The sequence below is a fragment of the Lepidochelys kempii genome, chromosome 6 (assembly GCF_965140285.1).
Source record: "Lepidochelys kempii isolate rLepKem1 chromosome 6, rLepKem1.hap1, whole genome shotgun sequence".
Taxonomy (NCBI): Eukaryota; Metazoa; Chordata; order Testudines; family Cheloniidae; genus Lepidochelys; species Lepidochelys kempii.
In genome coordinates this window covers 74,536,519-74,776,251 of record NC_136385.1, presented here as the reverse complement: position 1 = coordinate 74,776,251, position 239,733 = coordinate 74,536,519, and the positions used below count along the sequence as shown (strand labels likewise).

The window sequence follows — 239,733 nt, the reverse complement described above, 5'->3', positions numbered from 1 at the left end:
AAAGGGGGTTCCAAAGAGGATGGATCTAGACTGTTCTCAATGGTAGCAGATGACAGAACGAGGAGTAATGGTCTCAAGTTGCAGTGGGGAAGGTTTAGATTGGATATTAGGAAAAACTTTTTCACTAAGAGGGTGGTGAAACACTGGAATGCGTTACCTAGGGAGGTGGTAGAATCTCCTTCCTTAGAGGTTTTTAAGGTCAGGCTTGACAAAGCCCTGGCTGGGATGATTTAACTGGGAATTGGTCCTGCTTTGAGCAGGGGGTTGGACTAGATGACCTTCAGGGGTCCCTTCCAACCCTGATATTCTATGATTCTATGAATCCTCTAATTTGTCTTGGTCCCTCTGTATCCTATCCCTACCCTCCAGCATATCTACCTCTCTTCCCAGTTTAGTGTCATCTGCAAATTTGCTGAGGGTGCAATCCACGCCATCCTCCAGATTGTTAATGAAGATACTGAACAAAACTAGCCCCCAGCACTGACCCCTGGGGCACTCTGCTTGATACCAGCTGCCAACCATGAGGGCCAGAAACGTAGGGGAATCTGAGATTCTCACACAATAGCAGGAGCTGGGGATTCAAACCAACACACCAAATATTATGAGACTGACAGTAAAATCATGAGAGTTGGCAGCACTGCTGTCCTGACTTATACCCCATGCAACTCCTCTGAGCTTAGTTATGTTGCATAGGCTGTCAATCAGGGAACAAATGGATTCACTCTAAAGAAAATGACAAGAGCTTTTGTAAAGGTCATGAAATCTCCTTAGTGTTAGTAACACAGCAGATGGTGTTGATGGTTTAAACAACACTATAAATATAAAAGCTAAAACAGATGCAGTTTTCCTTTTGCCTTTCTGAGAATGGGTAAATTTTGTTCCATAAAAAACACCAGAAACTCTGTATCCTGAAGGCGAGGGGTGGGGGTGGGGGAATTTAATTAGAGAAGACTCATGTGTGTAGAGAGGCCACAGAAGGCAAGAACACTTCAAGATGTGCTCTTCATGTGAAATGATAAGTTAGATCATGATTAGGGTAGATTCATACAAGCCCCCTTGATACATTCATAATACACAGTTTCCATGGCAACAGAATTCATTTGCCTTTCTTTTCCTAAACCAATCAAGCAGCAGCACAAATTAGGGAAAATGCCATGGAAAACTTCCATTAATATCACTTTAATTTGCACTCCTCCACTGAACCCGGTTTAGGTCATGTCAGATTTTATTTCAACAAAACTGAAACACTAATTTCATCTGCTTTAGAACAGACTGGATGGCAAAATATCAAGAGCATTTTTTAACTCTCTGGATCATTTATCTTCTGAACATTCTTTGCATTCCCACCAACGAGAAGAATCTTCTCCTGCCATCAGGCAAAATTATTAGGGTAGATGGTAGTGATGGAGGTGCTCTGTGACAAAGTAAACTCCACTTCCTGGCCAGTTCAGACAGTTCTGCGGTCACAAACACACACCGGGCATTTATTTCCATTTTACACACCAATACCATAGCTTAAGCAACATAGCTTATAGCAAAGACAGACATCTGTCCACCCAGCCTCTGAACCTTCCTTCTGAGCTCCTCTTAAGATACCTCTTGCTTTCTGTTTCCTCCTCTTATATTCTCCCCGCAATTGCCCTGTTAGCCCTGTGATTGTCACCCAAGTGCTCACAAGCCCCCACCAGAATGTGTGTAATTGCCCTCAGCTGGGCCTACAGCCTTTCTCAGGCTGCAGCAATGTCACTGATTAGGGTGTTGCTGATAGCACTCCATCATCCAGATCATAACCAGAAAGCCTTAGTACTCAAATCAGAAAAACAATTTTTAGGAGAACCATATCTCTAAATTTCAGAAAAACTGACCTTTTTCTTGAAATTTTTTTTCTTCTATAAAAGTAAGCTAATTATGGGAAAATAACAATTTTTTTTCTTTTGTTTTACTCATTTGACTCTGACTCGTAGTGGTCTGAATACAGGACTGTGTGCCAAGAATTCCAGAGGTCATATTCTAGTTGTTATACTGACTCTCTTGGTAGCACTGAGCACATCACACCGCAATAGCCAGTCCCAAAGTGTGTTGTAGGAACAGTACAGTCCCACTTCTAGGTGTTTTCGTGGCTGCATATAATATTTCTTCTACTTTGGCACAGCACCCTAAGTATGGAGTGAAATCCTGGCCCCATTGAAGTCAATGGGAAAACTCCCATTGACTTCCATAGGACTGAGATTTCACACACGGACTTGTGTTTGGAAAGCCCCCTCCTGCTGAGTCTTTTCCCCTGCTCTGCTCCTCCTTCAGGGGCCAAGCATCAAGAGCTAGCAATGGTTGATGGCTAAGCAGAATTGCATTGGAGCCCCAGAACGGTTCTGTGTCCAAAGGTTGGCTGATGGGTGGGTAAAAGTGATCAGGGAGCAGGAGGCTCTGCAACTGCTCAGGCCACAGTGGCACCGGAACAGGGGGGGGTCAAGGAGCCATGGCCATCTCACTTTTGAAAGAGGCCAGGCCTGGCTTATCCACTTTTTACCACAGGCCCGGCCTCCTGCCCCTGCTCTTCTCTCCGAGGCCCAGCCCCCACCCTGGCAAGGCCCGAAGCTGGAGCCCAGCCCAAGTAAGAGCAGCCTGGGCAGCCAAGGACCCTCCACTTGCTCAGGATGGGAGGCGCAAGAGCAGTCCCCGGCCCATGTCCCCGCCTCCCAGCTCCCCCACCCAGGGCATTTGGAGGGTCCATAGCTTCCCACAGCTACCTGGGTGGCGGCTCAGAGGGTTGCCAGGTGTCCGGTTTTCAAACAGAACAACCGATCGAAAAGGGACCCTGGCTTTGCATGGCTCCCAGGAGCAGTGGCATGTCCCCCTGCTGGCGCCTATGCATAGGGACTGCCAGGCGGCTCCACACTAGGGTTGGCAACTTTCTAGTCACACAAAACTGAACACCCCAGCCCAGCCCCTTCCTGAGGCCCTGCTCCCACTCACTACATTCCCCCTCCCTCGGTGGCTCACTCTCCCGCACCCTCACTCACTTTCACTAGGCTGGAGAAGGGGGTTAGAGTGTGGGAGAGGGTGAGGACTCTAACTTGGGGTGCAGGCTCCAGAGTGGGGCCAGAAATGAGGTGTTCAGGGTGCAGGAGGGGACTCCGGACTAGGGAAGGGAGTTTGGGTGAGGGCTCCAGCTGGGGATGTGGGCTCTGGGGTGGGGCTGGGGTGCAGGAGGGGGCTCCAGGCTGGGGGATGGGGCCGAGGGATTTGGAGTGTGGGAGGGGGCTGCGTGTTGAGGCAGGGGTTTGTGGAGTGGAAGGGGTGAGGGCTCTGGGCTGGGGGTGCAGGAGGGGACTGTGGGTGAAGTTAGGGGGGTAGGGTGCAGGGGGTGAGAGCTCTTGGGTGGGGCCAAGGATGCGGGGTTTGGGGTGCAGGAGGGTACTCTGGGTTTGGGAGGGCTCAGGGCTGGGGCCGGAAGTTGGGGCTCAGGGGGGTTGAAGGCTCGTCTCAGGATGCGGGGTCTGGGGTGGGGCCGAGGATGACGGGTTTGAGGTGCAGGAGGGGGCTCTGGGCTTGGGGGGGCTCAGGGCTGGAACAGGGGCTTGGGGTGTGGGCTTACCTCGGGCAGCTCCCGATCAGCTGCGCAGTGAAGGTCCAAGGCAGACTGCCTGCCTGTCCTGGCACTGCTCTGCATGCTCCCCAGAAGTAGCCAGCAGGTCTCTGTCCTAGGCGGGGAGGGCAGGAGGCTCCACACACCACTCTCACCCACAGGCACTACCACCCCAGCTCCCATTGGCCGGTTCTCAGCCAATGGCAGTGTGGAGCTGGTGCTCGGGGCAGGGACAGCGCGTGGAGCCCTGTGGTCTCCCCCTCGCCTAGGACCTGGACCTGCTGGCCACTTCCAGGGCACAGCACGGAGCCAGGACAGGTAGGGCCCGGTGAGCATTGCTGACGAGAGCTGCCAGGGTCCCTTTTCAACCGGGTATTCTGTGTTAGTCTGTATCCACAAAAACAACAAGGAGTCTGGAGTCTAGAGTAGATATGGGGACAGAGTAGGTGGTGATCTGGAAGTCTACTTTTGTCGTCTCCGACTTAAGGAATATTTTCAACAGTGCACTGACCCACAGAAACTCTCCTACCAACACTACAAGAAGAAGAATTCTGCGTGGACTCCTCCTGACGGTCGAAATGATAGACTGGACTTCTACATAGAGTGCTTCCGCAGACGTGCACAGGCTGAAATTGTGAACAAACAGCATCACTTGCCCCATAACCTCAGCCGTACAGAACGCAATGCCATCCACAGCCTCAGAAACAACTCTGACATTATAATCAAAGGGGCTGACAAAGGAGGTGGTATAGTCATAATGAACAGGTCAGATTATAAACAGGAGGCTGCCAGGAAACTCTCCAATACCACATTCTACAGGCCACTATCCTCTGACCCCACTGAAGGGTACCAAAGGAAACTGCACCATCTGCTCAAGAAACTCCCTGCTACAGCACGGGAACAAATCTACACGGACACCCCCCCAGAGCCCCGACCAGGGGTATTCTATCTGCTACCCAAGATCTATAAACCTGGAAACCCTGGATGCCCCATCATCTCAGGCATCAGCACTCTTACAGCAAGATTATCTGGCTATTTGAACTCTCTCCTCAGACCCTACGCTACCAGCACTCCTAGCTATCTTCGAGACACCACCGACTTTCTGAGGAAACTACAATGCATTGGTGATCTTCCTGGCCACCATGGATGTAGAAACTCTTTATTCCAATATTCCACATGAGGATGGACTACAAGCTGTCAAAAACAGTATCCCTGATGAGGCCACAGCACACCTGGTGGCTGAGCTTTGTGACTTTGTCCTCACCCACAACCATTTCAGATTTGGGGACAACTTATACCTTCAAGTCAGCGGCACTGCTATGGGTACCCGCATGGCCCCATAGTATGCCAACATCTTTATGGCTGACTTAGAGCAACGCTTCCTCAGCTCTCGTCCCCTAGCACCCCTCCTCTACTTGCTACATTGATGACATCTTCATCATATGGACCAATGGGAAGGAGGCCCTTGAAGAATTCCACCTGGATTTCAACAATTTCCACCTCACCATCAACCTCAGCCTGGACCAGTCCACACAAGAGATCCACTTCCTGGACACTACAGTGCAAATAAGTGATGGTCACATAAACAGCACCCTATACCGGAAACCTACTGACCTCTATACTTACCTACATGCCTCCAGCTTCCATCCAGGACACATCACGCGATCCATTGTCTACAGCCAAGCCCTAAGATACAACCAAATTTGCTCCAATCCCTCAGACAGAGACAAACACCTACAAGATCTTTATCAAGCATTCTTAAAACTACAATACCCACCGGGGAAGTGAGGAAACAGACTGACAGAGCGAAACGGGTACCCAGAAATCACCTACTACATGACAGGCCCTACAAGGAAAATAACAGAACACCACTAGCCATCACGTACAGCCCCCAGCTAAAACCTCTCCAGCACATTATCAACAATCTACAACTTATCCTGGAAAACGATCCTTCACTTTCACAGACCTTGGGAGACAGGCCAGTCCTCGCTTACAGACAGCCCCCAAACCTGAAGCAAATACTCACCAGCAACTACACACCACACCAGAGAAACACTAACCCAGGAACCAATCCCTGTAGCAAATCTCGTTGCCTACTCTGTCCCCATATCTACTCTAGTGACACCATCAGAGGACCCAACCACATCAGCCACACCATCAGAGGCTCATTCACCTGCATGTCTACTAATGTTATATATGCCATCATGTGCCAGCAATGCCTCTCTGCCATGTACATTGGCCAAACCAGACAGTCCCTACATAAAAGGATAAATGGACACAAATCAGATATCAGAAATGGTAACACACAAAAGCCAGTGGAAGAACACTTCAATCTTCCTGGACATTCTATAACAGATTTGAAAGTAGCTGTACTTGAACAAAAAAACTTCAGAAACAGACTTCAAAGAGAAACAGCAGAACTAAAATTCATTTGCAAATTTAACACCATTAATTTGGGCTTGAATAGGGACTGGGATTGGCTGGCTTATTACAGAAGCAGCTTTGCCTCTCTTGGAATTGACACCTCCTCATCTATGGTTGGGAGTGGACTATATCCACTCTGATCGAATTGGCCCTGTCAACACTGGTTCTCCACTTGTGAGGTAACTCCCTTCTCTTCATGTGTCAGTATATTTATGTCTTCATCTGTAACTTTCACTCCATGAATCTAAAGAAGTGAGGTTTTTACCCATGAAAGCTTATGCTCAAATATATCTGTTAGTCTTTAAGGTGCCATAATACCTGCTGGCACCTACCTCAGAGTAGTGTCTGGGAGAAGAGCAAATCAGTGTTTGGAAAGCCTCTAAGTGCTAAGCGCGGAGTATGCAGAAGAGGAGCTCAAGGAGCAATGAAATGTTATTAGATTCCACATTTTTGGTGTTGCTAAGTAACCAGAAAAATCAATCTTTCAGAACTCTTCACTGACCTCGTCTGGTTTAGAAGCTTTAAAATTGACAAGAAATGAAGATCTTTCTTGGCAGCACCCCTGCTGTTCCTCTCTCTCTCTGGCCTCCAGGGAACAGGAGGGAGGCTGCAGCTTTTTTTCAGTTCAAGTAGAAGAGCTTGTGTATTCAGAGTTGTACAGAACAGGGTTCAAGTTACTGGGGGAGTGGGTTTGTTTAATTTTGTTCAGATGTCAAAGTTTTATTGCAGATTAGCACCCAGGCTTTTGGGTTTTAGTTTTTTTTCTGTATGAAGAAAATTGATGTGTCCTTGAATTATAGGTTATTAAAGATTACTATGACTAGTCCCAAAGCAGCATTTCCATAGGTACAGATACCACTATAACTTATTTATAACACCTATTTTATTTTAATAACCCCTAATTTTACATAGAAAAAAGTATTTTTCAAATTAAATAAAATGCTTTTCAGGTATACTCTTTTTATTTTGAAAGTCTGAAGGCAGTCAGCTGAACCATTAAGTTATGGCTCCTTACAAATGAGTTTTATTGAAATCATACAGTCTCTTACCTTTTCATGAGTGCTCTTTAGCTTTAAAAAAATAAAAGCTTGACTGTAACACTTTAAACCATACATACCTAAAGATATGCCGTTAAAACCTAGTAGAGAGAAAGAGGCTACTTTTAAAAAGCTCTTTATAATCCACTTTGCAAAGTCGATATGCTCTCTTGCATGCTTTGTAAGAGCCATGCCGTGCAAGGAGTGGAGATGGGAGCTGTGAGAAGCTTCTTCAGGACACAGCAAGTTCTTCAGGACACAGCAAGACAGGGAGCTGCACACCCTACAGAATTCTAAAGCTCTGCAAGGCAGGTGAAGCAAGAGGAAGACAGGAAACAAGGGTGCAGATGCATTTATTCCAGATGTTGTGTAAACTATGAATATTTGAATACATTGTCAGCTTTCCCTCAGCCTTTCATTTCCATTACTTTCTGTTGCTTAGTTTTTTTGTTTTTAAACTGTAGTGTTACTTGATATACAACTTTAAATGTTAAGCTAGCAACTTAAAAAGTAACAATATTTTTTGTCTTATTGTTTTAGGGTTTGGCATAATAGCCCCAAACATCACAAGATTAATTAAACTGGGAATTCAAATCTTGTGGTGTATTCCAGATACAAAACAAGGTTACAACAACCCCTTAGAAACTGATTATTAAACTACTTGAAAGCAGACCTTTAGTGTTGACCAGAGAAAAGGATTATAAAAGGGGACAAATATCAGAGTAGAGCAAACCTGACAGCTTTTTATCTGCAAAATATACATACAGGTACATGTGTGTATAAATATATATTAAAAATCAAGTGCATACATTAAATTAGTACAACTTCAGAACAACTAAATGTTCTCATGTACTACAAGACTCCTGGCTTTCTATGTAAGCGTATCCTGCTATGCAATCAAAATCCATTGTTGCCAGAGGAGTCAACCAATGCAGCACTACAATGCTGAATAATTGCTTTGTTTTAAACCCATATGTTATTTAAATATTACATTATTTTCAGGGGTACTTGGGTACAGGAAATTGACATTGTTTTCTAATCTGTACTTTTACTTGTAAAAGATTTATTTTTCTGTACATTATGAGTTATTATGAGTGATTTTTCTGTGTTCTTTCTTCTATAGGGTTATAACAGTATTCTTAAAGGGAGAAGGTTATCTTCCAGTCTCTTTACCTGCCCAAATTACCTCAGTCTTTTCTTCCTTCTTTTTCCATCATTCAATTTCCTTTACTTTCCCCAATGATCAGTATGGCAATGGGTGTTTGGGTCCCCCCTCCCACTTTGATTTGATGATCAGAAGGTAGAACTCTTGATCATTAGCTCTTTCTTCATAGCAGGTTACCAGAGAGCATATTGCACAGCTAGAAGTCGTACATAAGCAAACAAACAGCCTGTGATGGGGTATACAAACCCTACACAGGGCAACACAAGGTTAATGAGCTATTGTGGGCTCAGACGGCCCCACTCTGCTATTCTTGTGAAAGATATCAGACTTGGAGGGAAGAGCTTAAAAGGAATAGGAAGTCATTTTTCTGCAGGGAACATGAATTCTGCACATGCACAGTGGTGCAGAATTCCCCAGGAGTAATCTCAGTGCTGGAGTATTAAGCAAGGTGCTCGTCCTGAGTTGAATCATACAACTGGTATGTATACTGACCCTCTGGGGACAGCAGACCTGGTATTCTGTGAGTGTTTAGTGGATAAAGGGCTGGACACTACAGCCCAGAGGAGAGTGCTTGGGTGGCTAACAGGCTGGTGGTGTCAGGGACTGATACCCAGATAAGTATAAGCAAGTCTCTCTCATGCTGGAGGCAGGGGGGTAACAAGGTGACTCACAGTCCTGGGTACCCCAAGAACTATCACAGGTATGTGTTAATTTCTTTTTGTGTTTGTTGACAACCCTAGAAGAGGTCGACTATCTGGGGCTCTTCTGGAGATCTGAGACTCTCATGACTGGAATAGTGTGGTGGAACACCTGGGCAGTGCAGAGCAGAGCCTTAGGTAAATGCATGAGCCTGCTCCGACATTTAGGAGGCACCCTGGTGAAGGAATGTAGTGACAAGCCCTATGATGATAATGACAGTTACTAGTGATCTATCATGAGTTTAAACCAGCACCCTAAAAGTGAAATATTCCGTAGCTCATTGTCACTCATCTGAATGATGTATTGTTCTTTGACTACAGTTCTATCAGAGGGTTGGTTGCTTATAATCTGACTAAAGCATCCGTATTATGCTCTATCCAGGGGCTCATTCCTTCTCTGAACACAAAAGATGTGCTTTCATACATTTCTCTGATTCTCACAGAAGTTCAAATGGATAAACTCTGCTGCAAAAATGACTAAAATAAAACGCTTCCAGCTATCATTTATATTCCAAAGCAATTCTTAAAGTGTAAAAAAAATGCATCCTAATCAAATTTGTTTCCTGAAACAATGCAGTGTCCCAAGTGGCAGTTTGAAAAAAATACATGCCAGCTTCTAAATACATTCAATGTGAATGGAAACATATGTTTGTCTTCATCATAAAAAACAACCAAACCTGTCACCCTCCAAAACAATTTAGGATTAAAAAGGCCAAATTCATACCTGGTGTAAGTCTATTGAATTTGACTCTATGTTTATCATTGTTCTATTGAACATGAAAGCAAGAATGGGCAAAACCAAGGGTGGCTTTGTTTTTTCAAGGGAGGTTCACAGCTGGGTTCCATTCTGAAGACCCAAAGTTTGGAGAAAGGGGAAAGCTTCAGATGAAGACTGCTGGCTTTGGCTCATGCCTACTAGGAAGCAGACCACAAATGTTTAATTTAACCAAAAGCTTATAAGGAAGATGCAGTAGCTGACAGCTTTCTTTTTCAGATATGTTGTTAATAAAGGCTGCTGATCTAGTAACTCTGAAAAAACAAACACATATTCCGTTGCAATATTTTATCAACACTTACAAAAAATAACTAGCAACAGTGATTCTCAACATTTTCCATCCTGAGACCTTCCACTCCCTTCCACTAGCCAGACCCCATTCCCATATTGCTAAATGGAAAGGGCAGGGTGGTTGTGACCTGTCTGTGATCCATCTGCGGTTGTGGCCCCCAGACTGAGAACCCCTAAACTTGCATAGCAACAACCTAAAAGGAGAGGACGAGAAACATTGTTTACAATGGAGTTTAAAAACCACTCTTCACATTTTTGTTAAAATGTTTGCTTTGAGTGACTAGTAGACATGAATCACCCTTAGCTTCATCTGAAACCACAGTCGTGCTTCAGATGTGTCTGAGGAAGAACAGTTATTCATCATTCTCTGCCTAGGCAGAATTCTTTCTTTCTTTTAACACTGGGCTGGTCAGATTTGGCAAGTTATTTTAAACTAGACAAGAGTCTTCACCTCTACGTTTTAAAGAAAACTATTTACTAAACAGGCAGTAGGCTACAGGTGAGGGCTTGGCATGCACCAAAGATCTAAACTACAAACTGAGAACAAGTGCGCACAAAGAGTACTAGGGTATCATCAATCTGTGCTTTTGATAAACTACAGTGTGAGACAACAGCAAATACAGAAATGGAAGAAAGGAAGGGCCACCTGCAACTGAACAAGGATTAAAGTTCCAGGGGTACAGTAGTTTTAAGTTTGTCTTACAGACTGTCACAGTTTAAAATTCACATTCAAGATACGCAAAACAATACATCTGTAATCAAGAAGGTAGGTGAGCTACAGTACAATGCCTGAGCACTCCTAGATAGACTAGCTTTTTGATAGAATGGACAGTTTGGTTCTGATTCACAAAGGATTTAGGCACCAGGTGTGGAAATCTGCTGTGAAAGTCATATATTGGATGATCTAGTACCGGGTGGCCAACCTGTGGCCCCGGAGCCACATGCGGCTCTTCAGAAGTTAATATGCGGCTCCTTGTATAGGCACCGACTGCGGGGCTGGAGCTACAGGTGCCAACTTTCCCATGTGCCAGGGGGTGCTCACTGCTCAACCCCTGGCTCTGCCACAGGCCCTGCCCACACTCCTCCCCTTCCTGCCTCCTCCCTTGAGCCTGCCATGCCCTCGCTCCTCTCTCCTCCTTCCCCCGAGCCTCCTGCACACCACGAAACAGCTGATCGGGAGGTGCGGGGAGGGTGGGGAAGGTGCTAATCGATGGGGCTGATGATGGGCGGGAGGCACTGGGAGCGGGGGAGGGGAGAAGCTAATCGGGGGCTGCTGACGTATTACTGGGCTCTTTGGCAACGTACATTGGTAAATTCTGGCTCCTTCTCAGCCTCAGGTTGGCCACCCCGATCTAGTATGAGATGAGTGGTGTAAATTACAATTAGAGTATTTGGGGTTTATGCCCACCACTAAAAGGAAATTTAGGGGTTGTGCTGTCTCCCTACTCCCGCCAAGAGTAAAGAATGGCACTTACATTTATTCTGTTCGGAGGCTAACCATCAGCTTGCTGCAACATCACTTTTTAAAAAGGTATTACAATTTCTGCACCTTGAGAAATGCAGGCAAATAAAGGTAATGCCTTGTGTTTTCACAAAACAGTCAAAAGAAAAGGGCACAAGCAGACCACATATTTACCCAGGACTCTGGCTATTTACAGCATGCCAAAATCATGCACCCAGTAGGCATATGCACCATGCACATCACCATGGGATCTAACTGCCATTGGCTCATGCCCTAGGCACATCTATGCATGCTCCTTTGGGAAGAAACTGTATCACATGGACTACAGTCTACTTTTCATTAAACTACAGGAAATGCATTTGTTTTTAAAGGGAGGAAATGGCTATTTTATAAGTTTTTTTCTGTTAATTTCTAAACAATCTGGGGGGGCCTCCTACACCAGCAATTGGGCTTTCTCTGCTAATTGATCCTTTTTAGGCCAAAAGTGAGCATACTTTAACTGAGAAAATAACTGGGCTACAAAAGGAAGAGAAGAGTAACATGCATAAGAAACCTAGGGGCTGACATGGCAATTTTTTTACTTTGCTGTAAGAGATCAGCTAAAGAGAAAGGGCATCTTTTTATATTTCATTAATGAAACCCTCAGAAACTTGCTCTGTCCATTTTTGTGTAGAAGGGGCATGGCCTACCTATTTTGCCTCCATTTTGTGCTCCCTGAAGTCCTGCCTATTGGCTTGCTGCTGCAACACAGAATAGTTATGTTTTCATTTTACTAAACACTGGAGTGCCCAGTAAACCAACTGCCAGACCGCAACATGAAAGTTTCACAGGAAATGTACACAAAGCCATACATACCCTTTGGAAGTGAATCAGACCTGTACTACAGTCTGGATTTCACAAATAAAGCAGGAATGACACCAGTAGATATTTGATGAAAACACATTCATAAGGAACACTTCTGTTATATGTTTCCCTTTTGTTTTTATGTATTTGGCACAAAAATCAGCCTGTAACAAATTTCAGCATAACAATGATCCATGGGATCGCGTACTGTAGAAAGTGGCCTTCCTTTGTTATTCATAGCTCCTGCTCCTACTAGGAATCCACTTTGGGAAAGATACTAACTTTATTGTTCCTGCTGATTTTTCTTTCTGCTTTACACTTGGGCTGCTTTGTCTGGATGAGCTCTTCAGGGGTATTCCCCAAGGGAGGCAGCAGTCGCTTCTTACTATTCCGATTTTCTGAGAGCCACTGTGGAGGCAACTCAAAAGGTCCAAAGCCAAACTGCATTGAATATTTATCATTGACCAGCTCGCCTTCTGTTGGCATGGCAGGAGCCACCTGAGCAGCCGAGTCTGCAATGGTGTGTTGTAGACATTTCTGAACGAACGTCTGTTCTACCTCTAAACTGGTGGTAGGGATTTCCTTCCGCTGAAAGTCACCAGAACCAATGGATTTTGTTTCATTCTCCTCATCATCCTCAGTTGGCTTAAAAATTTGCTGCTGCCCAATGTGAAACATCTCCAGAAGCTGGCTACCAGAGCGGACATTGGGCTCCAAGTTGGTATCTGCAACACTCCCAGAGCTGATAATGTTCCTCCTACTATACCTCCGGTGTAGCTGCACTATTGTCCCCACTAAGCACTTCCGTACAGATTTGTTTACAGTCAAAAAGAGCAAAGGATTGGCTAGCAGGGAGACTTTAGGCAACCAGATGGCAGTGAGGAACAAGAAGATTGAAATATCTGATATGTTGAGTATGGTACGGTAAATCATCAGAGTCACGTAGGGAACGCTACAGAAAATAAAGATCATAACCATGGAGAGCAGCATGGCATGAAGCTCAGCTTCTCTCTGGGAGGCATAGGGAATAGAAATAGTATTCTGAGGCGTTCTTAAGGCAGCTATGATGACTTTTTTCTTTTGGCTAGCACTCAGTGCTCTGCGGATAAGAATCATAAAGAAAAACACCACAGCCACCGGTACAATAACAGTGGTGATGTTATAAATAATAACATACACCAAGTGGCCTAGGGAGTAGCTCCAGGATCCTGTGCAGGTGGACATGGCATAAATATCAGACACATTAGTCACAGCAAATACAGGAATGCTGGCCACCACGGCATGGGCCCAGATGTAGATAACCAGGTCTCGAGACTTCGCATCAGAGATCTTTCTTTCCAATGGGTATAAAACTGAGTAGTACCTGCCAAAAAACAAGGACAGTTTAAAGAGATGTGAATATATGTATTGATTGTTTGGGATCACACAGTCAGAGAATCAAAGAGTCCTAGAACTGGAAGGGACCTTGAGAGGTCATCTAGTCCAGTCCCCTGCACTCATGGCAGAATTAAGTATTATCTAGACCATTCCTGACAGGTATTTGTCTAACCTGCTCTTAAAAATCTCCAATGCTGGAGATTCCACAATCTCCCTAGGCAATGTATTCCAGTGCTTAACCATGCTGACAGTTAGGAAGTTTTTCCTAATGTCCAACCTAAACCTCCCTTGCTGCAATTTAAGCCCATTGTTTCTTGTCCTATCCTCAGAGGTTAAGAAAAACAATTTTTCTCTCTCCTCCTCGTAACAACCTTTTATGTACTTGAAAACTGTTATCATGTCCCCCATCAGTCTTCTCTTTTCCAGACTAAACAAACCCAGTTTTTTCAATCTTCCCTCATAGGTCATGTTTTCTAGTTTGTCGCTTTTCTCTGGGCTCTCTCCAATTTGTCCACGTCCTTCCTGAAATGTGCAGCCCAGAACTGGACACAATACTCCACTTGAGCCCTAATCAGCGCAGAGTACAGTGGAAGAATTACTTCTCGTGTCTTGCTTACAACACTCCTGCTAATACATCCCAAAATGATGTTTGCTTTTTTTGCAACAGCATTACACTGTTGACTCATATTTAGCTTGTGGTTCACTATGACCACCAGATCCTTTTCCACAGTACTCCTTCCAAGGCAGTCATTTCCCATTTTGTATGTGTGCAACTGATTGTTCTGTCCTAAATGGAGTACTTTGCATTTGTCCTTATTGAAGTTTATCCTTTTTACTTCAGACCATTTCTCCAGTTTGTCCAGATCACTTTGAATTTTAATTCTATCCTCCAAAGCACTTGCAATCCCTCCCAGCTTGGTATCATCTGCAAACTTTATAAGTGTACTCCAGTTTATAAGCCAGTCTCCTGGCTTGACGGAGGGAGATGAGGATAGTGTTTTGGTAGCTGTTTGAGTATGATGTGGGTTGCCAAATGACTACCAGTTTCTGCTTTCTCTTAAACAAGAGTCTGGCTTTATAGGTCTAGCTCTAGAACAGGACTGAAGATCCACACCTTCATAAATGATCTGGAGGATGGTGTGGATTGCACCCTCAGCAAATTTGCAGATGACACTAAACTGGGAGGAGAAGTAGATACGCTGGAGGGTAGGGATAGGATACAGAGGGCTCTAGACCAATTAGAGGATTGGGCCAAAAGAAATCTGATGAGGTTCAACAAGGACAAGTGCAGAGTCCTGCACTTAGGACGGAAGAATCCCATGCACCGCTACAGACTAGGGGCCGAATGGCTCGGCAGCTGTTCTGCAGAAAAGGACCTAGGGGTTACAGTGGACGAGAAGCTGGATATGAGTCATCAGTGTGCACTTGTTGCCAAGAAGGCCAATGGCATTTTGGGATGTATAGGTAGGGGCATTGCCAGCAGATCGAGGAACGTGATCGTTCCCCTCTATTCGACATTGGTGAGGCCTCATCTGGAGTACTGTGTCCAGTTTTGGGCCCCACACTACAAGAAGGATGTGGAAAAATTGGGAAGAGTCCAGTGGAGGGCAACAAAAATGATTAGGGGACTGGAACACATGACTTATGAGGAGAGGCTGAGGGAACTGGCATTGTTTAGTCTGCAGAAGAGAAGAATGAGAGGGGATTTGATAGGTGCTTTCAACTACCTGAAAGGGGGTTCCAAAGAGGATGGATCTAGACTATTCTCGGTGGTAGCTGATGACAGAACAAGGAGTAATGGTCTCAAGTTGCAGTGGGGGAGGTTTAGGTTGGATATTAGGAAAAACTTTTTCACTAGGAGGGTGGTGAAACACTGGAATGCGTTACCTGGGGGGGGGTGGAATCTCCTTCCTTAGATATTTTTAAGGTCAGGCTTGACAAAGCCCTGGCTAGGATGATTTAGTTGGGGATTGGTCCTGCTTTGAGCAGGGGGTTGGACTAGATGACCTCCTGAGGTCCCTTCCAACCCTGATATTCTATGATTCTATGAAGCACATGTCAATGATCAGCCAATAGCTATCCCTACCGTACCCAGGATTATATTACATTTTTGTCTGGATTTATATTCATTAAAAATATCTTATACTGGTCTTGAAACTTCCAAGTGGCTCTCTCATAATTTTCGTACCTCCATGCACATTGCACTGGTCATATTCAGAAAAAAGAATAATAATGACTGAGGCACATTTATGTTCATTCAAAACGCCAGAGTCTCAATTTAATCTGAAGGATATCCTATGACGGATTACCTCCCAAAGTACTTAGCACCAAAAAAAACCCCCAAAACCAAAGTGTCAGAGGTCACAAACAGGGACAGAATAATCCCAACATTTGTATGTAGGGCAATAAGAAATGTGGATAGATTTTGCCAGATCAGTAATCTAATGCACCATCAATGTCTTCATCCTGAATATCTTCGGATGTTGTTTCTAAACAAAATGTAATTGTAAGCAGCAATACAATATACCTGGCTGATATGATTGGAGAATGGTTGCAGTAGTTGGTGGCATGTGGCATGCAAGTCAGTGAAGTGAGAGTCCTGTTGCATACATGCTTTTGGCTGTGGTAAGTCACCTTGTGTAAGCAAGCATGATGTCTATAAATGCTGTAAAATTCTGGAGTCTTAGCTCTACTCTTCAAGAGAGAGCACTAAAAATAAATTGGATATAATTTTACTTGGCATGTGCATGAAAAACAGGTACAAGAATTTTTTAAAACATTTTGCTTTGTAGTATGGTTGGTGCTTAAGTACAAGGCCCTGTCAGTACAGTATGATTTCTGCATCTAGGTGCAATGTATGTAGCACTGCATGTGTCCCTCTACTGTAGAAAATAATGTGGATTTGATTTTCAAAAGTTGTGGTGCCCAGGGCCATCAGTAAATGGATAGTTATAAATATACCTAGCAATTTGCACATCCATCTGTGGTAACTGAACCAATTACATGCTCAAATTCATATTCTTTTTTGCTTGCAGATGTGGATGTTTGAGCTTTTAAAAATCAGGATCTGCTCATGTATTTGTGGTGTTATTGTCCTTTAGGTGACTTATTTCTAATCATAGGGATTCTCCTTATCAAGTGGTAGGGGCTTGTGCTTTTTGATGCTGAAGGGCATGAATATTATTACTGAGGCCCACATAGTATGCAGTTTCACTGGTGACCATGGTGCCTGTTGCTTATAGGGTCGCAGATAGCTGTATAGTGTTTTTTGTTTGAGATACTGATGCTTGAATATGAATCTTGAATATTTCTCAACTCAATAATTTGCCATGCAAACCCCCACATCCTCTTCCTTGAAGATGTTAGAGATGAACAATAGCTTCAATGTAAGCTCCAGCCAATTAGTAAATATAAAAATACCTATCAGACTTCAAAAGCATCTCATGATACCACAGATATGCCTTATGGCTTTTACTGCTAGAGATGCTATTAGAAGCTGAAATTGCTGATAGCAGACCAACCTTGGATAGAAGCCTCCCTCCATGAAGATTAGTTTGACTGGATACAACAGTTTTGTATACAGAGTAGTCATTGTAAAGTGTCCATACAGTATCTTGCCAGGGGCACAAGTAATTAATGAAGCCTAGGGAACTACAAAACAAGAGGTTTTAATGATCAGCCCCATCCAGCCCCTTTTGTTTAAAGAGAAAAGTACAATTCTTTTTCAGTCTCTCTTCAAACCAGAACAAACCAAGAGTGCAGGAACTGGGTTTAGCTAACACCATCCTTAAGTTGTGAATAGTAAAGAGGAAATGTGTCTAGTCAAATAGAGTTGTTCAAAACACCACCAGTTTGGTTCATAGGGCTTCCTGTAAACTTCTTCTTAATTAGTTGAGGTGAGTTCCCATCCTGAGTTTCCTTTTGAGCTCAGAGTTTGAACATCAAAAACTCAAAGGAAAACTCACTTGAGTTTCTAGTGATTTCCACCCCACCGTTAATCAGTCCAAGTGCTCTTGAAACTCAGCCAGATTTGCTCAAACAAGGTGCAAACTTTTTAATGAAACCCAAAGTAGCAAATTATAATTACAAAGCTAAACCCTTCAAAACAGGGATGTATATAATGGAACAATAGGCATATAAATTTTGCACCAAGCCTGCCAAGCCCTGTGTGAGTGGCTGTCTGTATCTCCTACTAAAAAATCAATGTGAGCTCTGATGGCAGAAGCCCTGCAGGATTGATCCCTATGTTTACTTGTATGTATTATCCTGATGCACACTAGTGCTGTAACAGTTATGGGCCAATCACTTTTCCCCATTTGAAAATTCTGTTTTTCTTGGGCTCGTGCATTTAGTTTGCATTAGGTGAAACACAGTTCTCCCTCTTGATCATGCCTGAAATGTCAGGATGTAGTAGATCCTCAACACTCTAAGGGATAATTCTCTCTTCTCCCCAGTCAGACACCATATAGGGAAGGAAGTGTCAAATCATAAAGACCAGTAAATACAGAAATTATAATGAAAGCTAAAGAGGCACTTCCAGGCATAGCTGCAGTATCCAATATTTTGCCCAATATTAATAGAATGGTATTGGATGAAATTCATACCTTGTTTAACCCTGCTGAAGTCAATCGATGATTTGGTTCCTTACAGAACTGACTCAAGTTAACTACACCATTATCAGATTAGCACAAACAGCATTCGTACAATATACAATGTAGGGATCATTACTTGCAAGTAACATAGAACTTTGATGTCAGGTCAATTTAGTTGGCATTAATTATGCAATTAACTTGTATCACACTTATTTTTACAAGACAGTCTACTTTACTCTGGCAGCTGCAACATCCATTTATCTTATGTCATGTGACCAACCTGCCCAATATTAATCTTACACGCTGCATATTTCTGTTTTGGTCCAACACCATGTTGGACCCGGGTCTGTACAGGGAGACAGCTGCTCACTCGGGGGACACTAGGACCCACAGGCTGCCCCCCTCCCCCCCGCCTACTGTGTGGCCTGGCAGAAAGCTGCCAAGAGGAGCCAGTCAGAGTCTCCAGCCGGTAGGAGAAGAAGCAGCCAAAGCAAGAACTGTTGATGCTTTGGAGAACTTTCTCTTGTGTTGACTGTACTTTCTCTGCCTTGTGCTGATTGGCTGTTTGCACCAACCTCACCCTCCCTCACAGTCTCTTCACCTCAGCTTTACTCCAGACCTGCCCTTCTTACCTGCCCTGTCCCCCTTACCCTCTCGCCTTCAGTGCCCCCCTCCCTTCCCTTTTCTTTCCATTTACTTTATCCTCTCCCATCTATACCTACCTAAGGAGAGTGAGAAAATTGTGGAAATAACATGATATTTGCTGCCATCACACCATTCACTCTGCTTGTGCGTTGTACCCTGTTCCCCACCCTAGGTCTGTCTGGTCTATTTAGAGTGTATGCTCTTTGAGGCAGGGACCATCTTTTTGTTTTATGTTTGTACAGCGCCTCATACAATGGGTCCTGGTCCATGACTGGGGCTACTATGTACTATGGTAATACAAATAATAATTTTGCATTAGTCTGGACCCAAAAATTTGTATTTTGCTCACAGAACCACTCATGTGAAACTGTACTTTTCCATGTTAATAGAGATCTGCCTCAAGATAGGTGGGATCAGAAAGTATTAATCACATAATGAGTGAGTTAATGGACAAGTATCCGAGAAGTTTGTTCATCCCAAAGACTTGTTACTAAGAAGGATTAATGACAGGAGGAATAAGAGGATAGAAGCATCTTTGAAGATACATCTGCATATCAAAACCCCTTTGTGAAGTACATAGATATCAGGATAAACTGAAATGAAACTGTTCTACACAACAGAGATTAATCTTTATATCCATACTTGTGTGGAAGGAAATTGAACTTTGTGAACACAAAGCTGGGGTGGAGGCAGTTGATATATTGGCACAAGGCACCATTAAACAATATTTAACATTCAGGTGTCTGTAATTAAGCAGGGAAGGAAATAAAGAAAATCAAGGACACTTTGCTAGTAAATTTAATTTCTTACCTGTCCAAAGCAATGGCAGGAAAACTAAGGATGGTCACTGAGCAGAAGACTTTATGCAAGAACTTGACAATTTTACAGAAGAGCATGGTGTAGATCCACCAACAGCAGTGTGGACTAGCACTAAGGACAATATCAAAAGGCACACAGACTAGACTGGCACAGATCCCAGAGCAGGCCAAGTTCTTAATGAAGCGGTTTGTTACTGATTTAAATACTGATGTTCTGCAGGTCGACCACAGCACCATGACGTTTCCTGGGAAAAGGGGGAAGAAAAAGACAAAATACAAATCTATACTTCTGACTAATTTGAATGTTTCAAAGTACTGCAAATAAAAGCACTTGTTTAGAATTAGCTATATATCTTTGGTTCCGCCTAATATTTGTATTATATAGGCAGAGCAAGAGCACGTATTTATGTGTATGCACAATTGGACACAAAGAGTTCAATTTCCAAACGTAAGTGGTTAAATAGGATGACCAAACCATGCATTTAGATGCTTAAATTGACACAAAAGTGTTTCAAATGGGCAGTTTGTTTTGAGTATCCAAATATGGAAATCTATTAAGGTACCCACATTTCAAAAAATTGGCGCACAGTATTTTAAAAGATGGATATACAGAGTAAGAAAAGAAAGATTCCAGGTAAAGCTGATTTTACATTACTTGTCTGGGTGTGAAAATGGGTCAGCAGGCTGCTTTTTTACTACCTCTGAAGACCTTGGTACAAGTTTACAGTAGTGCATTGAGGCCTGTATTAGGCAACAAAAGAATGAGATTTATCTTCATTTACTTTTCAATTTATGGGATTCCATACAGACAATAATGTCTAATTATACCAAGGGAAAAAAAGAGAAACACACAAGATGAAATCAACCAAGTTTTTCCAATATTCAATATATATATACTCTACAGTTTGAAGAGAAATGTGGGATGAGGGTGTGGGGAGGAACAGAAAAAGGAAAGGCAGAAATCAACATTAGTTCAGATAGTATTTATCACTGATCATACTCTACTCCTGACACAAAAAGTCTGACATCAAAGACTCAGTTCTTCCTGAATAACCTCGACAGTAACTAGTAATAGATAATGTTATGGCAGGTGTCACCAAGTGGTGCTTTTATACATAGTCTTTCAAGTTCTTTTTCTGTAGTGTGTAACATAATGTTCAGTCTTGGGAAGACATGCTGTGCTGTTGTTAGTATTTCTTAGGCAGGGTTCTCTGTAGGAGGTAGCTTCTGAAGAGAGGGAGTTCTGTGAGCAGCAGAAAAGTTTGCTATCTGCCTTTGGCTTTGATTAAAATAAATTCTTGGGGCAGTAACTTGTGTTGCTGCAGGGCTGAGATTCCTGGAAAAAGGGACTGACTGCCGTGCATGCTGTCTGACCACCTTTGTTCTAGAATTGGTGTATGGATATAAATAAAACAAGTTACACTTAGCATATACTCAAAATTCTATGTCACTGATATCTCCTCCACTGGGAAGCTGACCTGCAAGGCTCCAGATATTTGTTACTGCTCAACAGAGGCATTATACTGGTGTCAGAAAAGGACACTGGTGTCAGAAGAAGGGACAGCAGCAGCATGCCATTTTTCAGGATGATTGTAGACCCTAAAATTCCATCATGTTTCCCCTAATTTTAAACAAAACCAGTAACAGAACACATATACCCAGTGACTAGACATATACCCACTACAACTAGAGAGCTGCATTTGCCAACCTTTTCAAAAGTGGCTCTGAAATATCACCCACAAAGCTTATCACCTAACACACAGAAAGATTTATATGCTAAAAACAGAAGGCCAGAGAAATATCACTGCCCCTGCTGAAGGCAAAACCGATCCAAATGGGTAATTGGTTTCACAAGAAGTTGTTAAAGGCCCACAGCTGTCATTGTACAGAGAAGGACTCCTTACCCATGACATTAAAATCTCACAGCAGCACAACGGGAAAGGAAGCAATCTGCCTTTGTAGCACGTAGTGCTGGATCCCTCCTGCTGCACACCAAGATGTCAGATACGAGATTGAGCACAAACTGATTGCAAGAGAGAGATTTTTACAGAAAAGAGAACATTTCCTAATAGGAAAAGCACAACCAGAGATCACAACTAGTGTTAAAAAATAGATAGAAATGCCGTTAGTTGAGTGTAAGTCCTTGCTTCATTCTGCCAACTAGCTTTTTAGAAACTAGCCAGTATCTTTACTGTATCGTTTCAGAAAAGTGTACAGTATAACTTCTGAAATATTCACCATTGATATGCTGTATAGGTTTACAGTAAATAAATATAACTCTTTATTCAATTTTACATCAATTGTATGATGTATTTCTTATTACCCAAATTCCTATTTGGTAGCTGACAAAATATTTAGCTAAGTATTTACTATTTGATGTGTTTAAAAATAGAATCTTCATCTAGTTTTGGCAGGTGCCTTGGGCATGATAAAATATTCACCAAGCAGCATTCAATCAGCTGGGTTTAAAGCTTCTGAAAGCACTAGAAGGTATTCAGTCAATCATATCACTTGCTCAACAAAGTATTCCTTGTTATTCCTATCCTCCAGTTATTAAAGGAGGACACTTCAGACAGTAACAACATACTATTATGATGACCTGGAGCAGGGGAGAAGCTGATGGCTTTGTTTGTAAATTGAAACTATTTACCTATTTTGAATTTCTTTAGTAGCTCTTCACAGTAAATCACTAAATCACTGCAAGGTTCACCTCTCTGTTAGAATGAATACAAATAAAGACGCTGAGAAAGAAAAGCAACTAGCGGACATTTTTATGGTTCAGACACTGCTAGAGAAGTGTTGAGCTATTCTTCATATTCCTGTGGCATAAGGTCTAATGAAGTAGGACAGTCTGAGTCTAGAGAGACAGCCTTGGAGTCAGTTTTATAAACCATGAGTTGTCATATGATTTCCTCCATTGGGAGGTATAGAGGAAATGAAAATAGCACAAGTCCTGACCAAACCTGGCTGATGAGTGGGAGGAGTAGAGATCACAAGGCATCGTTCCTCTCTCTCTAAGATGGAGGAATCCTTTACCTATACATGATGCAACTGGACCGCCACATGTGTTCGATGGGTCATAGCTTGGGGACAGAGCTGAGTGCAAGCACTCAAAAGGGTATATTATACCTCCAAAACCAATGGGTTTTTCAATGGAAAATCAATCAGGCACTAATGCTACTCAGAGAAGCTTTAACTTTATTTGTACTTGCAGCCATGGTTAACTAGCTCCTAGGCAAGCCAGGCTACCAGAGGAGACTAGGACATTGGGCATCAGCATGCAGTGGCAAGCTCTCCATGCCGATAGCTTGAAATCAGCAGATTTCCCACCATATGCCACAAAGCCTTCGCCTCAAAGAAAATAAGGCACTGAAAACTCCACACAGGAGTCTGATAGTATGGAGACAATCAAAGCCTACACAGGGAACTGCACAGTTTTCCATATCAGTTTTGCTTACCCATCATCCATTTATTTTCATGGGAGAGGATGACACTGTTCTAGGTGACTGAGTTATTTAACTAGCATTACAGCAGTCTGTGTTTTGAGTCTTTTCCATACTTGTATAGCCAGAGTTGTTCCTTTTTTGTCCACATTCCTCTGTCATTAGCTGTTGGAATTTGTGAAAGATCCCAGACTACTATCGGTATTCTGGCTGGTTTATAGCTCCATGTTTCAGGTCATTACAGCTGAAAATACTATAGACATTTTCTATCAAAGGTTATTTTCCTAGGTATTTGGATGATAAGCCAGGCCACCTTGGGCTCACATTTAATAAATGACACCAGATTGTGCTAGTCAATTCTTGGATGGGAGACTTCTATGGGAAGCGGTGCTGGTGATTCAACAGATGGCACTGTCCCCTCAGTACTAAACTAATGTACAGGCATCTCTTATGGCAACCTTGGTATAGCGAGTCACCTATTGTTGTTTAAGATTTCAAATATGTTAGAGGAAAGGACAAAACTGTATTTTAATTAAAAAGGAGAAATATAAATTCTTGTTTGATAGTAGTTCTTAATGGGCAAATGTCTACAATAAAACAACCACTACAACTGGCATTAGTTGGCAACCTTGCTGGCATTCTGTGTGACTTTCAACGACGGGTAGATGCCTAACTCCCATTCAGGCCTTTGGAAATGTTTCCCAGCAACAATGAGTAATCACTGGCCTCTGCAGGCTTCACTGAAAAATAGATCCTTTAAATTTAGAAAAAAAATTAAGTATAGAGTCTGCCAAACTAATTTAAATAAAGTTAATCTACTTGTACTACTGCAAATTTTAATATACAATAAATATCTTTATGCACTGTCTATTCATAATGTTGTATTTGTATGTAATAAATGGTTGCCTTAGGTAACCCCAACTTTTTTTTGTTCTGAAATTTTAGGGAGACCAATGTAAGCAGAGTTACAATAATGAAAATACCCAGAGAAGTAGAGTCAGAAAAAAAAGTTACTACAAAAATGGGCTAATATATCACGCTGAAAAATAGTCTGCTAAGGCGACAAACTCCGGCGAACATTTTTACGTGTTCATGGAATCTACGGGTAGCAACATACTCAGAACTTTTATTATTATCAATAAAGTTGCATTCTGATTCAAAGTGGTGAAACAGGTAGAAACATATTAAACTCAGTTGTCAGCGCACCTTTTTCCACACCAAGCTCCACCATTCTTAAATGTCTTTGCTAGACTCAAAGTGTTGATCCAGGTATTAAAATCAAACAGATAATTTTGTAACAACATCTCTTAGTAATAACTCTAATAATAAGTAAAACTCTGAATAATATCTTTAACAACCAGCAAGATGATCACAATAGAAACCAGAGATGGTCATCTAAAAGAAATACCTTTGCCACTAAGTCAGAATTAAGTCTTTATTCGCTGTGGATTTACTCATGAAACCTTAGCTAATGTACCCTCATGGATCTAGTTTTCAGCTGGATACCAAATTATACTTTTGTTAACATTAGCTAGATCAGGATTGAAGCAAAACTCCCAATACAAAGCCCACACACTTCAAATCTGACTTCTTTTTCCTACTTCTTACTTTCATGAACTCTCACGTCCCACCTAGAGTGGAATTTATTGGATGTAAGTATCTTTACAACAGTAACAAAAACTTTGAGGTTGCTAATAGAACTGGTTGGAAAATGGGTTCCCCCACCCCCCTGGACAATTTCATTGAAAACATTGATACCTCCTCTTAAAAACCAACAATTTTCAATTTTCAGCAACAACCACAACAACAAATTTTTTTTTATATTTTTTTTATTTTCTGTTTTTTTTCCTTAATCAAAATAAAAGCCTTGTAGACTGACAGTATGCATCCTCTTTGCATATGGAAAATATAAAGCAAAGTTTCTAAATTCCCTAACCAATTAATTTTATAATGAGTAGGGCTCCTAGGTACTATCACAATACAAATAAATAATAATAATTCTTGCTTGCTTACATTAATGTCATTACCACACTTCTGTTAAATTTATGGCCAATTAATTTTGATTTCACTCTTTTTTTCAACTCTTGTTTTTTCACTTTTTAGTTTATATGTATGTGTAGGCAGATCTTTGACATCTGAGGCAAAACTAATGTTAAACATAATAGCTGCTGCACACTGGAATTATTGCTTCAGGACCAGCAGTTAAGAGAACCACCCACTCTCCCTGACCTATGCCACACTTCTTTCTTTCTTACGCAACAACAGGGGGTGTAGAGGAGTATTTTAAAACCTTGTGGCAAAAAAACCAGGATGGAGACTTATGTTTACACATCTAGGGTAAAATTTTGGACCATTTAAGTCAACAGAAAACCTCCCACTAACTTAAATGTAGCCAGAATTTCACCTTTGTGATATTTCATTGTGCACCTGAGATGATGCACAACTCCCTATCTCCATGCCACATGGGCTGTTACAGGATTGCTTTCCCAAACAGTCTAGATTAAGAGCTGGGTTGTTTTCCTGTTTTGTTTTTTAATTTCTTCTGTGAAAACCATCAGATCATCCTCCTGGGATGCTGCACAGTGCCATACCACGGGGAACAGAAAATGCTCCCGTACAGAAAAAAAATACAACAGCTCCAGAACAGTGTGCACCGATGTAGGTGAATCTAATTCTTTCCAATATGTTTCAAGATGTTCATTTTTGTATTTTTGAGCAAAATTCATTATAAACTTGAATATTATTTTTTCATTCCAAGAATCAGGCTGTTCTATTCACATACACCTTATTTTTAAGATACTGTTTCTTTTTCATGTGCTTGCAGTTATCGTTCACACATGACTCTGAGAGATTTAAAACTTGCATACAAATTGATGATTGTTGCTTGCGCCTGCATTTAAAATGCCAGTTGTGTTCTATCCCTCTCCAATACAGCAAGCAACTGGAATGCGTTTTTAAATTCTTTCATGTACACAGCTGTCTTTAAATAAAAACGTGTAACATTTCCTCCATCAGGCATAAAGATGTGATGTTTGCACATCTATCTAGGTGTTTGTATAGCCTCTATCACCCTAGTATCTCAGCCCTGGTCTACACTAGGAGTTGAGGTAGAATTTAGCAGTGTTAAATCGATTTAACCCTGCACCCGTCCACACAACAAAGTCCTTTTTTTTTTTTTTTTTTTTTTTTTTACTTAAAGGGCTCTTAAAATTGATTTTCTTACTCCACCCCCGACAAGAGGATTAGCTCTGAAATCGGCCTTGCCAGGTCGAATTTGGGGTACTGTGGATGCAATTAGACAGTATTGGCCTCCGGGAGCTATCCCAGAGTGCTCCATTGTGACCGCTCTGGACAGCACTCTCAACTCAGATGCACTGGCCAGGTAGACAGGAAAAGGCCCGTGAACTTTTGAATTTCAATTTCCAGTTTGGCCAGCGTGGCAAGCTGCAGGTGAGTGCAGAGCTCATCAGCAGAGGTGACCATGCAGAGCTCATCAGCAGAGGAGACTATGATGGAGTCCCAGAATTGCAAAAGAGCTCCAGCATGGACTGAACGGGAGGTACGGGATCTGATCGCTGTATGGGGAAGGGAATCCATGCTATCAGAACTCCGTTCCAGTTTTCGAAATGCCAAAACCTTTGTCAAAATCTCCCAGGGCATGAAGGACAGAGGCCATAACAGGGACCCGAAGCAGTGCCGCATGAAACTTAAGGAGCTGAGGCAAGCCTACCAGAAAACCAGAGAAGCAAACGGCCGCTCCGGGTCAGAGCCCAAAACATGCCGCTTCTATGATGAGCTGCATGCCATTTTAGGGGATTCAGCTATCACTGCCCCAACCGTGTTGTTTGATTCCTTCAATGGAAATGGAGGCAACACGGAAGCAGGTTTTGGGGATGAGGAAGATGATGATGACGAGGTTGTAGATAGCTCACAGCAAGCAAGGAGACACTGGTTTTCCCGACAGCCAGGAACTGTTTCTCACCCTGGACCTGGAGCCAGTACCCCCTTAACCCACCCAAGGCTGTCTCCTGGACCTGCCAGGCAGAGAAGGGACTTCTGGCGAGTCTATCCTTATAAATAGTATACATAGTTTAAAAGCAAGCGTGTTTAATGATTAATTTTCCCTGGCATTCGCGGCCAGTACAGCTACTGGAAAAGTCTGTTAACGTGTCTGGGGATGGAGCAGAAATCCTCCAGGGACATCTCCATAAAGCTCTCCTGGATGTACTCCCAAAGCCTTTGCAAAAGGTTTCTGGGGAGGGCAGCCTTATTCTGTCCACCATGGTAAGACACTTTACCACGCCAGGCCAGTAGCACGTAGTCAGGAATCATTGCAGAACAAAGCATTGCAGCGAATGTTTGCTGGCGTTCAAACAACATCCGTTCTTTATCTCTCTGTGTTATCGTCAGGAGAGTGATATCATTCAAAGTCACCTGGTTGAAATAGGGTGCTTTTCTTAAGGGGACATTCAAAGGTGGCTGTTCCTGCTGGGCTGTTTGCCTGTGGCTGAACAGAAATGTTCCCTGCTGTTAGCCACGGGAAGGGGGGAGGGGTTAGCCACGCGATGTGGGGAGGCAAAATGTGACCTTGTAACGAAAGCACATGTGCTATGTATGTAATGTTAACAGCAAGGTTTACCGTGAGAGTGTACCCATTGTTCTATAAAATGTGTCTTTTTATATACCTCTGCTGACTGCTCACTGTCCCTTTTTTTTCTCCACCAGCTGCATGTGTTTCAAGGATCACAGGATCTTCTCCTTCCCAGAGGCTAGCGAAGATTAGAAAGCGAAAAAAAGGCTCTCGTGATGAAATGTTCTCTGAGCTCATGCTGTCCTCCCACGCTGACAGAACACAGAAGAATGCATGGAGGCAGACAATGTCAGCGTGCAGGAAAGCACAAAATGACCGGGAGGAGAGGTGGCGAGCTGAAGAGAGGGCTGAAGCTGAAAAGTGGCGGCAGCGTGACGAGAGGAGGCAGGATTCAATGCTGAGGCAGCTGGAGGATCAAACTAATATGCTCCAGCGTAAGGTTGAGCTGCAGGAAAGGCAGCAGGAGCACAGACCGCCCCAAGTTCCATAGCCTTCTCAACCAGACGCCCAAGAACACGGTTGGGGGGCCTCCGGCCACCCAGCCGCTCCATCCCAGAGGATTGCCCAAGCAACAGTAGGCTGGCATTCAATAAGTTTTAAAGTTTTAAACTTTTAAAGTGCTGTGTGGCCTTGTCCTTCTCTCCTCCACCACCCCTCCCGGGCTACCTTGGCAGTTATCCCCCTATTTGTGTGATGAATTAATAAAGAATGCATGAATGTGAAGCAACAATGACTTTATTGCTTCTGCAAGTGGTGATCGAAGGGAGGAGGGGACGGTGGTTAGCTTACAGGGAAGTAGAGTGAACCAAAGGGGGTGGGTGGTTTCATCAAGGAGAAACAAACAGAACTTTCACACTGTAGCCTGGCTAGTCCTGAAACTGGTTTTCAAAGCTTCCGTACCCTCCTGTGCTCTTCTAACCGCCCTGGTGTCTGGCTGCATGTAACCAGCGGCCAGGCGATTTGCCTCAACCTCCCACCCTGCCATAAATGTCTCCCCCTTACTCTCATAGATATTGTGGAGCGCACAGCAAGCAGTAATAACAGTGGCAAGATTGGTTTCGCTGTGGTCTAACCGAGTCAGTAAACTGCACCAGCGTGCTTTTAAACATCCAAATGCACATGCTACCACCGTTCTGCACTTGCTCAGCCTGTAGTTGAACAGCTCCTGACTACTGTCCAGGTTGCCTGTGTATGGCTTCATGAGCCATGGCATTAAGGGGTAAGCTGGGTCTCCAAGGATAACTATAGGCATTTCAACATCCCCAACAGTTATTTTCTGGTCTGGGAATACAGTCCCTTCCTGCAGCTTTTGAAACAGACCAGAGTTCCTGAAGATGCGAGCATCATGTACCTTTCCCGGCCATCCCACGTTGATGTTGGTGAAACGTCCCTTGTGATCACCAGTGCTTGTAGCACCATTGAAAAGTATCCCTTGCGGTTTATGTACTCACCGGATTGGTGCTCCAGTGCCAAGATAGGGATATGGGTTCCGTCTATGGTCCCACCACAGTTAGGGAATCCCATTGCAGCAAAGCCATCCACTATGACCTGCATATTTCCCAGGGTCACTACCCTTGATATCAGCAGATCTTTGATTGCGTGGGCTACCTGCATCACAGCAGCCCCAACAGTAGATTTGCCCACTCCAAATTGATTCCCAACTGACCGGTAGCTGTCTGGCGTTGCAAGCTTCCACAGGGCTATTGCCACTTGCTTCTCAACTGTGAGGGCTGCTCTCATCTTGGTATTCTTGTGCCTCAGGGCAGGGGAAAGCAAGTCACAAAGTTCCATGAAAGTGCTCTTACGCAGGCGAAAGTTTCACAGCCACTGGAATTCGTCCCAGACCGGCAAATCTATGCAGTCCCACCAGTCTCTGCTTGTTTCCCGGGCCCAGAATTGGCCTTCCACCGCATGAACCTGCCCCAGTAGCACCATGATGCCCGCATTGCCAGGGCCCGTGCTTTGAGAGAAGTCTGTGTCCCATGTCCTCATCACTCTCATCACCATGCTGACGTCGCCTACTCGTCCGGTTTCACTTTGCCAGGTTCTGGTGCTGCATATACTGCTGGATAATGCGCGTGCTGTTTAATGTGCTCCTAATTGCCAAAGTGATCTGAGCAGGCTCCATGCTTGCCGTGGTATGGCGTCTGCACCGAAAAAAGGCACGGAACGATTGTCTGCCATTACTCTGATGCAGGGAGGGGCAACTGATGACATGGCTTACAGGGTTGGCTTACAGGAAATTAAAATCAACAAAGGGGGTGGCTTTACATCAAGGAGAAACAAAAACAACTGTTACACAGAATGGCCCCCTCAAGGATTGAACTCAAAACCCTGGGTTTAGCAGGCCAATGCTCAACACAATGAGCTATCCCTCCCCCCAGTATTTCAGGCAGGACTGAATCTCCATTAAACTTTTCAAGGTGCCCCTGACAGACCTCACCGAAACAATTGTCGGCCATTGATTTCATGAAGGGAGGAGGGAGCAAATGAATACAAAACAAATCTGGTGTATTTTTTGTTTTGATCCACTCCATCTATCTTTTACATCTTTGGCTGGCAGCAGACAGTGCAGTAGGACTGCTAGCCATCCTCATCTCCTGCCTGCTCGCCAGAAGACAGTACAACAGGACTGCCGGCAGGACTAAAGAGAATGACCTGGTCAAGTCACTCCTATTTTAGTCCCTGAGCCCATGTCTGCCCAGGCGCTCCTGATCAACCTTACCAAGGCAGCCAAGAGCACCTCGGACATGATGACGATGGTTATCAGGCCTATTGCACCATCCGCGGCCACAAGGCAATGTGTTGCTGCTATGTAGCAACGCAGTACCACATCTGCCAGTATCCAGGAGACATACAGTGACAGTGAGCTGAGCAGGCTCCATGCTTGCCGTGGTATGGCGTCTGCACAGGTAACTCAGGAAAAAAGGCGCGAAATGATTGTCTGCCGTTGCTTTCACGGAGGGAGGAAGGAAGGGTCTGACGACATGTACCCAGAACCACCCGCGACAATGTTTTTGCCCCATTAGGCATTGGGATCTCAACCCAGAATTCCAATGGGCAGCAGAGACTGCGGGAACTGTGGGATAGCTACCCACAGTACAACGCTCCGGTACTGTGGAAGCACTCCGCCGAGTTAATGCACTTAATGCACTTAGAGCATTTAGTGTGGGGGGACACACAATTGACTAGAAAAAATGATTTCTAAAAAACCGACTTCTATAAATTCGACCTAATTTTGTAGTGTAGACATACTCTTAGTGCCTTCCAAATAGAAATAACAACCCAAGTCCCAGCATTCAAAGCTCCATCTTGATCCTAACAGCTTTTCACAGGGATCCACCTCTTACTTAAAAATGAGGAAGGCAGTGGGCTGTAATTTAGTGTACTACTGACTGCATTCATCATATCCCTGGGCCACACTGACTTGCCTATAAAACTGATCTTGAAACATACTCATCACAACCTCAAACCTACACTTTTTTGGCTTACACGTGAGTACGATATGCTTGGTAACTTGAATCTGTTTCTGTCATGTATACAGAGGAATGAAGTAAGTCTTACTCAGATACAAGAGATCAGTGCTCATTTTCTTCGAATGCCTGAGCAGGTAAAAAAAAATGTCCCTTAGAATACTAAAAATAGTTGGAGTAAACACCGTGCAGTGGAGCTTGCTGTTCTATAAAATCCCTGTTTGCCGAAGGTGTAGGTGTTCAGAAAGTCTGTCTGTCACGCTCCTGCCTCCAGGAACGCCTATCTGCTTTTACAGGTATAAAAGTTTCACATATTTACTTCCTCTTGATCGCAAAATGTACTGTCAGTTGTTATATCACCAGTTCCCAATTATATGTACACAGCATATTCTGCTATTCTTTATTTGCCTGTTATTTCCTTACTAATCACACTATGGAAAGAAAAAACACAAGAGTAGGACTCCAAAAACTAGACAACTTATTAAAATAAATACAGGCATCACTAGAAAGAAAAAGAAAATAGAAGCAACACCCTGTCACTTTTTGTAAAGTGATTTATTTATTCGTATCTTCATTAAAAGGGTTTCCTTTTCAGGAAATCTATACGTGCATCTCCAGCTATGGTCCCAGCAGTGTGAGTGTTAGCACAGATAAGATGGCACTTTTACCCCTGTTGTCTAAAGTTACTCTGAGAAGTTAGATGACATAGGGTTAAAAGGCCAATGCATGTCCATATTAGGACTCCCACTATGGCTACCACTGGTGGCACACTTTAAGTGTAGATTTGCTCACAGACTAGAAGTGTGGTTTCACTATAGCAGGCGAAGATCTATGTGACAAATGCTCCCCTCCACTCCATCTGAGGAGCAGTGGTAGGGCCTCTCTACACCTCTACACCTGGAACCCCGACCTGGGATATTCTATCTACTACCCAAGATCCATAAACCTGGAAATCCTGGGCACCCCATCATCTCAGGCATTGGCACCCTGACAGCAGGATTGTCTGGTTATGTAGACTCCCTCCTCAGGCCCTACGCTATCAGCACTCCCAGCTACCTTCGAGACATCACTGACTTCCTGAGGAAACTACAATCCATCGGTGATCTTCCTGATAACATCATCCTGGCCACTATGGATGTAGAAGCCCTCTACACCAACATTCCACACAAAGATGGACTACAAGCCGTCAAGAACACTATCCCCAATAACGTCACGGCAAACCTGGTGGCTGAACTTTGTGACTTTGTCCTTACCCATAACTATTTTACATTTGGGGACAATGTATACCTTCAAATCAGCGGCACTGCTATGGGTACCCGCATGACCCCACAGTATGTTAACATTTTTATGGCTGACTTAGAACAACGCTTCCTCAGCTCTCGTCCCCTAACGCCCCTACTCTACTTGCACTATATTGACGACATCTTCATCATCTGGACCCATGGAAAAGAAGCCCTTGAGGAATTCCATCATGATTTCAACAATTTCCATCCCACCATCAACCTCAGCCTTGTCCAGTCCACACAAGAGATCCACTTCCTGGACACTACAGTGCTAATAAACAATGGTCACATAAACACCACCCTATACCGGAAACCTACTGACTGCTATTCCTACCTACATGCATCCAGCTTTCACCCTGACCACACCACACGATCCATCGTCTACAGCCAAGTTCTGCGATACAACCGCATTTGCTCCAACCCCTCAGACAGAGACAAACACCTACAAGACCTCTATCAAGCATTCTTACAACTATAATACCCACCTGCGGAAGTGAAGAAACAGATTGATAGAGCCAGAAGAGTTCCCGGAAGTCACCTACTACAGGACAGGCCTAACAAAGAAAATAACAGAACGCCACTAGCCGTCACCTTCAGCCCCCAACTAAAACCCCTCCAATGCATTATTAAGGATTTACAACCTATCCTGAAGGATGACCCAACACTCTCACAAAACTTGGGAGACAGGCCAGTCCTTGCCTACAGACAGCCCCCCCTGAAGCAAATACTCACCAGCAACCACATACCACACAACAGAACCACTAACCCAGGAACCTATCCTTGCAACAAAGTCCGTTGCCAACTGTGCCCACATACCTATTCAGGAGACACCATCACAGGGCCTAATAACTTCAGCCACACTATCAGAGGCTCGTTCACCTGCACATCCACCAATGTGATATATGCCACCATGTGCCAGCAATGCCCCTCTGCCATATACATTGGTCAAACTGGACAGTCTCTACGTAAAGAATAAATGGACACAAATCAGATGTCAAGAATTATAACATTCATAAACCAGTTGGAGAACACTTCAATCTCTCTGGTCACACGATTACAGACATGAAAGTTGCGATATTACAACAAAAAAACTTCAAAACTAGACTCCAGCCAGAGACTGTTGAATTGGAATTCATTTGCAAATTGGATACAATTAACTTAGGCTTGAATAGAGACTGGGAGTGGCTAAGTCATTATTCAAGGTAACCTATTTCCCCTTGTTTTTTCCTATCTCCCCCCTCCCCCCAGACGTTCTTGTTAAACCCTGGATTTGTGCTGGAAATGGCCCACCTTGATTATCATACACATTGTAAGGAGAGTGATCACTTTAGATAAGCTGTTACCAGCAGGCGAGTCGGGTGGGGGGAGAGAAAACCTTTTGTAGTGGTAAACACCCATTTTTTCATGCTTTGTGTGTATAAAAAGATCTTCTATACTTTCCACAGTGTGCATCCGATGAAGTGAGCTGTAGCTCACGAAAGCTTATGCTCAAATAAATTGGTTAGTCTCTAAGGTGCCACAAGTATTCCTTTCTTTTTGCGAATACAGACTAACACGGCTGTTACTCTGAAATCTACACCACATGCGGCTCTAGAAGGCCACATCTTCACTCTCAAACCAGATCTGCTCTAGGGAACTGTAGCAAAAGAATCCCTACTGCTGGTGCAGCTGCATCAGACAGACCTCTCATGTGAGCAAGGATTGCTGGCTACTCACGCTTTTACCATCATCTCAATTAAACCTGCTCAGAATGTTCCTGTCACTGAATGACTTCCTAAAATTCCCTAATGTGCACATGGTCTGAAGCTAATATTATCCTATGGAAAGTGTTTGTTGCTGACAAGTGACAGCAATGAGTGCAGATGACCTACTGCTAGATACGATTTAACTGCAAGAAAAGCCAAGGAAAACATGTATTCTATTTCAGTGATTCTCAGCTTTTCCAGACTACTATACCTCTTTCAGGACTCGGATTTGTCTTGCGTAGCCCAAGTTTCACCTCACTTCAAAATGACTTGTTTATAAAATCAGACATAAAAATTAAAAAGTGTCACAGCATGCTATGACTGAAAAAGTGCTTTTTTTCTCATTTGGTCTGTATAAAATTTTAGTTTGTACTGACTTCGCTAGGCTTTTTATGTAGCCTGTTGTAAAAGTAGGCAAATATCTAGATGAGTTGATGTACCCCCTGGAAGACCTCTACCCGCAGGGGTACATTTACCCCTGGTTGAGAACCACTTTTCTATACCAATTCAGAAACAATTGAAAGCCAAATTCTAAAAAACAGCAAAAGCCTGTTATTCCATCACGCATTTCTCTTCTAATTTCATAATTCTCACTTGATTTCTCACCTTGCATTCTGTGCCATATCATTTAACTCTCCTGCTGGTTCTAACACCAGTAAGAAATGCTGCCAGAGTGTAAGAGAGATGGAATGAGTAGAGCTATGACCTCTTTTATTTATCCATTACAAACAGGAGGAGGACACAGGAGGAGGTGGAGAGCATTTACTTCTGTGGTTGGCTGATTTTTCACTTGGTAAATTAGTGGGTTTCCAAGCTGAATCCGTGTTATTGGCACACTATGTGGGAAGTAAATAAATGATGATTGAAATTCTTCCTAACTTCCAATAAATGGTACTTTCATCAGTTTCAAATCTAGAGAATGATTTTGTAAATCAACTCAGTAAATTGCATTGCCCTTTGGAATCAGCATTTAATAGCATCTGTCTTATACAATATATGTAAACCAGTGATGGTTGCAGTGTTGTTGTAGACATGTTGGTCCCAGGACATTACAGAGACAAAGTGGGTGAGGTAATATCTTTTACTGGACCAACTTCTGTTGGTGAAAGAGACAGGCATCCAAGCTTACAAAGAGCTTTTCTTCAGGTCTGGGAAAGGAACTCAGAGTGTCACAGCTAAATTCAAGGTGGAACAGATAGTTTAGCACAAGTAGTTTACACATATTGTATGAGACCATTCAAGGTAAAATAGCCCGTTAACACCTCTGTAGTCATCGGACAAAAAGGGGGGTTAGTGGGTTATAGATTTTTGTAACAAGTCATAAATCTTTATTAAGGCCATGATTTTTTAGTATCTAGCACAGTTATGAATTTAGCTCCCAGGCTCATCATTTGAAGCTGTTGATGAGTTTTCCTTTGAGGATGAGGGCTGAGAGGTCAGATTTGGAGCGACTGCTTTGTGAAAAGTGTTCACCCACAGGCAACACAGTGCTTTTATCATTTTGCTGTGTGAATTCATTTGCAAGCACAGTGATTGCCTGGTTTCACCCACATCATTGTTATTGGAGCATTTAGTGCACTGGATGAGGCACACAATGTGTTGTGATAGGCATGTGTGGGACCCATGGATCCTGAAAAGTGTGTTGTGGGGCTGTACTGATCATCATGGGATAGAGTTATATCTGTAGGTTTTGCATCTGTTGTTATGCCAGGATCTGGTGCTGCTTTGAGTTGGTGTGTCCTGGTCTGTGGGTAGCTTGCGTCTGATGATGATCTTGGCGAGGCTGGGAGTTGTTTGAAAGTCAGAAGAGGGGGGTTGGGAAAGATTTCTTCAGGATGTGGTCCACATTGAGTACAGGTTGTAAGTGTTTCATGATACCCTGTATGGGTTCCAGTGTGGGGTGGCAGGTCTAGCCACTTCACCTTGAATGGTCTCTTATAATATGTGTTCAAAGATATAGTGGAACTGGGATGAACAGTGTTCCAGCACTTTTGCCACATGACACCATTTTGCTCTCAAAATGGTGTCCTCCACTGAGCGTGACATGGCACGTGCATGCAAGATCACACTGGCAGGGGCATTCCAGTAGTGTACAGCCCATTCAGGACTACACCACTGTATGTGTTAACTACTTATGGTAAACAGACTCAGCATAGATTCTCTGAAGTCAATGGAGGTTCACAGACTTACATCAGCTAAGAATCTGGCCCTGCGAGTTTAGCTAGTGATGAAAGAAATGGTCAGAGAAGTAGATGGTGCTCACAAATTTTAAACAAAAGGAAAACTATTCAGGAATTGATATTTTTATATTGCAGCAAGCGACCAATAATGCACAAAGGCTGACATAGAAACAGCAATTGTCCATCTTCCTTAAAATTTAGAATGACTGTCTTTGGGAAACAAGAACACATAGCACTATGCAAAACTTTAACAAATCCTGGAAACAGGTCAAAAATGAAACCAGGAAGTTTGGGTAAGATTTAAGAACCTGTGCTAAACTCTGAGTGCTAGATTAATGGTTTTGGGGAAAACATACAAAGATGAGTGGTTTTTATATGATTATGTCCTTAATCTGGGAAAAATTTGGTATTTTATTTTGAGATCTTGGGGTTTATTTGATCACATGCCAAACTGTAGTGGTGTTGCATGAAATATCAGTAAATGAACTGCCATAACAGAAGACTTTGTTTTTCTTTAGTCCAGCAGGCTGAAAGTTCATAAAAAGGTGTATCTCAACAAAGTGAAAAACATACTATGCTTGAAAAATACAGTTTTTAATTACAGTTGGCTTTTCTGAGTCTGTTACTTGTGGCAGCCACCTTGCTATAAAAGATATGATTTGTCCCACTAATAGTCTGGAAGCTTAGAGAGATTTTAAACTAGTTTTCAATCTGCAGTTATATTGGTGTAATAATCAGAAAAGGTTTGTGTTTACTATTTACCTAACATATTTCTTTTTGAACACTGAGCCTTTTAAGAACCTTAAATTCAACTGCCATATTATTAGTGTCAAATTTAAACACATTTTAGAAGTAAACAATCCATTCAGCAAACAAGGCAAATCCTTCTTCACCCACATCCCACATCCTTCTTTTCCCCTTTCAAGCAACATTATTTCATTTTCAGTAATTTCACTTTGTGTTTTTTACTTTCTCAAGCAGCAATTTATTTCTTCTAGTATTGTCTGCTAAGCTTAAAGTACAGCCTTTCAATGCAAAACGCCTACATTACTGCAGCTTTATGGTTTGGTATTTAAATAATACTTATAGCATCTGAAAGCCATTTACACAAGCTTCATCCTCACAACAGCCTTTTGAGGTAGATACATTAGTAAACACACAAACATCAAGAAATTCAAAAAGTTTTGGTTCCTATAGCAACCATAACTTGTCCTTAGCATATATAGGAGCTCCAGCCCAAGCCACAACTTCAAAGCAGTCGACACAGCTATGTTTAGAGTTCAAGCCCCACTACCCCAAGTGTGAGTGAGCAAGTGACTCCTCTACCTTGGGTCATAGAATCATAGAATATCAGGGGTGGAAGGGACCTCAGGAGGTCATCTAGTCAAACCCCGGTTGGGGCGGCAGATTGATGACTCAGTCCCCCTGAGGAGAGAGTCCCCGACCACCACCACCCACCTTCTTCTCTTGAGAGCGGTGGTCGTGGAACCCACATCCCTAGGACAGTGCATCTCATGCCTTCCAATCAGCAGAATCTCCTTCTGTTCCTTTTCCTCAGATGTATCCTGGGTCCTCCTCTCATTCCTCTTATTTACCCTCCCCCTTGGTGGATTTGGCTAGATATAGTCTGAATTCATGTCCAGGCAACCTCTTTTGGCTAACTCCACTCTGCTTCATGACTATGTATGTACGTATATTCAAGTTTATGTGTTTAGGAGATGATATCATGGAGATTCTTCTTCTCATGTCCCAGGTGCTAATTAGTGCAGATTCACTTATGGTCTTTGAGCTGATTCCAGTCCCTGGTATGTTCCCCCAGGGAATCCGCTTAATGCAGGGGTTTTCTAGGGGGCCAGGACAGGTACAGCCCCAGCACAGGGACATGTCAAGGATGGGGGTCGGAAGAGGAATGGCTAGAATGCTCTGTACTCTGGAAGTTCTGGAAAGCAAAGTAACACAAAACTAGCTCCAAAATATCAGAGATGCCAACTGCAAGGAAATGAATAAACTAAAAGTGTTTGGCTTTGGGTCAATGGTGATCAGAAATCCTCAAAAGATGTTTCATTCTCCTTTCGCAGCTTCTCAGGCTGTGATCTCAAGTACCTTTTCAGGGATTCAGCCTATTCTCTTTCCACAGATTGAAAGTAGACAATTAGTGGTGTGACTGTTTTTAATATTATTCTTGACTTGATATAGGACTCAGGACTGTCCACACTCATTACTTTTCTTTGGTCTGTTTGTCAATGACAACAAAATATTCACACTCTGATTCCACCTGTTCCCCTTGCCCACCTCCCTCTGAATATACTGCAGTAATTTGAGAGCTCTCAACAGCATTCAAGCCTGTCAAGAAAAACCAAACCCTTGTTTTGTTACAGTACACTTGACTTGGTAGAATTTCTTGCCTCTATGACTCTTAAATGAAGTCCGGCCCAGCTCTCCTGTTCTAGTCCAGGTGATGTAATTTAGTGAGTGTGATGTAATGAGGAGGGTGGAGCTTCCAGTGGGAGTTATAAATGAGACAGCCCAGTGGCAAGGAGTCCAGGATCCTCAGGGAAAGGATGCCCTGAAAGAGAGTCCAGAATGGGTGAGTTAAGAACCCAACCCCAGATTTTAAAAGCTGTTTAGGCAATGCTGCGCTCAGTGTTGCAACACTAACTGATTTAGGAGCCTATGTCATATTTTAAAGGGATTTAGGCACTTAGGGTCTAAATTGCATCAGTGGTCAGTGAGATTTAGAGTCCTAAGTGCCTAAATCCCTTTTAAACTGAAATTTATCCTCCTAAATCAGGGTTTGCGACATTCAACACAGCGATGCCCAAATAGCTTGAAAAATCTGGGCCCCAGAGTTCAGAATAAGAACAGAGTTGGGTTGAGAGCTTCAGGGAAGGGATGCCCTGAAGGAGGGAGTGGTAATGAGCAAAGAAGCCAGATCAGAGTGGCGAAAGCAGAAACTTTCCCAGCCTGGCGATCCATGGTAGAGAGGGCTGGTATATGAGAGCAGCCGGGAGATGCTGAGCCAGAGAGTTAAACCAGTGGACCTAAGAGGGCTGAAGGCTGGGGAATGATGGAGGGCTGAGCCAACTGATGTCTCTGGGTAGGGGTTGGAGCTGTAACTAGGAGCTGGGGCATGGTGACAGCTGTTGGAGCTCTACTTGGTGTTTAGATGGACTGCTGGGACTTGAAAGAGTGAATGTACTGTTTAGACTATGCTGGGGACATCTGGATTGTGGTTGTGAGGCTTTTTGGACCAAATCAACCCTGCAAAGAGCTATTTATACTTGGAAAGCTTGTGTGGAGTTACTGCACACTCTGCAAGAGGAAAATTGAGGTGGGGACCCGCTTGCAGGGCCACCCGTGAGGCCACAAGGGGACATGCTGGAGGCAGTCATCCTTTGATAGTGACACTGACCCCTCAGGGAACTTGAAACTATTTCCAAGTCTTCTGCAAGGTGGAGATTTAAGATTACTAGGGACCTATGACTGTTCCCACGCCAGGCACCAGCATGAACACGTGCGGTTACTGTCAAAATATAAAGAAATACATTAAAATCCTGAAAAATAAATGGGTTCTTTGAAAGTCCAGATTTGACCTTCTAGCCATAGAGAGTACCTAGAACTTTATGAAATCAGGGCCCCATTGTGCTTGGCACTGTACCAAGACATACCAGTCCTTGTCCTAAAGACTTTACCAGATGACAAGATAAAGGGTAAAGGAAAACAGATGAATGGAGAATTGAAATGACTTGCCCAAGGTCATGCACCAGGTCAACAACAGAACTAGGAAGAGATCCCAGGTCTCCTAAGTCTCAGCAAACTGCCCCATCCACTGAATCATGCTCCCTGTCAGCTACAGAATGTCTAGAGCTACCAAACTTTATGCTAGCAATCCTCACATAGCAAATCCAAGGTGGTAACTGGAACCTTGCTCTTGCTCCCAAGAGACTGTACTAAAACAGCAGACACTTCTGAAAATTCAGTTGCTCCACTTGACCACAGATCTTGTCCAAACCGCATCTCCCTTGCTATAACATGGATGTCTTTTTGCTTTTTTCTTTATAAAGAGGGGAGTCAAAGGCCCATTTATATCCTGAAAATCTATCTGGGCAGGGTCTTTTAATAAGAACCAGACTCTTTCAGGGGAGGCAATGATATTTATTATATTTTCAAAGATGCAGAATTCAAAGTCAAGCAGCAGACAGCTATTACCTAGAATCTCTTGATTAATACATTGAATTTAATTGCAAATAGGAAAGTTGTTACAGAGCGAGTGAATTACTGTCACGGAGTCCCCGGGCAATGCTCTGGAACTGCTCCCTACGAAGCCAGTCAGGGTTCTGGTGAAGTCTCCTCTCTGTGAGCAGACTGTCTACAGGGAAAAAGCTCACACAGCTTCCACCTTCCTGCGTTTGACCTCAGAGCATTCAGCATCCTCTGCCCTTCTGTGCGCTTCCCACAGTGAGTCTGCTCAGGCGGGGTCCCGGGGAAGGCAGAGGGTCCTGCACCCCAAATTCACAGTCAGATGTGACTCTTAGTCAGACAGTAAAACAGAGGTTTATTAGATAACAGGAACACAGTCTAAAACAGATCTTGTGGGTACAGAGAACAGGATCCCTCAGCTGGGTCCATTTTGGGAGGCAGTGAGCCAGACAACCACGTCTGCATTTCACTCCTGGTCCCCAGCCTGCCCAAACTGACTTACCCTCCAGCCCCTCCTCCTCTGGGCTTTGTCCCTTTCCCGGGCCAGGAGGTCACCTGATTCCTTTGTTCTCCGACCCTTTAGCTATCACCTTGCATGGGGGGAGGGCCCAGGCCATCAGTTGCCAGGAGACAGAGTGTCAGCCATTTATGTACACTGGCCCTTTGCTCTGCAACAATTACACCCCCTTATCCCACCACCTAGAGACTTAAGAAATGCATAGGGGAAACTGAGGCACTCCTACAGTATTCAGAGAAACATTAAGAACAGTCCCACTTCGTCACAATTACATTTTTAGAAAGAATCCTATTATCATTTCCAGAAGGTCTGTCTCTTTGGCTGTAGCTGGCAAGCATCCACAACTGTAGGAAATGCAAGTGAGTGACTCTGCTACCTTGCGTTCTCCTCTCATTCTTCTTATTTACGCACTCCCAAGGCAGATTTGGCTAAATAAGGTCTGGATTCCTGTCCCGTCACCCTCTGTTGACTAACTCCACTAATTCATGACCATGAACGTATATTCAAGTTTATGTGTGCAGGGGATGATACCATTGAGATTGTTCCTCTCCTGTACCAGGTAATAATTAGTGCAGAATCAGTTATGATCTTTGGGCTGGATTCCAGCCCCTGCTATGTTCCCTCAGGGAATCGCCTTAGTGCAGGGGCATCATAGGGGCCAGGATAGATACAGCCCCAGCATAGGCGCATGCCAAGGGTGAGGCTAGGAAGGGGAATGGCTAAAGTGCTCTGGAAAGCAGAGTATCTCACGTGGGGCCATGGGGAAACTGCTGTAAGTTAGACCAGGCTCTTGGTGGAACCAGGGGCTACCCTAACTTATGCTAGGAGCCACTGTGACTCCCAGAGTAGACTAGAATCTGTGAGATTTAAAAGGTGATTCAAAGTCACCTTTCCACCCTCCCACCCTGCGTCTTTTGTGCTGTGCCTCCTGAGAAGTGCAACAGAGAATCTGACTCAATGTGCATCTCAAACTATTTGGATTAGTCTAGTTGTTAAAAGGTGTTCTAGTCCTTTGACTGCAAGTTACAGGCTTATTTTTCCCTCTCTCCTCTGAGTCAAAGAGGAGTCATTAGAATCTTACCCTTGACTCTTGGAAAATAGATTTGTATTGTCTTGAACTAATTTTAACAACAACCATCAGAAAGATCAAACAGGAAGCATCCCATGATTTGCAAGATCTAGCAATAGGAGTCGGTGGAACAACATTAGGCATTTAGGCCCTGATTCATAAAGGGATTTAGGCATTGTGGCTGAGTGTTTCAGTACCTAACTTTTAGGTGCCTAGGAAATCACAGGAACACTCTGTTATTCACAAACCCTGAATTAGGCACCTGGACTCCCTGTACAATGAATGGGAAGACACAGGCACCTTAGAATGCAACTCACAAAGCCAGCATACTAGGTGGGGAGTCACCTAAGCTAGTCAGTGAGCGCAGCTGGGAGTGAGGGGAGAGGAAGGGGAATGCGGTGCACTCAGGGGAGAAGGCGGGGCTGGGGCGGGGATTTGGGGAAGGGGTCCAATGGGGCAGGGAGGGGGTGGAGATTTTGGGGAGGGGGTTGGAATGGGGGTGGAGAAGGGGTGGAGTTGGGGCGGGGCCGGGTGTGGGGGGGGTGCAAGCAAATACCTCTCCCCTCCCCCTCCCCCGGAGTGTCCTCTTTTTTGAATGTTCAAATATGGTAACCCTAGTCTTAAATCCTTTCCATCTCTCAGAAATAGACACCTAAATCCAGGCTGCAGGAAGGAGATCCATGAACAATGGGAAGACAGGTACTTCTCGGTCTAACTTGTGTGCGGAGCCCAATCTGGTAGAGGTGGCAGGTGCCTCTTCAGATTCCATCTTCTCATCAGGCAGAGGGGGGACTCAAACTGGTGGCCTCCCACATCCCAAGTGAGTTCCCTAACCACAGGACTAAAAGTTATGAGGGAGCTCCTCCTCCCCTTATCCATTTTGTGCAGAGTTAGCTTCTGAAGATGCCTACTGGATTGGGCCTCACACACAATTTAGGCAGAGGCACAGCCGTCTTGCCCTGGTTCATAAGTCCCTTTGAGGCTTAGGCAGAAGATAGGTGCCCAGCTGCCTAGAGTGAGGCAGAAGCACACATGCTCAGAGGTAGGAACATAAGCACCTAGGGAACTTTTACTGCAGAAACTTAGGCACCAAGTGAATTTAGGCACCTATAGCATTAGGCGGCAGCCAAGTGGGAGCTTTGTGAATTGCAGTAGCACTTCAAAATGGGACTTAGGTCCCCACGTCTGGAGGTTAGGTGCCTCAATACCTTTGTGGAATCCCATCCCTAGTCACCAAACTACCGTCAGCTGCCTCTGGCTGCTGGCACAAAACAGGGCATTACTATTTATTTAAATTCTTATTTAAAGTCCTGAGCAGTGAACCTCCTATCTCCCACACTGCAGACAATATGAACCCAATATAAACCTGATTCTCCTCTGCCTTGCACACCTATGCCTGTGCAAAGGTATAAAATGCTACCAAACCAGAATAAAGTCAGTGGAGTATCACATCATTCAAACTGCCTCCAACAGCATTATATCAATTTTAATAAATTGTATTTCTTTTGTATTTAATATCGTTCTGATTGTTGGTCCTGGATATTGAGACAATGCTCCTAAAGGAAGCTGGTCGCTGCCATATTGTATTACATAATTCTGTATTTCAGACATCAAAATACAGGATCCATTGAACAATTAGTTTTACTTTTATTGCATTACTGTTTAGCTGTTTTTCCTCTTAGATTTTTCACTAGAAAGAAGATACTTCCAGTTAAAAATTACGGAGTAACAAAAGTTAACAGGTGAATACACAGCCGAAAAAAACCTGTGTTCATTACAAGTAATTATGAAAGAGTAGTCCTTCTATTCTTGGTAATTGAGATCCTCCTGTATACTTTCATCCTCTCTCAAGAAAGACTTGATTCTCACCCATTAGATTCAACTTCTATTCTCCTTAGGAGCTCAGACTATAAAGGCTGCAGCCCAAAGTTACCATAGCAACAGCTATTTAATGGAACTAAAACCATTTTCTCAGTCGGAACATAGACTTGTGAGTCATTTTTTGTTTTACACCCAAGATGGCACATGAAGATCTGGTGCCATTTCTGAAGCAAATTGAATGGGCTTCCCTCCACCTTCCTAAAATACCAAAGTAATTGAACAAAACAAAACAAAAAAGCCATAACTTTATTCTATACGAATTTTTGCAATGTAATTACTCACCAGGCCATCTACGATCCTTAAGGTGCTTTTACTTTTATTTCTTTACACATGGATTTCTTTACACAGAAATTACTTAGAGCTGAAACACCTTTGGCATATTAGCTTTATTTTCTTTTATCTCTCAGTGGAAATATTTTAAGACTCTCTCAAATCTCTAGTTTCATGCTGCCTTTGTAACAAAAGAAGTTCTTGCTGATCCTACAAACATAGTGAACAGAGTCAAAGAATACACACCAGGAAGGGAAAAATAACATCAAGCCACTATTAATTCATGAAGTTTCTGAGATTCAGGTATTTGATTATATAAATTAAAACAACAACAAAAATCAGTAAGACAAAATTACATGGACAAATATTTTGTCTAGTTGCCATGTTAAGGCGTTTCACTGAGACATATGTCTATAGAATTCCAACTTTTTTATTCAGATTTTCAAGGGAAACAACAACATATAAATTAAATATCCAGTCAGTGAACTATCAATATCAAAGACCAGAGTGAAATCCTGGCCTCACTGAAGTCAGTGGGAGTTTTGCCATTGACTTAGATGAGACCCAGATTTCACCCCAGGACTCCATACTGGTCAAGTGTTCTGATTTTAGCAGAACGGTTTTAATTTTGGGTACAGAAAGAAGTCCACCTCTCTCTCTCTTTTTTTTTTTTTCTGCATAGCTCTGCTAACAAAGGGTCATCACTGTAATCCCTCTACAACATCCATTCCCCACAAACTTTTTTGAAACCTTGGTATCTTTTCTAGCCACTAACTGGATTCCCCAATCATTTGTCATGGATCCTCTTACAAAAGACTTCTGCTGTTTTCAGCTTAATCCTGTGTGACCTGGCACTTTTAGGTCTAATAAGTGCCCTACATTCCTTTGTGCTGGCTACCATTGTGCCTCCTTTGACTGCCCCCATGGAAACCGTGTCACTTTTTGCCCTCCTCATATGTTCCTATTGCAAGAGTAAGAACATTGGCAGGTATGTAGTTCAGACTGACCCAAATTCTGTATTTCCTCCTTCAGGGAGGTGCAAGTCCCCTTGGCATATACCAGAGTCAAGATCATACGAAGCACAGCACAGGCCATGTGGAAGATGCATGGAGCTTGCTGAAGTGAAGGGTCTCAGAACCCATCATATTGACTGAAGAAGTGCTGTGAATCAAAAATAGATTTTTTTTAACCAAACTTACTTGGTTTTAGGAATAGTGGAAGGACTAAAAGTAAGGGACTCAGAAATCCTCTGGCAATAAACCAATGCTTGGGACCAAACAAGATCCAAAGTAACAGTAAAACACTGCCTGGAAATAGAAGAGAGAAGGCTATATCTCCTTTTAAAATTAGGGACAAATACCATGTATACACTTCACAGTGAAGTCTTGATATTTGCTCTTGCCATCTTGTATTCATATTAGTTCAATGTTATTTGAATTTTTTCTGTACCCGGAGAGCTGTATAATTTGCACAGCATTCATCATCCAGAAATACAGGCACTGAAGCAAGGTTCTGCCAAACTTGTACTTGAGTATGTGTGTTGGATCCTCTTATAACTGAATCTGCATTTCCCTATAGCTGTTCTGCATCAATAGCTAATGGAGGAAAAAATTCTCCTTTTCCTATATACCAAAGATCTAAACGACATGATTGCACTAATGAGATTAGGAAATGCTGTGATCATTTCTCCTGTCCCCTTCCTCCTTTTTGTCCTGCATTAGATCTATGCTTACTAAAAGACACCAAAAACATTATTCGATCTAAATTAGTACCTGGTACAACTTCCAGAAAAGCAGGTAATAAATCCAGCAGCAATCAAGGAATCAATCACTGAATAACTGACTTTGGGTTACATATTTAACCCCTCTGTCACTGAAGAACAAAGGATACTACATTATTTGTATTTCAACAAATTCCTCTATTTCCATATCTATCACTTTTGTTTTAAAAGGTTACTGTCCTGCCCTTCAGCCTTCATTTTCATGTATTTGGGATGCCCCACATTTTAAAATCCTTCCACTAAGATATAAAAGAAACAAGAAAATAAAGCACAACTTCATGGTAGTCAGAATATCAGTTTTGCTTATCTTACATGATAACCACTCTCTCTTTATCCTGTATACTAGATTCTCAGCTCCCCAGATAGCAACAGTGATAGCAGAACAGGGCACTTCAGATACCCCTGCACCATCTGCAACCCACATTCTCTTGACTATTGTATATGAAGTAGCAACAAAAATTCCATCCAATCTAAAGAATGCCAATATTTTGACCATTTTTAAGAAAGGGGACAAGTCAATGTGTGGGAATTACCGAGGTATTGTCCTCCTCTCCATCGCCAGGAAGATCCTTCCATCCTTTTGAATGGTCTCCTCCCTCTTGCTGAAGATGTTCTTCTGGAATCCCAATGTGGTTTCAAGTATCAGGGGGTAGCCATGTTAGCAAACCTGTAGCAAACCTCGTTGCCTACTCTGTCCCCATATCTACTCTAGCAACACCATCAGAGGACCCAACCACATCAACCATACCATCGGGGTTCATTCACCTGCATGTCTACCAATGTTATATATGTCATCATGTGCCAGCAATGCCCCTCTGCCATGTACATAGGCCAAACCAGACAGTCCCTACGTAAAAGAATAAATGGACACAAATCGGACATCAGAAATGGTAACACACAAAAGCCAGTGGAAGAACACTTCAATCTTCCTGGACATTCTATAACAGATTTGAAAGTAGCTGTACTTGAACAAAAAAACTTCAGAAACAGACTTCAAAGAGAAACAGCAGAACTAAAATTCATTTGAAAATTTAACACCATTAATTTAGGCTTGAATAGGGACTGGGAGTGGTTGTCTCATTATAGAAGCAGCTTTGCCTCTCCTGGAATTGACACCTCCTCCTCAATTATTGGGAGTGGACTACACCCACCCTGATCGAATTGGCCCTGCCAACACTGGTTCTCCACTTGTGAGGTAACTCTCTTCTCTTCATGTGTCAGTATAAGAATGCCTGCATCTGTAATTTTCACTCCATGCATCTGAAAATGTGGTGTTTTACCCACAAAAGCTTATGCCCAAATAAATGTTAGTTTTTAAGGTGCCACCAGACTCCTTGTTGTTAATGTGGTTTCAGACCATCTCAGGGCACCACCGACATGATTTTTGTTGCATGGCAGATCCAAGAGAACAACACCAGCCATTGTTTATGGCATTTATTGACCTAACTAAAGCCATTCCATCAGTCATGAAGCATTATGGAAGGTGCTGTGTAGGTTCAGTTGTCCATTGAAGTTCATTCATGTTCTCAGGCTACTTCATGATGGGATGACCGCCACCATTCTCTGTAATAGGCTGGAGATGGACCCATTCAACATCCGTACTGGTGTTAAGCAGGGTTGTATTATTGCCCCACTCTTTTTTCCATCTATCTTGCCGTAATCTTTATTCTTATTTGTGACTGCCTTTCTTCTGGAATTGGGATTGAGTATCACATTGAAGAGCTGGCTGTCTATCTGCGACATCTTCATTCTGAAACTAAAGTCACCAGGAATGTTATTACTGACCTTCAGTATGCTGCCTACTGTGCTATCCTCGAGCACACTGAGGCTGACTTGCAATCCACCCTAGATCTCTTCTCAGGTGCCTATCATAGCCTGGAAGATTCCCTCAACATTAGGAAGACTAAGGTGTGCCACAAGCCTGCCCCAGCACAAGTTGCCTCTGTTCTCCCACAAACAGTCATGGCGTTTCCCTTACCTTTACTAGCCATCTATCCCAGAGTCAATCTTGATATGGAAATTGAACATAGGATCTGTTGTGACAGCGTATCTTTCGGAAATGTCCTCCATTGTGTTTTTATTGACACAGATCTGCAGATGGAAACTAAGATCCTGGTCTACAATGCAGTAATCATCCCCATTATTCTTTTTGGGTGCGAGACATGGGTGACATACTAAAGCCATTTTAAGTGTCTGGAGTGGCACCAACAGCGCTACCTTAGGAAGATTCTCTGTATTAATTGGGAAGACCGTTTTAGCAATGCCAGCATGGTCTCTGCAACTAACATTACCAGTGTTGAGGCAAAAATTATGAAACATCAACTTTGCTGCACTGGTCATTGGGTGCGGATGACCGATTCTCGTCTTTGGAAGCAAGTCCTCTTTTCTCAATTTAGTCATGGTACAAGGATCCATGGGGGACAGAGGAAACACTACAAGGATACCCTGAAAGTATATCTTAAGAAGGGAGGCATTGACCCCACGAACTGGGAAGAGCTGGCAGGCAATAGACTGTAATGGCATTGCATCATACATCAAGCCTCAGCCCATTTTGAAGAGAATCACCTTGCTCCATAGGCTAAGAAACAGCAGAGGACGACGAAATGGGTACAGCATCCCGGCCAGCAGTTGTGCTCATTCTAAGCAACCACCTGTCAATATGTGGAAAAACCTGTAGAGCATAAATTGAACTTCTCAGCCATCTTAAGTCTCATCAATGACTTTTCCCCTTGGTAGACATCATCCTCATATCAAGGGATAGACGATGATGACGATTTTTGTCAGAGCTAGGTCTCCCGGGTCATCTCCTGCTCCCAGGAGAATAAGGATCAAGGTGGGCAATCAGAGCGTGTAGAGCCTCCACCCCTGCCAGGCTGGGTGCTCTGCTCACTGGGAGCTGGGCTCTGCAAAATCTAGCAGCCCATAATGGTGGCCAGCGGCTCTGCAGCCCCAATTCTGCAGGGGAAACATGGAATTCTGCAGAAATTCTGCATTGCAAAGTGGCACAGAATTCCCCCAGGAATCTCACAATAAGCTACTCACCTCCTGATCCTGAACAGCAGCAGTACATCCTCCATGCCCTAAGGAAGGGGCCAGGAGGAGAACATGAGGGGAGAGGGAGAAGAGACAAGGTTAGATAAATAGAGGGGACAAAGGGGAAATGTCAAAGAGGAATAAGTGGGGAAGGGTAGGAGTAGGGAAAGAGAACTGGGGAAGGAAGAAGTAAACTGTGATGGAGAAATAGTAGATGGGAGACAGAACAGGTCAGAGAGAGGAGAGAAAGCAGGAGGGGAAGGGTGGAAAACATTAAAACTAACAATGGATATTGGGAGCCAGACTGAAAGTCAAGCCTCTTTATTTGATCATATCAGAAAGAAGTTTCTCTCAAGGAGCTACACAGAACTTATCAGCTGATCTTTATTTACAACTAAACCCAAATAACCTGAAAATAGGAGAGGAAGAAAGGGACGGAGAAAGAAAGAACCACTTTTGATGTGACTAAGGACAAGAAAATATAATTCAATTTTTTTTTTTTTTAGGTAAACTATTTCTCTGAGTAGGTGGAAGAACACTAATATAAGAAAAAGTGCTCAGTGTCACAGTATATAAATAGCTTCAGCTGAGAGCATAACAATAGTTCTACTTCTGTTTGTTTTTCAGGACTAAATTATATTTTAATTAAAAAGCAACACTAGATCTTTCCAACAGCTGCACCTTGCAAGTACTGTATTATTAATCTCAGTTGGTTCAAGCTTGTTCCTGCCGGGAGGGCTGTGATTTGTCACACGCAAAAGAAAACCTTTCTGTGACCACCTATTGGTTTGTACATTACTATACTATGACTTTATATATGATTTATAGAGAAGACAGAGATTTACAGAAGATGTTCAAAGCTGCTAACACACACTATCTGTGTATCTTAGATATTTCCATGGCGACCATCATTGCAGTAAATAAGCACAAAAGTACCAATTTTTGCTCCCTATTACGCACAAGGGAAGAAACAGGTAATAAAGTTCCTAATGAGGCAGGTTTCTGAGTAGCAGCCGAGGCAGGTTAATCGTGAATAATGTGAATGCAATAAAGAACCCAGTAGGACATGATCACCTCAGTAGGATATCCAAATCCATTTGTATATTTAAATTGACATTTCATGTATATTTAAACTGACACATACCAGTTTGGTGCACTTACAGGACCTGATGGTTCTACTACAACACTCATGTTTAGAAACTAGGCCTACATATTTCCAGGAATACATGATGTTTAGTTACCAGAAAATTGTATGTGTAGCATCTTCCAGGCTCTCATACCAAAGTGTATGATGTTCTGCATTAGTGAAGCATTAACAGAAATACAGTATCCTTGGTGAAGTAAATGGACAGCTGATTAACAGGCATGAATAGCAATCAAAGACTGCAGTAATTATTAAAATTGAACACTTTCCTGCTCCTGCTGTTATAATTATTTCTCTAGCTTTTACCTTTGCAATAGCATTATTTGAAATACAACATGACTATTAATATGAAAGCAATTCTGTGTGTTCTGAGCATAAAGTATGGAAGAAAAGAATGGAATTCGAAAGGAGCCCCTCTAATTTAAATGAGCACTATGCATTCTCATTGGAGTTTAAGATACAGATACCTCACGGAGTTTAACTGCCAAAACTTGCTAGTTTCAATTGCTTCCTGCTGTCGATCTGTATTTTTAGTACCAAATAGACTCCATACAGGAATATAAAATCTTCCATTCATGAAAGAAACTCGTGCAAGTGTGTGACTGTTCTCCAGATACTGAAATATTCAAGGCCCAATTCACATCAAGTAGCGCTTAATCATCCGATTAGTCCCAATAACTTCAAAGGGACTACTTGTGTGAGTAATTGCTCTTGAATATGAAATAAGGTGTGCAAAATTAGGCCCTTGTATTTCCGCTGATCCTAGAAGGCTGTTGTAGCAGATACAGAGGTCATGATCTCTTCACAGATAGCACAGCCCAAAAAAAAAGTTTCATGTTAATAATGACTTGCTGTATAGCTTTCAAGTATTGACCTAAAATGGATTTTTAAAAATGTCTGAATCCGGTCCTTGGGCATAAAGTTGATGCTGCTGGCTTCTTTTTGTTTGGATCTAGAACCCTCTTCTAATGAACTCAAATATTTACTGAAATTCCACTTACGGTTAATATCTAAATGTGTGGATGCATTGCAATTTGCAAACTTTCAGTAAAACCTCTCATTGATTGTATAGAATGCAGGCTTAGGCCCATATTGAACTTCCATTTTTGTGGTCAAATTTTGCCCTCGTTTATAAATGCACAACTCGCATTGAAATAAGAAGCAATTAATTAGTGGAAAAATGTGGCCCATAGTGCTAGAGTTCTATGAATATATATTGAATTTTTAAAAAAAAAACTGGTTGCTCCGAAGTCTACAAAAGATTCTGCATTATACTGGACAAACCGAGTTGTGGGGGGTTTCCTATTTCAGTGTCTAATCAATTGGCATTGTCAGACACTGAATTTAAAAGTACAATAGTTTCCCTTTATTCGAATGTTCATTATGTGCTAATTCCAGGAAGAAAGCCTTTCAAGAAGCTAAACAGGAGATTTAAAATCTACAATACACTTATTTTTATTACTTTGTTAGACAATCACAATTTTAGTTCCTTATAAATGCCTCTTTGTCTCAATTTATGCTGAAGATCGGTTGGATCTTTATGTATCCTTTATTATTTGCACCAGTGGAACACTTGCTTGTATGAATACTGAACACAGCACAATTTTACATACCCACCTAGATCTGTAAAAATGCCAGTCTTCTGTGCTGGAGAGCTGGACTTGTAGAAACCTATTTCTGTGTAATTTCATAGCAACAGTATCAAAAAGAAAGCAGATACGTGCTAAAACTAAGTACCGTCCTTGGATACAGCAACTCTCATCATGTACACACTGAGTGACTGATGAATAACAGTTAAACTGGAGTAAAAACAGCTGGATGCATCAAATGATGTAGCTATTTTCTTATATAGCTCCCATTGCTGTGGCACTAGAGTGCCATTTCAAACACAAAACCAAACCATCAGAGTACACTTCCACAAGAATGGTTTTGTATTTTATTCTTACATAGGCAAACTAATGAATATGGATTATTGGAGTCGTTGCCTGCATCACCACATTCTGGAAAAGATATTGTATAGAAAAATGAATTATTGAACAGTGATTACAGAAATTCTCTGATTTTTTTTAAAGACAATGAAAATAGCAGCTCAAGTGCTGACGTGCCCTGGGACGTACAAATCGTGTCCAACGAAGAGGCAACTCATAGAGCCAAGCGATATATTGTGTGATGTTCCCCTCACTCCTCTTGATTTGTTACTGTGTTTGCTTGAATAAAAAGGCAACGTCTTGCGGCAAAGAAGCAGAAGGCGCATCAGTTTTACATAGTATATGTGTGTATGGCACAAAAATATGCTAAAACCCACTTTTTCAAAGTGTTTGAAACAAGGGTTTGACTTAGGCATCTAAACCCCAGATTTCAGTGCCTAAGACCCAGTTTTAGGCATCAATGGGATCCACAAAACTGACGCTCAGGTGCTGCCTAACCCTGTAGGCTCCCTAAACTCACTAAGCACCTAAATTTTCACTGTAAAATTGCCCTAGGTGACTAAGTTTCAGCCTCTGGGTATGCACTCCACTGCCTCACTCAAGGTGCTCAGTCACCTCTCTCCTGCCTAAGCCCCAGCATGAGCCACAATGCCAGGGAAGATAGGTCGTATTTACCTGCCTATTTTGCCTGCAGGGCCTGATCCAATAGCTGCGGTCAGAGCACACATACCAGACCAAGCCCCATTAAAAATTAGGGTGACCAGGAGCCGGTTTTCGACCAGAACACCCAGTCAAAAAGGGACCCTGGCGACTCCGGTCAGCACCCCCGACTAGGCCATTAAAAGTCCAGTTGGTGGTGCTAAAGCAAGCTAGTAGCTACCTGTCCTCGCATGACGCTGCCCTGGAAGCGGCCAGCAGATCTGGCTCCTGGGTGGGAGCCATAGGATCCACGCGCAGTCCCCACCCCAAGCACCCTTCCCAGCCAATGGGAGCTTGGGGGGCGTTAATCCAGAGCCAGCACCCCCAGCCCAGAGCCCTCACCCCCACCCCTGCACCAGCCCGGAGCCCCCTCCCACACCCTGAACCACTCATCCCCAGCCCCACCCCAGAGCCCTCACCCCCTCCTGCACCCCAACCCCCTGCCTCAACCCACAGCCCCCTCCCACATTCCGAATCCCTTGGCCCCACTCCCCAGCCTGGAGCCCCCTCGTGTACCCTTAACCCTTATTTATCCAAGTGGAATATAGAGTAATTAGACTTTGGTAATGGCTCTGTCTAAAAGTAGCATCTGAATCAGGAAGACAATCTTGCACATACACCTTACTGGAAACTTACATAGCAGCTTTCATGAAAACACAGATATAATTGAACAGCAAGGTTGTGACCTATTATTAATTAAGAGTGAAACACAGACTTTGTAAACAGAGTGGTCTTTCCTCTAGGTTTTGAAAATTGTATGAACACATTAGGCAAAATACAGAGTCCAGTATGAAGATTTCTTTGTTACGTGACATTTGGGTTCCTTTAAAGTTTTTCTACATTCTTTTTTATTTATAAGTCATTTATAATTAATGGAGTGTTAATACTGACAGCCTGAAACACCACAATCCTGTACTAGCAACATAAAATGTACAGCACAGGCAGCTGCAGTGCAAGCTGCCCCACACTTCCCTATGTTGTTGTACTCTACCTTGACATGGAGGGTCCTCTTCTTACCAGACAATATTGTAGCTGTGACCATGACCCATTCAGCCCTTGCCCTTTGTGCTTAGACTTCTAGTAACAGGGCCAGAGGTGTGTGCATCTTTGGAGGAGGGGGGTGTATTATGATCCTTCACTGTTTTTATTTCATTTTCTCATGTTTTAGAAATGGCAAGTCTAGATTCAGCACTGGGAGAAAAAGCATTTTTATTTGAAGTTTCCAATGTGCTTTGAAGCCTACACAATAAAAGTTATTCAGGTGTTTCAACCTTTCAGACTAGTTTGAAAACTAAATTTTAAAGAGCCATTTAAATAACCCTAAAACCATCAGTCTTTGCTTCATATTTGAAAGTGCCTCAGGAGTAGAGAAATAAAATATTCAGCATTTCAAGCAGGGAGAAATCTGTTTAACGTTTCAAGCTTTACTTATCAAGCATGTTAAAGGAAAGCATAAAATCATAGAAATGTAGGGCGGGAAGGGACCTAGAGAGATAATCAGGTCCACCCTGTGCATTGAGGCAGGACCAAATAAACATAGACCATCCCTGACAGGTGTTTGTTTACCCTGTTCTTAAATACCATAATTAATTACAATACCTTAGATGGTTAAATAAATGTTTGATAAAAATAATACTTATTGAATACATACATGCAAAAAAGTGCAACTGCAATGTTAAAGGTTGAGTATCTAGATATACAAAAAACAATTCCGAAAATGCAAATGTTAATGTTCTTATTACATCATTAACTCACCGACATTGAACAAACCGTAAGCTATACATTGAACAGCTTACTTAGCACTAAAAATGTCATATCTGGCACTGTAGCAGAACAAACATTGCTTGCATTTCCTTAATCCTTTTTGTGTCTACATGCTTAATCTTAAAATTGCATAAATATAATTATTTTGCACCTAATTTCTTAAGGGTTTTTAAGAACATAAGAACGGCCATACTGGGTCAGACCAAAGGTCCATCCAGCCCAGTATCCTGTCTACTGACAGTGGCCAATGCCAGGTGCCCCAGAGGCAGTGAACCTAACAGGTAATGATCAAATGGTCTGTCTCCTGCCATCCATCTCCACCCTCTGACAAACAGAGACTATCAACACCATTCCTTACCCATCCTGGTAAATAGCCATTAATGAACTTAACCTCCATGAATTTATCCAGTTCTCTTTTAAACCCTGTTATAGTCCTAGCCTTCACAACCTCCTCAGGCAAGGAGTTCCACAGGTTGACTGTGCTCTGAGTGAAGAAGAACTTCCTTGTATTTGTTTTAAACCTGCTGTCCATTAATTTCATTTGGTTGGCCCCGAGTTCTTACATTATGGGAACAAGTAAATAACTTTTCCTTATTCACTTTCTCCACACCACTCGTGATTTTATATACCTCTATCATATCCCCCCTTAGTCTCCTCTTTTCCAAGTTGAAAAGTCCTAGTCTCTTTAATCTTTCCTCATATGGGACCCGTTCCAAACCCCTAATCATTTTAGTTACCCTTCCGTGAACCTTTTCTAATGCCGGTATATCGTTTTTGAGATGAGGAGACCACATCTGTACGCAGTATTCAAGATGTGGGCGTACCATGGATTTATATAAGGGCAATAAGATATTCTCTGTCTTATTCTCTATCCCTTTTTTAATGATTCCTAACATCCCTAACACTGTGTGGACATCTTCATAAAACTATCCATGATGACTCCGAGATCTTTCTCCTGATTAGTTGTAGATAAATTAGCCCCCATCATAGTGTATGTATAGTTGCGGTTATTTTTGCCAATGTGCATTACTTTACATTTATCCACATTACATTTCATTTGCCATTTTGTTGCCCAATCACTTCGTTTTGTGAGTTTTTTGAAGTTCTTCACAGTCTGCTTTGGTCTTAACTATCTTGAGCAGTTTAGTATCATCTGCAAACTTTGCCACCTCACTGTTTACCCCTTTCTCCAGATCACTTATGAATACGCTGAATAGGATTGGTCCTAGGACTGACCCTTGGGGAACACCACTAGTTACCCCTCTCCATTTTGAAAATTTAACATTTATTCCTACCCTTTGTTCCCTGTCTTTTAACCAGTTTTCACTCCATGAAAGGATCCTCCCTCTTTCCCATGACAACTTAATTTATGTAAGAGCCTTTGGTGAGGGACCTTGTCAAAGACTTTCTGGAAATCTAAGTACGCTATGTCCACTGGATCCCCCTTGTCCACGTTTGTTGACACCCTCAAAGAACTCTAATAGATTAGTAAGACATGATCTCCCTTTACAGAAACCATGTTGACTTTTGCACAACAATTTATGTTCTTCTATGTGTCTGACAATTTTATTCTTTACTATTGTTTCAACTAATTTGCCCGGTACGGACGTTAGACTTACCAGCCAGTAATTGCCAGGATCACCTCTAGAGCCCTTCTTAAATATTGGCGTTACATTAGCTATCTTCCAGTCATTGGGTACAGTAGCTAATTTAAGGGACAGGTTACAAACCATAGTTAATAGTTCCACAATTTCACATTTGAGTTCTTTCAGAACCCTTGGATGAATGTCATCTGGTCCCGGTGACTTGTTACTGTTAAGTTTCTCGATTAATTCCAAAACCTCCTCTAGTGACACTTCAATCAGTGACAATTCCTTAGATTTGTCACCTACAAAAGACGGCTCAGGTTTGGGAATCTCCCTAACATCCTCAACTAATCCTTCCCCCTAACAAAAATACTCATTCAGGCTTTCTGCCTCATGACTTATTATCATTAGGCTTGAAGAAGTAGATTTTTATCGGTAAATGTCAGTAAACATCAATTTCACCATACACACACAAACTGAGAAAAAATATTTCCATGAATAATAAGCAACATTTACAGATACACAAAATAAGAAAAATGCTGCTTAAAAACTGAATATTTGATTTAAGGATATTTAGCTTGTATATTTTGACATGTGATTTTGAAAATCTATGTTTTAAAGGTTATAAAACTTTAATTTTTGAATCTCAACATTTATTGTCATTGAATTGTCTGATCCCCCACAAAAATTTCCTGCAACTGTGAAAATTTAAATCAATAAAAATAAAAAGATGTTTAAAATAAATAAAAATCAAATTCTACCAAGCTTAACTATAATGTTAATGGCAGTCATATTGCTAAAATCTCTGCAGTTCTTTGAAACTGTATTCCACAAACACCACAAGTAATTAGCGAGAAACATTCTTACAAAAACTAAAGGAAGTTGCTGGCTTTTTCAAAGGTATATATTTTTTAATTTTACTCGTTAATGTTATTTTGCAAAGAAAATAAAAATTAAAAGCAAACTTAAAAATCTACAGTAAAACAAAATTGCAGGATGGCCCAGAGATCCATTTCAGTATCTTGTTCTCTGGGCAAGCTTGGTTTGGAAGCATGGGAAAGGCAACACTTAAATATCTCTCCATTGAGACCATCCTGCCTGATTCAGGAACAGTGCATACTTTTTCCAGAACATTTCACATCCAGACCCCTTTTACTGGAAGAAAGGTCACTATGATACATGAGGCTTGAAGAGGGCTCACACCATAAATCTGCAAACTTCGCCCCAGTGATTAATATTAATACAACCTGACACTCCCAACTGCAGTGAACCAGAGGAACTAGAAAGCATTATTTGGTTATACTGTTATTGCCCTTCAAATATAGGAATTAAAAATAACTAACAATAATGCAATTATTGGTCTCACACTGTTCTGATAATACGTAAAGCTGAAATCAATTTTTGAGCCAATTGTATAATTTATTCCTTCGCTCCTTTCAACCTTTATTTTGTTAACTTATTAAAGACGAAGACATATCTTTCATGCAGTTCATGTTGCCAGGAAACAGAATATATTGAAGAACAAATGTCAGCAACAGAATAAGATCTTTCTCTTCCTTTCACCCATACACATATGCTCCCAGATTTACCATTACCACTAATAATTTTGTTTCACAAATATAAGCGTACAGTTTGTCAGAGACTCTGGCTGTAGCAACAACAAATCTGATAGCTAGTAGAGTTCAGCTAATATATCACAGTGAATAGAGCTCCTTTCTGTTCTGTGAATGTTCACAAACAGATCATTAATTCAATTTACTCATATTTCTGAAATGAAATATTTCAGATTTTCCCCCAAATGTATCAATCACAGTTTGCTGTGAGTATTCAATACCCAGTATTTAAAATTCAACACGTGTAACCAGTCATAACTAACCAACACAAGCTACATGGTATTGATTATTTTTTGTAAATGGATAAGAACATCTCAGAACCAAGTAAAGGTTCTGAAGAAACTTCTGGGGCTTTTAAATCCTTCCAGGAGAGGTAATAGATAAACAGGATTAAGGAATTTTACATCTTAATGTTTCAGGATCACAGAGGCTTAGATTAAGACATCATTCTTATGAAAAGTAAGCTACTGTAAGATTTTTAGACTACGGAAAACATTTTCAAAAGCACCAGCATGATGTAGAACCTAAATTCCATTTAATTTTAATTAGATCTGGGCTCCAAAGTCACTTTTGAAGATGGAACTTAGGTGCTTTTGAAAATTTTACTCTAGATGTGGACTTCACATTTTCTCCCATCACATCCAAACAAAGTAACTGTGGCCTTGTCTAGACTAAGATTTAAAAGCTGTGATATTAATATCTTGGAGGATAAGATCATTACTGGCTATTAGCCAAGATGGTCATGGACGCAACCCCATACTCTGGGTGTCCCTAAACCTCCAATTGCCAGAAGCTGGGACTGGACAACAGGGGATGGATCACTCAATAATTGCCCCTTACTTTCATAGATATCACCTCTTGGTTACCTGCCTTAATTCCATGGCTTTGACAACATAATTTCTAATATAGATACATAACTCCTTAAATATTATCCATACACAGAATTCATAACGAGTATGATGACCAGTGGGTTACTGGCTCTTAGCAGACACCTCACATCAGGGCTGGCCTTACCATGAGACGAACTGAGGCAGCCACCTCAGGTGCCAGACTGTGCGGGGGGCGCCACTAGGACCCAGAGTGTAGAAAATTGTGTCTGCTGCTGGTGCATATGGATTCTCTCTGCTCTAAATACACAGAGATGGTGGAGTGCAGTGCCGGAAGAAGGAGGGCACAAGAGACCTTTCAAAGTTTTGGCCCAAGCGAGGGGGCATGGAGGCATCATTTGAGCTCCCTGCCTCAGGTGCCAAAATATTGTGGGCCGGCCCTGCCACACATGCCACCCTTTGGTAACAACGTAACATGCATTCATCTGACCCAGCATCTCCCAACAGGTATGGAACTCTGGCCACCTGCTCGACTTCGCTGTTGTCTCACGGCATGAACTGCTGGGCGGTGTTTGTGCCTCCTATGGCTTTCATCCTTTCTCTGCTGCATGCCCCATGTCTAAGCATCTGTCTAATGTGAGATTGTCTTTCTGGAGCAACTGCCCCTGCAGGTAGTGACCCCAAGTGCCACAGACTATCCTGTCCTGAATTAGGGAAATTGCATGTAGCAGCCAGTGTGTGTAAGGCTACAATATAGAGGTCTATCCCCTGCCCTTTGGATTGTTCTCTAGTGAAAAACCTGTATTGCTCCATAGTTTCATTCTGTTTGGGGAACGATACACCCCCCAGGACTGTTGGCACTGCTGTGAAGCTTGAGGCAGGGGTGAGCTTCAGTGCATTGCAAATATTTCTGCCATGCTCCCCAATAAGGTAAAATAAGTGTTTTGCTTTCTTACTGTTATTATCATCCTGCCCAGCCAGGTCTGTGAACAGCCTGAACTCCTCCTTCCATGATGTCTATCGCTGGGCTAGGCTATGTCTGCAAAATCCAGGGCTCCAGAGGGCTTCACGTTTCCAGGTTGCTGCACTGCAGAAAACTCACCTCTTAGATGTTGCTGCCATGTTCCATTTGCAAATGTAAAGCTGAATGCAGGTTAAATTGAACAAGTGGAACTTCATTAAATCCTGTGCACTGCTCTTTGTGGCTGTGTTGCTTCCCACCTAACCCCCTGTTTCCCTGGTGTCCCATCAATAACAGTCCCTTTAGGGAACATGGGCCCCCTGACTCTAGTTCCACTGATCATGAAAAAATAAGCACACCATCCCCACTCAGGAGATTGTCAAACAGTACTATGGGCTCTGTGCTTGGTGTAGTTCCCAGCACCCAATCAACTTCCTTGTAGAACTGGCAACTAGACAGCTAATTCCCTGAAGCATGGGTCTCATCCCTGGTTTGGCAGCAGGCCATCTTAAGGAGCTTGACCAATTACTGGTATTGATCGGTGGTCCAGTGGATCCCCAACACCACCAGTCTTTCCAAGATACTTTTGTACACATGCTCATTTCTTGTGCTCTTACTGAAGCTAAGAGTCTTGCTCTTCTCACACCACAGATTTACCATGCTGATCCAAGGGGTGGACAGCATTCCTTCCTCCACTCAGAAAGCACACACTCTGAAGTTGAGCTTGAGAAGCAGGGTGGTCTTGGAACATACTAGATTTAGTGGTGGCATGATGCAGTGCACAAACAGGTTGCAAGGGTCCAATCCTGCATTTCTTGTGTAACCACAACTTCCAATCTATATGGAATCTATACAAATGGTGTGTGGCAAGCTGGAGGGTAAATCTACCTTGAACTAGCCTGTCGTGCACTAACTGTCAGTGTGGACCCTACTATGGTGTCCAAAGAGTTCCATATTGTGCTTTGATCTACTTCTGTTTAAAAAGCAGGAAGATCAAAGCAGACTATTGAACTTTTAGTGTGCAATTTCTGGGTCCAAATGGAAAAGCAGCATACAGCAGGCTACTGTGAGGTACATTTATACCCCATCTTATCGCAAACTAACTGTTCATATAGACAAGTTGGATGTACAGTCCTGCCATAAATCTGTTTAAAAAAATTGCAGCACAAAACATGTTTATTATGTCAATGCCATTAACTTCAGCAAGCTTGACTCAGGGATGAATTTGATCCATTTTTATAAGCAGAGGTCTTCTCTTAAAACCAGAGAGCATTGTTTGGAATAGGCAGTTGTGTGTTAGTGTATATGTAATAAGACAACTGAGCAAGACTCACTGATTTGGACTGTGTGCATTTGTGAGAGTTCTCTTTGCTTTTAGCTCATGTGGTTTTATAACCAAAGTTTGCTTTGAATTTTGGGATTGAAATTAACCACAAAAATCTAAATGAAACTCAGCTTCAATTGCCCATTTTCAACTGGTTTCCAATCAAAACCATTAATTACATTTTTGTTCAAGTTCAGTGCAAAACCAAGCAAACAAAAATTTCAAAACATGGTCATGTTTGTTACAAACTTCAAAACCACGTGAGTTTCATAACGAAACTGTATACAGCTATAGCCGTTACTACCCGGAGAGAGGGCATGTGAGCAAGCACAGAGAAAATTACAGAAGATTACTGACCAAGAAGAGAATCAGGAATCAGAATGAGACAAGATGTAATGGGTCATATTCATTCATGGTGTAACTTTATTTTCCTCAAAAGAGCTTCACCAGGGTAGGATGTGACTTAATATACTGCAGAATTACTACTCCTAGATTAAAGTCTAGAACCAAATTCTGCTCTGGTTTATTTATTTTTTTTTTTAAACTCTGGCATTAAATGGGATCATATGGGTGCAAATCAAACCAGATTTTGGCCCTAGACAGCTTAATGTTGTCAGCAGGGAGACAATAGTAGCGAGGAGCTCCGAAAATTCAAGGTTTCAGATTATTTAGAATTTGTTGCTTTAAGGAGATTCTCCTTGCTTCAAATTTAAAAAACCCAACAATATTCTAGCCCTCTAGTACTGTTCTAAATCAATGCACTGATGCCTTTTCTGCTCAGCTGCCAGGTACACTGAATCAATACAGCAACAACATAGATGACCTTCCCCCATCCATTTTAATGGAGTGTTAGCATCGAACGAGTCAGATCAACAGTTCTCAGCACATCTGTCCAAAACCTTTCTGGCTCAAGTAATTTAAACTTAATTTTAAAAAGTCTGTGTGAGCCTACAAATCAATATCAACTTTACAAATATTAAGTACACCACACTGGATTTTTGACTGGTAAGTGATCACATCTCGTTATAAATGGTTGGCACACACAGAATGAAATGTATTAAAACTGGAGACTCACAACACTTTTCTATTTCAGCTATTTCTTTCTGATTATTGCAGGTGTAGTTGTTGGCGATCGAAGAAGAGCAGAACTCTTTTTGCCAAATTTAGAACACATTCAAAAAATGTGGCACCAGCTAGCACTTCTTCTTGATAGCCACTTCCTGTGAGTGAGCCCTTTGAGGGCTTAAACTGATATCTCTCCACCTCCTTTGAGGACAGAAGACAATTATAGCTGATAGTCCCCTTGTGACTGTGCGGCCTGGAGGGGGGCACACTGAGAATGTTTAATGGAGGGCAAACTTCACGGAATAGGGCAGACAGCTTCTGTAATATCATACTAGTTATCAAAAAGATAAAATACAGTCCCCTTTAAGCAATCCAGCTTTTGGCTCCCACCCACACAGCCAAGTCTAATATAGTGAGGGGTTACTAAAACCCTTATTCACCATATATAAAGTTCTACCAATCTCAAGAGACTGCCACCAGGTCAATGAATATTTCAGATCTCACCCAAATACATGCTTACAGCCTATCTTTATTAACTAAATCTATTAATAAAAAGAAAAAAGAAAGAGTGTGATATACGGTTAAGAGATCAATATACAGATATGAGCAAAGTTCTTAGGTCAGTTTCACAGCAGAGATTGTGAGGCTGCTGATTTGTAAAAGTCCTAGAACCAATTTAAAGTGCTATAGTCCAACAGGCAGACCATGTGCACCGTTTGTTCAAATTCTTCCATGAGAATTCCAGGGTGAATCAAGAGTATATCTGGAGACCTCCATTTTGTGACTTAGACTTTCCCTGTCTAAGTTTAAACAGATCTGATTCAATTTAATATGATGAGATCTGAGATAAAAAGGATCAGGCCTGAAGCTTCCTTTGAAGCTGAAGCAAATTGGGTGCTGACAGATAACTCCACCACGTGGGTTTTGATGAAAGTGAGCTGACAGTTTGATCTCTATTCCATGGGTCCTTTCTCAGATAATACATTAAGCAACAGCCATTCCAAGAGTTCACAAGTAGTTTACTATTATGTGGAGTTACAAGTTCCAAAGAGAAATGAGGACAATAACATTATTACACCACAAGTATCATTTAAATTATAATATCCCCTTCTGATCTCTAAATCAATAGAATGCAGTAATGAATCATTAAAGACAAGAACAGGATTTTAGCATCTACAAGCTAATTAGATCTCATTGTATTCATCTGTGTTTACCTATATCTTGTTAGAAATTTAACAATTAGTATCTACTCTTAATTCTCTAACAATACTGGCCTACATATTAAACATTCTAGTCTACTTAACATGGCTTTGATAACTATCTACAAGGAATGGCCCTGTTTACCCTTTCAGTGCCTTCTGTTAAGTTGTTATGGGTCATGCACCGGTTGACCAGTTTGTCAGTGTCACACCTCTAATATAACAGTCACCATCACCAGTTTCAATTCAGGTTGCCTTAATAAACAAGTTTACTACAGGAAAATAAAGAATTGGTAAAAAAAAAAAAACAGAATAAAAAATCAGAACTAACTACTATGCAAAAGTATAGCCAACTAGGCTGGTTATTTTAGTTACACACTAGTTAGTAACTACAAAAAGAAAAGGAGTACTTGTGGCACCTTAGAGAATTAATTTGCAAACTGGACATCATTAAATTAGGCTTGAATAAAGATTGGGAGTGGATGGGTCATTACACAAAGTAAAACTATTTCCCCATGTTTATTTTCCCCCCTACTGTTCCTCACACGTTCTTGTCAACTGCGGGAAATGGCCCACCTTGATTATCACTACAAAAGGTTTTTTTCCTCTCCTGCTGGTAATAGCTCACCTTACCTGATCACTCTTGTTACAGTGTGTATGGTAACACCCATTGTTTCATGTTCTCTGTGTATATAAAATCCCCCTGCTGTATTTTCCACTGCATGCATCCGATGAAGTGAGCTGCAGCTCAGGAAAGCTTACGCTCAAATTAATTTGTTAGTCTCTAAAGTGGCACAAGTACTCCTTTTCTTTTTGCGGATACAGACTAACACGGCTGCTACTCTGAAACCTGTAGTTAGTAACTAGTTTTCTAAAACTATACATTTCAGAATATCATACCCCACTCCTTCATTAGCTACAGCGGGGCTCAGTGTAGATGAGATAGTCACCATCTTGGCTGACACCAACAATTGAACCAGGGACCTCCAGGCATAATGCCTAAATGTTCAACAGTGACCAGTGATTTTGGTTCTCTTAATTTTGTGGGTGATCAACTTGAGATATTTCAAAGAAGCCTAACTTTCAGAGGGTGGATGCTCAATACTTTCTGAAATCAGGCCTCTTTAAGGTATCCCAAGTTTGGCACCTAAAAATTGAAGTACCCAGGATATTATTAGTCTGGTGCAGCCAGCTTAATTGCAGGTGATTGCATGACTGCCACCAGTCCATGATCAGGCAGGGTCCCCTCCTGACCTCAAGTCCGATCTTCTGAGCTCAATGAGTGAGGACTTTGTCTCCAAGATGAGCAACATAACCAAAAAGGGCCAGCCAGCAGTGGCCAATGACGACTTCATTCCTGTCAAGGCCAGTTCTCGATATATCCTTATAAGTGATACGATGGTTTGACTTTATACTCAATAGTCACTCTGGCAATGCATATGAAATGCCTCCACATTCCTGATGTCTTATTTAAGTAGCGTACATAGTTTCAGAGCCATATAAGAGGATTGGAAATATGCAAGTTTGATAAATCTGTACTTCTGTATATAGTTTCACCTTCTTTTGGCTCCTGACCCTATGCAGGCCCTTCATGGCTGAGCCCAGTTGATGACAGTTTACTGCCTAGATTGATGAAGTCACCCACTACTTCCATGGTTTGTCCGGAAGCACAAATGTCTCAACTTTTGTGCTGACACTCTGGATTTTTGTTTTTGCCCAAAAAACCCTTAGCCCAACGGCAGCTGCCTCAAACTGGAAGCTCTCACTTTTGAACATTTACACTCAAGTCTACAACTTGAGGGCAAAGTGCTGTAACAGACTCACATCCTCCAGGGATTAAGCAGAGTGGGACACACAACACATATTGACCAGTGGGTTTTACAGGAACAGAGGTCTGCCCACCCAGAGCTCATTGAAGAATTAGGGTCTTGATTTGCTTCCGTCTCTGATAGCAGCAAACTGTCAGTCCCTCTTAGTCTGTTCCCCATGACTCCTTTAAATTGCATTCAGGGTAAGTAAGCATCTTCAAGTCTCCAAACCTTTGTCATAACCTAGTTTTCCATGGGTACCTCCTCTGTAATATGAGAGGCCATGGGTTTTCCATGGGTACCTCCTCTGTAATATGAGAGGCCATTTCTTGTCTGTTCAGGGCTTTGTACCAGGTTTAAAAACTTGCTAATAAAATGTGGCACCTTAACTCATCAGTGATGCACCATCACAATTGTATTTCCCAAATTACAACATATTTGATTAGGTTCATTACCCCTCTCTGTAAATTCAGAGTTTTTTTAATATTGCTCCCAATTTGCATTTGGGCAAAACTAATGGTATTGACCTGTTTCACAGAACTTGTTGATCCTGTGAAATGAGGAGTTGTTAAAATTGGTCTCCACATCCTTTTCTCATCAAAAAGGATCAGGGCCTTCATAGATTCATAGATTCATAGATATTTAGGTCAGAAGGGACCATTATGATCATCTAGTCTGACCTCCTGCACAATGCAGGCCACAGAATTTCACCCACCACTCCTAAAAAAGACCTCACACCTATATCTGTGCTATTGAAGTCCTCAAATTGTAGTTTGAAGACCTCAAGGAGCAGAGAATCCTCCAGCAAGTGACCCGTGCCCCATGCTACAGAGGAAGGCGAAAAACCTCCAGGGCCTTCCAATCTGCCCTGGAGGAAAATTCCTTCCCGACCCCAAATATGGCGATCAGCTAAACCCTGAGCATATGGGCAAGATTCATCAGCCAGATACTACAGAAAATTCTTTCCCGGGTAACTTGGATCTTACCCCATCTAAAAACCCATCACAGGCCATTGGGCCTATTTACCATGAATATTTAATTACCAAAACCATGTTATCCCATCATACCATCTCCTCCATAAACTTATCGAGTTTAATCTTAAAGCAAGATAGATCTTTTGCCCCCACTACTTCCCTCGGAAGGCTATTCCAAAACTTCACTCCTCTGATGGTTAGAAACCTTCATCTAATTTCTAATCTAAATTTCCTAGTGGCCAGTTTATATCCATTTGTTCTTGTGTCCACATTGGTACTGAGTTTAAATAATTCCTCTCCCTCTCTGGTATTTATCCCTCTGATATATTTATAGAGAGCAATCATATCTCCCCTCAACCTTCTTTTAGTTAGGCTAAACAAGCCAAGCTCCCTGAGTCTCCTTTCATAAGACAAGTTTTCCATTCCTCGGATCATCCTAGTAGCCCTTCTCTGTACCTGTTCCAGTTTGAATTCATCCTTCTTAAACATGGGAGACCAGAACTGCACACAGTATTCCAGGTGAGGTCTCACCAGTGCCTTATATAACGGTACTAAAACCTCCTTATCCCTACTGGAAATACCTCTCCTGATGCATCCCAAGACGACATTAGCTTTTTTCACAGCCATATCACATTGGCGGCTCATAGTCATCCTATGATCAACCAATACTCCAAGGTCCTTTTCCTCCTCCGTTACTTCTAGTTGATGCGTCCCTAGCTTATAACTAAAATTCTTGTTATTAATCCCTAAATGCATGACCTTACACTTCTCACTATTAAATTTCATCCTATTCCTATTACTCCAGTTTACAAGGTCATCCAGATCCTCCTGTAGGGTATCCCTGTCCTTCTCTAAATTAGCAATACCTCCCAGCTTTGTATCATCTGCAAACTTTATTAGCACACTCCCACTTTTTGTGCCCAGGTCAGTAATAAAAAGATTAAATAAGATTGGTCCCAAAACTGATCCTTGAGGAACTCCACTGGTAACCTCCCTCCAACTTGACAGTTCACCTTTCAGTAGGACCCGTTGTAGTCTCCCCTTTAACCAATTCCCTATCCACCTTTCAATTTTCCTATTGATGCCCATCTTATCCAATTTAACTAATAATTCCCCATGTGGCACAGTATCAAATGCCTTACTAAAATCTAAGTAAATTAGATCCACTGCGTTTCCTTTATCTAAAAAATCTGTTACTCTCTCAAAGAAGGAGATCAGGTTGGTTTGGCACGATCTACCTTTTGTAAAACCATGTTGTATTTTGTCCCATTTACCATTGACTTCAATGTCCTTAACTACCTTCTCCTTCAAAATTTTTTCCAAGACCTTGCATACTACAGATGTCAAACTAACAGGCCTATAATTACTTGGATCACTTTTTTTCCCTTTCTTAAAAATAGGAACTATGTTAGCAATTCTCCAATCATACGGTACAACCCCTGAGTTTACAGATTCATTAAAAATTCTTGCTAATGGGCTTGCAATTTCTTGTGCCAATTCTTTTAATATTCTTGGATGAAGATTATCTGGGCCCCCCGATTTAGTCCCATTAAGCTGTTTGAGTTTCGCTTCTACCTCAGATATGGTGATGTCTACCTCCATATCCTCATTCCCATTTATCATGCTACTATTATCCCTAAGATCCTCTTTAGTCTTATTAAAGACTGAGGCAAAGTATTTGTTTAGATATTGGGCCATGCCTAGATTATCCTTGACCTCCACTCCATCCTCAGTTTTTAGCAGTCCCACTTCTTCTTTCTTTGTTTTCTTCCTATTTATATGACTATAGAACCTTTTGCTATTGGTTTTAATTCCCTTTGCAAGGTCCAACTCTACTTGACTTTTAGCCTGTCTCACTTTATCCCTACATATTCTGACCTCAATAAGGTAGCTTTCCTTACTGATCCCTCCCTTCTTCCACTCCCTATATGCTTTCTGCTTTTTCTTAATTACCTCTCTAAGATGCTTGCTCATCCAGCTTGGTCTACAACTCCTGCCTATGAATTTTTTCCCCTTTCTTGGGATGCAGGCTTCCGATAGCTTCTGCAGCTTTAATTTAAAATAATCCCAGGCCTCCTCTACCTTTAAACCCATAAATTCTTCAGTCCAATCCACTTCCTTAACTAATTTCCTTAATTTTTGAAAGTCAGCCCTTTTGAAATCAAAAACCCTAGTTGCAGATTTATTTTTGTTAATCCTTCCATTCAATTTGAACTGAATTAGCTCATGATCACTTGAGCCAAGATTATCCCCTACAACCATTTCCTCTATGAGGTCCTCATTACTCACCAAGACCAAATCTAAAATGGCATCCCCTCTAGTCGGTTCAGCAACTACTTGTTGAAGGAATCCATCAGCTATCGCATCTAGGAAAATCTGAGCCCTATTATTATTACTAGCACTCGTCCTCCAGTCTATATCTGGGAAGTTAAAGTCTCCCATGATCACACAGTTTCCATTAGTATTTACTTTATTAAAAACATTAAAAAGGGCTCTATCCATATCCAAATTAGATCCCGGCGGTCTATAGCACACCCCAAGCACTATCCCAGGGGAGGCTCTAATAGTTTTCTTCCCCAATTTAATTGTTGCCCAGACAGACTCAGTCATATCCATTTCATCGCTTCTTATTTCTTTACATTCTATCTCATCATTGATATACAGTGCTACTCCACCACCTTTACCTTTATTTCGGTCTTTCCTAAACAGCACATACCCTTCAATACCTGTAGCCCAGTCATGACTACTATTCCACCAGGTCTCTGTTATACCTATAATATCTGGTTTCACTTCCTGCACCAGTAACTCTAGTTCCTCCATTTTGTTACCTAGGCTCCTTGCATTAGTGTACAAACATCTTAATTTTTGCTGTTTGGCCTCACTCACATTCTGTACCCTATTAGGCACGGTTATTTTACTACCAGTATAACCTATTAGACTTGTATCTACACTGCCCTTCCTCCTACCTACAGCTGTATCCACTCTTACTTCATTTTCTTTCCACTCTATGCTAAATTCTGGCGTGGAGATTACCTGGACATCTCCCAACCATCTCCCCCAAATTCCTAGTTTAAAGCTCTCTTAATCAGTTGTGCCAACCTCCATCCTAGAAGTCTATTTCCTTCCCTACTCAGATGAAGTCCATCCCGAGAGAACTGTCCTCTATCCATGAATGCCTCCCAATGGCCATACATCCCAAAGCCCTCCTTATAGCACCACTGCCTAAGCCATCTATTGATAGTCATAATCTTGTCACACCTTTGTTGCCCTTCTCTAGGAACAGGCAGAATCCCACTTGCCTTCATAATCTGCATAAATACCCTTGTAAAAATACAGTTCATTAGCATGTTGATAGCTCCCTCATCCTGATAGTGGTTACTTTGGTTCTTCGATGTTTTTGTTAGTAAGTATAATTTTGTTTTTAGACAAACAAATGAATGATGTATTCATATTGGATGGTCCAGGCTCAGACTTCAAACATGTGCTCTAGCTTTAGAGCAGAGCATGTATCTTCTGAGGTTTGAGTTTCTTTTAGGTCTGGGAAAATGTAAGTTCAGGACTGCTACATTTTTGTTTTATGCAGCGTTGTTGTACCTGTGTTTGTCCCAAGATATTAGAGAGACAAGGTGGGTGAGGTAATATCTTTTATTGGACCAATTTATGTTGGTGAGAGAGACAAGCTTTTGCGCTTACATAGAGCTCTTCTTCAGGATTTATTATTTTGTTTTATTTCACTCCCCTGGTAACCACTGAAGCAGCGTTCAGGTCAGCTGCACCTTTGACCCCTCTTAGGTCTCTCTCAGGTGCCCCCTTTCCACAGGAATGTATCATTCAGAGAAAAAAGGTGAACAAAAAGGGCCAACATGCATATGTCTTACTTAAAGCTTAACATTTCCTTCAAAGTTCAGGCAGGCCTACCCCATCCCAGACAGAATCCTAGTCCCCAGAAATGGGGGTGTCTGCTTCACTACAGACCTTGCTTCTCTCTCTCTCTCTCTCAGCTTTAGGGTCCAGGGGAACTATGCTAAAGTTCTTTATTTAATCGCCCCACCTCTTTTGATTCCTCCCTACCCATTCCAGTCAGCCTTTTGATCAGAGCATGGTGGAGGTAAAACTTAAAGGAATTGACATTTGTATTGTTAAGTACCAGTGAGATTGGATTACCTAAAGCCATTGACTTTGGTTCCTGCAGACATCCAAAACAACCTAATTGTGTGATACTCAAATGCTCCTACTGATACAGCCCAAAATGCCATTAGCCTTCTTGGCAATAAGGGCACACTGACTCATATCCAGCTTCTTGTCCACTGTAACCCTTCGGTCCCTTTCTGCAGAACTGCTGCCTAGCTGCTCAGTCCCTAGTCTGTAGCAGTGCATGGGATTCTTCCGTCTTAAGTGCAGGACTCTGCACTTGTCCTTGTTGAACCCCCATCAGATTTCTTTTGGCTCAATCCTCTAATTTGTCTAGGTCCCTTTGTATCCTATCCCTACCCTCCAGTGTATCTACCACTCCTCTCAGTTTAGTGTCATCTGCAAACTTGCTAAGGGTGCAATCCATGCCATCCTCCAGATCATTAATGAAGATATTGAACAAAACCGGCCCCAGGACTGACCCTTGGGGCACTGCACTTGATACCAGCTGCCAACTAGACATGGAGCCATTGTTCACTACCTGTTGAGCCCGACGATCTAGCCAGCTTTCTATCCACCTTATAGTCCATTCATCCAGCCCATACTTCTTTAACTTGCTGGCAAGAATACTGTGGGAGACCATATCAAAAGCTTTGCTGAAGTCAAGGAATAACAGGACCACTGCTTTCCCCTCATCCACAGAGCCAGTTATTTCATCATAGAAGGCAATTAGGTTAGTCAGGCATGACTTGCCCTTGATGAATCCATGCTGACTATTCCTGATCACTTTCCTCTCCTAAGTGCTTCAAAATTGATTCCTTGAGGATGTGCTCCATGATTTTTCCAGGGACTGAGGTGAGGCCGACTGGCCTGTAGTTCCCTGAATCCTCCTCCTTCCTTTTTTAAAGATGGGCACTGCATCAGCCTTTTTCCACTCATCCAGGACCTCCCCCGCTCTCCGTGAGTTTTCAAAGATAAGCGAGTGAAGAGAAGTGTCTTATTAATCATTCGGACACAAGAGGAACATTGGGGTTACGGTGATCTTGTGCCATCAACACATGGCTGTTCAACAAGATTACGTATTCCCCCACAGAATGACTTGAGGAATATAAAGTACTGTTTCTTCTTTACACCAGGACATATGTTTCCTGAGAGAAGATTTTTAAAATAGTAATAGTGCCCCACCTCACTTTCCCTGAAATGCTAAACTATGAGCCATCTACATGTGACGATACATTGAGCTTGATAGATCTGTCTGACTCCTTCCAAAAGGGGAAAGTTATTAAAACACCCTCCAGTCATTTCCACTCTGACTTTTGTAGAATATAAAACAAAAGAAGCAAGGAACCTGTAGGAGCTTTCCAAGGTGTGTTATATGCTACTGAAAAATCCAAGAGCAGGGGATCATATAGAACTATGAACTGGAGAAGCCCTACTGGGTTACCTTGTTTATCTAGAAAGGCTGGGTTTACAGCAAGCACTCTTGATGTAGTGACACCTTTTAAAAGCACGTCAGCAGCAACTGGGTCACATTTAACTTTCTCATAATGTTTTCCTAATAAAATGTTGGGATGGCTCCTTCTCAAAAGCGCAAACAGCCTTCCTTACAGAAAAAGGGACCGTGGGAGTGGTGTGACCACAGTCTAAGCAGCTGGAGAGACTGCACAGTGAGTTTGATTAAACAAACCAACCAGTGAAACACTCCTTCGGGTTTCTCATTTATTTATAAAGTTCTTGTCCAATACAAGAACCAGCAAAGTCTGTAACCTTCCTTCAGCTTACACTATAAACTCCAAACCATGAATATAAAGCAAAACAAACAGAGCAATTCTTCTGTCTCCAGCAGTCCTGGTCAGCAAACCCCGTTCTCCCCCTTCCTGAAAAAAGGCTAGCCTGTTTTTAAGATTCTGAGCTTAATCAAGCTCCTCTAATTGCCTGAGCTCAGGGAACCATTCCCATATGCAATTCTGAACCCCCTGCTGGTATTTAACTTAACCCCAAACCTCAACCACCACCACCAAAACCACACTATGGTCTGCTTCTGTTGATGTTTACCCTAGAATATTTAACTGGGATGGGTGTGGCAGGGCTTTAGGATCCGCTCCAGGGGACACCAAACACTCTGGCATTGGGCAGGGAGAGCTTAGGCGTTAAATCAGAGACTTATATGGACCCCTCTGGCTCTCTCATGTTTAGTGAAATTACATGTCAACTCCTGAAGCAAAAGTCAAGCTCCAGGACCAAAGTTTGGTCCATGCAACTATGCTGCCAGTGTGAAGGGGCCACATGTCTGAGAATCCCCAGCTGGTGAAGACAGCACCCACTAGCCAGTGAAGGGGCCCCTTGAGGGCCATTACAAGCCACTGAAAATGAGATTATCCTAAGGCTGCTCTAATTTACACCAGAAGCTAAACTGGCCTCTGGTTGCCCTGGAGACTGAGGGAGCATAAAGGTTGTATAACAACCTTCTCCCCGTCCTGCCAGCTGGGTTAAAAAGAAAAAATGTCATCAATGATATCTGCAGGCATCCAACACAACATCGCTTGTTTTAGTTTGAGCCGTGCAGCTTCCTTGCTCTTAAGTACCTTGCCTCTAGGGTTGGCTAGCTGCTGTGAAGCCAAGCAAGTTAAACACAGTAAAGGCACAAGCTCCCAGATTTGATCAGAATCAGTCCAGGATCCCCACAGCTCTATTAAATAGAATGGGGCTTTCTGGCGACTGTGTTTTGGGTAGGTATTTCTGCAGTACAGCGTTATAATTTAATGCTCCCCACTAACTGCTAAGGTATAAAATTCATGACTGCTACTGTATGTCACTGTTGCAGAAGCAGCAACCATGCCAAAGACATAGCTCTCAAAAAACTACCATTCACTGCACTTGAGAGACAGTGACAGAACGAAAAGCCAGGAGGTTAAAGGAACAAGAAAATTAGGGGGACTTAACTGTCAGATTGTTCCCTTCTTTTCCACAAAATAACTTTTTTTCACGTGTATCTATAGCCAACCCTCATTTTCTTTAGCCCACTCCTTTTCAGGCTTTGTCACTGCTATGGGGTAAATCAGAAGAGGAGAGCACGATTTTTACTGCACTCTTCTGAGGCAGTCATAGCTTATCTGTAATCAATCCTTCAGCAACACCTGAGTAGCAGCAAATTGTTCAGAAAGACTCCCCCAGGTACCAGTAGAATTATTCCACACAGTGGTAGTATCTGGTTAATCAGAGTAACAGAACAGAGGAAAAAATTTGATTGCCAGCAGAGAGTTTCTAATTGCCTCCAAGCTTCAGGACAGTTTAGTTTCTAACCTGGATCCAAACTATGCAGCTCCAGCCCATCTGTGGTTTTAAAATGAACTGAAATATGAAATCAGCAAAGAAACAAGTAAATCAATTCAAGAGAAAGCTATAAAAACCATAAGATGAATTAAAGTCATATAGTCAATAGCTGGATTGTTGTGGCAAAGAATACACAACACATAATCATGAATACTGGAGGACTGGGGTATAAACAATGCCTCCCCACACAAAGGAAAAGGCACAAGATATTCAATAGTACCAAGAACATATAAACCAAGGGTTAATACAGAATGTAATGGGCTGCAGCATATTTTAAGTTGCTTACAGTCTTGTCCACACTCCTTCATATCTAGGATACAATGAGGGGTAATTCAACATTTTTGCTTTCCTAAGGCTTATACAAACATTTTCTTTAGGTCTGATACTTGTGTCTCATGTTCTGCTGTTACATGGAGTCTCTGGACCTCTCCCATCCTGCATGGAGCACTGGGAGCTACTGACAGCTCTTGTTGCTCTTCACTGGGACAGGATTCTTTCCCCCTCTCTGGTTAGCTACACAGCCTGTGTGTGGAAGAAAAGATTTTAATCTTCATTCATTTTACCTTGGGAATTTCTAAAGTGCCTATTACTTTGATAGATAAACATGAAAATATCAAGTTTATCTCTTAACTTGTGCGCAAGCTCCCACTTATTTTCACGTGCCAGTTTAAAAAGTTTGTCCTAATCTTCAAAGCAATTAATGGGTCAAACCCTAGCTACACTGAAAATCGAGCTTCAGTCTAAGAACCACTGAGACAGCTGTGCTTCCCTGGGACCAGGCAGATCACAAAGCCAGGGATGAAGAGCATGAGTGCTGGAGAGAAACAGTCTCAGTCAAGGGGATCCAGCTATGAAACAAACTTACAAGGGAAATCAAGTCTGTCTTTAGGAAATGCTGCCAAACCTTCCTCTTTGAGAAAGCCTTTCCACCACAACAAGAATGACACTCACAACACTGATACCACCATTTACCCAACACCTGCCCTGCCCTCACCCCAGCAAAAATAAAAATAAAAATCTGTGGCAAACAAATCAACCAACCAACCCAAACCAAAAGATAGACATAGCAGAATTTTTACTGAAAAATGAGAAGAGCCAGAGATTCCAGGAAGTCCATCAGGGACTTTACTATTTATTTTATGTCGAAGGCACTGAGATACCACAGTGAATGGTGGCAATAAAAAAAATGTTGAGATAGATCATTTCCTTCCATTGTTTACTTGTATATCCAGTTAGGAGCCTTTAGGAAAGGGATAGATAAGACAGAAAATACCATTATGCCACTATCAATCCATGGTACACCCACACTTTGATTACTGCATGCAGTTCTGGTCATCCCATCTCAAAAAAAGATATATTAGAATTGGGAAAGGTAGAGAAAAGGGCAACAAAAATGATTAGGGATATGGAACAGCTTCCATACGAGGAGAGATTTAAAAGACTGGCACAGGCGTCGGCTTCTAGTTTTCCCCAGGGGTGCTCAACCCCAGGCCCCGCTTCCACTCCGCCTCTTCCCCCAAGGCCCCACCACTGCCTCCTCTTCCTACCCCCACTCCATCCCCACCCTACCTCTTCCCAGTCTCTTTCCGCCCCCTACCCCGAGCACACCCCATCCCCACTCCTCCCCGCACCTCCTGCATGCCGCAGAACAGCTGTTCCATGGTGTGCAGGAAGCACTGGGAGGGCAGGGGAGGAGTTGATCGGCGAGGGCCACCAGTGGGCAGAGAGCTTGGCTGACGGTGGCTGCTAAGCACCCACTAATGTTTTTTTGTAGGTGCTCCAGCCCTAGAGCACCCATGGAGTCGGCGCCTCTGAAGACTGAGACTGTTCAGCTTAGAAAAGAGACGACTAAGGGGGGATATGACAGAGTTCTATAAAATCATGACCGGTGTGGAGAAAGTGAATAAGGAAGTGTTGTTTACCCCTTCACATAACACAAGAACCAGGGGTCACCAAATGAAATTAATAGTCAGCAGGTTTAAAATAAAACAAATGTGCTTCTTCACACGCTACACAGTCAACCTGTGGAACTCGTTGCCAGGGACTGTTGTGAAGGCCAAAAGTATTAGTGGGTTCAAAAAATAATTAAATTAGATATGTTCGCAGAGAATAGATCCATCAATGGCTATTAGCCAACATGGTCAGGGACGCAACCCCATGCTCTGGGTTTCCCTAAACATCTGACTACCAGAAGCTGGGACTGGATGATCAGGGATGAATCACTCAATAATTGCTCTGTTCTGTTCATTCGCTCTGAAGCATCATGCACTGGCCAGTACTGGAAAACAGATGGACCATTGGTCTGACCCAGTATGGCAATTCTCAGGTTCTTAGGTTCTGTGTGCAAACCTAAGGATTTTAAGGAAGATATATGAAATAAATACAGGGTATAATGAAAGGAAACAAATTACATTATTTAGATTTTGGTACACTTACCCTTTTTGGGTACTTTCCGCATTGTTAGTATGGTGCCTGAAAATATTTAGTTAATATTTAATTGTCATCATCTCTGTACTACCCTTAGTAGACCTCAATCTCCCTCTTCAGGAGCTAGCCACGTGTCATGCAAAAGGAGGAGGAGTACTTGTGGCACCTTAGAGACTAACAAATTTACAGGTGAGCCATGCCTTAGACCCCTTTTAGTGCCTCTTGAGAGCACCCCTTTGGGGAAAGATTTCATTACTTCCACACCTCTCTGGGTGGAACCATGTGGTCCTACTACTCAGACTAGATCTCTGGACTGCAGTCCCCCTGTTTACCAACTGTGTTAATGTGACAGGCCCAACACTGTTTGGCACCTATAAGCCCTTTTCCTCACAGGACCTGTGTGCAGCAAGCTAATTAAAGCTGGTTATGACATATGGTTTAAACACCCTCATAGATTTCTACCACAATGTCAACAACCACCACCTGTTCATTAAACTCTTTCTGGAACACTCCCACACTAGCATCAACTTCCTGAACACCACAGTCAGCGTCAACAATATAATCCTACAGACAACCATATGCAAGAAACCCATAATATCGCCACCCCTCCCTTCACAGATCCGGTAACTAACCCAAACATACCAAGAAATCTGTTGTCAACATCCAGGCACTCAGGTACCACAGAATATGCTCTGAGGAGAAAGTCCAGGATATATACCTGTCAAGGTTCCTTCCCCACTCTGAACGCTAGGGTACAGATGTGGGGACCTGCATGAAAAACCTCCTAAGCTTATCTTTACCAGCTTAGGTCAAAACTTCCCCAAGGTACAAAATATTCCACCCGTTGTCCTTGGATTGGCCGCTGCTGCTACCACCACCAAACAAATACTGGTTACTGGGGAAGAGCTGTTTGGAAACGTCTTTCCGCCCAAAATACTTCCCAAAACCTTGCTCCCCACCTCCTGGACAAGGTTTGGTAAAAAGCCTCACCAATTTGCCTAGGTGACTACAGACCCAGACCCTTGAATCTTAAGAACAATGAACAATCCTCCCAACACTTGCACACCCCCTTTCCTGGGAAATGTTGGATAAAAAGCCTCACCAATTTGCATAGGTGACCACAGACCCAAACCCTTGGATCTGAGAACAATGAAAAAGCATTCAGTTTTCTTACAAGAAGACTTTTAATAAAAATAGAAGTAAAGAAATCACCTCTGTAAAATCAGGATGGTAGATACCTTACAGGGTAATTAGATTCAAAACATAGAGAATCCCTCTAGGCAAAACCTTAAGTTACAAAAAAGATACACAGACAGAAATAGTTATTCTGTTCAGCACAATTCTTTTCTCAGACATTTAAAGAAATCATAATCTAACACATACCTAGCTAGATTACTTACTAAAAGTTCTAAGACTCCATTCCTGGTCTATCCCCGGCAGAAACAGCATATAGACAGACAGAGACCCTTTGTTTCTCTCCCTCCTCCCAGCTTTTGAAAGTATCTTGTCTCCTCATTGGTCATTTTGGTCAGGTGCCAGCGAGGTTACCTTTAGCTTCTTAACTCTTTACAGATGAGAGGATTTTTCCTCTGGCCAGGAGGGATTTCAAAGGGGTTTACCCTTCCCTTTATATTTATGACAATACCTTAACACCACTTAAAACCACCTTCACCAAACAAGGACACTCCATTAGAGAATTAGATCGCATCATGGAATGGGCCATCCAAATACCCCAAAAGAACCTGCTTCAATACAGAAATAAAACCACCTCCGACTCCAGACCCCTAGTTGTTACTAACCACCCCACACTGGAACCCATACACCCTATCAAACAACTACAATCCATACTTGATGAGGACCGCCCCCCATCTTGAAAGAAATATTTCCTGAACCCCCACTTCTGACTTTCAGAACACCCCTCCCTTTCCCCCCAAGTCCACCTCTCCAAGATCATCAAAAGCAAACACCCCACAGATCAGGACACACCAACTCAAAGCAGCACCAGACTGCCAGAACATCAGATGCAAAAGCTGCAGACATATCTCCACTGCTACAATGATCAACAATGTCCCCCATAATTCACCTTTCAAGATCCATGGATCCCACACATGCCTATCACAACATGTGGTATACCTCATTTTGTGCTCTAAGTGCCCCACTAACAACTATGTGGGTGAACCCAGACAATCACTGTGCTCTCAAATGAACTCACACCCTAGGAAAATGATAAAAGACAAAAACACCCTATCATCTGAAGGTGAACACTTTTCACAAAGCGGTCACTCTATATACCTATCAGTCCTCATCCTCAAAGGAAACCTGCACAACACCTTCAAAAGATGAACCTGTGAGCTCAAATTCATTATTCTGCTAGACACTAAAAATCATGGCCTGAAGAAAGACACTGGATTTATGATTTAGTACAACAACCTGTAACCCATTACCCCCCCTCTTTTTGTCCTATAATTGCAGAGGTGTTAATGGGCCACTCTACCTTGAATGGTCCCTTACAATATGTGCTAACTACTTATGCTAAAAGAAAAGGAGTACTTGTGGCACCTTAGAGACTAACCAATTTATTTGAGCATAAGCTTTCGTGAGCTACAGCTCACTTCATCGGATGCATCTTATGCTAAACAATCTGTTCCACCTTGCATGTTGCTGTGACTCTGGGAGTACCTTTCACAGATCTGAAGAAGAGTTGTGTGTGGCTCAAAAGCCTGTCTCTCACACCAACAGAAGTTGGTCCAATAAAAGATATTACCTGACCCTCCTTGTCTCTCTTATTTACCAAAGGCACACAGCACTCAGAGCAAAGGGATAAAACAAAGAATCCTGTACACATATTCCTCACCTCCCCCCAGCTAAACGTTACTCTTTCCTTGCAAGCTTAGTGAGTTCCATTCAGCCCAGTTACCTCCATCTCTGCGTTGGGAGAGAAAGCCTGCTTTCTGCATCTCCTTCTCAGTGTGTCAGTCTCCATCTCTCCCTAGGGAGCTGCTGACAGCCCACTTGACCCCTGTTTCTTCCTTAGGCCAGCATCTTTAAAGTTTTAGCAACCGCTTTGATCCTAGGTTTGGCCTAGGAAGAGTAAACCTTGCCAGCCTAGTTGGAGTCAGCCTGGAGACATTCCCCAATTAAATAGCTTCTCTGAGGACCATGGTTTTCTCTGGATGGTACCTTGTAGACTCATAGAATTGACGGACTGGAAGGGACCTCAAGAGGTCATCTAGTCCAGTCCCCTGCACTCATGGCAGGACAAGTTTTATCTAGACCATCCCTGAAGGTGTGTATCTAACCTGCACTTAAAAATCTCCAATGATGGAGTTTCCATAACCTCCCTGGGCAATTTATTCCAGTGCTTAACCTCCCTGACCACAGGCGCCAGTTTCCTCTGGGCCCGGGGGGTGCTCAATCCCTACCCCACCCAACCGCTTCCCCTCAAGCCCCCACCCCCATCCCGCCTCTGCTTTGCCCCAGGCCCTGCCTCCACCGCACCCTACCCCTTCTCCCAAATCTCCACCCCTGCCCTTCCTGTCCAGTTCCACCCCATCTCCTGAGCATTCCCCATCCCCGCTCTTCCCCATTCCTCCCAGAGCTTCCTGCACATGGCAAAACAGCTGATTGCAGCAGGCAGTAGGCACTGGGAGGGAGGGGGTAACTAGCTGCCAGTGGGTGCTAAGCACCCATTAATTTTTTTTGCCCCATGGGTGCTCTAGCCCTGGAGCACCCACGGACTCAGTGCCTATGACCTTGACAGTTAGTAAGTTTTTCCCTAATGTCCAACCTAAACCTCTCTTGCTGCAATTTAAGCCCATTGCTTCTTGTCCTATCCTCAGAGGTTAAGGAGAACAATTTTTCTCCCTCCTTCTTACAAACCTTTTATGTACTTGAAAAGGTATGTCCCCTCTCAGTCTTCTCTTCTCCAGATAAAACAAACCCAATATTTTCAATCTTCCCCCATAGCTCATGTTTTCTAGACCCTTCTCTGGACTTTCTCCAATTTGTCCACAACTTTCCTGTAATGTGGTGCCCAGAACTGGACACAATACTCCAGTTCAGACCTAACCAGCACAGAGTAGATCAGAAGAATTACTTCTCATGTCTTGCTTACAAAATTCTTACTATAACATCCCAGAATGACGTTTATTGTGCAAAAAAACACACACAAACGAACAAAAAAAGTGTTACACACTTTGCTCATATTTAGCTTGTGATCCACTATGACCCCCAGATCCCTTCCTAGGCAGTCATTTCCCATTTTGTATGTGTACAACTGATTGTTCCTGCCTAAGTGGAGTACTTTGCATTTGTCCTTATTGAATTTCATCATATTTCAGACCATTTCTCCAGTTTGTCCAGATCATTTTAAATTTTAATCCTAGCCTCCAAAGCACTTGCAACTCCTCCCAACTTGGTATCATCCGCAAACTTTATAAGTGTACTCTCTGTGCCATTATCTAACTCACTGATGAAGATACTGAACAGAACTGGATCCAGAACTGATCCCTGCGGGACACCACTTGATATGCCCTAGGGTAACCAGATAGCAAGTGTGAAAATTGGGAAAGAGGGTGGGGGTAATTGGTGCCTATATAAGAAAAAAAGCCCTGAATAGCAGGACTGTCCCTATAAAAATTGGGGCATCTGGTCACCCTAATAAGCCCTTCCAGCTTGACTGTGAACCACTGATAACTACTGTCTGGAACAGTTTTCCAACCAGTTATGCACCCGCCTTATAGCAGCTCCATCTAGGTCAGTGGTTCTCAAACTAGGGCCACCGCTTGTTCAGGGAAAGCCCCTGGCGGGCCGGGCCAGTTTGTTTACCTGCCACGTCCGCAGGTTCGGCCGATCGCGGCTCCCACTGGCTGCGGTTTGCGCTCTAGGTCAGTGGGGGCTGTGGGAAGGGTGGCCAGCTTCCCGCAGCCCCCATCAGCCTGGAGCAGCGAACCGCGGCCAGTGGGAGCCGCGATCAGCCAAACCTGCGGACACGGCAGGTAAACGAACTGGCCGGCCTGCCAGGGGCTTTCCCTGAACAAGCGGAGGCCTTAGTTTGAGAACCACTGATCTAGGTTACATTTCCCTAGTTTGTTTATGAGAAGATCATGCAAGCCAGTATCAAAGCCTTACAAAAGTCAAGATACACCATATCTACTGCTTCCCCCCATCCACAAGCTTGTTACCCTGTCAGATAAAGCTATTAGGTTGGTTTGATACGATTTGTTCTTCACAAATCCATTCTGTTACTTATCACCTTATTATCTTCTAGGTGTTTGCAAACTGATTGCTTAATTATTTGCTCCATTATCTTTCTGGGTACTGAAGTTAAGTTGACTAGTCTGTAATTCCCCGGGTTGTCCTTATTTCCCTTTTTATAGATAGGCACTATATTTGCCCTTTTCCATGACTTTTCGAAGATGATCACTAATGGCTCAAATATCGCCTCAGTCAGCTCCTTGAGTATTCTAGGATGCATTTCATCAGGCCCTGGTGACTTGAAGATATCTAACTTGTCTAAGTAATTTTTAAACTTGTTTTTTCACTATTTTAGCCTCTGACTACCTCATTTTCACTGGCCTTCACTATGTTAGATGTCCAATCACTACTACCTTTTTTGGTGAAAACTTAAAACAAAGTAATTTAGCACTTCTGCCATTTCCACGTTTTCTATTATTGTTCCCCTCCCCCATTGGTAACAAGCCTACCCTGTCCTTAGTCTTCCTCTTGCTTCTGATGTATTTATAGAATGTTTTCTCTAGTTTAATCTAGTTTTGTGCCTTAGCCTTTCTAATTTTGTCCCTACATACTTGTGTTATTTGTTTATATTCATCCTTTGTAATTTGACCTAGTCTCCACTTTTTGTCGGTCTCTTTTATGAGTTTCAGAGCACTGAAGATCTCCTGGTTAAACCAGTGAGGTCTATTCCCACACTTCCTATCTTTCCTACATGGTGGGATAGTTTGCTCTTGTGCCCTTAATAAGGTCTCTTATGTTTGCCATTGTTTGGTTTCCTGTTGGTCCCCCGACTCCTACCCCACCCTATTCCAGCCTCCTTTGATTTAACTCAATGCAGCCATGAGGGATAATATTACACAGGTAAACTGAGGTGCACATGATATTTATAAAAAAATAATATACATAACTCCCTGATTCTCCACACCATATAAAGAAAGTTTCTGGAATACCCTGCCCTTCCAAAAAGAAGAAAAATCATTGATGTATATTCTAAAACTGCAGCTTCATGAACAAGTTAGAGGGGGAAAAAAATCATAGATCAATGAAGTGCTATAACTAGCAAGTTGTCTCCATGACACTGGCTTTATAATGTCTAATTATGCTCAGTTTTGAATAAGCAAAATACACACACACACACACACACACACCCTCACCCTCTTTTAGATAAACTCTGCCAACGATCAGCCTGAACATTTTTATAGACCAAATCTGTGTCAAATGTTCCAAGCTGAGAAGAGCTGTGGTGAAAAAGGAAACCCAGTCCTCCCCTCCAGCAGGAAAATCTGAGGAGGGAATAGCCACAGAGTTCAGAGCTTTCTCCCAGATCATTCTATCAGGCTGGTGGGGTGTGCCTCTTTGCAGGTCAGGCTATGTGACCTGCCTACAACCCTGTGAACCCCTGGGATGCTAATGAATCCCAGGGGGATCAGTGGGAGGCTTGAGCCATCCATATGATGGTCTTGTTGGGGACACTGGGTCATGGCCACTAGGTAACTCGAGGGGATGGAAGACCACGAGTGTCGATGAAGCCCCCTCGCACTAGGCCCAGGTGTCCTTGGCCCCCCTCCCGCCTGGAGGCACTCGCAGCAGCTCCGCGTACTAGGCCCAAGTGTCCTTGGCCCCCCCAGCCTGGAGGCACACACACAGCAGTTATGCTGAGAATCTGCAACAATATGCTGCAGAGTCAGACTGCCTGAAACTAAGCAAGGCCACACAGGGCAGATATGGAAGAACAATGCTGAATAAAGCAGCTTTATGTATAGTTTAACAAATGATACAGAGAACCAGGGAACTAGCTGGGAACTGGATTGGCTGGCTATATGGATACTTGGGGCAGCTTGCTATTGGATAAGTATGCTGGGAAAAAGGATGTATAAAAGCCTGTGTAACTTCCTGCTCTGGGTACAGGATTTGAGATTCAAATCTCCCTGTACCTATTTGAAGCTTCAAATAAACTTTTCTGCTTCTCCACCCCGTTGTGATTATTGGGTGTAGCACACTGGGTAACGATCTATGAACCCTCAGAGCACCCTTTGCAGTGTCCAGTGATGCCATTTTCCATTCAGAACAGGAGGGGTGTGATTTGCATACGGAAGGGAACAATAAGATCCTGAATTACTAGGGGCTTGTCTACACAGAGTTGCAGTTGTCATCTTAATGTAATTTTAAGCCAGTGCAAAAGGTAAATTTAAACTTGTAAACTGAACCCAGCTTCTCAAAATTGAAATAAGAGGGTCCAAACAACTTTTTACAATGGTTAAACTAAATTAGTTTAATTAAACTGATGCAAGTTTGTGGGTAAACAAGACATGAGTTAACTGATAGTATGCTAGATAAATGACACCTACAACTTATCAGCATAAAAAAAGCACCAGATCTGAGATAAGAGTTCTGCTGTTCATAGAGATGAGCAGTATGCACTAGGTAGTTGACCTCAAACTATATCTCACCAGAGCAAACATACATACTGCAGAATTTCTTAAACTGTAAGGCTGGCCTTCCTAAGGAATCTGTTACCTCTCCCAGAATTTTCAGAGAAAAGCTTACAAATATAACTGTTTATCTTACATAATTTAATTTGTAACATAAAATCTCCTTTTGCCGTGTAATGTCCTTAATGACTGCAAACAAGGGAAGAAACAATGGCAAAGCTATATAGTTTCTTGGGGGGGGGGCGGCTATGTGCCTACAGACTTGCTGGAGCCAGGCAGAGTGGAGGAGCCAGAACCATCCAGAATCTGGGGTATGTAGTCACAATGTGTGTTCAGTAGCCATTCTGAATCTATATGGGAAGCTTTCAGTATGGCCAAACTATGTGGCAGGACACACCCGTGGTCACCATCTGAAGACTGAGCCAACTGCAGCTCAGTGAGGAGGAGGCTATGAAGTGGAGTATGTAGGAGCCAGCCTGTTGGAAGCAGCTGAACCAAATGGGGATAAAAGGTGTCTACTGTTAGGTCTGTGTCTCAAAGACGGCTATCCATTTGAATCCATCCCCTCCTTCTCACTAGGGCCAACTAAAACTGTTGTGCCCATGAAGGCTCCTGAACTCGCTAGGAGAATGACACACAAACATAAAGCCAATGAGTCAGTATAACAGTACAATCGCTTAATATCCACTCTCACTCCCCCCATAATGACAAAGATCACCATGTTCAGAGATGAACTACAGTAGATGAAATGCACAGGCAGAAAGTTAAAACAGTGGTTAAAAAAAAAATCTGAATCCATCTGTCAATAGCACAAACATCTCTTACAGGACTATACCAATGCAGTTAAACAAGCCTTCTCTCCACCACAATCAATGCAGCAGAATCATAGCCAGTAGAGCTATTTCACCTAATAAACTGGCTTATCTGAGATAGCAAAGTCTTGATTCTGATGTCTGGGCTAACAAGTGTGAAGACTGAAAGCATGCTTCGCTGATAAGACCAACCGAATATGTATGGAACTAACTGAAAGAAAATTCTACCCCTCACTGGATCACATTATCCACATCACTCCTGAGAGAATTTGGCCCCATCACATATGCCAAAGTTCAAGAAGCTCTGAAAAAAATATTTGCGCCACAACCAGTGAAAGAGATCCATTCCCCTCCTGGGTGGGGAAAGCCAGTCAAGAACAAGTATACCCATTACTAATGACTTCTGAGGCAATTCTGCGCCACTGAACACGCACAGAATTAATTTCCCCCACAGATTTCTTTGCTTCCCCGCAGAAAAATGACTTTCTGACAGGAAAGGAAAGGAAAGGAAAGGAAAGGAAAGGAAAGGAAAGCCACAACAGCAGCCATGTGACCCTAACCAGCTGCATGTTTTGGGTGCCCAAGGCAGCTAAATCACTGTGGGGCAGGGGGCGGGACGAGGGAAGACCCGGCTGGCAGCTCCTACGCTACACCCAGCTCAGATGCTAGTCCCGGCTGGGCAGGACGGGACTTCCTCTTCCCCTGCACGGCATCCGGGGCCTGGTTAGAGCCACCCCCAGATTTCTTCCCAGGCTTCAGGAACTCAGCAAACTCCCCCATCCTGCTTCCTGCAGCCATCGCTCCTCAGCTGCAGGGGGAAGGATCGTTGTATGGGGAGCTGCTCCCCCATCTGCCCAATCCCTGTGCATCCAGACCCCCTCATACCCAGACCCTCCTGCTGAACGTCCCCCCCACGCACACTCCCAGAACTCCCCGTGTTGAGCCCCACTCCCCCTGCACCTGGACCACCCTGATGAGCCACCCACACCCAGATCCCCACCCCCACCAAGCTACAATCAGCTGCAACTGGATCCCCACCCCCACTGAGTCCCACTCCCCCACCATCTGGACCCCCACCCACACACCCAGACCCCCCCCCCGAATCCCAACCACCTTATCAATCATAGAAGATTAGGGTTGGAAGAGACCTCAGGAGGTCATCTAGTCCAACTCCCTGCTCAAAGCAGGGCCAACCCCAACTAAATCAGCCCAGCCAGGGCTTTGTCAAGCCAGACCTTAAAAACCTCTAAGGATGGAGATTCCACCACCGCCCTAGGTAACCCATTCCAGTGCTTCACCACCCTCCTAGTGAAATAGTGTTTCGTAATATCCAACCTAGACCTCCAACACTACAATTTGAGACCATTGCACATTGTTCTGTGTGTCATCTGCCACCACTGAGAACAGCTTCGCTTCTTCCTCTTTGGAACGCCCCCCTTCAGGTAGTTGAAGGCCCCTATCAAATCCCCCCTCACTCTTCTCTTCTGCAGCCTAAACAAGCCCAGTTCCCTAAGCCTCTCCTCATAAGTCATGTGCCCCAGCTCCCTGATCATTTTTGTTGCCCTCCACTGCATTCTCTCCAATTTGTCCACATCCTTTCTGTAGTGGGTGGCCCAAAACTGGACGCAATACTCCAGTTGTGGCCTCACCAGTGCTGAATAGAGGGGAATAATCACTTCCCTTCACCTTCACCTGGACCCCCCTGCAGAGTCCCATTACTGTTGCACCCAGACCCACCCCCAATAAGCCTCTGCGCATCCAGATCCCCCCCCACACACACACCCCTCCCCAGATCCCCCACCAAGCTGCCTACACCCAGATTGCCCCACAGAGAACCCTCTCAACCCACACCTGGATCACCCCACACTAAGCCCCTCCATATTTGGATCCTGCCAGGCTGAACCTGCCTGCCCACACCTTGTGCATCTGGCACGGAGGGACAGGGCCCTGGGGTATTTCGGGGGCAGGCCCAGCCCTTGCGCTGTGTCAGGGTTGGGTGCAACCTTACTGCTGAGTTCATGTCCTGGGTGGGAGCTGCAGAGTGATCTCCCACCTCTGTGCAGCCAGCCAGTGGCCTGTGCTCCCCAATGCCATGCTGGAGCTTCCACATTTATTGACAAATAAATGTTGTAGAATTTTAAAATATTGGGCCTCGAATTTTTATTTTTTTGGCACAGAATGCCCTCAGGAGTAACTAATAGAGATAGCCAGTTCCTCCATCAGAGCTGCATACCTACCAAACTCCATAAAAACTGCCATAGTTGCCCAATTCTCAAGAATTCAATCACTCAACCTTGAAGACCTCTCTAACTACCATCTCGTCTCAAAGCTCCTATTCCTGGGCAAAATAACTGAGAAAGAAGTAGCCAACAAGCACCAACAACATCAGCCTACATCTTGGATGCCTCACAATAAGCATTCAGACAAGGGCACAGCTACTGAGACAGCTCTAGTAGCATGAAAAGACAACCTTCTTGCCTGTGTCCAGGACCATAAGACCTCCATGATCATACTGCTGGAATTTTATGCAGTTATTGACACAGTGGACCAAAAGGTATTGCTAACATACCTACATGATTTCACATGAGATGATGTCCCAGCACTACAATAGCTGCAATTGTTCCTCTGCAAAAGAGCTCAGAGCGGTGATGAATAACTGCTCCTTCTCTCCAAAGGCCTTCACCCGCAGGGTCCCACAGGGATCCATGCTACCCCCTTCTTCTCTTCAGCTCCACTGGCAAAGCCAGCAAGATACTACAGGCTCAGCTGTCAATAGTATGCTGATGCTACACAAGTATACATCTTATTCTGAAATGATGCAACTACCATTACGACTAAAATGTTGGAATTCCTACAAGAAATCAGCTCTTGGATGATGAGCTGAAGCTGTACCCAGGCAAGACTGAAGTAGTGCTGGCTGAAAAAGAGAAACTCTTTGAAGAGCTACCCAAGATGTTGTCTCCCCCCTTCCACTGAAGGCATACAGCCTCCCTTTATCAAAGTGGTGTAAAGTCTCAGGGTTCTGTTTGACTAAGTTTGGTAACTAGGTAGCAGAAGTATCTAAAAATGCCTCCTTTCACATCCAGCTTGCTAGGAAACTTCTCCCCTTCCTTCCAGTCAAGAACCTGACCACAGTGATCCATCTACCTGTTGCACTTAAGGCACAGCCATCCACACTGGCAGTGGAGAAGGAAGAGTGGTGGGTTTCCTGAGAGAAAGGCCGGTAGAATAAAACCCAAAAACTCAATGTTTTTTGTTGTTGTAAAACTGTGGCACAAGTCTGACTGCTACATTAACATAATCATCTTTAATAGCAGCAATTCTTACATTTAACCGCACTAGTTTATAAAAGGATTTTTAGACCAAAGTTCATGTTTGTCCAATCAAAACCTGGCATTTTCTGATTCTTTATTACTAATGTCAAAAATACTAAAGTAGAAAATGAAGGTTATTCAAAATATTTACACATTTAAAAAAAAATAATAATGAGCCCCACATCACTGCATGCCCTTCTTATATTTTTGGTTTGTGTCTTCCAGTTAAACCTACTGTCGCATATTTAAAGGTCACTTCCATATTCAGGCCTTGGCAGGCTAGTGACATCTGGGATCCAAACCCATTTCCAGCAAACTAACATTTGTTAATCTAATATTGTCAATTAAATTATAAAATATATCTGAGAATGTACTGTTAATGTATTTTTAACATTAGCCATAAAGAAAAAACTACTGGAGCTGTTTGTTTACTCTGTGTAGAAGACTAAAGTCAAATATCAAAACCATTCACACTAACAACCTCTTCACATATAACAGGAAAAACTAACACACCTATTCGACATTGGTGAGGCCTCATCTGGAGTACTGTGTCCAGTTTTGGGCCCCACACTTCAAGAAGGATGTGGATAAATTGGAGAGAGTCCAGCGAAGGGCAACAAAAATGATTAGGGGTCTGGAACACACGAGTTATGAGGAGAGGCTGAGGGAGCTGGGATTGTTTAGCCTGCAGAAGAGAAGAATGAGGGGGGATTTGATAGCTGCTTTCAACTACCTGAAAGGGGGTTCCAAAGAGGATGGCTCTAGACTGTTCTCAATGGTAGCAGATGACAGAACGAGGAGTAATGGTCTCAAGTTGCAGTGGGGGAGGTTTAGATTGGATATTAGGAAAAACTTTTTCACTAAGAGGGTGGTGAAACACTGGAATGCGTTACCTAGGGAGGTGGTAGAATCTCCTTCCTTGGAGGTTTTTAAGGTCAGGCTTGACAAAGCCCTGGCTGGGATGATTTAACTGGGAATTGGTCCTGCTTTGAGCAGGGGGTTGGACTAGATGACCTTCTGGGGTCCCTTCCAACCCTGATATTCTATGATTCTATGAAATACACCACCTACTGTTACAAGTCTTCCCACAAGTCACAGGTATGAAAAAAAAAATTGTACATCTCTCTTTAAAAGAAGACCTGTTACTGTTAAATTTTCTTGTAGGGCTCAATCTACATACGGGTATTTAAGGTAATGAGGCTGCTCACATGAGTACTGATTTGTGGATCTGGTCCCTAGGTTTATATTACAGTTACAGTTTCACAGGGTTTAATCTTAAAGATTACAAAGTAATTCCACACCATAGACACCTAATCTAGCAAATATTTAAGCATTTGCAATAACTTTACCATGGGAAGATAAGAACATGCTTAAATGTTTGTAGGATGAGCTTCCATTCAAGTGGCCTGAAACAAATGACAAACTATCAGGAGTTGAACCCTCTACATCCTGAAATATCATTCAACACAGTGTTATCTGCAATATCTGTACACAGCTATTCTGTCAGACAGGAAGAATGATTCAGTGATTAGGGCACTAGCCTGGAACTCAAGGGAGTGGGGTTCAATTCCCTTCTCTGGGTTACAGACTTCCTGTGTGACCTTGGGCTAGTCCAGAGGTGGGCAAACTATGGCCCACAGGACCCTCCTGCACGGCCCCTGAGCTCCTGGCCCGGGAGGCTAGCCCCCAGCCCCTCCCCTGCTGTTCCCCCTCCCCCACAGTCTCAGTGTGCCATGCCACCGGCGCAACACTCTGGGCAGCACAGTTGCAGAGCCGAGGCCTGACCCGGTAAGTGCCGCCAGCCACCAGTGCTCCAGGCAGTGCGGTAAGGGGGTTGGATAGAGGGCAGGGGAGTTGTGGAGGGGAGTGGTCAGCGGTCCCGGGGGGCAAGTCAGGAATGAGGGGGGGAGGGAGTTGGATGGGGCAGCAGGGGGGAGTCAGGGGTGAGGGGTCTGGGGGTGTTTAGGGGACAGGGGTCAGATAGGAGGCGGGGGCCAGGCCACGCCTGACTGTTTGGGGAGACACAGCTTCCACTAACTGGCCCTCCATACAATTTTGGAAACCCAACATGGCCCCCAGGCCAAAAAGTTTGCCTGCCCTTCGTCTCTTAGCTCTTTGTGATTCAGTCTCCTATCTGTAAAATGGAAATAGTCAAACTTCCCTACCACACAGGGGCATTGTGAAGATAAGTACATTCAATGGTGGGAGGTATTCAGATATTATGGTAATAGGAAGTCATAAGTACTTAAAATAGGTAAAAAGAAAAGGAGGACTTGTGGCACCTTAGAGACTAACCAATTTATTAGAGCATAAGCTTTCGTGAGCTACAGCTCACTTCCTCAGATGCATCTGAGGAAGTGAGCTGTAGCTCACGAAAGCTTATGCTCTAATAAATTGGTTAGTCTCTAAGGTGCCACAAGTCCTCCTTTTCTTTTTGCGAATACAGACTAACACGGCTGTTACTCTGAAACCTGTCATTATGCAAGGCACTGCATTTAGCCGTATGGAGTGGAAATCTATCAACTGCATGAAAAAACTTGTACAGATACAGACTTGCATCTGAGGAAGTGAGCTGTAGCTCACGAAAGCTTATGCTCTAATAAATTGGTTAGTCTCTAAGGTGCCACAAGTCCTCCTTTTCTTTTTGCGAATACAGACTAACACGGCTGTTACTCTGAAACCTTAAAATAGGTAGTGATTCAGTGCAGCAGAGACATATATAGGGAGAATTTACTTTAAAAAAATAAGAGGTAGAAGTAGTTTTAGGTACTACACCTGTGCCAAGCCCCCTACCCATTTTTGTTGATTTACAATCACATTTTCCTTTTAAAAAAAAGTTTTCCCCTCCTTTTTTGTTGTGTGAAAGACCTGCACAGACAAAGGAAGCTGACAAAGGCCCCAGACTACAATCTAATCTGCAGATGCACCCTCGCACCAACGTCAGAGCCTCAGTTACTTCACCAGGGGTCTTGCTGGATGAATCAGATTGCAATGTTGCCAACTCTCATGATTTTATGATAAGTCTTTTGAGATTCAGTATTTTTCCTTAAAGCCCAACTCCCGGGAAGACACCAATTACATGAAAGTAAGTTTTTAGCTCTCATGCCTGTAGAGAAAAATCTGAATAGATAACCCCATGGTATTCTAAAGCCTCAAGAAACAGAAGGCAAATGAATTGTATTTTAAAAATCTAATTTTTAAGTCTGATTTTTTTGGAGTCTGACTCATGAATGCCAATATTAGGACTGGGGCTTAACTGAGTCTACATATCATTACTTGTATTACAATACCACCTAGACACTTTGACAGAGTCTGTGGATCCACTGTGCTAGGAACTGTACAAACTCCTAATAAGAGAATCCATACCACAAAGAGCTTATAGTCTGAATAGACAAGACAGACAAAAGGCAGAAGAAAAGAAGAATTATCCCCATTTTACAGATGGGGAACCTAAGGACTAAGTGACTTATTCAATGTCACACAGCAATGCTGTGGCAGAGCTAGAAATTTAACTTGAATATAAGTCCCAGTCCAACGTCTTTATCACAAGACTATTCTGAATACAGAATAAGAAAGGAAACTATTCAGTATAATCATTTAAGATAGACAAAAGAAATATGAATTGTTACCAGGGAGAAGTTAATTTTTTAAATTATCAGCACCCCCACCAAAATATATCCTAGCACCACTGAAAATGTTCAGTTAGTTGTGTCCAAAAGACTGTAGCCTCATCCTGAGAGGTGGGGACCATCTGCAAGTCCCCTAGAACTGTCAAAGCCACAGGTGCTTAGTAGCTCTCAGGATCAGCTCCTGTGTGAAAAAGTCTCATCTTATTAAAATAACTGGCTTTGCATGACTTACCTACTAGTGGCATTTTATTAAAATCTAATTTATTGACCTCCCAAACTGTATAAATCAAAGATTACCTACAGGTATGACAGACAAAACCGTTTCTAATGCCTGTCTTGCCTTGTCTCTTGAAAGAAAAGCAAATGTAACTGATAACAAAATGCCACACTGCAAATCCTTATAAAGCAAATATACACAGATGTTTAAAGTTAAAGTTAGCAGTTACTACCATGTATCTAAACGGTACAGGACCTTAATTAAGTTTAGTTTGTTAGCTATTAGATGGCAAATAAGTACAATATCACCCAGATAACTGAATGTACAGCCCAAAGAACATTTACAAAGGATTCAATTGAAATCTGCAGGAGATCAATGTAAAATGGACAGTCTCAAATATAAAAATTCAGTATCATTTATCCCAAACATTTTAAATTAATTTCTATTATAATTACTGTATATCCCATTACCTTTGAAAATAAGAGCACAATCAATGCATTATCCTTCCATCTATTTGAGTTCCCAAGGGAAAGTTTACTAAATAATACATATGCATATCAAGGCAATTTCAACTGACTAATTTTGACAGCAGTAATCTATATTACAGAGAGCATCAGAAACCTACAGAAAACTCAAAGGCACACTTTATTAATTCCACTTGAGGAGACAGCAAGAACCTGAAATGACAAAAAAGAGATGCCCATGTGGTAGTAATTTGTGACCACAGTAATTATTTGCTGGGCTGGGTCACAGACTGCAGCCACCAGTAAACTCACATAACAGAAAAACTGCAACAATGCTTACTTACCCAGCAGAGAGCCTATAAAGATGACAATTTGCACAGTGGTAGTGAAATGTCTGTAGGTTTGCTCCTCACTGTACTCCCCATTTTCCAAGAGTCCAATCCCATTGTAGCTTCTATTGTTCCACGCAATTTGTGTATTAGACACATTGCTAATTTCTACAGCTCTGGTAACATCCTGATAGAGGGCATGGTCACTTTCATTCCTTGAAATCCAGCTTCCATTGTACCCCATGGTGAGTGTTTTCTTCCTTCTCCCTACCTAATAATCACACATGATTGAACCAATGCTTTTCACTGAACAGAGCGTACAGGCAAAAGAACTGCTTTTGTGAATAAAGCCAAGTTCATTGTACGCAGCAAAGTCTTCACTGAATTTCTGTCCTGGAAAGCAGGTTTGACTTGTCATGTCTCTACCTCATGAATCATTATACTCAGGAAAGGAAAGAAGGGAGAAAAACATGACTCTGTCCTGCTATTACTTTTCCCATATTTCTTGTTTCTCCATGTCACAGTGTTTCCTCAGCATGTTTTACCACAACAAACATGAATGAGAAAAATCCAGTCCACACCATACGTCACCTTCCCAGCAGATCACAATAAAACCAATTTATTGTACATTAAAATAGGATTGGAAAACTTACAGAAAAATCAACTATGTTTTTTCCCCTGTTCTCAGTCTTTGCTTAGCTTTTTCACAAAAGAGAGGAAAGGCATCTCTTTTTCAGTGCCAAGTCCCCTACAACTGTCCTAACACACTATATCCACTTTTCTTACTGTGAAAAATGAATTAATTTTGCATATATGGTCTTCATAGTGAGAAGATACTTAAATTCCATTCAGAGGAAAGTAAATGAATGTTCAATGGCTTCCACAGAGCACCAGCTGTTTCCCATGAAATATAATTTTTTAAATCCTAAAACAGATACCACTCCAGTCTTCAATGAACCAAAAAAAAACAAAACAAAGCCCACCATAATCCTATGTGACCTTCTGTGAGTGTACCCCCAGATCAAGCACAATTCTCTTTAAAAATTGTAATACATAAGAGAGCATCCAAGTAATACAATCAACATGCATTTCATCTATCTGTATTCTTGATGCTCCACAGATTGCAAAAAACCTTCAAGTCTTCAGAGCTTTCAGCAAGTCTGCTTGCAGCACTGGCTGCTAGACTGTTTGCTGCTGTGTTCATAGAGATCCTAAAGAAGAGAGACTAGATCACATGACCCTCAGCTGAAGGCTCTGGTTTTTGATGGCAGCCATCTTGCTTGTGGAGCTGTCAGCTCAATGTGCTTGAGAAAAACAGAGGAAAAGCAGAAGTTTATTTTCTGAAGGGGGAAAGTTTCAATATCTAAAATAATTCTAAATATTAGGAGGGAGAGGGAAAGTATTTTATTGTCAGCTTCTGCTGGTAATTTTTATTTTGTTCAAAATTAGGAGTTTCCAAATTTATATTTGTGCAAACCAGTCCTGTAATGTCTAGGGTCAAATTTCCAAAAATATCTCTGAAGCTGCCTGAACATATCTGTTCATGCAGAGTAAGTAGCTTTTAACTGGCTGATAGAGGTGTTTGGACATGCACATTCTGTTGTTTCATTGCACAAATAACAGTGCATGCAAATTATAAGCAGTTGAGATAAAGTAATTTTGCAAATTTGGCTCTTAAATTGGGTGAAATTTTAGCTTCCTGGCTGATTAAAATCTGAGTAATATCTTTTTGAAAATATATGTTTTAAGGTTCCCAGTAAATTTTCAAGTGTAAGTGTTGGGAACACTGGGGCATGGCCACTAGGTAACTCAAGGGGATGGAAGATTTACCACTCAAGCTGTTGTTCAGCCTCTCGGCACTGGGTGCCGGCAACATAAGTAATTTTCAAGTGTTCAGATATATAGTTACATTTTTAAATATGTTACATTAACATGGGCAAGTAAAGGGGTTCTCAACTACTGGCAATCAATTATTTCTTGTTGTAAAGATTGGTGAATTGAGTTATTATACCTGCATTTCCCTGTTGTGAATAGGGAAAATAGCCAACAGACAGCAGGTTGCACAGGAACCATCTCACCCTCTGTGATCATGATTTCTTATGACAGCTATGTTCCACAAGAAAATTTAAATTGTCAACCTCAAAAGTGAGCTCATGTGTGTAGGAAAGACAACTTTCACAGTAATTGGTCAGCAAATCAGGAACTCCATCCCTGAAAGAATGGGGATGACCATGAACTTTAACTCATTCAAAGAAAAATGCAACTCTCTTTATTCTAACCTTCCCATAACACCAGATTTTTAAAAATATGATACAAAATAAAGTCTGCTCTTTCTTTAGTCTTAACCTAAACTTTATCTCTGGCAACTATGCATTATAATAGTCTTTAATTACATGATCACACTGTATTGCTAAAGTCACACACCAATAAATTATATTAGAAGAATATTAAGGTTACAAAGTTAAGCACTCAAAAGTTAGTAAATGCCAGAATTAGCGTTACCTAACAACCTTATTACAGTCCATTTGTATGGATGCATTATGATGAAGTCTATAATTACCTGATCCACATCCAATTCCCGCCGCCATCACCCCCCAGACCTCTGCCTCATTCAGTGCATGGGACAGACACTGCTCACTATTCAGTGTTTTGTTTTCCTCTTCATTTTTCTGTGTGTGGCCCCAGGTCTTATTTACATCATACTATTCAAAGCCAGCTCTGTAGTCAGAATTATTAATTTCTTCATGTGGTTTTCTGTGTGCTCATCACTATAGAATCAGAATGCTTCACAAACATTAATGAATTTATTTTCATAGCACCCCTGTGAGAAGAGGAAGGGCGGTTATCCTCATTTTACAGCTGGGGAACTGCGTCCGAGGGATGAAGTTCAAAAGTATCCATTAATTTTGGGTAAAATTTGAGACCCCTAGGACTTGATTTTTCAGAGTTTCTTGGCAAAGTACTTTATATGTTCAAAGTACAAGCTCCCAAGACTTCAGCTGTGGTTGTTCATCACTTCTGTAAATCAGACCCCGAAGTATTAAGTCAGGCACCAAGAAATTGAGGAACATACAATTAGTGACTGCCTGTGAAAAATTTAGTTGAAATGACTCACCTAGCATTACTAGGCACTCTTTGGCAAAGGGTGTCACAGAGTGCTCTACTCACTGCTAGAGCACCTCCTTCTGATCATGTCTGGGGATTAGCTCTGCAGGGCAACGCCCCTTTCACACACCCGGGACTCCACTGCTCTCGCTTTGTGGCTTGGCCTTTGGCCTTCCCCTTCTGGGAAGGGGAGGACACTCGAAGTCTCTCGGGACCCATTGTCCCAGCAGTCTTCTCTTTCATTGCCCCTTAATGGTGCCACTTCCCCAGCCCATGGACCCTACAACAAGCAGTCAAGTTCTGCAAAATCCTAAATCTTACTGCCATATCCTTAGGCTATTTTCTACCTGGCTGTCTCTCACCCTGAAAGTGACTACAGCCCTCTATCTCTCTACAGTCCCCTTCTACACACAGCTACTGGGCTTTATACAGGCCCCTCCTATTCCTCTCCAGCTCCATTTCTGCTTTAATTAATCCTCATTACGCCCTGGCTCCTCTTCCAGGTTCAATGTATGCAATTAATTGGCCCACCTAGACACCTTAACTCCTTCAGGCCTTGTGTGGGGTTGACCCCCATCACAAGGGGAAACAATAGAATCCAGTTCTCCAGGGCAGCATTAAACTGCCTTGACCTTGAGACCACCTTCCCTCTTCCTGCAGCCCTCACTCACTACACACCTTCCAATTTCTGTAACAAATGAGGCAGGAGTCCTACTTCCTCCTTCTGTACACAAACCTGATTCACCCTCAGAGCATGTCCATCCTGCACATGGAAGGAGGCAGGGGTCCTGTGGAAATATGTATGTGATCACATACTGTAGTTAAAGACTGCATCATAATGCACATGCTCAAGGAAACTGAGTTTAGGTTGCAGAGGCAACCTTAATTCTGGTATTTTGTAATTTTTTGAGTGCTTGATTTTGCGATCTTAATAAAGTTCTTTCAATGTATTTTGTGTGTGTAATTTCCTAGGTTTAAAAAATAAACACCTGAAAAAATAAAAATTCCATCATGTGGCAGCATATCCATACCCACCTAAATCATTGACAGGATCAGAACGTTTAGATCCTCCACACAGAATGTCATGTACAACTTACACATGGTAGGTTGCAGAGCTGCTGCTAGCAGGTCGGGCTCCTTATAGCATACATAGACTGGCTACAGAGCTTCCTTCTCAAAGAGAGACACTAGAGATGTGTTCAGTTTAAGTTCCTTTAATGTACTGCCAGACATGGCTGAGGTTAGCTTAAATAAAGTATGTTACACAGAGTGGCACCTTGTGATGGCAGTATAATACAGTTTAGTATTGCATTACATCTCCCCTTTTAAATTTGGAATTCCTGCCATTTGCAAAATGTACAACATCTTTAAAGTTCAGTACGTGTCAGTCTGTTGAAGGTCTCTGAATCATACTGGATTTCTCATTACACAACATGAACACATAACTATTTGGTCATCTGGCTCTCCATTAGTTGCAATGACTGGCAGTTGTTGTCCATTTGGAATCTTTGAGTCTTCTTCATTCTCCATATACCATCTGCAGATTCTGTTCCATTGATTGTTCTATCTCAGTAACAAACTGTAGATGTCAACAGTTTCTCTTGAACTCTCCACTGTCAGTCTTGATCACATATGATCTGGGCACTGAATTCTTTTCTTTATAACAGCTGGACTTGTCCATCATTTTTCTCCATCCAGTTTGACATAAACACAGTCACCAAGTTCTAGACCCATTAGTTCTCTGAGTGATGTCTTTTGTAAAAACGATTGTAAACTCTTTCTGCCTTTGTATCCAATTTGCCTACTCTCTTCATGCCTGGCCACTTTGGAGATAGATTATTTTCCAAAGTTGGAACAGTAGTTCTCAGTTGTCTTCCCTTCAAGACTTGTGCCAGACTATGTCCAGTAGTTCAGCTGTTATTGGTGTTGATCTGTAATTCAAAGAGCAAGGATTGGATCTTCTCAGTGTAGGATTTTCTTGGCTGTCTGTACAGCTTTCTTAGCCTCTCCATTTGCTTGTGGGTAATGTGGGCTAGTAATATGATCAAAATCATACTTTGTTTGGACTGATTTAAATTCTGCTGCAGTGAATTGTGGTCCATTGTACATCACTAGTTGCTCTGGAATACAAAAGTGAGCAAAAATGCACTTCAGTTTCTCAATAACACTGAAACAACCTATGTCTTTCAAGTACATTATTTCTATATACATGGAAAAATAGTCCACCACAACCAAATATTAATGTCCTCTCAATTCACATAAATCTGCAGCTAGTCTCTTCCAAAATCTGTCTGGTAGAGATGTTGTTATTCTATATGGTTCAGAATTGTCTCTGAAGATTATTTGTACTGAATCTCCATTCTAAAGTCCAATATAATCAAATAATCTGTCAAGTTCTTTCACCTTTCTCCCTAGGCCCATCATGGTGGCCACACTGTGTCTGAGGTTGTTGGTCTTTGATCCTTTGATCACATTAATTCTGAATGCAAAGCTGTTGGATTTGTAAGTTGTTTCTCTGGTGGCTGGCCCATGCAGTTCAGAATACCTCTAGGGCTAGTGAGAGCAGCGTCAGGTGATTTCAGCATTGAGAGGGGTGGATGGTGATTGTAAATCCCTTCTGAAATGACTGTGACATCAGCTCCAAAGTCAATTTTAAATTCAATAGTCTTTCCATGAATATTTAGTTTCACTCTCCAAGCAGGCTCTGTGTCATCACAAGGTGACAAATCCCAGAAACAATGGCTCTTGACTGTATTCTGTAATTGTAGTTATCTCTCTCACTGCCTTACTGTGGCAAACAACTACAAAATGTCCATATTTTGTGCATTTATTACATATTTCATTTTTAGCTGGACACATCTTCAGCTATGACATTTTTGTACATTATTCTGAAAAGCTTTGTAGTTTGCCTCGAATTTCCTCAGAGCCTCATGACTTTTATGGTAATGACTTTTAATGGTGATGCTGAGTCTTTTTACTGCTTCTGAGTTAATTTCAGGTTTATCAAGTTGCTCCTGCCTTTTGTTCTGCTGTTTAATTAGCTCAGACTGCTTTGCTATCTGTGTAGCTGTGTTTAGGCTTAAGTCTGTTTTTAATTGTAGCTGCTCTGAAAGATTTTAATCGTTAACCCAATAACCATCCTGACTCTGAATTGTTCATGTTTTGCAGTCCCCAAATCACAGCTTTTAGCCAATGCATGAAGAGCTCTTATAAAACGTTCAACATTTTCCCCTGGTCTTTGAATTCTCTGGTGAAAATATGCTCTTTCAAAAACCACATTTCTCTGAGGTATCAAGCCTGCATGAAACATAGTCAGAATCCTTTCATAGTCAACTTTGTGATTGTCTTCAGCAAAGGCAAAAGATTTAAGGATATGCTCTGCCTGCTTCCCGAGCATAAATAAAGAGAATACCTAGATGTCTCCATTTCCTTGTGGAGTTGGTTGCAATGCAAAATACTGCTTCCAGTCTGTCCATTCTGTAGGTTTATCAAAACTGAAGTTTTCTGGGGTTCTGAAAAATGGCATGTTGATGAGATCAATCCTGCAACCTTTGTTGCTTTGTTCCTTCTGTGTCTGTTCTCCTTTGGCACTAGTTTACTCCTGATACTATGTCATTGTACTCAGTAGGTTGCAGGTCTGCTACTAGCAGATCAGGCTCCCGCACCAGAGCCTTCTTTTCAGAGAGAGACATCGGAGATCCTTTAAGGTACTGCCAGGTAAGACTGAGGTTAGTTTAAATAATGTATGTTATATACAGCGCCACCTAGTAGCTGAACAGTATAATACAGTTTCACATTCAATATTACACAGACCTCTGTCACTTGAGCTAATCAAGTGAAAGACACCAGTTGTAGGTTGTCATCCTCTGTATGCATCAGATGGGAATGGGACATATTGTATTAATTTAGATGAAATATATAATGCAAGAAAAGGTCAAAGATGTTAACATAACACAGTCACTTTCCAACATGAAACAGTGTTAAACAGGGTTCGGGGTTTGGTATACAGAGGCCTCAGCCTGCTTAGTACCATGACAAACACACCCTTAAAAATCCTTTACCTTTTAATTAAAGATAAACAAAAGAAAGAAAAACAGTTAAAGCATATGAAATGTGAAGTATTACATATGACTTTCATTTTAACAACATCCCTTGTTCCCTTTCCCTTTAGCTGGAGAGAGTTTTTACAAGGAAAAGCGCGCTTGTTTGACAGTCTCTTAGATCAGTGGTTCTCAAACAGGTGTATGTGTACTACTGGGGGTATGCAGAGGTCTTCCAGGGGGTACATCAACTCATCAAGATATTTACCTGGTTTTACAACAGGCTACATAAAAAGCACTACAAACTAAAATGTCATACAGACAATGACTTGTTTATACCGCTCTATATACTATACACTGAAATGTAAGTACAATATTTATATTCCAAATGATTTATTTTATAATTATAGGCTAAAAATGAGAAAGTGAGCAATTTTTTCAGTAATAGTGTGCTGTGACATTTTTGTATTTCTATGTCTGATTTTGTAAGCAAGTAGTTTTTAAGTGAGGTGAAACTTGGGGTATGCAAGACAAATCAGACTGCTGAAAGGGATACAGTAGTCTGGAAAGGTTGAGAGCCTCTGTCTTAGATGGCATCAAAGATGGTAATACCTGTCCTTTTGGGGAAAAGAAAGGAAGTTAGCTGAGACAGGCTTGAGCTATTGATGTTAAAGTCCACTCCTGTTTCATCTCAGGCACTGTTTGGGATTCAGCTGGAGCCAGTAAAGGTAGTGGTGTCTTCTGGGTCCCTTTGTCTGCCCGCTCTGGTTCGGACATCTCTCAGAATCGGGATGATGAAAGCCTGGAGTCCTAGGAGATGATGGGGGTGGCAGCTATGATGGTGAAGCTTGCTCTAGTAGCCAGTTTTGCTCCCATTTTGTTCATCAATTAGGCCTAGTTTTCAACTCATCAGTTTTGGTTCACTGACTTCTGGTTCCACACTTTTCTTGTTGACCAAGCCTGATTTTAACACAATCCTTGAGTTATATTGGTAGACCTTTTTGTTTGGACTAATTCATTCTGTCTTGCTTTTACACCTTTCCCCATCAATATTTATTATTATAGATCATTGTGACATCTTTTGAACTTTCACATACTTTTTAAAGTTGAGCTCCCAATTACGGTAAATGTGCACGCCCAGTTGTCACAACAGACCCACACTGTGCCCATGAGTTTTATAAACATTTGCTGACAACAAATAGTGAGACTAAGGAATCTTGGGTTCCATTTCAAACTCTAGAGAGGAGTGTACTCTAGTGGTCCCAGGCTGTTCTGCCAATTTCCCTCCACTGTTGACTCTTTCTTCCCCATCCCCTCCAACTTGTCCTTGTCCTGTCTCTTCTTCGTCCTTGGCTCTCCTCATCTCGGTCCCATTGTCCTCATCTAGCCAGTGCCAGTCTCCACATCTCTGGCTTTTCGTACCAGTCTTCTTACCCAGTCCTCCTCTAGACTCCCTGTCCCAGTCTCGCCCTTATTCCCAGTCTTCACACAAACACCCTCTCCCAGTCCCATTCTCCTTGCCCAGACAGTTTCAGTTCTCCCCACTCCCAGCTCCTTTCCCAACCAGCCTCCATTTGCTGTCCTCACCACCCACATTCCCTATCCTCACTGGCTCACCCCATTAGTCTCCCTCTTCACGCCCCCCATCCAATCGCTGTCTTCTCCTCACCTCTCCCTGGCTCCTTATTCCAATCTCCTCACTCCCTTGCTTCTTGTCGCAGTGTCCTTGCCCAGATAGTGCCAGTTCTCCCTCTGCACGTTGGCTCCCCATCATATCTGTCTCCCCTCCCCCCAACTGGTTCCCAGTTCCAGTCTCCTCATCCAATTTCAATCTTCCTCCCACCTGGCTTCCAGTCCCCCTCCCTATTTCCTCCCCGTCTCCCAGTCCCAGTCTCCCCTCATCCCAACTCCCACTTCCAGTTTCCCATCCGCCACCCACTGCTAGCCTCAATTCTCCATCCACCTACCCCTCTCCCTGGTCTGACCCTTGTTTCTTATGAATTCAAATCAGGCAGCTCCATCTTCATGCTGCCTCAACTTAGCAGAAGGGGCACTGAGAGTAAAGGTGGGACAGGTTCTCTGCTCTCATTTCTAGTGCCAGGACACACCACAGCATGATCCTCAGCAGCCCACAGCTGCAATCACAGAGTAGTTCTGCTAAACCTAGCACTGGAGCATGCTCAGTGAAAATGGAATTTTCAGAGATTTTCACCGTTGAGCAAGTAAGCCTCTGCTGAGCATGTGCAAACTACAGCTTTTCAAAGGTTTGTAACTTGGACAAAGTTGGGTGGATTTTCACAGAAATAGCAAAAGGCATACCCTTGAGACAAAGGCCACCTCCTCACCAAATTTTAAGTTCTTACTACAAAGCATGGGGGCATTAGAGCTTCTCAAAGAAAAGGTCACTAGAATTTTTTTACATGGGCAAAACAATGTATTTTTAATGAGCCTTGCCCTCAGAAATGGCAGAACGATTTTGGCTGAAAGTTTCCAAAACTTTCCATTCAGCATGAGACAGATCTAGCAATTGCAAGCTAGCATAGAAAATTTCAACCTGAATGAACCTTGGCAAAGTTATAAGCAACTGAAAACAGGGTCTTATGATAGGAAATGTTGGGCAACCTTAATATGTGGTGCTATCAGCACTGCCTTTAATGATGCAATATAATATGAAATATTTGTTTCTACAACATTACATACACATATATACAATTTTTAGCACTCTATCCTATTCTGTGTATGCCACATAAGCAAAGTCCATCAATTTATTGTATATTAAAATTACATGGGGTAAGCCAAACTTACTTCATGTTAAAGTATATAGCTCTTTAATGAGCTGAAAATCAAAAAGAAATCTTACAAAAAAGTGAAAACATGGACAAATTGCTAAGGAGGAGTATAAATGAATAGCCTTCCCATAAGCACAAGGTCTCAGCCTGGCTTCCACCAGCTTAGTTACTCCTTGCAGAATGACACCAACAGCCCTTCCAGTCCCAAGTTTCTACAAATTTGTCCTCCCTGAGTTCTTTTAACTATCAGACACTCAGACTTTTCCCTTTTGGTTCATCACCCTCGATGGCATGAAACCAGCTCCCCAGATACCAGCTTACTTTGGTCCCCACACTCCACCCAGTTTGAACACCAGAGATGTTCTTGGGGTAAAAATAAACAAAAGGTTTATTTAATAGAAAAACCACAGATTCAAAGACAAAATAATAAGGGAAAGCAAACACATACAAGTTACACAGTAAATAAACATAAAGATGCAACCACAGGCTTTACACTTCCATGTCAGATGAAATCCCTTTTCTACTACAAATTACCTATTGCCTTTGAACAGTTTCCCACTGTACCCTTTAACAATAACCCTTTAACCTTTCACAGACAGCTCCCTGCCTAGAGGCTGTCCCTCAGTTTCTGGGTGTCTTTCACTTCAAACTCCTTCCATTTTAAAAGGGTTTGCAGGGTTTTTTTTTCTTTAGTCACTATGCCTATTCAAAGTGGGGAAATCCCCAGTGGTCACAATGTCTTTCTATTGACGTTAATGGCCAATCCTAGACTTTTCCTGGGTTGTACAGGGAATGGGTACTTGAAGCTGGTTTCATGTAAACAACTGGTTTGAGAGGTAGGATCTCCCTGCCTGATTGCTTCACCATCCTGTTGTGAGATGATGCTAAAGTTGTACCACAGTTACAATTTATAATTTTCTCTATCTGCCCACGTATACATTCATAACCATGGTCTGTATTCATATCTTATAATGACCATCAAGTTCAGAACACTACAAGCTTTCGTAAAAGACCTTACTCAATATTTGGTATAGTAAAATAACATTGAATACAATCTTTGGATGCAGTGTTGTTGTAATCGTGTTGGTCCCAGGATATTAGAAAGACAACATGGGTGAGGTAATATTTTTTATTGGACCAACTTCTGTTGGTGAGAGAGACAGACTTTCAAGCTTACACAGAACTCTTCTTCGGGTTTCTAGACCTGAAGCTTGAAAGTTTGTCTCTCTCATCAACAGAAGTTGCTCCAATAAAAGATATTACCACATCCACCCTGTCTCTCTTGTATACAATCAGTTGATTTAACTGGTTATTTCTTGGGGGGAGGAGGTTAAAGCTTCTGCTCTCACGTGGGGGTGTCTGGACCCCAACTGTTATAACCCCCCCATACTTTTCTTAGTTCTTGGAGGGCTGTGGTCCTCCTCCCCCATGGAATTACATTCACTCGTGGCCCACAATGATACATAAACTAGTAAGATCTCCCAATTGCCATACTTGTCAGGAAATTGCCATACTTGTCACATATGCCACCTAAGTTTGCAGCTAAATAAATGACATTTGCAGTAAACTGACTTGTCTGCTGTATTGTGTCTAAAGAAGGCTATGTCCATTTATTCATTATTACTGTTTGTATTTCTGTATATAAATATTTTTTCACAGAAAATAAAGAGGGACTGATGCAAATATTCACAATTCTGTTTATTCCCTGGAGACAACTACTACCAAATGGCACATTCTGCTGTTCCTTATATAGGAAGGCATTAGAGGGTGGCTGTCTAGTACCTGCTGGTGAGTCTTACTGTAACCACCTGGACAAGGAAAAGAGTGCAGAATGTGTGTCCAACTTCTGCATGCCCAGAAAACCCAGGAACCGCTTTTCTGATTTCTCGGGGGTGCTCTACCCACGCTCTGCCCCAGGCCATGCCCCCAGTCCACTGCTTCCCACCCCTGCCTCTTCCTTTGTGCGATCCACCCCCACCCTGCCTCTTCCCGCCCCATTCCGTCCCCTCCTCCGAGCACCTCACCCTCGCTCCACCTCTTCCTGCCCCTGCTCCTCCCCCTATCCCCTAGTGCCCCCTGCCTACTGCTGACCATCTAATCAGCAGCGGGCGGGAGGCACGGGGAGGGGGGAAGGGGAGGAGCTGATCGGCGGGGCCAACCAGTGGGTGCTGAGCACCCACTATTTTTTTTCAGTGGGTTGGGTGCTCCAGCCCCGGAGCACACACAGAGTTGGTGCCTATCCCTTGGAAGATCTGCAGAGATTCACTAGGAGTACTGAGAAAAATGTGTCAGGACAGAGTAGGCATGATAATTATCTGCAGTTTTGAGTGATTCTTGCTTCTGAAATATAACAATTGCTTCTGCAATGATTTTGATGTCTACTGAATTTTATCTAGTTTTCTTATATTAAGGAATAATAAGATTTTATGAATTAACAGCTCTTCAGTGTAACGAGATTTTGCACGATATAGTGTTTATTAATAGTAACCATACTTTGCCATTCTATAATAATTTTCATCTGAGGATATCTAAGCACCTTAAAAATACAGTAGAACCTCAGAGTTACAAACACCTCAAGGAATGGAGGTTGTTTGTAACTGAACAAAATGTTCTGTTTGTTCTTTCAAAAGTTTACAACTGAACATGAACATAATCCAGTTTTGAAACTTTACTGTGCAGAAGAAAAATGCTGCTTTTAACCATTGTAATTTAAATGAAACAAGCACAGAAAACAGTTTCCTTACCTTGTCAATTTTTTTAAACTTTCCTATTAATAGTTTATGTTTAACACAATACTGTATTTCAATTTTAATTTCTTTCTTCTTTTTTAGTGTTTGTTAGCCATGAAAAAAAATGCCAACACACAAGCCCACGATTTAAATGTCCATTCAAAGAACACTAAAAAAAAAAATGCTGTAGAAAAATGTACTTGCTCTAGTCTCTATAATGGCTGTGATGGGGGTGTACCAGCCCCGCACTGGCCACAAGGGGCAGACCAATCATTGTGGGCTCAGGAGGCCACACCCCTTCTTCCCTGGTGCATCTGCTCCAAGTGGAGAACTCAGCTAAAAGGAGGCAGGCCAAGGAAGGGAATGAAGGAGGCAGGGAATACATTGCTGGCTCCTGCAGAGGTACCTGCAGCGCCCCTGGGGGTAAAGCCCAGGGACTGGGACTACACGCTAGATGACCCACTGCCTGCAGAGACCGCCATGGAAGCTGGGCCCCCACCTGTTAAGGCAGCTGCTTAAACTACGCCCCAGACCCAAGAGACGTGAGGCCTATAGACTGATTGCTTGCTTGCTTTGTCCTGCCCAGGGGTTGCAGCCTGTTACTGCTTCGCCCTGACCAGGGGCTAATTCCTCCATTTGTTTGATTGTTTGCTGCCCCAGCCAGGAGGCTGCCGGGCTATAGACTAATTGCTTACTTTGTCCCACCCAGGGGCTGCAGCCTGCTTGCTGCTTCACCGGGACTTGGGAGCTAATTCTACAGACTGATTGTTTTGCCACTCAGAATCCACGGATTACCCGTTTAGGTGACCCCATCTGCGGGCCGGGCCACAGTTGGCAGAAATCACCTGCTTAACGGGGAAGCCCATGACCAAGTGTCAGAGCGGACCACTCCCATGCTGGGCTGATGGGGGTGCCCTAACTCAACCAGTAAGGCCCCGCCCATCACACATGGTAGAGAATGCAGGCACTGGTCAGATCCTACTAAGAGGACTAATCCGAGGAAGCTACATGCGAGGACCTCATGGACACAGACAAGATATTAAAATGGATGCTAGAAAGCCAGCAGCAGCAGGCTACCCAGCAAAAACAGCAACAAGCGCAGCTACTACAGCAAATGGACGCCCAACAACGACCGCAGATGGCCCAGCACCAAGAGCAGCAGCAGCTGTTTAGGGAGCTAGCCGCACAACACCAATCCCAGGAAGAATGGCTAGTTCAGCAGATGGCGGAGCTCCTACAGCCGCAGGGACCACCTGGACCTGTTGGGGTGAGCCAGAGCTCAGAGAACACCCTTACTGGGTTACCAGTGAGGCTGGCCAAAATAGGGCTCATGGATGACCCAGAGGCCTTCTTGGTCACGTTCGAACAGGTTGCCATGGTGGCCCACTGGCCTCCAGAATACTGGGCTTCTCTAGTGGCCCCATACCTAACCAGACCAGCATAAATGGCCTACCGGAACTTAGACCTTACAGAAGCCCTCAACTATGCCAAAGTGAAGGCCGCCATATTACCCCAAACCGGGGTGAGCCCTGAAACATTTCATCAGTAGTTTCGACGGGAGAGGCATTCCCCAGAGGCACGACCTTGGGCAGTGGCTCAGCGACTCTGAGATTACTGCTGGAGGTGGTTGGAACCCAAGAAGTTGACCACGCCTCAAGTGGCAGAGGGTATTGTTCTAGAGCAGTTTACACAGATGGGTTTGCTGACATCAGCTGAGGGCTCTCGTTGAGGCGGTGTCCCTGATGGAAGATTACTTGGCCGCAGAAGGGCCCCAACTTCTAGCTCCTAAACCAGGAAGCCCCAGGGACCGCAGGAGGAACCTAAGCGAAAAACCACCCAAATTAGAAGAAGGAGGACCTCGGAGGGCTGACTTCCCACCCAGGGGTTTTGTGGAGACCTAGTGGGTGACCTCATGGGGAAGAGGTCGTATTCCATGCTGATTTTTGAACCAGCAGAGCCACCCTGTGCTTGCTTTAAAATGTTCCTCACCTTTATCTGGATACATTTCTCAGTAGAGTAACTTTGCCTTTTCTGTAACCATCACACCACTTATAGGAGTGCCTTTTGATCTCTCTTGTGCAAACCACAGATGCATTGCCTTATCAAAATCAGCAGCAGCAGTTTTGCACACAATACACCTGCTTTTTACTTCTCCGCTGTTTTTGGCTTCTTTTGCAAATTGCTTTATTTTTTCCTGGTTTTTCCAAATGATGGTTGATGAGTGATGGTAATGGTTGATTTCCTGATACCATATTGTACTGCTATGTTGCTGAGGCTAACACCACTCTTGAGTTTTTTTTAATATTTCTAGCTTTGTATCAATTCAAGGTGTGACACATTTGCACTACTTACTGCTTGCTATTTTGCTTAGTCATACAGTATTTGCTTTTTTAATTTTTATTATTTGTTTCTCCTGCTGCCTGATTGCATACTTTTGGTGCCAAATGAGATCTGCAGACACAGTTGACCTGTCAGTTTCTATCTCTGGTGTTTGTATCTCTGAGATTCTACTGCAATTAAATAATCTCCCTACTCCTCCACAAGGTGCTTAAATTTCATTATTCCCATTTTGGATATGTAAACTAGGGTTGCCAACTCTCCCGGATTGGCCAGGAGTCTCCCGGAATCGGGCTCGATCTCCCGAAGGCTACTGAAGCTAATCTGGGAGATTTTAGACCACTAAAAGTCCAGTCAGCAGCACAATGGGGTAAGGCAGGCTCCCTACCTGCCCAGGCTCCACGCAGCTCCTGGAAGCGACTGGCACGTCCATCTGGCTCCGAGGTGCAGGGGGTTCAGAGAGTCTTTGTGCGCTGCTCCCCACCCCCCTGAGCACTGACTCCATGGAACCGCAGCTAATGGGAGCTGCGGAGGCAGTGTCTGCAGGCAGGGACAGTACACAGAGCCGCCTGGCTGCCCCTGAGCCTAGGAGCCAGACTTGCCGGTCGCTTCCAGGAGCTGCACAAGGTAAGTGCCGCCTGGCCACAGCCCACACGTCCTCCTGCACCCAAACCATCTGTCCCAGCCCTGAGCCCCCTTCCACACCCAAACTCCCTCCCAGAGGCCACCCACCCTCCTGCACCCAAACCCCTGCCCCAGGCTCAGCCTGGAGCCCCCTCCCACACTCCTAACCCCTCATCCCCACCCCTCATCCCAGAGCCCGCACCCCAACCCCCTGCACTCAAGTAGCCTCGGAGAAGGCCTCGGAGAAGGAGCAGAGCAAGGGTGTTTGGGTTCGTTGGATTAGATAGTTGGCAACCCTAAGTAAACTGGCACACATAAATTGACTTGCTAAAGGAAAAAATATATATTTGTTATCCATTTTGCAAAAGACAGATAAATAAATGCTACAACTAGATTTCAAAACAATGAGAAGGTTAACCACTGTTCTTTTATTTCCAGTTCACATCTGTAATTGTTTTATGGCACATCATGCCATAAAAAAACACACCCCATCTCATGCTGTACTAATTAATAGTACAGTGTTCAGTTTCTTTGCAATATGGGAATTTGGCTTTTGGGGGTTGTATTGTGTAGCATGTATGTGTTATTTCAAATATTAGTGGTATGCCTCAGAGCAGTGATCTGAAAGGCATGAACTGTATTGAGAAAGAATCGGAACTGCTATCAAGACAGTTTGCCTTGTTATTTTTTTAATAGTAAAGTAGTTCAGTGTTCAGGAAAGGTTTGGATATTATCATTACTATACAGAGATAGTAGTTTCTCCAAAGTTACCTTCATTTCTCTTAAATGATTGATTTTGACAACCCCATCTGATGTCTGAAAGGTCATGTATGGATTTGTGGCAAAGGAGAATTATTAGGAATGTTTAGGGTGTAATGTCATATGATGTCAGGATTTTGCTTTTGCTGAAAAGTTTCCAAAAGGTTTTTTTATTTTATTTGCTGTCATAGCTCAAAATTAGCAGCCTGGCACTGCTGCGACAAAAAATGTGCCTAAACATTTCAAATTTTATTTACTCTGTTATCTTTGACAATGTCTTTGACTATTTTTTATAAAGTTTGAACACAGAACTTGCCATAGGGAATCAGTCCCTCAGTCTGACTAAACCAGATGCTTCAGAAAAAGCTGTAAGAAGTTTCATAGTGGGCAAATATAGACTAACTTATCCATAGGACAGATTTTTTCCTAAAGCTGTCATCTTAGTGATTGACGTATACCCAGAAACAGGAGGGTTTTTAGTCCTCATTTTTTATTCGAATATAACTGCAGATGTTCTCATTATCCATATAAATGTCTAACCCATTTTTTGAAACCTACAAAATTCTTGGACTCAAGATGGGTTCCACAGGTTAACTATGCACTGCATGAAATATAATTGTATTAAGCTTCTCCGGGCTGGGACCACGTCTTTCTGTGTATTCATGCAGCACCTAGCAAAATGGGGCTGCGATCTTAATTGTGCCCACCCCCCCCCACCCCAAAAGAAAGTGTATGAGAAGTCTCAAGGGTTCATAAACACTAGAACCTATCCGTTTACCTAAGGCACTGAAAGAAAAGGAGTACTTGTAGCACCTTAGAGACGAACAAATTTATTTGAGCATAAGCTTTCCTGAGCTACAGCTCACTTCATTTCCAGTCTTAGACTGAGGACTTTTTGAGAGCCAGTGCTAGTCGAGGTCAGAGCATCATTTCCCCCGCGGGTGCTTCAGTCTTGTTCCTTTCCCCTTCATCGGTCAGACGCCAGGAGGGGGTGGGGGAGTATCTGGGGCCGAGGTGGAGAAGCGCTGTGCAGAGGCAGGAGGTGTCCCGGGGCTGAGCTCTAGGGAGGAGGCCGGGCAGGGCTGGGGAGCTGCGGGAGCTCGGGAGGCCCCAGTTTCACCGTGCTTGAGAGGCGGCAGCTCCTCCTGCGACCGCGGGGGGCAGCACCAGCGGCGGGTAGGGCCTGCGGCAGAGGCCGGCTCCCAAGGCAGAAGGGCCGCGCTCTCGCTGGCGGGCGCCCGGGGCCAGTGCTCGGCGGGGGCGGCCGTGCCATGGCTGGCAGCGGCTGCAGCTGCCGGAGCTGACATGGCCCGGGTGAGCGGCGCGCTGGGGGTGGAGGAGGCCCCGGAGAGTTACTTGCTCCGCCAGGAGAACGAGCTGCAGGTGCTGGAGTCCATCTACGGGCAGGACTTCCGAGACCTGCGGCAGGAGCAGCCCTGGAAGGTAGCGAGCCGCGCGGCCCGGGGCAGCCCGGCGGATGGGTGCCTGGCCAAGCCCCCGGCGCCGGGGGGCGGCAGGGTGGGTGCCCTGAAGGGAGCTCGGGTAGCCTGGCACTGCTGCGACAAAAATGTGTCCTGCTGCGGTGTCCCCTTGTCCTGCCCTCCCCGGAGGAGCCTGGGACGGGATTTCCTTACTTAACCCCCTACCGGGGGGGGGGGCCCTTTCCAGTCCCCCCGCCTCGCCCCCGCGTCTCTCTGCCGCTCTCCACGTAGACCTGCATGGAGGGTGAGTTGCCCGCTGCTTGAGCTACCCCCCTTCCTCTCGCACGGCAGCCAAGGCGGTCCCTGCTTGGCCTGCCCAGCCAGATGTGCGCTGCTCCGTGCTCTTATGCAGCCCCGGAGCTGGTGCAAACGCGAGAGCCCCGTGCGAGGTAAAGGGGGAGAGCCTTGGCCCTGGCGCGAGCGTCTGTGGCTGCCGCTGCGCTGCCACCCCCCGCACAGCTTCGTGTACCACAGCGGGGGCTTTCTTGAAGACCTGGCAAAGGTTTTCTGACCTCCCCCGGGAAGCAGGGTGTAAGCGGCAGGGCCTGCCTCTGCTAGCACACCCAGCATTACCAGCACTGGTTCCGGCTGTGTGGGCACTACAGGAACAGTGGAAAGTTCAAACAATAATAATGATAAACTGAGCAGACAGGCTTCTCAGGCCATGTTTATGCTAGGGAGTTGTAGTAAAAGTTATTTGTTTAGCTGCATGCTATAGCCAAAGCTCAAGCCAGTGCTGGGCTTTTTATCACAGTATTAATTAAACTTTTCAAGGAGCAGCTTTAATATTGAATTTAACTAATACAATTAACTAAGAATCTGCTGATCCCTTGTGTAGACTAGGGTTGCCACTGGTGCTACTATTGAAAGTTGGGGGGAAGTTTTTGCTAAAATCTCTAATGTAGTAAAGGCTAAAATGGGTTTCCTCCTTTCCTCTAGTAATCATTAAACAGAAATGAGCAAGACTGGGATCAGGAAAGGGAATTGTCCCATTGTTCTTCTACCAAGAGCCCTTTCTAAACATACTTAATGAATTCATTATCTATCAAGGGAAGAATGTGTTTTCCTTGCACTCCTTCCCCATCAAGCTGCTGCTAACCTAAGATGTCTGGTTTCAGAGTAACAGCCGTGTTAGTCTGTATTCGCAAAAAGAAAAGGAGTACTTGTGGCACCTTGGTTAGTCTCTAAGGTGCCACAAGTACTCCTTTTCTCCCCCATGAAATGGCCCAACTTGATTATCAGACACATTGTAAGGAGAGTGATCACTTTACATAAGCTATTACCAGCAGGAGAGTGGGGTGGGGGGAGAGAAAAACTTTTGTAGTGGTAAACACCCATTTTTTCATGCTTTGTGTGTATAAAAAGATCTTCTATACTTTCCACAGTATGCATCTGATGAAGTGAGCTGTAGCTCAGGAAAGCTTATGCTCAAATAAATTGGTTAGTCTCTAAGGTGCCACAAGTACTCCTTTTCTTTCTAAGATGTCTTTCTAAGGTGTATGAGAATGGTACCAGGGAATTATTATCACCTGCATGCTCGAGAATGATGTAAGTGAAATAAAAGGATGATTTGGGGTTGACTTTAAAGGAAAGTCTCTCCCATTCTCACCTGCAGCTGCTAAACTGATACATCTTTGCATGTGATAATTCCACTCTCCTGCTGTGTAACTAAACGTCATCCATCTCTTCCAGAACCCTATGTAAAGTACAAATCATTTTGGATTGTCATTTAGAACTTTTTATTACTGGTTCCCCACAAAGGTTGCTGCTGAACTGACAGTTCTGTGTATAAAAATACTGATTGTGTGCTGTGTAAATTGTCTTTAAATTTATATGTTCCTTAACAAATATACCTTTATTCATGATTAACAAAGTTTTGGTGGTGTTTCCCTTGTGATGGTCTGAGTAACTCCTAGATGAAACTAGGAGGTAAATCCTCACAAGTTTTCCCTATTTGAGTAACTCAGTTCTCTCACCCTAGCTAGTCTCTCAGCAGTGTTCTGAGAGAGGCCCTTCGTTTGCCCGCCAGGATTAGCCACCATTTCTCCCTTTGAGCAGGGCACGTCTTCAGAACATTTGTAGAACTTGGTTGCTGACATTACCAAGTCCTTGATTTCTCAAGAACACCAGAAGCATTCAGCCTCCTTACTGGTCGCCCATTGCCTTCCAACTCTTTGATGGCCCTCTATATAACTGACTTTATGATTAATCCTCAGCACCCGTTTTTAATTTAAGCTATAATTAATACTCTGCATATGTGACTTGCTTTTTAATTAATTGTCAGCATTTTTATTTCCTCTGTAGTTGAGTCATTCCTTAATAGATTAATTGCATACCTATTTGCTTAATTGACTCACTTCATAACTGGTTCTCTGCATTGATTCATATTACTGTTGTTTCTCTGCATATTTGTTGCATGCTAATTGATTCACCATATAACATTTCCCTGATTATTTGACTCACACTAACTTTCAATTTCACAATAACTGTTTCTTAGGATAACTGATTGATTAATATCATGGCCAGTCGCCTACTCTTCTCTAATTCTTTCCATTCCCCTTCTAGATGTCATAGTCTCTTCCCACATATTCTCTGCTGCTGCCTCCTCACCTCCAGTGATATCAACTCCAGCCCGGGCCCTCCCTTCCTTTCTACCATTCCCGACTCCTACAAACTTCTCTGCTGGACTCACCACTTCCAACCTCACTTATCCCTACCCATGCCTGTTCCCTTCTTTTGCTACTCAAGAGTGGCTCCATGCTGGCCACTCCGTGTGCTGGATGGAGAGGGTGGCTTCTGCTCTTTTTTTGAGTTGCGGCTATTCCTGTGAACTCTTTCAGTAATTGGAGCATCATAGATTGAAATGGATTTTTTTTTTTAAAAATCTACATTTTAAATGAACATTAAGATACAGTAGCACCTTCTTTTGCTGCTGTTTTGGGAGATACAGTGACGTTTCAGCCATGTTTGCTATACTTTTCTATAATTCAGGAATGATATTACAAATGGCAATATTATTCCACTCACAAATACCCATTCCATTCGATTGTTAAGGAAAAGCTGTAAAGAAGCAGTGTAAAAACCTAGTCACTGAGGAGGAATTATTCCTGTTGTAGTCATCAGATCATCATATTCGACAATAAGAAAGGAGCCAAAGCATTTTAACGGTGAAGATAATTAACTGTTGGAACAATTTACCAAGGGTCATGGTGGATTCTCCATCACTGGCCATTTTAAAATCAAGATTGGATTTACACATACACGGCATTTTTGGGGGGTGGGGGGTGAGTTCATTGGCCTCTGTTATACAGAAGGTCAGACTAGATGACCATAGCGGTCCCTTCTGGCCTTGGAATCTGACTCTGACAAGAAGGAATTATTTATTTTGCATAGACGGTGAATTCATACGTTTCAACCTGCAATGTCTCTGAAAGTATCACTGCCATCCCTGACCTTTTATATCTGCCACTCCCCATATCTCATGACTCTCACTGGAACTTGGTCAGTATTTTCAATATGGACTTAATCCCTTCCTAAATTATAGTGAACTAAGTCTACTTTACTCTTGATTAGAGAATCCACATGTAATTTAACATATTTTAACTTCTTCACATCTTTAGTTGATTCACATTAACTTTCCTGAATGTTCCCATGTAGACAAGCCCATACACTCCCTGTCCTGAGGAACCTGGTGGGGGCATTGGGCTGTTTCTAGCCTGTCTTCCTCTTGTCACTCTTCCTTTGTCATTCCAGCTAGCTCTTCTTTCCTTTCCACCACCATGTTTGTCATCTATGACTCATCTTTCTTCTGGCTTTTCTCCTCAGTAAATCCAAACTCCCAGTGTCAAAAAGTTCCTGTGTACTTTTTCCATTTTACTTTGAAGTCAGTTTACAAAGAATGTTTTAAAAAAGTGAAAAGGAAAGAAAGAAAACAGTAGTTAGCAAAACTCTGCCTATATGCCTAAAATAAAAAAAGCTCTCTGTACCCTAGAAGGCCTAACACTAAGTGTAAATTTAGATTTCTTTCTTTGTGGAATGCCCCTCTAACTTGCTGTCTGTGACCTTCCACAAATAACTCTGAATTCCATTCGTTTAAAAAAATGACAGTCACTTTTCACATACCTTTCTCCATTTAAAATATAGTGAACCGCTGTTTAACCTAACCCATTAATACAGACCTCCCTCTTACCTAAATATGACTCATGGTAGGGCACTCCTTCTTCAGAATATCTCTATTTCCACTTATTCCATGAATCTTCCCACATAGGCTGGATAAACTAAGGTTGAACTGTTTAAAATAAGATCATCAATGGTATTAGTTCACATGTTCACTAATCAATTGTAAAAAAATTCATAGATATTTTAAGGCCGGAAGGGATCATTGGGATCATCTAGTCTGACCTCCTGCATAACACAGGATGGGACTTCCCTGAATTAATTCCCCTTAAATTAAAAGCCTTGTTTTATATTTTAGGTAAAACAGCCTCCGGAAATCAGTTTGGTTCTGCGTCCTCAGGGTTTGACGGGTGACAATGAAGTTTATGCCAAAGTTGATTTGTGGGTCAAATGTTCCCAAACCTATCCTGATAGGTGAGTGAAAATCAAAATATAGTCTTCTAATATTTTCTTTATTCTCTCCTTGACAAAAATGGAAGTTGAAGTGTAACATTGTGTTCATTGCCCTTATTCTTACCTTGATTTAAATGTGTCTATATTTGTTATACTTATAGTGTTGAAGTAGAAAAGTGGGTAACCTTATCTGTATAATTAATCCATACGAAAACATGCATCTGAGATAGAAGCAACCTCATCCCTTCTGTGATGTAGCTGCCAGTGAGTAATAGAGATACATCTGCCAACTGGAGATTTAGGCACTAATTCAGCAAGATACTTAAGCCCATATGTAACTTTAAACATGTGAGTACTTCCACTGAAGTCATTGAGACAACTCATGAATTTAATGTTAGCACAGTACCTTGCTGAATGGGGAACAAAATCTTCATCTTTAAAACTGTCTGCTTGTCATAGTTCTATCATCTGCTGGTCCTGTATTGTGCTGAATTAGCCTTTTGGAGGGCTAATGGATATTTCCTTTGAATTATGAAAAGGGTTGTTGTTGTGGGTGATCAGCCGCTACTGGGATATGGTCTTGATAGTAATTTTGTGGATAAATATTGTTGTGTCAGAATAGCCCAATACTCCATTTGCTTCCAACAGTGGCCTGTGTCAGATACCTCAAAGAAAATTAGTATGCCCAATTATGCAATGATCTAACATATGGGAAGGGAGATGTTGTTCCTGACCAAGTGATGATTTCATTATACCCTGAAGCTTGATAACCGTTATAATTTTTGTTTAAGATAATATAACTGCAGATGTTTTTCTTACTCCTATAAATGTCTAAGCTTTTAAAAAATGTTGGTTATTTATCTGAATGTACTTTATTGAATGTATTCCTCAGATTAATTATATATTGCTTACATAATGTAAAAGGAAAATCAGAAAATCCCAAACTGCCATATCTTCTGCCAGATCTATGTACTGCATTTTCAGTACATCCCTTTAAAAAAAGTAATGTATCAAGTTAGAACTGTAGTTTTCACAGACTATGGGGTTACCCTGATGGTTCTTCTGCTAGTTGAAACTGTTGAGTACTTGTGTGTCAGCAATTCGGATTATGTTGAATATAAAGCAGAACTTTTTTATAATCATGTAGATAGAGTATTACTTGTTTGGGTGTTGAATGACCATTGTTGGGTTGCTGCAAAAAAAACAAAGTTCTTATTGGCCTGTTGTGTGACCTATATGAGTCTCCTTATCTGTCTGTATATCTTATCCTTCATAAGAGACCATTTCTTGTGATTTTTTTTTCTCCAGTGTCCCTGAAATACAGCTGAAAAATGCAAAAGGTTTGTCAAATGAAAACATTAATCTATTAAAATCCAGACTAGAGGAATTGGCAAAACAACGCTGCGGAGAGGTAAGAGTTTTCTCTTTGTGAAAAGCCTAATTGATCGTAAATAGTCGTGAAAATTTTGTATAGTGAAATGTTATCAAAATAAGGAACTACAAATACATCAAAACTAGAATGTGATTATATATTCTAATAAAGCAGGATTCTGTTCTTCCCATAATGGTCTCCCACCTCAGGAAAGTTCAGTGTGCACATCCAGCAAAAATAAACCACACAGAGACTGAGTTTGCATTCACTGCCTGTCTAGGAACTGTGGCATCATACCCTTAGAATTCAGAGTAACAGCCGTGTTAGTCTGTATTCGCAAAAAGAAAAGGAGTACTTGTGGCACCTTAGAGACTAACCAATTTATTTGAGCATAAGCTTTCGTGAGCTACAGCTCACTTCATCGGATGCATACTGTGGAAAATACAGAAGATGTTTTTATATACACAGACCGTGAAAAAATGGGTGTTTATCACTACAAAAAGTTTTCTCTCCCTCCACCCCACTCTCCTGCTGGTAATAGCTTATGTAAAGTGATCACTCTCCTTACAATGTGTATGATAATCAAGGTGGGCCATTTCCAGCACAAATCCAGGGTTTAACAAGAACGTCTGAGGAACAGTGAGGGGGGGGGAGGAATAAACAAGGGGAAATAGGTTACTTTTTATAATGAATCAACCATTCCCAGTCTCTATTCAAGCCTAAGTTAATTGTATCCAATTTGCAAATTAATTCCAATTCAGCAGTCTCTCGTTGGAGTCTGTTTTCGAAGTTTTTTTGTTGAAGGATAGTCACTTTGAGATCAGAAATCAAGTGACCAGAGAGATTGAAGTGTTCTCCGACTGGTTTATGAATGTTATAATTCTTGACATCTGATTTGTGTCCATTTATTCTTTTACGTAGAGACTGTCCAGTTTGCCCAGTGTACGTTGCAGAGGGGCATTGCTGGCACATGATGGCATATAACACATTGGTAGATGTGCAGGTGAACGAGCCTCTGATAGTGTGGCTGATGTTATTAGGCCCTGTGATGGTGTCCCCTGAATAGATATGTGGGCACAGTTGGCAACGGGCTTTGTTGCAAGGATAGGTTCCTGGGTTGGTGGTTCTGTTGTGTGCTTTGTGGTTGCTGGTGAGTATTCACTTCAGGTTGGGGGGCTGTCTGTAGGCAAGGACTGGCCTGTCTCCCAAGATTTGTGAGAGTGTTGGGTCATCCTTCAGGATAGGTTGTAGATCCTTGATGATGCGTTGGAGATGTTTTAGTTGGGTGCTGAAGGTGACGGCTAGTGGCGTTCTGTTATTTTCTTTGTTAGGCCTGTCCTGTAGTAGGTGACTTCTGGGAACTCTTCTGGCTCTATCAATCTGTTTCTTCACTTCCGCAGGTGGATATTATAGTTGTAAGAATGCTTGATAGAGATCTTGTAGGTGTTTCTCTCTGTCTCAGGGGTTGGAGCAAATGCGGTTGTATTGCAGAGCTTGGCTGTAGACAATGGATCGTGTGGTGTGGTCAGGGTGAAAGCTGGAGGCATGTAGGTAGGAATAGTGGTCAGTAGGTTTCCGGTATAGGGTGGTGTTTATGTGACCATCGTTTATTAGCACTGTAGTGTCCAGGAAGTGGATCTCTTGTGTGGACTGGACCAGGCTGAGGTTGATGGTGGGATGGAAATTGTTGAAATCATGGTGGAATTCCTCAAGGGCTTCTTTTCCATGGGTCCAGATGATGAAGATGTCATCAATATTGCGCAAGTAGAGTAGGGGCGTTAGGGGACGAGAGCTGAGGAAGCGTTGTTCTAAGTCAGCCATAAAAATGTTGGCATACTGTGGGGCCATGCGGGTACCCATAGCAGTGCTGCTGATTTGAAGGTATAAGTTGTCCCCAAATGTAAAATAGTTATGGGTAAGGACAAAGTCACAAATTTCAGCCACCAGGTTAGCCGTGACATTATCGGGGATAGTGTTCTTGACGGCTTGTAGTCCATCTTTGTGTGGAATGTTGGTGTAGAGGGCTTCTCCATCCATAGTGGCCAGGATGGTGTTATCAGGAAGATCACCGATGGATTGTAGTTTCCTCAGGAAGTCAGTGATGTCTCGAAGGTAGCTGGGAGTGCTGATAGCGTAGGGCCTGAGGAGGGAGTCTACATAGCCAGACAATCCTGCTGTCAGGGTGCCAATGCCTGAGATGCTGGGGTGCCCAGGATTTCCAGGTTTATGGATCTTGGGTAGTAGATAGTATATCCCAGGTCGGGGTTCCAGGGGTGTGTCTGTGCAGATTTGATCTTGTGCGTTTTCAGGGAGTTTCTTGTGCATACCCTTAGAATGTTTGTCATCTTATAGAAAGTAACAAGCAGTGTATAACATTGAGAGGATTTTATACAGTTTATGTTGAATTTTAATTTCATTGTAAAATCGCTGTAACTATTTAGTCAAAAACACTTTTTACTTGGTGAAGTAAAGGCAGGGTGGTCTGGTGTACTCAACAGTGGATTGTGGGACAAGAGACCTGGATTCTAACCCCAGCTCTACTGGTCATGTCATGGCTGTGCGCCTCAATTTCCGCATCTGTAAAATGGGGATATTAATACTGACCTTCTTTTGTAAAGCACTTTGAGATCTATGCATGAAAAGTACTAGTTAGACAGGAGCTGAATATTCTGATTATTTATATACTACAAAATATAGATTTTTTTTGTATTTACTTTATTCAGATTTTAATAAACACTTCAAGTATGTTAACTACAAGCAACAATGTAAATGTTTTACAAACTCAGTATCCAAGTAGACTGAATGTGGACTGAAATGATCCAAATAGTTGACAATGAATGTGGAAGCCTTTTATAAAAATAGTGTTTGCAATATGCATTTCTTATGTGCATGTACATATTTTACAGAGAAATATGTTTGTGTTTAACTTGCTTGTTTTAACCTTTAAAAAGAAAAAAAATCAAGCAGCAGTAACTCCTACAATGTATTAAAACAGGAGAATATTTTTGCTACCAATTTTCTATGTCCATATGCCAGTTCTCTCGGCACATATACCTCTTTTTCTATTTATACAGCATATTCTTGTTCTTTTATTTTTAATATGTTATCTGATAGCTACTTTCATAAGAATTATTTTAGATAATTTTTCATTCAAATTGTGTTTAGTAATGAATTGTTACTACAAAACTTTTTGGTACCTTCTAGGAATTAACAGTTCAACATTGTACTCTTGATTTTTGTAATAGAGTGTTAATGATAAATTAAAGCAGTAAATGAACTAAGGCAGATGTTCTCAGACTGTGATCTGTGCAGCAGGGATGGTCCCCTGTGCACTTGCTGATGATCCATGGAGAAGTGACTGGTCACATCATGTTGTCATTCCTCCTTCCTTCTAGCTGCTGTATCACATTAAAAGGAGCTAAAATAATCAAATAATTTCCTAATATTACTGTTCCATGTGAGCAATTTCCTGTACTTGCTACAGAAATATATTATACAATCATGAATCAGGGTTAGCCTTACTATCAGGAATGGGAAGGTGATCCCTGAGAGCCTCCTTATTAGAATGTGGTCCGCTATGTGGACGCCCCAAAGCAGGGTCCTTATCTTCCTAGGCTAAGTAAGGGTGTGTTAAATAGTAGGTGGAAAGTTTTATTTTTAGAATGTTTGTTTAGAAATACCTTCTTTATTTTTTTTCTCTCTCTCTCTCTCTCTCTCTCTCTGCACTTGCTTTTAGTTCAGTGATTCCGTAGGAAGGGTGTTTTGCTTTGTGCATGGCACAGGCAAATGTGTTCATGTTGTGCTATCCCTTCTGTTCCACACTGCCTTCTGGCTTCATTATTATGAGCAATCCAGGGGTTAAATATTTAAGATTCTTGCAAATTTCAATCCCCTGTAGACCAGGGGTCCCCAACGCGGTGCCACAGTCTGTTGGGAATAGGAATGTGCTATTCCCACAGAAAGGTTGGGGACCACTGCTGTAGACAGACAGTTTAATGTGCTGTTGTCACAAGCACACCTGAATTGAAACCAAACCCTATGCTGTGGGTTTATCAGTAGGTCACTCAGCTGAAAAGGTGAAACCCTCTTTGTGCTGTTGCTTTCATTTTGGAGAGCTGATAGTCTTTTTCACTCTAGGGATTAATTGACTGAAAGGGCTATTACTAGATGGTATATGGGACAGGTAATGGCCTTTCATCCTAGGTCATCAGCTTACTGGGCAACATTTTTCAGATTAACTTCCAGGGGCATCCCGTCCCTCCAATGTCCGCATAGCCCTTCCACTAATATCCCCATTCAGTCTCTCTCATCCCACCCAGTGCACCGCCCTTTACTCTATAGAATACACAATAAGGTGAGCAGAGTTCCAGCTGCCTCCTCAGTGGGGCTATAGTAACCATGGCTGTTGGCAGTGGTCAGGAAGGCATGGCCATAATTATACCTGGTAAAGGGGAGACAAGACGCTCGCTTGTCAAAACCCCCTGGGCCCACCCTGTCCCTGTTCCACAGTGTCCTGGAAGAGGAGGGATCATTACCCCTCCTGCTGTACCCAAAAGCCTGGGGAGAATGGGGCATGAAACCACCCTGCCTGATCTCTGAACCTCCCTTGCTTCATTGAGGCCCTAGATGAGTGGGGCTGTTCCCATCCCTGAATCTCCGCCATCCATCCCCTCCCTCCTGCAGCCAAGGCCTGGAGAAGAATGGGGCATGATCCCCTCCCTAACATACTGACATTCCGACCCACCTACCAGTACCTACCTTCAACTTGCGCTGCCTGGGCTCTACGCTTTTGCCACCATGCCCCCCGCTTCATGCTCCCCTTGTCCTACCATTGGCTGCTGAGACGGCCAACGCTGCCGCTCCCATTGGCAGAAGCATAGCAAAGGACAACTATGTTACCCAGAATCTTGTGTGTCAGTTACACAGCGTATCAGTTTCTGTCACTGGCTCAGAAAGAGCACAAGAGGGTGATGCACGTGTGGCCAACACACATGATTCTGGGTAAGGTAGTTTTTATGCCGGAGATAACATTAAGTCAGGGGTTGTGAGTTTTTTTGCTTGCAAACGGCAGTGTCCTTGACGTATTGGGAGACTTGGTCAGTCTGGTCATCAGTTCATATCCAGCCAAAATTGGCAGTGACTGAAAATCATTATCATTTGACAGGCCAAGCAGTGTAATTAGGTAGTAGTCTCAATCCCATTCCTATTGGATGGTGAAGGAACTGCTGTGCTTAATGTTTGTAGTAAATGTTTGCAACATAATCATCATTATCAACTCAATTGACACGTTTTGGGTAGTCTCAGGAAGGCTAACTGTGTGGTCTTTAGAGACTGATGTGCTCTCTGAGCACCCAGAAGCAGTCCCTCCAGAGCACGGTTGAGGCATACTGGGGAAGCTTGCACTACCTTTCACTGTCCATGTTGCTTTGTTTAAGGAATGTAGGGATTCATTTATCAGAGCTATCCATCTGGCCTTTTTATTTTATTTATAGAAAATATTTTTTTAGTGAGAGGGAACTGTGCCTTGCTGACTTTGACTGTGTTGATTTTCAGTCAATCTGCATAAAAATTGGAACTGAGATGAGCTGTCTTTTTCATCAGGATGCCAAGTTACCCTGGATGATGAAAAGTGGTCACCACAAAAGTGGTTCTACAGCTGTAACTGTGGATTTGGCTTGCGGAGAGAAGATCACAATATAATATCAGCAAATAAATAAACAATTTGTTCTCAGCAACGTGGACGATAATATGCAGCTATAGAGACACTAAATCGCTTGTATTTTGTAATCTGAAATGTTTTTTGACCATGTACAGAAGAATACCATTAAAATAATTTGGTTTGGAAAAAACTATGTTTTATCCAGGAGAGCATTTGCATATTTGTAATGAAATAAGTGAAAATTTTTGAGAAAGCTATCTTTGTTGCCCTGTTAGTGATTATCATGTCACCATTAATAACCATAGTTCTGTCAAAGAGTGGTATAAGGAGAAATATGTCAAATTCTCCTAATAACTAACTGAGCACTATCAATGAGAATCTACTGACTTTATTGCTTTTTCTAAAGCCTCATTAGTATATCATTTTGTATTCTGAACTGTTTTGAAAACTGGGTGTCATTTGTGTTTACCTCTTTTTTTAGGTGATGATATTTGAACTTGCGGACCACATACAGTCATTTCTCAGTGAATATAATAAGCCACCTTCCAAGTCTTTTCATGAAGAAATGCTAAAAAATCAGCAAAAGGAACAAGAGAGACTGGCCCAGGAAGAACAGCGTCGGATGCAAGAAGCTAAGAGAAGAGAGGAACAGGAGGTAAAAGAATTAAAATGTTCATGTTCTCATTGTTTGTTATGAATATGTAAACTTTATAAGTGGATCCTTGTGTATATATATAACTAGTTGTGATGTTCCCCTCTGGAGTTATCTGGACTGGTGATCTGCTAGGTCACTCCAGTCCTTGACTCTGGGAGCCAGCCTTACCCTGCTCTGCTGTGAGAACCCCCACTCCTGGGCTGTTCACGCACAGCCTCTGGCATGTAAGTTGCTCTTTGGATTGTGCAACCGAACGACACTAGCCAATATCTCCAGTCCCAGACACAACCCTAGGAACTTCCGTCTTGTGGTGTCCAGTTATGCCCACTGGATGTGCAAGCTTATATGAGTTCATCAGTTTAACAAAGAAATTGATATGTAGCAGGCTTGTTATCCCAAGGGGAGTTTCTGACATACTTCAAACCAAATGCGCTGCTTCAGGTAGAATAAACAAACAGATTTATTAACTACAAAGATAAATTTTAAGTGATTATAAGTCAAAGCATAACAGGTCAGATTTGGTCAACTGAAATAAAAGCAAAACGCATTCTAAGCTGATCTTAACACTTTCAGTGCCCTTACAAACTTAGATGCGTCTCACCACAGGCTGGCTGGTTGCTCTTCAGCCAGACTCTCCCCTTTGATCAGTGCTTCAGTCGCTTGGTGTGGTGTCTGTAGATGTAGGTGGAAGAGAGAGAGCATGGCAAACATCTCTCCCTTTTATCATGTCCTTTCTTCCCTCTTCAGAGTCAGGTGAGCATTACCTCATTGCAGTCCCAAACTGACCAAAGGAAGGGGAGTGACTCACTTGAGAGTCCAACAGATCCTTTGTTGTTGCCTAGGCCAGTGTCCTTTGTTTCTGTAGGGCGGGGCTTGGCTGGGTTTGTCCCATAAATACCCTGATGCGGTGTGAACTGCCGCTCTGCTGTTAGAGAATTTTTCCCTGGGTTTGCTTTAAGCCATGAGGATACATTTTTCAGCCTCATAACTATATACATGAAATTATAACCTATAACGTTATTATAATATTACTGTAACAACAATGCTCAGTGCATCATGAGTCCTCCGAAGACACCCGACATGACAAACTTTGCATTGGATACCACGCAATCATTTTACAAGGATGAACACGGGGGTGCTGGATGTTCCCCCGAGGTACAGAGCGTCACAATAGTTTATAAAGGTTACTAGTTAATAGATATTTTAATAAGTGGCTAATCAGTTGGTATAGATTGTTACAGTGCAGCAGGATAACAGCTTCCTTATAACAATGACTTATAGTCATCAATAACACCTTTTTTTCTGGTGTGCTTATAACGGTCAGTAATGCAAATTACTTGTTATGATCTTGTTATGGACATCAGTTATTATTAACCCATTGTAAACCATTATCTATATAAAGATTTATTTATAAGTGTGACCATATAAATATTTGAAGTGCATTTCATCTTCAACTACAAAGGGAGACGGTGTGTTAGCTCAGACCAGAACACCAGATACCCTAGATACTGGTCTTGTCTTTACACCACATCTCCCTACATACCTGCAGTACCTCTGTTTTGGAGTATAATTAATCCGTTTCTAAAACTTCTTTTCTTAGCATCATTAAAGGAGAAGGGGGGAAAGGAGGCCAGGAGACCTGGCAGTCTTTTAAAGAATCCTTATTGAGGTTACAGGAACAAACCATCCTGATGTGTAGAAAGAATAGTAAATATGGCAGGAGACCAGCTTGGCTTAACAGTGAAATCCTTGCTGATCTTAAACGCAAAAAAGAAGCTTACAATAAATGGAAGATTGGACAAATGACCTCCAGGGAGGAATATAAAAATATTGCTCAGGCATGCAGGAGTGAAATCAGGAAGGCCAAATCACACTTGGAGTTGCAGCTAGCAAGAGATGTTCAGAGTAACAAGAAGGGTTTCTTCAGGTATGTTTGCAACAAGAAGAAAGCCAAGGAAAGTGTGGGCCCCTTACTGAATGAGGGAGGCAACCTAGTGCCAGAGGATGTGGAAAAAGCTAATGTACTCAATGCTTTTTTTGCCTCTGTCTTCACGAACAAGGTCAGCTCCCAGACTACTGCACTGGGCAGCACAGCATGGGGAGGAGGTGACCAGCCCTCTGTGGAGAAAGAAGTGGTTCGGGACTATTTAGAAAAGCTGGATGAGCACAAGTTCATGGGGCTGGATGCGCTGCACCCGAGGGTGCTAAAGGAGTTGGCAGATGTGATTGCAGAGCCATTGGCCATTATCTTTTAAAACTCATGGCGATTGGGGGAGGTCCCGGATGACTGGAAAAAGGCTAATGTAGTGCCCATCTTTAAAAAAGGGAAGGAGGAGGATCTGAGGAACTACAGGCCAGTCAGCCTCACCTCAGTCCCTGGAAAAATCATGGAGCAGATCCTAAAGGAATCAATTCTGAAGCACTTATAGGAGAGGAAAGTGATCAGGAACAGTCAGCATGGATTCACCAAGGGCAAGTCATGCCTGACTAATCTAATTACCTTCTATGACGAGATAACTGGCTCTGTGCATAAGGGGAAAGCAGTGGACGTGTTATTCCTCGACTTCAGCAAAGCTTTTGATACGGTCTCCCACAGTATTCTTGCCAGCAAGTTAAAGAAGTATGGGCTAGATGAATGGACTATAAGGTGGATAGAAAGCTGGCTAGATCGGGCTCAAAGGGTAGTGATCAATGGCTCCATGTCTAGTTGGCAGCTGGTATCAACTGGGGTTGGAGTGCCCCAAGGGTCAGTCCTGGGGCCGGTTTTGTTCAATATCCTCATTAATGATCTGGAGGATGGCGTGGACTGCGCCCTCAGCAAGTTTGCAGATGACACTAAACTGTGAGGAGTGGTAGATACGCTGGAGGGTAGGGATAGGATACAGAGGGACCTAGACAAATTAGAGGATTGGGCCAAAAGAAATCTGATGAGGTTCAACAAGGACAAGTGCAGAGTCCTGCACTTAGGACAGAAGAATCCCATGCAATGTTACAGACTAGGGACTGAGCAGCTAGGCAGCAGTTCTGCAGAAAAGGACCTAGGGTGGATGAGAAGCTGGATATGAGTCAACAGTGTGCCCTTGTTGCCAAGAAGGCTAATGGCATTTTGGGCTGTATAAATAGGGGCATTACCAGCAGATCGAGGGACGTGATTGTTCCCCTCTATTTGACATTGCTGAGGCCTCATCTGGAGTACTGTGTCCAGTTTTGGGCCCCACACTACAAGAAGGATGTGGAAAAATTGGAAAGCATCCAGCGGAGGGCAACAAAAATGAGTAGGGGACTGGAACACATGACTCATGAGGAGAGGCTGAGGGAACTGGGATTATTTAGTCTGCGGAAGAGAAGAATGAGGGGGGATTTGATAGCTGCTTTCGGCTACCTGAAAGGGGGTTTTAAAGAGGATGGATCTAGACCGTTCTCAGTGGTAGCAGATGACAGAACAAGGAGTAATGGTCCCAAGTTGCAGTGGGGGAGGCTTAGGTTGGATATTAGGAAACACTTTTTCACTAGGAGGGTGGTGAAGCACTGGAATGCATTACCTAGGGAGGTGGTGGAATCTCCTTCCTTAGATATTTTTAAGGTCAGGCTTGACAAAGCCCTGGCTGGGATGATTTAGTTGGGGACTGGTCCTGCTTTGAGCAGGGGGTTGGACTAGATGATCCCCTGAGGTCCCTTCCAACCCTGATATTCTATGATTAAGAGGCTATGTCTTTGGAAGTAATTTTCCTTTCAACATGGAATTGTTATAATTCCCTTGAAGTAGCTAAGAAACTGGTTTGACTGAATTATTTATGCATCTGGGATCAGTAGATCCTTTTTAAAATCCTTGAAAAATCAATACTCTAGCTTTTTTCTCAGAAGTAAAAATGAAGATTGTTTTGTGTTTGTGTTTCTGATAGCAGTAAAATGTATTTCAGCAACGTGAAATTCTTGATGAGATTCAGAGAAGGGAGGAGGAGAAGAGAGAAGGAAGAAAAAAGAAAGAAATGGCAAAACAGGTATTGTTTTTAACCTAATGTGCAAGAACACTTTGTAATATTTGCTGTAAGCAGTATAGCACATGATTATAAAAACTAAGGAGAATAAAATGAATACATTTGTATCACATGCTTTCTTAATTTTCTTGATGAAATATTTTTGATGGGTATTCATAAATTTAAGTAATGATTTTTGTTCTTGAAGTGTAGCTGTTGCTTCTGAAGTTAATTTGGTATATCCTGAATTTTATCTATCTTATTGTATTGGCATCTTTTCAGGGCACTGACATTCTGTATTAATTTATCCAAGTGAAAGATATCAAACAGATTAAATAAAACTAATCTATAATCTTCAATTTCAACATGAAATGTCTTTATGTGCATGTCAGTGCATAATGCTGAAACCTTCCGATTCTCAGTCTTCTTACCCAACTTCAAATATGTACTCCTTGTGGAAACCTACCATTTCCTTATCGAGGTGACTTTATAGGATACATAGTGAAGTTAATCCATACATTTTGAGGACAGAAGCAATCCCTTTACTTGTTTGTTTCTTTCACCTATTCCCAGGAACGTTTGGAAATTGCCACTTTTACAAGCCAAGAAAATTCTTTCAAAAGAGACACTGTAGGGCACAAATCTGCTTCCGGTTTAAATGGAGGTGCACTGGAACATGGAGGAAACAATAAACATCGCACAAATTCCACTGGGCGTTCAAAGTATGTATTGTTTCATTTTGAATGTGGTTAGGGTTTTTTACTATTTGGCAAATATTAGATTTTAAAGTGCTTTGGGCATCATGGAATACTTTATAATTAGGCTTGGAAGGATTATCGACCTTTACTGTTAAGAATCTAATGATCTGTTTCACTGTGCGCGCGCCCACACACATGAAAAAATATTTTTATCAGTGATAATAGATGTAAACAGATAGGCAAAGTAAGGAAAATGCTGCTTGAGGACTTATTAGATTGATTTAAGGATATTATATTTTGACATGATGTTGACAGTTTATATTTAATGGTTATAAAGCTTTAACTTTTTGAATCTCAGTGATTACTGTCATTAAGTAATTATTGTCTGACCGCCCCCCCATTATCTAATCTCTTCCCCATAATTTCCTGCAATTGAAAATTTAAATCAATAAATCTAGAAAAAATGCTTGAGGATAAACATTGATATTATCTGTCGAAATTATAAAAATTGAATTCTGCCAACACTATTTATAAGTTTTGTTTAAGTTGGGAGTGCTTAACATGATAGTGATAAGTAGAAAACTTCCTTGTGTGTGCGAGGCTTATCCATCAGTTTAAATTAAAAATATATATTTCTGTCCTTTGTGGCTATGAGAAAAACCTTCTGAATGTGAAATGATACGGTGTTGTCTTCTTATGTCTACGCTACAAAATTAGGTTGAATTTATAGAAGTCGATTTTTTAGAAAGCGATTTTATACAGTCGATTGTGTGTGTCCCCATTAAGCGCATTAAGTCAACGGAGTGCCTCCACAGTTCCGAGGCTAGCGTCGACTTTCGGAGCGTTGCACTGTGGGTCGCTAGCCCACAGTCTCCGCCGCCCATTGGAATTCTGGGTTAAGCTCCCAATGCCTCATGTACCCAAAACCACCCGCGACAATGTTTTTGCCCCGTGTTGTCAGTCACCCCTCCCTCCGTGAAAGCAACGGCAGACAATCGTTTTGCGCCTTTTTTTCTGTGCGGGCGCCATACTGCTTTCAGCAGATGGTGCAGTAGGGCTGCAAACCATCGTCATCGAACGACCGCTTCCGCTGCCACTCTGCTCTCCTGCTGCTATGAATCCACCTTGCAGGTCCTCTATATGACCATCGTCATCCACCGCTTCCGCTGTCACTCTGCTCTCCTGGCGGTCTCGCAGGGCTGCTTCCGCTGCCACTCTGCATGGCTGCTATTGTCTCGCCATACCATGGCAAGTGTGTAGCCCGCTCAGCTTTTGTGTCCTAGCAGCAGACAGTGCAGTAGGTCTGCAAAACTGGTCATCCAACCACCGCTTCCCCTGCAACTCTGCTCTCCTGCAGACGCCATACCACAGCAAGCATGGAGCCCACTCAGATCACCGCAGCAGTTATGAGCATTGTAAACACCTCACGCATTGTCATGCAGCATATGCAGAACCAGAACCTGCAAAAGCAGGCGAGGAGGTGACGGCAGTGCGGTGACGAGAGTGATGAGGACATGGACACAGACTTCTCTCAAAGCACGGGCCCTGGCAGTTTGGCCATCCTGGTGGCAATGGGGCAGGCTCATGCCATGGAACCCCGATTCGGGGCCCAGGAAACAAGCACAGACTGGTGGGACCGCATAGTGTTGCAGGTCTGGGATCATTCCAGGAGTATTTGTGGCACCTTAGAGACTAACAAATTTATTTGGGCATAAGCTTTCGTGGGCTAAAACCCACTTCATCGGAAACATGTAGTGGAAAATACAGTAGGAAGATATACACACACAGAGAACATGAAACAATGGGTGTTGCCATATGAACTGTAATTATATAAATATTTAATACGAGAATTAATAATAGTATAGTAACTCCATGTTATTTTACTATTTTTCTGCCTTGGGAGCTGTGGAGGTAGTTTGGATTTATGATAGTTACATTTGCTGAATGTTTCTGCCAAAATGACTAGCAGTGATCTAGTTACATGATGACATAAATTGTCATCTCTGGGTTTTAGCATTAACAGACCAATTAAATGAATGGGGCAGTTCACACCTCTGAGCTATTTTTTTCTGCCTGTGCAAATTCAGACATTACATTGACTAAGGCCAGGTCAACGCTACAGTCAGTATAACTACGTTGCTCAGGGGTGTGAAAAATCCACACCCTGAAGCAATGTAGTTATACCGATCTAACCGCCCATGTAGACCGCGCTGTGTTGGCGGGAGAGCTTCTCCTGCCAACATGTCTACCGTGTCTCAGGGAGGTGGATTAACTATGCTGACAGGAGAAGTTCTCCTGTTGGCACAGTAACATCTTCACTAAGGCTGTTTCTACCTCAACCCTGAGGAACAAAAGTTTTAGTGACGAAAGTGGCAGTGCAGACATAGCCCAAAGTACCACAGCTGCGGCGCTGTACGTGAAGACGAGCCCTTACACTCAGCATGTGTTTTTATGGTTATCCTCATCTAGCCAATGAAGGGATAGAAACATATCTTTAAATAATGAAAGCTGAGATTTTACAGCAGGAAGTGGATTTCAAGGCATGGAGGGGATTCCATTTTAAATTCCGCCACTACAGCATCACAGAATCCATGAGGCCCTAGCTATTAGTGAGCAGTTTCTTATGGGACTTTTATGATTGTTTTTAAGATTTCTTTTCAAACTGTACCAAATAGAATAACGTGATGTATTTATCTGATAGGGCAAATGAGTATCAGCACAGTAAATTAGTCAGCCCTCCCTTAGGAGGAATAACTTGGTAGTACTGTTAAACACAACCTTTCTCGAGTGCCCAAGGAGCAGCCAGACACAAGTAGTGTTCCAAGGGGAAATGTGTTTGTTGGTCCCTTGGAAAATAATTTGCTGCACTAATTAAATCCTAGGTCTGTTAATGAAGTTCTAAGGGGAACAGTGCATTGAGAATTCAGTTCCCCATAGTCTGTCTGTGGCAGCTCCATGGAGTCATCTCAGCAGCACACCAGTAATCTTGGGAGTAGCGTGACACTTATTTTCAGAATTCTGCTTTTCATCTGTAGGGGTTTTTTTTCTGCTGTGAGTTGAACTGAGGGTACCCAAACTTTGTGACACTGAGGGTGCATGTAATATGCATATAAATTTTACATAATTATTTTAGCAAAAGTAAATGTGTACAATCGTAGTAGCTTCCTTTGGCATCTCCCTTGCTGAATAAAGATTGCTTGTTTGTAGGTTCACCAGCCATAGCAGCAACACTACTTAGCACTACTAAATCTTTAAATTGCTTTACAGACTTACTAATGGGTCAGTGAAAACCTGATGTGGGTCAGGTTTATCTTCTCTTTGCATTTATAGGAAGTGTGTGGACTAAAGCCAAGAACTAAATGCAGCCTTTTTGCTTTGAGCATCCCTACTTCAAAACAAGAACAACAAATTGACATATTTCTGTGGTCCCAAATAGTGCAGATTCTGCTTAGACAGGACCGGCTGTAGGGACCAGCAAAGCAAGCACATGCTTGGGATGGCACAATTCCAGGGGCGGCATTCCGGCCACCCTTCTTTTTTTTTTTTTTTGCTTGGTCAGTTGCGGTCTCGGAGCTTGGGGCAGCAAAAAACCTAGAGCCGGCCCTGTGCTTAGAATTAATTTCTGCATTGCTTTGTCACTGGACATGTGTAATGATTCATAACTACTTGTAGATAGGAATTGATTGACAGATATGAAGTTTTATATGCATCATCAATAGTTGAACGCTTCTTCTGACTTTATAAATGAAAGCCTCTACTCAGTGGTTTCCATTAACTCTATTGTCCTTACTACTTAAGCACTAATGTGCTTCATGCTATTAGTGTGTGCAGAGAGCATAAGGGAAAACTCACTGAGCATATTATCTCATTTAGATCCCCCAGCATTTCAGCCAGAATGGCTTAGCCATTTCTGAGAATGAGGCTAGAGAAAAATCTGATGCTTTGCCAAAGTTAAAATCTGGTGATCTTTTCTATGAAAACCTCTATTACCCCCATGCTTTGGAGAAGGACAATGAAATTTTTCAGGGAGTGGCCTTTCTCAGGGATGTGTCTATTGCAGGGGTGAGCAAACTACGGACCGGAGGAACACATCCTGCCCTCTATATGTTTTAAAATGGTCCTGAAGCTCCTGCCAGGGAGCAGGGTCCGTGGCTTGCCCTGCTCCAGTGTTCCAGCTGGGGGCTTGCCCAGCTCTGCGCGGCTCCCAGAAGCAATGGCATGCCCCCCTCCAGCTCCTACGCACAGGGGCAGCCAGGGGACTCTGCACGCTGCCCCCACCCCTAGTGCCGCCCCCACAGCTCCCATTGGCTGGGAACCACGGCCAATAAGAACTGCAGGGGCAGCACCTGTGGATGGGGCAGCGCGCTGAGCCGCCAGGTTGTGCCTCTGTGTAGGAGCCAGAGAGGGGACATGCTGCTGCTTCCAGCAGCTGCTTGAGGTAAGCACCACCTGGAGCCTGCACCCCTGACCCAGCCCTGATCCCTCTCCTGCCCTCCAAACCGCATGATCCCAGTCCGGAGCACCTTCCTGCATCCCCAGCCACAGCCCACACCCCCAGCCGGAGCCCTCATCCCCCTGCACCCCAACCCCGTGCCCCAGCCTGGAGTCCCCTCCTGCACCCTGAACTCCTCATATTAGCTAAATTGGAAAAGATGGGGATCAATATGAAAATTGAAAGGAGGATAAGGAACTGGTTAAAGGGGAGACTACAACGGGTCACACTGAAAGGTGAACTGTCAGGCTGGAAGGAGGTTACTAGTGGAGTTCCTCAGGGACTGGTTTTGGGACCAATCTTATTTAATCTTTTTATTACTGATCTTGGTACAAAAAGCGGGAATGTGCTAATAAAGTTTGCGGATGACACAAAGCTGGGAGGTATTGCCAATACAGAGAAGGATCGGGATATCATACAGGAAGATCTGGATGACCTTGTAAACTGGAGTAATAGTAATAGGATGAAATTTAATAGTGAAAAGTGCAAGGTTATGCATTTAGGGATTAATAACAAGAATTTTTGTTATAAACTGGGGATGCATTGCTTGGAAGTAACAGAGGAGGAGAAGGACCTCGGAGTATTGGTTGATCACAGGATGACTGTGAGCCACCAATGTGATATGGTTGTGAAAAAAGCTAATGCTGTCTTGGGATGCATCAGACGAGGTATTTCCAGTAGAGATAAGAAGGTTTTAGTACTGTTATACAAGACACTGGTGAGACCTCATCTGGAATATTGTGTGCAATTCTGGTCTCCCATGTTTAATAAAAATGAATTCAAACTGGAACAGGTACAGAGAAGGGCTACTAGGATGATCTGAGGAATGGAAAACCTGTCTTATGAAAGGAGACTCAAAAAGCTTGGCTTGTTTAGCCTAACCAAAAGAAGGCTGAGAGGCGATATGATTGCTCTCTATAAATATATCAGAGGGATAAATACCAGGGAGGGAGAAGAATTATTTATGCTCAGTACCAATGTGGACCCAAGAACAAATGGATACAAAACTGGCCATCAGGAAGTTTAGACTTGAAATTAGACGAAGGTTTCTAACCATCAGAGGAATGAAGTTCTGGAACAGCCTTCTAGTGGGGGCAAAAGACATATCTGGCTTCAAGACTAAGTTTGATAAGTTTATGGACAGGATGATATAGATTCATAGATACTAAGGTCAGAAGGGACCATTATGATCATCTAGTCTGAGCTCCTGCACAACGCAGGCCACAGAATCTCACCGACCCATTCCTGCAAAAAATCTCTCACCTATGTCTGAGCTATTGAAGTCCTCAAATCGTGGTTTAAAGACTTCAAGGAGCAGAGAATCCTCCAGCAAGTGACCCGTGCCCCATGCTACAGAGGAAGGCGAAAAACCTCCAGGGCCTCTTCCAATCTGCCCTGGAGGAAAATTCGTTCCCGACCCCAAATACAGCGATCAGCTAAACCCTGAGCATATGGGCAAGATTCATCAGCCAGATACCCAGGAAAGAATTTTCTATAGTAACTCAGATCCCACCCCATCTAACATCCCATCACAGGCCATTGGGCCTATTTACCATGAATATTTAAAGATCAATTAATTACCAAAATCATGTTATCCCATCATAGCATCTCCTCCATAAACTTATCGAGTTTAATCTTAAAGCCAGATAGGTCTTTTGCCCCCATTGCTTCCCTTGGAAGGCTATTCCAAAACTTCACTCCTCTGATGGTTAGAAACCGTCGTCTAATTTCAAGTCTAAACTTCTCAATGACCAGTTTATATCCATTTGTTCTTGTGTCCACATTGGTACTGAGCTTAAATAATTCCTCTCCCTCTCTGATATTTATCCCTCTGATATATTTATAGAGAGCAATCAAATCTCCCCTCAACCTCCTTTTAGTTAGGCTAAACAAGCCAAGCTCCTTGAGTCTCCTTTCATAAGACAGGTTTTCCATTCCTCAGATCATCCTAGTAGCCCTTCTCTGTACCTGTTCCAGTTTGAATTCATCCTTCTTAAACATGGGAGACCAGAACTGCACAGAGTATTCCAGGTGAGGTCTCACCAGTGCCTTGTGAGATGGGATAGCCTAATTTTGGCAATTAATTGATCTTCGACTATTAGCGGTAGATATATCCAATGGTCTGTGATGGGATGTTAGATGGGGTGGGATCTGAGTTATTACAGAGAATTCTGCCCTGGGTGTCTGGCTGGTGAGTCTTGCCCACGTGCTCAGGGTTTAGCTGATCGCCATATTTCGGGTCGGGAAGGAATTTTCCTCCAGGGCAGGTTGGCAGAGGCCCTGGGGGTTTTTCGACTTCCTCTGCAGCGTGGGGCACGGGTCACTTGCTGGAGGATTCTCTGCACCTTGAAGTCTTTAAACCACGATTTGAAGACTTCAGTAGCTCAGACATAGGTTAGGGGTTTGTTATAGGAGTGGGTTGGTGATATTCTCTGGCCTGCGTTGTGCAGGAGGTCGGACTAGATGATCATAATGATCCCTTCTACCTTAAAGTCTATGATTCTATGATTTCTGGCCCCACCCCGGAGCCCTCACCCTCTCCCGCACCCCCAATTTCATGAGCATTCATGGCCTGGCATACAATTTCCATACCCAAATGTGGCCCTCGGGCATTGTTCCCTCTAAGCTGTGCGCGTGTGCGCACGCACACGGATCTTAAACCCCGCTCACACGACAAAACACCACGCGCACTGTGGCTTCGGTGGCGGCTTTTTTTGTTTGTTTGTTTGTTTGTTCGTTTTGCTTCGGCTGTGGCACTGAAGAAATTCTTTGCGCACACGGCCTATTAAAAATTAGAGGGAACATTGCCCTCAGGCGAAAAAGTTTGCCCACCCCTGGTCTATTGCCTCCATGAGAAAATCTGCCCAAACTTGGCTAAGTTATAAACCTTTGAAAAATCTCAAGATATATTTTTGATTTTAGGAGCTAAAAATTTCTGAAGGCTCCATCCTCACTAGGCATAAAGCCTCTCACAGCTCCTAGTGCTGTTCAGACTGTGCATATGCTATCCGCACAGAGCAACTGAGCATGGTCCCTCCATCCCAGCACTACAGGAGCAATGCTGGACCTTCCCTGAAATTGCTGCTCCAGGTCAGGATGGAGCTAGATCCTGGAATTGCAAGTAGGGAGTCTCTCTCCTGTGTTCTCAGTGACCCTGTGCTGTGATCTAGGCAGCGTAGAGGAGGATGTTGTCTGATATGAATGCAGAGGTGACGAGCTGGAGCCAGGAGGGAAAAGGAATAGATTGTGGTAAATGTAGGGAGACAGTGGCTGGAGAAGGGAAGAGAAAGTGGGACTGGGGGGCAGGGGAAGGGGAGTCTGGGACTGGTTGGGCAAGGAGACTGAGACATGGACCAGGAACTGAAGAGACTGAGACAAGGAGTTGGGAATGCAGTAGAGTGGGAGACTGGGACTGGAAGCCTGTGAAGGGAGGAGGAGGAGACAGATTAGAGCTAGCTGGGCCAGGAAACTGGGATGACGAACCAAGGGTGGGGAAGGGATATGGCAGAAGGGATCAGCTTTGTGGGGAATGGGCAGAAGAGTCTGTTTCCACTAAAACATGTGCCCCTCCAGAGCCTGGAGTGGAACTCAGGATTCCTGAATCTCAACATGTCTTTGTTGTCAGCAAATATCTGTAAAACCTATGAGGAAATGGTGTGTCGAGTCTCCCCTCTTGTGCTGCTCCAAGTAGAGGATAACTTCTTAGGGCTATCAGTTACTGCATTAGCTCAAGTGGCAGAGGTGTGTGCAGTGGATAGAAAGGGTGTCAACGTGAGGCCACGATTAAATTTGTTTTTTTCAGTTTGCTTTTTTAAAAACCCAGGAAACTACACAAAGTATGATACGAGAATACTACTATTGCAAAGTCAAGCGCTCAAAAAATTAGAAAATGCTAGTGCAACCTTAATTCATTTCCCTTGTGTGTATATATTACGATACAGTCTTTAATTATGTGGCCACATGCTATTTTTCTGCAGGACCCCTGAGTTCATTCAGTGCACAGGGTGGACCTGCTGTAAGGATGAATTGGGGCTGTGTACTAAAGAAGGCTGTTGTTTGTAGGACCCTGCCTCGTTTGTTGCAGAAGTAGGATGGTGTATAGTGAATGAGGCAGGGGAGTGCAGGAAGTGAAAGGATGGTCTCATAGTTAAGGGCAGTTGAGTGCTGCCTTGAAGAATTGGATTATATTTCTACCTTGTCCACAAAGTTCCTCTGTGTGTTGTAGACCTGTTGATCAGTGGATCTAGGTTTAATAAAACAGTTGTGTGTGCTTGCTTTCTTGAGGGTAACATAAACATTTTATTCATTCTTCCTCCAACTGGGAAAGGACATGTGCAAAGCCCTTTACAGTTTTTTTTTTATTTGCTTCACTACCAGTGCATTCCATGTGCATTCTTCCCAGCTTTGGTCTCAGCTCATGAGGTTTAACCATCCCAGTATCTGGATTCTGAATGCCTGCAGCTTTCAGAATTTAAATTGACTACATAACTGCTCCAGTAAATGGCTTTCATCTGCCTATCCTGACTTCAGGTCATAAATTAGCAGTTCCAGTTCAGAAGCTTCATCCTTACCAGACACACAAGGTACCCATTCTTTCTGAACCACCCACTCGTCACAAATTCAGGAAAACTGTTTTTTTTCTGGCCCGTCCCCTGTGCTGATTGGCCCAGAGCCTTCTTTCCTCACCAAGCATAACCATTCTCTTCTATCCCCTACAATCAAATTAGGGCAATTAATTCCTGTTTCTTCTGCCTAATTGTTGGCATGGCAACTCCAACTAATTTCCAAGTGTCAGCACTCTCTGGAACTAGTTTAATTTCCAAAGAAAGTGAAAAAGAACTAGAACAAGAAAATGGTACAGCATAAGTAGGAATAAAGCCTGTGGCAGGGGAGACAAGCTGAGAGTTTCTCTCATACTCCATTTGTATCACATTTACACATTTAATCATACCATGTGCAGTGCAAGACTTCTATAAAATACAGAATTTTCTTAAAAGTAAAGAGGAAAAAACCTCCTCCAACTTACACAATTCCACAGTGCTTCAGAGTACCCTGTCACAATGATTCTAGGCAAGTCACTTAAACCACACTTTTCCCAAGTGGTCACTGATTGTGTGTTTCTTATTTTCTGGTTGCTGAACTTGATACCCTGGGGTCTCATTTCCCAAAGATCTGAGCACTCAAAGCTACAACTGAAATCAGTGGGATCTGTGCTATGAACATATCAAGTTCTTTATAATACTAAATATTCTGAAAAATCAGGCCCTAGTCATCTGAAATTGGCACCCAAAATTAGTGGATACTTTTGACCTTAATCTCTTTGTGCCACTACCTCACCTCACAGGGGTTTTGTTAAGATAAATTCATGTTTGTGAAGGACTCTAGTTATGGGTGCCATAGAAAAGCCCATGAGAAAAATTATAATTCTGTTTTCAGATCAGGGTTTGAATAGCATGCAGTAAATAAGACCTGGGCTACACGTTGAACAATGAGGATAAAACAAAATATTGAATAGCTGCTCATTAGCTGATATCCATCCATCCCATGCACTGAATGAGGCAGAGGTCCTGTACTAAAAATAGTGCGTGATCATGTAATTAAAGCCTTTATGGTAATACTTAGGCACAAGGAGGCCAAATTAAAGTTGCACACTCAACCTTAATTCTTGCATTTCCAAACTTTTGAGTGCTTGATTGTGCAACCATAAAAATAGATTTAACAGATTTTTGTGTGTAATGCATAATAGTGTAATTGAAGATCAACGTAATGCAGTGAGTAGTACTTAATAATCAGCTTGAGCAAGGCAAGGGAAATGATGAGCAATCACTGTACACCTTGTGGTCAAAGTGCATTTTGACAACAGACTGCATTTTACTTGACCAGTAGATGGAACTTGTTCTGTACTTGAACATATTTGGCCTATATCTCATGAAGGTCAGTTGTAAATACACACACTAGCCTCTACATTTGTCTGAGGTGTAAGTTACAAACTTTAGGTTCTTTTAAGTTTACCACTGTTAATAAATGTCTACACACTACATTTGAACGAGGGAGGAATACCATGGGAAAGAGAGGGTTATGTATTCTTGTTTAAGAAAAAACAAACAAATCTGTGCAGAGGCAGTAAATAGGCTGAACAGTTTTGTAGTAATTGTATTCTGTGCTATAAAAAACCCAAATGCATAACTTCCTCCTCCTCCATGGAAAAGCCCAAAGGGGACACGGCCTCCTTGCAGACGGAGCACCACTTAGATCGATCTCTGGTGAGGCCCAAAGGTGATCTGGCTAGATGTTCAGTCCATCCCTAGCAATCTAATTGTGCCATCTGACAGTTTTGGTGCCCGCATGGTCACTGGCCAGTAACCTGTCTGAAACCAAAGACCCCTAGATTTCCTATATGTTGTTATAGGATCCAGATTATTTTGCCAATATCTGTGGAGCACTTTGTCAAAAATATTCACTTAAGGAGTGAAGGGAGGTGATGAGTAATGTGCTTAATCTTTGTTTGTGAATAGTGTAATTAATGATAGTCACGTATGGGGAAGAACGATAATCGACCCTTTTTGTAAAAAATAAATAAATCTGAATCTGACCAGGCCATCCATGTTTGCTGTCTGGTTATAAATCTTCAGTGACATTAACTACCTCTTAAGACAAAATGGAAGCACTCACATGATTAATTTCTCTAAATTAAATTAAAAAAGAACTTGCAGCCTCTGATAGTCTTAAAATCCTTTTGAAATGTAGGTGCTTGGATATCATGGTTACTAACAGTATAAATACCTAGCTAGATGATGGAAACTGTGAAAGTCTTGAGTTGGACATCACATTGCCATTGGACAATTTGTCTAGATTAATGACCTGGCAACGTGCTTGCTCATTTTTATGCTGTTGCTCACAAATCAAAAGTGCTTAAATCCCACTGTCAAAAGTGACTCGGGCACTTAGGCGCTTTTGGAGATTTTACCCTTAGCCTCCAGTTATGTGCAGTTTTTGGATACAAATTGTAATTGAAAATTTACCACCTAGTTATTGGTAGTGTTCAAAGAGCTCAGTCTTGCTGTCTGACTGTTGCTGTCCTATGAGTTTGGCTCTTCTTTAAGGTTAGAAGCAAAAGCTGTTTGGCTGGGGAAACTGCCTTGAGGAGATGTTGATATACCACAGTTTCAGGTACTCTGACTGTTCTGTCCTTAATTCTGTGCTGTTCTGAACTCTAGCACTTGATGTGCAGTACGTCCAAGTGACTATTTGAAGTGCTATTCTTGGAAGCCCCATCTATTGAGATGGCTTTCAGTGCACCATCCTGCAAAATAACTGTTGTTTTTTTTCTGCAGCAGTGTGGTTTTCATGGCTGGAAGTGTTATCACTTCTGATTGTTTTAGGTTCCTCATATTTTCCACCAAGAGACATCTCATCAAGGAGCAGCTGTGCAATTTAATCAATTTATTTAAATAATGTAAAGATCATCTAATACAGTGGCACATACAATATATTTCACTTTCTATATTCACATGAACAGTGTATTTCTTTGTGCAATAGTATTTACTGTACATCTATCAAAGGAATCTTCTTTTATACAACATTTGTGTCATAAATGATTTGGGAGCCTCTCATTAACTTATTTTTTTCCTTCTTTTGCATAACTGAACATTTCAAAAGGCTTCTAGCCTTTGTGCTAACTGTATGTGCTAACATCTTTTTTGCTATCTCTAAGTATCACTGATTGTTATTTGGAAGGGGCTTTCTGTGCTGGTGTTTTTGCTAACAGAATTTTGAAGCTGATTAAACCTGAGCAAGAACTTTAAAATGTAGATAATTTGAATGATTTTGAATGGTGGCTGCCTCATTGTTGAGTGTCCTTTGTGACCTTATACAAACACAGCAATATTTATATTAACTTTTGAAAAACACAGAGTGCCAGGTACTTCGAGGCTAGAGGGGAATAATATTACTGTGATTGCTGTTTCAGTATCCACTGGCAAGCAAAGCGTTCTCTATGCAAGAAATAAATTCTTATTTGTGTTTCCAGTAACACTTTATATTGTTTTTAAAATGATTTCATCTTTAATAACCTAATTTTCTCTTCACAACTGGTACTATATACTGTTTCGCTTCATGCAGCTCAGACAGTGAAACTAGGTTGGTCTGTTTCATATGGGGGTTCTAACATGTTAGCAGAAGGCCATTGTATTGGGGTTTCCAGTGAAACAGGCAATGCTTAATTAAAAAATAAACCTGTCACTTAATATTTCCTTTAAAAAAACTATTTCTATAAACATTTGGCCCACACCCAGTCCTTTTTTGAACAACATCTAAGTTTTAGGGACTAGACTACTGTGACATCCCTTTAAAAAGAGTGGACTTAAGAGAAAATAGAAGAAATAAGTGGAAACCCCACCTTATATCACATAAAATAATTAATATAAGATGGCATTGAATTTAGCAAAATTAAATCGGTTATTTCTTTCAAATATTTTGAAAGATATAGCAAAATAGAGCTGTGTTCATTTATTGTTTTCAGAACTACAGTATCAATTACAGGTCTATTCAGAGTAGAATTGCCATCAGAGGCTGCAGAAGCATTAAGGCCTTTATTAAGCATGGAAGCATAAGCTTAAGTGCTTTGCTGAATCGGGGCCTAAGTATAGAGACCCAGTGCAATATGATAACTTATCTGTAAGCTAATCCTGATCTTGCAGTTGGATTTATACAAGTAGATGTTTGCACTTATGCAGTCCCGTTGAAATCAATGGGTATCTCATTGGGAGTAAAGGTCTGCTTCTCTAGATCCATTTACAAGATTGAGACCTGTATCAATTGTATTAGTAATATATTTCCAACTTAATATAACACTGTTCACATTTACAGGCGAGAACGTCAGCATTCTGTATGTAGTAGTGAAGATTCTCCTGGAAATTATGAAATTTTGAACTTCAGTACTGGTGGCACTGGTCAGCTTACTGTTCACAAAGGAAAATGTATAGGTGAGCAAAACAGCAATTGAAGCTTTACTTTTTAAAAACTTGCTTTGCTCACATAAGAGGATCGGGTAGATAGGTGTTTGCCACATGGAGGGAATCATGCTGCAGGGACTTTTAAATGGTGTAAATAGGAGTAAAATGTGGAGGGTGGGATTGGAAGGGGAAGGATGTTGTTCAATGGCTCCGATAGGGATATGGAGAGCCCCTGTCAAGGGTGTGAGGGAGAAATGAGAGGTTTTAATTGAGTGAATATTGTTTATTTGTTTTAGGACTATTTGAAGTGAAGTGTATCTAGATCTGCAAATAAACATTTCCAGGGGAGAAAACATTTCAGTGTGTTTACTGTTATTCTTTACTTGAATAATATACTCAATAAATGGGTTTGGTTTTTATATTTGTAAATAGAAGGCTTGTTAAACATTGCTCCGAAACTTGAAATTTTACAGCTATTAATGAAATACTTAAAACCAATTATAATAGTAGGGCTAGACAATACTAGGATGCCCCCTACCATTGCTAGCTCTGGTACTACAGCATTAATGGGAGAGTTTCACAAAAGCCTCGATGTAGACAAGGCTAGGAGGCTCAGTTAAGCATCTGAGCTTTATAGTGTCTGCTGAATTTAACCATCAAACTTCTTCAGCATTCTCTCTCACTATATCACTTTAATGGATTTGCTGTTGAAAATACTACTTACTTTGAACAAACATAGTTTCATTATTTATTGTACATTTTGAAGCCACATGATCAAACTACTATATAGAGAGTTAAGCATCTGGTCAGAGGAAAAGGATGTTTGGTTACAGAAACCTCAAATTCTTACGTAAAACATATGTCATTTTATATTAATGTAAAGTTTGTTGTACATTTTCCTGTAGTTTGATTTTTTTGTCAGTCATTTGATTTCAATGGAGCTGATATTAAGCAGGCAATTTATATCAAATTCAGTTACAGATTTTGTTTTTATTTTGATTAGGTTTATATTGTAAGATTTAACTGAATTACCTAAAAAGCAAACTTTTTAATGTTTATTCACCGTTTGTAGGACCTCTTTCAGGCCCACTAGAAGTGAAAGAAGTTATGTTCCTCTCTCTCCCTCTCTTTATGTGTAGACAAGGATGAAGAGCTTGGAAAATCAGTCTACAATGCCTTGGAAATATATACTGGCAACTTTGTCTTAGTATATGAATGGGTTCTTCAATGGCAGAAAAAAATGGGAAGATTTCTTACAACTCAAGAAAAGGAAAAAGTTGATAAATGCAAAAAACAGGTAATAAATACACTTTTATTTTCTATTCAGCTTGATTTTTTTTCATGCTTTTGCTTTGGCTGTCAGTTATACTGTGTAACATTGTATAGTGAACTGAGATGCTGGTGATAAGATTGAAAATTCCAATGTTTGAAAAGTTTGCATCATTCACTTAAAGACGTTGATTTATTCAGAGGTCATAGGCAAATTTTGTATAATACATAAGTAAAACCTATTAATACAATATTAAGGAAAAATTTAGAGGAGGGGAAAATCGAGCTTCTCTGGCACAGCCATATGGCAGAGGAAAATGTTGTCTTTGGTAGCTTGCTGTGAAGTCCTCAATGAACACTAGGATAGGGCTCTCAATCTGAAAATTTTAAAATACGAATGTGCTGCTGTGCGTGCACAGTAGAACATAGTTAAGTCTTTTGGCTTGAAGGGGAAAATTCTGCTCTGATTTGAAACCCTTGCAAATCAAATATTGGGCTGAGACCCAATAATACGACATTTCAGCTCAAAAGGGGATTTTTTTTATAAAGGGTGAGCAAGTGGAAACAGATTTATTACAGAAGTGCTATTGCAACTTAAAATACAATATTTGGGACTGTGAACTTAATACATAGCACTCCCTTGTGGAAACAAGGTATACAAACAGAGATGTGGGGCACAAAGAAGTGTGAGTGAATTTTGGGAATCTTTTTGTACATAAAAGGATATAACTTAATCGGTAGTAGATAATAACTTTTATTATCTAGCTTCATACAGCTGACACCCTATTATTGAGTTAAGGGCATGTCCATCAACCCCATTTCAGAATAAGTTAGGTTTGAATAAACAATTCTCCACAGAGGAGGGGCAGAACAGAGGTGCTTGAGTAAGGGAGCCTAAGAGCCACGAAAAGGAGCTGGAGCAAACTTACCACTCCCAGAAACACTACAGAAGCAGAATTTCAGGGTTATGCATTCCTTTAATCTTTCCAGTAGTCACATCCTGTGTATTCAGTATCATTACACTGAGTAAGTTGGTCAGCAATTCTGAAATGTGTGCTTTAAATCAGTTCCCATCAGGACACATTTCTACAGCCTGCTGGCCATCTCCTTTTAATATAAGAAGTTATCTGGGCATCTCCCAGGGCCTTTGTATTATTTGAGTTACTCTGTGTTAGACGGATTTAAAAATTACTAATGAATCATCTCAAAAGGCACCAGGATGGCTTTTTTACAGGTAGCACCCAAATATCTGGATGTTGGTTGAAACTTGAGCTAAACCCTTGACTGTGTAAGATTTTAAGTTGGTGCTGTTGAGAGAATAGCCTTTGGTGTTTCAATGCTTCCTTTTCCATCTAAATTTAGAAGCCAGGAAGTGCAGAAGCATGAGAACGCAAAACAGCTCTTACCTAAATTATCCAAATTTTTTCAAAGCTCAAAAAAATTGATTTAGGTCTTGGTATGAAGTTTAGGTCTTCTCTTGCTCATACAAGTTCACTTGTCCTTATTAAAATGTACTTTTTCAATGCCACTTTCATGAAATGTGAGATCAATTACTGTATTTTGTTAATGCATGTTATATTTTGTTTCTCTTAAACAGATTCAGGGTGCAGAAACAGAGTTCAGCTCACTGATGAAGCTAAATCACCCAAACATAGTACGTTACATGTCCATGATCCTTAAAGAGCAAGATGATTCAATTGTGGTAGATATTTTAGTGGAGCATATTAATGGATCTAACCTTTCTACATACCTGAGCAAAGAGGTCCCGATTCCCATTGATCAGCTGCGCCACTATGCAACCCAACTTTTGTCTGCTCTTGACTACTTGCACAGTAATTCAGTGGTGCACAAAGTCCTGTGTGCTTCCAGTATCCTGGTAGATACTGAAGGAAATGTCAAAGTGACAGACTACAGCATTTCAAAGCGCCTAGCTGATATCTGTAAGGAGGATGTTTTTGAGCAAACGAAAGTTCGATTTAGTGAAGACGCGCTGCCTAACAAGCCTGGAAAAAAAGGGGATGTATGGCGTCTGGGCCTGCTACTGCTTTCTCTCAGCCAGGGACACGTAACCAAGGAATATCCGGTCACTATTCCTAATGACTTACCTGCTGACTTTGAAGATTTTCTGAAAAAGTATGTGCCCACCATTTTCTTTCTTTCCTCTGCCGTCTTATTTTTTTTTCCTTTTCTAACTTCTAAAAGAGAGTTTTCTGGAACAGGTTTTCAACAGTATAACCAAATCCATCTTTCTTACTAGTAATAATTCTATAGAAGAATGATGGTCCAGTGCTTTGGGCATTAGCCTGGGACTCTGGAGATGTGGATTCAGTTCCGTGTGCCACCCCAGCCTTCCTGTGTGACCTTGGGCAAATCACTTAGTCTCTTTGTGCCTCTATTCTCTATCTGTAAAACGGTGCTAATTGTATTTCCTTTCCTGTTTCTAAAATGTAGGGAAGCTCTCTGGTAGTTTAGAGCCCATATATAGTTTTGTGAAAAAAGGTTTGTTTCTGGTTGGTTTCTAGATGTGTTTGCTTGGAAGATAAGGAAAGATGGAGTCCTCAGCAGTTGTTACAACACAGTTTTATAAACCCTCCGCAAATGAAAATACCTGTAGTGGAAGAAAATCCAGATGGTAAAGAATTCAGTCTCTTCTGCTATACCCTGGCATTAAGTAATTAATGATGGGAAGGTAAACACAAATGCATATATAAAATTAGGTGCATGCAGGTAGCTTGAGCTGTAGGAATATCAAGAACCTGTGTTTATTTGTATACAATATTTTAAAAGATAAAGACCACAGTATCTTTGTTTTGTGGTTACTTGGTGTGAACTGGCTCAGTCTGTACCCCACCTTCAACAGAACACACTGACCCTGAGTTAGTGTCCAGTCCAGCCCCCTTCCTGGAGTCTGGCTTTACTGGTAATTCAGAAACAATAACAATGTAAAACCTTAGCCTAAACTTTCTCCTGAGCAAGGTTGTTCCTAGGATTTCCCTCCTCTGGCTCAAAGACACTTTTTTCCAAACCCTTTCTGTTATTGTTGGAGCTAATTTTGCTTATCTAGCGGCATGATTCATTAGTAATTACCCTGAACTTTAATGCAGGGTTTTAGTAGCTGAGCCTAGGATAACCCAACAGAAAAGCCCTACATTCCAGGTCTTAATCTGCCATCCTGTCATACTTGATCATGGTTCTTTAAAGTATGTGTCATTATTTCTTCTGATGATTGGTTAACATTGCATTGCTTTTTTCCACACTCTGTACTATGGTCAACTGTTACTTTTGTTTCAGATTCAGCAGGAATAGATTACATTGAGACTGTTATCGCCAGCAGTCCCGTACCTAGTGCTACATTCTTCACAGAAACACAGAGGCAATTTTCACGTTACTACAATGAGTTTGAAGAGTTACAGCTACTTGGCAAAGGGGCTTTTGGAGCAGTCATCAAGGTTCAGTATGGAAAGTCATTCCCCTTCGTTTTATAGAACCATTTTTGTGTATGCATTTTTTCCATGAAATGTATATTAAATGTTATGTGTATTTTATTTTTGAAGTATGTGGAACTCTCATGAGAATTGGTATCCTTACTGATAGCCCTAAGCAGAGGCCAGTAATTGAATAGGCCTAACTACACTTTTGCTCTAATCCTTAGGGTCAGGGTAGAGGTATACTGGTGAGGTAGTGTGGGGAGGCTTACACTGTGGTTGCATTTGTTTCACAGATAAATGGGGGACTTCTTCAGTGCTGTCACTCTGTCACCTTTCAGGAGCTCCAACTGTGAAGGAACTAACAGTCCTGTAAGGTTAGATTTATTTTAATTCGCAGGTACAAAACAAACTTGATGGCTGCTACTATGCTGTGAAACGTATTCACATAAATCCTGCCAGCAAGCAGTTCCGGAGAATTAAAGGCGAAGTAACATTGCTTTCTCGTCTGAATCATGAGAATATTGTGAGGTATTACAATGCTTGGATAGAAAAACATGAAAAGCCCCCTCCCAGTACCTCAACATCAGAAACTACAGAAGGGAAAAAAGCATCTGCTAAGTTAGATCTGAATGGGAAGAATGAAGAAGAATCAACAGATGATGTGGAAGCCAATGCCCCTCCCCCTGTTTTGACAAGTTCAGTTGAGTGGAGCACCTCTTGTGAGAGATCTTCTAGCACCAAATTTAGTGGAGCTGATCAGGAGTCCAGTGATGAAGATGATGATGGTGGAGGAGTGTTTTCACAGTCATTCTTGTAAGTAGGCTTTAGCATTAGGAAGAAAATGGTCAAGTCCAAATTCTGATCTCCCTTTTACATCCCATATCTGTCTGGCAAATAACATTTATCCATAATGTTGTGCTATTCCAAATGAACATTTTAATATTTTGCATAATACTTTATTTGGCAGCAGCTAAATAGCCGCGATGAGCAAAATTTACAATAGATCAGTGACAGCTTGCATTGGGGGAGGGTGGAAAGTTCAGCCTTAAGCGTTTTAATAAATGGAGTTATTTTGGGAGATAAGATTGCTCAGTCCTGCTCTAGTGCACATTTTTTCCTCTAACGGACAAAAGCCTGATATGCTGTCCAGGAGAAATCATTAGCAGTGCTACCAGCATAAGACACTGGAAGACAAAAGCAAAGGGAGAATCAAGTGCTTAATCCTGCAAGCATGAATGAGAGTAAAGTCACTCGCGTGAGTAGTCCCCTTGATGCATTTGCAGGATCAGGCCATATGATAGTTTTATCCTGTATCAAAGACAATGCTACTTGTTGGGCACAGACAAAAAGCAGTGGCTCCAGAAAAGTCAAATCCGATGCCAGGAAAGTAGCAGGACAAATAAGAGACTGAGAGTAAGATAAAATCATCTGACCTCAAGTAAGAAAAGTAGCTGGGGTGTGTTCCTCCACTATATTTTTTGTCAGTGATGGGACATGATTTTTTGGGGACACATTTCTGAAATATATATAAAATCTGCCTAAGAGGAGCAGAAATAAAATATATGGTTGGAAATGCTTGTCTCCCTTGTAGTAACTTGGAGATATGATGATCTGTCAATAAATATTTTTGCTGCATTTAACTGCACAGTTTGGGTGCAGTTTTTTGTCATGAATGTAATCTCTCTCCACTCTAAACTCAGATTTTCTATGTTTAGATAAATAACATACTAATATCCTTGCAAAAGGGATGGTAAATGTATTAATTACAAATACAACTTTTTTCTTTTTTCCTAAACAGACCAGCTGCAGATTCTGAAAGCGATATAATTTTTGATAATGAGGATGAAAACAGTAAAAGTCCTACTCTGGTAAATATAAAATTACTAAGTACTGGAAGAACAAAGGGGATAAAGTAACATTTGGAGGTAGGAATATATATTTACAAACCGCAGATCAATCATAAAGATCAGTCTGGCTCTTCGATATATAGGGACACCTTTTGGAGATCTTCCCTGAAAGCATACACTACATGCAACCAAAGTGTATTGTAGCAATAATAAAATAAAGAGAAAATGGCCTCTTGCTTATTGATGGAAACTGGGAATCAGGACTCCTATTTTCATTGAGTTAAGTGAGATTACTCGTTTGTAAACTCATGAGCATGGACTTGCAAGTTCAGAGTTTTAGTATTCACATAATTTTAGTAGCTGATCTCTGACTGCCAAAATTAAAAATGAATGCTTTATATCATTTGAAAGCTGGGATGCTGAGCTGCTTTTAGATGGTATAAATCAAAGATTTTTTTATGATAGTTCTAGTAGTTCTTAATTTAACAATTGAAATGGGGGAAAAGAGGATATTAATCAGAATAATGTGGGGGGGTGGGGTTGTTTTGTTTTGTTTTTTAAGGTCCAACCCCTCACCACTTGCATGAAATCATTACAGCATATCACTGGAGTGTCACTAAAAAACTGATGTTCCCAGTTATTTTGTAGCAGACAGCATATGTCTCTAGTTTTAATGGTTGACAAGCTATATGACCTTAAATCTATCACTCTTTCCTCCTTCTGTTTGTGCTCTTTTGGCACTGTGGACATCTTGTATCAATATAGCTTTCAGTCTCTAACTTTGATATGGTTAAAAACACAGACTCCAGTGCAATGCATTTTGGTCACTAAAGTATAGACTTTTGGTTGGATTTTTTTAATATATTTATTAGTTTTATGTTATAGTTCACTGAACTGTATAGTAACATTATACTTTTTTAAGTATATTATCCATGCTTATTTTCCACAAATAATTTTTTTACAAGATAAGGTAGTTTGAGGTTCAGATTAAATAGAGATATTCCACTGTGTACCCTTTCTCTATTACTTGGTAATAATAAGAATATTCATTAATATTTTGAAAATGAAGCAGTGTTAATGGATAGATAACGTACGACACTTCTTCCTGTCTTACTATGCTCAAAATTCAGCCACAGAAAGTCACAATGCAAGAATGTATTTTGGCCATCCGAAAATGATTTGATGATTAAGGAACTGGACCACTCTGTGTTAGCTTAACTGTTTTTTGTTTGTTTCTGTGGTATAGGATGAAGAATGCCATCAAAAGAATAGTCACAGTAAAGAAGACTGCACTTCAGTGGTTCAGACAGTACACTGTCTGTTCATTCAGGTTAGACAGCTGGTGTGGGTGGTATTTGGTTATGGAGAATAGCAAGGTTATTAGATAAACCATACACTGTGTAAACACAAATTAATTGCTTTCTCTGTGTAGCTGCACAAGTAACCAAGCAGAATCAGATTGCTGAAATGAAACTCTGAAGATTAATGTTTCTTTAGTATATAAAACTAGGATGTTTTTTAAAAAGGTTTGGCCAATGAACGTATGTATTCTTATTATGGAAAAAAGAATGTGAAATACAACGAACCAGTTGACATAAATATAATATGTTGACTTTTTAAAGTCTTTGTCTACACTGAAAGGAGCCAACTGAAGTCTGTGGTCATTGGAACTGGAAAGCCCTGCCTATGTAGCACTTAATAATCAAAGAGCGGGAACAATTTCCACCACTAGTCAGTGTGACATCACTTTTGCTTGCCATCTTCACTAGTAGTGATTTGCCCTGCCCTGATTGATGGGAAAGGGATACATGGGGCATATGCTGGGAAGAAAGATGACCCCTCATGAAGTAGAGCTGAACACTCCCACTTGAAGTTGTTGCTGTTATCTGTGATGAGATGAGAGTGGGGACAACCCCTTGCCATATACTTAAGAGTGGTACAAAAGAAGCTTAATTCTTGGATGCCTGGGACAACTCTGCCTCCTTATTTTTAAAGAATGATGATCAACTTTTAGCAGGATTTTTAAAAAGCAGCCTCATCACAAGCAATTGCTTACATTGAAAAATATTAGGAAAGCATCTGATATATTTTTTAGCTTCTTGTCATGTGATTTAGTAGATGAGAACAAGGAGCAATAGAATCATGGAACCAGTCAGCTCTACCAGGACCACAGTTAAGGAATCACTAGGTTAAGGGGCTTTACAAAGCAGTAAGTTAGTCACTGTAGTACCAGTATCTATGCCAGCAAACAAAACAGCCATTGGACGTTCAGCAGTGTCTTGCCCACCACCTTGAACATTAGATCAGTTAAATGGAGGGAATGTTAACCAGGGCATGAGGGTTATCCCCTAGTTTTTGGAAGGATGGAAAGCATTTGGGAATATTTAATTTCTAATTAGGCTGACAAAAAGGGTCTCTGTTTAATGTCTAATCACAATATCCCCCTTTGTACCACAACTGCTGTATGGATTAACTTGGATCCCAGTATGGGATTGGAACATACTATGTTTACTTTCACTGATGAAAATCAGATTTCATAAATGTGAACTGTTAAGTGTTCTCTTCAAAGCTACCGCATTATGTGCTTAGTTAATTAAGAAAATGTAATAATTAGAAAACTATTATACAGTTATAATAGTAAATCCAAAAACTGAGTTTTTTGAAAGTGCTAAAAGCCTCATGCTTCAGTGCGTAAGACAATCTGTAGTTGTTAAGGGTTAGGAGGAGATTTCCCTGAGAGGCAGATTATCCTACTTCCACCTTTCTCTAGGCATCTGATGCTGGCCACTGTTGAAGGCAGGATACTGTACTAGATGGACTTCTGGTCTTCTCTGGTATGGCAATTCCTGCATGTATTTACATAGATATACACTATTTTAATACAAGCAATTAAAGACCTAAGCAAAATCAACCCAGAAATATTTTAAAAGCCAATTTTAAACTAGCATTTTTTCTAGACTAGAGTTCCACTGGATTTTTTTTTTTTAAATTAAAGGTCAGGGATGGATTGGTTTTTAAGTTTCTGTTAGTACAGGAATGAAAATTATGTGATAATATCCATAGATGACAATACAATTGTTTTCTAGTAGAAATACTTCTCACAGAAAATTCCAGATTGTTGGACTACACAGTTATGGAGATATGGTGTTTACAAGTTGCTCTTGACCGTTTTTGGTTGTAGTACAGAGCTGAGTATTAACATATTGACAGAGGAAATCTTCTGACAATTTTTTTTAACAACTACAACCATCTCTCTCTTTCCTTGTGTCTGAAGATGGAGTATTGTGAAAAGAGCACATTACGGGACACTATTGATCAGGGATTGTATGAAGATACTAGTCGGCTTTGGAGACTTTTCCGAGAGATTTTGGATGGATTAGCTTACATCCATGAGAAGGTTAGTGAATGTTACAGTATCTACACTTGTTAGCAACTGTCAGATCTATACAATGATTTTTCTTGTTTCACGCCCGTTTTTATAAGGTTCTGGAATAGTGTATCATAAATCTGCACTGGTGTTTTTAAATTGTTCTAGATGTGTTTTTTTATTACCACAATTTAGTTAGTTTTAAAATACTTTATTGGGTATATTATTGTCACTTAAAATTATTTTTAGCTGTTGGGCTACCCCCTTCAAATATTTTCCCATTATCAATCACTGGTGAATTAGTGGAATGGGTTGGTACTGTATACAGAACCAAAAAGGGGGTCCCTTTCTGATACTGTTTTATAGCCTGGAAGGAATTTTTCTCTCAACCCCTCTGATTCAAACATTTTTTTACTATGTTAACAGGGAATGATTCACAGAGATTTGAAGCCTGTGAACATTTTTTTAGATTTTGATGATCATGTGAAGATTGGTGATTTTGGTTTAGCTACAGATCACCCAGCATATGCAGTAAGTATTACGTAAAATTAAGCTTGGTAACACATCATCTAGGCCATTATAGAAAGTGAATGAAATAATTTTAATTTGGTATGGGAGTAACATATAAAAGAAAAATGTCAATAAAACCTAACGTTGTTCAGCAGATTTAAATGTGCAGTCCATAATTCCTTTATCATTTTCACTATTGCATATTCTAGTGTAGGACTATAAATTGTATAAAACATTTTCTGTGTTTACACATACATATGCCAAAGGGTTAAATGCATTTCACACTCATTAATTGATTAAAGTGTTGTCTAGAATTGTGGTATTTGATCTTTAGAAGTTTAAGCCAAAAATTTAAACTTGGGTGCCAAAAGTTAGACTTGTATTTAGATTTGTGAATAGAGGCTAATAAACGGTGAAAATGCTTTATTCTGAAGAAGTCTTTTCAGTTAAGTCACTACATTCATTGCAATCATGAAAATTATAAAATATCTGACCTTTGTGTGTGTTTACTTTTCTGTTTCAGGCGGACACTAAACAAGGAGAAGATCATTCAGGAAACCATCTGGCCAAGTCTGACACTTCAGGTAAGTGCAAAAAATATTGTTTACTCTAACTGGTGCCAAGAAAAATCATACATCCAACAGTCTTGCTTTCTATACCCAAATGGAGTGAAATCCGCCCCTCTCCTATGCAAAGCAAAAGGCCCCTTCTATATTCAAATTGTATTTATTTATTTTATTTTGAACCACAAAAAGCCCTTGGCGGGGGAGGGTGTGTGTATATAAGTTTCCAAATCATCTGGCTTTGGGCAGGGATGTCTGCCTCTACTCCATGCTATGAGCTGGAATAGCAGCTGTTGTCCTTCCGTATCCTCTTTGCCAGGAGGTCATTGCCACTTGAGCTACATAAAAGTGAATTCACTCTCTCTCTCAGCCTAACTCTATAGGTAAGGGCAGATCCCATCTCTGACCTGCATGGGTTGCAGAGATTCCTGTGTGGACACTCTGCTTGTACTTTCTCCGATCCTTCCCCACCCATGCAGGACTTTTGCAAGACTTCAGTGGTACAAACCTCCACAGAGTGTGTGTATGTGTTTGCGGGGACTCTTTATACATTCTCATTTGATCTATCTTGCAAATATGTTGAGGATGAATATAATGGTAGTTTAATTTGGTTGTGACTCTAGTCTTAGTATTAACATACTGTGTCACAGTATCATAATGAATTTATTTGAGCATTAGCTTTCGTGAGCTACAGCTCACTTCATCGGATGCATTCCACTGAACGCATCCGATGAAGTGAGCTGTAGCTCACGAAAGCTTATGCTCAAATAAATTTGTTAGTCTCTAAAGTGCCACAAGTACTCCTTTTCTTTTTGTGAATACAGACTAACACGGCTGCTACTCTGAAAAGTATCATAATGGAATCCTATAAAGACAGGGTGATTAGCATACAAGAAGGAGACATGTCCAAGTTGTGCCTGTTTTGTCTGTAAATATGTAGGATATTTCACTCTTCAACTTTCACAAAGACTGAATTCCTATTTAAAGAAGAGGTGTGTTTTTTTTGTTTTTGTTTTTTTTAAAGCTGCATTTTCTTAACCATTAGATGCTGTAGTCCACTAGCAGGCTCTGTGAAACTAGTAACTCTTTTATATCCATACAGATAATTTGACAGGTATGGTTGGCACTGCACTATATGTGAGCCCCGAGGTCCAAGGAAATACTAAATCTTCATATAATCAGGTAATATTAATAGGACTTAATACCAGGGCATTTTGAGAGAATAGCAGTAGAGGCTTCTATTTTGAGTTGCATAATATATGATCTTCACCTGTTGTAAGTAAGATCTGACCATCCATAGACTGTCGAGTGATTTAACTGTAAAGGTTTAAAATGCCACAGGTCCTTACATGTACAGTAATTTTTTAAAATGTGCACAGTACCCATTTGTAATGTGATTATTTGGGTAACTTCATTATATTAATACAATCAAGACACTAGTCAAAGTTAGGGACACTTCAAAAACATTAATCTCTTTAGAAGTAAGATTTGTTGTCGCTTGTTTGTTGACTACAGAAATATCTATTTTGTCTTGCTAAATTTGCTTGGTGCAGCTTATTAAAATTTGTCATTCAAAAAGATTGCATTATTTCATCATATCTTTTCTGCAAAATTCACAGTTAACAGAATTTCAGTTAATTTCTGTTTTCACTCAAGTTACTGCAGAGAATCATAGAATTGTAGGATTGGAAAGGCCCTTAAGGGGTCAGTAAATCCAGTCCCTTGCACTCATACCGGGACTAAGTATTATCTAGACCATCCCTGACAGGTGTTTGTCTAACCTGCTCATAAAAATATCCAGTGATGGAGATTCCACAACCGCCCTGGCCAATTTATTACAGTGCTTAACCACCCTGACAGTTAGCAAGTTTTTCCTAATGTCCAATCTAAATCACCGTTGCTGCAATTTAAGCCAATTGCTTCTTGTTCTATCTTCAGAGGTTAAGGAGAATAATTTTTTCTCTCCTCCTTGTAATACCCTTTTGTGTACTTAAAAACTGTTATCATGTCCTCTCGCAGCCTTCTCTTCTCCAGACTAAACAAACTCAATTTTTTCACTCTTCTAAGTCATGTTTTTTAGACTTTTAATCGTTTTTGTTGCTCTTCTCTGGAATTTCTCCAATTTGTCCACATCTCTCCTGAAATGTGGTGCCCAGAATTGGACACAATACTCCAGTTGAGGCCTAATCAGAGTAGAGTGGAAGAAGTACTTCTCGTGTCTTGCTTTCAAAACTCCTGCTAATACATCCGAGAATGATGGCTGCTTTTTTTTTTTTTTTTTGCAACAATGTTACACTGTTGACTCATATTTAACTTGTGGTCCACTATGACCCCCAGATCCCTTTTCGCAGGACTCCTTCTTAGGCAGTGATTTCCCATTTGTATGTGCTCCTAAGTGGAGTACTTTGCATTTGTTCTTACTGAATTTCATCCTATTTACTTCAGACCATTTCTCCAGTTTGTCCAGATCATTTTGAATTTTAATTCTATCCTCCAAAGCACTTGCAAGCCCCCACTCCCAGCTTGGTATCGTCCGCAAACTTTTTACGTGTACTCTCTATGCCATTATCTAAATCATTGATGAAGTTATTGAACAGAACTAGACATGGAACTGATCCCTGCAGGATCCCATTCGATGTGCCCTTCCAGCTTGACTGTGAACCACTGATTACTCTCTGGGAATGGTTTTCCAACTAGTTATGCAACCACCTTATAGTAGCTCCATCTAGGTTGCATTTCCCTAGTTTGTTTATGAGAAGGTCATGTGAGACAGTATCAGAAACCTTACTACAGTCAAGATATACCACATCCACCGCTTCCCCCCATTCACAAGGCTTGTTAACTTGTCAGAGAAGGATATTAGGTTGGTTTGACATGATTTGTTCTTGACAAATCCACTTTCACTGTTACTTATCACTTTATTATCTTTTAGGTGTTCATTTAATTATTTGCTCCATTATCTTTCTGGGTACTGAAGTTAAGCTGACAGGTCTGTAATTCCCTGGGTTGTCCTTATTTCCCGTTTCATAGCTGGACACCATATTTGTCCTTTTTCCAGTCCTCTGGAGTCTCTCCCTTGCCTCTATTTTTGCCAAAACCATTTTTATCCACTAAATAAAATTTACTTTGGGGCTGAAAACTGAACCTCGCCAGCCACTGTGGGTATATCTATATAGCAGAAAAAAACCCATGGCAGTTTCAGAGCCCACGTCAACTGACTCAGGCTCACACTATGGGGCTAAACACAGCAGTGTAGATGTTTCCACTTGGGCTGGAGCCTGGGCTCCAAGACCCGGTGAGACAGGAGAGTCTCAGAGCCCAGGCTTCAGCCTAAACCTGAACAGCTAAACTGCTATTTTTAGCCCCACACATGAGCCCCATGAGCCCAAGTCAGTTGACCTGCCTGAGACTCGCTGCCACAGGGGTGTGGTGTTTTGTTTTGTTTTTTGCTGTGTAGCTGATTCACCTATAGCAGTATTAGCATTCATCTTGTAATAATACACATTCTTAATCCGAAAAGATAATTCTGTATATTGTAACACCTCTCTCAAGTGTTAGGATGAAGCTTATATTTGGAGGGGTAGGGGGGATTCTCAGTGTGGTAAAATGGTCCCAACTTACTGATCTACTAGACTTCTAGTGTTATGTTTTTTTGGTGCGTTTTTTATGCTAAACTAGAAAATTTAACTAAAAGATAGACATTTCTGTGTCAGGTTACCTACACACAGTTAAAACCCCATGATTTCAGTGCATAACTACAAATTTATGATTTTTCTGGACCTAACGCATCAGTATCCGATAATGATCAATTCCACTTGGTATTTGAAACTTGAAGGTGAAACTGCCCTCCTGCCGCATGCCAGGTTTGTGGCATTGCTGGCAGTGTGCACTGCATAGGCATTTTTAGAGACTGGTGTTTGTTTGTTTACTTTTTTGCATTTCTCTCAGATTAGACAATAAACATAGATTGGCCAGTTTGACTTGTGTTTTAACAATTTTACCAAATGTTTGACTTGGTTTCACAAGCAGTAGCACACACTGCTGTCACATTTGGGTTTAAAACACTGCAGGAGAATATTTGTTCAAAAATTGTGTTTATATTTCAATTAAAAAAAAAATTCATGGAAACGTTTCTGTTTGTCTTAGGTTTTGTAAAAGCTTGACAAAATAGACTCATTGCCCAAAATTTAGCCAATTTTATTAACTGATGTATTTTCATTAAGGAAAATCCTCGAGAATTAGGAAAGACTATTTATCAATATTCCAAAAAAAAAAAAAGATTTTGAGGAGGGGGTTAATAATGTACTGTGGTGAAAAATCATCTCTTAAAAGCAGCCCCAAAGTACTTGCTGAAATCCTCTAACTTTTATAGGGCTACTTTCTGAGAGGTGCTGCAACTTTTGCTGGAATTAGTGAGAACTGCAGATGACTGGTCCCTCTTGAGATGTTGTCTGTAGTTTTAGTCATGCTAGTTAGAAAATGCTTCGTTACCAAAATAGGTTTCAGCGAAATATATCTTTCCCATAATTCCATTTTAGACTTCTCTACATATGAAAAAATTTACATGTCCAAAAATGGGTTTGCACTGTGTCCTTTGCCTACTTTAATCACTCACTTAGTAGGACTAAACTATGAGAATGTATGATGAGGCTAAAGAATAGGCAAACCACTAGCTTGAGAAAGTGAAAATATAATTGCTAATAGGGTTGAGCAAAAATAGACTGCAGCAGTGTAATTGTACACAAAGCGACATAAAAAGAGAACAAAAAAAGCAGATGTTTTCTTTTGAGGGAGGGCAACTAAGTCCTTCTCAGAGCACAGAAGAGCCCTCTTGCAAAGGAAGACAAGATGCAGCTCCTTCTAGGGACTTAAGATGGAGAACAAGTATCAAGAGTAGATAAATTCTTAGATAAACAAAGATCCTGTTTTCTTACTAGTGTTGTTTGAGAGAAGAAATATTTGGTGCTGTGTATAAGCAGAATATTTTCTAAATAGGAATGTTTTCAAAATAAAATGTACTTCCTACCTACCTCATGAGAGTGTGGTGAGGATAAAGTACATTAAAGATCGTGAAGCACTCACGTACTGTAGTAATGGAGGCCATATAAGTACTTAGAATAGAATGGAAAATATGTTCATTTTTGTCTGCTGATAAGTTACTATCATCATGGATCAGAAACACATCTCTTGCAGTTAGGTTTACTACTTACTTTATTTTTTTCTTCCCTAGAAAGTTGACCTTTTCAGTCTGGGTATAATATTCTTTGAGATGTCTTACCATCCCATGAGTACTGCATCAGAAAGGATCTTTGTTCTCAGCCAACTAAGAAAAGTATGTATAAATGTTGGGGAAGGTGGGAGGGGAAGGTCTCCATCAAATACTTCATTGAGTAATAGAGAAGGAAAAAGTATTCAAAATATTAAGAATATGTTTTATGGTGCAACCAAATGTTTGAAGGTTTTTTTCATAGTAAGCTAAATGGAGGAAAATACGTAATTGTCACGTGAAGAAAATTGGGGTTTTCTGTATAAACCACATTAACCCATTGTGGTTGGTATTTGTCCCCTTCTAGTGACAGGACTATGTATTTGGTTTGAGTAAACTGTTGCCTCTAGGTTAATGGAAGCACAAGAATCAGAGGCTTAAGCTTTTAGATCAAGAGGTCAATCAGTCCTTCCTGGTTCACACCCAGCAACTTGTCACACAGAGGGTATGGGGCCATGGTTGTATTTTGTAAACTCTTATCCTGTGTGTTACAAAGCATCATACAAATGCTTATGAATAATAATAGAACACTGTCTTGGCAATCTTAACTATAACAGCTAACTAAATTTTTTTGCTTTGAGTAATAAAACTATGTAGACTTACTGTTTCTGATATATACATGTTTTAATAAGGCTAGCTTGCTCAAGTTTGCGTCCTTATTCTAATTCAAATATATTTATCTTTTTTAGCCTACTATTGAATTTCCAAAAGACTTTGATGAAGTGAAACATGAAAAGCAGGTAATTTTATAGACATTTTAATTATTAGGTGTTCTCTGTTAAGAAATGTTAATGATTATTTTTTCACTTCATTTTAAATTAGTAATCTCTGCCAAGTCATCACATGACACTGGAACAAAGTAAAAAAGAAAACTCAAAAGGCTAAAGCAATTAATACAACTGACACTGAAATATATTTAAAACACAAAGTTCCTGAGAGCAGTCATAATGGATTAACAAACTGCGGAGTTCATTGGCATACCTTTTAAACTCTGAAGGACTCTTTTGACTCTAGGCTCAGACAAACTGAAGCTACACTGTACAGCAATTAATTTAACCCTTTGAAAACTCTTCGTTTCAAACATAATGGGATGTATTGTAGAAAAAAAGATTTGTAAGGTGAAATGATAGCTATAAGTTGTGTCTGGGGCAGTGACCACCAGTGGCCCACTCCGACAGCTGTGGACAGCTGGAGCTTAGTGGATTCAAACGCTATCTTAAGTTTTTTTTATAGCTTATTTCTCTCAACCATGCCTCTACTCCATGGGCCAGGAGTGGGGTGCTGCAGAGATACCATATTCTCCTGTACATCATTTGGAGATTTTCTTTACATTAGGAGAGTCCCTGGGTAGCCAGTAACACCAGCTTTCTGGCTGCTTTGCCCTGCTGAACAGTGATATGGCTCTTCGTTAGAGCATCATAAGAATGGCCATACTGGGTCAGACCAAAGGTCCATCTAGCCCAGTATCTTGTCTTCTGACAGTGGCCAATGCCAGGTGCTTCAGAGGGAATGAACAGAACAGGTGATCATCAAGTGATCGCCTATTCCCAGCTTCAAGCAAACAGAGGATAGGGACACCATCCCTATTTATTTTTTTGCAGCACTTTACTAAAAGAATCCCAATACTTGAAGTTATACTAAATAGCCAGCAAATGGAATCTTCATTAGCCAGTAAGATTCCTGCTTTTATATCTGTATTTTATAAATCCTTATTGCATGTTTTTTACCTGTATATCTTCTATAAATTAATAGTATTTAGTATCTTACTTTACATTGTATTGAGTTTTTGCATCATTTTGTGTTTGTTATGAAATCATTACATAGTGTCCCAAGAGTCTTGCCAGGGGGAGGATACATTTTTAGGGATAATCGAATTCTTACTCTGTTGATATCCCAGTTAAAGATATTCAGAACTAGTGAGGAAAGAATAGTTTTTCTCACAAGATTCAAATAGTATCTAAACTTTTCAATACATGAGTATCTTACTGACATGATAATGTAACTGATAATGCTTCCTGAGATATTCATATCATGAGATATTTCTAACAGAAGTTAAATTCGTAATATATTTTGGTTTAATTTGTAGAGATCAGTTATTACTTGGCTGTTGAGCCATGATCCTGCCGCACGACCAACTGCTGTGGAGCTGTTAAAAAGTGAACACCTCCCGCCACCCCAGATGGAAGAATCGGAACTTCATGAAGTGCTTCATCATACCTTAGCAAATGTAGATGGGAAAGCTTACCGGACTATGATGGGCCAGATATTTTCACAACGCATCTCTCCAGCAATGGATTACACCTATGACAGCGACATGCTGAAAGTTAGTTTAAAATTGATTTTTAATAACTCCAACCAAGAAAATGTAGATGTGACTCAGCTCAAAACCCGTGCTTCATAATGTTTTACCTCAGTGCTTAGCGTCCCTGATAATTTAATACCATTGATCTGATGTCTTCAACCTAATTTATATCCTATTCCCCATTTGAGTTTCACATACTTAGTGAAGAATTAAACTAAATTTAGCTATGGCAACAAATGGCCACAAACCTGTGTGCATATGATTGCTTCTTACTCTTAGCTATTATAATAGTCATGATACTCACATCTAAGTGTCAGTAAAATATTCTTGTTTTGGGGCAACAGCCATTTCTACCCTGTCAGACAATCACTTTCAATGGCTGCAGTCAAGATTTTCTCTGTTATCCTAAAACACTTAAAAATGATTGTTCTAAATGTGTTTTGTTTCCTTCTTTTTGTTGCACTTTTTAACTATTCCCATTATACACTGATTATGTGTGAAAATAATAAGGACATTATGTTGTATACAGTGCTCATTGTGGTTTGCTGTGGTCATTTGATTTATATGTTGATGTCTTCTGTATCTGAATATACTTAAGTGCTCCTTATTTTGGGGTGGTGGTTGTTTTCAGGGTAGTTTTTCCATTCGAGCAGCGAAAATACAGCAGCATGTATGTGAGACTGTCAGCCGGATCTTTAGAAGACATGGTAGGTTTATGTTCCGATGTTATTGTTCCTTTTGTTTTTTCCTCACTCAGAAAATGGTATTGAATGGATTTGAAAGATGGGGAAATGTTTTAACTATTAAAAAACTAATCCCAAGGTTGCATGGGATGATAGATGTGTATTTAGAACATTGACCTTCATTTTGGCTTCCAAAAGAGAAACTGGTTTCAAATCTCAATTATTAATCTACCATAAATGGAATATGATGAGGATTTCAAATCTTAGTCCATGTAAATCTTTTGTCTTTGAATTTAAACTAAATGATTTTGTTATAATGACCAATACTTCAGAGCTTATTCAGGGTAGGGAATTCTATATGAATATTATTTTAGGTTAATATGTAGACCATAGTAAGACAGTGATAGATAAAACTTGCTAAGGCTAGTTCAAAGAAATGGGGGGGAGGGGAAGAATCCATACAAATGTTGGAAAATTTTGAAACCTTTTCAGTCACATTATAACAATTGCTTGTTGAAATTTCCATTAAATTATTTCCAGAAAGCAAAAATTGAATTTTTTAAACATTTGAAATGGGGAAAAAATTGATCAGCTCTTATCATATGGCTAAACTGACCAGTCAGTGGCAACCAGAAAATGAGACCACATTAAGCCAAACAAAAAAAATGGCTACAGTTTTTTTTAAATTTAAAGCATGTCATACTTTTGAAAATTTTCTTAAACTGACTATTCAGGAGAAATCTAAAGGTTTTCACAAAATATTCTGTTTTCGGGAAACATCTCTAATATTTACACTTGCTGTAGCTGAATCAACATGTACAGATTTTCATGGGTACACACTTATTTGCTCAAAAGTATTTTTAGAGCTGAAACAAATATTTTCAGGATGGAGGGAAGGAGGTTTTGATGTATTTATATTGTTATAAGGTATATAGGCTATAGGTCTGATTAGAGACAGGTAATGAATCTGAAATGTGCCACACACTCTGTAACAAAGGTACTGTGAGGTTCCAAGTCTCTCTGACTTCCAGATCAACTTTGCTCATTTACAGTTGAAAAGATTTTCTAACTTCTAGCCCTGCAGACTTAATCCAGGTATCTTAAGGTCAAGCTGGGTTTGTTCTTACTCACGTATTATAGCAAGTAATAAAAATTCTTCATTGGAACTTGACAATAATATTGATTATATGTGAGTCAGAAAATAATCCAACTGGATGTCCTGTATTTGTATGGACATCCAGTAGTAAAAAGATAATATAAATTACTCTAGTCATTAAAGGCAGTAGCTGTGACTTCAAAAACACACAATGAAAAAAGTAGTATTTTACAAAGTTGTTTTTTCTGATAACCCATTTTTAAAGATGGCTTTAAAAAAAGAAACAAAGGTGTTAAGAGCATTAGCCCAGCAACTGAACCGTAAACTTTTGTGCTGCCATGTGGGCCACTCTGTGAGATTCCTAGACTTTGCCTTTCAGTACTTTGGAAGAAGGATCCTCAGCTCACCTTCCTTAGCAGCAACCATACCTGACAAATATAATAGTATTGACAAGTTTAATGAGACTCTTACTTGTCCTTTTGTAAGCCTTTGTGGAAGCTGGAGGTTGAAGCGGGAGGTAAAACTGATGATGATTTCAGAATTCTGTCTAGGGTATGAAGTTAGTCTTGGGATTCTGTAATTATCCTCACACACCTCTTCTCCCTCTCCTCCCCCTCCCCAAGAAAAAAAATTAAAAAGGCAACATTTAGGTATATCAATTTATTCATAGACCCCAAAATTAATCTATTTCAAAAGGTAACAGATTTTACAAATACTACTTTTTAGATTCTTATACACTTGGGAGTTTTGATTTTTTTTTCTTTTTAATCGCTTCTGAAAAGAGGGTGTGACCTCTGTTCGAATTGTGTTTTACCAATTTTGCATAGGAGCTATCAAGCTGCATACCCCACTGCTAATGCCTAGAAATAGGAAACTGTATGACCATAATGAAGCTTCATATTTCATGGATCACAGTGGGATGCTGTTGATGCTTCCTTATGATCTCAGGGTAAGTGGTATACCCTTTATACTTTAAGCTAGTAGGTTTGGGGAATGTTTTAGTTTCTATGATTCTTTCATTCACTAACCAAATTTTAGGCACAGTCTACTTCTTTCTCCCAACACTCAGGCATCTGATTGTATAGTGTCTATTTCTTTTTTCCTTGACTGCCAATCTTTCTCCTCTACGCTGAGTTGATGACATTTCCAGAAATGATAGAGGATAGAAAAAATGGCCACTCGAAAAAAGTAACCTTTGCAAGTGTGCTTTACTTTTTTGCATCATAATTGATTTCACCCACAACTCCAAGGAGTGTGTCCAGTCAGAACTGTGCCTGCATTTGTCTCCAAGTGTCAGCATCACACCAGTCACAAAAATGAACTACTCAAAGAGTGGCAGTACACTGAATATTGAAAAACATTGCTACTTTTTCCATACTTAAACACTTCTTAAAAAAACAAATTTAAGAAAAAATGCTACACTACAAATATAGTGGATGACGGTGTTGTAGATATTTTTTTTCACTTATGCACATGTGAGGGAAAACACTTGGTAACTCACTTTTTAACGGTCCCTTCCTTCGCACTTGTGACCCAGTGAGAATAACAACATCCCACTTCCTTTCCTCTTCAGAAATCTGCCGACACTATGTGTCAAGTATCAGGGTGTAGCCATGTTAGTCTTTAAGGTGCCACCGGACTCCTTATTGTTTTTACACTGTGTGTGTAACTGCCATCGCCCTAATGTGGCTGCTGCCTATGTTACCTATTTGGTAATTTTACCTTCCTATATACTCACAACTGCTCTCAGTAGTCATTGTCCTGGCCACAGCAGGAGAAAGACAGGAGGCAGTGGATCATAGGAACTAGGGGCACTATTGCACACCCTGGCTTGAAGTGGTTTCCATCATATACAGGGTTTACAGTTTGGTTCAGTGACTCTCAGCACCCCCACTATACAAATTGGTACAGCACCCCTGCAATGGCTGTGGTTTAATTAGGCTGAAAATTTATTCAGACTTCACATATCTGGGAATACAGTGAAGGACATCATTATTTTCTTAATTGTTTCTGCTTATTTGGAAGGACCGCTGTCAGCCCTTCCCCTTCTCAGCCTGGTCCCAGCCCATTTCTGGAAACCTGCTACCCTCCCCTCCTATGAGTGTGAAAGGGGGCTGGAAAAGAGAGGGGTTGTCTCCCTGCTGTATCGGACATTAGGAATCCCAACCCTCCATCCCTTAAGGGGATGCCTTCTCCTAAATCCCCCTCCAAAGCCAGTTTATCATAGAACTCTGTCCCTGCTGTAACAAGTACCTGCAGCGGACACCTGCCACGAAGAGGCACCAACTTTTAGCTTGGATGCTTCCCCACAGCCCAGCTGTTGCAAGAGGGGACTTCTCCAGAACTCTCCAGGATATACATACCCCCACCTCTGAGCAGTGTCACCCACCTGATCCAACCACTTGCTGCTCCTCCCTGCTCTGTCCAGGTAAATTTTCCCCTTCCTTCCCACCCCTGCAACCCTGTTGCAGAGTGTGTTCCTGAAAAGAGCAACAACCCCTTTTTCCTTCTGGTCAGCTGGAAAAAGACCCACTGCATTCAGTTGCAGGAAGCACATTCTGTAGTACTGCTTCAGAGAATGACTGCAGTATGTACTGATGAACTGGTATGCCAACCAAGTTATCTTTACCTTTCTCTGCCTCCAGTGAGATCACAGATTGTTTTCTTCAGCCACAGCTCCAGAGATATCAGATACCCAGTTCAGTTTGGCTTAAACAAAAGGTTTTGTTGGTAGTTTTACAGAAACTGATACGAAAGGAAGCTGCACTAAACCTAAAGTGACAGCATATTACAAGATTATCTTGTCTGTAGGTTGAGATATTATGGATAAATCTCTCTCTTTGCCTGCGAAGGTTACAGCAGAAAAGACAGGCTCCTCTGTGGAATCCCCAAGATTGTCTGTGTGCAGTCCCCACCTTCCAGTTACAAGCCCTCTTTCTCTCATGCGATAATGTCTTGTCTTTACTCAAGAATGGTCAGCTTCTTGTTGAGACTATTTGAATAGTTTATCATGTGGAGGTATTCACTTTTCACCAAGTCTTGCATACCATGCCTATTAGCCTTTGTGTATCATGGCTACATGACAGTTCCAAGAAATTCATGTGCATTTTTTTTCTCACCATAATATCTACTATGTAAAATCCAGGCTGCTAATCATCTTAGATCAACAAAACATGCACTGTTTGACTACAGCTGGTCTTTTACTTCACCTACAGCATTCTGCTATCTTTGACTCCTTTATAGTTATTAATAAGGCTACGATTATGTCACAGAAGTCACGGAATCCGTGATTTCCAGAGACCTCCGTGGCATTTTCTGTTTCAGCCCCTAGGCCACAGGGCTGGACCTGTCAACTAGGGGCCATAGAGCTCTCAGCTTCAGGGACTGCCGCAGCTGCCAGCCCTGGAGCTCGAAGCTGCGGTGGGGCCCTGCAGCTCTCAGCTACTGCAGGGAGCTCCCAGCAGCAGCGAGGGGGGCCTCCAGAGCTCCCAGCCACCACCAGGGGACCCTGTAGTTCTGAGCCGCTGCAGATGGCAGGGGCCCCCAGAGCTCCCAGCCACAGGGGGCGGCCCCAAAGTTCAGAGCTGTGGCTGGGGCCCCACAGCTCCTAGCCCCACGGGTGGTCCCTTCAGCTCCCAGTCGCCAGTCCCGGAGCTCTGGCCTCCATGGGCAGCGGGGCCCCTGCAGCTCCCAGCCACCCTGAGCGGCAGCAGCGGTGGGTGCTGGACTCCCCACTTACCATTTTGTCACAGCAGTTTTTAGTAAAAGTCAGTGACAGGTCATGGGCTTCCTTGAATTTTTGTTTATTGCCTGTGACCTGTCCATGACTTTTACTAAAAATAACTATAATAAATCTTAGCCTTAGTTATTAACCAGATTTTCAGCTTGTCAGTTACATATTTAAGTACCTTGTACCCAATTTCCAGTTTATATTTTTAGTAGGGCTGTCAAGCGATTAAAAAAATTTATTGCAATTAATCGCACTGTTAAACAATAATAGAATACCATTTATTTAATTTTTTGATGTTTTCTACATTTTCAAATATATTGATTTCAATTACAATACAGAATACAAAGTGTACAGTGCTCACTTTATATTTATTTTTGATTACAAATATTTGCACTGTAAAAAACAAAAGAAATAGTATTTTTCAATTCCTCTAATACAAGTACTGTAGTGCAATCTCTTTATAGTGAAAGTTGAACTTACAAATGTAGAATTATGTACAAAAAATAACTGCATTCAAAATGCAGGTAAAACAGAACAGGAGACCTACAATTCTCCCCCAAGAAGTTCAGTCACAAATGTAAGTAACACTTTTTTTTTTTTTTTTTTTAATGAGCATCATCAGCATGGAAGCATGTCCTCTGGAATGATGGCTGAAGCATGAAGGGCATATGAATGTTATCATATCTGGCATGTAAATACCTTGCAATACCGGCTACAAAAGTGCCATGTGAACACACGTTCGCAGTTTCAGGTGACATTGTAAATAAGAAGCAGGCAGCAGTATCTCCTGTAAATGTAAACATGCTTGTTTGTCTTAGCGATTGGCTGAACAAGAAGTAGGACTGAGTGGACTTGTAGGCCCTAAAGTTTTATATTGTTTTGTTTTTGAGTGCAGTTATGTTAAAAAAAATCTACATTTGTAACTTACACTTTCACGATAAAGAGATTGCACTACACAGTACTTGTATAAGGTGAATTGAAAAATACTATTTCTTTTATTATTTTTACAGCGCAAATATTTGTAATCAAAAATAGTATAAAGTGAGCACTGTACACTTCATATTCTGTTGTAATATGAATCAATATATTTAAAAATGTAGAAAAACATCAAAAATATTTAATAAATTTCAATTGGTATTCTGTTGTTTAACAGAGCGATTAATGGTGATTAATTTTTTTAATTGCGATTAATTTTTTTGAGTTAATCGTGTGAGTTAACTGTGATTAATCAACAGCCCTAAATTTTCAAAGTATAAGGGCTAAAGACTTTTTGAGTGTCATCCTTCAATAGTGCTAGTTATAATGTCTAATTCTGCCTCTGTTACCCCTGTTTTAGACCAGTGTGATACCATTGGTGTAATTAAAGGAAGAATCAGACTAAATGCTATCCATACTCTAAGGGCCTCCACAGTTTTGATCTCTTTGCTGGAATGAGTGGTTTCCTAAAATGTATTGGTTACAGAAGCATTGACTGAATATGGCAGCTGATCATCTCCTCCTGTGTTCCTGGAAATAGGGTTTTATTACCAGCATGCAAACAATCTTGGTTAGTACAACAAGATGCATACTCGCTTTTGCAATACATACCTCCTGTATCAGCATAACTGAGAAACTCAGTTCTCCCCCACAAAAAGGGTGAACACCGTTTTCCTAAAACATACACCAAAGATGCTTAGAACCATTTAGCTGTGACAAAAACACATTTTCTGAGACATTATTACAGATGGGAGAATAAATATGTAACTGCATGATGTATAATTAAGCATTAGCCGAGGAGCATACGTCAGAATGAAGTTATGCATATTTGTCTCAACCACTTTTTTTGTTTGTTTTCAGATTCCTTTTGCAAGATTTGTAGCTAGAAATAATATATCAAACTTGAAAAGGTAAGAAAATGGCTGGGAGGAATTATGCCTCATCCAAATAGGACTAATATTCACCTGTTGCACATGTAACTTTCTACACAATGACTGAATAAATGACAGCACTGAATGTATTGTATTGATTCCTTCTTTGGTGTTTTTTGTAGATATTGTATAGAGCGTGTATACAGACCTCGGAAGTTAGACCGCTGTCACCCCAAAGAACTCCTAGAATGTGCATTTGACATCATCGCTTCCAGTGGAAACAGCTTTTTACCTATTGCAGAAACAATCTACACTATTTCTGAAATCATCCAAGAATTTCCAGTACTACAGGTTGTTCCCTCATCTTACCTCCTTGACCAATAGACATTTTTCATTGTCTTTTTTATTTTTTAACCATAAAAAGCTGTTTCATTAGAGAGGGAATTGTGTAAATAAGGAAATATGCAGGCAACAATGACCAGAAAAAGACCTTCTCACCTTGCAACACACGAAATATTTCCATGTTTTGACTTTTGATAAAACTTGCAAACTCGGTCAGTATAATATAAACTGTAAATGAAAAAAGTTTTTTCAAGTACACTTCCAATGAACAATCTGTTTGCAATGTATATGCTATTGAACATTGTTACAGCACTGTTTGAAATAATGGCTATCTTCTTTTAGGTGACTGAGAGTTTGTCTCTTAATCCTGACATTAAAAGTATCACAAAATGGCACAAATCCTGCCAGTTCTGTAGTACACAGACGGGAGTTAAGATGATGGGGACATTCAAAGTTAGTCATAAGAAACAGAAAAGAAAAGCTATTTTACATATTGGAATGCCAATAAAACATAGGATATTTTTTCCTCTGTTAGGAAAGAAACTATAGTATTTACTTGAACCACACTGCCTTACTGAAAGCTATCCTCTTGCACTGTGGGATACCAGAAGATAAACTCAATCAAGTCTACATCATTCTGTATGATGCAATGGTAAGATATTAATGACTCATGCAGAGATCAGTTTAATAACTGTAAAGTGTCACATTAATTACAGATCCATCTTTAAATATGAGTAATAATACTTTGGTAATTTACCAGAGAGTATTTAAACCATATATTAAAAGTGGTGGATTATTCCAGATTATCAGTTTGTATTAAAGCTTTTTCTGCTATCTCCTTATAGGAGAACTGTTATCTTAAAACACAGATTAATGGGGGGGGGGGAATTCTTTACTTATATGACTAAAAACATCCTAGATTGTTAAAACTGAAAACATTGTATTCAGATATATTTTTATTGTTTTATATTTTGCTTTTACTTCACACAGTTTGATCAGAGAAAATGGACTAGTCAGCTTCATTTGTGAACACTGCAGAGGAATGTTTAAATCCCAACAAAGAACTTCCATAGGTTTTTTTTACTTCATGTAATATTTCCGTTTAGCATTAGGTTTGTATTTTTTTCAGGCAAAAGCTATGTTTTAAATAGACTTTTTACCTGTAAAATGACCAAACCAGATATGGAATCACTGAGAGACAAGTAAACATTTTGCCATTGTTTACAGTGATATTTCAGAGAGCAATTGATTGAAGATGGGTACATCAAAGGGGAAAAAAAGTAACCAAGGAGCTGCATTATTAATTCTCATCTCAAACAATCAGTAAACTTTTTTTCTCAAGTGAATTTTCTAAAAATATGCTACAATATAATGTGTTTTTTGTTGTACTTTAGACCGAAAAGTTAACAAAAAGAGAGGTGGAAGCCAAATTTTGTAATCTGTCTCTGTCATCAAACAGCGTAAGTAGTTCAAGACGACACATTATATTTGTATTTCCCTATAAATTGTTATAAGTCTATAGTACTTTATTTACTATGAAATCCATTAAAACCTCAGCTAAGAATATGCCATTCATTCTATAGAGATGATGCCACTGCATTTGCAACTGAAATGCCATTGATCTCTTTGCTGTCGTACCTCTTTGGAAATGGTCTAACTAGTCTCTTTCAGCGTTACTATTTTCTTGGTTTCTCCCCTTTTTTAATATTTGTGTTTCAGATTATGCAGATGTTCAAAGGGTAAATGGAGTATTGTAGAATGAGATTTCCAAAAGAAAAATGTGTGAGATGCTAAATAGTATTATGCAAAGTTAGGTGAATGAATATAGAGAATGGGTTGACATAGATCTCTCACAAGCCAACTTTTTGATGCTCTGACTAGGAATGCTCATGTGTTCACTCCCTCCTCCAATCCTTAAGCAGAATTATTAGTCTGCATTGCAAAACGAGTATAAATGGTAAACCTTTAGGCACAACAAACCAAATGCTATGTTGTTGTTCATATCCCTTCTATTCAAGCATGTGTATGGTATTGTATCTGTGTATATTTTCAGCTTTCTCGACTGTACAGATTTATTGAGCAGAAGGGAGAGTTGAATGATTTAAGCCCGTTGATAAACGCAATGATAAAACAAAAAACTGGTGTCACCCAGCTGGTAAAGCACGGCATGAAAGATCTGGAGGAAGTCATGGGTATCTTAAAGAAGCTTGGTATAAAACTTCAGGTTTGTAAAGCAGTCGGATTATAAATTCATTGATTTATAGCTCTGTACAACTGCTCTGTCTTCATAAACTTTTCCCTCAAGACCAGTCCATTGATAGTTTGAAGAACAGAAAAAAGCACCATCAAATTGTGGTACTGTATGTGGTAAATACTAGTGGCTCCTGTTTTTAGATCCTCACTCTCAGAATAGGGCATGTGTTGATAAGAGACCTTCGGCTGAAGAATACTTGTATCTGTGTAATTGGACTATTTCAGTTGCATTCTTAGCTGAAAAATAATTTTCTGGACATACATATGACTGAGAGCACTAGGGGATTCTTTGAAAAATTTAAAATTTTATATTTTGAAAATTTTAAAAGTTTCTAAAATACAAATGGTAACAATTGAAATATCTAATTTTCTCTAAAGGCTTGCTATTTGGGACGTACACACAAATCTTCAGTAGTTCATAACCCTTAAGATGCTTTAGATTTAAGACATTCTTTCCTCACTCGCTTTTTGGCTGACTCTGTCTCTTCAGGGATCAATATTTTAATTGCAGCATTAAATGTCCTCAAAAGCAGAGAAACCATGTTAAGTTTTCATGATATACTAATGTGTACATTTTAATACTCTACAATTGTGTAACTAGAACTGGTGTAAGACTTAGTGAGGACATAATACTCATTTTTGTTTTACAGGTGTCTATAAATTTAGGACTCGTTTACAAAGTGCAACAGCATAATGGAGTCATCTTTCAATTTATAGCATACATCAAACGCAGACAAAGAACTGTGCCTGAAATTCTTGCAGCTGGAGGCAGATATGATCATCTGGTGTGTGTAATTCACTTTTTTTTTTTAAGCATATACTTTTTTGATACCGTACTAAAAGCATTATTTCTTGTCTTTTCAGATTCCACAGTTCAGAGGGCCGCAAACAGTAGGACCTCTTCCTTCTGCTGTTGGAGTCAGTATAGCTATAGATAAAATAACTGCTGCAGTTTCCAGTGTGGAGGACTCTGTGAGTTTCAGTTCCTGTTTCATTCGTATTTCTGTCATTTCAGTAATCTGTATGTTGCCTGAGATAGTCAAGAAATATTAAGAGGTTCAGCTTTGTCTCAAAATAATTCCATACTAAAACAGACAAACCTCACGGTATGGTGCATTTTCCTTTGCTTCTATCTATATAGATTTTTTTAAAATTGGTAAACTGAAATGTAGTTCATGGCTTGTTTAATGGCATAAAGTTTTCCTTTTTGAAATGTATTCAATGATATCTGTGAAAGGGGAAAGGAACTGTTTTCTCATATGTTGAGTCATGTTCTCCCCCTTAAAAAAAAAAAAAAAAAAAAAATCTTATTTTTGTCCCTAGTCCTTCTTTTCGTCATGAAATGGGCTTCCTTACATAAATCATATAACAATTTCACTCAGCAGCAGAATATGTATATTTAATCCTTCTTTGTGAAGAGGTAAATTAACACTGCTAAATGAGAGGAGGTAAAGCCAGGTAACTCACTGGTTTAGGTTTTGCAAGTGCTTTTTCTGTAACAGGGTAAGAATTGCTGAAGAGCTTAATTTAAAACAAATGCTTAATAATGAACCATTCTAATCTCTGCCTAATTTGCTTGAAAAGCTGCACAATAATGTATTTGTTCTCCAGTAATATCAACATTTTTACACCTGAAAAGAGGCTCTGGTTGCTCACACTGCCCCTCTCACTTCTACTTTTCTTCCAGGTTACTATGGGCTCTTGTGATCTGTTGGTTGTGAGTGTTGGGCAGATGTCAATGACGAGAGCCATCAATATCGTTCAAAAACTCTGGACTGCGGGAATTCCTGCTGATATCATGTATGACTGGTCCCAGGTAAAGAGTCTTTCTACATATTTGTTAGTTATATGTCCGTTTCATAAAGGCTGGTATTGATAAAGCAGCCTCAGAGGTTATTCATTTATAGAATCATAATATTGAGCTGCTGGGTGCCATTCAGCGATCCTTAAATCAATAAAGATTACATTTGCTTTTATACTATTTTTCCTCTGTAGCTCTTTACAATGTGAATAAGCATCATAATCTTCATTTTACAGCACAGACAGGTTAGGTGACGTGCCCATGGTTACTCACTGAGGGCATTATACAGAGCCCACTGAAGCCATTGGAAAGACTCTTACTGAATTCATGGGGCTTTGGATATGTCCTGAGTCAGGGCCAACTGTGAGAGAAGAACCAAGTCTCCTGATTCCAAATCCAGTGCCATATCCACTGGGTTATGCTGCTTCCATGGGATGACAGCTTTATTGAAAAGCACCTAAGATTATGGAGATCCTGGACAAGTATTTGACATAAATCTTTCCCAAAAATGTATTTTACCAACATACATCAAAAATATAAAAAGAAAGTATACTTTTACCCCCCAAAAATGAATAAAACAGAGGGAGTCATTCATAGGAGGAAATGGAAAGGTTCTAAATATGGGGCCAGTAGTGGCCATAATGAAAAACAGCTTTTGCAGGAGGCGTTTTCATGTATTTAGAAGTGGGAAGCGACGGGCTAACATGGCTGTGAGGCAGGAGCATATTCTGCACTCTAGTGGCCACTACAGTGGCATAACGAAGCTGTTACTCCAGGGACTATAGGCACTATGGTTGGATTACTGACCTAAAACATTCCTTCTGGAAGTGTCACCACAGCGTTAGTCTTTAAGAATATCCAGTGCTGCAAGATTCCTGGAAATGCTACTTAAGGACTGACTTCTCATTCCCTCCCAGTGAGCCCAAACCAAACAGTAGGTACCCAGCACAGATAGATTATGGGACAATAAGCAAAGTACTTACCCACCTTACAGCCCTCTGGACAGTTTGCCAATCTGGTTCAGTTTATTTATATATATATATGCTAAATGGTGAATGTCAAAGGAAATGCCGTGGAATTGCCCATTCTCTCAAATGTAGTGAACTGTGCTTCTGCACACTCAGAATGCCCCACAGCATAGAGTTCTGAGTCACTTAGCTGCTGACATTATGGTATTCTATTGCCTTAGTATTGTCCACTGTTTCCCTACTTTTTCTCTGCATCTGGCTGTATGCTATTGAAGTGCATGTATAACTGGTGTTTAATACCCTTCAAGTCACTTGTTTTTTCCTGTGTGTACATTGGCCCTTGCTGGCCTCCTTGAGGCTATTCAGAGATGGCGAGTTGCAAGCTCTTGATTGCACTTAACCTTGGACAGTTTTCTGCCTCGACAACTAATGCTGACAACCTTTTATGTCAGTACAGCAAGCATTTGCCCTGATTCTTCACTGAAAACTGCACAGACGGACACCCTGTGCAAAGCCCAGCTGAAGTCAGTGGAGCTCCACACAAGGACAGGGATCCATTCAGGCAGATCTCCGTCCAGGAGTGGGGCTCGTAATGAAAGTTACAAACACTAGAAGAATAGCCCATTCTTGCTAATAGATGCAAAGGACACAAATATCCAGCTTCTACTTCTAAATCTTGGTGAAACACTTTAGTGAGTTATACGCTTTGAAACATGAAAATAAATCCACAAGGAGATTGTTCTTCCTGGACTGATGTACAAAGTTTTTCATTACTCAGAAGGTCAATAAGTACACTATATATGTATTTCCAGTCAACTTTTAATTGAGATTTTGATTGTCTAAATTGTTGTTTTATACTCTCCCCGCTTCTCTACTATTACTTTTTCTTGTTTTAGTCCCAAGAAGAACTGCAAGAGTATTGCAAATGTTCTGGGATCACATATGTGGCTCTTGTCTCTGAGAAAGAAGGAAGTCATGTAAAGGTAAAGGTGGGGTTGGGGAGAATTTTTGTAAATACTTCAGATGAATAATCTGGTCTTCTATGTGTTTTTGTAGAGCTAATACAATATTTTCTGGGGAAAGTGCTCTATAATGTAATAGTTGGCATTTCAGCTCAGTACAGTTTCAGAGTTAATAAGTAGTTCAAAATTACTCTGAAGAATGGATAGTAGCTGCACAGCAGACCCATCTTGCTAGTTTTTTACCAGGCCCAGTCTCCCTCCTCTTTTATTTGGGGGGAAAAAAGAATCTGGTAGCTTAAATACAAACCTGGTATCTTAGATTGAGTCTCATCTAAGATGTATTTGTGTATTTTTTTTAAAAGGTAGTGACCAAGTGTTACCACTATGTAATGGCTATTTGGTGACATTGTGAAATGAATTGGTGGTCTCTGGCTTCTTCCAACTGGGCAGTTGTTTACATTACAAAACAAATACCAAGAAAACTGTAGCCTTATTGGCAGCTGGCAAAACAGACAATGTTTGAATAGACATAGATCTATGACCCACCGTTTCTATTTGTCTCTCCAGGTCAGGGTTGATGTGCAAAGGCGTTATTGTGAGGAAGCTTGAATTGCCGCTGTCTGTAATGTATCTCTTCTGTGCATAAACAGAGGGTTTTGGTGCCCAAAGCTGTCACTGATTCTGGGCCATTATCTTTGCTGCTACTTTTTATTCATTTTCATAAAAAAACAGTGATCTGTTAAAATCATTTGCCCCTATATGGCATGGTTGTATAACATAGCTATAATGTATAACATCAAGGTACATTTCACTTACTTCAATTATCAATCTTCCTCTTACACTAACTGTAAGAACAAGTTGATCTTGACAATTATTTGATCACAGAGTGCTGTATCTAGGCATTAAAGATACAATGAAAAAATGCATTTAATCTTTTAAAACTTAGTGATGGTATTTTGTTACGTTAGAGCAGAAATACAAAGAGCATGTCAATATATTAAATGGCATAGCGATTCTCTAGTTTAATTAGTCTTTTCATAATTAATAAAATAAAGACTGACCAAATATGTGTAGGTTCAAATGCTGGAGAGTTACCTCTCTGCAAATTCAGTGAAAGACAACCACATTCCAAATTAATCCTTTAATTTAAAACAGAGAGAGAGAAAACACTGTGTTTAACTGAGATTTTGATTGTCTAAATTGTTGTTTTATACTCTGCCCCACTTCTCTACTATTACTTTTTAACTATATTAAACTATATTAACAAGTGCAAGTGGCCAAACCTAAGCAGTGAAAATGCAAAAAAAATTATTAGTTATTTGATTGTAGAAATCTAATCAGCCATGCCAGGGGGTTTAATTGGCCAGTGATCAGATGAACTGATAGTCTGTCTTATTCCATCTGATAATTGCATCTGTAATAGGTGATGAGCCTATTCAAACTTACTTTTCTTTGTTTCCACAGTATATTTATGTAGATTTTTTAGATTTAGCAGTCTCATTAAACTCATTAAAATGTTAAATTACCATTTGGTAGGTGAAATCCTTCGAGAAGGAACGGCAGACGGAGAAAAGGATTGTAGAGTCTGATCTAATAGAACACCTGGCCCAGAAACTGAAGACTAAAGTCTGTGATGAAAGAAGTAACAGGTAGCTGCATAAATAGTGAACAGGAGTAGTCAAATTAAAGGTCATTTCATAAATCAAATTAAATATAGTCTTTCAAAATAAGACTTCAGTTGAGGTTTCTATTAAATTGATTTTTAATTAAAATTACCATTGAGAGAGATTTGCCAAATTCCTTTTTGAAAAAGAAGGAAAATAATTTGATGGTATGACTTCTGTTATGTCTTGAGATTTGCCAAAGGCAACTGAAAGTAACATTTTGAAGTATTCTTCCTACTCCTTTACAGATTTAGGGCCAGATTTTCAGCTGGGCTTCTATGTGAGCAAAATTGTTCTAACTTGCAACATGTGAGCATACCTGCCTGAACTTTGATACTACTTATTAATTGTATCGCAGTAACACCCATGAGCCCCTCTTGTGGACCAGGACCTTATTGTGCTCGGTGCCATACAAACACAGAACAAAAGAGTTCCCTGCCCCAAAAAGCTTACAGTAAAATCCTTGCATTTATTAGAATCATTCAAGTACGCACATGAGCGTGTGAAAGTAGAAACGCAGACTGAATAATCAGGTCTTTACTTTTATACTATCACGGATGTACATGCAATTATCAAAAGATTGGCCTTCAGTATTATTCTTGAATAGCTTTGCAAAATGTAGCTCTGTAATAGGAAATTTCCATACTAGGACGCATTTGAAGAAAAGTCCAGCTATGTGGGTGTTTTTTTAACAATTTGATTTGCAAGAAAAGCTCTGCCTTTCCCCTGCTACTCATCTCCTCCTGCTTGATCAGGCCATGAAGTCCAACTATTTTCCCTGTTTGACATTCATTTATTGAAGTTAATATGACTGTTATGTCACAGAAGCAACATTATATGATTGAGAAACCTGGTGTCTAAAATATTTCCCATTTACAATTAGTGAAAGTAGCAAGGAAAGTTTTGCTATTTACTTATGATTGCTGAAGACAGGTTTTTTTTTTAATTAACAAGTTTAATTGTATGTTGGCATGTCTTAACTAATCAAAAATACAGGATTTAATTTGGAAATATTTGTAAGCTGAAAATCTCCATTACATTTTTTTCAGCTAATTGGCGTGAAAAGAATACAGAATACCTTTGTATGTGAAAGTTTGCTAACAGTTGCTTCCATTACTGCACTGCTTTTACATTATTATGTGTCTATTTTTATAACTGTTTTTGTTTGCTTGCTTTTAGAGAAACTTCAGATAATCTCTCAGTACAAAATCTAAAAGGATCATTTGCTAATACTTCAGGTATATAATCACTAATTCTAGGCTAAAATTGACTGTTTTTGTATACAATAAACATTCTTTGCAATAAAGTAGTATATATTTTAATCACATTACAAGAATCACTATAAACAAACCACAAATGTCTTTCCGTACAACTTTTACCTGGCTAGAGTGATTTTTTTCTAATCTCAAATGCTGTGTCTAAAATTTGAAAAGTTTAAATTACATTTTCCTATAAAATGCAGAAGTCATTTTATAATAAACTTACAAGGAACATGCAACCATTTTGCTTGGCCCACCCGTCAAAATGTTCACAAGGCACAGAGGACTGACTGAATAAACTAAAACTTTGTTTACAGTAGACATTTCTGATTCTTTAGCTGGAAGTGGCTATCTTGCTGCAAAGTGATGTGACCTATAATGCGGACAGTGCAGAAAGCTAATGAAGGACACACTCAACCAGGTTCCATCCTGTTTTTTTCTGTTGGTTTAAGAATCAGAAGATTTTGCAGGATGAGTCCCTTTAAATTGCAGCCACAAAAATTACACAATTGCTTCAATAGCACAGATCAGAGTAGTAAATAAGTCTTGACTCATTAAGATTAGTGGGGGTTAATTTTGTTTAAAACAGGATATATCATGCTTGTTTATGTGAAGAAAGAATACATTCTCAAACTGTTTGCATTTTAGGTTTATTTGAACCACATGGAACTTCTGTAGTGCCAAATGTGAGTGTCATAGCTCCTGAAAAATTGCCTGCCAGTGTCAGACGGCGTTATGAAACTCAGGTATACGTCGTTCTTTTTTCTTTCAGTTTTGGTTTGAATTTTTTTTTTCTGCCTGCATGTAGCTGTAATATCATGATCACAGATGGTTTGTCCTGCAGGATCTGTGCCTTGTTTAGTCTGCAGAATGGACAGTGAATGAGGCAAAGGGTTACAAGAAGGGGAAAATGGATTTTTCCATGGGTGTAAAGCATTGAAATGAGACCCAGGGAGACCAGTTCTTGGCTCTAACACAGACTTCCCACATGATTTGGGGCAAGGCTCTCATAATGCGTGTGTACAGGAGATCTCAGTGAAGACTCTATGGGGAACCCTAATTCTGGCACTTCCTGACTTTTGAGTGCTTAAGAAAATGTTAAAGTTACAAGTTAAACATAGATTTTGTATTTAATGTGTATGCAGTGGACTCAAATGTATGCCCGCTATAGTCTAACGTTTCATTATGTCCTCAAGCTCGGCGGTGCAAGCAAAAGTTTTCCAACATGATGCATACAAACAGTGTCCCACTTTGCCTAAAACAGAATGTTTAGTGGTTTAATGTTAGACCACTGTATGAAAGAGAGATGGAGTTTTCCTCACTTGGATGCTAACAATGTACCAAACATAAGAAAAAAAAGAATAGGCTCCAATCCAAAGAGGATAGAAAATTCAGGATTTACTGGCTTCCAAAATATTTGGATTGTATGATGGGATCTAACTTTCTTTCCATAGCAGCAAAACCCATTTTTTATGCAAGAATGCAACAATTTTTATAGATTGCTGGATTCTCATGCTGCTCCAGAGAGGAGACAGTAGTGTAATGTAATGGGACTGAATGCACCAGCAGTTCAATATACTATTGCCCAAAATGCAGCCATCTCCTCTGAACTGCAGAGGAGCTACAGTGTATTCCAGGACTGCCTTCTGTGATTCTACTGCCAGTCTCTGATTAAAGTGGTGTCTTCTCTTATCTTTGTGAAAGGTGGCCTCCACTAGTGCCCATGAACACATAACTTTGACTCTGTCTAGGGAAATTCATAATCATGTGTTAATTCTGCCTAACCTCAGTCCTAATATCATCTCTCCTACCACTATACTCATAACTGGCAAAAATACTTCATAAATGGGCATGAGCCCTGTGCTCATTCTCCTGACATTAATATAAGATGCCCACATATTCCTCGTTAACAATTGACTGTCTGGAATATCAAAGTTAATTATCGAGAATTAAATGTTATGTTTCTTGAAACAGAATACAAAGGTTCCCAACTTCCGTGAAACAGGAGAAATTTGTATACAACTTTTATCCACTATTAATTTTAATTTGCAGGTACAAACAAGACTCCAGACGTTCATTACTAATCTGCAACAGAAAACCAGTGAGATTGAAATTTTAGCTGTAAGTCTGTTTGCTGACGCCTAAATGAAATGCAAATGCTTGGTCATTCGAGTCTTTAATGTTAATTGCTAGCAAGGTAGCTGTCACCAGCCATAATCTCAAATTTTAGAATTGGCAATTGTAACCAAATTTTGAAATTTATTGTAAAATAAAACCCACACAATGTTTAGCTAGTATATTGAGAAATGCTTCCTGCTGTATGAATTGAGACTGCTACATATAGTAAAATGTTGACATTTTAACTACTTGCACCTCTAACTCCTGTATGGTGGTGGATTTAATAGTAATTTGTTGCTGCAGCTTATCACTATAAAGCACATTTAAATGTTACTTTTTGGGTTCCCTGTCAACACTTTCTGAAGAGGTTAACTACAGTGTATCTTTCCTATGTGCCCTTTAGAAATAAGCATGTTTACCTTTTTTGAAATTAAGGGAAGACTTTCCATGTACACAGATGAGCTCTGCCAAACATAACTTGTCTTCGGAAATGCCTAAAATTCTGATGCAGTCCAAATGTGTTTGCAAAACTTCTTTATAAATTAGAGATTAAATGTTGACCCCTTTTTTGAGAACAGAGATCTTCACATGGCCAGAATGATGACAGGAATAGAACTGGAAAAAGAAGTTACTTTTACTTGTTAAACTATATAACATTTGATTCCTTGACATTGACCTCTTTGCCCTGCTATTTTTGCAGGTAGATCTGTCAAAAGAAACTATAATACACTTCTTGTCACTAGAGGTAAGCAATTTAGAGTAAGTTGTGTATATGTAATCTGGATTTAACAGTAGGTTTTCAAAGATTTAAAGTTAATGAGGTGAAATTGTCCTTACTGAGGTCAATGGTGAAATTCTCACCCAGTTTTTCTTTTAAAGAGTTTAAGAAAGGCTAAAAAATTCTGTACAGACAGAAAGGGTTTAGAATAAGCCTTGAAAACTCCATTTGCCAAATGCACAAGTAGGAAACGTTTCCTCTTGAGCTGGTGGAGTCCTTCGTCAACAATTTTTGCAGAATTTGAGCTTTCGTTTTAAATAAAGAAAAGGTTTTTAGCCTTTGTTCATGAAGATACCCTGGTGAATGTGAACAGAGCAGTGCTGTCTTGAGCTGTGGCTGCTTTTGGGTTTCTCAGGCAGCAGCCATTGAAATTAACATGATTCTGATTAGTTTTATGGTTACTGCTCAGAACTCTGTGTTTAATGTGAGTTTTGTTCTGCTGTAGCATGGGAGTGCACCGCAGCAAAGGTGTGTGATGGAGTTCTTAGAGAGGGAGGGTGACCCAAACAGCATAAGATGAGGAACTGAGTCAATAAGCAAAAACCTTATCCCCATTCCTCAATGCTGTTGGGAAGTTGAGTTGAGGATATATTATGGTACTGTGGACTTCCCCTACAAGTCAGAAGACTCTGAAGTAGTGGGAGAGAAAGGGGTGGCTTAAAATTTGGCAGACATCTACTACACAGAAGTTAATATGAAAGACATTGATCCTAAACACAGTCTAGGGATAGCATCCTGAGAGAAATCCCATCAGTACCCCCTCTCTCTCACCAGCTTGGGGGGTTGGAGCTGGACCTCCCTGGTGGAGCCCTACTTGTCTTTCATATCTACCTCTCAGTGGCAGTCCTCTGGCAATTAGTTATCAGATAAACTTCTGAAAATTTGGTGTTTTTTAAACATGCATGAGCGGCAGTAATTGAAATAATGTGTTTTAAAATGTTTAATGAGCCTATCTGTCAAAATACTGTAGATGCCTTAGAAAATGAAACCACATCAAACAGTACCTACTTATATTGAAATAAATCATAAATCAGGGGTAGCGTTAGAATTGATTAGCAGAACATGCAAAAGGCTTCAGCAAAATGCACTTTGGCTGTGCTGAATCTAGCACATGAGCCTCATGCTAAATTGATGCTCTGGTCTGGGTGTTTATTCTGTAGTGCAACCTGCTCGGGAGACTAGAGAACTGCAACGATTCTTGTAAATTTGCATATCACCTGAAGAAGGGTACTGGGGGAACTTATTTTTGAGTCAGGAAATTGATAAATGTTAATAGGAGTGTAAAGTACATACATAAAATCAAGTAATGCTCACATAAAGATGCTCATAGGAAGTTAAATTAGCCACAAAATTGCGTTAAGTAGCCAAAATACTGGAAATCAAAGAAACCTCAAAATTATGTTCATATCAAATATGCTTTTTAATATCAGTTCAGAAGGGAAAAAGCCCATCCTGTGGCAGAGGGGACCAAAGAATGCTCTGGTGCATGTACATGTGAAAGAACACGGGTGGGACAGGAGGATGCAAGTGTTTCTACAATGGTGATAACTCTGCAGAGGAAAAGTGGGCCACTTCAGCCTTCCCAGCATGCTGCTGCTGTCGTACTGTAGGAGGGAGAAGCTGATCACCAGCAGCCTCCTTACAAAGATCTCTGTTTATAACAGAGTCAGTTGTACATGCAGTTTTGTGCATTTTGTTTCAAGAAGCTAGTTCTTTGGTAGGTTAAGAAATAGAGTATTGCTATTCTGTCTGCATGACCTTCAGAAAAGTGAACCCTCCCCACAGTGACACGGTTTTTCTTTCCTAATGAAATGTAATATATACGAAAATTCCTCGTCCCTTTTCCTTACAGTATGATGGAGATGAGCAAGCCTTTTACACGACTGTAAAACAACTGATGTCACGATTGCCAAAGCAGAGATACCTACAAGCTGTCTGTGATGAAATTTACAGTATCAAAATAGAAAAGAGGTAAATATATTTGTTGCAGCACCTACGGTAATTGGAACAATTGAGCTGTTCCACAGATTTGAACTGTGGTAAATAGGCTGCTGTACATATTCTCTAGAGAAAGGCAAAGAAGGCACCCTCCTGAAAAGTGTCTTACTCCATATAAATATTTCCTAAAATTGCTCCAGTTTATCTTAAGGTGAACACACTCGACTGGTCCTCTTGTCTCCATTTGTATAGTCTTAAGGTGTGACCTAACGTTCAGCTGAACACCACAATGTATACAACTATAAATAAGTATGTAACTGAGCTGTGGGATATGCAAATTCTTGAGAGAGATGTTAGCCCACATTTAATCATCACATTTTCCTCTCTGGGTAATTTACACATTTGGCTTTTGGCAGCATAACTAGTAACAGATTTAGACAGATGTGGGTTCTGATAGCTGGGAATCTTTGTTCTCTTATGTCAGTTGTGCAGAATTTCCCTTCTGACAGACTGACTTGGACTTCAGAACTCTTGAGTATCCATGGCTCCCACAGATTTTGGTGGAAGCTGTGGGTATTTGGCGTAGCTGAACAGGCTAAGGACCTTTTTAAACAAACTCTTTCCATTTATATATAGTAAAACCTATCTTAAAATACCCTCAGCATAAATGCAGAAAAGAAATCTGTAGATGAAAAAAATAATTCAGAACTCAAAAAATCTAGTTTAGCTTTTCGCTAACCATTTCATTCTCTTAAGAATTGAATGTTTCAAAGTTAAATAACTTTTTGTGCATTTTGTTGAGAGCCACTCTTCCCCCTCCACCATGAGAGCAGTGTTCAGTTAACTTTGGTGAGCCATTCAATGGGACTAGAATTTGACTTTCTAATAATAGTGCCTTTCACTACTGGAGATATCAAACACTTTAGAAAACAATGAAACACACACCAATCATGCATTAACAGTGCAGACCAATTCCAGTATTCCTCAACAGCTTACAAAGCTTTGAATACTAAAACCCAGTGACTGCACTCTCTCCTTTAGCAGGAGACTTCCAGAGGATCTTCTGTTAAAAGTTCTGCGCTCAACCTCCACTTTATCTGAGAAGAAAAAACTAAATTTGAGGCAGAATCTTAACTATATTAAAGTTGTGTAGAGGTGCTCCTAACTTGATTCTTTGCCACTTAACTGCTACTGAAAGCCAATTTAATAGTGTTTAAGCTACTGTAGAATGAGAAGTTTTATCAATCCTAACCTAGCCCTTTTAAGTTCAGGTGTTTTTTCAACACACACACTAACCCTTTCACAAATATTCAGCAGTTTCTATGAGGCAGTATTCTTTGAAATGCTGACATTCCATAAATTATATGCTACCTGTCCCCAATGATGGTGCATATTGTTCTATGTAAGACAGTCCCTTGTATGGTCAAAGTTAAATCTCTCCCCCATTCTGCCTAAGTGGAAGAAAATTAAATAATTCTCTGTTCTAGAATTCAAAGTCTTAGTCATCTGGACATGTTAAGGGATGGAGGTAATTGTTGTTTAGGGTAGCAAAAAGAGGTATAATAAAGAAAGGGTTGAAATTAGAAGTAAAAATTTAGGCTAAATTTTAGGAAAAGCTTTGACAGTGATGTGTATTCAGGGAAATTATAGAAGTACCATTACTTGGATCCTTTTAAAATAAGTGGACATAGCACAAGAAAAAATATTTAGAACAATCCTGCATTTACAGCAGGATTTACTAATGATGTACAATAAGATCTTTCCCATCTCTAATCTCTTAAGAGAATTCAGAGGCCATACTCTAAGACGTTGTCTCTAGAAATTACTATTTTTGGAGGGTTTAGAATGAATTACTCTGTTCTCTTGGCGGTAAACTCTAACACTGTCCTTTTTCCTCTACAGAATTCCTGTGCTTATCCTGTACTCTTATCGAGATGACTACTACAAAATTCTGTTTTAGCTCTAAAGAGGCATCTGTTGGTGGGATGCTTAAATAGCATGTGACTACCAAAAGATACATAATCTGAAACCAAAACCATCAAATAATTGTTGCACATTCATTATGACCTTTGATATAGGAACATATACTTCGTGAAATTTCAGTAAGCTGTGATATAAAGAGACTCAGGCAATTACTGCCTTTATTTTTTTAGTGTGTAGTGGCCAGCTTCATACTTTGCATTTTTATATGTAAAACTTATTAAAAGTGTCATTAAAAAAGTTCAAAATAAATGTTAAAGGGTCATGTTTCTTAATGCACAGTCAGGTTACTGAAAGACATACCTTACACTTGTAAACTTTTTTTCTTGTAATAGTATTTGCTTGCACAGTATCAATGTTAAGCAAGGAAAATGGATGGGAAAGTGAAACTGACTCAGCAAAAGAACTGCAGAGCTGTTCCAGAATGTCTATAATTTGCAGCTACCTTGCTACAGCCTACTGAATAGTACTATAACTTCAAATAGCTTTTTAAAAAGAAATTTAAACTAAGGAGCCAGTGTTTTTCAAATATGTATAGCATTAATCATCAGTATATGGGATGAAAACCCCCTGAATGTTCTTACTCAACTGTGATCTTAAAATAAGGGGTCTTACAATCCCCTTATATAGCATATTCAGATGGTGAAGGATCAAGAATCAATAGGAATTAATTTTACAACACTAATATAAAACAGATCTTTTTGGAATGGAGGACACATTTGCTTTGAAAATAAATACCATTGTGTCTCAACAGCTTAAATACAGAGGGAAAACAAAATCAGGGGGAAGAGGGAGAGAGAGTTTTAGGAATTATTTTTAAAAGTAAAGAAAGGTATAAGCAACCTTAACTCCCCCTGCCCCCTTTGCTCTTCCTCTATATGGCCACAGTGACAGCCTCTTCTCTCAGTTCTGGTATCTGGCTGCAGGGAGGACCAGTTTCAGGGCAAGTCTTAGCCAAGAGCATACTCAGTACAGACAGCAGCATATTTAGGGAATTTTGCTAACATGCCTCTAAGCATGGGCCACTGGCGATTTTTAGAGGCTTATTAATTGACAGCCCTAGTTATCACAGTTGTAATTGCACTGTTAAATGAAATACCAATTGAAATGTATTAGATATTTTGGATGTTTTCCTACATATATTGATTTCAATTACAACGCAAATATAAAGTGAGCAATGTACACATTGTATTCTATATATTTGCACTGAAAAACAGTATTTTTCAATTCACCTAATACAAGTACTGAAGTGCAATCTCTTTATCATGAAAGTTGAACTGCAATATGTAGAATTGGGAACAAAAATAACTGCATTCAAAAATAAAACACAAAACTGGAGCCCACAAGTCCACTCAGTCCTACTTGTTCAGCCACTCGCTAAGACAAGTTTGTTTACATTTATGGGAAACAATGCTGCGCTCTTCTTATTTACAGTATCACCGGAAAGCGAGAAGAGGCGTTGACATGGCACTTTTGTAGCCAGCATTACAAGGTATTTACGTGTCAGTGATGCTAAACATTCATATGCCCCTTCGTGCTTCAGTCACAATTCCAGAGGATATACTTCCATGCTGATGACGCTTGTTAAAAAAAAAAAAAGTGTTAAATTTGTGACTGAACTCCTGGGGGGAAAACTGTATGTCCCCTGCTCTGTTTTACCCTCATTCTGCCGTACATTTCATGTTATAGCAGTCTCGGATGATGACCCAGCACATGTTCATTTTAAGAACACTTTCACTGCAGATTGACTAAATGCAAAGTAGGTACCAATGTGACACTTCTAAAGATAGCTACAGCACTCAAACCAAGGTTTAAGAATCTGAAGTGCCTTTGAAAATTCGAGGGGGACGAGGTGTGGAGCATGCTTTCAGAAGTCTTAAAAGAGCAACCCTCCAATGCAGAAACTATAGAACCCGAACCACCAAAAAAGAAAATCAACCTTTGCTGGTAGCATCTGACTCAGATGATGAAAATGAACATGCATCAGTTTGGACTGCTATCGAGCAGAACCCATTATCAGCATGGATGCAAGTCCTCTGGAATTGTGACTGAAACATGAAGGGGCATACGAATGTTTAGCATCACTGGCACGTAAATACCTTGCAATGCTGGCTACAAAAGTGCCATGCGAACGTCAGTTCTCACTTTCCGGTGATATTGTAAATAAGAGGGCAGCATTATTTCCCATAAATGTAAACAAACTTGTTTGTCTTAGCAATTGGCTGAACAAGAAGTAGAACTGAATGGACTTGTAGGCTCAAGTTTTACATTGGTTGTTTTTGTATGCTGTTGTTCCCAATTCTACATTAAGTTCAACTTTCATGATAAAGAGATTGCACTACAGTACTAGTATTTTTCAGTTCACCTAATACAATTTGTTTTTTACACTGCAAATATTTGTAATCAAAAACCATATAAAGTATACAGTGCTCACTTTATATTTATGTTGTAAGTGAAATCAATATATTTGAAAATGTAGAAAACATCCAAAAATATTTAAATAAATGGTATTCTATTACTGTTTAACAGCACGATTAATTGCTTGACAGGCCTACTATAACCCAATCAAGGTGGGGTGAAATTTCTCCAGGACACTAAAAGACACCTCTCTGATCCCCACCACCTGCAAAATTTCAAGTCCTTACTCCAAACTATGGAGGTGCTAAAACTGTTCTATTGAGAAACTAAGACTCTTTCCTAAACCTCAGTTTTGGAAACAGCTAAACTGTGTTAGCTGTAACTTCCCCCACCAAAAACAACAAAAAAAAGGACGGTCCAAGCAGAAACCCAACATGGAAAATTCAAGCCCAAAAGGTTAGCAATGTTAAGTGAGAACAGGATCTTAGGATAGAAAGGTTTAGGCAATCCTAACTTCTTTGATTGTAAGCTCTGGTCCACAACTGGGGCTCCTAAGTGGGATAATAATATAGACATTCATACCAGTTCCCCTTATAATTACGGGTACAACTTTATTTAGAGGATTGCTTAACTTTGTCTTTTGTTGGGGGGGGGAGGAGAGGGCAGGGGTTTCTGCCACACAAAAGTCCAGCAGCTCTCCCCATTCTGAGAGTTTAACTGACCCTAGCACAGGTATAAGTGCGTTCCATCCATGATGATAGATTTTCAACAAATACAGTGCCTTTATTTAAGCTGCTTATGGTATGCCATCTTAGTCCTGTACTCAAATTAACTTCCCCGTGCTGTTGTCTCTCTGCCCCTTTATTACATAGCTAGCCTTAGTATGACCAGGGGCGGCTCTACCAATTTTGCTGCCCCAAGCAGTCACCACCGAATTGCCGCCGTGGGACACAGACTGCTGCCCCAGCACCTGCTTAGAAAGCTGGTGTCTGGAGCCGGCCCCGAGTATGACCCTCCTACATGCTGCTATCAACCTTTACCTTCAGCAAAGAGTGACTAGAGGAATTACCTTCCACTTACTCCTGGGGAGGGGCCACTAGTGGTTTAGAACAGAAATTATAGACAGCACAGAATGCTACAAGAAAATTCCATACCTATTTATACAAGTACAAAAGGTCACTATGTATGTTCAGGAGTAGGGGTTCTAACGCCTGTATCCCCTACTTGTAAGTAGTACAAGACCTATGTGACTGGTGGCTTGGATCCCCACTGCAAACATGGACTAATGTATGATCAGACTAATCATTCACTAAAGACCAATACAATTACAGTAGTCATTTCAACCAAATGCACTTCTGATTGTTTAATAGGAATAAGTAAACATTACCTTTTCACAACAAAGCATCAAGAGATACTATATTTACAATATAACCATTCAAAGTAAGATGCACCAAATCCCTGAACACATTCATAAGAATGAGACTTTTAGTAAAACAGTCATTGCAATTGTAACATGTGAAGCTCTAGGACTTGCTTTTTTTTTTTTTGTCATGACCTCTTAACCTCCAATCACTTCTAGAAGCTAAATTAATAGAAAAAAAAAAGGCAATGTTCCCACTAATTCTCAACTTCCCTACTTAGTTTACATGGGGCTTATCTACAGAATTAGGCTTTCATTCACTACTTAAGATCTATTCTTTGCCCTTGTGACCACCCACTGCATCCCCCAAAACAGTTTACACTGACCATCCTGTGTAACAACACAGCAGCTGAGAGTGAAGAGGTTTCAGTCTAATCTTGTGAATATTCCTGCCAAACAATCTACAGAAACCACCTTTTATTTTCATTTTATTTAAGTGCCGGTATTGTTCACATCTCAGTATTCTACAGCCAAAAGAAAGCATTGACTTAGGAAAAAATGGACTTTGAAGACTAGAATGCAAGCCTTGCAGTGATGGAAAGACATTCTGTTCCATCACTGGGTTGCTTTACTTTTCTTATTTTTGCTTTTCTTGTCTTTCTTCTTCAGGCCATCCATGTTAGCTCTCAACAGGTTAGAATAGGCCTGCAATCATGAAATAAACACCTTTAAGATTGACCAAATATTCAGAGGCAGTGCACTACAGTAAAAAATAAAAATTGTATAAAATCTCCATTTTAGATAACCTATATCTCCACACAGCTCTTTTACAGAATGTTCAAACTCATCAGGAAATCACCCTTTTCTTCCCCACAATGATACAAAAGAGTTAAATAAGATGCTTTGGAGAATTTCATGCAAATGGAGAGACCATATACTTACCAAGATATGGAGCTATACTTCCATTTGTTGTAAGCATCTGTCCTATAACTTTAAATATTTAACCAACCGACCCATTTAGAGATGGGAGAATGATCTGTAGCTTTCCATGGCTTATCCTAAATTATTGAATATTCTTCCTTACAATACAGAAGAACGAAAAAAGAGAACATAGGAAACTTACCATCTGGAATTTATTTACTTCCTTCGAGCTTACCTGTGAAAAGCAAATTTGGGCGTTAAGCTGAAATACTGGAAACATTTTATCCCAGGACTAAAAATTTCAATAGACATTTGCCTGTCAGTTAAACACCAGGTCCCACCTAGCCGCACTTATGTCTGATCAAGTGATCACATTGAAGAGTTGGCATCAAAATAGTTAGAGAGACCACGTGTGGAGGGATAACAGGAAAGTACTCTTGGTAACAGATCTAGTTTTTTGGAGGACGATTCTCCCCCCTACCACCACCAATTTAAGTCACAACTCGGTAAAAGAGTAGCATTTCCTCTCCAAATCTACACACTTTCAAACAGAGAATAAATCCTCAATGTGAAGTCCAAAGCCAATTAATTGTCTGCTTATTCCAGTGCCTTTCACTTCTGTTTATATTACAAACTAAGTTATCCTGGCTAGTTTTTCAACATAACATACTCTCTTCAGATTCCTTTTCATTCATTTGTGACATCCATTCAAGTTCTCCCACAGCACACTCAAACTCTCTCAGGAACACTGAGCCCCATATTTCCAGCATCCAAATGCCCACACTATCTTCATATGCCCAAGCTGTGGCTGCTCTCAGACCTGACACTGATGGTTTATCCACCACATGTAAAAATTCCAGATTGTTACATTAGCTAAAGTTGGCCTTCAGCCTGAATGATGCAGCCAATTATTTCAGGAACAAATGAGTTTACATGCTCTCTCTGACCCAGATTTGCTACTTACCACTGTGCTAATCTTCTTCTTCCCATCTGTTGCTCTCAGAAGACATTTGTTGTCCGCAGGCTCAAAACCTTCCACATGGCCCTTACGTGGAATGGGTTTTGTTCGACCATCATCTGTGTTGAAAACCAAAGGCATGTCATAATCTGTTTATCCAGATTTTATTAAAACGTTTTTTCCAAAATCTCAGTGCATCAAGAGGATGCCTGCCACCACCACCAACCTGTATACCCCTAGCTTGTATAGCAATTTGAAATCAAGACACCATATCAAAGATGTTCCTGAGGGGAGCATATGCCTCCCCTCAGGAACAGACAGTGAGCTATTTTGCTGGCCCAGTTCACCACCTCTCCACAGCATTTATAAATCTGAGAATAAAATTTCCATAATATCTCTATTTAAAAAGTTCCAATGAGAGCTTTTCAACATTTCATTGCAACGTTTACATTTCAAACAGCGCATCACTAACAATTTTAAAGTGAAACGACTTGACTTTTCTTTGTCTAAGCTGAGAGAAATGCAAAAACTATACAAGGAGCATAAATAGCAACAAGTGGATTTTTTAAACTCTCATTTAATGATAACGGTATTAGGAACAGAAGAACTTTGATTTAAACTGACAGTGTTCCTTTAATCCACTATAAAGGCACTGATACTTACATTTTTTCAGCGTTATGTAAACACTCCCGGAGGTTCTGCATTTTTGAAAAAGCCTTGTTAGTTCTGTCAAGAACTGTAAATGAAAGAAGAGACCCATCTCTGGTTAAGAACTACCACTGGAGGCTGGGGGGAGCAACAGACAGGAAAGTTTTCTGCTAGGTAGCAAATATTGCCATTCTCAATGTAATTAACAGCAGATGTCTCATTAAAGTAGCATTCTTACACCACAATGCTTCCCAACAACTTATACACGGAACTTGCATGGGTTAAACCAGTGCAGGTGTTGTCTGAAGAAAGCATTTATATAAAGCTTCCTTCACCCAGAAGACAGAGGGAGCTAAGCTATTTAAAGTAGCCCTGTTGGGAACACTGTTTTTATCTAACACAGACGTTCGTAGCATTCCTATTATCAGTACTATGTTCTTTTATAAAAGTTTATATTTTAAAAACCAGAGGAAGGCATTTCAGCTTGGTTGAGACTTTCTCGAGCGTTTGCAAATCACGCAGAACAGCAATTTGCTGCCACACGAGAACCTGAAAGTCAGGCCGACCCCACTACTGGCACTGGTCCCTGCTGAGTGCAATGCCGGGGAGCAACCAACCACGCAGATGGGGAAAGGGACACTAAGAGCAGGTCCGCAGCGCTACTGGACTCCAGCTGGCCAAGGTCCTTTCAAGCAACCGCTGCCCGCAACCAGACGCCGCCGAGAAGCCCCGGGCGTGTAGGCGAGGCCCGGAGCCCTGCCGGCCCCGGGGTTTATCGGCAGGGGACGGGACACCTTGCCCCGAGTAGTGTGCTCGGGTGGCCCCTCAGCGGCCCGGCCCGGCCCGGCCGCCCCAGCCCGGGGGGGGGGGGGGGCCGTAGGCGCCGCACGGGAGAGGCTCCGCTCCGGACAGGGGCCGAAGGGGGGCCCGGTGCGGCTCCCCGCGGCCTGCCCCGCACCTGCTCGCTCTCCAGCAGCACCATCGCGCCGGCCCCGCGCTGGGCTCGCCCGCCCCCGGAACCGGAAGAGCCGCTGCGAGCTCGCACCATCGAGCGCGGGGCGGGGCCGCGAAGCTGCTCCCAGCGGCCCCGCGCCACAGGGGGGGCGGCCAGCCGCGGCCGTGAGAGCGCCTGGGGGCGGGGCGGGGCGGGGCGGGGGGGCTGTGCGGCGGGGCGCCTCAGGGCGGGAGCCCGCGTGTGGGCCCCCTGGCGGGGACGGGCTGGGGCCGCCCCCCTGTGAGATGTCGGCGCTGCCCGCTGGCCTCTGTGTATCTGCAGGGTTCAGAGGAGCAGCCGTGTTAGTCTGTGTCCGCAAAAAGAAAAGGAGGACTTGGGGCACCTTAGAGACTAAGCAATGTATTTGAGCATGCGCTTTCCTGAGCTACAGCTCACTTCCTCGGATGCATGCAGTAGAAAATACAGTGGGGAGATTTTATATACGCAGAGAACATGAAACAAGGGGTGTTACCATACACACTGCCACCCGAGTGATCAGCTAAGGTGAGCTATTACCAGCAGTAGAGAAAAAAAACCTTTTGTGGTGATAATCAAGGTGGGCCATTTCCAGCAGTTGGTAGAAACCTCGGAGGAGCAGTGGGGGGTGGGGGAAATAAACGTGGGGAAATAGTTTTACTTTGTGTAATGACCCATCCACTCCCAGTCTCTATTCAAGCCTAAGTTAATTGCATCCAGTTTGCAAATTAATTCCAATTCAGCAGTCTCTTGTTGGAGCCCGTTTTTGAAGTTTTTTTGTTGAAATATTGCCACATTTAGGTCTGTAACCGAGTGACCAGAGAGATTGAAGTGTTCTCCAGCAATGCTCCTCTGTCATGTACATTGGCCAAACTGGACAGTCTCTACGTAACAGAATAAATGGACACAAATCAGACACCAAAAATTATAACATTCAAAAACCAGTTGGAGAACACTTCAATCTCTCGGGTTGCCAACCCTCTAGGATTGGCCTGGAGTCTCCAGGAATTAAAGAGTATGGCATGTGATGAAATCCCCAGGAATACAGCCACCCAAAACTGGCAACTCTCTAATACTAGATGCTTCACAGAAGGGTGCAGGAAATAAGCAGTTGTGACCAGGGTGGGCAAACTTTTTGGCCCAAGGGCCACATCGGAGTATGGAAATTGCATGGCAGCCCATGAGTGCTCACAAAATTGGGGGTGGGGTGCAGGGGGGGGTGAGGGCTCTGGCTGGGGGTGCAGGGTCTGGAGTGTGGCCAGAAATGAGGAGTTTGGGGGCAGGAGGTGGTCTCTGGGCTGGGCAGGGAGTTGGGGGGGTGGGACGGCAAGGGCGCCAGCTAGAAGTGCAGGCTCTGGGATGGGTCTAGGGATTTGGGATGTAGGAGGGTGCTCCAGGCTGGGACTGAGGGATTCAGAGGGCAGGAGGGGGATCAGGGCTGCAGCAGAGGGTTGGAGTGCGGGGGGTGAGGGCTCTGGCGTGGGGCTGGGGGATTTGGGGTGTAGAAGGGTGCTCCAGGCTGGGACCTAGGGGTTTGAAGAGCAGGATCTCGGGGTGCAGGCTCCAGGCGGTGCTTACCTCAAGCAGCTCCCAGAAGCAGCAGCTTGTCTCCCCTCCAGGTCCTATGCAGAGGCACAGCTAGGTGGCTCTGCACACTGCTCCTGCAGCTCCCATTGGCCACAGTTCACGGCCAATGGGAGCTGTGGGGGTGGCGTGTGGAGCCCCCTGGCTGCCCCTAAATGTAGGAGCAGGAGGTGGACATGCTGCTGCTTCTGGGAGCCACATGGAGCTGTGGCATGCGCATGCGGAGCAACTGCCAACCCCGCTTCCCAGCTAGAGCAGGGCAAGCCCCAGACCTTGCTCCCCAGCTGGAGCTTGAGGGTCGGATGAGGCCTGCAGGCTGTAGTTTGCCCACCTCTGAGTTATGACATAACCTCTTCCTACCGAAAGTTTCTAAGCCCTATAAAGTAGAGGTGGGTTATATTCTGAAGCATAAAGGATTGTATACTTCCCACAATTTTTAATAAGCTTTACTAAAGTAAGTTGAGATTCTCGGCATCCATATTAATCTCCAGTGAGTTTAGCCTTCTACCACTCCTCTGATGTAGGGAACCATTATTATTCCCGTTTGACAACTGGGGAAGCTGAGGCACAGAGGAGATGAGGGATTTGGCTAGCATCACTCAGCAAGTCTGTAGTGAGCTGGGAATTGAATGTAGATCTTCTGATTCCCAGTCCAGAACCCATGGTTTGAGTTGGGAGACAAAGGGGGACATAGACATCTCTTATGGTCGGGAGGAGAACACATTCAGAATGATTACATGAGTCAAGTGTAACTAATGAAATGTTATGTGAGTTTGCAAACATCCTGAAACAAAAGCTCTGAGAAGTGTGAACTACCCCACTTCATTTCATAATGACAATGTAAATGTCAGCATTGTTAACTATTTTAACTGCTGATGAAAACATGTAAGAAAGGAAAGGGATGATCATGTTACAAAGGTTTCGGAGTAACAGCCTTGTTAGTCTGTATTCGCAAAAAGAAAAGGAGTACTTGTGGCACCTTAGAGACTAACCAATTTATTTGAGCATAAGCTTTCGTGAGCTACAGCTCACTTCATCGGATGCATACTGTGGAAACTGCAGAAGACATTATATACACAGAGACCATGAAACAATACCTCCTCCCACCCCACTCTCCTGCTGGTAATAGCTTATCTAAAGTGATCACTCTCCTTACAATGTGTATGATAATCAAGGTGGGCCATTTCCAGCATAAATCCAAGTTTAACCAGAACGTCGGGTGGGGGGGGTAGGAAAAGACAAGGGGAAATAGGCTACCTTGCATAATGACTTAGTATCCAATTTGCAAATGAATTCCAATTCAGCAGTTTCTCGCTGGAGTCTGGATTTGAAGTTTTTTTGTTTTAAGATAGCGACCTTCATGTCTGTAATCGCGTGACCAGAGAGATTGAAGTGTTCTCCGACTGGTTTATGAATGTTATAATTCTTGACATCTGATTTGTGTCCATTTATTCTTTTACGTAGAGACTGTCCAGTTTGACCAATGTACATGGCAGAGGGGCATTGCTGGCACATGATGGCATATATCACATTGGTGGATGTGCAGGTGAACGACCCTCTGATAGTGTAGCTGATGTTATTAGGTCCTGTGATGGTGTCCCCTGAATAGATATGTAGGCACAGTTGGCAACGGGCTTTGTTGCAAGGATAGGTTCCTGGGTTAGTGGTTCTGTTGTGGGGTATGTGGTTGTTGGTGAATATTTGTTTCAGGTTGGGGGGCTGTCTGTAGGCAAGGACTGGCCTGTCTCCCAAGATTTGTGAGAGTGTTGGGTCATCCTTCAGGATAGGTTGTAGATCCTTAATAATGCGTTGGAGGGGTTTTAGTTGGGGGCTGAAGGTGACGGCTGGTGGCATTCTGTTATTTTCTTTGTTAGGCCTGTCCTGTAGTAGGTGACTTCTGGGAACTCTTCTGGCTCTATCAATCTGTTTCTTCACTTCCGCAGGTGGGTATTGTAGTTGTAAGAATGCTTGATAGAGATCTTGTAGGTGTTTCTCTCTGTCTGAGGGGTTGGAGCAAATGCGGTTGTATCGCAGAGCTTGGCTGTAGACGATGGATCGTGTGGTGTGGTCAGGGTGAAAGCTGGAGGCATGTAGGTAGGAATAGCGGTCAGTAGGTTTCCGGTATAGGGTGGTGTTTATGTGACCATTGTTTATTAGCACTGTAGTGTCCAGGAAGTGGATCTCTTGTGTGGACTGGACAAGGCTGAGGTTGATGGTGGGATGGAAATTGTTGAAATCATGGTGGAATTCCTCAAGGGCTTCTTTTCCATGGATCCAGATGATGAAGATGTCATCAATATAGCGCAAGTAGAGTAGGGGCATTAGGGGACAAGAGCTGAGGAAGCGTTGTTCTAAATCAGCCATAAAAATGTTGGCATACTGTGGGGCCATGCAGGTACCCATAGCAGTGCCGTTGATCTGAAGGTATACATTGTCCCCAAATGTAAAATAGTTATGGATAAGGACAAAGTCACAAAGTTCAGCCACCAGGTTAGCCGTGACATTATCGGGGATAGTGTTCTTGACGGCTTGTAGTCCATCTTTGTGTGGAATGTTGGTGTAGAGGGCTTCTCCATCCATAGTGGCCAGGATGGTGTTATCAGGAAGATCACCGATGGATTGTAGTTTCCTCAGGAAGTCAGTGGTGTCTCGAAGGTAGCTGGGAGTGCTGGTAGCGTAGGGCCTAAGGAGAGAGTCTACATAGCCAGACAATCCTGCTGTCAGGGAAGTGAGCTGTAGCTCACGAAAGCTTATGCTCAAATAAATTGGTTAGTCTCTAAGGTGCCACAAGTACTCCTTTTCACGTTACAAAGGTTTGCATAATGTATTGTGAGTGACCCCTCATTGGCACCACAAGTTATCCCCACTTATTTTTTTCTCCAGTGAAGGGAGCTAAACAAAGCCCAAGGAGCCTAGCAGAAGCCTTGGGTGCATTTTTGCACTGAAGGGCAGTTCAGACTGGAGCCCAGTAGAGCAAGTGCATTCATATTTACAATATGAGGGGATCAGTGCCAATACTGAACAACAATGGTGGGCATCTCATTCTGGCTTCTCAAGTGAGCAGCACTTGATGTATTCAGGAACTTGAAGAATACTACTTATCTTTTTCATTTCCAATTTTAATCTTCTCTGTGCCTTACCCACAATGCTGTTTTTCCTAACCCTGCTCTCCCCTGATCCCACTGCTAGCACCCATTTCCTTTCCAGTCTGAACTCTCCATATAAATGTTTCATCAAAAAGAGCTTCCTGAATGGACCAGTACATAAGACATTTATATTAGAGAGTCTACCTTGTCCCTGTAATATCCTGGGACCAACACAGCTATAACAACAAACAAGCATTCATATAAAGAAAAGGAGTACTTGTGGCACCTTAGAGACTAACCAGTTTATTTGAGCATAAGCTTTCGTGAGCTACAGCTCACTTCATCAGATGCATACTGTGGAAAATACAGAAGATGTTTTTATACACACAGACCATGAAAAAAATGAGTGTTTATCACTACAAAAGGTTTTTTCTCCCCCCAAAACCACTCTCCTGTTGGTAATAGCTTATCTAAAGTGATCACTCTCCTTACAATGTGTATGATAATCAAGGTGGGCCATTTCCAGCACAAATCCAGGTTTTCTCATAGAAGATTAGGGTTGGAAGGGACCAAGCCCCTACTCAAAGCAGGACCAACCCCAACTAAATCATCCCAGCCAGGGCTTTGTCAAGCCGGGCCCCAAAAACCTCCAAGGATGGAGACCCCCACCAGCTCCCCAGGTAACCCACTCCAGTGCTCTACCACCCTCCTAGTGAAACAGTTCCTCCCAACATGCAACCCAGACTCCTCCCACTGCAACCTGAGACCACCACTCCCTGCTCCGCCACCCCTGAGAACAGCCCAGCTCCATCCTCCCAGGAACCCCTCCTCAGGTAGCCCAAGGCTACCACCAAATCCCTCCTCACTCTTCTCCTCTGCAGACCAAACAAGCCCAGTTCCCTCAGCCTCCCCCAACAAGCCACGTGCCCCAGCTAATGCTAATTGCCACTAAAGGACATAAAATCCTGCCTGACACGACACTTTCTCTGAAGTGCTATGGAAAGGATTTTGGGTTATGTCTGAGAATGACTGATTATAGTTTCAGGGAATGACAAATGTAACTTCAGAATATGAAAAGGATAAGACTCTTAGCCTTGTACAATAAAAGGCTAAGTGAAAACAAAGTGTATTAGGATGGAGAGAAAGGGCACTTTCCATCCATAATACTTGTAGTTCTTGACTAAGGTCAAAATTCTGAAGAGTGGAAATTTCCTGTCAGTCCTACACAGTTCAGCTATAATTGTAGGGTTTTGTGCAGGAAGTGAAATTTGATCTAGTGCTTTTTCATATTTCTAACAAAGCTCAGATACTGACAAACTTTGTCTTTTGCTCTTCATGGGCCTGACAGAACGAATACTGAGGAAATGATTCTTCACCAATGCATGAAAGAAAAAAAAAAAAGCATGCCAAATATTTTAGCTCAGTAGATGGATAAACCTCTGAGTGTACAGTCCCATACCCAGAAATGAAGTTTCCTCTAGGGTCAGCACTTAATTTTTTAATGGTAAAATGATCCAAGCTGTTCTCATGAGAAAAAAAACTACACAACAGTGCCTTAGAGAGTTATAGGTAGAGCTCTACCAAATTCGTGCCCATGAAAAACGCGTCACAGACTGTGAAATCTGGTCTCCCTCCCCACCCACGTGAAATCTGGTCTTGTGTGTTTTTACCCTATACTGTACAGATTTCATGGTGGAGACCATCATTTCTCAAATTTGGGGGTCCTGACCCAAAAGGGAGTTCTAGGAGGGGTCACAAGGTTATTTTAGGGGGTGGTCACAGTATTTCCCCCTTACTTCTGCGCTGCCTTCAAAGCAGGGTGGCCGGAAAGCGGCAGTTGCTGAGTGAGGGCCCAGCTCTTCAGGCAGCAGCCTGGAAATAAGGGTGGCAATACCATACCATACCATCCTTACTTCTGCACTACTGCTGGTGGTGGCCCTGCCTTCAGAGCTGGGCTCCAAACCAGCAGCCACCATTCTCCAGCTGCACAGCTCTGAAGGCAGCACCGCCGCCGCCAGCAGCACAGAAGTAAGGTTAGCAGTACCAGAACCCAACGCACCACCACCACCACACACACACACACACGCCTTGCAACCCCTCACTCCCCACCCCCAACTCCTTTTTGAGTCAGGACCCCTACAATTACAACACCATGAAATTTCAGATTTAAATAGCTGAAATCATGAAATTTACGATTTTTAAAATCCTATGACTGTGAAATTGACCCAAATGGAATGTGAATTTGGTAGGGCCCTAGTTATGGGTCAATAAATGTTAGAGAATTGATCTTTTTCAGCACCTATTATCAGTTGCAGTCTGTCTGCAGATTGCCTCAGAAGCAGTAGAGGGTGCTATGACTGCACAGACAAAATAGATCAACAGTGTGGGCCTGAAGTACAAGTGAAGAAATATATGAGAGAGACAGGAAATCGCAGCAGTGGCAAGGCTCAGATGAAATCTATCACACTATACAATTCACTCATTTATGTTGCTGGTTTCAAGGTAATGCAACCACTCTTTCATGGATTTCTGATGTTGAAGGGTCCCCAGTCCCAGTCTCTTTTCAACTGTTATATTTACCAGAAGGAAAAAATATTTTCTAAGTCTTTTGAGTACAGGTTTTCTAATGGGACATCATCATCATAATCAGTAGTAGTAGTACTAGCCAAAGCCCCATTGTGTTATTACCATCATCATCATGGCAAATTTCAAAGGGATGCAGCCTCCTTGCAGATTGAGTGCCACCCAGATGGATCTCTAGCTAGGTCCTCGAGACAATCTCGCTGGATGTTCAGTCTACATCTGGCATTGGCAATCTTACTGCACTACCGAAGCTTTTGGTGACTATGTTATCACTGGCTGCATAGCAGCATGACTTAGTAAACTGAACACGCTTCATATTTCATTGATCTTTCATCCTAATAACTTGTCCGTACAAAGAAAGCCACTGAAACCGAATCAGCGTTGATGGAGGCAGTTGGTGAGTTCAGTTACATGTATCCTCATTGCTGATCTTGGCCTGCCATTTAACATGGAGCAGCTGATGAAGATGACAAGAATCACAAACAGAAGCACAAATCTGGTACTCTTCAGTTTTCCTCAGCACCCAAGTTTCACAGAGGTACAGTAAAGTTGGTATAACTGTGGTTCTATAGAGCCACAGCTTTGTAGCAAGCTTGATACCACAATATCACCACAGAGGCCACAGAAGGGCCTGAAATATGGCAGCAGCTACTGCTAAACGAGCAGCCACATCTTTTGAGCATCCTTCAGGACTGTCTATGGTGCTTCCCAAGTATTGATAAGTATCCCATCCAGACAGGTTAATACTGCACTGGTTGTAATTTGGAGTTAGAAACTGCTTGATGGTAATGGTGAGGGACTTAATTTTATCTGGACCAAATCATGCTGCTTCTTGCCCAACCAGAGTTGCTATTAGCTACAGCGATTCACCAAACTGAGCCAATTAGACAATATCATCAACATATTTCATATTTGAAATGTCAAAGCATAATGGTATTCAGCTTAGTACAACTTACACCTGTCTCCTTGAGCTTATTCATCAACCAATCAATGCCAATATTGAACAACAGTGGTGACAGGACACATCCTTGCCGAACTCCCATGGAAACAGGAAACCATGCCATGTATTTGCCATTGACGCAAACAAACTCTGTTCCATTATTGAGCTCTTCTGTCAATGGCATTGTTTTCTCATGGTGCTAGACACTGTACAAATATATAACAAAGTGATGGCCCCAGCCGTAAAGAGCTTACAATCTAAGTATAAGACAAGAGAAAACAGAGGGAGCACAAGGAAATAGTGACACAGCTGGTCATCATGATAAGCAGCAGTCACAGCACCTCAGATGCCTAACCATTGTGAGAGACATTCATAGAATCATAAGAGGAGAATTTCAACCAGGAATTTGAAGGGAGTCACTGTGATAGCCTGATGGATTTTTATGGGGAGCTCGTTCCATGCATAAGGAATAACATGGAAAAAGGTGCAGCAGTGCTCTCGCATTTGTAGTGCCGGTCCATGGAAAATTGTCCAGTAGTTGCATACTGCATGTATTGATGAAAGAGAAAAACAGAAATGGAAAAAACACAGCAATTACAATATATATCCTTTTGGAAATGTCTGTGATCATGGACACTGGGAGAAAAGAGAAGCCCATTTCCATACAGGCCTGGTAACAGAGATTAAGAATGGTCTTTTGGCCAAAGCATTGCACTGGGATTTAGGAGTATCCACTCCTAAATCAGTGGATACTGAAATCTATCCCCAATGTTTATGACTTCGGATAAGTCACTTATCTTCCCAGTACCTATCAGTGCCCCTACCTAAAAAATGGAGATAATTACACTTCCCTTCTTCACAAGGTTGTTTTGAAGGTAAATTCATTAATGTTTATGGAATGCTCAGAGGATACAAGCTCCATAGAAGGGATTTTTTTGCCCACAGTTCTCTCATCCTGCCACAAGGAGCCACTGCTGTAACTGCCAGAATTTGCCTTTCTGCTCCCTTGCTGCCCCTACACTAAGTCAGTGATTCTCAAACAGGGGTACGTGTACCACTGCGGATACACAGAGGTCTTCCAGGGGGTATATCCACTCATCTAGATATTTGCCTAGTTTTACAACAGGCTACATAAAAAATACTAGCAAAGTCAGTACAAAGCTAAAATTTGATACAGACAATGACTGGTTTATACTGCTCCATATGCAGTACTAAACACTGAATGTAAGCACAATATTTATATTCCAATTGATTTATTTTATAATTATATGAAAATGAGAAAATATGCAATTTGTCAGTAATAGTGCACTGTGACACTTTTGTATTTTTATGTTTGATTTTGTAAGCAAGTAATTTTTAAGTGAGGTGAAACTTGGGGGTACGCAAGACAAAGCAGCAGACTCCTGAAAGCGGTACAGTAGTCTGGAAAGGTTGAGAACCACTGCTCTAAGGTTTCAGTGAAATCTCAGAGTGTTACCAGACCCCATCAACCTTAAGCAAAGAAAGCAACTTCCCTGAGGGCAGTTAGGGAGACAGGAAGGAGGAACACAAGGGGAAAAACAACCAAGGGGCATGGGGAGAAAGGAAGAAATAGTGAGATCCGGAGACAAGGAAAAGAAAGATAACCCTAGATGGGGAAGAAAGGAAAAACACCTTAGATGGGAGAGATGAGAGAGAAAAACCACAGGGAGAAATGTTGCAACTTCCAGAACAAGGGAACATCAAAGATTACAGAGGGAGAGAATAATGGAAAAACACTGCAGTGACTGAATGGGAGACAGCTTGTAAAAAAGTTGGAGGGAAAGGGAGACATGCTATTTGCCCCCACTCTGCTGCTGCCCCCCACCCCCAAGACAACAGGTAGGAGCTGTAACAGTAGCAACAGGAATCAATGGATACTAGCATGTGACGGGGTATTGCCCTTTTGTAACCCTGATCCATGTCATGTGACTGGGGTGAGGGAAAAAAGATAAGTCTCTTATCAGCACTCCTGGTTGCTACCCTTTATACATTGTGTCAGAAGAAAACTAAAATGAAGTCATGAAATTTAAAAATTTTAAAATCCTATGACCATGAAATTGACCAAAACAGATTGAATTTGATAGGGCCCTAGTTATGTGTCAATAAATATTGGAGAATTGATCTTTTTCAGCACCTAGTATCAGCTGCAGTCTCTTCGCAGATTGCCTAAGAGGCAGTGAAGCCACCTGAATCATTGACTCTTGAAGGAAAACTGGCAGAGAACTGGAATAGGTGGTTGCAGAGCTTCTAAATTTTCCTGGAAGCTGGCAATATTGAAGAGGAGCAAAAAAGGTTAAATCATCTACACTGCTACATGCAATAGTATCAGAGCCAGGAAACAGAATGTGAAAGAACTACTAGAACTAAATTAAATTTTTGATCACCTTTGGTCAAACATTGGCAAAGATCTATTTGCATTATGTGGAAAAGATTATCTCATGAGTGGACTACCAGTCTTTTATTAATTATTAATTATTATTATTATTATTTCAATTGAGCTGTTTCATACCACATTGAGCAACAATGTAACAACATATTGTAAATTACAGTTTTCTCACCATGGGACTCTACATGAGTTAATAACAGATAATGGCCCACAATTCACAAGTGGTTCATTTTGGTAGTTCTCTTTGATCTATCATTCAGGTACACCACGGTCAAGCCCTAACTATGCACAGTCCAACAGGCTAGCAGAAAAGTTAGTACACATGCAAAGAACTTGATAACAACAACAAAACCCCAACATGTTCAAGGGGTCTATAATTAGCATTATTAGAATATTGCAACATACCTCGCAGCTTTATTAAGCTCACCAGTTCAGAGACTAATGGGCAGAAGAAAAAACTTTTTAAATCTAACAGATTTCTTGAGCAAAAGACAATTAATCCTGAAGTAGCTACAGAACAGCTATATGTCAGAAAATTAGAAGAAGAAATACTATGGCAAGAATGCCAGTTAGTGTCTTTACAAATGGGAGAGGCTATGACATTTCAAACAGAAATTGACTGGCAGGTTGCGAAGGTAATAGGTATGTATCGTCAGCACCAAGGTCATATACCCTAACACAGGGGTGGGCAAACTATGGCCCGCAAGCCTTTTTAAGCCAGCCTGCAAGCTCCCGCTGGGGAGCAGGGTCTGGGGCTTGCCTTGCTCCAGCACTCCAGCTGGGGCACAGGGTCAGGGTTCGCACCATGTGGCTCCCAGAAGCAGCTGCATGGCCCTGCTCTTACTCCTACATGCTCCAAAGGGAGCTGCAGGGGTGGTGCCTGCGGATGGGGCAGCGTGCAGAACCGCCTGGCCGTGCCTCTGTGTAGGAGCCGGAGAAGGGGCATGTCACTGCTTCCAGGAGCTGCTTGAGGTAAGTGCCACTCGGATCCTGCACCCCTGAGCCTCTCCCCACATCCCAACCCCAGCCCTAAGCACCCTCCTACACCACAAACTCCTCATCCCCAGCCCCAACCCAGAGCCTGCACCCCTTCCCACACCGCTGATCCCCCTCCTACCCTTCAAACCCCTTGGTCCCAGCCCAGAGCACCCTCCTACACCCCAAACTAATCCCGAGCCCCACCCCAGAGCCCGCACCCCCAACCAGAGCCCTCACCCCCTCCTGCACCCCAACCCCAATTTTGTGAGCATTCATGGCCCGCCATACAATTTCTATTCCCAGATGTGGCCCTCAGGCCAAAAAGTTTGCCCACCCCTGCCCTCACCACTCGTGTGGGTCACTCCTACAGAAGGAACAGAAAACATCTAAACAAAAATAAGGAACTTTGGTTCTCTTTTCTTGAGGACATCCAGAGTACAACAGACTTGGGCTAGTGGGGCTCGTGCTAGCACTCTAAAAATAGCAGTGTAAACAAGGCTTTGAAGTTGCAGCTCAGGCTGTGAAGGCTGGCTTCAGAGCCTGAGCTGTAGCCTGAGCCACAACTCAAAGTGCTGTCTATACAGCTACTTTTAGAGCTCCCTTTATATATTTCTTCTCTCTCTCTAACTGTACCTGTTTCCCTACCCCAATATATTTTACCTGGGAGGTTAGGGTGGGGGAGTAGATTAATCCTGAGAATGCAAGGCAGAGGTGAACAGTAGGTAAGGCAAATCTTGTACCTCCCATGAAGGCCCTTCCCCCAGACCGCCTGGCCAGTGGTTCGCTGCGTTTCATTCCATCATGCCTCAGGCAGACTTACCTTCATCGCACTGTCCATTGCTGCGCTGTGGGACACTTACCTTGAAGGATCCTGACATCTCCAGTGCCGCGCCTGTCCTGGGAGCGTGAGTATGCGAGTGTGAGTGTGGGAACCCTCCTCCCCCTTCGTTTGAGCTTAGCTATCAGGATAATAAACGTGCTGCTTTCTGCCGAACTCTGGTGGGTCATTAGTCCTCCCTAAGCTTACTAGCTGGCCCAATTTCAGGTAACAGTATTCATCTGAATGTTGTTGACCAATTTTGCTACCTTGGATCTACCATTACCAGCAATGTAGATCTTGATGCTGAGATCACTAGTAGCATCAGCAAAGCAACCAGAAGCTTTGGTCTTTTGCAAGATGGAGCCTGGAACAAACAAATTGTCAACTAAAGTGAAAATTCATATTTATAAGATGTGTTTTATCCACTCTTCTATATGACTCAGAAACATGGATGACTTACGCCAAACATACCAAAAGACTAAACAGTTTTCATATCAGATGCTTGTGCAAAATTCTTCAAATAAGACAGCAAGACAGGGTGACAAATGTGCAAGTGTTAAATCATGCTGATATATCATACATGGAACACTGATTAGTAAGAAAAGACTCAGGTGGCTTGGACATGTCAAGCGAATGCCGGATTAAAGGATCCTGAAGAATGTGCTGTACTCTGAAGCTCACAAAGGGTCTAGAAAGAGAGGCAGACCACTGCACAGATTTTGGATGATTTAGTATCCTTTGGAATCTCTTTGGAGGATTGGGAAAGGAGTTCAGATTGCCATTCTGGTTGGCAGAGCCAGCTTGTAGCTGGAGAGGCGCGCTGCGAGATGGACTGGATCAAGGTTCGTGATGACCGGCGTCAGAGGAGAAAATAATCTGCTGCTCGGATTTGGAACATTGCTAGTGCATGAGCGTGCCCTACCTGTGGACAGGACTGTCACTCGCACATCGGACTCAGCAGCCATCAAAGAAGTCATCGGTACATACACCGTGCTCTTTACAGAGCATGGTATCATTATTATTATACAAACTGATTACACTTTTTTCATCCTACTCTCTTCTCATCAGTTTTCCTTATTCTGGCTATATTATTTCTTGCTCCCAGCTCTCCAGAGAGAGAAGTGGCTTTCACTGGCCTGTCTTTATTAATGAAAAGAGCAGAAGCAACCTGGCTCTTCCCTCATGAGCTTCCTAAAGAGGCCTACATCTTGTCTTCTATTGGTCCCTCAGGCTGTCTTTCAGCTTCAAGATCCAATCCCATTACCTCATTCACATTAAAAGGTGGAACCCCTTCCTCACTCTCACAGCTGCCAGCTACTTGACCTTGATGGGGATGGATGCCAGGACCTTTTTCAAACCAGGGTCTCCATCTAAGTTCCCTCTAAGCTGTGCAGCCTTGCAGCTGCCTATTAAGCCCCAGACAGGGGCTAAGGGCTGCGGTGGGCAGAGATATCTCTCCGCCAGCATGGACGTGCCGTGGCACGGAGAGGTGCCTCTCCTGCAATGCGTACCTGTTGCGGCGGGGAGGGATGCCCCTCCTCGCTGGCCCCAGCACAGACCTGCCCCGGACTTGCCATGGCTGGGAGAGAGGAAGCCTCCCCTGGCTCAAGTCCGCCAGAGCTGTGGGGAGAGGAGCCTCTCCCTCAGTCGAGCCCAGCCCCACTGGAGCTGCCTCGACCTGGGGAGAGGCACCTCTCCCGCAGCCCCGAGCTGCTGTGGCGAGAGAGGGCTAAGGGGAAGTCCTCTCTCCTCACCACCATCCTGGGGAAGCCTGCACCCCAAACCCCTCATCCCTGGCTCCACCCAGAGCCCACACCTCAACCCTCTTCCCCAACCCTGAGCCCCCTCCAGCACCCCAATCCCCTCATCCATGACCCCCCACCGCTGAGCCTTCACCCCTAGCCGGAGCCCTCTTCTCCTGCACCCAACCCTCGGCCCCAGCCTTCAGCCCCCTCCCACACTCCAAAGCACTCATCCACAGCCCCACCCCAGAACCTGCACCCCCAGCCAGAGCCCTTACCTACTCCGCCGCACCCCAAACTTCTGCTCCAGCCCTGACCCCCTTCCCACACTCTGAATTCCTCGGCCCCACCCCCGTCGCATGAATTTTGTTATGTGCACCAATATGAAGGTGATGTGTGACACATATTGGTGCACATAACAAAATTCATTCCGCACATGGACATAAAAAATTAGAAGGAACACTGGTCTTCATGCTCTCTGATCTTAGAGTCAGGATATGCATAAATGTATGTGGTGCTCCAGACACTGGGTCACTGTATCAGACAAGTTTCTCTCTCTCTTCCCACCCCCCCCAGCCCCCAAATATACACACGCACACTCAATTTCCTCTCTTTTTGTCTCTTAGTTTCTTCACTTTTAACTTTCTTGAGAGACCCCCAGATTCTAGGAGCGTAAAACCTAGTTACTACTATAGTAATAACAATAATTAATAATAGTCACTGCTATTGGACAGCCTGTCATCCATTCAAAGCACTTCATTAACATTAAAGGCTAAATTCTCCCTTCAGTTATACCCTTGAAGGCCCTCTGAAGTTAATGGGGTTGTGTGGATGTAGCAGAGAGCAACTAATTAACTTGTACCTTTAGAGTGACATGTTCTATAGACTGTAAGTTCTTTCTGGCAAAGACTGTTAGGTGCTTTCAACAATTCACCTAATGTGGGGCTCAATCAGGCCCCTATTGAAGTCAATGGCAAAAAGCTCCCAGACTGCTGCGCTGGGCATCACAAAATGGGGAAGAGATGGCCAGCCCTCTGTGGAGATAGAGGTGGTTAGGGACTATTTAGAAAAGCTGGACGTGCACAAGTCCATGGGGCTGGACGAGTTGCATCCGAGAGTGCTGAAGGAATTGGCGGCTGTGATTGCAGAGCCATTGGCCATTATCGTTGAAAACTCGTGGCGAACCGGGGAAGTCCCGGATGACTGGAAAAAGGCTAATGTAGTGCCAATCTTTAAAAAAGGGAAGAAGGAGGATCCTGGGAACTACAGGCCAGTCAGCCTCACCTCAGTCCCTGGAAAAATCATGGAGCAGGTCCTCAAAGAATCAATCCTGAAGCACTTGCATGAGAGGAAAGTGATCAGGAACAGCCAGCATGGATTCACCAAGGGAAGGTCATGCCTGACTAATCTAATCGCCTTTTATGATGAGATTACTGGTTCTGTGGATGAAGGGAAAGCAGTGGATGTATTGTTTCTTGACTTTAGCAAAGCTTTTGACACGGTCTCCCACAGTATTCTTGTCAGCAAGTTAAGGAAGTATGGGCTGGATGAATGCACTACAAGGTGGGTAGAAAGCTGGCTAGATTGTCGGGCTCAACGGGTAGTGATCAATGGCTCCATATCTAGTTGGCAGCCGGTATCAAGTGGAGTACCCCAGGGGTCGGTCCTGGGGCCGGTTTTGTTCAATATCTTCATAAATGATCTGGAGGATGGTGTGGATTGCACTCTCAGCAAATTTGCGGATGATACTAAACTGGGAGGAGTGGTAGATACGCTGGAGGGGAGGGATAGGATACAGAAAGACCTAGACAAATTGGAGGATTGGGCCAAAAGAAATCTGATGAGGATCAATAAGGATAAGTGCAGGGTCCTGCACTTAGGACGAAAGAACCCAATGCACAGCTACAGACTAGGGACCGAATGGCTAGGCAGCAGTTCTGCGGAAAAGGACCTAGGGGTGACAGTGGACGAGAAGCTGGATATGAGTCAGCAGTGTGCCCTTGTTGCCAAGAAGGCCAATGGCATTTTGGGATGTATAAGTAGGGGCATAGCGAGCAGATCGAGGGACGTGATCGTCCCCCTCTATTCGACATTGGTGAGGCCTCAGCTGGAGTACTGTGTCCAGTTTTGGGCCCCACACTTCAAGAAGGATGTGGATAAATTGGAGAGAGTCCAGCGAAGGGCAACAAAAATGATTAGGGGACTGGAACACATGAGTTATGAGGAGAGGCTGAGGGAGCTGGGATTGTTTAGCCTGCAGAAGAGAAGAATGAGGGGGGATTTGATAGCTGCTTTCAACTACCTGAAAGGGGGTTCCAAAGAGGATGGCTCTAGACTGTTCTCAATGGTAGCAGATGACAGAACGAGGAGTAATAGTCTCAAGTTGCAGTGGGGGAGGTTTAGATTGGATATTAGGAAAAACTTTTTCACTAAGAGGGTGGTGAAACACTGGAATGCGTTACCTAGGGAGGTGGTAGAATCTCCTTCCTTGGAGGTTTTTAAGGTCAGGCTTGACAAAGCCCTGGCTGGGATGATTTAACTGGGAATTGGTCCTGCTTTGAGCAGGGGGTTGGACTAGATGACCTTCTGGGGTCCCTTCCAACCCTGATATTCTATGATTCTATGGACTTCAGTGATGCCAGGTCAGGCTCATATAGCACTATGTACTCTGAGAATGTGATATGAATCATAAATACTTACCAAACCACACACCATATCTCTCTGGCAGAAAGGGGACATATAATGATCACATCATATTGGCTTTATATAACACAACTATTTAGAGATGAAATGGAGAATATTGTATCCGACTGAAATTGCAATGGTAAGTTAAGGTCAGGAGAAAGCCATAAACTGGGATTTGGCCTGGATGCCAGTTAATAATAGGGGATGGTGTAATTATGAAAAGTGCCATGAGAACTTTAATCTCCTCTATGTTACATCTCATTGAGAAGATGGAACACTGGCTGCATAGGGCTCTCTAACATAGTGCTGAAGCTTTGTTTCCTATTAACTTACCAACACCATTTCCTGTAGCACCTATGTGTTCCTTGGATGTCTCCTAACCCAATACCAATCTGGCTTGACTTGTGAGATCTAAGAGGATCACAGCACAAGTTGGAATGACCATAAGACAATTTCCCAACAGCCCAGAGAACACATAATGTCTGATGTAAGAGCTGTGCAGAGCAGCAGGGAGATAACATTAGCATTCAAGAGTAGTGAAGTGATAGAGATTATACTGAACACTATTTCTTTCACTTTAATGTGCCCTAATTTCAGAAATGCAGTTTTGAAAAGTTTCCATCGGAGTTTTCCAGTGACATTACAGACCTCTTTAAAGAGCTACTGCATTTACCTGCATATTCAGACTTCACTTGTATTTCTCCCTCATCCCCTAGTGCCCCTCCATGCAGACATTTTCTAAGAACCGGGTGGCCGTGGTGAGGCCACTTCAGCTATCAGCAGCTGGGCTTTATTCACTGGTGTCAGAGGTTGGAGGAAGCCGTTTCCTGTTTTGATGGTATTCAATGCATTTAACAATAGGGGGAAAGAAAGCTGCATTAAGACTGCAGGATCTAAGCATGGGGAAATTGTTTTCAACATTACAACTCTGCACATCTCCCTGTTCTGCCCCTACCCTTGTCTCCATCTCCTGTTCCTAAGTCTAAAAGTGGGAGGCAGCGGTGGAGAGAAGAGGAGGAAGAGACAGTCAGGGCTTGGATAACAGGTACTTATAGATGTCTCTGCCATAAATGGCCTAAAGGCCTAAGCATCAAGTTTGAAATACTAGACTGCCTAAAATTACTGGTTCATCTCTCAGTCCTTCTTCCTTCTAAGTGAGCTATGCTAAGCTCCATGTGTGGGTCTTTCAGAGACTTGGTGCAGCAAGTTTCAATCATGCTTTCTGTGACAGTGGTGAAAACATTTTGTCTTGTCTACTAAGCAGTTAAATTGTTTTCAGCACCAGATGAAGGGGACCAGTAGCTGATAACCATTTTCAGCAATGGTCAGCTTACTGGAGTAGAAAGGACATTAGTGTAGGAAGTGCTTAGCCATTTCCCCTCAGTACAGAGTTCTTATCACCTTTCTTACTGCAGAGTCCTTAATCCCCTCGGATCTGTCTCAGTTCACAGAATGTCTTTATCCCTTCCCCCTCTCATTCTACTTCCCCATAACATATACTTGTATAGCATCTCTCACTTCAGTCCATGCAGGTTGTCCTCAGGGACTCTCCATCTAGGAATCCCACCTCACTTTCTGAAAAAGAGGGCTGTTCTCTGGGGCTAAGAGTTTGGGGTACAAGTGAGTAAAGAACAAGTTAATTAAAGTAAACAATATAGCTTCTACTGGAGCCATTCAACAACAGGAAACAGGTGTTTCTAGAAACCCAGAGAGTAATTTGAGTTTGTCACCTTCCCTCCCACTTCATTTCTGCACCCCCACCCCCCTGCCTGGCACTCCTGTACACGCACTGTCTTCAAACATGTAGAGAGCAGGAGCATACAAGGGCCCCTGCGGGTGCAGATTAGAAGTTGCAGACTCTTCAGCACCTGCACTGCAGAAATCTCAAGTGAGTCACCTCCATTTGTGGTAGCAGGTAACCCAGCCATTGTCAATCAACTCTGCAAAGCCTAAAGCACAACACTGTCAAAAACCAGTACTGGGACAAAACTGAGCTTGTAAATATAATTCCTTTACAAAGGCCTATAACCTTAAAGAACTTCAGAATCATCATAAATAAATCCTGCAGTTTTTAGCTACATTCCAGAATGATTTTGCCTTAAGGGCACAGCCATGAGGTGTTAAGATAGGGTTACAGTACTGCGGGAGAGGAACCTTCAAGTCTGAGTGTGCAGTGAGGGGAAATGTGCTTATGATGCCAACTGGGGTTGTTCTGAACTGGTTGGGACTGGGTTACAATGTCAATGCAAAAGAAAAAAGAATCGGAGGGTGCCAGGAATGAAATGGATTGGGGCATAGCATCAGGTACTAGGAGAATGTAAAGAATAAAACTATCTTAGACCCAGACTGCATTATGAAATCTACCGTGCTTAAATACAGTAATTGCCCAACCATGTTATATCACTGTCTGGACTTGCCTGTGTAGACAGAGCCAAAAAGTGTTATTATGTTCAGAAACTTATCTCTAGCTCTTTACCAGGGATGCCAGGAAAGAGTATTTAAAAAAACAACAACCTAGGCTCTTGTTAAGGCCCCATCTACACGAAATACAACATTGCCTGTAGCCAAGCCATGACATGCTCCTCTGATCCCAGTTCTTCAAACATGATTGAGTTGTGTTCACACAGAAGTTTTCACAACACAGCCACGTGTCAACTGAGTTTGTGTGTCCATACCTATCCTGCTTGATCACGCAAAGGACGATAACTAAACAGCAGCCACACCCCAAAACCGAGGCATTGGGTGTGGTAGGGCCAGGGGAGAGTGAGCAGCTTTGCCAAACGTAGGCCAACCTAACCTATCACACTTTCAGGGCTGTGGGCTAGGACTTGGTGGAACGAGAGAGCCAAATTCCCCTTCTCCTAGCCCTGGTTTGGGCAGGCGGTAAGGAATTTGGGATACACTGAACTAAAAAGAGGAGCTAGAGCAGCAGGACCTGATCACTAGGCCAGCTGACTAAACAGACAACCTTGCTCCAGGGAGCCAGAGATAGATCACAGCTGGTGGCAGTTGCCTATTAAGAATACCAAACTATCTCCCAGATTTACCAGCTGAGTCTGTGATAAAGACAGGACTCCAACTCAGCTAGCAACCTCTGGCTGCAGGGACACAGGGTGGGGCTCTGGGCATCAAATTATTTGTTTTTATGTTTATATTAAAATGCTTGTAAAATAGATAAGATGTATCATGATCAGTGGAACTGGAGTAAGAGGGACCATGTTGTGTGGAGAGACTGTTATTGCAGGGATACCGGGAAATCGGGGAATGCGAGTTGGGCTGGAAGCAATGCAGCCATATGGCCGGAGCAGTGCGCAGTGTTTAATAAAGCTCCACACGTTCAACTTAACTTGCATTCAGCTTCACACTTAGCTAGTGAAACGGGGGATTTTGCGGGTTTGGGTGCTGCTGTGTTGGAATAGCTGGAGATTTCAGAGTGAGCCAACCCACTGTTCATCGCACAGCAGCTGATCCCATGTCTCAGCTCCCCACTCCAGGCATTGTGACCTGTCCCCTTGCACACAAGGTTGCTGTGCCACTCTGGTTTGGCCTGGCTCCTCTAACAGGGGTGGCTGGGACAAATTTGAGCAAGTGGTGCTGTGAACCAATGAGCCGGGGCCAGGTTGAAATACCTGGTGCAAGGATGCGAGCCCAGCCAGCCCTTCAGGACATGAGCTGCTTGAAAAGGGACAGGGGGCTTTGTGGGTCAAAGCAGGACAGTCCCACAAAATCTGGGACTGTTGGGAGATCTGAAATAAGACCACCTTTTCTGATGGCCCCGTCTTCCTTGAAATTTTAGCTTGTGGCTTCCTACCTGTAGTGGATAGGAACTGGATAGTATCCTTTTAAAATAGTTTGGGAGCTCTCTAATGGACCTCTCTGATTTCTACTGCATAAACCCCCAGAACCTAACCGGGAAGAAGTGTGTATATAATATATACACACACAGTAGACATTGGCTGTTTATATATAGCTAGTAAACACGGTTATTTGGAACTCAACTATGTCCATGGGGTCTTTGCAGATTCTTAATGTTGTGCAGAGAGCAAGGACAATACTGCCTCATTCACTTTTCATGAGGCAGCTCATACTTTTATGGATCACTCCCACACGTTGCTAGCCATTTTGAAAGTCCTCAAATCTACTCAGGGTACAACACTGTGTGACTTTATTTAATTGCAATGCAGGGTCATGGCATGATATGAAAAGTTTGTGCAGCAAGAAAAGAAAGAAAGAAAACTGGTAAATCTCATGTGACAGAGATCTCAAGGCAGAGCTTGTGCTCACCAGTCCACCCTGTGGCAGAACGGATTCCAGCAAGGCCTGTCCTGGGCCTAATCTCCACAGCAGCAGGAATTTTTGGAAGACCAGTCCTGTTGCTGTTCCCCATCCACCCCTGTAAGGGAAACAATGATTCTAGGGAGATCTCTACTGGGCATGATCCCCACTTTGCAGGAATTCCAGGGAGACTTGTATTGGGCCCCAAGCATTAACAGCAGCTGGAACTCTACACATACAGCATCTCCAAAATCTGGCTTTGCCCGATGTTGGTGTTTGACCAAAGGCAGGCCCTGATATCTGTCATTAGACTCAGCTGACTTACATTATACTTATATACAATCCTTTGGTCTTTGGAAGGAATTAAATGGTACATTCTGCTCCAAGCTGAATGGAAAACCACTTGACCTTTGGAAAGGTGTCAGTTCCATAACACAGTGCTTTCAGCCAAAGACTGTGCTTTGAGACTGATTTGTCACTTAGGCATAGGTCTAGCGCAGAACTGCTAATCTCCTTCAGATTTAAGAGGCTGTTTGCTGCCAGGAGTTCTCTGCCAAAAGATAACATTATAATCCTGATAATCAGGTGCTCTGCGATGATAAAATGGCAGCTGCCTACACCTGTATGAAGAGTTTAATTCTGACAAGCTTGTTAAATACGGAAAAGCCATTTGTGCTGTTTCTTATGGAACAAAGCAGAGCCTTTTACTTAGAGGTATCTGAATGCAATGTCCAGTCCTAAACTAGAAATGGAGAAGATGCAACAGACTATGCCTTATCTCTTAAGGCTTATCACCAAGTGGGCAGGTTTCTAGCTGCAACGATGAATTGCTTATTGCATTATAAACTATTTATGAGGACTGCTGTCAGTTCTAAGAATGCCCTGTTTAGGCCTCTTTAAACTATAACTTTTAGTGGAGTGTGCAACCAGATAGCGACATGATTGGCTTTAAACAAGATTTGTGTCTACATACAACATAATTAAGGCTACGATTTAGTCACGTAGGTCACAGCAGTCACAGATTCTATGACTTTGCTGGACCTCTGTTACTTGTAGGGCTTCAGGAGGAAGCGGCAGGACTGCCCTGCAAAGGGGGCTGGCTGGAACAAGGACCCTGCAGCTCCAGTCCTGCAGCTTCTTCCGGGGGCTGCAGCTGGGCCGTGTGCCCCAGACCCATGGCATCCCAGGCTTGGTGGGGGATGCAGCTGGAGCCGCATGCCTCAGCCCCGTGGCTTCCACCAGGAGGTGCACCTGGGACCACGCACCCCTGCCCAGCATTGTCCAGGGCTTGGTAGGGGCTGCAGCTGGGGCCAAGCGCCCCAGTCCTTCGGTGTCCCGGGCTTGGCGGGGCCGCAGCTGGGGCCGCGCATCCCAGCCCCACGGCTTTCACCAGAGGCTGCAGCTGGGCCACACGCTCCACTTGCGGATTCCCAGTGGTGTGCCCACCCCTGCTGCAGCCGGGGCTTGGTAGGGGCTGCCGTCAGGCCGCACACTCCTGCCCCACAGCTTGGCCAGCTCTGGAACAAGGGCTGTGTCCCCCTCGTGGCTGCTCTTCCCACTGCGGCCACTGGAGTCGGGGCTGTGCCCCAGCCACTTTTACTAAAAATAACTGTGAAAAAAAAATCTTAGCCTTAAACATAATTAATATGTGATAATAGTGACTGCTATCTGTCACCCTTGCAAGAGGCTTAAGTTGCACATGGTCATCTTTCTAAAATAAATCTGTTGCTTTGCTGTTTTGATGGCACCTCTCTAACCATGCCTGTGTAACTGAGCTAGGAAATCTTCAAAGCTCTATGTACAACAGGACATCCCAGAGAGCATTGCTCCATGTCTCACTGATGCCATGCTGTGCTTTTCCTCGGACACTCTATCCCCTGCTGAGGCAGTATGGAAAAACGCAGCAGATTTGCTCAAAATGCACAAGTTTTGGGACTAATGAAGGTAACCTTCTGGTAACTCTGCATGCGGTTCTCCCTGTGACGTGTTCGGTCACAGAGACCCCCTTGGGACTGCCACCTGATTTGCTGAGACTACCTCTGAGCCAGTTCTCTCTGCCAGCTTGGGACTTCAGAACCCTGTCTGGGCGAGTCAGACATGCTAGCCTGCTGCAAACGAAGACCTAGGTCTGAATCACGTCTCCCAAAGCTGCAGGCTTTAAGTAAAAAACACTTAGCAGGTACTCCTGTCTCCAACACCCAGATACCCAGTTCCCAGTGGGGTCCAAACCCCAAATAAATCCGTTTTATTCTGTATAAAGCTTATGCAGGGTAAACTCAAATTGTCCTCCCTCTATAACACTGATAAAGAGATACACAGCTGTTTGCTCCCCCAGGTATTAGTCACTAACTCTGGGTTCAATAATAAGCAAAAAGTGATTTTATTAAGTATAAGAAGTAGGATTTAAGTGGTTCCAAGTAATGACAGAACAAAGTAAATTACCAAGCAAAATAAAACAAAACCATGCAAGTCTAAGCCTAATACAGTAGGAAACTAAATGCACGTAAATCTCACCCTCAGAGATGTTCCAATAAGCTTCTTTCACAGACTAGACTCCTTCCTAGTCTGGGTCCAGCAATCGCTCACACCCCCATAGTTACTGTCCTTTGTTCCAGTTTCTTTCAGGCATCTCTTTGGGGTGGAGAGGCTATCTTTTGAGCCAGCTGAAGACAAAATGGAAGGGCTTCCAGGGCCTTTTATATTCTCTCTCTTGTGGGTGGAAACCCCTTTGTTCTTCTGTGCAAAGTCACAACAACAAGATAGAGTTTGTAGCTACCTGGGCAAGTCACATGTCTATGAATGATTCAGCTTTTTACATGTTAGTTTGAACATTCCCAGGAAGGCTCAGATGTGGATTGGCATCTCCTAAAGTCCATTGTTGGTTAAGTGTTTCTTGATAGGACTATTCTCAGTAAGTGCCCATTCTCAAGAAGCTGACCAAATGCTTCACTGAGGCTACTTAGAATCAAACACATTGAGATACAAGTACATAGCCAATATTCATAACTTCAAATACAAATATGATACACACAGACAGCATAATCATAACCAGCAAACTACAACCTTTCCATAGACACCCCACTTGACGTCCTCTGTACAAGACCTGGTGCAGCCACAGGACCATGGTTGCAACAGTGATTTTTACAGTCACAGTTCATGTCAATAATATCAAACTCCCTATCTCTTGGGTGATGTCTAAAAGTGGTGGGGGGGAAGCTCACAGCTTCTTCTCCTATTGTTGCAAGGCAGTGATCCTCCAGGAAATGGCTTTTTTCCTCTCCCTTGCCAGGGCTGCTGGACCTCTCTTTACTCTGCTCCTTTCCCCAGCAGAATGCCTGAGGTGGAACTTTCCTATCCCAGTACTGCTCCAGCTGCTCTCTCGACTGCATGTAGTTGGATGTCCTTTTCCATAACTGCTTTGATTTTCATCACTTTCACTGATGAAACTGGGAGACAGTGCAGCATGTTAATGGATTCAGTGTCCTGATACCCACCCACCAACTTGCTGCTCAGAGCACCAGCTTACATCAGTAATCATCCTGGATAATATCTGGTCTCTGCCTGGTAGTACTGGAGACATGTGCTGCAATCTCTTTGGAGCACTAAGAAGGGACTTTGCCATGACTGTCTCTAGGGGTTGTGGTCCTATTGCACTATTACGGGTGGACACAGGTGTACTGTTGGAATCACTCCACTCCATAAACCACAGTGAGTAGCTCTTTTTCTATTTGGGCATACCCCTGTTCAGTCTCTGGCAGGGTTCTGCTGGCATAAACAACTGGCTGCTCCTGCAAAAAAGCTACATCCAGTTCTTTCTCCAGCGCATCACGCTAGATTGTCAGTAATTCTCCTGGCTGGTTGTACTTCAGGACAGGGGCATCTGTTATCATTTGTTTCAGTGCATCAAATGCTTACTGTTGGGAACCTGCCCAGTCCCAATCAGAATCCTGACTTGTGAGCTGACATATGGGTTCCACTACTGCCACCAGGTGTGGATAGAACTGGGACAAAAAAAATGTATCATTCCTACAAAGCGCTGTAACCCTTTCACATCCACTAGAGCTGGCATGTCTCTGACTGCCTTGATCTTGCTGGGATCTGCTTTTACTCCATGGGACTAGATGTCCAATGTATGTCACCGGACACGCTTTGAGTTGCATTTTTTTCTGGGCTGAATTTTATGTTGTTGTCCCTGCATTGCTGTAGAAAAGCCTGTAGTTTCATCATGATCTTATTTAGCTTCTGTATCATATCCCCATTCTGGTGCAGATAGCAATCACCTGCAATTATGCTCCCACGCAGTCCTTCTAGCACTTGGGTGAGTCTTCTCCAGAACATCTTTTTTGCTGGGCTTATGCCCATTGGCGTGCGCAACCATCTACAGTGACCAAATGGTGTTACAAAGACTGTCAGTATGCTGAACTCTTTATCCAGGCGTGTGCACCAAAACCTGTTCCTCATCTCACAGACCGTAAAGATTCTGGTATTGGAGAGTTATACCAAAATATCATCAATTGTGGGCAGCAATTCAATGCCTGGTTTTGGGTCTATGCATATGTGTAATTTGCCTAATGGCTTCTTTGCCATTGCCAGGCTGCTTACCCAGGCTCTACTGGCCTCCACAGATGCTAGGATACCCCAGTTCTGCAGACTTTCAAGCTCTTTGCGCGATAGAAAATTTCAGTGGCACTTCATAATCCTTCTTGGGAAGCACAAAGGTTCCACTGGGAGGTCTACTTCAAGTCGCAGCTTTCCCTTAAGACACCATTGCCTTTGAAAACATTCCCATATGCATTTAAAATTGTCTTAATTGTCCATGGGACTCCTCCTTTTGCTTCTTGCACTGCAGCTATAAAATGCTGATGCTGCACCCTGATCAAAACCACAGTTGTATGACCCCAGGAGAGATCTGTGGTGCTTCCCTCCACTGCCATAAACTTCAGTTGGTACCATCTGTTATTTTTCAGGTTAGTTACTCTGAGGTCACATTTTCCTATGGGCTGCATTATGCTCTCAATGTATATTATTAACTTGTACCTGCTCTTTGTAATGGGTACGTTTGATGGGGTCCCCAGGGTGTAACCTGGACTGTGGGACCACTGAGCTCTCCAAACCCACCAACCTCTCACATGGTGATACTGATGTCAAGCTACAAACTTCTGACAGGCCCCGCACTTACACAGGCAGGGACACACCCCACTGAGTCACATGAGTAATCTCCCAGCAACTCATGAACCATCAATTCCCCCCAGCTCCCAAGTCTTGAACCCCTGAACTGTATCATCTTGCACTGGTCAGAAGCCTGGCCAGTGTAAGCTCATTACCCAGTTTGCCACTACTTCATAGGAAAATGGACACGCACCAGCCTTTGTAAGCTGATCTGAGATTCCCCAGAACAATTCTTGATGTCTGATTTTGCAAAAGAATAAATGGACACAAATCAGACATCAAGAATTGTAATATTCAAAAACCAGTAGGGCAGCACTTCAATCTCCCTGGACACTCAATAACAGACTTAAAAGTGGCCATTCTTCAACAACAACAAAAACTTAAACAGACTTCAACGAGAAACTGAATAACTAGAATTAATTTGCAAACTGGACACCATCAAATTAGGCCTGAATAAAGACTGGGAGTGGCTGGGTCACTACAAAAAATAAATTTTCCCTATGTTGATACTCAGACCTTCTTGCCAGCTGTTGGGAATGGGCCACATCCACCATGATTGAATTGGCCTCATTAGCACTGACCCCCAACTTGGTAAGGCAACTCCCATCTTTTCATGTGCTGTATATTTATACCTGCCTACTTTTTTTTCACTCCATGCATCTCATGAAGTGAGTTATAGCCCATGAAAGCTTATGCCCAAATACATTTGTTAGTTTCTAAGGTGCCACAAGGACTTCAGGGTATTAATGTTCAACAGATCAAGACTTAAAATGATGATACCTCACACAAGGCATACTTTGTACAAAACATCTCAATTTTATGACAGTGATGAATATGGGGGTTCCAGGGTGCTTACATTGAGGTACAGCGTGTCACAGTGCATTTGACTCCAATTCACCCCAAGGAATCACATTGCAGGAGGCCCTGCTATCCAGCTGAAATCACACCATAGTTGCATGCACCGAGATTGGTGTTGTCCTTGTTGTTTCCTGTCCTGACCACCTAAACCTGATATGATGATGAGTCACCACTGTCTGATGTGCCTTTTCTGGCTGAATCTTTTTGAGAGCTGGTTCTGCTCTTGTACACTCTGCTAAAATGGTTTAATTTGCCACATTCCTTGCGATGCTGTCATAGTGTGGGGTACTTCTCCTTTACCTGCTGTCTCCCACAATAAATGCATCTCACTCTGGATATGGAACCCTGGCCACCTGCTCTCCTTTGCTGGTATCTCCCTCTATGTACTCCTGGGGGTGTTCTATCACCTAGGGCTTTCTTGTCTAAGCATTTGTCTAATGTGACACCACCTTCTCAGAGCAGCCGCACCCGAGGGTGGTGATCCCAAGTGCCAGACTATCCGGTCCGGAATTGAGAAGACTCTCAAGTTCCCAAAATTGCATGTAGCAGCCAGTGTGTGTAAGGCAGTAACATAAGGGGTCTTTCCCCACCCCTTCAGATTGGTCTCTAGTGAAAAGCCTGTGTCACTCCAGTTTCATTCTGCTTTGGTGAGCAATACGCCCCCAGGGCTCCTAGAACTGTACTACTGTGAGGCAGGGGTGAGTTTCACAGTGCTGCAGACTTCTCTGCCTTGTTCCCCAGTGAGGCCAAACAACAATTTTACATTCTTGCTATGTCATCCTGCATGGCCAGGCCCGCGAACAGCTCAAATTCCTCCTTCTGCTGGTCCATCACTGGGCTAGGTTTCTGTTTGCAAAATCCAGGGCTCCGGGGACTTCATATAGAGTTCCCTGGCTCCCACTGACAGGTGCTGCACTGCAAATGAACTCACTGTTCAGATGCTGCCACCATGTTTGTGTGAGCCTGAATGCAAGGGAAGCTGAACAAATGGCACTTTATCAAACCCTGACCATCGTCCTGTCCAGGTGGCTGAATTGCTTCCAGACAGCCCCTGTTTCCACTGGTGTCCTCTCAATAATAGTCCCTCCAATAAACATGGGCCTTCTGGCTCTAGTTCCACTGATCATGATACACCACCCAGAGCCTTCCACACTCCAGGGGTAGCATGCACCTGACCCTCACACCGGCCGGGCCTCCCATGCAGCAGAGGTAAGACTTCTCTGGCTTTACCAATTTGAAATGTTGGAGGTATGTTATTTAGTCAGACTGTTGTAGTCAGCTTTAAGCCTTTGATTGGAAAGCCTCCATTAGCAAAGCCCAGGAGCTGCTGACACTGGAAGTACCACTGCAGCTGCCTGAATGACGATGCAATAAAGAGAGGAAGAAATTGTTCCAGCGGAAGATGCTGAATTTGCTGGAGATTTTTATGTCCCACACGTGGATGAAACATGGCAGAGTTGTCCCAAAATAGATTTGCTTATTGCTCTGGATGCCTGAATTAGATTTGTAGATGCAAAACTTCTCTACTGTTACAAGGTGCTGTTTTTGGCAAGAAAGATTTTGTCATGTTCTCCCTTTATCTATTCTCTTTTGTTTTCCTCCTGCTTTCTTCTGTCTCTCCCCTCCCCTCTTTCCTGTCTCTTCCGTAAGGGAGCCTCGATCAATTTTTCACATAGTACCCACACCTGAACCACTTTCACTTTGACTTAGCATGGTGTCTACACATACACATACCCCGCCCCTCCCCCCCCATGCATTACAGCTGCAGGTGCCACTGCTCTTCTGTACTGTTTCCTTTCCTTATCTTCGCTCATCCCATCTTCCCTCCTCCCAGATTCATAGATATTAAGGTCAGAAGGGACCATTATGATCATCTAGTCTGACCTCCTGCACAAAGCAGGCCACCGAATCTCACCCACCCTCTCCTGCAATAAACCTCTCACCTATGTCTGAGCTACTGAAGTCCTCAAATCATGGTTTAAAGACTTCAAGGAGCAGAGAATCCTCCAGCAAGTGACCTGTCTCTCTCTCTCTCTCTCTCTCTCTCCCCCTCACCCATCCATCACCCCCTTCTTTCCTAATAGTCTTTCTTTGCTGCATTCTCTGTCTTGTCTCTTTCCATTCCCCTCTGATGCTTTTTCCTAACTGTGAAGCAAAGAGGAAATGAGAACTCCCTTTAGTCTCTCTTCTGGGCAAGTGTTCTTTAATGGAGCAAAATGTAATACTTGTCACTGATTGTCCCTCAGGTTTAGAGTCAGTTCATGTAGCCATGTTGGAGAGCCTGTGACTGAATAAATGTAGCTGAATGAGACTGAATTTCTCTTATCCCAGAAAAAGGTGCTCACTTCCTCTGAGGGTGGGAAGGGGTGACTACCAGGAGAGCAGGGTGGAGGAGTGACTGAATGAGCAAGACAAGTGAATCTCTTTTTTTACTCAAAAAGAAAATAGTCCTTCTATTGGGTTAAGAAGCAGTGGGGCCCACTGGAGGAGAACTGTACAGATGCCTGTGAGTGACTGAACATTATTATTGTTTATATGACAGTAGCTTCTAGAAACCCCAGTAAGGATTGAGGTCCCATTGTGCTCGGTGCTGTACAAACATATATAAAAGATGGTCTGTGCTCAACGAGCTTACAATCTATGTGGAGACTAAATTCATTTCTTACATGAACATTACAGTCCTGAGTGAAAGGCTGAAATGCTTTCTTGGAGCAGGCTGGGGAAATCCCTCTGTGTGTCTGGTGTGGAATGAAAGTCCCATCTCTCTGGGTGACAAAAGATTTCTCTCACTTTTCTCAGCTACGTATTTTGCTGTTGATCATAAACTAGAAAACAAACCCAATGTTTCAGGGGCCGTACAAACTACAGCTTGTTCTCAGATGATCTTGTTGCAGGATGCAAGCCTCTGGCTGATTGACTAGCTGTAAAAATAAACACAGTCGGGGGGTGGGGTGGGGGGGAGAGAGACTGCAGGGTGCTGAAGGAGGAGTAGAAGCTGCAGCAGCTGGTGTTTTCTTTGCTGTTTCTTTTCAGGGGATCTAGGCAGGTTGGAGGTGCAAGTGATTAATGTAGAAATGATAACACCTCCCTGCCCCCTCATGGAGGAAAGGCAACTCCTTGTGTATCACTGTTCTTCAAACTCTTCCCATTCCAAACTTAAAACATCCCATCCCCTCTGATGCAATACTGTGGGGACTGACAGCACATCTGTGTGTATTAACTGTGTGGTTTTCATATATGCTGGGGGTTTATTCTGGAAGTTTTACAGGGTTGCACACATATTCTCTGAGACTTCCCTCTTGGATTTGTCTAGTCCCAGGGCACATACTATATCGCTTGTCTGCAACTGATTCTTTTCTAGTTGGTTCCATACCAGATGCTCTAGAATAGGGGACATACTGGAGGCACATCTGGAGCACACTGCACTCCATTGATCCCTGCCTCCATAATGGCTCCTATGCTGCTCTAGAATGAGCCACAGATCCGAGACTCCTTATTTCTGTGGGAGCGATTTGCCTTGGTCTTGCCGTTTTTGTGCAGGAGACAAAAATCCAGTAGACACAGAGAGGCAAGGGCAGGCATTTAGTTTCCAAGGCTCATGAACTAAAGAGGGATGGCAGAAGGTCCGTACGCTAACTTATAGACAAAGGTTTCCCACACGTGATAGCTAAAGTCCTGAGGTGAAGGAGCCTGGTTGTCATCTTTCTCAAGCGGGGCTGATAAGAGGCAGAAATTAAAGTCTGTAGATGTTTCTGTATAAAGGCAATAAAATCTTCCTGTTTACTCAGTTGTTCATTTATTTAGAGAGCAGGACAGGTTCACTCTGGGGACTGGTGATGGAATAGGGAGCCTTTAACATCTAGGCCACTGGTTGTAATCCAGAAAAGGTTAGCAGTGGCAGAAAATTGATTCTTCACTATATGACAGATGATTGGTAGCCTTTGTGGAAAATCGAAGGTTCACAGGGTGATTTCTAGAGGGCAGGTGGCCATGTCACACAGTCACCATCAAGGATACATCTTTTGGCTGGCAGTCTCTACAGAAAAGGACAGACGGACTGGTCAGAGGGAACACCCCCCCCAGAAGGTAGAGGCACGTCGGCAGGGCTGTATCGAGATGCTGACGCTGCTGCTTTACCTGCTCTGAGCACAAATAAAGGATTTCAGTCTCCAGGACGGTCAGCCTGGCACTTGCTACTTTTCAGCACGGAATCTGAATGTCCTTTCCACACTGTCGTACAAGCCTGGATGCAGTAAAAAGGCGCTGTTATTTTTACTGTGGATGCTGGTGTGTACGCTACTCACTCTGTGTGATATATGCATGCATAATTTTGACAAGGCCCTGATTTACAGAAGCACAGATCATGCCATTTTGTGAAGGGAGGTGTGGATGTTCCCAGCATGTATCAATGTAGGTTTGTTTCTCTTTGTCTGCTGGAGCAAGGGGAGAGGAGGGCTGCTAAAGACTGCGTGAGTCACGAACACACTGGAAGCTTCTTTAGTTTTACTGTGCAAGGCTGGTTCCTGCCAAGACAAGTGCTGGCACACCCTGCAGCAAAAAGCGGGGTGGGGGTGGGGGGGGAGAGACAAACAGAACAGCACTGGCTAGCCCTCTGCATTTTAAAGTGATGGCCCTGTGGGGTCTAAGAGGTCTGTGTGCAACAACTGTGTGTTGCCAAGAGTGTCTCTATAGATGTATGTCTGCAAGAGGGCATGTTTTTCTGTGCCCTTGACTTCACCTGTTAAAAAGGTGTGTTTTTTAATCTTACAGTTGCTGGTTACTCTGAGCTATTGTGTGGCAAAAATCATAGTGAAGAACAGGCAATTTAGTTTTTTTCTGTGAGGTAAATTAGGTGAGGTCATCCCCTATACCCCTGCCTAGGGCTGACCTTGCCTAATTTCTCTCACAGTAAAACTGAAGTGCCTTGTCTTCACTGTGTTTTTATGTCATGGTAGCTCACGTGCATTAGTTAACCTGAGATAAAGAACATACTCTTTTTTACTGGTGAAGACATGGCCTATGAGAATTGTAGCAGTGACTAATGTATCAGAATGTGTGTGAGTGTGAGAGAGAGAATTTTCTCAGCTTTTGATAGTTAGATTCTAGGCCTGCCTCTAGACTCCTAGTTTAACACAATTTTAAATCAGGCTCAAGGAGTACACATTGTTCTCCAGGGCATAATTTTTAAATCATGCTACACCTGTTATAGAGCTGTGCTGTAGGCTCGCTTCGAAGGTAGTCGTGAACGCAACGAAGAGCTCTTCTTCTTTGTAAATGCGGTGTGCCTATTCCACACCAGTTTTGAAAACAGCTTCTCTGAAGCTGTTAAATCCCTGTCCATATTACTGTTTAGCAGTGGGACCTGGAGTTTTTTTTTTAATTTATTTATTTATTTTTAAGAGAGAATTTTATTTGTGTAACACTTACAAAGAATCACCAAAAAAGATAAAGCAAAACTATGCAACAAAACAAAAGCAAACACAAGGTATAACACAGCAGCCTTCAGAAGGGAGAAGTGTTCAGGCTAGCCTGGGCCCAGAGCGGGGGGGCTTCCTCGACACTCGTGGTCTTCCACCCTCCTGAGGTGGGACCTGGAGTTAGAGAAAATGAAGCATGTGCAGAGCTTTTTAGTTCCTGTTAAGGAACAGAGAAATCCCAGGTGGTACACTAAATGTGTTTCGCTGTAAAAATGTCAGTTTGCTCCTGAACATGCTACAATGTCCAAAAAAATCATCTTCTCGCATCTGCCCATAGGTAGAATGAAGCAGGGATCTTGGCTTCAAACACACACAAATATCCCCGATTCATCCTAACACTGCAAGTTTCAAGAAGTCAAGTAGGATTTACCACAGTTAGTGCGTGTGGTAAAAAGAATGAAAATTTCTTACAAAGTAAACCAACAACTTTTCTCCATATATTAGTGTGCTGCTTCGTACACCTCCCATTACGGGCAATACGGTCGTTATTTCGCCACAGCCTGTATTGAGGTGGCTGTGGAGACGCTCTACACCAGCGACCACCCTTAAAGACATTCTAGCGGACCCAGTGAGGATTCCAAAAGGAGTGCATACCAGAACATGGGAGCCTGCCAGTCTCCCAGTGCCAGCTCAGCTCTACCCTCACCCCGCGTTTTTGGGCAACTGTCTCTCTGGGCAATGCTAGTCTTTCCCTCTCCTTGTGCTCAGAAATTCTAGAGGGGGTTATGCCTAGCTGTTGGCTCAGGGTTGCACTGGGTGGAGACTGCATGTGGCTTCTCACAACGCAAGGCCAACCCCAATCTGGGCTCAAATATCCCTCTCCACACTCTATTGCATACTATATGAACATTTTAAAGACTGCCAAAGACTCTTTTGCATTCAGCAAAGTGCACAACCTAAGTTGTGGATTGAAATAAAAGTAAGTAGGAGGTAAGAGCTGACAGTGTGCTTGGCACTGTACAAAGCATAGAAGACAACAAAGCCCAAGTTGTTTGCAATCTAAAGGTGAGATTGTGCCCAGCTCCTGTGTGGGCGTGCGTAAGGGAGGGAGCTCTTTGGGACAGGGACTTTTTTGTTGTTGTTGTTCTGTGGTTGTACAGCACCTAGTAGAGAGGGGTCCTGGTCCACAACTAGGGCTCCTAGTAGTAGCAGAATTACTGCAGCTCCTAATAATAATGAGCCTTCATGCTGCCCCTTGTGTTCTCGGGGTCAGGCACAATGGGAGTTGTGAGGAAGTTCACCCAGGGCTTTAGACAGATAAAATAGAGTTGGTCAAAATAATTTGAATGTTCAACTAAAATCTTTTGCACAACTGAAACTTTTGGCAACTGTTTGTGGACAATTTTCAACTGGCTCTGACATAAAATCAGTATCAGCAATCTCCATCTACCCCTCAACCTAGCATAATTATTTGGGAGGTTTTTTCTAGGGAGGTTCCTATGTATTCTGTAGTTCCATAAGCATGGTACTTGCCATGGAATTCACCACTTGCCACGGAACAGTGTTTCAGACTCTCAGCTCTCATTTTTTTAAAAATATGTTTATACCCCTTCTGGTTATGAAGGATTATTTGAATCATTAAAATAATTGTTCATAGATAATATTTGTCAAATAAATTATTAGCAAACTTTCCCTTTTGTCAAAGTTATTATTTGACCATCCATGGAGTTTAATGGATAATGGAAATATGTATTCACTTATTATTAATTCAATAGCTGACAGAAAATGTCAACAGATATATTATTTGCAATTATTATTCAAGCAGCTTGGAGTAATATAAATGTATAATATACAAATAATTGCTCCCGACAACAGATGTTCTCAATCTATTTACATATGAGAGATATTATTGGAGGAGAGGAGACCCCGGATGTTATAGGGGGTCCATACAGTACCTGTTAACATTGGGACGCTCTAGAAAGGTTTGAGGAGGGAAATAAGAATGTAACTTCATTGATCTATGAGAGATTTTTTTGGAGGCAAAGAGTGAGGAAAATGATCAACAGCTTGCTAAGGTATAAAGAATGGCCTTTCTAAATGGTGGACATTTGGCATATATATGGATTGGGTTTATAACCTCTCTCCCAATATGAGACACCACTGAAAGGGCCAGAGAAAGAGCAAGAATGACTCTTTAGCTCAGTGGTTTGTCACTCACCTATGATGTAAGATACTTAAGCCCAATTTCCAATGACTATTTATGCAATATGGAACAGCTTCAACAGATTGAGACACCCCCCACTCCAGAATATCCCATAGCCCAGTGTTTAAAGCACTCTCCTGAGAGTTGGAAGATGTAAGTCCAAAGCAGATGGAGTTGAGATTTGAACCTGGCTCTCCCACAGTCTAGGAGAATGTTCTAAATACTAGGTTACCCTCCTGCATCTGTGTTTTGTGCAGGGTTTGATCTATTAGGCTACCTGTAAGAACACCTACTTGCTCAGTTCCTGCAGGCAAGAGGCAGGGTAATGCCTAGTTGAGGATCCTACCAAGGCTTAGGTGTGAGCTAAGTGCCTGGGTGTCAGGTCTTAAGTCAGCCCAAGTCAGATTTTTAGGCACCTACAGGACTCAATCAGCAGAAATTTAGGTACCTATATGGTTAGGCAGAAGCTGAGTGGGAGTTCTGAGGATCTAAATTTTGGACTTAGGTACCTAAATCCCTTTGGAATCTAACCCTTAGTGCACCTTTGATCCTAGGTTCAGGCCTGAGGAAAATTAACCTGCTAGCCTGTTTGGAGCCAAGCTTGTGGACATTTCCCAATTAATGGTATCCCCACTGTTTCCTTAAGTACCTTTGAGTCTCTCTGCCAGTCCCTTACCTTTATCATTATTGATTTGTTTCCCTCTAACAGCCATCTGTGCTTTAAATACATGCAGTCAGGCAGAATAATATCAAACAGTTAAACTGGGATACACATGATATTTCTAAAAAGAATTAAAAACAACTGCTTCATTCTCCACAATTGGCATAACAATTGTCAGGAAAGGATAAACAAGCTGCAGGTGTTGGAAGTGAAACAGATACTTGGAATTGCTGGAGTTTGTTTTTCCTAAACATAAGAATAAATAGATATTTTAATAAGACATTCTTATTTTACACAAAGGAAATCAATAAAACAAGAAAGAATGAAAGTAAAGTCTCTTTGAGAGAACACTGTGTTCATACCTCACTCCATAACAATAGCCATCTAGAATGAAAACTGCTCCTTAAACTCAAGGGTCTCACAGAAAGCAGGCAAGCAGACTCCTTAGAAATTATACAGTGTAGTACACAGAAAACAATCACAATAGTTACATACAGCACAGAACTGAAACCTCTAAGAGGAACTATCATGCCACCCCATAATCAACTTCTCCCTTACTGCTAACTGCCTCCTTTCTTACCTTAGTTCTCTTTGTGGGATTTTGGGGCTTGCTTGCAGGGAGGGAGAATCAAGACTATATGTGGGGAAGAAGTCTTGAGAGCTTTCACCTGTGTAAGCAACCTTAGCTTATGTATACCAAGTTGTTTTGAGCACAGGCTGCAGTTTATAATCCATCTACTCTTGGGCCCAAGGCTCTGTGGGCTTGAGGTGCAATGTGAATGTTTTTTGATTGTTCATAACTCTGTGCACTGGGTTGGATTATTTGATTCACTGAGATATGAGTGAGAATTAATGGGAGAGGGGCTTCTTTCCATCTAATATTTAGGTAGGTTGCAAACAAGGTATTCCTGTTACTGATCGCTGAAGTTGGTTCACTTGTTCATCTATATATGGGGAACCATATCCCTATGCACATTTCATCAGCTTTCTTTTGCAATCAGTATCATTGTCAACTGCAAATTACAGCTGTGTTTCATGAGAAGCTGAGAGTAAATAATGAAGCCATGGCAAAACCTTAGCAAGGAAAGAATTTCCTCCATAAGCAAGTGGGAGTGTTCCCGTATAGCTAATGGTAGCAGCAATTCTTAAATCAAAGGGCATAATGGGACTATCTCTAGACAGCAACGTGCTTTAGATCATGTTCATGTCTGTATCTGTTTATACATATTGTGCTTGGACTATCCCCTTTTTCTATTAGCAAGATTCCCCTTCCTCTCCCCCCCATAGCTGAGCTGTGGAGAAGCTGAGAGGCTGTGGGTACTCGATGCTGATTAAATTCTGCTGACTGAGGAAGATGTCAAACTCTACCCAAAGCAGAAAGCCGCCAAGGAAAAGCTGCTTTTCTTTGCTTTTGACAGCTGGAGCCATGAATTTAAGCAGAGGTCTCACCTTCAGGCAAGTCAACAGCTGGGCAGAGATCAGCCCCTCTTAAAGGGAGAGTGCTCTAAATTTTCAGGAGTTCAGTGTTACCAAAAGGTGAAGAAGTTGAAGTACAGGAGAACATTCATTGGAATGAAGGAGGTGCAGCTGCTCTCTTTTTCCCCTGCCCCCCACTCCCCCCATATGTATATATTTTTTCTCTTGTTAAAGAACCACCAAGTGACAAACAAGAAAGAGGAAATGAAAGCCCAGCCAGAAATCCTACCAGTGGTGTTTTCTTCTCTTCCCCTGCCCCTTAAAATGTACGACTAAAAAATAAGGAGGCAGAATAAAAAAATTGTAGTGCAGAAATTCAGAGTCCATGAAATCTAGGTTTCAGAGTAACAGCCGTGTTAGTCTGTATTCGCAAAAAGAAAAGGAGTACTTATGGCACCTTAGAGACTAAGGAGCCACAAGTACTCCTTTTCTTTTTTCATGAAATCTAGGCTTCCTGAGAAACAAAAATGTATGTACTGAGCCTTATATACTCCTATATTTGTTAAGGCCGCCCACGTTGTGGGAATTGCTGGCTCAGTAGACTGGTAATGGGTTAGTAGAATTTTTTTACCACTGGGTTGCCTATTTAAGTCTAGCTCTGTACAGTGTTGATCATAAGGATTTTAGCATCTGATGGTTTTTCAGTTCCTTGGTGATATGAGTTTTCTGATATCCATTCAGTGGATAGATGTCCATGTCCCAAAAATCTGTCACAGCTGCCACTTAATTGACAATTAGGTGTTTATTGACTGTCCTAATGGGGAGATCAAGTACTGAATGGTCATTGAAACTGAATTAATCTACACAAACATTTTCTCCCTAAAAATTCCTGCATTTGCTACTACATTTTCAGCTCTATTAGTGACAGTAGTGGTGGAAGCCCTAGCAAAGACAAGTTTTGACCAATGTGCCAAACAACTAAACAAAAAAATATGAAATCGCATTTATATTTGATCTATGCCAAGAAAAATTAGATTAAATGCAACTTCTGTTAAGAACCAACCCAAAACTTTGCCCAGATTTGGGCCAAATCTAACCACCCACATTTTTTCTAATTCAGAAATGATGGGTAATTTTTTTCTAAAATTATATTTCTGTACTAAGCAGGTCTGCAGTTCCAGCTTTTCACAAGAATTAAAAATGGAAGGGTCAATATCATGAGAGGCTGTTTTCATGGAACCAGTATTTCAGCTCTGCTCAAGCAGGAAGGAACTGGAAACTGGTGCAAAGCCTGTTCTTATGAGATTTCCAACCGAGTTTTATCAATCCACATGGTTCGGCTAGAAGTTTGGCTAAGTATTGAACCTGCTGGGTATTTTTGTGAACCAAATTACTGAACTTTTAAGGATCATCCACCATCACTGATTATCATAGTAAAATCCAGGATCTAGCTGAAGTCATCCTAGGCCATCCACTGAAACACCATCCTTGTTGTGAGCACTACAGACAGGGTTTTGAGTGTGCCTAGTGAAATAAACTCAACCGCCACCACATCATGACATTTACAGCATGATGTCGCAATGTCCTGTGTTGTGACTTTAGTGTAACATCATGATAATGCATCCACATATTGTGTTGCAGCAAAGCATCATCATCTGGTGTTGCAATGTTGCTGCTATAGCTGTGCCAATACTCAAAGAAAGTCCACAAATATTCATTGTTTGTAAAAGAATTCACTCTGTTTATTCCCCTTCTGTGTTTGCTTCTCACTAATATTCTAGCAAACAAGTTTATTGGCAAAGATGATTGCAGAAACAGCACATTTAAGGGAATTCAGTAAAATATTTGAGGGAAATCAATTTAAAATTCACTTTCTGCAAACATTCACACTGGAAATCTGATTGAGTTGCATTCATCTAGCCGTACCATGTAATTTATGTGACCAGTCACATTTAATTTCAGACACTTATTATAATTAATGAATAAACTAGAGAAAATCATTGTGTGCTCATAGATGATTTTCCAACAGAAAAAATGTTAAATTCTTCTGATAAAATATCCATTAGGAATTATTCTCCTAACTCTAGTTCCCATATGTTTTGGAGATCAAAAGTGATTTTGTGATCTGCAAATCTCTCTCAAGCTCTGTGTGTAAGACATAGGATCACCTTATTAAAACGGGAGTCATCCTGAAAAATTTGCAACAGGTGGTAATCACAACCTCAGCACATAAAGTGCTAACCTAACAGTAGTGGGAGTTAGATGGCTAAAACCTTGCATGCTACATTGACGTTTTAGGGTATGTAAGTGTGTAAATTCATCAGCTTGGTGTGAAGGAGAATCAGGCCCTGGATCTTCTTTCTGCTTTTTGTCACAAAACAGACTCTCAGGGCTAGCTGAATGTAGATTTTGTATTTGACTGGACAGTAGCCTCCCACATTTTCATGCTCAGAGTATGTATTGGAGACAGCAATAGATAATTTCATCTGTGCTAGAGACTCTCTGTTCCTATTACCAGGAAATAGTTAATATTCTTCCCCGCTAGGGCCCACATGCACCTGCAGGTCTGTGGTGTGTGGTTTCTTCTCACGGCTGCATCTGTTACTCTGCAGCCTACATGGAGGTTATAAAGTGCAAATGGAGAGTTTGTGAGATTACCCTTTAGTGGTAATGCAGCCTCAAGGGCTAGTACAGAGGCAGTGAAACTACTATCTTAGAAGAGAAGCAATTTCTGTGGGGTGAGCAGTTTCAACGAAGCACAATTCTCAGCTGTTGTATAAGTGGGAAATACAGTATCTTCCATTTGAAGATCTCAAACCACTTTACATACATCAGTTAATGCATCTTTACAACACCCATTTGAAGTAGAAATTTGTTATTATCATCCTGATTGTCCAGATGAGGAAAATAAGCTAGAGAGAGGTTAAATAAGTTGTTTGAGGTCACAGATAGTAAGTCTGTGGCAGAGCCAGGTATGGAATTCAGATCTTCTGATTCCCAGTCCTGTGCTTTAGTCACTCAATCATCCTTCTGCTCCCATAGTTAGTTATCTAATAGCCTTAAGCAAGGAAAGAATTGTTAATCCCAACAGCTAAACCCCATAGTTAACTATATCAGCTAGCTCACAGCAGCCAGGGGATTACTGGGGTCAGTTGTTATAAGGGAGAGTTGTCTGCTAGCCCTGGGCAGAGGGAATAATAATTAGGATCATCTGTTATAAACTAGAGTCACATGTTCTGAGTAAAATGACAGCAAAAGGGCTTGATTCTTTCCTGCTTCTGAGGTCTGCTTGGTGCAGGAGCAGTGGAATATGAGTGTTGAGCTCATCAGGAAGCTGGTTATAACTCGCTGTTTCTGTGGACTGATCTACTTTGGCCCTAGCTCTGGCATGAGTTAAAGTAACCGCTAGATGGTTCTAGTTTATGCCAGCCATAGGATTCTGTTAGAGACTATGCCCCAGCTAAGGATCAGCACTTGAGGAAAAGTCCCCCTGCTATTCTTTACTTGCTCTCTCATTCCATATGCCATGGTGGGGTGGGGACAATTGGCATGTGAGCCAGATGCACTGGCTTTATGCCAGCTGAGAATGCCCTGCTATTAGGGGAATTTTTAGCCAAAGGCACCAGTGTAGGCCTCTATTCTTAGTAAAAATGTTCTGGTATCTTTAGGGCTACACCTTCTAAACAGAAAGAGGAGGCTTTCATCCAGAAAATAAGAGCACATGTGCACCCAAATATGGCATGACTGCATACACAAATCAGGCAAATGCAGACAAATGAAATTACCATACACAATTCCTGCTCCACTTTTGAAGATGAAGTTTTACTTAATGTCCATGCAATGAAGACAGCATCTCATTTTCAAGCAAAAGGAACTCATGTTATATGAGGCTATGGAGATGGAAGGAGATGCTGTCATTCTGTTTTCTGTGTGTTGCACCTTGAAGGGAAAATATTTTCCCTGCTTGCACAGTTTTGTTTTTTTGCTTCTGGTCCAAAATACAAGGGTTACAGAGGGAGCCTCTATGTTTTCTTATTCTCTCTCTTTCTCTCTCATGAAGACTTCATATTTGTATTTTCTTGTTTTTTGCTTTTCTTAATCTGAAATAAAAGTCGCCTAGGCTGTTTTATAAATGGGAAAACATAACAGTTCTTATTTCTGACCACACTACCTGGTTCTCAATTTATCTGCTTTGGAAGGCTAGGGTTTGAATTAACAGTCCTAGGATGATTATTATTATTTATATTACCAAACTACCTAGGAGCCCTAGTCATGATCCAGGGGCTGTACACACAGAACAAAAAGATGGTCCCAGCCCAAGGACCTTACAATCTAACTTGTGGCTTATGGATTTTTAAAGGTCTGATTCTCCTTTTAGTTATATTAGTGTAACTTAGTTGGAGATACTCCTGATTTGTGCTTGTATAAATAAGAGGAGAATCAGGCCCTATGTGTTTCAAAGCTGGTGCTATGCCACTAAGCCATCTGCCTCTGGCCACACAGGGAAGTAATGCCAAATTAGACAATAAAAGACATTGCTTACTTTGTATAACCTTTTATTTTCCTCCTTAAATTATTTTTAGTTAAACAACTTTCTGCTAAGGAGCTCTGTCTATGTACAGAACTGCTCTGGTCACCAGCACTGTTACTAGGGACTTGAGCTTTATGGCCCTCATAACACCGAAGGGCGAAGGTCAAGCTGTGGAGCCATTGTGCCAGCCCCACATTTCTTTTTAAACACATGTGAGAGACAAAGCTCCCCTGAGACCTCTATGGAAAACTGCCTCAGGGGGAGATGGGACAGAGAGCAAGAGAGCACTGGCCTGACAGATAAGCTACATCAAAAGAAGCAGGGAGCAGCTGTCCATCTGGAGAGGGGGTTTTTCTTTTTTCTTTTAACAGAGAGAGAGACTGTCTCAGAGAATAAATAGTCTTAAAGTATTTTGCATGCAAAGAAAAAAAGGGGGAAAAAGCAACTCATATGGAGGAGGGGAGAAAAGCCCCCACACCAAACAGAAGGAGGTGCTGCTTGCCTGGAATCTCAGGTTGAATCTCTTAAATCACTTTTAGTGCTTCCAGTCCAAGTTACTGCCTCTGTTTATAGAGTTAAAGGGGAGGCCCAAAGTGAACACACTTCCCAAATCAACATGAGAACTCGGGTCTGAATCAAAACTAATATCATAAACTTCAAAACTCTTTCATTCTGACAAAGCTTTTGTTCTGTGGCTGGGTCAATTTTAAGCCTATATCTCCATAAGGAAGAAACATAGCCTAATTCACAGACAGCTCACTGTATTTCACTGTAGTGTAGACTATTTAATTACACAAAATCTCCAGTGCACATAATAGCTAATAATAAGGTCTGTACATACTGATAACTGTTGATCATTAAAACAGTACAAAGTTACTCTACTGTTCTAACAGTAACACATTCCATGAACTTATTTTATTAATGTATTTAGCTTTAGATACACAAAAAACCCCAGTTCCCAGCCTTAGGTACTTTAACAGTTGCTACAACACACACACACACACCCCTCCCTCAGCCCAAGCAAATCCCAGCCCATATAATAAAGCAACCAGCTGACAGGAATATCTCCCTCTCCCCCACTTCTCCTTGCATCTCAGAGCACTTAAAAGGACACCAAGAAGTTTAGGCCTTAAATGTAGGTTGAAAATGTCCCTTTAAAGCTATATAATGACACCGATGTGTAAACTGAGAAAGTTCATTTGCTCTTTTGATAAGTTTTTTTCCACACCTCCAACCCATACCTCAAGGTTTTAAATTGTTTGAATATCTGAGAGGAGCTCAACCTGTAAAATTTGGATCTAGTTTTCAAGTTCTCCCCTCCCCACAATCTGATGGTGTTTTGATCCGCTTAGGTTGGGTCTGTAATATCTGTCCCAGTATGGTAGTATCTGAGCACCTCACAATCTTTAATGTATTCATCCTCCCTACACCCTTATAAGGTTGGGAAATACTATTATCTCCATTTTACAGATGGGGAGCTAAGGCTCAGATCCTCAGAAGTATTTAGGCTCTTAATTTCCACTGATTTCCATCAAAATGAGAAACAGCCTAAGTCCAAAGTCACTCAAAAAGTCCATAGCCGAGTAGGGAACTTAACCTGTGTTTCACAAGTCCTCGGCTAGTACCTAAACACTGAACCAGCTTTCCTCTCATGAAACTGAGACTGGATCCAGATATGAAATGCATCTTTGGGTCTAGAGTCAGATTCCAATCTCCTCCAAGTTCTGTGGTTTGGTTTGGGCCCATCTCCATTAAATATGGTATTTACATAACAGATTATAATGGCTGGATGGGGAAAGTAATAATCTTTTAAAACATGTATCAGGACATAACTTGAGGTGTTTAGAACAGAGTTCTCCTCCCAAATAATACAGATGTGCATTACTGGCTGAATACATTGTGGGATTTTTCTCCTTCTTTGTAGCACCTGGTTTAAGTCTTTATAGGAGGCAAGACACCAGACTAACTGGACCAGTGGTCTGTTCAGGTACGGTAAGGCCTATGGTATGTTTCTTCATACATATGGTTTAAAAAGATTCCTTCTGTAGAAACTTCAGTGAATCCTGCAGGTTGATGGAGGGTATGACCATGTTCATGATCCAGTCTGTGATGCTCACTAGCCCAAAGTGTCTTTCCATTTTTGTCGCACACGGTTGTGTACCATGATGCCATCCCACATCTATTCACAAATCCTTATGATTCAGGCTATCTGGCATCCAAAGTATAACTGGGCCATGGTGCACCTGTGTGTGTGTGTGATACTGCATGTAATACTTCAAGCCTCACTAGCTTGGGTAAAGAGACGTATGCATCTTTGGAACTGTTCAGGAGTTGTTGCCATTCTGGGTTTCATGTACTGCCGCCTTAAACTGAGAGCCAATTCTCTGCCTGCTACAGGGATATCTGAAAGGTAACTGCCATTTTGTGTTTCAGTTATGCTGCAGCAAGCTTGAGTCTGACCTGCACCCTCCTGAGCAGTGCAGGCTGGGGGCACAACATCTGCACCCTCCAATTCTAGGTCTACCTGGCCACCACATAAGCTAGAACAGCCTCAAGGGCTACACTAGCTTATGGCAGTTCCTCATACCCACCTATGGGACACTGGTTCAAAATACCCAGAAGACAGAGAGCATTATCCATATCCCCATCAGCCTCAGGATTGCCCTTGACACTCCCCTGCACCAAGTACTGCAACAGGATCTTTTATTCTGCCACTGTGCTGTTCAGAGGTATTCCTGGCTGGGCAGGGGGAGCATCCACCTGTGTTCTGGATCAGAATGTTACATGTGAAGTCACTGTGATCTCTTGATATCTCTCTCTCATCCTCCTCCATGGAGGCCTTATATTTGTTCTTTCTCTGTTTGAGTTCCTAAATCAGAAATAAGTCACCTTGACTGAGATATACATATTTCCCTCCTTGTGTGTGAGGGAAAAAACAACAAAGAATGACAAAAGAAGATTTCGCTCAGAATCTGTGACATCACCATCATCCATATCAGGTTGCAGTCCGGCACTTGTAAAATTCACATCAACCCCACAGACATATTTCCTTAATTTCAAGGATGTGATGGTAAGGAAAGAGTTTATCTGTAGTGCTCTGATTTACATGGCAGTTTTAAGCACCAAAAAATCAGACTACCACTTGGGACCCCAGGCCCTTGTGCTGTCTTGGCAATTCACAAGCCTGCCTAATCTCCCCTTCTAGATGTGAGGCCAGAATGGGAAGAAGCCCATACCCCAATCCTTCCAGTGAGCTCAGGATTCCAGTTTTCCACAAAGCCCCACAAACTGCCAAAGTCAGTTCTGATTGCCTCATTGAAAAGCTGAGTGCTAGTTTTTCCCAACAATGCGCTAGTTGCCATGAACTGTGCTCAATCTGTAGCACTAAGGTGAAAAGTTTGTCACTGATGTGGTACAAAACTGTGTGGACAATTCATAGTGTCTCTCTCTTTCCCTTGTAACAGATCAGACTAAAGCCAGTACTTCAGTGATCCCTTTGTCTCCCAGGTTGCGTCTATGTTAGGGTTTGGGGGTTGTTTTTGTTTTTTTACATTTCTCTCTACAGCTGTCATTGGTTCTGCTCCATTGCTGGCAGCAATGGTAAGAGCATAAGTATAGGCCTTGAGTCTGATTCTCAGCTTACACTACTATAAATATGGAGTAACTCTATTGACTGGAGATTTACTCCAATGTATCTGAGATCAGAATCTAGCCTTTGTTTGGAATCCATTTGGACTTTTGGCTAAAATCAAGCATGTATAATCTTGCTTAATCTTATATAAACCTGTTTAAAAGCCTGTGCAATGTTGCAATAGTTGCCATCCATGGGTTGCCTTGATTAACTAGACCTAAGGCAAAATGTGTGGGGCTAGAGAGAGGTGTTCCTAATGGCTGTGCTGCATAAATTCTGGCATTTGCTTCGGCTGGAGGTCCATTGGAGCTTGAGTCTCACCATTTTTAGCATGGCATACTTCTTGGGTTATTTTTAAAAAAAATTCCCTATAAAAACACTGCAGGTTTGGAGGACAAACCTGAAGAATGTTAATTGATTAGGGAAAGACCCGCAGGAATTTCACAGACTGGGGAGAAACTGAAGATTTTTCAAGATCTCCATGAGATTTCCTTTCTCCTCGCTCATCAGCGCTTACTGTGTGTGCTTTTCAGGACTAGAAAATCCTCAGGCCAGAATCCTCAACACACAGCTACACAGGGAAAGCTTATGTGAGGAGCGACAGTGTTAACTCAACATCCTCATCAGAAAGTATAAAACCTTCTGCAAAGGCCTTTAGAAGCTTTATTACTTCATATATTTTACTGCTGCCTGTAATGAAAGGGTTACAGTCTCATAGAATGTAACAGTGCGGGCTGACTTGGCTGGAACAGACATTAACTTCCACAGTAAATCTGGCAGGAGCTGGTAATTACAGAAAAAGCAGCCAGGGGTCATGGCCAGCCAAGGCTCTGGGGTAACAGAGCAGAAAATCAAAACAGAGGGGGAGGGGAAATCATGTTCATCATAGTCTTAGGGCTGAGGTCGGTCTCCTCCAAACTGTCAGGAGCCTGTTGTCAATTGTTATGTTTAAAAGGAGCCCCTGGAAGATGAGGTAATAATAATGTTAAACATTAACTGTGTTAGTGCTCCCACTGCACTGTAAATTCACCTCCACCCCAGCACAGTTGGGAATGGCAGAGCACTTTGTAGAGACAGTCAGAAAGTGCAGTTTTCTAATTGTGCTTTTAGATTTGTCCCTTTCTCCACTGAATTGTGGCACTAACCCTGGACTCAGGCTCCTGCTTCTTTGATTGTGTACTCCCACTTCAGAGCCCTGGTTCAGCTCAAAGGTCACTGTCCATATGCACACAATCCTCATCCCACCATTGGTTCCGTCTCAGCAATGGGCTAATGTCTGTCTGCATACTTGCAGTGTTGTTTTCAAGGTGGTGGTGAGAGTGCTTATCCACTCACTCACTAACATCAGGACAAAGTCTCAAATGCAGAATGGCAGAGAATGCGCTGACCTCCTCATGATAAAGCCTTGGAAATAGGGAGATTGACTATATGACTGCCTTGCAGGCTTCCTGTCTTGCATGGGAACACTGTGTGTTGGAGCAGCTGCCTTCTCTTATTTTGAGGGCTGGACCTTCTTCCACACTTACTATTACTGCTTCATAACCCTGACCACTATTGGGTTTGGGGACTTTGTAGCTCTGCAGAAAAACGAAGCTTTGCAGAAGAAGCCACCGTATGAGGCTTTCAGCTTCATGTACATCTTGGTCGGTTTGTCTGTGATTGGGTGCTTTCCTAAACTTAGTTGTCCTTACGTTTTTGACTATGAATTTGGAAGATGAGAGGCGGGATGCAGAAGAGAGGGCATCCCTGAGGAGAGTCAGGAACAACATCCACCTGAAAGCTAAGGAAGCCAGTAAGATCAGAGATGCTATTTTTCTACCCATAGAAGACAGGACAAGTCAAAAGAACCTCATCCCACTGATGCAGGAAGATGCTGATAGACCAAGACGCCACTCTTCAAACTCTACCGCCAGAGTCCCTTCCTTCTGCACGTGTTTGTGCTACAGACCGCGGCTATGTGAGAGCCCTGCCCCCTCCCATCCAGAGACCCTCAGCTGCCACACCAATCCCGTTTACTATAATTCCATTTCTTACAAAATCGATGAGGTCTCTCTGAGCACGAGGGATCCCACTGGTTTCTCCTCCCCTGGGAGCACTTTATCGTCCAACAGCCCCAGCTGCAGGGAACACCACCGCCTGCGAAGGAAATCCATCTAAATGTGCATGCTCTTTGGGAATTTTTACTCTGAACTGTATTCTGCTACTGAAGTCATACTTTGAGGATAAATTATTAACTGATAAAAAAAAAGTGCAATTGCAGAGTCCCGTACTCCAGGGTCTTGCCTTACAGCTAATCTAAATTGAGGCCTGTCATATGGCTATATCTCTGAAATACAAATACTACCATGTTTCATCCATGAAGATGGTGGGGACAGGGGCATGGCAGTGTGGGAAGAGGTGTAAAATGCAGATCTGTTTACAAACTGTAAAATTCACCTTCCCCTGAGTAAATCAGAGGCTTTTCAGCATCCCTGTGGGCTTCTCTCACACACAAGCAGACTCTCCTGCTATGCTGTTCCTTTCCCACCCCCATTTAAACTCCTCATGTCTTAACACAGTTACTGTGGTTAAACACATGATGTATCATTACAAAAACAATATGAGACAGACTGGAAAGTTGGGTTCTACCCCTGGCTGCATCAGTGACTTGCAGCATGTCCTTGGGCAAGTCACTCACTGTAACCTCTCTCTGTCTCATTTTCCCCATCTGTAAAATGGGGATAAAAAACCCTACTTTAGACATGTGCTGAGCCTTAATTAATTCATGTTTATAAATAACTTTTGTTAGGAACTTTGAGATGCTTTCAAGACAAGGCCAACAGAAATGTAAAATATTATAATTGATAGTAACAATTAATGAAGTTTAATACACTTTCAGGTGCATCTGAAGTTATATTATCCTCTTGAAAAAGTCATCACAACATATAATTCTACATGCCTTATACACAGTCTGCTCGCTTGTTTTGCAACTGTGTTCTGCTTCAAGGAACAAGCCTCGTCACTATCTCCTCTAGGCTAGAGACTAGAACAAGAGCCCCTTTAGCTGGAAACTGGACTCCCATCTAAGGCTGAGTGACCATGGATAAAGCTGGAAAAAGTGGTTTGTTTACTCATTACACTGTAATTAACTGCGCGCATCTGCCTCTTTTAGTGCATTATGTGTTGTCTAACTGAAGCGGAGATACACTAAGATGGAAACCATCTTATTAAAAACTCAGGGCTATGAACTTACTCAGAGAAAAGGGCATTGTAGCACCAGCAAGAAGGTCCAAGCGTCAGCTGAAGGTCAGGAGCAGCACTTCTGTCTGTGGTTTCCAGGCTGTCTGACACTTGCTGACTCAATTTATTCTTTAAGAAATGTTGGTTTTACAGTAAAATGCCCCACACCTAAAATTTCCATTGGCATATTAATGTCTGAAATTGCCCTTTTGAAGATAGCTACTGCTAAAGGTAATTGGGCCTGTTCTGTGTTCTCTGAGCCTCATGCCAATTTAGAACTGAACGTTTGTATTCATTTTTCATGTTCCATTTTCATTAAGATGAGAAATTTTTTGGAAGGTTGTGTGGACTAGAGTCCAATCATATGCCTCCATATGGTCCTCATTTATCTCTGTTCAGGTACTAGTAGATCTTAAGCATCTGTGACAAACCATGAAACAAGGGGCCAAGGTCAGAGGTGATGTGTGAGGTGATATAACTTGCACATCATTAAGAGGGCGTAAGGGATTTTTAAGTTGGTAGAAAGTGTAAGAAAATATAAGTTAAATCCTTTCCTCCTGCATGTTGCTTTTCCTGATGCACCTCTGTCTTTCAGCCCATCAGCATTTAAGTTACAAAAATGTAGAATTATGTAAGTGGCAGATTGGTCCCACTGTTGTGCGTAACTTTCCTGGCTTATACGCTACCTTGGTGGAATTAGCTAGTGAAAGGATCAGAGTCTTCGCTCCCACTCCTTTACCTAGAGGCCTGCCTGACCTCGAGGACTCCTCTTTCACTCTCCTGTGTGGAAGAGTCATCCTAACCCCGACAAGGCTGGGCCCAGGATTCCTGGGGGGCTAAACTCCCAATGGTCACTTAGGTCAGGGTCTAGGGTGTTCCCACTCCATAGTGCTCTCTCCATTCTGAATGCTTCCCTGACCCACTGGGCATTACATATAGTTCAAGCAAATACGCTTTATTAAACAGCAATCAATTTAAAAAATAAGGAAAAAATGGGAATGGTTAAAGGAAAACACATAACCCAGCTCTGTGGCATGGGGACATCACAACCAGCATCTCTGGAATGTAAGGGAAGTTGACAGCCTGTTCCTCACACGGCCCAGGCCTCCGGCCCGGGCCCTGGTTATGTTGCAGGGATGCTGTGGGTCAGACACTTAGTCTGGCGGTGGCCACACGCCTTCAGTCTCTAGATGGCAGGGCCCCTCTTCCCAGCATCAGGGCCCCCATCCCTCCTCCACAGTTACAATCCCCCTCCAAGGTTGGCCTGCAAGGCCTCTTGGCTGGGGCTTCTCCCTGAACTGGGCCCACTGCCCATAGTCCCCCCTCGCTCTTCTGAGCTGCTCACACCAGCTCCAGCCCCAGCTCCACTCTGCCTCAGCACTACTGCTGCTCTGCCTCCAGCCCCCTGGGCTGCTCCTTCTGGCTCTGGCTGGTGCAGCTCTGCTCCCCAGCTCAGCCCAGGCTCCTGCTCTCTCCTTAGCTCAGCCCCACTCTGGCCGAGGCAGCTCCAGCCAGAGGTGAAAGTAAGCTGGTATGCCCCGGTACGGCGTACCGGCAAGAGCCAGTGCACCGTACTGGGGCAGCCCGGCTTCCCCAGGGGGCAATTTAAAGGGCCTGGGGCTCCCAGCAGTGGCTGGAGCCCCAGGCCCTTTAAAATGCCTCCAGAGCCCCACTGCTGGAGCCCTGGGGTAGCGGCTGCAGGGCTCCAG

The 239,733-nt window shown here is 42.2% G+C and overlaps 3 protein-coding genes and 1 pseudogene across 6 annotated transcripts; 2 read left to right on the top strand and 2 right to left on the bottom strand.

Annotated features, from left to right (window-relative positions):
* Window positions 1-7,060: 7,060 nt before the first annotated feature.
* Window positions 7,061-93,552, bottom strand: GPR176 (G protein-coupled receptor 176). Its single transcript, XM_073348814.2, has 3 exons — window positions 92,409-93,552; window positions 19,706-19,958; window positions 7,061-13,644 (listed from the first exon to the last, which is right to left on the bottom strand). Exons 1-3 carry the CDS (start codon window positions 92,635-92,637, stop codon window positions 12,534-12,536), a joined length of 1,593 nt encoding a protein of 530 aa, XP_073204915.1. The 5' UTR covers window positions 92,638-93,552; the 3' UTR covers window positions 7,061-12,533.
* Window positions 93,553-109,796: 16,244 nt separating this feature from the next.
* EIF2AK4 (eukaryotic translation initiation factor 2 alpha kinase 4) lies at window positions 109,797-182,856 on the top strand. Of its 4 annotated transcripts, XM_073348810.1 has the most exons (39): window positions 109,960-110,219; window positions 114,732-114,847; window positions 116,135-116,237; window positions 122,339-122,512; window positions 126,433-126,513; window positions 127,063-127,211; window positions 140,548-140,663; window positions 141,773-141,930; window positions 143,500-144,035; window positions 144,425-144,534; window positions 145,194-145,351; window positions 145,728-146,143; window positions 147,129-147,198; window positions 148,424-148,507; window positions 150,452-150,574; window positions 150,971-151,075; window positions 151,578-151,638; window positions 152,720-152,799; window positions 156,848-156,949; window positions 157,573-157,623; window positions 158,970-159,206; window positions 159,817-159,892; window positions 161,792-161,913; window positions 166,531-166,580; window positions 166,724-166,892; window positions 167,419-167,535; window positions 168,278-168,343; window positions 168,937-169,107; window positions 169,787-169,921; window positions 170,001-170,108; window positions 170,824-170,952; window positions 172,802-172,888; window positions 174,404-174,516; window positions 175,711-175,769; window positions 176,439-176,536; window positions 177,843-177,911; window positions 178,609-178,653; window positions 180,539-180,657; window positions 182,527-182,856. In XM_073348810.1, exons 1-39 carry the CDS (start codon window positions 110,082-110,084, stop codon window positions 182,582-182,584), a joined length of 4,959 nt encoding a protein of 1,652 aa, XP_073204911.1. In that variant the 5' UTR covers window positions 109,960-110,081; the 3' UTR covers window positions 182,585-182,856. The 4 variants fall into 4 exon arrangements, 3 of the variants coding, with proteins under 3 accessions (XP_073204913.1, XP_073204911.1, XP_073204914.1); XM_073348812.1 differs by lacking the exons at window positions 159,817-159,892; window positions 161,792-161,913 and having other exon boundaries at window positions 109,797-110,219; XM_073348813.1 differs by lacking the exons at window positions 109,960-110,219; window positions 116,135-116,237 and having other exon boundaries at window positions 114,764-114,847.
* A 3,454-nt stretch (window positions 182,857-186,310) lies between these two features.
* Window positions 186,311-189,915, bottom strand: SRP14 (signal recognition particle 14). The gene is made up of 5 exons (XM_073348809.1): window positions 189,808-189,915; window positions 188,865-188,937; window positions 188,208-188,320; window positions 187,446-187,478; window positions 186,311-187,027 (listed from the first exon to the last, which is right to left on the bottom strand). The coding sequence occupies exons 1-5, from the start codon at window positions 189,895-189,897 to the stop codon at window positions 186,938-186,940; spliced, it is 399 nt and encodes a 132-aa protein (XP_073204910.1). The 5' UTR covers window positions 189,898-189,915; the 3' UTR covers window positions 186,311-186,937.
* Window positions 189,916-203,066: 13,151 nt separating this feature from the next.
* LOC140913617 (potassium channel subfamily K member 9 pseudogene) lies at window positions 203,067-236,962 on the top strand (annotated as a pseudogene).
* The last annotated feature ends 2,771 nt before the right edge of the window (window positions 236,963-239,733 follow it).

Excerpts from the sequence above, each read along its gene's own strand:
- GPR176 (XM_073348814.2), bottom strand. The coding sequence starts at position 92,637 with ATGGGGTACAATGGAAGCTGGATTTCAAGGAATGAAAGTGACCATGCC. Across the intron at positions 19,959-92,408 it reads CTTTATAGGCTCTCTGCTGG|GAAACGTCATGGTGCTGTGG; the intron begins GTAAGTAAGCAT and ends CCCTTTTCCCAG. Across the intron at positions 13,645-19,705 it reads CCTGCCATTGCTTTGGACAG|GTACTACTCAGTTTTATACC; the intron begins GTAAGAAATTAA and ends GTTTTTTGGCAG.
- EIF2AK4 (XM_073348810.1), top strand. The coding sequence starts at position 110,082 with ATGGCCCGGGTGAGCGGCGCGCTGGGGGTGGAGGAGGCCCCGGAGAGT. Across the intron at positions 159,893-161,791 it reads CCGGATCTTTAGAAGACATG|GAGCTATCAAGCTGCATACC; the intron begins GTAGGTTTATGT and ends AATTTTGCATAG. Across the intron at positions 166,581-166,723 it reads AATATATCAAACTTGAAAAG|ATATTGTATAGAGCGTGTAT; the intron begins GTAAGAAAATGG and ends TGTTTTTTGTAG.
- SRP14 (XM_073348809.1), bottom strand. The coding sequence starts at position 189,897 with ATGGTGCGAGCTCGCAGCGGCTCTTCCGGTTCCGGGGGCGGGCGAGCC. Across the intron at positions 188,321-188,864 it reads TTACATAACGCTGAAAAAAT|ATGATGGTCGAACAAAACCC; the intron begins GTAAGTATCAGT and ends TTTTCAACACAG. Across the intron at positions 187,479-188,207 it reads AGAAGAAGATTAGCACAGTG|GTAAGCTCGAAGGAAGTAAA; the intron begins GTAAGTAGCAAA and ends TGCTTTTCACAG.